At 38.7% G+C, this 288358-nt stretch overlaps 1 protein-coding gene across 1 annotated transcript; it reads right to left on the reverse strand.

The window, feature by feature from the left end:
- Positions 1-95361: 95361 nt before the first annotated feature.
- On the reverse strand, positions 95362-221873 carry Chrm2 (cholinergic receptor muscarinic 2). Its single transcript, XM_057781681.1, has 3 exons — positions 221540-221873; positions 221158-221305; positions 95362-100581 (listed from the first exon to the last, which is right to left on the reverse strand). Exon 3 carries the CDS (start codon positions 100539-100541, stop codon positions 99141-99143), a length of 1401 nt encoding a protein of 466 aa, XP_057637664.1. The 5' UTR covers positions 100542-100581; positions 221158-221305; positions 221540-221873; the 3' UTR covers positions 95362-99140.
- Between the last annotated feature and the right edge of the window lie 66485 nt (positions 221874-288358).

Consider the following 288358-nt stretch of genomic DNA (forward strand, 5'->3'; position numbering starts at 1 on the left):
TGCAGAAAGACACAATGTGGAATGGGAGTAAATGGATTCAGTGATTCATATTTTACTACCACTTATGTAAATCAAATACTACTTAGAGATTACTTTTACAACAAAGACCGCAGGCTTTTTAAAAAATTACCATAAACTTAGAAATAAATTAAAGGGAAGACAGTATGACCATGACTGTCAGCTTAATTATGAACCCACTCACACTAGGGATGTGAGCTTTTGCTTGATTTGCCCCAGATCAACAGTGGCCATCTCACAACTCTTGAAAATTAGATGCTACTTTTCAAGAAACCGATTCAATGAAAATCATTTTTTTCCACAAAAAGAAAAGCACAAAGATGAAGATAGTTCTGTTATAAATAAGTTAGTTTAGAACTTAGCCTAGAAATCTCATCCCAAAAACATAAAATGTTTTCTTTCACTAAGTATATAGATTATAAATGTATATATGCACCTACCTATGTTATGTATGTAGATATATGCATATATATTTCCTATTTACTGTATTCCTTTGAGCCAGCTTTGTCATCCTAATAACTGCTTATCTAAAGATGAATAAAGTAAATAAGTTCTTAATTCTCATTCCAACATACATAAAATTACATCAAGTATAGACAAAATGCTACAAATAATTATTTTATTGTACATATTTAGAATATGCACAATTAGGAGATATATATTTATTAGATCATCCAAAAGTACTGGTAAGATATATTGGTACACAAGATCCCACTCCTTCTCATTGAGAGACATGTCCCCAGACACCATGAAACTGGAATGGGGTAGTTAGGAGAAGAAAAGGACTCAAAGAGAAGGACACAAAAGAGCCTGATAGGGGTAAATGGGATGGAAATACATTATATACATGTACGAATATGTCGTAGTGTGACCCATTATTATGCACAATTAATGAATGCTACTAAGACATTAAAGTACAATTCAAACAGAGGTTGAATATCATTTACCAAGATCAAAGATGGTCAGCCACTTTGGAGTACACTTCTGTAGTTCACAGGGCAGTTTCATTGTTGAAGGAAGAATTGTGTTGGAAACAATTCGATTAAAAGCATTAAGATATTTGAGAAGCAATTTAGTTCAGGTCTTTTTGTTTGATTTAAGATCCATTTATGCCACGTGTTTTATGGATTGTGTCATAGGAAAAAAGGTGGTGATGAATCATGTAGTCATTTTGCATGATAGTAATATGGTATATTTTTAAAACTGTATATTTAGATATTGTTTCCAGTTACGGTAAAGTAGCCTGAATTGTCTTAACACTCCCTCAGGAGATGAGTACATATTTTGGACAAAATATTCTGTCCAACTCTTAAAAGGCAAACATAGTAACCAGAATTGAATTAGGCATGAAAAGATGCCCTGCATTAGCATTTTTTCACAGGTGTGGGGTGCTCCCAGCAGCCTTTAACACAGGGCAACTAGAACTCAAGTTGAAAGCCACACCTCTCACTGCCTTGACTGACAGGAAGCATAGTATATGGCTTCAACAGCATTGGAAAATGAGGAGAAACTTTAGCAAATGAAGGAACCACCCAAAAATGTGTGTGACTAGCTCACCAAAGTTTACGCAAGGATGGGGATTACAAAACAACTAGCCAAGGGAAAACAATAGTTAGAAGATTAGACAGCCAAGATTCGATTTTAGCCACTGTTCACTGCAGCAAAGAGATTGAGTTTAGTCAACTCATTGCCTGCAAGAACCAAAGCCAACATGCTCCAACAACAAACAAACAAAACAAAAAAAAAATAGTAACAAAAGTAACAATAGTCAATAACATTACCAAATGAAGAAATAGAAGAAAAGAAGCCTTTACCACAAAGAAACCACTATTGGTAACAGGTAAAAGTGAAAACACACACGTAAGATGAGAAAACAAAGATCTTAGTGCAATATAAACATCTGAAGACTTAAAACTGAAAAAGTTATTTGTACATAAAATTACAATTATCAACAATAAAATTAATACCTCATAAAGAGAAAAAGAAAAATTCCAAATCTTAAAATTGTAGTATCACTATCTAAAGTGAAAGTTTTGTGATATAAGGTTTAAGAGCAGGTTAGAAATTACTGATTTGGTCTTAGATTTGGTAAAAGACAATGTGCAACATGTTAATAGTAAGGAGAAAAAGAGAAACAGAAAACAGGGCTGAGTGAGCATATCAAAAATTAGACTCTGGATATCTAATAGAAACATCAAATCATGGGAAGGCCCTCACATTTGAAACACAGGATGCAGGACACACCCTTTACTGTCTGATAAGGTCTGAGTTCATAACACAATGTACAGTCACCTGGAGAATATCTGTCACCAAACAAAAGAAATAGAGGATGGAAAGATGAAGAACAGCAAAAGTATGTAAATGAACCTTTAACAATATTTCAGCTATGCTTTTGAAAGTGAATTGTATTCTGTAGCTGTCTATATTGGGACGATGGGGCTCCACAACTCTGTCTTTGGATTTGTTGTAGTTTTCTGCAATGGTCTTTGTTGCAAAGAGAAGTTTCTTTGATCAGGCTGAGCACTACACTTATGTGTGGGTATAAGGACCCGTGTTTAGGTTTTTTTTATAAGAGATTACACTGGTTTAGTAAAGCGGTTCTCCTCTAAGATGCATGGCTTCATTAGCATTGGGTAGTACTTAGCTAAGGCTCAGGTATCACAGAGGGAGAGGGTTTAGGAAGGTTGTGAGGGCCAGAGGACCAGGGACTTTGCTGTAAGATTGTGTCTCCTAGTAATGTCCAAAGCTACACCCATAAAATACCAGCAACATGACAGCCTAAACATGAACTAAGCATGGAAGACCCCAAAGTGGATGGGAAAATCCTGAGACTTCAAATTACACAAAGAGCTACAGGCAACCGAGGAATGCTGGGAGTGAGAGAATAGTGTTCCCCTGGGGTGAACATATCAATTGATTACTCAACACCAAAATAATCAGTTCTAAAAGTAGCCTTATGAGTGACAATATACAGACTGAGCCACTTGTATTTAAGGACATATATTATATGTATACACATATATTATACATGCACATAACAGCAAGAAAGAGGCCACGAATTCAAGTGAGAAAAGAGGAATATATGGAAGAGGTTGAAGAGTATATGAAAAGTGAAGGGAGAAATGAGGTGATTATATTATAATCTCAAAAATGAAAGAAAACATATTTTAAAAGTTAATTATAAATCTAACAGCTCCAAATAATGCTAACGAGAATCTTCTCTCCATTTTTATGTATTACCATCATTCAAGTTCATATTTTGTTCCTATAACAAATGTCCCTACAGTGTCATACTTGGTTTTATGTTTAAATATGCTCAGCATTCATCTCGGATTTCCTCTTCTAGTAACCAGGATTCTAATTTTAAATATTTTCCACTGGTTTTTAACTATTTGTGGATGTTGCATTATCTGAGTACATAAATTTGCAAAAATGTCTCTCTGCTGCTTGTCTCCTGTCATGACTGCTTAGCCAGGGACGGAACATTTGTACTGTCTGTGTGAGCCCCCAGATGGCGCTCCTCCAACCGTCTCCCTTCTTAGCAGTGAGTTATCAGTTTCCCAGGAGACCTGCTAGTTTCTCTCTTAGTAACCCAGCATTGTTTTAGAGGGCTTTCCAAGGGTTTCTGTTGACATTTTCCCAGTGCCTCGAGGGTCCTTTCATCTGTAGGGTGAGTAGGGTTTCCTATATTTTAAGGGTCTCTTCTTTAATACGATGTTTTTCCTTTTAAGTAGGTCTGTGCCTACAAAACCCCCCACAATTTCTGTTGTCCCTGTTCTCTGTAGGCCTTCTTCCTTCTTTGTAATGGTTTTCTCTTTCCCATTTCATTTTCCTAATGCTGCTTTTTATTTTATCAGTTGTGATTTCCATAACACCTCTTTCCATTTTCTAGATAGAACCAAGCCGGCCCTTTATGGTACATTGGAGATCTAAAGTACAGCATCTTCACCTTCATTCCACTGAGCGTCAGAAGTGAACTGGTTAATGTGTGAACAGCATTGCTCAGATTCTTCTTATCTGAGCTGGCCGTTTCTTTTGTTTATTACTTTCCAGTTATTTTCTCTAATTTTACTGGATCATATTCCCTTTCATTTGTAAATGCTGCTGTTAAGATGCCTGGAAACACATTTCATTTATGAAGCATATTTCTTTTTTATTACCTTTTAAGGTGAGTCTGATGTAACCAAAATTAATATTAATCTATTAATCTTCTTCTTCTTCTTCTTCTTCTTCTTCTTCTTCTTCTTCTTCTTCTTCTTCTTCTTCTTCTTCTTCTCTTCTTCCTCCTCCTCCTCCTCCTCCTCCTCCTCCTCCTCCCCCCCCTTCATCTGTTTAAGTACATTTTAAGTGAGGACACATCTTTATGAGAGATAGCTATAAAAAGTCAGAAGCAGCAGAGTGGTGGTGGTGCACCCCTTTAATCCCAGCACTCTGGAGGTAGAGGCAGGAGGATCTCTGTGAGTTCAAGGTCAACCTGGTCTGCAGAGTGAGTTCCAAGACAGGATCCAAAGCTACAAAGAAAAGCCCTGTCTCAAAGAAAAAAAAAAGCCAGAAGTGGTGGACAGGGAAACCTGATGTCTTTGATCCTCCTGCTGTCTCTGAACAGAGTTTCTTTCTCAGTGTTCCAGATCCCAATCTTGCTCTAGAGGAAAGACCCTGCCTAGAAAGCATGACAGCTAGTGTGATGCAAGAAATCTAGCCAATCACAGGCATGAAATACCTGGGATGCAGGAAATCTAGCCAATCACAGGCATCTCATCTGAAGGGTTAGCACTGACTTAGCATAGCTTGACCCAGATCAGCAAATTCAGACATCCTGCCTCTTGGATACTGTTTTATATTTTACATTGTATCAGTCTCTTATTTCTTCTCTTTTTCTTTCTTCCTTCTTTCTTTTTCTTTTCTTCCCTGCCTCTCTCTTTCTTTTCAAATCTGTTTTCAGCAGGTCTCTGTGTTGTCCCTCTGCTTCTTCTGCCAATGTATTGTGTCTTGAAGAGCTCAACAACTGGCTTGCTCTTTGAGTCAAGGTGTGGATATTGCCATCATCCAGTTACAACATCCACAATCTATTTTAGTACACTACTGTTACTCTTGGGCTCCAAAAGTCCCTGGCAACTTCTCAGGACAGCAGAACTTCATGTCTCCTCCTCATTTCTCACCCTATGGTCAAATTTATACTTCAGTTTAGGAGTTGGTGAGAATGTGTTTTTTTGTGGAGGTCACAGTTAATTAAAAGTCTACTTGGCTGAGGAAGCCCTTGTGTACAGGGGACTGACAAAGAGGGCAACAAGGGGAACAATGGAATGTCCTCTTTACTAGCTGCCATCTGCGTAGCACCTCCTGTGCTCCTCCTGTGTTCTCACCTGGAATCTTCCATCACTAGGTCTGATTTTCATTGTGTTCAGGTCTAGGAGTCTTGCTTTGGTCAATATCTATCTATATTCAGTCTCTCTCTCTCTCTCTCTCTCTCTCTCTCTCTCTCTCTCTCTCTCTCTCTCTCTCGTGTGTGTGTGTGCACGGGCTTTGGGTCTGCAGGACTACCCCAGATAGTAGGTAGTGTAAGTGTTGGGATGGGCCAACTCCTAGCCCTGGTGGATGCTGGATTGGTCAGCCGGCCAGCTCTCCCTCTTCCTCCACTAACAGGGTGAGCTCTCCTGCCCTGCCCCAGCTAGTTCATCCTATGCAGTAAGCAGCAAGGAGTGGGAGCCGGTTTTCCTACTCTCATGTATTTAGGGTCCTCACCCACACCAACATCACTGGGAGGGCAACTGTTCTGTGTTGCCCAGGCAAGATGTAGGGGCTACTCTTCTCTAGTGCTGTATCTGGTAAGAAGCAGGACCAACTCTATGGCTCTCCTGACCTCATGACCAAAGGAGGTGAGAGGCTGGGGTGAGGAGAGGCTGGTCTTCTCCCTAGTCCACGCCACCATATGACAGATGAGGTACCCAGTCGGGTCTCTCGTGTTCATGATCTTGGGCCAGCTCTCCAGCGGCCCTGTCAACAGGGTCACTTCTACTGTGCAGCCCAGGTGAGGTACAGGGCCCATTTTCCGAAGAGCTGCAGCTGGTGAGGGGCAGGGTCAGCTCTCCTGTCTGCCACAGGTGGCAAGGAGAGAAGGCATCCTTCCCTGGTCCTCCCCCCATCATGTGGCAGACAAGGGGGGTGGGGCCAGCCGTCCCACTCTTGGCCCTCAGAACTGGCTCACTCATGTCCCTGCCAATAGGATAAGCTCTCCTGTGCTGCCCATGTGAGGTGCAGTGTCTGGTCTCCTGAGTGCTGCAGCTGGTGAGGGGCAGGACCAGTTCTCCCGACTGCCACAGACGTGAGGGATGCAGGGGAGTGGCAGAGCATCTCTCCTTTGCTCATACCACCAAATGGCAGATGAGGGGTGGGGCCAACTCTGTGCAGCCATACCCTCTCAGTCTTCGCTGGTAACAGAACACAGACCATGGCTGCAGTTGGGTCACGGACCTCGATGTGGTCCTTGGCAGCAGCCCTCGCCTGAACATCACAATGGCCCCAGCCTACACCTCCACACTTTCACCTCCTTAGATCTCTCTCTCTCCACAGGACATGAACCATTCTGTCTCTCTCTTCCATACCCCACCATGTATTTACTCACCTTAGTAGTGTCTGACCTTGCAGCTTCGGGCAGGCTCATGTTTCTCCTCCCTGTCCATAGCAAACAGCCCTGGGCGGCCATGTGGATCTTTTTTTCCTACTCAGTCTTAATACAAATGCATGCATATTTTATATACACAATTTTATATACAAGAATAGTTAAATGTAGTATAAGAAATAGTTATTTCAAAGTTTCTATACATCCAGAGCTCTGCTCAGAGATGCACTCTAATTTACTATCTGCAATTCAGTCTACATATAAATACCACAAAAAATACCACACCAAGGCAATATTAGGCAATATCCCAACTTCAGAACAACTGAGATATGAATATTCTTGGGTGTGATATGTAGGTTTTTTTTGTTGTTGTTTTTGTTTTTTTTGGTTTTTCGAGACAGGGTTTCTCTGTGGTTTTGGAGCCTGTCCTGGAACTAGCTCTTGTAGACCAGGCTGGTCTTGAACTCACAGAGATCCACCTGCCTCTGCCTCCCAAGTGCTGGGATTAAAGATATGTAGGTTTTGATGACTGGGTTAACAGACAGAATGAAGAAAATCTGCAAACAAAAGCAGTAAGATAAGAAGGAATGAAATTAAAGGAATGTACAAAAATTGGATTATTAAAATAATTTAAAGTTACATGGAAATGATAAGCATTCTGGTTGGTACAAATAATCTTATACTTTTAGATATGCCAATTTGTTCCAATTTTTCTATTGTTTTAGGCTTTTTGGTTTGTGAAATGTGTGACCCCTTACCCTAGTAAGTTGTGAAATAACAATCATCACTTCAAGGATTAAATTGCCTTGAGACTGTGCTGCCCAGTACTGGGACATCCTGCAGAAACTGATCAAAGAGCACAGAACTTAGGAAAGCCAAAGTGTGAATCTTCAGCATTAGACAGCATAAGGCCAGGACCTCAGGCTCAGGGAGACATCACCAGAAATCTCCAGGGAAAACACTTTCTTGTATTTATTTATAGTGATTTCTGTGTTTCTTTTTTCTCCTTCCTCCATCTTTCATAAAAATAATATAAGTGTGTCCCAGCACACACAGCAAGGCTCACAAACGCATGTCCATAGAAAGGAATGAGCTCATTTCCCATAGCTCCTCACTGGGTTCTCACACAAAGGTAGTTCTTTGCTTTGGAATCCACAAAATGTGAAGCAAAAATGACATAAAATATGCCTGATGTACTCAGCAGTCAAACTTCACAAGGTGCTGGTGTCCTGCCTTGTTCTTTCTGAATCCACCCGAGGGAGTGGAAATGGGACCCCAGCCCCATGCTAACAGTACCATGATGGTCAGGAGTCGTACTGAAAAGATAGCCACAAGATACTTAAATGGAACTAATGTGTACGTTTCAGCTAAATGGGCAGTTTCCAATAAGAAAAATGTGCAGTTTTAGAGTGCATTTTCTATGGTAATTTTGGTCACGATAAAATTTCCTGTGCATTTGCATTTAAAGGTGGTTAAGAGTTTTGGACTTAATATCTTTAAATGCTGATACCCAGAAGTAGAAGAAGAGTCTACTGTTAAAAATTATGAATAGAGTAACTATAACAAAAAATGTTTTATCATTTAAAAAGAATCCTACGTCATTAGGTAGTTTTAGAAATCGGTATAGATACTCCACATGTAATTAAAAAAATCATGTAATTTATTTTGTCCTTAGTGTAGTTAGGCCTGACTTTGCATCATGATATACAAATTATTTTATTATAATTTAATTTCCTTTGGGTAGGTTCCCACTAGCCAGAGATAATACTAGCTTCTCAAAAGGAATTATACCAATTTATCCTCATGTTTAAATACATGAGTTCACAATACAATTATAATTTTGATTGATAGCCTTTGGTGCCTACAGAAAAATGACTCATTACCTTGGAAACTGTAAATAAAGCAAACATTAACATAGTTATCTTTCCTTTCCCTCAAGCAAACTTTATACTATGCAGTCAGACTAGGATAAACATCTCTTTATAAAACTGTTTTAATTAATAGATAAAAACTAATTATAAAAGTATAATATCTACTGATTTCAACCCTAGAGGGTTATTGAATATAAGCATTGACCAGAAGTAGTTGTTAATGTCATGAATACAGAACACTCAGACTTTAAAGCTTCCTGATACAAATCACAAGGAACAGGCATGTAGATCTTGGACTCTGAATCCAACCACCAAATTGCCAGAAATTCAAAGGATATAAAATGCATAGAAGTATCCATTATTTATTTTTAAATCTACCAACATGCCAACTGAATTTTAATTTCTTATTTTTTTCTTCATTCCTAAAGGGATTTACTTTCTTCAAGAATTTATGTATTTTTATTTCGTGTGTCTGAGTGTGTTGCCTGCATGTATGTATGTACACCTCGTGCATGCCTGTTGATCACCGAGGTCAGAAGAAGGAATCCCAGCCCCTGGAACTGGAGTTATAAAAAGTTGTCAACTGCCATGTGACACGTTTGGTTTCCAGCATCAATCCCAGGTCCTCTGCAGGAACAGCAAGTCTTCTAAACTGCCAAGCCATCTTTTCAGTTCTCAAGGATTTACTTTTCCTTGCCTTTTTTGTTTATTAAATTTGTTCTTTGACAATTTCATTGACACGTTTAGTGGATTCTGTTTATCACAACCCTACCCTCTCTTTTCTCTTTCCCACCCCTGCCACCTCTACAACTGAAGACAATGATTTACCCCATTTTATCAGACCATTCGGTCAACAGGGAGGTGAGCATCCCTTGAGTTTCCCCTAGTCCGTTTGACTCTTGATAGGCTCATTCTTATGGAGGCCTGGTACAGGCAAACTTACTTGCTGTCTGATTTGTAATGCTGTATAATTTCCTAAAGACAGCATTTCAGGATCCTTCTGTATATCTTATGGCACTTACAATTCTTTCTGTTCCCTATCCACAGTGTTTCCCCAGCCTTGTGTGTAACATGAAGGGGCCTGCTTGTTGGGGTTTTCTGTCCCGCCTGGTACCCCACAGCCGGCAAGCCCCAAAGAAGACAAGATGTGAGCTGCCCATGGAGAAAGGTCCTGAGCCACGTGGCTAACATAGATAAGAATAATGGGTTAACATAAGTTACAAGAGTTAACAAGAAGCCTGAGCTAATGGGCCAATCAGTTTTATAACTTATGGAGATTTCTGTGTGATTTTCTTTGGGGCTTGCCAGCTGTGGGGTATCAGACGAGACAGAAACCCCAACAAGCAGACCCCTTCATGCTACACTTGTGTACCACCAATTGTGTACTACCAGGTTCCAATGGATAGTGTCAAACTGGTGGCCACACAGAAGGTATAGGTTAAAAATCAGTGGACCATTTGTTCTTTAGAATATCAATTTCTTGAGTTCTTTGTATATTTTGGAGATCAGTTCTCTGACTGATGTGAGGTTGATGAAGATCTTTTCCCATTCTGTAGGCTGCCATTTTGTCTTGTTGATCATGTCCTTTGCTTCACAGAAACTTATCAGTTTCAGGAGGTCCCATTTATTAATCTATTCTCTCAGTGTCTGTGCTACTGGGGTTATATTTAGGAAGTGGTCTCCTGTGCCAATGTGTTCAAGTGTACTTCCCACTTCTTCTATGAGGTTCAGTGTGTTTGGCTTTATGTTAAGATCTTTGATCCATTTGGACTTGGGTTTTGTGCATGGTGATAGATCTGGATCTATTTTCATTCTTCTACATGTTGATATTCAAAATAATCTAATAAAATGAGGTACAGACCTAAACAGAGAACTCTCAGGAATCTAAAATGGCTGAAAGACACTTAAAGAAATGCTCAGCATCCTTAGCCATCAGAGAAATGCAAATCAAAACAACTCTGAGTTTCCATCTTACACATGTAAGAATGGCCAAAATAAAAAACACTGATGACAACTTATGCTGGAGAGGTTGTGGGGCAACGTGAACACTCCTCTATTGCTGGTGGGAATGCAAACTGGTATAACCCCTTTGGACATCAGTATGGCAATTTCTGAGAAAATTAGGAAACAACCTTCCTCAAGACACAGCAATACCACTTTGAGGCATATACCCAAAGGATGCTCAATCATACCACAAGGACATGTGTTCAGTTATGTTCATAGCAGCATTGTTTGTCACAGCCAGAATCTGTAAACAACCTAAATGTTTCTCAACCCAAGAATGGATAAGGAAATGTGGTATATTTACACAATGGAGTACTACACAGCAGAAAAAATATAATGACATCTTGAAATTTGCAGGCAAGTGGATGGTGCTAGATAATATCATATTGAGTGAGGCGACTCGGACCCAGAAAGCAAATATGATGTGTACTCACTTATAAGTGGCTTTTAGACATAAAGCAAAGAAAACCAGTCTATAAATCACAATCTCAAAGAACCTAGACAACAAGGAGGACCCTAAGAGAGACATATATAGATCTAATATGCATGGGAAGTAGAAAAAGACAAGCTCTCCTGAGTAAATTGAGAGCATGGGGACCATGGGAGAGGGATGAACAGGAGGGGAGAGGAAGGGAGGGGAGCAGAGAAAAATGTATAGCTCAATAAAATCAATAATAAAACACACACACACACACAAACAGTGGATCATGACAAAGCAAAAAGGCTTGACCGTGGAAAAGGTGCCTTTAGGGAGAAGATGGGTGGGAAGGAGAAAAGATAGGAAGGGGATGTGATAACCAGAATTCACCACATACATCAGGAATAGAAAAGGTGGTATTCTAAGCCCCTCGAACAGCCACTAATCAGCATTTGTTGCTATTCACTGTAGAGATAAACTTCTCTGATGAAGGTAGAGAGTAGCATTTACCTATGGGTGTAAGCACAAATATTTAGACTACAGTTTGATACCACTTTGATTTAACAAGACAGCAGCAGTGAGTTTCCCACTCCCCACAGTGGCTATGACCTCCCCAGCTATGAATTTCTGACTTGGCTATAGTGCCATGCGTATGTTCTCTCCTGTGAAGCAGGTCTCAAATCCAATCCAGCCTCAGATCAAAACAGTTGATTGCTCCCATAACAACCATGCAACAACTGTTGCACCAGTGGACATTCCTTATCTTGCGGGTTGTCATGGTAGGGTTCCCAACTGGATAATACTTTCTACGCTCAACATCTCCCTATCTCCACTCCTATATCATCTATGTTCTACTAGCTTCCCTCCCTCACAACATCATTTCTCAATGGGGCCTTTCTGGTTTCCTGGCTTCTAACTCCAAGTTAAACACATAAAAATAACACAAAGCTAGGATAAATACATGAGAGAAAATATGTGACATTTGTCCCTCTGAGCTTCTATTACCTTACCAACAATATACTGTATTTACTGTCCATTTCCATTTATTTACCTGAGCATTTTATAATTTCATTTTTCTTTACAGCCAATTAAAATTCCTTTGTATATAAGTATATTATCATTGCCCATTTAGTTGCTGATAAACATCTTGGCTGGTTCTATATCCTAGTTATTGTATGGGAAACTGTCTTCATGGTAGAGTATAGGCTCTTTTCATTACAAACACAGAAGAAGTATAGTTGGATCATTCAGTGGCTATTTTCTACCATTTTGAGGATCCCCCCCCCCGACTCATTTCTATAGTAGGGACATTAGTCTACACTCTTAGTAACAGAAACTAAAATTTCTCTTTTCTCACATACCTTACCAGCATCTGCTATCTTTGATATTTTTATATAATAGCCATTATGACTGTGGTGATATAGAATATCCAAATAATGCTCGTTTGCCTTTCCCTGGATGTCAAACACTTTATATGCCATTTGAAATATTTCATAACTTCTTATGTGCACACACCTTTGTACTCCAGTACTTATTTTAGTAACCTTTAAATAATCTGCATGGTTCCCTTTGGGTCATATTTTTTCCATTTTCAATCTGTCTTCTAATATCTGCCTACGTATTATAAATTTTTCTCCTAATGTCTGCCTATGTATTATGAGACTCACCCTGCTGGAAAGTGGTTGCTGTGCTGAAGGTCTTTCTACCTTGAGTTAAATGGTCAGCAAGTACAAACTGCAATCTGGGCCTTTCTGGAGGGAGGTCTAATGATTTAGCTGTCACAAGAAAGTATAAACATTTTGTTCTGGGCAGTGCCAGTCTTTCTTTTTCTTTTCTTTCTTTATTTTTGCAAGTACATCACTTTAGAAAACTACTTGCTCAGCTAATCTGTAACTGTCATGGAAATGTAATTTTCTGTCCACCAAACCAATAAGGGACACCTGGTAAGAAAGCCTTATGTGCCCATGTATTCAAGTCTACTGTTTCCATGGAAACCCATAAAAGCCCTGTGTGGAAGGTTCCGCAGCATCCTGACACATCCCTCTTTCTCTCTTCTGCATGCTTTCACCATCTCTTTAGTGTGCTTGGATGTGATTACAGTGCTTTCGCAACAGCTCTGTCGGCATCCGTCTTCCATTTTGGCCCGTCAGTGGCTCATTGTAAGCCTCATTGAAGGGCAGGGACTGGTACTCATGTGTGTTGCTTCCCGGTACTTAGTCCAGTGCCTTAGCCTTAATGGGCTCTCAAAGCATGTTTATTGAATCACATTAGATTAAGGGCTTATGGTGTCAGTTAGATTTGCATTTGTGATAACTAAAACATGCTCATTAAGAATTTCCTCAGCAGAATAGCCAGGAAGATGAAAAAAGAGCCTATTGACTGAGCACTGTGTGGGAAATAATGATTCCTATCTTTCCACATTAAACTTGAATTTTCTACCTTGTCCGGTGTTTTGACATATCAAAGTCTAAATAATTCATAAGTGAGGATAAGTCATGTTCACTGAATAACTGCTCAACCTCAAATGTTTTAATTTCGGTTAATTTGTGGATTCCATATTATTCTCAACAGCTTACAGCTAATAAACAAAGATCAGAGCTGAATCACTGTTCAGTAATCACACAACTAACAAAGGATAAAGCACTCTGCCAGTCTGCAGATGAGGGAATTGTATTTCCTTTTAGGCATACTTTGATGCCTTTAAAAAGCGAACCCTTCAATCTGAAAATAGTGCACCTTTCGGTCAGACATCAAGGACTCACAGCTGTGTAGAGCATTGTCTGAGATGAGCAATTGAGAGGGAACATTGTTAAAAAGCGAAAGGAAAGTGACTATTCACAATGAAGAAAGCAGCTGGAGAAAGTTCTTTTTGTCTCTTGCCTTGGAGCAGGAGTGAATAGCTACATCAGTGAGGTCCAATACACAGGTACACATCACACAGAGACCCTGAGATGGGACCGTTTGAAGAAATGAAAACAGAGAAGTCATGAGGCTTAATACACAGTGAAGTACAAGAAAAGTGTGTTCGCCAGAAATTTTACATCAGGGAAGATATCCTAACGGGACACAAGTCTTGAGAGTTATCAAATCCATAACAATGAAGTATAAGATGGCTTTATATGTTTGATTCTGAGATATGAAGAAGGAACCCTTTTCTGCACAAAATTTGGCAGAAATTATGTAACATGATAGTAAAGATTCTGTGAGAATAGAATTTTAAACACTGGATCTCTTTCTTCACTTATGTTGGCTTTTCGTCATGTTCATATTAAAGGTCCATGCATGTGCATGGCAAGCAGACGTAATAATGAAACACATGTCCTGTTGCCTGGAGGCCAGGCTTGAAGAACACATCGTTGTGAAACTGCTATAGTTTCCACGAAGGAGGAATATATGAGACTAGGAGGGCCCCAGCATTCATTTGGAAACTTAAGGGAGTGAAGCTTGTGCTTTAATGGGTCGTATGGCTTAACTAAGACTATATTTTGAAGATGATCTCTAGGGCACATAAATTTGGAAAGCAGTGTGAAGACTGGTAAGCCTGTGAACAAGAGGTGAATCATTTCTCTTCTCCACATATTTGGAAACATAGAGTAAATCCACGAGTCCATTCCAAACTATAACTATATGAAACAATTAAGCCACTCTAGTAAAGTCAGTGATTGAGTTAAACAAGGATCTGTTATTTTAATCTTGAAAAATAAACAAGGTTGAAAGGGAGAAACGTGGAGTGGTCTTCTTCCGCAGATTAGGAAGCACAATTCTTGTGTGTGTGTCAAAATGCTTGTTTTGTGTGACAACAGTGTCGTGTCCATGGGTGTGCTTCTTCTGCAATTCTATGGTCCTCTCATTTCACATTTCCAATTGAGAATCATCAATTAACCTCTGTCTCTTTCTCTGTCTCTAGCTCTCTTCTGTCTGTCTCTATCTTTCTCTTTCTGCCTTTCTGTCTCTGGCTCTCACTCGCTCGTTTGCTCCCTCTCTTTCTCTCACACACAGTCTTTCTTGGCAATCATTTGTCAGATAGCTGAACATTGTTTCTTTCTTGCCTTCCACTAATAGATGTAGAGTTTCTACTGTTTTTTATTAAACTCATACAATTATAAGATCTACATATTAAACGTTGGGTGTAACTCCTATGTATTCTGTGTCATAATTCACTTATAGCCTCCTCATATGCCAGTATTATTACAGACTTTGTGATGGGGTACTTGAGAATAGTTAAGTCTAAGAAATACTACAATAGTCATAGACATCAGTCCTTTTGTAATAAAATCTTTACAGACAACTATTTCACATAACATATGGTTTTTCAATTCACACAATTTAGTGTGTTTTTACAGATGCATAGCCATAGGAATGTGAACCCATCATCCCATTCAACTTTAGACAATGCCATACATGTATGCCATGTTTGGGATCACATTTACCACTGTTCACTGATAACAGAAGATGTAAAAACAGATGGGATTTTTCAAAGGAATGACTTTAAATTTTGCTTAGGCTAAGAAATAAGAATAAGGAAGGATACTAGAAGGAGTTAAGCAACAACTTTAAAGACGCACATAATACTAGTGAAAAATGTTGGAACTAAGGCATCCCTTATCACCATAGTAACGGAGAAGACACATAGTGTGTTGGTATTGAAAAGAGAAAGAATTTGAGATGTTATAACTATTTAAAATAATATGGCAACATTATGAACACTTCCCTGCTAACAAAATGAAAATATCTGGAGGAATTAATAATTCATGAAGGATATTTTTCATCACAGCTGAATCAATAACTAAATAATTGAGTAACACTCTTAAATTATTTCTGACAGTACTTTCAAATCTAGTCTGCACTTCTGTCTTACGATCTATGCCTGGATATGTGGACCAAACTCTTGCTAGATAAAGCATTTGTTTAAAAAGTATTGCAAATCATCAGTGAGTTAGAACATTGGTGAGAAACCCAAACCAAGGATTTAAAAACCTCCTGGATAAGCAAGGAACAGACACCTGCATTCACTTATTTACTGTAAAAACATGTGTCTAGTGAAATGGAATTTTAGCAGTTATCATCCTCAATAATTTCCCCGAGGGAACAATTCGGAGCCTTTTTTTTCCTGATGGACATTCTAACAGTCAATCCTCCTAAATAATACTGGAACTCCAACTGCCATACCCTCAGGGGAAGTATAAATGAACATGGCTCCTGAAAGTGGTACAGTGAAAACTGATGCCAAAGTTGGAGGAGGTTAGGAGGCTGGAGAAAAATACCACCCTTATAAATTCTTAGACATGTGTGTTTACCACTTCAATATCCATTATTTGTGACATTTGAAAAAGCTCGAGGCATGAGTATATTTTAGGCAGAAGTCTTTTGTGTATGAATATACCCATGAGAGTCAAGGAATTCCTTAAAAAAACTTGTTGAGAATATGTTCTTGTAGTCAAAAATTCTGAGACATGTAAAGAAGATTCAATATAAGCACAGTACAGCAGAAGCAGCAGATGGAGAAACCAGACTTGTGAGCTCACATATGTCAATATGAAATATGGCATATGTATGACTATGTTATTCACTAAAATGTAAAAGATTTCAAATTCCAAGTCTTAGGACATGGTAAAACAAAGAGACATGGTAAGAATGAAATTCTTAGAATTAAAAATAAAACAGATTACTAAAAGCAAGGAAAGATAGTTTCAGTGACAGAGTAGACACAACTAAAAAGAAAATTGGTAAAATGGAAGATACTTATGAAGAACATATCTGAAAATAAATTCTAATTAAAAAACAACAGATGGAGACACAAGGAACAAAGTAAGGTTTCATATTTCTTTTAATTATTTATAAGGAAAATTGTTGGAATCAGAGGGAATGGAAGACACCAGGAGAACATGGCCCACTGCATCAACTAAGCAGGGCTCACAGTCTGAAGCTGCATGCACGGGGCTCGCACGGGTCTACACCAGGTCCTCTGTGTGCATGTTATAGCTGTCAGCTTGGTCTTTTTATGGGACTTCTAATAGTGGAAGTGGGTGTGTCTCTGACTCTTTTGCCTGCTCTTGGGGCTCTTTTCCTTCTCTTGAGTTGCCTTGTCCAGCCTTAACATGATGGACTTTACCCCGTCTAATTATATGTGTTTTGTCCCGTTTCGTTGTTGTCTCTTGGTGATTTGTTTTTTTTCTGAAGGAAATTGAGGTGGAGTGGACCCGGGGAGAAGGGGAGTTGAGGGGGATCTGGAAGGAGTGGAGGGAGAGGAAACTATAGTAAGGATGTATTATATGAAATAAGAGTTTCTTTTTAAAAATTGAGAAAGAATAGTACGTGGAGATCAAATGTTTTCCATCATTAGTGGAAGACATGGACCTAAACATTTTCTAAACATAATGATTCTGAAGCTACTCTTTTAAAAAGTAACCAATTGTTCGGGTCTAGGCCATTTCTATGAGATTCTTACAGCAAACTTAACTGTCCTCTGGTTCTTACAATCTTTCTGCCCTTTTTCTTTTTATTTATTTATTTATTTATTTATTTATTTATTTATTTATTTATTTATTTAAGATATCTGCCTCCTCCCCGGCCACCGCCTCCCATTTCCCTCCCCCTCCCCCAATCAACTCCCCCTCCCTCATCAGCCCGAAGAGCAGTCAGGGTTCCCTGCCCTGTGGGAAGTCCAAGGACCTCCCATCTCCTTCCAGGTCTAGTAAGGTGAGCATCCAAACTGCCCAGGCTCCCAGAAAGCCAGTACGTGCAGTAGGATCAAAACCCAGTGTGCCTGTTCTTGACTTCTCAGCAGTCTTCATTGTCCGCTATGTTCAGTGAGTCCAGTTTTATCCCATGTGTTTTCAGACCCAGTCCAGCTGGCCTTGGTGAGTTCCCAAAAGATCATCCCCATTGTCTCAGTATGTGGGTGCACACCTCACGGTCCTGAGTTTCTTGCTCGTGTTCTCTCTCCTTCTGCTCCTGATTTGGACCTTGGGATTTCAGTCTGGTGCTCCAATGTGGGTCTCTGTCTCTGTCTCCTTTCATCACCTGATGAAGGTTAATATCCTGACTGGGAGAAGATCTTCACCAGCCCCGCAACTGACAAAGGTCTGCTCTCCAAAATATATAAAGAATTCAAGAAACTAGACTGTAAAAAACTAATCAACTCAATTTTAAAATGGGGCACTGAGCTGAACAGAGAATTCTCAACAGAAGAACTTCAAATGGCCAAAAGACACTTAAGGTCATGCTCAACTTCCTTAGCGATCAGGGAAATGCAAATCAAGACAACTTTAAGATACCATCTTACATCTGTCAGAATGGCTAAAATCAAAAACAATGATAGCCTTTGCTGGAGAGGTTGTGGAGTAAGTGGTACACTCATCCATTGCTGGTGGGAATGCAAACTGGTGCAACCACTTTGGAAATTAGTGTGGCGGTTTCTCAGGAAATTCGGGATCAACCTACCCCTGGACCCAGCAATACCACTCTTGGGAATATACCCAAGAGATGCCCTATCATACAACAAAAGTATATGCTCAACTATGTTCATAGCAGCATTGTTTGTAATAGTCAGAACCTGGAAACAATCTAGATGCCCTTCAGTGGAAGAATGGATGAAGAAAGTATGGAATATATACATATTAGAGTACTACTCAGCAGTAAAAAACAGTGACTTCTTGAATTTTGCATGCAAATGGGCAGAAATAGAAAACACTATCCTGAGTGAGGTAAGCCAGACCCAAAAAGAGGAACATGGGATGTACTCACTCATAATTGGCTTCTAGCCATAAATAAAGGACATTGAGCCTATAATTCGTGATCCTAGAGAAGCTAAATAAGAAGGTGAACTCAAAGAAAAACATATAGTCATCCTCCTGGATATTAACTTTCTGCCCTTTTTCATGTGTTTCCCAGAGCCTTAGGTCCAGGCATTGTGTTGTAGATGTACCCCTCTGGACTTGGCTCTTCGTGATTGGTTGGCTTTTGGTTTGTGTTCAGTTGCAGTTTTCTGTGACAGCCTCCATTTGCCTTAAAAGAGCTTCTTTGATGAGGGGTGACAGCTACAAAGGGAAAAAAAAAATTCACAGGGTCCAACCCCTAAACAAAGATATACAGGCTATAAATAACTGTTGAGAAAGGATGAGAGGATGAATTAGCCTCTCCTACGAATGAGACCACAAAGTGATACTCAGTACAAAGTAGGTATCCCTGAAATCACAACAAAAGCAGACTCAGTAAGCGGTGTTTATATATTGTTCATCTATATTTCTATCTATCTGTCTGTCTGTCTGTCTATTTTTCTTCTATCATCAAAGATAGATAGCATGAGGTTGGTGACATGGGAAGGTTTAGAGGGATGAAAAGGAAGGGGGAAAAGTGATGTATTTTAACATCAAATTGATATATTATTAATATTACTAAAATATATCAAAATTTTAAAAAATTGTCTAAGGAGGACCAGTTAAGATCAGATCTTATAAATGTTCATGTATAGCTAATATTTTATAGAATAGCAGTCAGCTTGAAAGATACCTGTAAAACAATCATGGAAATCATAAGAGATTATGGATTGTGAAGAATTATCTATATTATACAAAAAAGAACATTTTTCTGTAGCCATACAACCAGTGGGGGAAAAATGAATTCAAAGAATATCCTCAAGCAACTTGAGTGTGTTAGCTAAAGACTAATAGTGGAAACAAGAAAGAAAAAGAAATGATATTATTATCATTACGATATTTATGAAACACATACAAAATTCCTCAAACTCAGGACATCTGTCTTGGGACCAAACACCTTTAACTGCTGAGCTGTCTCCCCAACCCTGCCTTTTAAGTTTCTACAAACACATTTCAGCTAGGCTTGCACTCCAGTCCTTTGCAAATTCCCATTGCAGTAAACACCTCAGCACTGCCAGATGCGCAGGGGAAGCTTCAGTGATGATCTTCACCTCTTTGAGTTCCCATTAGCATTAATTAATTATTGATTGCATTTTGAAACTTGTCTTTTAGAACATCACAGTCATCTGTGTGTTACCATTTTCTTTGTTTTCAACCAGATTCTGTTTTACCATTGGCTCCCCTAACGTCCTAACATTGAAACAAAAACAGGTTTAAATTTTTCTTCTTTGTCATCTCATTTCCTTGAAGATCTCTATGTCAAACTCTCACACAGAGCTGGGATTTTCTCTCTGAGTCTCGATTCCATATCCGATTGCTGCATATATAGATGTCCAATGCATAGCACTCAGCCAAGGTGAGTTCATTGTAATTGTATTCTTTAATCCTTACAAACCAAACCATAATATATATATATATATATAGTTTTCATATATATATGTGTGTGTGTATACATACACATACATGCATGTATGTGTAAATATATATGTATGTGTGCATATATGTACATATAAAATATTTCATATATACATGAAAACAATTATGCTGTCTGTCACTAGTACAACAGTCAGAAATTGCATTATATAATCAGTAATCACAGATAATAAAATATAATGAGCAAAAGAGATGAGTGGCACTCACTCTTAAGACATTCATCAGAAAAGTAAGTTTAGAATCCAAATAAGCATGATTCTTTACAACAAGCCAAAAACATGAGAAACTAAATTATGCATGCACATATGTGTGCCTTTGATATGTGTGTGTGGCTGCTAATATGCATACACTATGGTAAATTGTTGAGAATCTGCACAGCTCAACAACTATTTTCCATGAAATGAGAAAAGCAGTTGAGAGTTTCAAGATCAGCTGGGAATTAAGTTCAAGACTATATTCAAATTAAAGATAAAACCATCTTTAAACATGATAAAATCACATGTTTTAAATAATAAAAGTAAAGTGATTCTTTTTATCTGAGCATGTGTTTGATAAATATAATTTTATTAACAATAATAAAATTTAATACTAATAGAAAAATTTAGACTTTTATACATTCACCATTATTTTAAATCAATCATGGTATCACTTTATAAAACAAAAGATAATCTGGGAAATATCATCAGAAATAGTAGAACAGTCAGGCATGGTGACACACTCCTATAATCCCACCACCCAGGAGGCAGAGACAGAAGGGTCTCTGTGAGTTTGAGGGTAGCTTGGTCTAAATATCAAGCTTCAGGACAGATAGGGCAACATAAAGATAGACTGGTTCAAAAGGAAAAGAAAAGAAAAGAAGTAGAGCAACTAAGAGCATTTTCTGCACAGGAAAAATAATAAATTACAAACAAATGTAAAATAAAATACCCAATTACAACATAAATATTACATCATTAATTTTATAGAGTAGGTTTCATATTTTTAAAACACAATTAAGAAAATCAAAATAATTAAAGAGTCATACTACGATCAAGGCAGGGAAACAGAATATCATGAAGATATCTATCCTTATAAGGAATTCTTTCTGGAATGTGGCTGGACTTTGTAAATAAAGAAGGTGATGATAGGAATGATTCAAACAATGGCCAAAATAATTTGCAGGGCTAAAGACAAGGTGAGGAGATTATTTTTCCATGTATCAGGAAATTTAATGCTATAAAATTCATCGTTAGGACTGAAGATACAGGGTAGCAATAGAACACTTGCCTAGTGCCTACTTGAGGTTTGTCTTGCCTCACTTCGGAGAGGAGGTGGAGTTTTCTGTTCTACCTTAGTGTCTAAAGGAAGAGGCAAAGGTCATCTCACTAAACTATTTAATAAACACCCAGGGGCTCCAGAAATCTATTTTGTTCTCATTTTACTCACCTGGTCTTTTGTTTGTTTTTTCTTGTTTAGTTGAAAAAATTCAGGGCTTCAGTGTGCTTGTGTGCTTCTACACCCATGCCTTTAAAACCAGGAACAACGTAAAATGTCTACGTTCACTATTCATGCTCTCGTTTGAACTGGAGCTGCTAGACAGCAAATGCAGGTAAGAAAAAGAGAAGGAAAACTGGGTTAAAAGTTGTGTTCACAGCCCTTGTCTGCTTAATGAGAAACTGATGAAATGTAAGTTTTGTAGGGATACAGGCTACAGATTCCAACAGGGTAGACACCCACACACACACTTGGGAAGGAGGGGATTTTTTGTTCTTATATTTCTTGAGGTTTATATTAATAATAGTTGCTGGGTCTTCTCAATGTTTTCTTTTACGTTTATTGTAACCACCTTATTTTAATGTGTCAGTGTTTTGAGTTTTAATGGTTAAAATTTGCATATTATATTGACCTTTTGTTCCTGAAATAAGCTCACCTAGATCATAAATGATTATATGTTCTACATGATTGGATTTAATCTGCAAAAGCCAGTTCAGAATTGGTGTGGAGAATGGTCTGTATTCTGTCAATTATATTTTTAATAAATGCTGATTGGCCAATAGCCAGGCAGGAAGTATAGGTGGGACAACCAGACTGGAAGTAGAGGTGAGTCAATAAGAACAGGAGAATTCTGGGAAGAAGGAAGCCCATTCTTCTGCAGTCCTGGCTCAGACACAGAAGAAGCAAGATGTGACTGCCCGCTGAATAAGGTACTGAGCCATGTGGCTAACACAGATAAGAATAATGGGCTAATATAAGTCGTAAGAGTTAATAAGAAGCCTGAGCTAATGGGCCAATCAGCTTATAACTAATGTAGACCTCTGTGTGATTTCTTTGGAACTTAATGATTGCGGGAACTGGGCAGGACAGAAACCTCTCAGTCAACACAGAATCTATGTACATGGAGCATATTGTTCTATAATTTACCTCTGTGGCAGGATCTGGTCTGTCTGGGTGGAGTCTGTGTCTAGGAGAATACCCATCTGAAGTGAAAAATAGTCCTCCTTTCTTTACTTTTGGAAATCTTTGTGTAGAAATGGTATTATTACATCTTTGAAAGTTTGGCTAAAGAAGTTAAGCTGTTCTAGCCCAGAATTTTCTCTGTAGGAAATTTTTAAAAATAGATCCATGAGTATATTTGCCACTAAACCATATATACAAAACATATATACAAAAGGCCTCAGTAGGTTGTATTTATATATATTTGTGCATATATAAATATGCACACACATACATATATATGTATTTATAAATACAATAATAATAAAAAAGAGGCTATCAACTTGAGAGTGGGGTGCCATGAAGAGATTCAACAGAGTAGCATAGCTAGAAGGGGCTGGAGGACAAAAATAGGAGTGGGGGAAGTAATGCAATTCTTTTTCAATTAAAAACATATTTTTCAAAGGAGAATATACACTCAGATTCCTTCTTGAAAAAGAAATAGACTCAAGATTATTTGCTACAATTTCACCATTTGTTCCTGTAAGCTCCACGGTTTTTATAGAAGGTTAATACGCCTGGGCACACAGCTCAGTTGATAAAGAGCTTGCCAAACAAACATGAAGACCCATGTTAGGATTCCAGTATCCATGTAAGAACCAGGCTCAATGGTGTATGCCTGCAATCCCAAAAGTCTCCCAAGAGCTATCTAGTTAGTCTTATAGCCCAGCCAATGAGCTCCAAGTTCAATGGGAGACTTAGCCTCAATACATAAGGTGGAGAGAGATAGAAGACACCCAAGGTTAACTGACAGCCTATATAACACATGTGCACTCAGACACATAGACACACACACAAACACACACACACACACACACACGAACACATGAACACACGCAGAAGAGGCTAATAAAGGCTGCGTTTTAAATGCTAGTTCTCCCTTGCTGAAAATTATATGGCATTAACTCCTTAGCCTTGTCACTTATTAGGACTTGATATGTGATAATAACAGTTTTATCCCTGGGTTCCACAAATTGAGGATTTTTTACTAGCAGCTCACCAGTCACTTTGATAGCTAACCTTAGATGTCTGTGTTTGCATTATACTCCCCTACAGACACCCTGGTACCATTCTTATTCTTCAGAGTACTTTTGATGCCCTGAGGCTTTTGAGTTTCCATGTGACTTTTGAGATGCCTGTCAGTTGCAACAACAAAAGTGTCTCCTGGGGCTTTGGCTGGTACTGTGTGGAATTTTGTCCATCTCAAAGTTTTACCAGGGGACAGAGAAGTTCAGAGTATTACAGACTTTATCTTCAAGTATAATACAGGTTACATAGGTACAGATCTGAAAGAGAGGCTACAGAGTCAGGAGTGATGGTGCATGCCTGTAATCCCAATACTCATGAGGTAGAAGCATGCTGATCATAACTTCAAGGTCTACCTCAGCCATATGGTGAGTTCTTGCTAGTCTGTATTACATGAGACCTTTGGAGAAAATAAAGAAAACAGAAAAGAGAAAGCCCCAAATTAATTTTAAAAAATGCTGAGGAGTAAGGCAAGGGTTATTATATCGAATTCCTTCTGTTTCAAAGTAATTCTTGTTGGAAATAACTTATACAAAATATTCTTTAAAATACTATTAGAACTTACTATGTAATATTTTAGTATTAAAAAGATATTGCAAAGGTAGGTATTGTATATAGTGAACATATCTGCCTGAACTTGTCTATAAAGCATTAAAGAAAATATTTTATATTGATATTCATTAAATAAACTGTTTATTTAGTTTATTAGCACAGTAGTCTATTCATACTTTATAACATATGCTGATAAAGTATAGATTTGTTTATCATTACAATAAATATGAATTGGAAAGGCTTAGAAGAAAATGAACTAAGAATAATGACCCTGGAAGCAGGACTAATGTTCATATTCTGAAATTCATATTTACTTTACTGCTAATAATGATATATTGGGAGGCAAGGAACAGCAATTTCATGGACACACAGAACACTTTGAATTAAAAAAACAACCTTTAAAATAACAACAAAAGTATGACATGCTTAGTGGTCAGTCAAACAAAAAAAATGTTGAAAGACTTGTGCACAGCACACTGTGTTACACAGTCAAAACAAATTAAAGAACACTGCTCAAGGTGGAAAGACATATTGCATATGAATCAAGAGACAAAATTACTGCTCTTGTGAAGCTATTGCCACACAGTGCCAGGCAAAATCCCAGGAGACGTTTTCTTGTTGCAATGGATAGCCATCTTAAAAGTCATACGGACAAACAAAAGACTCAGAGCATCCAAAAGAACTGAAAAAAAAAAAGAGAATCAATAGAAGGATTAATATTATCTGATTTCAAGACTTATTATAGAGAAACAGTCAACAAAACCATGTGTTGTTGGTGCAAACATAGAAAAATAGAACAAAAGAGAGAGCCAAGAAACACACCCACACATGCATGTATATCTGATTTCCAAAAAAAAAAGAGGCCAATAAAATTTAATAAGAAAATATGTTCTTGCAAAGCAGTGTTTCTAGTACAGTGAGACACCCATATCGGAAAGAAAAGTGATCTTTATACATACATCTTACTATATATAAAATGCAACTCGATTTGTACCATACACTCAATGTAAAATCTAAATTAATTAAACTTCTAAGTAAAACATGTGCAAAAAGTTCACTGGAGTTAGGAAGCAGCTGATCAGTATGTAGAGGAAAGCACAAAGCTGCCGTCTGATGCAGCCGTTCCTTCCCTGGGTGACTGTGAAGAGGCAGCAAAACGTGTTCTTGCAAAGGTTTGAACATAGGCTGCATGTCCCCCAGACGCTCTTCCATATATAATCCAGACATTTTGGCTACCTTCCCCTCCTGTACCTTGACCTCGTCCTGCTGGTCCCTGGTTCCCCTCTCTCTCCCTTCTCCCCTCCCCTTCTCTCCCCACATGGCCCAGCTCAGCCTGCCCATGTTCACTTAGGACTCTTACAGATATCCTTGCCTCTCGCTATGCTCGTCCATGTATTTATAGTAATGTTTCTCCCCCACCATGCCTAGGAGCAGTCATGTCCTTTCCTTTTTCTTTCTTGTTTTAGTCAATCTTGAAATTCCAGTTTTAACTTCTTTTTAACTACTGTATCTGTAATTACAAAATTAGAAGGCAAAGTTTGCGTTGGGAAAGGACAAAGACGATTTGTTTTTCAAATATAGAAATTGACGTTAGAAATTAAAGTTTAGTTCTAGAGAGAAGAAAACAAATTTTGATTTTTGAAAATACAGAAATGAAATTTGCGCAAACAAAGCACAGACAAACAGATTCCATTTATGAATGTAAGGGCCAATTGCCCCCGACTTTCATCCCTGCATTTGCAAATATCAGTTTATAGGATTTTCAGGGTAAGCATAAACATTGTACTTCAAACTCCAGATATTGGTTACCTAATGAAGACCAAACCCTGCTGTCTGCTACCTGCCAGGAGTGCCTACACGGTCAGACCATGGAATCAAAGTGCAGATTACTTGCTTTTGCCATCAGTGGGAATAAGTCCTCAGCTTCACACAAATCAGAATTATGAGCAGAAATCCACTTAACTGTGAAATGATTTAGTGTGTTAGAACTGAGTATCGACTTACTGTTACCCTTGAGACTTAACAGAGAAGCAGAATTGAGTCCCTCACAAAGGACAATTGAGACTTTAGACTGTGACTTAATTGGCTACAATTGTAGGAGTCCAGTCAATCATGTTTCAGTGGAACCTTGAGCAGTGTGTCCTCAACTCAGAGATGCTGAATTACTTCATGAACACGATCCAGTCACAGTGAAGAACTTTGGCTGCTTCAGAGAAGCAAAGGCAAACAGATCGATCAGTGGGCAGAGACAGTCAGAAGGAGAAGTTTGTTTTCCTGCCTGCAGGAAGGGAACAGGCGGTAGTACAGGCTGCTCCTCTTCAGGCTGGAGAGGTCATCAAACCAAACAGCTTTGCAAGCACAGGGATTACTTCTTGAGTGACTGGAAGATGAGAGAGAGAGAGAGAGAGAGCTATTATGTTTTCAAGAGTTCTACTAGTCAATCAAGTATAAAACAGATGGCAAGGTGAAGGTTTGAGAAATGGATGCAATGGGTGAGGTATATTGAAAAAAATGGATCAGAAAAATAAAGGCATAAAATAATCATACTACAGAATTATCTTAGAATTAGAGAAAATTCTCAAATGTGTGTATATTGACATAGGATGTCTGTGCACGTGTATGTACCTGTATGTATATTTGTGTGTACACAGCCATGTATGTGAGACTGTTAGTGCATACATGTCATGGTACACATATAGAGGCAGAGGACAGCTTCAAGTGTGAGCCCTCACCTTCCACAGTCTTTGAGGCAGGGTCCCTTTGTACAAACAGTGCAGGCACGTGGTTTGTGCACACATACATGCAGGTGCAGTGCATGTGCGTCAGTGAGGACAGAAGAAAGTCTCAGATGCCATCCATCATCACTGCCAGTCTTATTTCCTTTAGACAGGCTCCTTCACTGAACTTGGAGCCAGCCTGGTGACCACCAAGCCCCAGGGACCCTCTGACTGTTCCTCAGCAGAGATTATCCCCTACTGCACATTTGGGATTACAGACCCAAGTGTAATTTTTATGTGGTATTAGAGGTACAATCTCTGGTTCGCAGGACTGCCCAGCCAGCTCCTAGGCTGTTAGCTATCTTCCCAGCCTGAGTCAGAGTTTCTTATTCAGCTCTGCCTATACCAGGCCAGTAAGCCTTTGAATTTCGGGGAATCCCCCATCTCCACTTTTTGTTTTGCCACAGGTACACTGAAATTACAGACATGCTAACATGCCTGGATTTGCATTGTTTCTGGAAATTAAAACTTGAATTCTCACACTTGAGCAGTGAACACTTTGACCCACTGAATCGTCAACCCAGGTGCCATATTGTTTTTTAAAATACCAAACATGTATATCATATTCAATATACGTATATATTCATACATACATATATATATGTATAGACATACATACATATGTTCAATATCTCTATGCTTTCATGCACTTGGTGTTAATTTTCCCATAGCTCTCTCATTTACCTCCTGAACTCTCTTTGTATAATTATTTCCTTATGAGGATTTATAATCTATTACATCCCTTTCCCCCTTCCCTTTCCTCCTTCCAATCCCTCCTGTAGACCCCTCCTTGCTCTTTCTCATTAATCATTGTTAGGTGCATGCATGTATCTACAAATACTCATTTACTATATTACCAAATGTATGTTTCTAGGGCTAACATTTGATACTGGATGACCAATTGGTGGGCTCTTCCCTGTGGAATGTTCTCTCTTCTTCTTCCTCAGCATTCCTTAGCTGCCTGTAGTTCTTCGTGTAGGTTGAGCTCACAGGCTTGCCCCTGTTCACTTTGGCATGTCTATTGTTCTTGCTCGGCATATGTTTAAGGTTTCAAATTCTTCTCTTCCCAAACATGATTTGATGGAGGGGAGCCATTAACTGATAGCCACTCAAGCTATATCCAAAGTATATTTTCAAAGTACTCTTTATGGTTGTTATTGATATTTTTAGTTCATGCTGGTTATTGTTTTTAACACCAGGAAATCTAGAGGTGCCTCATTCTTTTCAAGGCCCATTTAGTCCTCCATCACAGGGATGTGACAGAGGTAGACAGTCAGGCAGATACGTTTTTTTTTTCTATACAACATTCTGAGGCTAATCAATAATTCAAATGCTTTCTATTGGTGTCATTTCTCCAGGGCAGTCTGGGCTTTTAATAAGCCATGCCACTGTTGCTGCAAATTTATTGTTGAGATTTTCAGTGTTTAATTTAGAACATCAACAGGCTATGCTGTGTCAATATTCTCAATTAGTTTCCTCTGCCTTCCTGGTCCCATCCCTCCTGGCCTGAATTATAGATGCTGTCTTCCCCATCCCCTCTTCTGTTCAGTTCATTCTTTTTGACAGTTCATTTCTCTATCCTTCCTGATTTCATAAACGTACATATGAGTATCTTCCAAAGAAAGAATTAATGAAAAAAATCCAGAGAAAGAAATCTTTGGTTTATGGAGAAAAGGAACCATTGTGCACACTGGTGTTGGAGGCCTTCCTTTTCCAGCGGGATGAGTTTTGGAGCTGAGAACTCTAGAGAGGACAGAAATGCCACATTGTTCAGTATCACTTCATAAAATCGGAAAAAGTAAAACTTTGGCCAGTTTCTCCGTTGGAGCAAAAGATAATAAGATGTTTAGCCCTCTCAATAAAACAGTAAAGTGACTGAAATGCCTCTAAGTGTGTGTGTGTTGCTGGTAATAGACACTTGGTGTCATTCAGTAAACACAGGGTTGGGGAAAACAGGTAAGTTCTCCAGCTATGAGATCCACAGGGTCTCTGTAATACAACCCAGTTCCTTCCTCTGAGTCTTTGTGCCTACTGAGCCTGAGGGTTTGCCCTCTGTGAGCCCCAGCACATCTATGGAATTCCAGGCATTTCTAGGCAAGGACTTGCCTTTGACTCCAACATTCTCAAAGTGCATTCTCCTGCCTTTCAGTTTAACTTCCTAATTGTATCCCTCTTCTGCAGCTTCTCTAGAACTCTCTTAAAAGGTGCAGAGAATCAAGACCCCACTCCCACCCATTTTCAAAGCATTCCTTCTCATGAATTAAGCTCCTAATTCATCACTGGAACTACATTTTAGAATTTAGTAAAGAGAATTTGAACCTGAAGCCCGCTTTGCTATGTCTAACAAGTCTTTTATTGTGCAGCCAGCCAGCTCGCTAAAAAAATGACATGGAGACTTATCGGTTATGAAGTGTGGCCTTAGCTTAGGCTTGTCCCACTAGCCCTTATAACTTAAATTAACCCATTTATTTTAACCTACGTTTTGCTTCATGGCCTTTTACCTTTCTTTCTTACATTTCTTTCATTCTGTATGTTCAACTTCCTCCATATCTCTTTGGTATCTCCTCTGTGCCTTGATTATCTCTTTCTACTTCTTTTTACTCCTTAAAAATCCTGCTTATACCTCCTGCGTAGTTATTGGTAATTCAGTTCTTTATTACATCAAATCACAGGCATATATTTTCACACAGTGTACAAATATCCCATTACACCCCCCCTTTTTTCTAAATAAAAGAAAAAGTTTTTAACTCTAACACAGTAAAATTCAATACAATTAGAACAATTATCAATTAAGAATTACATTCGCAATATCCAGTCTGTTTGTATTTGTCAAAGATGGAAAATTACTTTATTATCTATCTTATCTTGATAAATTTAAAGTTTTATACCTAAACCATTTTTTATCATAACTTGTTTTGTCATCCTAAAACTATCTTTTTTAGATCTCAAAATATTTTCTTAAATAAACAGTGTAAGTTTTCATGTTTCTTTTTTAACATTATAAAATTAGTATTTTTATATGTTTTTTAAAATTGGTAACAAGGAAAACTGTAACTATAACTATCTCACCTTCAGCTCCCTCAGAGACTTGAGAAGGATACAATATTATCTTAGTAAATAGAAGTATGAAGCAAGCAATTTCCAAAACTATAGAACTGACAAGGATATCTGGCTGCCTGGGCAGTCACCCAAGGTTTTTCTGTAACTTTGGGGCATTTATCTTCATCCTAGGGACCTAGAATATCTGACAGACTTTTCTGTGAAGCAGGAATTTTTTTGAAGGACTGTCCTACCCTGTCTTGGCAGAGTTCAACAGTCACTTTCTTTTATGTCTTGTTTGTTCAGTTGGAACAGCATACGGTCAGCAGTTGTGGCAAGGACATTTTCTTGCCCAAATATCTGACTTTACCTCAATGAAAGAAATCTCTATGTGGAGGTTTTTTGATGCCTATCATCCTTTTATGAAATAGGTCATTGCTGCCAGAAGTAGATGTGTCTCACTGTTATGAAAAGCCTTAGGTTACTAAACATCTTAAATGCCATATTCTATAGGTCTCTGAAATAATTGAAGATCACCCACCTATCTAAAATATATCTGTTAAACCTTGAAAGCATACCTAATGTAACTACAAGTTTATTATAGATGACGAACTACTAACCTGTATTTCTTAATTATATGTTGCATTTTTACGTGAACTGTGTAGGTACAATACCTTAAACAAAAATAAAAATATAAACGATATAACAAAAGTAACTTTAAATTTGTGTCAATATACAAAAATGTCTTAAACAAAAGTAGAAACATATATAGAATATGTTCTAACAAAAGTAATATTAAATTTGTATTATTATACAAAATCCATACCAATGTAAGATATTTGAAACTAGTGGTTGTTCAAAAGGAAACACAACAATCTATTGCTTTATTCCATCATTTCTATACTATATCCCCCCTTTTGCCTTTCAGAAAGAGATGCCTGAATCTAATCTCCTTTGTTTAGCTTTTTTTCCTGACTGTGACCAATAACAACTTGTAATCAACACCTAAGTGACGAAAAACATTCATAATCCACCAAATGACCAATAACCTCCCACCCTACCTCTCAAGAATGTGGGCAGAGAGATGGTTCAGAGGTTAAGAGCACTGGCTGCTCTTCCAGAAGTCCTGAGATCAATTCCTATCAACCATATGGTGGCCCACAACCATCTATAATGAGATCTGGTGCCCTCTTCTGGTGTACAGGCATATATGCAAGCAGAATACTGCATATTAATAAAAATAAATTTAAAAAAAGAATGTGGGCATCATGTTCTCCAGACTCTTTCTTGTTGTTTGGGGCAATGGCATCTTTAATGGACCCTGAGAAAAATAGGTATAATGGTCAAATTCTGGGAAAACTAGGTGTAATGTTTGTTGTCCAGTCTCTCTGTAATGGGAAAGTACAGGGTTTTACTGAAGTTCTGGCTAGAGTAGTCTATGAGGCTGGATCCTCTCAGTTGACAGCTTTGAAGTTGTTCTCGGTGAAGAATTTTGAAGAAACTTCAATATAGGCATTCTGAGAGGATAGATCACTTGGGTACTTGTTTTTATTGGTGTCTGGTTCTTTTTTTTTTCTGAAAACTCATAAACTTTTAAAGGTAACATATATGTCTGCCTGAACACAAACATGGAGTGTGCAGTGTGCACAAGACAGCTAAAGATGATTTTTTTGTTCTATGTTTGAGCAGGTAAAAGGCATCTGGAAACAAGAATTATTATATCTTATCCAGTTTCAGAGTTGTTCCCATAGTTGGGGAATCAGCATATACTTTACCTGTCCTGTAGTTTTTCTTAGTTTCTATCTTCATGTGTGTAGCCAAGATTTTCAGGTGGTCTCCGCCAATCAAATCTGATCTTTATTAATTTTGAAGATAACCATAACTTTTTGTTTTCTGTAGAAACAAAGGCATAACCTCTCCCCCAACACAACATACTTTCTGACTTCCATCTTGAAGTTAAGACATTTTAAAAAATATATAGGTTGGTTTAATTTAGCAGTTTCTGTAATCCAATGTTTCTTAGCAGCTATTGTCTTTTGTACATAAGCATCTAAACAATTCAAAGTAAAAAAAAAAAAAACCAGTGCTTTACATGGCTTATTCTTTTTATATTACTTTATTCATTCTTTAAAGACTTTATTACTTTTAATCTGTTTATTTTTTTTCTATGACTCACTATGCCTATTTTCTTTTCTTTCTTTAGCATCTAGGTACATTTCAAACATACTGTATGTGTTCAGAGATTTTCTCCATCTGATCCCGACTTTACTAAGAGCCTGAACACATGCACTTGGCAGTTTCTCTGACACCTGAACCAAATTTTAAACTGCTAAGCAGCCACCGAGGTTTTGGCAGCTGGTTCTGCCCCCTCAATTCTCAGCTCTGGGAATTTGCTGAGTCTGACTGGCAAGCACTTTTTACCTAAAGTGCTAGCTGCTCAAGTGCTCTGTTGCATAGCAGGGCCACTTAAAAGAACTATGTCTCTGTATGCTATGAGCAGTGGACTCTGTATATGTACCATACACTGGGTACCATTTGCAGTAAGTATTTCTCTGTTCTGCCAGCCAGCTCCCAAATAATAACATAGAGACTTGTTATGAAAGTTTGGCCTTAGCTTAGGCTTATCCCACTAGTTCTTATAACTTAAATTAGCCCTTTTATATTGATCCATGTTTTGGCTTGTGGCCTTTTACCTTTCTTTCATTCTCTATGTCTGATTCCCTCCATATCTCCTAGGTATCTCCTCTGTACCTTGGCTATCTCCTTCTATTTCTTTTCTCTCCCTGGAAATTCCACCTATGCATTTTTTCTAGCTATTGGCCATTCAACTTTTTATTACATAAATCACAGCAATATATTTTTACATGGTGTACAGATATTCCACAACCTTACTGTTTGTTTCATTCCTCGATTGAGAGAGGGTATTGCCATTCATCTCAGAGTACCTGGGCCTTGCTGTGTAGTACAGACTGATATCAAACTTGGGATCTTCATGTCCAGTCTCCTGAGCACTGGGGAGGCAGGCAAGCATATGGAATATCTTAGAAACTTGGTACTCCACTTGGTTTGGGCTATTTCTTTTATAATTTAAGACTCCCTTGCATATACTGTGTGCATACATCTGTCTCTGAACCACGTAACTAGCAACATGTTGGCAACCTAGAACTCCCACCTATGATAAGCTAGCTGAAAGCATGTCTCACTCTGGACAATGAAACAAGTTTCTCTTTCTTTTATTATCAATAAACCAGAACATTTCTATTCTAACATATTATTGTTGTATCTAGGTATAAGAGAATGACGGCCCATCTGACTTGTACTTGCATGGGAGTACATACTTAATAAGACAAAGCTATGTCCCAAATAAAAGTTTTAGAAATAACACCCTCTTTATCATCTTATGTATATACATATTGAGCATGCATATATGGTTTATGTAATGTTCATCATGAGAAGAGGTAAGCATAGTAAAAAAAAAAGATTCACCTAATCCAAATAGAAAACCATACCAACATGTTTAATAACCAAACTCTGTTTTCTCCTTCAACATACTAGGAAGTGTCAGGCAGCAACTGGATTCCTAGGGAATGATTTGTTTAGTGAATACCAAATGCTGGTTTCCTGGCCAATGGCAAATGTTGGAAAGGTTTTAACAAAAATGAGCAAGAAATGCAAGGATATTTGATTAGCTTTCCATAAAATTAAATTTTTCCCATTTAAAGATTCTGAATTCATTTTTTTTCCTAAATTAGTAGCCATGTTTTTATTTAATGAAGTGGTAGAAGCAGTGATTGTTTTCTTGAAATTGCCTTATTTGATCAAATGAAATCCTGATGCTGGAAAGGAAAAATATATTAGCTGCCATTATCAGTCAGCAAATACTGAGCAGAAACCCTTCATGGACTGATCCAACTGCTACATCAGGAAAGATATCTCACCCAGCGTATTTCATGATATTAAATGGAAAACTTAACTGTGTTTTTAAAAGTATCAAATTAACTTTAAGCAAAAGTCAAACTCTAAACACAATTGAATAAAAATCTTTCTGTAAAATCACCAGGATTTTATGGGACTTCTCTCTGTTTTATTTTCAAAAAAATATGGAAGTTTCCATCTTAATTGCTAGGTTGTGTTGCATCTCATCTGTTGCAACCGAAAGGCTAAGCTCTCACTCTGGCTCTGTGGAACTTGTTACACATCAACCTCTCCTATACTTATGAAACAAGAATATGGGATTCCTTGCCTGTTTTGGGGTACAGCAGTACTTGCCCCATTTCAGAGTCTTTGTTTTTGCTTATCATTTCATAAAAACACATTTTCCACAGGGTTGGATCTTTAATATTAGCAGTTTGTCTATAAGCATTTCATAAATAGCTCTAAAATGAGTAAGCAAATTAACGGTGTATGTCAATATACTTACAAGATTGCTAGTTAGAGAAAAAGTAGAAATAGCATTTCATGCCACAAACCAGGAAGAGAAGAAACAGGGGATGATTTTCTTGGCTAAATAAGATTATAAAGCATTATCTGCTTTTCAATAATATATGTAAATAATGAGAAGGTGTCACAGTAGTTAGACTATTTCCTCCATATTTACATATTTTGCCCAGAACCTTTTAACCTGCAGGAATTTCTTTTTAAGGATTCTGGCTTCCCAACAAAGCTTTACCAAGCCCACAGTTTCTGCTCATGAGTGTTATAAATACTTTTAATGTCAAGCTCTAATCCTGAGCAGGATGACAATTTTACATCTCTAATCATGAGTCAGACGGAGGCATTTCACACGCCCGTGAAGCAGCAGTGGGTGTCCAAGCTGTTTAGATCACTGATCCTTCAACGTTTATCTTCTTATGGAAATTCTGAAAAGCATAAAAATGCCGCAGAAGCTGACCTTTATGTCTTACGTGGTGATCCTTCACCTTGGATCTGACAATCACTCATAGGAAAGACGATGTTGTGATTTGCCAGAGGCTTTAAAAAGATTCAAAGCATGATGAGTCTCTAAACCCTCTCCCGGGTTTCATGATGAGAAAGACAGGAGGGCATGCTTCCAGGAGACTTTTCGCAGTACCCCTAAAGTGCCAGAGCTTTAATTAGGACAATATTTCAAGTGTCACTGGATAAGATGACTAAATAAAGCTGCAGGATAAGCTGGTGGAGGTGAGAAAGTCCTTGAAGGCACTTTAAGCTGTGCATAGAATCCAGAGCTGTCTATTAAACATTGTAGGAGAGAACAACAATTCAATATGATTTACACCTCCAGATCTGAGTGTAATCAAATGCCATCTTGTTTTTCTTACTAATGGATTCTTGTTTTGTTTCCAGTGTTCATGCTGATGGTGTATGGTTTTTCTTTATACACAGTGGAATCTTTTTCTCATGAACATCTTCTCTACTGTATCTTCTGTTGAATTTACATCTAGCCCATCTAGGCAGGGAGGAACTACACTGTCTGCTCTTTCTGGAATACTTCTTTCTTTCTTTTTTCCCTCCCTCCTCCTCCACCAGACTAAATCTCACATGATCTAAGAGACTCAGCTTAATTCACCTTTAATTCACAGCCTCTCATTTCCTGTGGAAACAAAAACAAAACCTCTTTTCCAAAGTAACATATCTTTTGACTTAAACTTTGAAGTCAAAGCATTTTCAAAATATGTATGTTGGATTAATACAACAACATTTATAATCGAATGTCTTTTAGCAGCTGTTGTTCCTTCCTCAGCATTCAAACAATAAAGAGAACATAGTAATGTACAGTATCCAGATTCTTTGTGTGTTTTCCATTTTTTACAAGGCTTTATTTTAAATTCTATTTCTTTTATTTTTATTTTTAATTTTTGGATTTTTGAGACTAGCTTTCTCTATGTATCTTTGGCTGTCCTGGCACTCATTCTGTAGACCAGGTTGTCCTTGAACTCAGAGATCCACCTGCCTCTGCCTACTTGTGTTGGAAATAAAGGTGTCTGCCACCACATCCAACTACTTTCTTTCTTTCTGTTTTATTTAAGGACTTTATCCTCTTTCTTTTCTATCTCAAGCCTACATATATTTTTAAACACACTGTAAATCATTTAGATGTTTCCTTCATCTTTGAATCTATGTTTACTGTATATCTCTCTTTTTCTGACCACATGAGTCTTTAATTTGCTAAGCGATATAGCTAGGATTAAAACTGTGGATTTGATGGCTGGATCCACCCCATTCCTTAGCTTTCTGAGGGTGTAGTCTTATGGTAGAGGTACTGACCAGAGCTGTGTTTATTGCCACAACTTTTCCCTGCCATCGCCAAGAAGCATGCTGTCAGCTATTCATATAAGTGTTTGGTGACAAGGCCTCTTAAAAGAGCTGTAAGGTTTCACAGCTAAAGTTGAGTCAGGAAGCCTCTCTTAAATAAGACACACTTGTCTCTAGCAAAGAGAGCCCACCTGAGAAAGTGCTGCTATCAATAAGCTGGGCTTAACTCTATTCTGTCTAGAATTACCTCCCAAGCTCTCTCAGTGTTTATGTGGATGCAGTTGTCCACGTGAGCGCCATTCTGTTGACAGAGGTTTCTGTTCCACCAAGTTCCACAGCTGTTTAGTCCTAAAGAAAACACACAGAAGTCCACATTAATTATAAACTGATTGGCCTATTAGCTCAGGCTTCTTATTAACTCTTATAACTTATATTAGCCCATAATTCTTGTCTGTGTTAGCCACATGCCTTGGTACCTGTTATCAGTGAGGCATTCTCATCTTGCTTCCTCTGCATCTGGGTGGTGACTGCCAACTGACTCTTTCCTCTTCTCAGAATTCTCCTGTTCTTGTTGCCCCACCTCTACTTTTTGTCTGGCCAATCAGCATTTTATTAAAAATAATACAAGTGACAAGATAAAAGAGCCTTGTCCCATAGCACTACCACTGTAAGGATGAGCTTCTAAAAGGAAGATAGAAACACCCAATTTGATATTATTTAAAGCTTGGGCTCAAGAGTCAAAATCCTTTATTGTTAGCTCTGCAACCAGTTCTCCGACTTTCAAATGGTTATTGACTTCTCTGTACTAATTTTAACATCTGATGAGTGGAAATGACAATGACTATTTTGTGGGTTTACCTGGCTGGCAGGGTTTAGTGGTGCAGAAGAAGACTGATGCTTTGCTGAGTAAATAGAACCAGACAGATTTTCTCCTGTCAGCATTGTTATTTTTCTTGAAGACAGAGATGGATGTTTTCTACTTAATGCCTGATTCATTGCAGAGCCTGAAAAAATATTTAATAAGCAAAAATTTTCTTCTGTTTTTATTCAGTAGCAATGAAGATCATTTCATTAGTTTTTGAGGAAGCCATTTTAAATTAAAAAGAAAACAGAACACAAAAAGCAGAACCATTCCCTTTTTTCCTGCTAAACACAATAGTAAAATGGATCATATCTTTACAGAAGATAGATGCTCCAGTTAAATAAATACATCTTGAGTTAAACTCAACACAAGGAAAATCTTCAAAAGTCTTGTACAAAAAAAAATTCTAATGACAGAGATCTGTTTTTAGGTCTTTGCAAGGAGATATGGGTTCGAATTTAGAAAGCTAGTATTTTCTAAAATATCACAAAAACTCACACTAAAATATACAGATAATGTGCTCAGTAGTTTAGAGTTTTCCAATTTTGGCTCCTGCTGCACAAATCAGTGGTATCTCCTTACCAGTCTCTCACCTGTGAAAGTCTGGCTAACAGTAATAGGCATGCTTAGCTTAGAGGCTGTTTCTAAACCAATGTTTCCTTTCCCTCTTTGGATATGAATATAGAGAAACATATATGTTTGGGAAGATGATTGTTTCCCAACAAAATGAAAATTGCATTTTCCTTAGACTTGTATGTATTTTATTTTTGCTGTTGTGATTCTGTTAAGTCTCCTTTCTAACCACCTGGCTTGTAAAGCCATAGTGATGATTAGAGTTACTGTCACTTGCACCTGTACAATGCATTGCAATTTGTAAAGTGGTTCGCCAGTAGCCAATAGCCAGTTCATTCATCCTGGCACACTTCAGTCTGTAGAAGTCCACCCAACAGAGAATTCCTACATGATCCTTTCAGATTTACGTTGACTATATCACAGTGTAACCTGGTCAGACTCTAAAGTAAGCTACCAAGATAGCTATCCTATTCAGCATGACAAGGGAGTATTCTGTTTTGGGATATCCAGAGAAAAGAGCTCCTATCTCTATAATCTATGGGCAAACTGCTTCTCTTGACCAGTTTAATCATACAAACAGCATGTATGACTGAACTGACTGGATGTCTTTTCATATCAACTCAAAAATAATTGACTATGTATAATTTCATTAAAAACCAACAGCCAAGATCACAGTACTCACATTTGGTATCTATTCTGTTTTAGACTCCTTTACTTTAAATGTATAGTGTCTTCCCGTATTTACATTTCACTATAAATCACTGCAAATTATTTTTTAAAATGAGACAGGAAGACGCCGGGGGGCGCAGGGCAGGCCCAGGCGGCAGAGACACCAAGGTGCAGGTAGGTGCAGATAGGCCCAGGCAGTGGAGACACCAGAACGCAGGTAGGCTCAGGCAGGCCCAGGCTGTGGAGACACCGGCGGGCGCAGGCAGGCCCAGGAGGAGGAAACACCAGCATGCGGGCCAAGCAGCAGAGACACCGGCAAGCAGACCCAGTGGATGCAGGATAGTCCAAGCATGAAATAGTGGAGCCACACTGAGAGCCGATTGCCCCCCTACAATTAAATCAAACCCATTAGATAGCATCGATAGGAGGAGATGGGCAGACGCCAAGGCAAGAATTCACCCAACACTCAGGATAGTGTTTTCTATTTCTGTCCATTTGTATGCAAAATTCAAGAAGTCATTGTTTTTTACTGCTGAGTAGTACTCTAATATGTATATATTCCATACTTTCTTCATCCATTCTTCCATTGAAGGACATCTAGGTTGTTTCCAGGTTCTGGCTATTACAAACAATGCTGCTATGAACATAGCTGAGCATATACTTTTGTTGTATGATAGGGCATCTCTTGGGTATATTCCCAAGAGTGGTATTGCTGGGTCCAGGGGTAGGTTGATCCCAAAATTCCTGAGAAACCACCACACTGCTTTCCAAAGTGGTTGCACCAGTTTGCATTCCCACCAGCAATGGATGAGTGTATCCCTTTCTCCACAACCTCTCCAGCAAAGGCTATCATTGGTGTTTTTTATTTTGGCCATTCTGACAGGTGTAAGATGGTATCTTAATGTTGTCTTGATTTGCATTTCCCTGATCGCTAAGGAAGTTGAGCATGATCTTAAGTGTCTTTTTGCATTTGAAGTTCTTCTGTTGAGAATTCTCTGTTCAGCTCAGTGCCCCATTTTATAATTGGGTTGATTAACCTTTTACGGTCTAGTTTCTTGAGTTCTTTATATATTTTGGAGATCAGACCTTTTTCAGTTGCCAGACTCAAAATGAGGAACATGGGATGTACTCACTCATATTTGGTTTCTAGCCATAAATAAAGGACATTGAGCCTATAATTTGTGATTCTAGAGAAGCTAAATAAGGTGAACCCAAAGAAAAACATATAAGCATCCTCCTGAAGATTAACCTTCATCAGGCGATGAAAGGAGACAGAGAAAGAGACCCACATTGGAGCACTGGACTGAAATCTCAAGGTCCAAATGAGGAGAAGAAGGAGAGAGAGCATGAGCAAGGAACTCAGGACTGCGAGGGGTGCACCCACACACTGAGACAAAGGGGATGTTCTATCGGTAATTCACCAAGGCCAGCTGGCCCGGGTCTAAAAAGGCATGGGATAAAACCAGACTCGTTGAACGTAATGGACAATGAGGACTACTGAAAACTCAAGAACAGTGGCAATGGGTTTTTGATCCTATTTCACATACTGGTTTTGTGGGAGTCTAGGCAGTTTGGATGCTCACCTTACTAGACCTGGATGGAGGTGGGTGGTCCTTGGACTTCCCACAGGGCAGGGAACCATGATTGCTCTTTGGGCTGACAAGGGAGGAGACTTGATCGGGGGTGGGGGGATGAGAGGCAGTGGCGGGGAAGAGGCAGAAATCTTTAAGAAATAAATAAATAAAAATAAAAAGAATTCACCCAACAATCTGAAAAACAACATGAAAACACCAGAACTCAATGATCTTACAACACAAGGACTTGAACACCCTAACACAGAAGAAGAGGAACAAATGGACTTTATGAAAGCAATAGAGTCCCTTAAACAACATGTAAAAAATGCCCTCATAGAAATGGATGAGAAGTATAATAAAAAGTTTGAAGAAATGAGTAAATGCGTAAATGGTACCCTGGGAAACCAAGAAAAAAACGATCAAACAGGTAATGGAAACAGTTCAAGAATTGAAAACTGAAATGGAAGCAAGGAAGAAAAAACAAACTGAGGACCAGCTGGATATGGAAAATCTGGGTCAACGAGCAGAGACTACAGAAACAAGCATAATCAATAGAATACAAGAGATAGAAGAAAGAATCTCAGATTCTGAAGACACCATAGAGAAAATAAACGGACTGATCAAAGAAAACAGCAAAACCAACAAATTCTCATCACAAAACATTCAGGAAATATGGAACACAATAAAAAGACCAAACCTAAGAATAATAGGGATAGAAGAAGGAGAAGAGTCACAGCTCAAAGACCCAGAAAATATTTTTAATAAAATTATGGAAGAAAACTTTCCCAACATAAAGAAAGATATTCCTTTGAATATTCAAGAAGCATACAGAACACCAAACAGACTGGATCAAAAAAAACATCCCCTCGCCATATAATCAAAACACAAAACATGCAGATTAAAGAAAGAATATTAAGAGCTGCAAAGGGAAAAAGGCCAAGTAACTTAAAAAGGTAAACCGATCAGACTTACACCTGACTTCTCTATGGAAACCATGAAAGCCAGAAGGTCCTGGATAGAGGTACTGCAGAAACTAAGAGACCATGGATGCAAACCCAAACTACTACACCCAGCCAGCTATCGTTCACTATCAATGGAGAAAACAAGACATTCCAGGATAAGAACAAATTTAAACAATACATAGCCACAAATCCAGCCCTACAGAAAGTAATAGAAGGAAAATCACAACCCAAGGAATCCAACATTGCCAACACGGCCTACAATAATTCAGGCATCTAGTAACCCTTCAACAGCACAACTCAAAGAAGGGAGACACACAAACTCTTCTACCAAAAGCAATAAGAATAACCGGAGTAAACAACCACTGGTCATTAATATCACTTAATATCAATGGCCTCAATTCACTTATAAAATGGCACAGGCTAAGAGATTGGATACGAAAACAGGATCCAACATTCTGCTGTTTGCAAGAAACACATCTCAACCACAAAGACAGGCATCTACTCAGAGTAAAGGGTTGGGAAAAGGTTTTTCAAGCAAATGATCCTAAGAAAAAAAGCAGGTGTGGCCATACTAATTTCTAACAAAACTAACTTCAAGCTAAAATCAATCAGAAGAGATTGAGAAGGACACTTTATACTCATAACCGGAACAATTCAGCAGGATGAAATCTCAATCCTGAATATCTACACCCCTATATAAAAGCACCCACTTATGTAAAAGAAATATTACTAAAACTCAAGGCAGACATCAAACCACACACACTAGTAGTAGGAGACTTCAACACACCTCTCTCACCAATGGACAGGTCAATCAGACAGAAACCTATTAGAGAATTAAGAGAATTGTTGGAGGTAATGAAGCAAATGGACTTAACAGACATTACAGAACACTCCACCCAAATAGGAAAGAATAGACCTTCTTCTCTGCAGCTCATGGAACCGTCTCGAAAATTGACCACATACTCAGAAACAAAGGAAACCTCCACAGATACAAAAAAAAAAAATCAGTGTCTACCTGTGTCTTATTAGATCACCACGGATTAAAGTTAGAAGGCAACAACAATGCTACCCCCAGAAAGCCAACAATCTCATGGAAACTGAACAGTCAACTACTGAACCACACCTGGGTCAAGGAAGAAATTAAGAAAGAAATTAAAGTCTTCCTTGAATTTAATGAAAACAAAGAGATAACATACTCAAACCTATGGGACACAATGAAAGCAGTACTAAGAGGAAAGTTCATAGCACTAAGTGCCCATTTAAAGAAAACAGAGAAAGCATACATTGGGGACTTAACAGCACACCTGAGAGCTCTAGAAAAAAAAGAAACAGACACACCCAGGAGGAGTAGAAGACTGGAAATAATCAAACTGAGGGCGGAAATCAACAAAATAGAAACACAGAAAACAGTCCAAAGAATCAATGAAACAAAAAGTTGGTTCTTTGAGAAAATCAACAAGATCGACAAACACCTATCCAAACCAATTAAACGACAGAGAGAGAATAGGCAAATTAATAAGATCAGAAATGAAAAGAGAGACATAACCACAGAGACAGAGGAAATTCAGAGAATCATTAGATCTTACTACAAAGCCTGTATGCCACAAAACTGGAAAATGCAAAAGAAATGGACAGTTTTTTAGAAAAGTACCATATACCAAAGCTAAACCAAGACCAGGTAAACTATCTAAATAGACCTGTTAGTCGCGAAGAATTAGAAACTGTTATCAAAAATCTCCTTTCCAAAAAAAGCCCAGGACCAGATGGTTTCAATGCAGAATTCTACCAGAACTTCCAAGAAGAGCTAATACCTATACTCCTTAATATATTTCACAATATAGAAACAGAAGAGTCATTGCCTCCTTTTATGAAGCTACAGTTACCCTGATACCAAAACCACACAGAGACCCAACCAAGAAAGAGAATTACAGGCCTATATCACTCATGAACATCGACGCAAAAATTCTCAATAAAATACTGGCAAACTGAATCCAAGAACACATCGGAAAAATTATCCATTATGATCAAGTAGGTTTCATCCCAGAGATGCAGGGCTGGTTCAACATACCAAATCTATCAATGTAATCCACCATATAAATAAACTGAAAGAAAAAAACAATATGATCATTTCATTAGATGCTGAAAAAGCATTTGACAAAATTCAACACCTCTTTATGATAAAGGTCTTGGAGAGATTAGGGATACAAGGGTCATACCTAAATACAATAAAAGCTATTAACAGCAAGCCGACATCTAACATTAAATTAAACGGAGAAAAACTCAAAGCCATCCCACTAAAATCAGGAACACGACAAGGATGTCCACTCTCTCCATACCTCTTCAATATAGTGCTTAAAGTTCTAGCAATAGCAATAAGACAACATAAGGGGATCAAGGGGATTCGTATTGGAAAGGAAGAAGTTAAGCTTTCGTTATTTGCAGATGATATGATAGTATATATAAGCGACCCCAAAAACTCTACCAAAGAACTCTTACAGCTGATAAACACCTTTAGTAATGTGGCAGGATACAAGATCAACTCCAAAAAAATCAGTTGCCTTCCTATACACTAAGGATTAGGAAGCAGAGAGGGAAATCAGGGAAGCATCACCTTTCATGATAGCCACAAATAGCATAAAATATCTTGGGGTTACTCTGACCAAGGAAATGAAAGATCTATTTGACAAGAACTTTAAGTCTTTGAAGAAAGAAATTGAAGGGGACACCAGAAAATGGAAGGATCTCCCTTGCTCTTAGATTGGGAGGATCAACATAGTAAAAATGGCAATTCTACCAAAAGCAATCTATAGATTCAATGCAATCCCCATCAAAAATCCCATCAAAATTCTTCACAGATGTGGAGAAGACAATAATCAACTTTATATAGATAAACAAAAAGCCCAGGATAGCCAAAACAATCTTATATAATAAAGGATCATCTGGAGGCATTACCATCCCTGACTTCAAACTCTATTACAGACTACAGTATTGAAAACAGCTTGGTATTGGCATAAAAACAGAGAAGTTGACCAATGGAATCGAATAGAAGACCCGGACTTTAACCCAAAAACCTACAAACACCTGATTTTCGATAAAGGAGCTAAAAGTATACAATGGAAAAAAGAGAGTATCTTCAACAAACTGTGCTGGCAAAACTGGATGTCAATCTGTAGAAGAATGAAAATAGATCCATATCTATCACCATGCACAATACTCAAGTCCAAATGGATTAAAGACCTCAATACCAGTCCAAACACACTGAACCTGATAGAAGAGAAAGTGGGAAGTACTCTACAACACATGGGCACAGGAGAACACTTCCTACGTATAAGCCCAACAGCACAGACACTAAGGGCATCATTGAACAAATGGGACCTCCTGAGACTCAGAAGCTTCTGTAAAGCAAAGGACACTGTCACTAAGACAAAAAGGCAACCCACTGACTGGGAGAAGATCTTCACCAACCCTGAAAATGACAAAGGTCTGATCTCCAAAATATATAAAGACCGTAAAAGGCTAATCAACCCAATTATGAAATGGGGCACTGAGCTGAACAGAGAATTCTCAACAGAAGAACTTCAAATGCAAAAAGACACTTAAGATCATGCTCAACTTCCTTAGCGATCAGGGAAATGCAAATCAAGACAACATTAAGATACCATCTTACACCTGTCAGAATGGCCAAAATAAAAAACACCAATGATAGCCTTTGCTGGAGAGGTTGTGGAGTAAGGGGTACACTCATCCATTGCTGGTGGGAATGCAAACTGGTGCAACCACTTTGGAAAGCAGTGTGGTGGTTTCTCAGGAATTTCGGGATCAACCTACCCCTGGACCCAGCAATACCACTCTTGGGAATATACCCAAGAGATGCCCATTCATACAACAAAAGTATATGCTCAACTATGTTCATAGCAGCATTGTTTGTAATAGCCAGAACCTGGAAACAACCTAGATGCCCTTCAATGGAAGAATGGATGAAGAAAGTATGGAATATATACATATTAGAGTACTACTCAGCAGTAAAACACAATGACTTCTTGAATTTTGCATACAAATGGATGGAAATAGAAAACACTATCCTGAGTGAGGTAAGCCAGACCCAAAAAGAGGAACATGGGATGTACTCACTCATATTTGGTTTCTAGCCATAAATAAAGGACATTGAGCCTGTAATTCATGATCCTAGAGAAGCTAAATAAGAAGGTGAACCCAAAGGAAAACATATAAGCATCCTCCTGAATATTAACCTTCATCAGGCGATGAAAGGAGACAGAGATAGAGACCCACATTGGAGCACCGGACTGAAATCTCAAGATCCAAATGAGGAGCAGAAGGAGAGAGAGCACGAGCAAGGAACTCAGGACTGCGAGGGGAGGACCCACACACTGTGACAATGGGGATGTTCTATCTGGAACTCACCAAGGCCAGGTGGCCTGGGTCTGAAAAAGCATGGGATACAACCGGACTCACTGAACATAGCGGACAATGAGGACTACTGAAAACTCAAGAACAATGGCAATGGGTTTTTGATCCTATTGCATGTACTGACTTTGTGGGAGTCTAGGCAGTTTGGATAATCACCTTACTAGACCTGGATGGAGGTGGGTGGTCCTTGGACTTCCCACAGGGCAGGGAACCGTGATTGGTCTTTGTGCTGACAAGGGAGGGAGACTTGATCAGGGAAGGGGGAGGGAAATAGGAGGCAGTGGCGGGGAAGAGGCAGAAATCTTTAAGAAATAAATAATTAATTAATTAAAAAAAAAAAGAACAACTAAGGAATCCATTCAGAATGCCTCCTCAGAGGCTAGGGCAGCGATGAATCTTCCCTGCGGTGGAGAACTGAGACTTTAGCCCTGGATTTGGTCATTTGTCTTTTTCCAGAAAGCAAGGTGGTTTGTTTCTTTGGGTTTTTAGTTTTGTTTTATGCTTTTTTGTTTTTTACAAGACAGGGTCTCTCTGTGTAACAGTCCTGACTGTCCTGGAACTCGGTTTGTAGATGAGGCTGGCCTTAAACCCATAGAGATCTGCCTGCCTCTGCCTCATGAGTGCTGGGATTATAGATGTGAGCCACATGACTGGCAAGAAAGAAGTTTCATAGTCTATATAGAATATAAAAAAAGTAAAGAATTCCCCCATTTTCTGCAAAAAAAAATAAGACAGGAACATATATTATTAATTTTCACATATGACATTCTCTTTGGTTCTCCCGTAAAGCCCATGAAAAGTTTCATCACTAAACCCATTTTAACTCCTCATATTTATATTTTCCTGCTAGCTGCTATGCACTTCATAAAAAGCTTGAGGCTGACAGATAACTGTGTTTAGGTTTCTGTGTTCTGTAGCTCTGGCTCCGGCTCTGTATAATAGATCCCAAATGTAGGCTTATGCAAGCAGGCATCCCGGAACCTGTGCCAGGATGTCTCTCCAGCACTGATTAATTTCTGTGCCTAAAAGCCATGTGTTCATTGTGGACGATAAGCTTGTTGCACAAACACAAGCTCGCCACACTGAGGAAGTCTGGCTTTAGTTCTCTGTGAATCCCAGGGACAAGGATATTTGCCAAACGGAAGGAAAAAATTTCCTGCCAGTTTAGGCACAAAATGGGGTGTTTGGAGGAATTTGTAGACTTTTACATCTTAAAAAAGAGAAAACATATACTTGTAAAGATAATTGAAAGTGTATTCAACATACCATGTTCACCAAGAAATTTCAGATTCTAGTCTCTGGGAGTGGTGTAGGCATGCCCAGAAGAGATGACACACCCTAATACACAGGTAACTACTAAACTGCTAAAAATGGAGTGTATCAACATACTACTGTATTAAGCCTGCCCCAAATTTTCACTTGCAGAGAAATAATGGTTACGTGTTGTATCCAAGTGGGATTTCCCCTGTATTTGTCATTATGAAGGCTTGAGAATTTCAAGATCAAATTTCTTCTGTTGGAAAACAAACAAACAAAAAAAAATAAGAGAAAACAAAACAGAATTTCAAATTTGAGGAGAAATTCAAGCCAGTCCAAGAACATGCCATCATATAACGACTCACTCTCTCTCATTTTCTTCTTCTCCTTCTCTTTTGTCTCCTTTCTTTTTCTTCTTCTTCTTCTCCATTCTCCTTGGCTCCCTCCTCCTTCTCCTTTTTCTTTGTTTGGGACAAAGTCAATTTTTATTTCTCCCCCACACAAAGTGTTGTTTCTACAATTCTGGAAGAAGGTGAAATGAGGCCATATGTCTTTGGCCCAATTAGAAGCAGAGCGTTTGCCTCTGGAAAGGAATCTGGGATCCATTCCTGGATTCTTCCACCTGGTGTAGAAGTTCTCTTGGCTGCATCTTTAACAGATGGTCATGGAGCCTCTGCTGGGAAACCCAGCCTGGGAAACTTTGCACGTACCCACTACCACCACCACCATCGTGAGTGAGGAGGCGTGCGTTACCCTACATACATTGCTACGAAGCTCTTTTGTGTGTGTGTGTGTGTGTCTTTGGAGCATCAAATGGACAGGCACCTCCTTTCCACTTCACAATCCTTCTGAAAACAAGTAGAAAGGACTTCCTGAGAGCTGTACCATGATCCACAGTCATATTTGTGTTTGTTTTTTTTTTTTCTGTTCCCTATGCGGCACGGCTTCCAGAAGCTACTGTTGTCTAGTCATCGTCCTCAGAGAAACAAGCTGTTCCTGATTTGCCTGAAATGCAGAGTTTGCAGATGGGAACTGGTTAGTTCAGGCAACAGGGGACCGATCCTTTCCTGCATGGAGTTACACAACATTTCTGTTAGCCTGACCCAAGACTGAATGGCAGTCCACCAACTCCAGAAGCCGTATTTGTGAGAATCACATACTCACAGAACTCTCTCGAGTGTCTAATTCTTTCATTTCACGATGTTTATTCCATTATAGTTAATTATTGCCTAATGCTTAAACAGGGAACCACATGGTAAAATGGATGGTAATGATGATCAGAAGTGTACGTAACAAGAGATAGTTCAGGCCTACACGCCTAACACTTTGCAGACAGAAACAGGAGATTGATGCTTTGAAACCAACCTCCTCTACATAATGACTTCCAGGCCAGCCAAAGCTTTGCAGCAAGGTTCTGCATCTCTAGAATGAAGGGCACCTACCTGAGTGTGCTGGATGATCCTGATGTGTTTACATGTACTTTATTGAGCATGTTTGTATTTGTGCTCACTCTGGGCGTTGGTCTAGCATTCTCTTTATGTTGTTGTGTTTCATCTAGTTTAGCTACTAGTGTAACGTTGCTGCATAAAAGCATTCAGAAGTATTTTTTCCTTTTTTATTTTATAAAATAATTGGGGAGGTCATAGTTTTAATTCTTCAGGAAATTCTGCAACGAGTCTACCTGGGATTGGGTTCTTTGGAGGTGGGGTGCTCTTTATTGCTGCTTCCATCACACTGTTTCTGATGCCTCTACTTCACGGTTCTGAGTGGATCCCAGGAGCACAGGGGGGACTTTCTGCACCATCAGCATCATATTTCTGTGGGTTACTCAGTGTGGAAAATCATCTCTACTCTGCATGTCAGGCTTTTTGGTAGTTTCTGCATTTGATTTTCTTTGCTACATCCTGAGAATCTAGACAAAATTTTTTTGGCTCTAGGAGCATTTTATTGTTCATGAACTCATTAGTTGAACTCTTGATCCCAGCTGATAGCTCTATTTTGATATGTGTGAAATCTCTTTGATAGGTGGGACATAGTTGGATGAAGTAGGTCACTGAGGGATCTGTATCTTTTCTTGATCCCTTAGAGTAATGTCTACTCCATTTCATGCTCAGTATGAATTGAGAATCCCCTCTGCCCCAAGATCTTGACATCACGATGCTCTACTAAAATTCATGGGACCAAGAGACCTTTGGAATAAACCCTTTGAAACTGAGAGACAAAATATCTCCATCCTCCTTCCAGTTGTTCCTGCCCCATGTCTCAACAATGAGACTATAAACTAATACTGTGCCCTCAGACATTTACAGAATAACGCTGTTCTTCTTGTACTTTTACCCTCTTTTCTTGGACACACAAAGTGGGGTTCTGCTCTCTCTGTGCGGCAAAGGTTGAAGAATGTAAAAATTGAGCATCCCATTTGCTGCTTGGAATTTTAGCTGTTGGAACTAGACATGGAGGTGAAAGATTAGTTGAGCAGTGGTAATAACAATGGCAAAATGAAACATTTACAACAAAAGCTTCCCTGTTTTCTTCCCAGCTTCTTCCATCACCATGGCCCTCACTACTTGTATGAGTAGAGTCCAAACGTATCTGTGATTAGATAGATGTTTACTGCAAGTGCTCTATGGGAAGAGGGTTTCTGATTTAATCTAATAAATACAGATATTGATACTGATATAGCTACCCCAAATCTGCTTATCCCTATTGCCACTAGAAGTTTTCATTTCTATTTTTAAATCTTCTTACAGGAAAGCACAAACTTTAATAAGAGCAGCAATGAGTAATTTTATTAGTTGAAAATGACCAAATAAACTAATGGAGCGTAAGACCAGAGGTAGGGATGGGAAGAGAGTGAATATAAATTTGACTGTATAAACTTATTAATGCACTGGCATCTGGCTTGTATCAGTGACTGACTTTTTAAGCTGTTTATTGAAAAATGAAAATGATGTAAAATAGTCAATTGACTAGGCATAGATAATGCTAAACTGGGGTGAACATACAAAACAGGGAACAAAATTGCACGAAGATATTTTTTTACAATGAATGTACACTCTTTGAGAAGCATAACCATATTTAGCAAAATCCTCAAAGGGTAATGTAGATTTTACTCAGATAGACCATTTATAAGTGTTTGCTTCGGTTTGACATTTAGGCGGTTTGGAGGACCAGAATGAAGCAGAAATAACTGGAAAGATGAAAGCTTGTCTTACGATATGATTAGCTAAAATTCAGGTGGTGAGTGTGTCTCATTCAAATGACACATTCAGAGAGAATATGGAGAAGATGAAAGAAAGATCTCAAAGCATTATACTAAAAAAATTATTATTATTTGGTGTGTGCATGTGCATGTAGATGAAGGGAGACACTGAATGTCTTCCTCAGCTGCTCTCTACCACTTTGTCTTGAGACATAGTCTCTCAGTGAATTCAGAGCTCCTCATTTCAGCTTGGTTAGCTGTCCACTGAGCTCTGGATACCCCATCTGTTTATGTCCTCCAGCACTGGGGTTCCAAACTATTGCCACTCTGCCCAGCTTCTACGCCAGTGTTAGGCATCATGATTGATAAGTTCTATGCTGACGGGCACATCTCCACAACTCAAAACTCTTTTGGATTCAGAATGTAAAAAGAAATTACTGGCCAATGAAACAGAGCTCTTTGGTATTCAGTGATAAATATGAAAGAGGTTTACCTCTGGTATCAAATGGGGACTATTTATTATCTCCTCTCATTAGAGGCCTCGTTGCAGGAATTTCTTTATGTGTTTCATTCTCTTACATGGGAATGAAACTCATTTCTAGGCAGACCTCATCAGAATGCCCAAGAAAGCACCCCTGACCTTCAAAAAATGAAATATCCTTGTGTAGTTCCTGTTCACAAAGGAGAGGCCACATGTACATTCCACAACCTCTTCCCTGTACTAAGAGTTTCACACCGTCTTGGCCCAAGCTCAGGATCTTTGATGGGTACATAGGACAGATGCTCCATGTGTCACTCAGGAAGCAGTCGCAGATCCTCTCTCTTTGTCACAGTGCTGACTTTTCCCTAAGATTTCTGATCTATGAGGAAAGTGACAAATTTCCATTAGAGTGAATGATTATCTCTAGCTAACAAAACTCTGCAAATGTGAAACAAATTTACTCTTTGAGGAAAAAAAAGATTAGCTTGAAGCAATTCAGAAATTGCTCTGACATTTAGGTAGAACAGTTCTCCTTGTCAGTTGTATCCTGCATACTCTTCCATCATGGGCCCATTTTATATCTTTGGTGATGCCTCAAAGTATTACGAGACCAAAGGTGTGACCCTAAAATCATCAAATATAATTAATATATTAAAAGAAATATATATTAAAAGAAATAAATATAAAAAATAGTAACTTTGATTTGAGCCTTTTACTATCTTTTCTTAAAATTAGTTCAGACCACTTAAATACAAGCTAAATGTTATTGACAATTTTATATATATATTATCAGATCTACTCCCATTCTCTTCCCTCCAGTGCCGTTTCCCTGCCAATTTACTACTTCCTGTGCTCTCTCGCTTTTTAAAAAACGCATTGAATACCCTTCATGCTATCTGTGTGCACATGAGTGTAGGGTCATCTAATGGAGCACGAGAAGCCTCTAGGAGACACAATTTATTATTTCTCTCCAGCAGCCATCAATCCTCAATGCCTCTCAGCTACAGGCGAGGCTTTGAATCCCTTCCCCATCCGTGTGTCTTGTGCAGGCAGCCAGAACTGTTGTGAGTCCATTTGTGAGAAGACCCGGTCATGTCTAGCAAACACTGTCTTGCTCCAGATGTTCACTATTTCTGGATCCTAATATCTCCACAGCTCTTTTCTGTGATGATCCCTGAGCCTTGTGAGGAATGAGTATGATTTCGGTCTCCCATTTAGAGACGGGCACTCCAGTGTCTTTTATTGTCTGCGTGTTGACCAGCTGTAGATTTCTATATTAGTCACCATCAACAGCAAAAAGAAGCTTCTCTGATGAGGGTTAAGAGATGCACTAATATGGGGATATGAGCATAAAAATATAAGGAGCAGTTTCTGTTGGTATAAATGAGCGGATACACTACTGTGGTACTTAGTATTTCTGTGTGCTTGAGTTCCAACATGAAATACATTCTGTCTACTCTATAACTAGCCGTCCCCAGCTAACATCTCTTTTAAGAAGTAAAATAATTATTTCAAGTTGAACATTTTGTCACCTTAATTTTTATCATCTATTATTATTTTGGTACATTAGGAAATTATGCCCCTAACACTAATATAATGTTTGTATGGGTAGATATCTTGTTGAATTCACCAGGGAGACTGACATGTTCACATACACATGAATATTAAGTAATATTGAATATATAAACTCCTTTATACTAATTGTTCATACCTCTGTTTAAATAAGACAAATTATATCTAAGCCATCTCTGCATTTCCTATACCTGGGAGTCTGTCTTTCATTTCATGGAATATTTAGCATTCCCCTAAGCAACCTTACATTTTCTTCTCTATCTGTGGGGCATGACTTGCAAGCCAGCCTGCCCCTTATTTTCTGAATTGATAACTATCTAAAAGTTCAAAAGGTGATTTTTCTAATAAACTGGGAAAGGAAAGCAAACAATCATGATTTTTCCAGAAAGTCACAAGTTAATGTGAATTATTGGCAAGTCAGTAATTTTTCACTTCTGACTTCTTTTAGAAATGTACAATTGGATGAAACTTTCTCATCAACGGCCATCACCAATGTTGCCATGAGCTAGCTATCACATTGTGGTGGTTTGAATGATAATGACCCTCATTGGTTCATTATATTTGAATGCTTGGTCCCCCATTTGTGAAACTGTTTGGGAAGGATCAGGAGGCATTATTTGATGGAGGAGTTGTGTCACTGGTGTGTGGGGTTAGGTTTCCAAAGCCCATGTTATTGCCATCAGCTCTTTCTCTCTCTGCTATGTAGTAGTTGTCTCGAGATGAACGCTCTTAGCTATGGCTTCAGAACCACGCCTGTCGGCCACCATGCTCCTCACCATGATGGTCATAAGATAATCCTCAGAACTGTAAGCAAATCCCCAATAAACTCTTTCTTTTTAAAGTTTGCTTGGTCATGGTGTCTTCTCACAACCATAGAACAGTAACTGAGACACCTGTCAACTCTGTAAGGAGCTATTTTAGAAGTAGTTTCTTCTTGCTAGTGTAATCTAAGAGTCTATAATCATTCATGCCTCATACATGCCTGAGTGTTTATGGAGGAAACTCACATGACTAGATTGCAGTGAATGTAAGTAACATGAGCTTTCTATAAACCCTGACTTCACGCTTTTAAACCAGGTTCTGATCTGTAATCTTAGGAAAGAAGGAAAAGAATGAAGGATTTTCCCAGGGCCATTATTTATTTCTCTCAAATATTTCTGTCCATTTAAACCTCTGATCAGATGGGATAAAAGTGGCCAGAGCACCTTGCCTGCACCTATAACCTATAATGGAAGCTCAGGAGTCCTGTACCACTGCATGATAAATTCTTCAACTGCCAGATATCACCTGATATCAAACCAAATGCTAGATTAAAATAAATGTTGATTATATTACGTTTGTATTTAGAGAGTCAGACAAAGAAATCTGTTGAGTTTAGAGGCTATGAGCATTGTCAACACACTTCTCAATTTTTTTCTCCGTTTTAAAAAATGCACACACTACACAGAAGAGTGGTAATTCTTCCATCTAGAAACAAATAGACTTTTAGTTTTACGTTAAAAATTTGAAAATGATGTTCATAATACTTACAATGATTATAATTATTTCATGAAGAACAAGGGAAACCCCACTAAAATTCTTTTTAAAATGTGGTACTTTAATATCATTTTGCATTATATCATTTTAATATCAGTTGCCTATTTTCATAGAGAAGGAAAATAGTGTGAAGGAGAAACAGAAATTACAATAAGAAGGACAGTTTTGCTTAAAAAACGCTAAAGGTAAAGACAGTTCTAATGTCATTATTAGATGAATTGGAAATAGATCACAAAGAAAATTTTATTAAAAAGACTTTATTTGCAGAGCATTTGAGTGTATATAATATGGCTTTCCAGTTAGTTTTTCTGAGACAGAATACTTTCATTTAAAAGTATTAAAAACCGATTATGTATAGTATCTGTATAGATAGATAGAAACTCAGCTACATATTTATCCATTCAACGTTGCTCACACCAGACAGATACAAGAAGGTTCCATCAGCTTGTCTTCCTCTCCCTTATTTTGAAAAATATCCAGGGTTGATCAGTCAGTTTTGGGGGATTGTAAACTCATCTGGGGAGGGGTGAGGCCAATAGCAACCTATGGGTCTTGAAATAGACAAAGGCGCTGGCACCTTCTGTCTATGATCCGGTGATGAGCTCTTCTGAACTCCATGTTAGAAAGAAGATAAAATTACAAGGTGTTTTACCTTTTCCTCAACATACATGGAAACTACTGTACTCCCAAAACTAACATAGGAAAACATTTGATTGTGGGTTTGTGGAAACACAGAAATCAGTAACGTCTTAATAACTGGGTGATGGCAGGAGTCACATGTACTCCAGTTTTTCTTGGCTTGTTCCAAAGTCTGGCTCCCAGCCCAGGAGAAAGAGCATCTCCGTGATGTGCCACCTCCTATCTTGCCTCAAACACACACAGTTTGTCACAAGCCTGGCATCATAACATAGATGTTGGGGGAAACACATCAGCCTGAGGTCAAGGGAAATACAAAAATATCAGGCACTATTTCAGGATCTCTACACTAGAACTTGGCAGAAAGTTGGTGGTTTAAAACAAGCTACAGCAGTAGAAAATTCGAAGGAAATTGGTTGTGAATATTTTGTGACCATTTCATCCCAGCTCCTTCTCCTAAGTGTAGTATATGATCATGGGGGAAGCACTTTGGAGCAGTCAGCTTGAGGTGCTGAAACAAAAATGGCAGAATGGTTGGCTTAATTGATGGAAATGCTTTTTCTCATAGTTCTAGAGACTGGAAGTCCCAGGCCAGCATGTCAGCACGCACGTCTCAGCGATGCCAGGTCAATGGCTGTTCTCTTCCTGTGTGCTTATATTCCTGGGTGAATATTCCGTGATAGGGCTGGAGAGAGGGCAACAGAGTACACAGAGTGCAGAGAAAGGAATGGGAGAGAAAGGAGGGGTGGGGAGAGATGGTGAGATGGGAGGAGAGAGAGAATGAATATCTCTCTTTTCTTATAAGACCACTACTTCTGTCACTGAGGTCCACACCTTATATCTTCATTTCACTTTAACTATTAAAAGATCCTGCCTTCAAGCACAGTAACCTTAGAGGTTAGGACTTAATTAAGTCAACTGTGGGGACTCAAAAATTAATCCCATAGCAGAGGTAAAGATTATATAATATTTATAATAATAAAAGAATAATGTACTTGCTAGAGAAGAAGAATAAGGAAATTAGTTGAATTGAATTACATAAGATACAAGATATTCTAGGCAGTGGTTAAATACAAAGCAAATAAAACGAGTTGAGTCAATAGATGGAGATTCTCAGAGTGATTAAAATACATAAACAAACCAGTTCAATAAAATGTTTCTATGAGACAAACCAATAAACCTAACACACACACACACACACACACACACACACACACACACAATCCTTAAAATTCACTTTGAAGTTTACTGACATAATAATTTCTAACCCAGAGCTACACAATTTGATTCTTTGAAACCGAACTTTTTTCTGATTCCCAGAGCATGCAGTACCTAACAGTTGGGTTGTGATTTTGATTTCTGTGAACTTTCTTCTAAAGCCCTAATTAGAATGAAGTCACATTCATTTAATGATGAAAAATAATTTATACCATCTTTAGCAGGTTTTTGTTTCAAAGACATTATTTCTATGCCTTTTGTCTATGCCCTGCATCTTTTTCCTGCTTTCTGCTTTCCCTAGAGTCCTCTGCTCATCACTTCCCTCTGGGGCTGAGCTGTGGAGCCTTTACTTTTTAATTCCTTTCCTGACAGACATCTATTGTAACTTATATAGCTTTTCTGGTATTGATATACTTCTGTTTTCTTACTTTACTTTGAGTCAGTTTTAGAAACATGTATTTTGTAAACAAACAACACTTGTTTAGGTCTTACATTTAGTTCTCAAGTTTGTTTGTTTTGACAGGGTTCCTCTGAGTAACAGTTTTAGCTCTCCTGGAACTAGTTCTTGTAGACCAGGCTGGTCTCAAACTCAAAGAGATCCACCTGCCTTTGCCTCCAGAGTGCTGGGATTAAAAGTGTGTGCCACCACCGCCTGGCAGTTCTCAAGTTTTATAAGTTTTTCACATTTCTTTGACTTCTTCTGTATTTATGTTGGTCTCCATTGTCACACCCAATCTGGAATGGACTGAGTGTGCAAACTCTCTCTCCCCACCTCCTTCTGATTCTCTGTCACTGTCTAGAGCAGTATCCTAGTTCTAGACAGTGTCCAGGATTTATATACCTGTGGAGCCTGAAGGAGGCTGGAGTTAACCATTCTTCACCATTGCAGCCATCTATAAGGGAATTATAAAAATCAAAATACAAACATCAGGAATGAGAGGAGAAAGTGCTAATTTTTGAAATTCATGGACCTCAGGCACAGACCAAAATGTACAGACACAGTCTGTCTCGTTAGCCCAGCACTCTTCATATTTATTTTACTGTGTTTGTTTCAAGAACACATATGGACAAAGTTTCTTCTTCAAGGACAAGAGTAGTGAGTTCATAATGCCTTTGCCTGTGGCAGTTGATCCTTCTTGGCAGTGAATTCCTCGATTCATAATTAGTTATTTTTACTCAATTGTTGATAGGTTACATGCGTACTCCTTGTCTTGTCAGGTCCCATAGATGAAAGTGGAAAGAGTGAGCTTCTGTGTACATCATTCTGAGCTGTGCTGTGGGAATCACACGTTTTTAATCTACAGAATTCCTCATCCAGTAAATCCTGTAGGCTGCTTGCATTTCTTCTGTTCCTCTTGCTACAGAATATTTATTAGCATAGAGGGCTTCAGGTATTTCTCCTTTATTTATAGCTTAGCCAGTATGGTAAGCCAAAGAAAAAAATTTCAAAACTATTGACTATTAGCAAAAGGGAGATGAGGCCATTGCCGGCAAGTTGCTCTAGGTTTAGCTGCACTTAAACACATTACGCATCTCTGCTGTGGTACGTATGTACACCTAAGGGATAGGAATATTTTCCTGAGAAAGTATCATTTACCAAAGTTAATCTTGACAGAAATAGAGAGCTTAAGCAGATCAGCTTTATACAGACAACTGGAAAGGAGATTGTGATGAAGATATCCTTGCAAAATAGAGTTCCTACCAGGGCTATTTGCCAGAAAATAGAAATTATTGGCACAGTCATAATGTATCAAACTCAATGCTGCGTACAAGGAGGCCCTTAGGAGCTGGTGGCATGAAACTTCAGAAACTTGGGGTTCCTCTGTGAGAATTAGTCACAAAAAATATTTGAACAGAAGAAAAATCAAGACAACTAGGTGTGGGGACTGGAATTGGCTCAGCAGGAAGGAACACTTGTTGCTCTCGTACAGGGCCTGGGTTCAATTCCCCACCCATACAGCTCACAACCTGCTGTAACTCCAGTCTCAGAGGATCCAATGCCCTCTTCTGGCCTCTGTGCCACACTCGTAATGGATAGATATACCTACAGGCAAAACTCCCATATGCTTAAAATAAAAATAATAAATGATGAGTAAGTCTAAAAATGAAAATAAAATGTAAAAGACAAGAGTTTTTTACATTTTCCTTTTGCTTACCATACTGGCAAGGATATAAATAAAGGAGAAATACCTGAAGCCCTCTACGCTCATAAATATTCTGTAGCACTAGGAACAGAAGAAACACAAGCAACCTACAGGATTTATTGTGTGAGGAATTCTGTAGATTAAAAGCGTGTGTTTCCCACAGCGCAGCTCAGAACGATGTACACAGTTCATCTATGGGTTTAAGTTGATAATAGCAAGAAAAACATGCTAAACATTGTAAAAACATATATTTAAGGTAAAAGAAACATCAAAGAGTTTTACAGTTTGGGACTAATGAGAGATTGTTATTTGCTGTTTTTCTCAGAGATTTATATATGCCTGTATTTATTTGCTGGGTTTTTTTTTTGATCTTTTGTTTTATTCATTTCAAGTTTATTAAAAGATTAAGGAGTACAAAATTTTCCAGAAAAATTATGTGCTACCTAAATCTGCTAGATAAGCTTTTGTTTATTGTTTGTTTATTTTTTTGAGACAGTTTCATGTTGTACTCCTGGCTGACCTGAAACTGAGAGTGACTCATCTAACTCTGCCTTTAGTATTAGAATTAAGGAAAAATATCCCAATTCCTTTTAACACGTTACTGTTGTTTTGAAGAAAAATTAATGCTATTGACTTGAAATTGTCTCAATAAATATTAAAGGTGATTTTATGAGTGCTTGAAAGATCAGTTGATAAAGTCCCTGTTATGTACCCATGGGGACCTGAGTGAGTTTGATCCCCAGTGCTCCTGTGGAAAACCAGGTGTGGAGGCAGCAAGTGGCAGGCATGGGATGAAGGTTGCAGTAGGAAGCTGAGAACTCACATTCTTAACTGTAAGTAAGACCCAGGGAGAGCACACTGAAAGCAGGGGCAGTCTTTTCCTCTCAAAGCAGTCCTCAGGGACATAACCTCCCAGCAACGCTGCACTACTTAATCTCATCAAGTATGCCACATACTGGGGACCAAGTGTTCAAATGCATGAGACAATGGGGGGGGGGGCACTCATTCAAACTATCATACTGAATGTAACGAGGACAAAATATACAAAATAGCTATTCTACATTTAGTTAAAAAAGACACAAATACAGAATGCAGACCATGAAATCTGATTGTGTTATAGACTATGAGTGAAATAGTACTAAAAAAATTCACTCATGGAATAATAAGTGTATGGGAAGCAAAAACAATATAGAATTTGTTACTAACTGTGAAATGCACTATTTGTTGGGAAACCACCTTTTTAGGTGACATATGTTAAAATTATTTCGGATGAGGTTTAAGGATTCTTCATTTGAAAAGGGTAACAGGAAAGAGTCTGGGGACTAAATGCATTAATCAGTGTGCCCAAGTGCCCCTTCTTCTCTTCATGTGTTCTTCCTCAGGGTAAACGTTTTTTTTTTAAATTTATCTTTGAGAAAGGCAGTCTTTTCCTTTGGCATACGATTTTTCTAAATATTTTCCTTCTTCATATCTATATTACTTTCTTAGGTAACTTTTTTATATGATTGCTCCCTCTCACCTGTAAGAATATACCAAATGCTGAACACAATCTTTGGGTATAATGGGATACCCCCCCCCACACACACACGTACACAACCCTGGCTTAGTTGCTGTATGATATGTCTGGCCTTTTTGTAGACATTATTATGAATACTTGTTGTAGGAGGCCTGTTACATTTTCCCTTATTGGTCAGTTTTCTAGAGAATCATATTTTAAATCTGATATCTGAAAGGTTTGTGCCTGGGTGTATGATCTTGGTGGGAGAGGGAAGTTGGAAGCCTAAACTTTTCATGTCACAAATCTACTCTGATTTTCCACCAATGTGTTCTGTTCCCATGGTGCCTTACTACAGAGACAGTCTTAATTATTCTCTTCAGGATATAACTTTAGAAAGGGAAGAAGCTGCATAGTATGGAGGGTGAGCAAGGGGACAAGGCAGACTGAGCCACGCCTGTCTTTAGTTCCAGATTCACCTGTGTTTGGATGCAGTTGACTTTGTTCACCCTTATACCTCTCTACCTCTCTGGGTATCATTGTCCTGCAATTTTCTCATCTTTGCTACTTCAGTTACTACTCACCCACTTGCTTTTGCTTCCAAATGTTTGCTACACTCACCTCCATTTCAGATTCTTCTATTCTTATAGATTCTTGATTGCTTAGAAAGAATATCAATTCACTCATTTTTTTTCCATAGAATTTTTGAGTTAATCAGGAATACATGTTTCTGTAATGCATTCCTTGCAAGCAACTTTGACAATAATATGAAAGTTGGAGATATGTTTCTTATGTATGTGTTTTTAATTTTTTTAAAGCTACTACACAATAGTCCTCGTTTCATAAGATTAATTTATATATTCATAGAAAACACATATCTAATTTATATTGGTAAGAATAGTTCTGAATGGACTTCGTATACTTTTTCATCTTCTTATTTATTTTGACTGCAAAATTTTAGTATTTTAAAATGAAAAAAGCACACCAATTCTACTCCAAAAAGTTGAAAAAAAAACAGAAATAATAAATATTTTTATTTGTTTGATTCACATGAGAAAACACCAGAATTTAGCAAAAAAGTAAACATTAAATTAAAGTTGCATGTTTTCAAATAGTTGTCCTGACTTTTAGCAACAGCATACTGTTCTTCAGTGTTAATTGCTTCCTACTGGGAGATGCCTGGCTTGGTTACAATTGAGAACAATTTTTTTTCATCATTTTGTCCAAAGAATAGATTGCTGTTCATCTTTTATAAAATCAGCCCAAAACTTTGTCTAACTGAATAGGCAAACTTACTATTTTTCATTAGTTGTAGATAAGTTTTCTTCCTTTCTCAAACTATAGCTTCTGGGAGGAAGAGAAGAGAGCAGAGTTAGCCTCAGTCCACGAGACATAACAGAATCTGGTTTTGAATAAATCTCCATCCACAATGAATTCAGCAACACACTTGGAAGGAGGGAAGGAATCATCGGGCTTTTAATTAAAGGCTTCAGAGGATTTGATGGCACCCAATTTTACTCTCTGATTATCCTCCAACAAGAAACCAGTCCCAACGGGATGAGGAAATCATGTTTGCTTGGCATCACCCCCTTCCTTTCAGAGCAAGCTGGGCAAAGACAGACAGGTAAGGCATACTGTTTCAGACATCCTTCTTTGAATTTCATTATTTAGAGTGTGCATTATAACTAGAGATAAGACACTTGGTGAATTGCAAATTTCCAAAAGGAAATGATTCTGGGAAACTGAGTACTCAGAAAGCCAAGAAATACAGATTGTGCAGCACTGTCAAAACACCCTCGCTTCTTAGACTGATGTCCAGACAGTCCTTGTACACACCCCCGACAATCTGAACTCTGGCTCACAAACCTTACAGCTTAGCAGCAGTTTTCATTGTCCCTATCTGTGTCCTGTGCTTATGCTAAATCATGGATGTGACTTCTTATACCAGGTTTTCCAACAGACGGCTGATATTTGAGTTTCTATTCTTCTGCAGTTCCTGCCCAAGGCTACGAGTTTTCTCTATAGTGAAACTTTTAATGATTTGAAATTATTCTGTGCACCTGTTAGTTTGCCCAGGCAATATTACAGATGCAATCTTACTGTAGCGCTACTAACCAAATCACTACTAAGTATGGCAACCTATGTCAATTCCTTTCTTTTCTTTTTTTTAACCTAAAAGTCTTAAGTGATGACAATTGCATACATTTATGGTTGTACACCGTGTTATTCACACATTATGGTATGACTAAATCAGGCCAACTGACAAATGTATCGCCTCGCTTATGATTTCATAAGTAAAAATACTTAAAATCTACTTACTAAACAATTTTCAGAATGCAGTATCTTTTCACTCAGTGTGGTTTCCACAGTGACTATACAGTGGACAAAATGCTTAGAACACTAGAGCTCATGAGCTTTGTCTGCTGTGCAACTAAAGATTGTATTCTTTACCCAGTTTCCACTAACCATCAGTTTCTGGTAACCGCTGTTGTGTTTGCCATAAGTTCATCTTCCATATGCAAATGAGATCATGTGATCTTTGATAATTGTCTTTCTGTCCCTGTTTTATTTAAGGAAGCATCATGGTGTGTGTGTGTGTGTGTGTGCCTAATGTAACACACAGTGTACTATGTTTGTCACATCATGCTACCTTTTATATTGTACTATATATAATATTTTAATTAATATTTTAAATATATAATATATTAAATATTATAATTTAATATATTCATTATGGAGTGCATTTTCTTTTTTCATTCATCCATCACTGAACACCTAGGCTAATTCTAATTCTTAGCTGTTGTGGCTGTGCTACACTAAACACTACTGACTCCAATTTCTAGTATATGTACCCAGAAGTGGGATTGCTGAATCAGATGATATTTCTGTCTTTTAGATTGAGTAATCTCCATATAGTTTTCCATATGGATATATCAAGTATTGCCCCACCAACAGCAAAAGTCCCTTTTACTCCACAGCCTAGCCAGCATTTCTTATTTTCTTTATAATAGCCATTGCAATTGGAGTAAGATCTTACCTGTCATTTTGATTTTTGTTTACCTAATGTGTAATGACAGTGAACATTTTGCCATGGTTGTGGACTTTGTACATTTCTTGTCAGTGGCATCTACTCTGTTTACTTACCCAATTTTAACTATAGTGCTTGTTTGTCTGCAGTTCAGATTTTGAACTCCTTACATATTCGGTATGGTAACATAGAACATTTTGTCTGATGAATAGTTGGCAAATATTTCCCTCCACCCAGTAGTTTTCCTTTTCATTCTGTTCTGTTTCCTCTGCAATGCAGAAGCTTTTCACTTTGATGTAACCCAGTTTGTCCATTTCTGCTCTGTTTCTTGTAGCTTGGTTTCCTAGTGAACAGTCCATCCTTCATGCCAACGTCTTGAAGTGTTTTCCCCGTGGCTCCCTGTCTTAGTCACTGCTCTATCACTATGACGAGTCACCATGACTGAAGCAGCTTATAAAAGAAAGTGTTTAATTAGGGGCTTGCTTACAGTTTCAGAGACTGAGTCTGTGGCCGTCATGGCAGGGAGTACGGCTGCAGACAGGCAGGCATTGTGCTACAGCACTAGTTGAAAGCTTACATCTGGTCATAAACACAGGAGAGGAGAGAGAGAGAGAGAGAGAGAGAGAGAGAGAGAGAGAGAGAGAGAGAGAGAGAGAGAGGAAGGGAGAGAGGAAGGGAGAGAGACTGGGCCTTGGTATAGACTTTTTAGACCTCAAAGCCCACTGCCAGAGACACACCTTGCCCAACGAGGCCATACGTGCTTGTCCTTACTCAACAGTCTACCAACAAGGGACCAGGCACTCAAGTAGGAGCTTATGGGAGCTATTCTCATTCAAACCACCACATTGCCTCCAGGAGTCAAATTTTATGTCTTACTCTTAGATCTTGGCCCTTCTGAATTGATTTTACACAAAGTGCTTCTTTTGTTTCTCATAACATGCTGCAGTCTCTGATCTCTGAATATGTCTAGGTCCCAGGCTCTCCTTTAGTTCCGTATTCTCCCATAGTTACTCACCTGATAATTCGGGTACTCATCTGTGCCCTTTGTGCTGGGACAGGGTGAACTTGGCATATTTATTCAGTCATCAAAAGTCCCCTGTTACCATTCTCAACTTGAAAATCATTATTTTATTTTTATGAAATGCAGGGAAAATCATGGAGCATCAGGATTTAAACACTTATGTAATATTGATTTTTATACAAGTTTTCTGACATACTTCCAGGCCACATTCTTTCATTCATTCATTTTCTGGTAGTATGGATGTAAGTTTTTTGTGTACAAACTTTGCAGAGTGATGGGGAGCGACAAAGTAGGCATTATTGCTCCTTATATTACTTTTTAGATAGCAAATTTTCATTTATATGCAACTTTAATAATAAACCAACTGTCAAAATATGTATTTATTTACTGTGTGTATGAGTTTTTTCTCTACATATTTGTATGCCTACCATATGAGTACAATGCCCATGGAGGCAAGAAGAGCATGTTAAATCCTCTGAAACTGGAGTTACAGGCAGTTATGAGTTGCTATGTTGGTGTGAGAAGCTGAACCCACGTCCTCTGCAAAAACAGCAAACACTCTTGACCACTGAGCTGTCTTTCAAGCCTTCAAACCATTTTTTGAAAAAGCTTAACTTTATGGGTTTAGTAAATAGATGCAGTCTTAAAATCATTGAAAATGTGGTCTGAGATTGGAGAACAAAATTTTCAAGCACCAGTGAAATGAATGTATGTCTTTTTTTCAAATATTACTGTATTAGATATTATTAAAGATGAGAAAGAATTTTGAGAGAGTGTCAGCAGGGCATGAAAGCAAAGCTTGGGGTTCTTCTGAACACGAAGCTTTCTAAAAATGCATGCCCACAAAACACATATGAAACTGGCCCTTCTTTTTAAAGGCAAAATGTCACACAGCCATTTTCTGCATCATTTCAGACATGATACAACCACTGATCTAAACAGAGCTAACAGTTCTGTGGTTTTAGAGTTTCATATACAAGAGATCACATAATATACAAGCATTCCAATCTGGTTTTCTATCTCATTGGTTTTCTCAATCACTTATCCCGTATTTATAGCATTTTTTAATTTTGTTTTTCATTTTACATACCAATCGCAATTCCCCCTCCATCTTCTCTTCCTGTTTCACCTACCTTCCCTCACCTTCCTCCAACCTAAGCCCCCAGTCACTTCTCAGAAAGGGTAAGGCTTCCCATGGGAAGTCAACAAAGCCTGGCATATCTAGTTGAGGCAGGACCAACCCCTGCCTCCTCGTATTGAGACTGAGCAAGGTGTCCCTCCATAGGGAATGAGCTCCAAAAATCCAGTTCATGCACTAGGGATAAATTTGGGTCTCATTGCCAGTGGTATCCCAAACTGCCCAAGCCATAGAGCCACAGATGCTTATATATTATGTGATCTCTAGTCTATAAAGCTCTGAAAACACCCAGTTAACAACCATATGAAGTTGATTATTGTTCTTTTGATGTATATGAAGAATTGTGATGGGATTTTGATGAGAATTGCATTGAATCTGTAGATTGCTTTCGGAAAGATTGCCATTTTTACTATGTTGATCCTACTTATCCAAGGGCATTGGGAGAGTTTTTCCATTTTCTGATATCTTCCTCAATTTCTTTCTTCAGAGACTTAAAGTTATTGTCATACAGGTCTTTCATTTGTTTGGTTAGAGTTACCCCAAGATATTTTATGTTATCTGTGACTATTGTATAAGGTGTTTCCCTGATTTCTTTTTCAGCCTGTTTATCATTTGTGTATAGGAGGGCTATATTTTGTTGTTATTAATCTTGTATCCTGCCACATTGTTGAAGGTGTTTATCAGTTGTAGGAGTTCCCTGGTAGAATTTTTGGGGTCACTTATTTAAGCTATCACATCATCTGAAATAGCAAAAGTTTGACTTCATCCACTCCAATTTGGATCCCCTTGATCTCTTGTTTTGTTGTTGTATTAGTCTGGCTAGAACTTCAAGTATTATATTGAATAGATATGGAGAGAGTGGGCAGCCTTGTCTTGTTCCCGATTTTAGTGAAACTGCTTTGAGTTTCTCTTCATTTAGTTTGATGTTGGCTGTCAGCTTACTGTAAATTGCTTTTATTATATTGAGATATATTTCTTTTATCCCTGATCTCTCCAAGACCTCTATTGTGAAGAGGTACTGGATTTTGTCAAAGGCTTTTTCAACATCTAATGAGATGATTATGTGGCTTTTTTCTTCCAGTATGTTTATATGGTGGATTATATTGACAGATTTTTATATGTTGAACTATCCCTGCATCTCTGGGATGAAGCTTACTTGATCATAGTGGATGTTTTTTTTTTTTTTTTTTGATGTGTTTTTGGGTTCGTGTTGCCAGTACTTTATTGAGTATTTTTGCATCACGTCCATGAGGGAGATTGGCTTGCAATTCTCTTTCTTTGTTGCATCTTAGTGTGGTTTGGGTATCAATGTGACTGCAGCCTCATAGAAAGAATTTGTCAATCTTCTACCTGTTTCTACTGTGTGAAACAATTGAGAAGTTATTGGTATTAGTTCTTTGAAATTCTGTGCTGAAACCCTCTGGCCCTGGCCTGGTTTTTGGTTGGGAGACCTTTAGTGACTGTTTTTATTTCCTTGGAATTATAGGTTTATTTAAGTTGTTAATCTGGTCTTGATTTAATTTTAGTATGTGGCACCTATCCAGAAAATTGTTGATTTCTTTTAGGTTTTCCAGTTTTGTGCAGTACAGCTTTTTGAAATATGACCTAATGATTCTCTGTTTCTTCTGTGTCTGTTATGTCCCCCCTTTTATTTATGATTTTGTTAATCTGAATATTCTCTCTATCTTTTAGTTAGTTTAGATAAGGGTTTGTCTATCTTGTTGATTTTCTCAAAGAACCAACTCTTCATTTAATTGATTATTTGTATTGTTCTCCTTGTTTCTATTTTATTGATATTAGCCCTCAGTTTGATTACCTCCTGTCAACTACTTCTCTGGGTGAGTTTGCTTCTTTTTGTTCTAGAGTTTTCAGGTGTGCTGGTAAGTTGCTTGTGTGAGATTTCTCTAAATTCTTTATGTAGGCACTTAGTGCTAGGAACTTTATCTTAGCAATGCTTTCATAATGTCCCATAATTTTGAGTATGTTGTGCTGTAGTGCAAATTCTAACTGTTATTAATAATTTACCCTGATTAAGATATAGGGCTAAATGCTGAAAGATCAGAGAAACAGAGCAGCCAGCCAATAGTTCTTAACTCTACAGAATCTCAGACCAAATGCGCCATCCTGTATCTAGGAAACCTCAGACTGAATGCCATCTCTACAAAACCTCAGATTGAATCCTGAGCTCCTTTTTCCTCCTGCCTTATCTTCTTCTTTCTGCCCAGCATTATCATTTTCTGTCTCCACTTCCCTGGTGCTTGAATTAAAGGTCTGAGCCACCACTGCTGGGCTCCCTTTCCCTTCTAGATTGATTCAATCATGTTTAGCCCAGGGTGGCCTTGAACTCACAGAGATCCATCTGCTTCTGTTTCCCAAGTGTTGGGATTAAAGGCATGTGACACTGTGCCCAGTTATTATTTTTAAATGAGGAATAAATCCTTATTAAAATCATTTGATAGATTTTATAATGATTTTGTTTAGTTTCTGCCATTTGTCTTCAGAAAAGGACGATCTAACTATTAAACCTAAACAAGTTTTTAAAGGCCTTCTTAAACTGATGGTGGCAGGAGTCATCTACAACATGAATGTGAAAAGAAACTACTTATATGAATCTGTATGATGTGTTTTGCATTTAACCTAAGAATTATCCCAGAGTCAAGGAGTGTTCTTAGGAATAAAATACAAAAGTTTCAACTGAGCTGGGGCTCATTTATATTGCTGAAGGAAAAAACTGAAAATAGACATCATATCCTTTTTTAAAACATTTATTTATTATGTATACAATATTCTGTCTACATGTATGCCTGCAGGCCCTACATGTATGCCTGCAGGCCAGAAGAGGGCACCAGATCTCATTACAGATGGTTGTGAGCCACCATGTGGTTGCTGGGAATTGAACTCAGGACCTTTGGAAGACCAGGCAATGCTCTTAACCACTGAGCCATCTCTCCAGCCCTAGACATCATATCCTAAGTGTGTCATGTTTATGAAGAGTGCAAAATGGACAGTGTGCTACCCTAGGCTTTCATATTCACTCTGTGACTCTATCACCAAACACCCACTCACTCTGAGAAACCTCCAGTCTGTCAAGCTCAGTTGATGGCAAGTGCCCTGTGTATCTGCACTGTGATTACATTTTTACACTGTACACTCGGTGGGTTTTAAACTACACACGTTTGGATATGTAAATACCATCATGCTATAACTTTGCCATGATGAAGAGGTCCATAGCGTAGAAACAATGGGCTGTGTCATATAGCCTAGCCTAGCCTACATAATGTGCAGAACATTATGACACCTAAGTTTCCTTAAGTGTAGTCTGGGTTGCTGCACAGCAGCAGAGCTACCTAAGGATGCCTTTCTCAGAGCTCAGGTCAGCCAGCCATTAGCAACTTACTAGTGGATATTCATTGCACGGCATATTTTAAGTAGGTTCTTTGTCATAAATCCCTAGTTTATTCCTAAATCATAAAAGATAAAGGAAATCATTTTTCTCCCATTGATTTCTGGTCCTTGCTGTCTTGGGAGAACAGAGCGATTGGGTTAATGTACACTCGCTTTGCTCCTAAACAGCTTAACTGAATGATCCTAACAGCTTTTGTATCAATGCATTTTCATTTCAATTTCAGTTTGATCAGAGACTACTTCTCTCTGATGACATTTATTTCTCCTTCTGAATTTTCTCATTTCACTAAATTTTGCTAATGCATCCCAAATAGTATTGAGTAAAAATTATGCCAGGAAGTGGCTGCTTAGCCTCTAATCTTTTTGTAAATGTATTTCAGATAAGCATTTGAACACATATCCCCACGTTATTTATCTTAGGTATCAGATAAATAGCCTTTATCACCCATAAAGACTTTAATCCAGCTATCTTAATAGTGTTTATTCAGAATGACTTATCATCTATTAAATGCTTCTAAAGCAGTTATCGATGTAATCATATTTACTTTTATACTTAAGTATGTTGAGAGAAAGATTTATGCTGAGTCTCTCCTGATGGATCCTTTTTATATTGCTTGAATAAACCCTTGATCTTGCTGCTCTATTCTTGTAGTGCATACAGGAAATCTATGTGCTGAACATTTAGTCAAGCCTCTTGTATCACCATCAGTAAATGAAGATCTGAGAAAATGGAGATATTCCCTGTGCATAGACTAATAAATTCAATATTCCTTTAACTTGGCAGTACTTGTCAACTTGCCTTTTAAATTTGTAAATATTAATAGTTCTGGAGACTTTTGAAAATTAGGCTTACAAAAAGAAATGTCCCAAGGCAAAACAGCTAAACAAAACATTGGGAGATCCAGAAAAAAAATTAAAAGGAAGAAAAGAATTTAAAACTTTTATTGTTTACACTCATTTTTGCTTGGAAACTGCAATTATTAAGACAGTGTTAACGACAGAGACTGGAGAATTTCCCCTCACTCCAAGGTTCTAATCAAGGAACAATATTTGCTGCCCAATGTAAACATTAAGTACTGTCAATGCATTGAAGCATCACATAGTGTCCTACTTACATGTACAATTTTTGCATTTTAAAGTCAATTAAAATAAATTGAAAGTGCCATCATTGATAATATTTGATTTCAATTCCTCTCTTCTTGGCCATAGATCCAAATATTTAACTTTAATTTATTTTATTGTTTAAACTTGTTTGTTATTCTCTATCTTGTGACTTTACATGCAAAATTTAGAAGTAGCTTGTCAAATTCTTTTTAAAATGCTTTTTGGTATTATGGGTTATATGAATTCTATAGATTAATTTGATGCAACTGTTAATTGAGATTCTTCAAGTAGCTCCAGGAGGCTTTATCATGGTGCCCAAATCAGACAAAGATACAAGAAAATAGCATCAAAAACTCCCAGAATCATAGCTGAAATGCATTTTTAAAATTCAGTAGATGAAATCTAAGACTATATGAAACCAATAACATACTGTGATGATGGAATATATTCAAAGAGTTTCAGGGTAATTTAATACTTGGATTTTAAGTAATTTTATCATTTCAACAGACTATCTCAGAAATATCTTTACACATTGCATTTCTTTTCGAAGAGTTTTACTTTGTTTATTTTAATAGAGAAACACTTTTGTATGACCTTTTGTCTTATGACTTCTGTAAGCTTATTTATGATTTTCTTTATGAAAAAGACGATTTTAGATTATCTTAGTTGATATCTTTTCTTTATTTGTGTTTTAATACACTCATCACTTCCTCCAATAAGTCTAGGTCTCACTGTGTGACCTAAAGCCCCAACTACTGTTTTGGGACACTCGTCCCCCACCCCTGCCCTGTAGAGCTCTATAAACATCAACTACCTCAACCTCAGATAGGCTGTCTTTTTAAAATAGAGTATCTTTCTTTTTCTTGGAGGAAATTTAGAAGTCTTGCAGACAAATCTTGTAGATGGGCTTGGGAGCTCTATGCCAATTTCTGAAGTATTTTATAAGTTATTCACCTCTAAGTATCTGTCTATTTATTTTTCTATTTGTGGGGGAAGGGTCATCATTATTTGGGGTTTTCAACAACTTTTCTCTCATCTCCATATCCCGTTCTTAACATTGCTTTCATATTGACATTTTGTCATTTTATGAATGATGAATTTCTGATAAAGATAATATTACTCAGTAACACTAGTCCCACCTGGTTCTAATCAAGTGACAAAAATTAATTAAATTGAAGCAAATTTGGGACTGGAGAGTTAGCTCAGTAAGTAAAGGATTTGCTACAGTGTAAAGACCAATATCCTGACCTCCAGTGTTGGAGGAGGCCTGCCTCAGCACATAGGTAGAGAATCTATTTTTAATGTACATCTCTCTTTTTCTGAACACATGAGTCTTTAATTTGCTAAGTGATATGGCTAGGATTAAAACTGTGGCTTTGACGGCTGGATCCACCCCATTCCTTAGCTTTCTGAGAGCCTAGCCTCATGACAGAGGTACTGGCCAGAACCTTATTTATTGCCACAACTGTATGGCATTTCAAGGTCCCTGCCACCAAGCAAGCTGCAGCAATCTGCTCACAAACCACATTTAAAGGCTCTGTGGCTGAACCTCCTGCCTGAAAGAGTCAGAGTTTGTGTTGACTGGATGTCCCAGAAAGCTGGCATTTTAAAATGGCATGACTTTTTTCCTGCTATGGCTGAAAACTAAAAAAGCATGTGGTCAGCTTTTCATCAATACCATTTAACTGTTTCATGGCAGGATCTCTTAAAAGAGCTGCAAGGTTTTGCAGCTAAAGCTGAGTCAGGAAGCCTCTCTTAAATGAGAACATTTCTCCCTAGAACGCAGAGCCCACCTGAGAAAATGCTGCTATCAATAAGCTGTGCTTAACTCTATTTTTTATGTCTAAAATTACTTCCCAAGCTCTGTCAGGCTTTATGTAGATGCAGTTGTCCACACATTGGCCAGCATTTGTTGTCAGGGTTTCTGTCCTGCCCAGTTCCCACAAGCATTAAGTCCCAAAGAAATCACACAGAGGTCTACATTAGTTATAAACTGATTGGCCCATTAGCTCAGGCTTCTTATTAACTCTTATAACTTATATTAGCCCATTATTCTTGTCTATTTTAGCCACATGGCTCAGTACCTTATTCAGAGGGGCAGTCATATCTTGCTTCTTCTGTGATCGGGTCAGAACTGCAGAGGAATGGACTTCCTCCTTCCCAGAATTCTCCTGTTTTCATTGACCCACTTCTACTTCCTATCTGGTTGTCCCACCTATACTTCCTGTCTGGCTATTGGCCAATCAGTGTTTATTTAAAATATAATTGACAGACTACAGACTATTCTTTCACACCACTTCTCCCAACTCTGCCCTTCTTCCTCCCACCATTCAGTTCTGTTTTCTCCGCCTACTTAAGTTCTACCCTATCAACTAGGCCAAGGAAGTCTCTTTATTCATTAACCAATGAAAACAACACACATACAGAAGGAACTCCTACACCAGAATGTTTTGCTTGTAAAATTCACTTGGTAAAATATAGTCCTGGTAAAAGTATTAGTCTGGGGAAATATTGACTAGAAAACTTGACTTTCTGTTGCTTTTGGATCTTTCACTGTGCAGGATAGGAAGCTAATAGCAAGGTTGACTAATTGACAGTCATTGAAATTTATTCACTATCATAAGTAGTTCCATTAATAGAAAGAGAGCCACAGAGTGAAGGCCACAGGGTGAGACGGTATAATATCCAGGGAAATCATCTTTAAAATGGAAATGTTGCTGAAATGCTTCCCTTTGATTACTTCCAAGCATTACATTTTATGTCACAAACAGGAGGGCAATTGTACTTAGCTAGGGAGACTCCCCGGAAATCCTTGGCAGTGGTAACAAGTACCTCTGTTCTAATTTGCACTTTTTACTTATCAGGCTTTTGTTAAAGGAAAATGCATCTCTTCTCTGTATGTGGAGGGGGAATAAATAGAAAATGGAAGGGCTGGAAATAGATTTTCCTCCTAACAGCATAATAGGATTTGCCATCATCTTTCTCTTCCTTCACTTCCTTTTTTTTGCCCCCTTCTTTTGTGCTTTATAAGATCATCCTGAACTAGACCAAAACATTCTTCCCCATGCCAATTGTCATCTCAGCATGTATGTGCGTGTGTGCATGTGAACGGTTAAACTGTTCCCGATTGCCAAGCTTTGGCAAAGGCCTTCATACCATAGATACATAGAAAGCAATTACCTTAAGCATTTATGGAGTGGAGTGTTTATGTTTGGTTTTCAAGGGAAGTTATTTTCAGAGTACCCAAAAGACCAAGTTGAACTAAAATACAATTTAAAAAAGCAAAGAAAATATTTCTGGAAATATTCCTTACTTTCATAGTTTCCTTTATTTCATGAATGAACTCCTCCTTTAGGGAAAAATTCCTTTTTGATTATCCATTTTTTTAATTTTGATTTTATTTTTACTATCTATTTTATTCAGGTGTTAAAAGACAGACATGTGCCGGGCGGTGGTGGCGCACGCCTTTAATCCCAGCACTTGGGAGGCAGAGGTAGGCGGATCTCTGTGAGTTCGAGACCAGCCTGGTCTACAAGAGCTAGTTCCAGGACAGGCTCCAAAGCCACAGAGAAACCCTGTCTCGAAAAACCAAAAAAAAAAAAAAAAAAGACAGACATGTTTTTAAAGATTAGTATGTACATTAGAAGGTATCAAACTCAAGAAGGAAAGAGCTCAGCCATGCATAGTTACAAACAATTCCGTTGGACAGGGCCTGGATCTGGCAAGACCTCCATTTAAGGAGACTGCTGTCATGTTGCAGCAAGGCACAGCTCTGATGCTCGCAGGCTGTTCTTCAGTGTTCCTGGCAGACTTTCATCCTATCTCATAAACATAAAGACCCATGTAAATGATTGTAATAGGCCATCTCTCAGCATACCGTAGTAATTTGACTTATTGGGGACAACAGATGCAGAAAGCCGCAGAATATCTTATTGGCTGTTTTGGGCAGTTGCTCTGTCCCACACAAAGAAATGTGGTGTTGATTCCCTTACTCAGAAGTTACAATTCACTTTCCTTCCCATCCTGTTCCCACAGGTATTGCCAAAAAGAGAGAAGCGAATGCACAGACCCTGTAGTAGGACTCACACTCACCCGGGTGAATGTAAGCCCTGGAATCCCACCATCATTTAATGAGCAGCTCTGACAGCGCAGATGCCCGCGCCTAGAAAGAACCTCTGTCAGCACCATTCTCAATTTACTAACAAGTACCTTCTCTTACTGGGCTGTCCTTAACGGTCAGGAATGCAGTCTTTATATGGGGTCGTCCTCACTCCTAGAATGACAGCTTCAAATGCTGAGGTCACTAAATCAACTCGCATCACCTATGGAGGTCTTCTGAGAATATTAGCTGCAAATAACTGCAGTTGAACAGCTCCAAGCCTTTCAAATGGAGGAGATAACCTCTTTTGATCTAAGTATTGCAGTGTGCTGCTCCTGACAGTCAGTGCCAGCGAAGGGGAATCACTCACCTGTCAGCTCTTTGCTGTTGCAGACAGTTGACTGAAAGAGATCCACAGAGAAAGTTGAAGAAGGAACTGTGTGCAAAAAAAATTTTCCTGGTAGTATACAGTTGAATATCAATGTACAAGCAATGAAAGTGAATCTACCATGTGCCTGGAAAAAAAAATGTGTCAACCACAGAATCTACGCAGTTCACAAGAATTTCTCTTAGATAAACATTAAAATTATCTGGAAAAACAAGCCAGATTCTTCAACAGGCCCAATAATTTAGTACCCCATTAACAGAAACAGAATTCATTTGTTTTGGTTACAGTGAATCTATTTTTTTTTCTCAGATAGCATGTTCCGAGGAATTCTATAGTTCTTTGTTGTAAGTACTTAGTAAGCCATTAAAAGTTTGCCATACATCGTATATGGCTTTCCTCTGTTCTCTCCCTGTTTCAAAATGTCATCATAAGCTTCAGATACCAGGCTCTGCTCAAGGACCAGGGTGGTACCATAATGTCCCTAAGGACTAATTGACAGCTCACAGGTACCTAACACATGAAAGAGCCATCAAAAGTTACCACATTCATAGCTGGTGGGAAATTACAATATAGTCATTCCAGCAATTCAACCGAAATCTAGTCTTTCCTTTGTTCAGAAGCAGCCTGATCCATCATCAGTGATGGGTCCCTTCTTCTTAGCGTTGGACTCGCCCAGATGTGAGCTTTGCCTGTCTGCTGTAACACATAATCCCATCCCATTTCTATCGTTCCAGAGCTGAAAAATCCTGCTATGCTTAATCTCAAAGAAACACACACAAGCCACACACAAAGAATATTCTACAAAATGTTTCATGAACAGTTTTCAAAGGTGCCAATGGCATGCAGCACAAGGAGAGACAGAAAAGCTTGCAAGAGTTGGGAGACCGAGGGAGATGGTGGTTAAGTTGTCCCTGGAGCAGAAAAGGGATAAGCACAGAAAACCTGGAAAAGGACCATTAAGTTTCTACTTTAAGTTACCAAGTTGCAAAAATGTTAAAACTTGTTTTGTATTTATCTAGCCATAAATATCAGGATTAAATAAAATGCTGATACTAGAGCTAACTGGGAAGAGCATCAATAGGAACTACAGGTTTCCTTTGTAAATTTCTATTGATCTAAAGTCATTCCATAATAAGGTCTTTAAAAAAAAAAAACAACTTAAGATGGTATTTTTAAAGATTTATTCATCTGTTAATTAGTTGCTTTTTGAGCATGAATGATGTTGCCTGCAGTTGGTACTTTGCTTCCATCATGTGCCCAGGAATCAAGTTATCCAGCTCGACAGCAAGGGTATCACCCTCAGAGCCATCTTCCATGTAGTATTCTTGTACAAAATTTATACTGTTGCTCCTAACATCAGAAAAACTGCTTTCCTTATCAAGTGGGAAAATCTTTGTTCCATCCAGTAATTTCTTATGCTCACTACTGACTAAATGACATATATTCCAGGAACAACACTGACACTTCTGATTCTAGAAAAGACAAGTACTGTTAAGTCTCTAAGAGTCGAGTAACCAGAATCAGTATTTTTCATTTCTCGATATGCACTTACTGAGCTTAAAAACCACAGAGGCTAGATAGATATTTCCGGGAAGCTAGGCTCCATTGTAAGGAAACCGAGGCATTGGTGCTATGTTAAGAGCTCATTTAGTGATGCCCATGTAGTTTGATCTATAGTAGCATGTAGAAATTGGAATTAGAAGAAGACATATAAAAAAAGGAGAGCTAATAAATATGATCTTATATTTCTAAGATCCATTTGATGGTTCTGCAAAGAAAGAAAGTCGGGTATTATGGATGTACTTATAGATGAAACATTCATATTTCATGTTTCTGGAGCAGATATAGGAATTAGTAGAAATGCCACGATTGGATTCGGATCTGTCTTCCTAAAAGGATTTTACTATTCTACGCTGAATGGAATATAAAAGAAGGGTCAAGAAGTGGGCAGAGATGCATGTAGATGAGGGGCGGTCATTTATTCAGCTCAGAGTTTCTCATTAGCCTTAGCCAATCTGAGTAGGCATCTTGTCTTTCCTTGACGCTCGGCATGCTCTCAGATCAGTATTCATAGACTGCTCTGTTATTGGCAAGTGACTTTCATAGAGTACTAGCTACCGTGCATGCTAATTAAGAGTGATGGAAGGGCACTATGTCAGAAAGAACTCACGCTTGAGTTTCTGCTCTTTACAGCTGACTTCACGACACTCCTTCATGTAGAGAAGAGAAAGAGAGGGTTGGGGGTGGTTCCTATGTCTGCTAGACTTGGAAAGGAGGAAAGACAAAGATGAGCTCTCATTTGTAACACTCTCGAACCCTAAAGATCTTTTTTATTTTCCTTGTATTATCCATCCCAGGATTTATTTATTTCTTACATTGGGACTGGGAAACTCTCTGGATTCTACCAGTAAGTGACAGCTTGATTTTAAAGCACCATCTCAAGTAATATAAAAATAATGATTTTCATGTGTGGTACCTGTTTTTATAACTACCTGAAGTGCCTCCAATCCTGAAATGTGTAGGTTAAAATCCAAACCCTTGGTGTGATGGTAATAGTCATGGTGGCCTTTTGGTAGGAATTTGGGTCTTGAGGATGAAGGCATTGACATTATCTTAGTGGGAGTTTTAAAGAAATAAATGATCCCGAATGTCAGAGGAGATTCTCGGTGCAGTTGATTTCCACTTCATTTCATTCCTGAGATTTTATTTTGGAGATTATTTTTCCTCTTGTTTGAAATTCAGTTTTGCATGTGTACTCTCTAAAAGAAAATATGGAAAACACTGGCCTACAACAACTGCCACTGTAGTCACCCGCTTTCCCATGAGTCACAGGGAAGGTACAATAATGTCTTTGCTCCTAGCCTAGGAGGTAAAGGGAAGCAAGTGGGACACCAAATTTTGAATTTTGGCATCATGGTCTTGGTTTTGTTCCTTACAAAAGCAACACTATCACAAGTGCTGTGAGAATTTTAACGTGCAGTTGCATTTGGGCTCAAAGTTTATGCTGTAAAAACAGTATAAAGTCCTTGAAAAATGGGTAGAATTTTCAACCAGATAACACTAAACCCGACAGGAAAAGCTACTTCCAATACTTAATGTATTTAGAGAATGCGGGAAGGGAGACTGGATATTCATTCCACAGTTGCTTCATGTTGGAGGAAAACGCTGAGGAAAGGTTTGACAATGCTGTCATTCTTCTTCTTGAAGTAAATTCCTTTGTGTTGAAGTAGGAACAAGCTTCTTCAATAACGTGGTGGAGGCCTCTGTGTGCTCAAACTGAAGTGTCCATATTTAGTTACATTGATTCTTCTCCCTGAAGGTCAGTTTTCTGGGATGTTAGTGTAAACAGACTGTTTGAACTTACACAAAAGCACTAATATACTGGGTTCCTTATTACCAAAAGACAGAACAAGTTGGGACACACAAGATAGGTCACCAAATCTTCACTTTCACTCAAAATGGTAGCTTTTGGAGCCACACAATAATATAATTCATGGAGCAACAGCCTTGAGAGCCATGAACTCTGAAATACAGGAACAGACAACACTAGAAAACACCATTAGGGGGTCTAGGCAGGTGACTAGGAGATGATTCCTGAATGTTCTTTCTTTCATACAAAAGGGCCAACCCACATTAACTTCCCTCAGATGAAGAACACCAGGAAAGCAGCTAGGTCCTCTCCCTTAAGTCAGCTCTTAAATTCTTAATGGCGTCTCTCAAGACACCCAGAGAACTAAATACCACTGGAAACAGAAGTAAGTCCCAAGGTCAGGTCCTGAACACCCTTGCTTCATCCCTGGGAGAGAAGTCATCCCGAATCACTTGTTTTCTGAACGGTGCAGAGGATACGCTAGCGCTCTGGTTTTGTTTTCTTCCCAAATCTCTGGTTTTGTTTCCTTCCCAGATCTCACGGTCTGGAAAGAAGTCAGAGTCTCTTCACTTGTAAGCAGCAACTGTACACTGCTAAGTCTTTTCCGTCAGACCCCACCCCACCTCAATTCTATTTTCCCTTCATTCCTGGAGTAAAAGTAACTACTATGTGACCTGTGACTAAATGAATGATTAAAAATGCACACATCAGTCTGTCCTATGGGATCTTGTCAGAATTCCCACCTCTCTCATCTCTAAATGGGGAGACAGAGAAAGAAAGAATGGCCACATTGACCCCTCATGTGCAGCACCCTGCCCGTCTCTGTCTTGCAAGAAGCATATTTCTGCCACCTGCAGGAGACTGTGACACCAGATCCTTAGGACAAATTATTCATCACTTAAGCTAGCTTGAGGAGATTAAGAAACATAACCAATATAATGAGGTTTTGTTTTGTTTGGTTTGCTTGCTTTTCATGTATGTGTTTGGCTTATGTGATATGGACTAAGTAGTCTAATGGTGGCAATTTCCCATCAGAGAGTAGAGAAGCCCACAGCTGCTCATCTCCTGAATACCTCAGCAGTCCCAATGTGACACTAAAGGACTGGAAGTTCCCAGAGAGTCACCAGTATCCAGTTCGTACTGGAAGACCAAAGAAGCTGGAGCCTGCCCCATGTCAAGTGGAGGATGGCAGCAGCTGCAGTAGCAATCATGAAAACAGTAAGGATTACTCAAGAGATTGGAAGCCAACAGGACAGTGAATACGCAAATAGGGAAAGGAAAGAATGGACGTTCCATCTTTGCAGGCTGAAGAAACTATCTGCTTGTAGGGTCTCAGGTAGAAAGAGAGGCAGTTTTAAGAGCTCTGACTGGGGCGGCCCCAGAATGTCTCACCCACATAAACTAGCTTGAAGATAACATGCGACCTTCTCCCTGACTTTGCTTCAGACAGCTTAAAGTGAGCTGAAATTTAACAGGGGAAGTAAAGAGCAAGTGGCATATAAATAAAGGAACAATCAACAGAAGAGATGCATCTATCATCCTTCCTGCTTCTCCCCGAAGAGTGCCAGGTGTGGTTCCTGTGACAGGGAAATGACCATCCAATAGAGGACGTATTTCTAGGTGTTTAAAGAAATTGTACTTTCAAAGAAAGCGTGAGTCTAGACCAAATTGACTACTTAAAAATAAAAACAAAAGTATGAAACAAGAAGCAAAGAGACTGAAGCTTCCTATATTGGAAGTACATAGGCTCTCAGAGGGCTATCACTCACTCGTCACATTGCCTGAGGCCAGGCAGAGCTCAGAGAAGGATGGCTGTTGCTCAGGACAGCAGGGCAACCAGGGTTGAAGATAAAGCCGTAATACAGAACCCAAAGACTTCCTTCCCTGCAGCCTGTCTCCACCTCATCTCCATTTGCAAAAGGAGTGTCTTCTGTGCTTGTCCTGTATGTGTGTGTGTGTATGTGTGTGTGTGTGTGTATGTGTGTGTTTATCTGTGCCCGCGCAGCAGAGTGAGAAAGCTGTGATGGTCTCAGGGAGCACGACCTTCTTTTTTTTGGCATAGGTTGCTAGACGAAGAAGGAAGAACGACCAAGCATGGAGATCTTTGACATTGGTCTTCTTGGCAATTGGGAGAATGATAAGGAAGAAAAGGAAAATAAGATGAATATTTGATCAATTGCCAAGACAATATACTGGAGAGGAGAAGTCTGGATACTTAATGTTGATTCGTCAGTTACGAAGATGGTAAGTTTCATGTTCTTATAGTAATGAAATAATGGGTGTATGTTTATTTGCTATTTCCTGTTCCCCTGAATTAGCATTTTTCATTTGTCTCTTTTAAAACCTTTTGTGTGTGTGACGTGTGTATAGCTGTGTATGTGTGTGCATATCTATGAGGGAGTGTCCGTGCAGTGTACTTGCTACAGCACACACGTGGAGCTCAGAGGATAACCTCAGAAGTTGATTTTCTCCTTCCTTGTTTAATACAGGTCCTGCTCTCTTTGTGTAAGCCAGACTATAGATGCAACAAGCTCCCACAGACCCTCCTGTCTCTACCTCCATCTCCTAGGACTGTTGGGATTACAGGTACTGTTGTTTTGTTCTGGTGATGCAATCTCAGATCTTTACACTTAGAGGCCAAGCCCGTTTCCCCTAAGACATCCTCCCAGCCATATCTTGCTAGATTTGTATATTCATATATGTATGTAAACTATATGTATACATAGGCAACTTAGTATACTTTATAAATATATATTGATATTTCAGTGTGATTTTTATCAGATTTTTTCTTTAAAGGTTTTGTCATTTTGCATTTATATTTAAGTTTGCGAAAGACTTGAGCGATATGCAAAACATGTGGCAGAGACTGCAGGTCACGTTTTGATTGGAGGTATCTCAAAGCTCTGGCATGGCTGGGTGAAAGCTGTTTTCTGCCCCTGAATCGCTTCTGCACACGAGCTGTCTTTTCGACCGACTGGCTTATGTGGACATACCTCTGCACCGCCCCACACGCCACTGCTGTCATTACGGAAGTCCTGAAATCAGGTACATTGGTTCCTCACTCGTTTACTCATTTTCAAAATTGCTCTGACTATTCTAGTTCCTCTGATTTTCATTTCCTTTCCGGACAATCCCATTTGTGCTTTAGCAATGTCCTGCTGGGATTTTCACAGGACTTGCGTCAAATCTTTATATGCATTACAGAGAGCTGACATCATTACTATGTTTAGTCTTTCAGGACATGAACACAGTACGTCTTGGAATTTATTTAGAGCTTAGAGCAACTCCTCAACATTGTTTAAATCTCAGCATACACTTCTAGAAGCTTTGTTAGAATATACCCCAAACCTGAATTCTTTTTAAAACAATTCATGGACGTCTGTTTAGTCTTAGGATTCAAAATACTATTGTGTTGGCTTTTATAGCATGGAGGATGCATTTAGTCTTTCACTACTAAGAATAATGTTAGGAGAGGCCTGCCCATTGCTCCTCAGTACTGGCAGCTGGGTGCCGCTACAGTGAATGCAGCTAGGATGTGTTGAGGAAATGGGAGAGAGAGTTGGAGCAGTTCACGTGCTGTGGAGAGAGGCAGAACTGCAGTGAGGAAAGGGTTTATATGTGAGTGACCTGTGCTTCCCCTTGAGATGATGTGATTTCTCGGCCTGTGCCGCTGTCAATGGCCATGTCTGGGTCCACAGTCCTACCTCATCTGGGATCTGTGGCCCATGCTACCACCAAAGTCCATGTTGATACCTATGGTCTAGTCTGCTGCCCAAGGGCCATGCTGAGCAGGCCCCATTCTCTCGCTAGTCCCGGTTTATATGCATGAGAGAGCTGGCCCTGGTGACCTGGGCACTGGAGAGCTGGCTCTGTCCCTCATTGGCCACCACAGGAGCACCCGAAGGGGTTGGGGCTTTCTAGGCTAACCAACTCAGCCACCACCCAAGCTCACGTTCAAGGTTTTGAGTTGGTCCACCCCAGCATCTACCTCATCTATGAGCTGCTGGAGCAGGTGAAGGGGCTGGTTCTGAAGAACCATGGCTACAGGATGTCATTGACTTGGGGCAACAGCAGGATAGCAGAGAAGAGGCTCGGTGAGGATCCAGTATTGATGGTGTAGCAGAAGCCAGAGTCCTTGAACCAGAGCAATGACTCATTGCAATGAACATTTGCAAAGAAAGCTGTTTGGGTAAAAGGGTATCCTGTGCACCACACTGCACCACACTGCACAGCCCAACAGCACTGCAACAAGTAGATACGTGATGGAGATGTAGGAAAGTGAAGTCTTTTTTTTTCTTTAAATCATTATTATTTTTTTATTTTATCTTTATTTTTTTGGAAGGGGAAGCTACATGGGTGGAGGTTGGAGGGCAGACATGGAAGGACTAGGAAACGAGTGTGATTGGGGTGCATGGAATGAAATTCCCAAAGAATCAATAAAAATTTTACTCAAAAAGATGAATGCTAGGTGTGTTGTTTGTAGATGTTCTTTACTAGCTTGCAAATGCTTTCATCTACTGTTGATTTCCTGAGAGTTCTTACGATAAATGCACATTTCATTTTTGAAATAAACATAAATTTATCAAAAAGTTTGCTATAGTTCTCAAGATGACATGCTTTAATCGAGGTTAGATATTCTTTAAGAAAACTCACATTATTTTATATGAAAAGGCAGCCATACTGATTTCATTTGCATTTTTGTTAAGATGAGACAAGTTTGTTGCTTGACATACTTTTGTATTGTGGAATGTCCTGTTTCAAGTCTGTCTAGGTGAGCCTTATTTGTCAACTTGACATAGACTAGGGTCATCTGAGAGGTAAGCCTAAACTTAAGAATTGCTTTGATCAGACTGGTCATGGTCATGTCTGTAGGGGGTTGTCTTGATTACTAATTGATGCAAGAGAGCCTAGTCCACTGTGGGCAGCACTTTTCCTAACTTAGTGGTCCTGGGCTTATAAGAAAACTAACTAAACACTAGACAGTGAGTGAGGAAGCCCACAGACATGCTCCTTTGAGTTTCTGCTTGAGTTCCTCCCCTGGCTTCCCTCAGTGATTGACTGTGATCTGGAAACGTCAGGCAAACAAACCCTTTCCTCTCCTGTGCTGCTTTTGCCCCTGGTGTTTGTTCCAGGAACAGAATAAAATGAGAACAATGTTTCAGGCCAGTTTTTTGTGAGGCTTGTCTATTCATAAAAGCTACTCATATATTAAGGATATTGCTTTTTCTTCTTGATTTGTATTGTGGTTAATTTGAAACTTTACTTCTGGCTTCATTGCAAATAATTTCATAGCATCATGATTTTGATCATTTTAAAAAGGCAAATATAAAAAAAATCTTCCTTTATGATTCTGCTTTGGTTGTCAACAATTTAAGTTTCTTAAAGTAGCTACCTTGAGAAGGATTCTCAAATATTTGATATAAAAAAAATAGAACAAATAACAGCCTCTCAGTTCACAAAGTTTTGCAGTCTACAGTATCTGAAGAGAATTGCCTCTTTGAGATGAGTGGATATATACTATGCTTTTATGCTTCTAACTTTCGATAATTTCCACCATAATGGAATACATTTTTTAAAGTAGATATCTTAAATGCAATATGGAAATAATTTCACTGAAATTTATATTTTTAAAAAGAAACTCTATCAAGGAAGTTAGAAATGATAGAAGCAGCAGCTAAGAAAATGTCATGAATATCAAAACACTTAAACATTTCATAGAGGTTATTTATCATCTAATGTTGAGAAACTTCCCCCAAACCTGGAAATGTATTTCCAAATATCCTACCACCTCAAGGTTGCCAGACATGCATTGAAGAGAACAATTACACCTCCCTGGCAGGTGAGCTATTTCTGTTGAGTGTAAAATGTGTAATCTCCAGCCAAGTTTCTGAGTCTTTCCATTTAATAGATTTTTTGGTCTGTTCAATGTATCAATTTTAGATGTTGGTGATATGGTTTTAGATCACCAGAGAGTATTTTAGGAGTGCTTGAGAGATGGTTTTGCCTTTCTTTCATTTTATTTATTTTTACTATGTTTTTTTTACAAATTCAGTATTCTTCGGTTGTGTTAATTTTACATAATTTTAGGTAATTATAGTGAGTGAATATTTCTAAATAGTCTGATAACTAATGATCATGAGATGTTGTTTGCAACTTTCATTTTGTGCATATCTCCTTAAGGACTGTTCACAGAAAGCAGTATTATAAATACGGCAATTAAGCTAATATTTTATTATTTTAAATAATATATTTTTCATATAACCAGAAAAATTCAGAACAAATCCTATATCAACTTGTTAAATTTTGTATTTGTCTCTAAAAATCGGGCTAAAGAAAGGACGTTATCAGTAGATAATATTCTCCTTCACTCCCTTGTCCAAGTATAGAAATCTCAACTTGCACAATTGTCCTGTTAAAGCCTCTCTGTGAATAGCGTTGCCCATTCTATACAACTATCTCAAGAAATAGTTAAGAAATGTCCTAATAAGAAGAATAGATTGAAATCTCAATTCTGATATTCTGTCTCATATTTCTTCAAATATCTGTTTTGGTTTAGGGTGAGATGTACTGTCCCTAGTGTGTCTTTCCTACCCCACCCTCCAGGCGAAACCGCCTTCAGTATCCCCCTCCTATGGGTCCAGCTTCACGAACTGATGGGGAGGGATAAGGCTTGCTCCTGAGCAGACCTGACCTCCAGCCCCCAGAACAGATCCAGGCACACTATTTTAGCCTTGTCAGTATCTGCTGAGTAACTGGTCTTATGCACAAATAGAAAAACAAATTACAATTGGTTCCTGTTTGATTTTTCTCAATCTATAAAATTAGATTATAGCTCTAAAAAGCCAACAGATATCTGACTCATCTATGATTTCGTAGGCCTTGTTCTGATCCTCTGCATTTTTCATTCATTGGCCAGGACTGAGTCCCGAATTCTTTTAAAAATATTTCATGTAAATTATAGACATATTAATGTTTTATACTTTCATGAACAAATATTCCTTGCTACTTCTGAAGAGCTTGAAAATAGGTGCATAGGAAAACTGTAGCTGAGGTACCGTGTGCAAAGGGGAGGATAATATTTGCTGGATATGAAAGAGCCTAACGCTAGTGACAGTGAAGAGCTGTCTCTGCACCTATGGGAACTACTGAACACAGGGTGACTCCTGCTTGGCCAAACACACATGAAATATCGTAGACTCATCAAATATAAATCATGTAACCAAGACTGAGATTTCATTCTCAGCCCCCAGACAGCACCATCCTCTCGTATGCAAGATCCCCAAGATGGCACCAATGATAAACAAGAGACAAAGAAGTCTATTCATAAAATGCACACAGATCGTATCTTGAATTCAGAGATCTTGGTGAAAAAGACCAGTAGACTAGCAGGAAGCAAAACCAGACACTCAGGATGTGTGATTATGTCATGACAGCATCCCAGTCCCCAACCAGACTCTCTGTGACTCTCTTCTGCTTTCTGCTCCAGTTCTACCTAACCCATGGATGGGGACTTTCAGGCCAATTTACTCCCACAGTACACAGCTCTATGGCTTTCTTTCATTATGACTTTGTCTTGAAGGTCTTATTTTACTTTAAATTGTAAAGAAAAAAAGGATCTTTCTGATCCTTGAGGCAGTTCTTATAAGAAACATGATTAGAACTCTTGGGAATGAATAACCAAAATTGAAAACTGTTTTCTTCAGAAAAAAAATCAACTTTTATATTCAATAATTTTTTTCAAACCTCAAGTAACTTTACTGGAACATATCCTAGAACATTTCTAAAGATGACTAATACCCCTTCTCCTTAACTCACAATATACACAACAAAAAGTGAAAATTTAATTATAACAAGTAACATTCCAGTTGGGGACAGTGTATGACAGTTCTTGCTGACTAGAAAGGTGCTTAGTCTTACTGCAACTTGAAAGGCCATGGTTTGCTGATACCCCTGGGAGGTCTACACCTTTCTGAGCAGAGACAGGAGGAGTGGAATGAGGAGCGATGGAGATGAGGGGGGGGATGAGAGGAGAGGAGGGAGGGGAAAATGTAGTCAGGATGCAAAAGAAACAAATAAAATTAAAAAAAAAAAAAGAAAAAAAATGCCCTTAAAAGCAAGTAGAATAACTGTGTGTGGGAGTCTTGAAATGAGTAGAAAGATGTGATCACTGTACCCTATGGCCTGCCCAGGCAGCCTCACGGACACAGGACTTCCCTAAGTGGTGCTCATTTGTCTTGGGACTGTGTCTCACCATTCTTTGTTATGTGAGAGTAACTCCTTAAAAAGGACACTTCAATAGCCTAGAGCAGGCCCACATACAAACTCTAATGTTGACCCCCTAACTCTCTGCCTAAGTATGTTCTTTTGAATACAAACGCTTCTTTATTTACGGGATATAGGCGCAATTCAGGCTAAGTCATTCAACATTTTTAATCAGTAAAATGGGGAAAGAAATGTTTCCTTTCTCAGAAAGCACACGGAAGGGTAGGCTTTGTTAAGATGGATAAAGCTCACTGAGTGAGCTGGCAGGTACTTAGGAAAGGATGCTGCATTCTCCAACAGTGGTGCTATTGTCTTGCTGGAGGTTATGAGGAGAGCTTCTATTTAAAGTTTCTGGTCAGAGCTAGAGGGATAGCTATTGGTTAAGACCATATACTGCTCCTGCAGAAGACCTGGGTTCAGTTTCCAGCACCCACTTGGTAGTTAACAACCACCTAGATTCAGGGGATCTGAGACCCTCTTCTTGACCCCACAGGCACGTGTACTCCCATGTTCACAGACCTATGCACTGGTACTCATATATATGTTTGTTTATTGTTTTGAAATACTGTTAAAAGATAAAAGTCTCTGTCATTTGGGGAAGGTGTCTCATGACTGCAACCTAAGTGCTGGGAGGCTAAAACGAAATGATTTTTATAAGATCAAGGTCAGCCTGGTCTACGGTTATGAGTGAGACCCCATTTGGAAAACAAAAACAATGAAAAACAAACACAAAACAAAACAAATAATAAAGAAACAAAAAAGTTTACTGTTAAAATAGCCAATCATATAGCAAGCAACAAAAATCCCAAAGTCTGTAAGAAACTTAGGAAGATGCAGGGAGGAAAATAAAACCAAAACCAAAGAAAAAAGTTGCTCGGAAACTTTGTACTGTATGTAGCACTAGGGAGCTTTGGTATAAAGATGTTTGTACCTGTATATGTGTGTGAATCTATCTTCCCCCCCTTGTGTGTGTGTGTGTGTGTGTGTGTGTGTGTGTGAGAGAGAGAGAGAGAGAGAGAGAGAGAGAGAGAGAGAGAGGTTGAGAGAGAGTCCGTGATATTGATCTGGATTCAGAGAACAAAGTCAAGCCATATGCTTCCTGATTATAATCATCAATTTTCAAATTTGGGTTCTAACTGTTATCCTCACTGGATATGATCCAAGGCAATGACTTAACATTAATGAATCTCCAGTTCCTCAGCTGTCAAATTAATGCCATGACATCCTAGATGACTATTGCCAGACCTAGAGTTCCTGACAGAAGATTAGCTAGATCAGTATCAACTGTTCATAACCCTATTACCAGGATATGGGAGATTATTCAAACAGGCACATCCTATGTTAAAAGATTTGGGTCATGTCTCAAAAGAAAAAGATAATTTGCATTCTGGGTATTTCAGAGTCAACTCTTTGTTCTGAGAATGTGTTCTCATGTGCTCAGATGTCTCAGTTTGAGCAAAACACCAACTCTGCACACAGGACATTTAGGGCTTAGCAAAATGCAGTGTGGGAAACAAACACTGTGGTTCCTATCACAGCCTTGGTCTATTCACAATGCCTAACATAGAACACGTGCTGGATGCCCACTCTGCTAGGCACACTGCTAGCAACTTCATCAACTAATCCTCAACTAATTCCTGTATAAATGGGGATTATTTATAGCACTGATATGTACAACTGTTGTTCAGTATCTAAAGGAGCAGTGGTGTAGGGCACCTTAAAAAACATATAGTATTTTTATATAACTATCAAAATTCTTGCAAATACTTCAACTCATTTCTAGATCTAATACAATACAAAATCTGTATAAGTGGTTGTATGCATTATGGGGGAAAAGAAGGAAAAAACATGTAAATGTATCCACTGCATTCAGAATGTTTTTCAGATATTTTCTCTCTGCAGCTTACTGAATCCACAGATGCATATAGAGAGAGACAGCTGCACATATAAATATGCCTTATATCTACATACAAATTAAATTACTTTTTCAAGGTCAAATAGCTTGAATAAAATGCTGGAGAGAACAAGAAGGATGACTACTTTTAAGTGTCTACCTTGTCCTAGGTGGGCAAAGACTGTCAAAGTCTTTGTAACTGCACAGCTTACAATCTATTGGCAGAGATGAAATCTGTTAAAAAAAAAAATAAAAAACCTCTCACACATACATGAAGCTGTGCTCTGAAAGCCATGGTAGGAGTTGATGATAGAGGGTTTAATTAGTTAAAGAAGCCAAGGCAAATGAGTATTATGCATTATCCTGGGATTAATAGGTTGGGAGATTTGTCTAGGTAAAGTACTGTTGGGAGCACCTGTAAAGTGTTTGACGGTAGAGGACATGATGCACACATGCGTGACTTGAGGCAATGTGGCAAGAACAAAGAAGTCCTAGAGGGGTACAGTAAGAGGGTAGGATAAGGCAGATGGAGGAGCTCAGCCCCTGCAAGAATTGCAGGTCCCATAAATGACCTTTGTTCATAGAGGGTGTCAACAATAGACTAATCCAGAAGGTGACGTGTTCCCATGCCTTCTCAAAAGATTACTGTGGGTGAAAATAAACGACAGATGGGGTAGAAACTGGCTGGACATGGTGAATTCAGAAAGGTGTCTTCATTGTGCAGTGTTATCAGACGAAATGGAAAAATATATAGATTTGACTGATTAGGAGGGCTTTAAAGTATGTGGTATAAGCATTGTAGACAAAGCCTTTGCTTCTCTTTTGTGTAACTAAATTGGTGAAAGTTTGAAAAACAAAACCCAGCACAACAGGATTTCTTTTGTGTAGGAAATCAATAGTGTGTTGGATGAAGTGCTCTTCTAGGTATGTATTGTTAGACAACAGCTCACATTGGTCTGTTGCAGTGTCTCTGTTGCAGGAGCCAAGACTGGAAAAGTGATGGCATTCTTCTTCAGTCTTAGGTAAGGCCATAGTGGATGTTGAGACTATTGATGAGACTGGGTGAGAGCAATGGGTTGGGAGGGCACTGGTTGTGAAGCACTGGTAAATCTGAATTTTCTCCCTCGGGAGTTGGAAACTCAGACTTCAGATACCAGGGACACTACCGAGATTCTCTCATGTTAGAGGGGGCAATCATGCTTGTCGTAAACTTGAGTGTGCGGGTTGATGTGATTGGAGCATCTCCTGGTGCTACAAGAATCTGGTGAGCTGAGATATGCCTCAGAACATGTTGTATTAGTTTGTATGGAGCTTTGGGTTCCCTTTAAGTTCTGGATGAAGAGATGAATTTCAGATCAATGTTCCAATGTGAATGCATTTGGAAATGTACAAAGCCAGAGGAACTACATTCACCGTATCTCCCACCTAGCGCTGCTCTAGGGAGTTGACTGTATCTGAAAGTCATCACCCAACAAGTTAGGGATCTTAGACAAATATAGATCCCAGAATGAAAAGAACAGCCTGCATCAGTCTTTGTCGGGTAAACAGAGGAAGTGAAATGGAAGTCTACAAGGGTCATGCCCAAGCTCCCAACTGCTTTCACTGAAGTAGTTATCTACCTGCAAGTGACAATATTCTTTCTAAGAGAACACCAAGTGTTTTTAGGGTCTGTCATCCATGGAATTCACAAACGCATCCTAATAGAGCGATTCATTTGAGGGTGTGTGGTTGAGGGATGTACGATATTTTATTTCGGTACTTGTAGTCTATGACTCTGGAATGCTTCATTTAGAACAGTTTGGTAGGATGACGTCTGTAGACATGACAGACCATTGCTATTTTCCAGTCCTCTCTGGTATTTGGCATCACTGAATTCTACACTGAACTTGGAGGCTGGAAAGTCATTACACATAGGCATCATTAACACTTCAGCCGACACTCCTTTGGTATGCTGAGTATTTTCCACTGGTACATACTTTGGTCCTTGTTTTGTGAATACTTTTCCATTCAGTTCCTAAAACTGGCCTCATACATATGTTCTTTTCCTTGCATAAAGAAAATTTTTATAGGCAAGTAAGTCTATAAATCTGTATATAGTTAAAAACAAAATTCATATTCAATATCAAGTATATATAAATTTGGATTATATCTAACTCTCTTAATGGAAACCACACTTATATAATTGAAAGAACATAAAGTATGTCTTTTATGACATTGTATGTCCTTAAACCTTTCTAGTATGTACAGCTATCAAATAATTTTTTCATGTGAGGTGGATTTCACATCCAACTAAAGCACTATCTCATCATAGGATTTATACGATGGTGTCCGCACTAGGCTATTGTTTCCCTCCAGTGAATGTGCCACACATAAAGCAGAGGAAGAAGATAAAGTACTGCCTTTCTTTGTCATGACAAACAGCTACGAATCTTCACAGTTAGTATAATGTAATAATCCGCTGTTGTCAGTAATATAGAATATTTAACTTCCACATGTTCAAGAAGCGATGTTTGTCTGTTGAACATAGCTTCCTAACAGGCATCTGTAAGCTAGTTATAAAGCTTAGAATTTTTTTCATCCTGTCTGACATTTTAATAATTTGATCATTTTCTGGGGTGTCTGATAGTCTCTCATATACCCTATGTTCAGCAAAGGGCTTGGCAAGTTTTCCTTCTGATTTTGGTCCAAGTAATTAATTATGACAAATTCTTGTCTCATAATTAAGTGCATTCACCTTCACACAATATGTGGTGTGTTCTGACTCTTCACACAAAGGCTGTGGGACACTGTCCTCTGTACTGGGAACAAGCTGGAGGGAACTCATAAGACCGAAGAGGAAAATGATTATGTCCGTCCATTTTAGAAATAATGGCATATGAAAACCATCATGTAACATAATTACTTTTTAAAGTGGTGTTTTTACTCTTTGTATCTTTGATGTATTGTTTTCCACACTGAAGCATAATGTGCTATAATGTGATTTTTTTGTGATTTCTAAAAATAAGTTTTACATTTGAAAATAGCAAGGAAAACTGTAACCCAAGTTAAAAATAAACATGAATGGTCAGGTGTCCTGGTATACACCTTTAATCCTGGGACCAGGGGCAGATTTTTGTAAATTCAGGGACATCCTGGTCACATTGCCACTTCTAGCGAGTCAGGGCTACAAAGTAAGGACAACTAAAATAAGTAAGCAAATAGATAATAACAAGACTGAGGAGAATCAACTTCTGAGATTACATTTACAAATAGTACCTTCAAAACATTTTTAGTTTGAAGGCTTCAGCAAAAAAAAATCAAGATAGAATGTACACATATAAAAAAATACAACCAACCAATGGGGCAAAGAAAAATGTTTTGTTAAAACATGAGTGGTATTCTTATGAAAGAATTTAGGAAGAGACTACTTTTCATTCTGAGGCCTTTTATTGCCTCATTGTTTAATTCCAAATTTTTATCACCATTCCATTCTTTATTTTATTCCTTGTGATATTTTTTCTTGCTTACATCCAAAGTTATGCAGAATGTGGCTAATATCTAGACCAATCACGAAATACAGTGCAGAAAAAAAGACTTTATTCAGCCCCCGAGTATCTGACCTTTAAATGATTCCCTTCTTAATTAACCAAAAGTAGTAAGTCACAGAAAAATGTTTGTTACTCGGGAGCAAAGGCAGGTGAATCTCTGTGAGTTTGAGGACAGCCTGGTCTACAAATCGAGTTCAAGGACAGGCTTCAGGCTCCAAAGCAACACAGAGAAACCCTGTCTTGAAAGACAAGACAAAAAAAAAAAAAAAGGTTGGTCTTGCTAAACAAGATGGGAGATGTATATCTTATGCCTGGCTTGCATATTTACTGTAAAAATCACTACCAAATTCTGTACAATCTACAGCAACAGAGTCAGAATGGGAAAATTTTTGGAAGCGGTATGCTAAGGTATGGTCAGTTTTTCCTTCTCTCCCTTAAAGATATTTGAGCTGACCTTGAAGTGTCTAATATTGGGAAGCTTCCTGATGATGGTAGCACACATTTTGAAGACACACACACACACTGAATCTTGATATGTGGGGAAGTGATCTTGGATGGCTATGTTTTCCCACCAGTACCCAAGCAATCCATGGATTGCAGTAGAGTGAAGACTTGCAGAGACCTGGAAGGCTGTTGGCAGAAGATGTGTGATTGAAAGTCCTGTGACCCTAACAGCTATGAGAAAATTATTTAGTAAATTAATAACATTGCAAAGGGGAAAGAGGAGATGTTTTTCTTTGATACTAATCAGCTGCTCTAGTGTCCAATGCTTCTTATAGAAAAATTTAAAATACTTTTGGAAGTTATAGAAAGGTTTGCTTTTGGGAACTGCTAAGAAACCCAAGGGAATATTCTGTGTTCATGCGAGTACATACTGTGAAATCTTTATGTTATGATATGTACACGGATGTTCTATGTCCCTGCACATATTTGGTTAGCTTTATTAGTTTTTTACAAATTAGACACTAGCTATATGAGAAGAGGAACTTGAGTTGAGAAAATACCTCCACTAGATTGTAGGTAAGTCCACAGGACATTCTCTTTGACTAGTGACTGATGTGCGGGGGAGGGGCAGTTCAGTGTGGGCTCTGCTGCTTCGGAGCAAGTGGTCCTTAATGCTGTAAGAAAGCAGACTGACAAAATCAGGAGGACCAGTCTGGTAAATTGTATTCTTGTATGGCTTCTCTGCTTTAGCTCCTGCTATGGTTTCTTTCATTGAGTACTGTAAGCTATAAGCCAAATAAACTGTTCTTCCCTAGGCTGATTTTGGTCATGGTGTTTTTTTTTTTTTAAATTATTTTTTCTATTTTTTTTTTTTACAGCAATGGAAATCTATTTAAGATAGAAATTGCTACTAGAACTGGGATATTGCTGTGAAAAGCCTGTTGATGATGATTTAGGGAGGATTATGGAAGGACTTTGGAACTTTCCCTGTGAAAAAATTTGATGGGCTGTTTTGTGGGTGTGTGCAAGCTTTTAGAACACTTGAGAGCACTGTTGAGTTTCCATTTTGCTTTGATCTTTTTGTAACTGTGCCCCGACTCTTTTTTCTCTTCTTTCTTAGAGTAAGGAAGCATGTGTGTGTGTGTGTGTATGTGTGTGTATATGTATATATATCTCAAAGCTGAAAGACTCTGGGCTTTTAGAGACTTTGGGGCTTTAAAGTGACTGGATATTTAAAAGAGCTTGAACTGGTAAAGTGTTTGATTTTAATTTCAAGACTGAGACTTTTTAGGTTTAGTGTGTTTTATATTGTGATATCAGTATTAACATAATATTTGGGGGATAAACAAGAATGCAGATTTTATGGTTTAATAGTAACATATTGACAGGTCATGTTCACAAGAGGTCAATTGCTCTAGTTAGCTTTTTTGTAAACTTGGCACTGGCTAGAGATCTGGGAAGATAAACCTCAACTGAGAAAATGCAGCTGGGCAAGGGTGGTGCTCATCTTTAATCCCAGCACTCGGGAGGCAGAGGCAGGAGGATCTCTGTGAGTTTGAGGCCAGTCTGGTCTACAGAGTGAGTTCCAGGACAGGCTCCAAAGCTTCAGAGAGAAACCCTGTCTTGAAAAACAAACAACAAAAACAAACAAACAAACAAACAAAAAACAGAAACAAAAACCCAAAACATTTTCTTAATTAATGATTAATATGGAGAGCTTAGCGCACTGTGATCAGTGCCACCCCTGGGTAGATGGTCCTGCCTGGCATGAAAAAGCAAGCTGAACAGGACAGTAAGCAGCATTCCTGCATAGCCTCTGCTTCAGTTCCTGCGTCAAGGTTCCAGCCTCGAGTGCCTGCCCTGGCCTCCCTCAACAATGGAGTGCTGGCTATAAACCAAATAAACCATTTCCTCCTTAAGTTGCTTTTGATCATGGGATTTTATCACTGCAGTAGAAATTTAAGACAAATGTTCATGTGTATAAAGAGAAGTTGATAAATTAATATTTAGATGCATTTTTTTCTTTGCTAGGCGTCAATTCTAATGGAATGATTCATTCTCAAAACTCATGTGAAGACTGTTTCCCATATATAGTACATCCAAAAATAAATCATTAAGGTGTTCATATAAAATAAGTTCGTGTGATTTTAGCAGTGCTACCATAGGATCCTAGCGCCTCATTTTTTGTGTTTAAATTTAAAAACTCCAGTTGTTCTTCAAGCATTTATGAATGTGGTTCTTTTTAATCTTCAGTGTTAGGATGAACAGCAGCAAAAAGTCCCCCCCCCCCAAGGGAGGAAATATGAGAAGCCCTTTGTCAGCAAGCATGCAACTTCTATCTGAAAACAACTTTCCTTTATATAGACAGGTCTAAAATGTGAAGAAACCTTGTTTGTATATCACAGTGTTGATTTCAAAGTGTGATCTACATGAGAAACACCCAAAGATGTGTTAGATACACAAATTCCCAGACTGCCCCTCGGGCCTCTGAAAGCTCTGGCATGCAGTGACCATCTGCTTTCAATAAAGGTTCCAGGTGATGTCAGACATGCAGTGATGCCTAGCACACCACAGCATTGCTAATGGAGACAGTCACAAGGGAAAGCGCCTGCCTTCCAAGTGAGGACAGTGAAGAGAGCAGGTAGCACAGGAGAGAAGAAAGTGCAAGGTGCATGCTAAGTTTTGCTCTTTGTGTGGTGGAGAAGACGCTATCCAGTTTGTTAGCCATTTCTGTAAGCCCTTGTTTTGAGCAGAGGCACCCAATGTCCTCACTTTACTATAATGTGTTAAAAGGTATTCATTTTTAAATCCCCCAAGAAAACCTCAATTTTATTCCCATTTCAAAGACTTAGGTCGTGTGAGAATTTAGGTAAATTTCTGGATAGAAGACATATGTATAACGTCGTCTCTCTTTGTAGTTTCTTATGTGTGCATTCAGGAATTCAAAGAGCAGATATTCTATAGTGTTGCTTATATGATAAACAGCTGAGCTGCATGTGACGCCTTGGGACTCTGAAGCAGGAAATCACAGGTCCAAGGCTGGCCTGGATTACTGGAGACACCATCTCTAAATAAAAACAAACAGAAAGCAAACAACAAACAACAGTAAGTAATCAAACCCAAGGAGCTAACTGAATACTAAATACCACTACTGGCCACACTGTTTCTTTTGTTGGAGACAACTGGAGTTCTGTTAGTACAGGAAAAATTCTTCTGGATGATGGCAAGATGTTTCCCCTCTATCAGTGTTTGTAACTTTCAGGCAGGTTTCACTTCCAACACCTGATTTACACAAAATCACTTAAATTCTAGACTATGAAGTGGGCATATTCCACCGGAGCAAGAGGAAACCAATGGGAACTCACCATTTTTTTTCCCTTCAGTTTTTTTATAATTGATTTTGGTGTCATTTTGGGAACACCAGTTCCTGTGATTTAATTGTGTCATGTGGGCAAAACTGAGCTGGTGAATAGACACCAGAGTAACAGAATGGAATGAAACTAAAATGAGTTGAAATAGTCTCTACCAATGGTGTGGGATTCCCCTCTGTATGCTGTGAATACCATTGGTGAATAAAGAAACTGGCTTGGTGGGGGAAAACTGAATGCTGGGAGAAAGAAGGGCGGAGTCAGGGAGAAGCCATGTAGCCCCACCGGAGCCAGATGGAACTTTAGCCAGTAAGCCACAGCCACGTGGTGATACATAGATTAATAGAAATGTGTTATTTTAATATGTAAGAGTCAGCCAATAAAAAGCTAGAGCTAATGGGCCAAGCATTGATTTAGTTAATATGGTTTCTGTGTGATTATTTCAGTTCGGGGTGGCTGAGACAAACAAGCAGCCTCCTTATTACATACCAAGGTATGCCTTGGTGTTTATACTGTAATATAACCTAACCACAATGTTTGGTGTATAAGTGTGTGTGTGCGTGTGTAAATATATATTTCACAGTAAGATGTAAATATTTCTTGAGATTGTTTAACCAGTATCCCTTATAATAATAAACTTAAGCTTTGGGCCGTAGGCATGTTCTGAGGAACGTAGATAGTACAATGAACAATGAAGAAGGAAAAGGGAGCAGTGCGGAGAAAATGTAGACACTCTGAAACAAACCATCTACTTTGTAAATTCTTTGGGAGAGCTGCCATTTTGTAGTTCAGTAAGGTTTTCTGGTGTGCTGTGGAGGGGATGCTGTGTGTTGGACCCATGCTGAAAGAGTGGTTTCTGAAGCACACCGCCTGAGCCATCTTTACCTTGTTTGTCAGGGAGAAACAACCCTCTGAAGGTCATCCTTTTCTCCCACTGTGATTATTTTTCATTTCACTAAAATCAGTTAGTTTGGAGGAGAGTGCGACTCTTTGAGAATGGGTTGGTTGCAGCCTCATCAGGGCAATCAGACAGGAGATCAACACAGCTGTGGGGCCCACAGCAGCTGGGAAGGTTCTCATTGCAGGCTTGACAGGCTCAGGGAACGAAATCTTGGCTGTCACATGGGCTGATACCAGAAAGATTTATTAATGTATTCCTCCAAGAGATGTCTAAAATCAGTGCCAGACACTCAATGATAAATCAGTTGAATATTAATGTGGATATGAGTTAGGCTGCTCTTAAATCTCTTCCCTTGGTGCAAAGTATAATTTTCTTTGAAAATGGAAGGCATTAACTCTACCCTTATTCTACAAAACAACACATATGCCAGAGTGCCTGTTACAATTTTGTGTATAATATATTTATTTGCATACAGAAATATGTATTTCTATTATACATTTTATTTATAGAATATATATAGGAAGCATACAGCATATTACGGGAAGATAGATTAAATATACACAGAGTTCATGCTACAGCGTGCACCCTTTTAAAGGGAAGCCTACTGGAGAGGCATGGAGTTGTATGTACATGCTGAGAATATAAGTTGCACAAGTTTATCCAGCTGTGGGTGCCTTCCTAATCTATTTGCAACACCAGTGTTATGGTGGCTGACAGAGATCTTGGCAAATTGAGGAGGGGAGCAACTATCCATGAACTAAATAAAAAATAAAGGTTGACTGCACTGCCGAATAACTGTTGGCATCATTTTGAAATTCAGTCTCCCCTCACGCCATTTCTTCAGGATCAAAAGCAGTGAGTGGAAGACAGTGAAAGGATGTGGCAGATTACTTACTACGTTGATGACCTTGTCTTAATAGTTAGAATCTGTCATTAAGGGAATGATGAACTGATCAAGAGGCAATCAGTCCTTTTCTCCAGACATAAACTGGTTCTTTTCATACTCTTAATCTTCTCTTTTTACAATACCGCTCTGGGATAGTTACATTATCGCTACAAGGAGAAAAGAAATAAAGGATTGAAAGCTACTGACATTTCCAAGGAAAGCAAAGAAGATGAGTCATGTTGTTTCTTTAAAGGGCTCTTCGTTAGTTTGAAAAAGAAAGGTGTTTTCAGACTAGAAGCAGCTATGTTCATGGCCAGCGCTGCAGTCTCTCAACTAGCATCCATCATGCTGTAACCAGATGTTCCCGGTGGGTGAGAGCTGCTGGTTTTGATGTGTAGATGTGGTCTGTGCTTTTATCTGTGAATTCCAAATCCCATAGTTAGTGGGGGAGTGTTTCTGTTAGATGATGAGTGAGTTTTGCTTTAGTCTAACAAGTAAGCAATTTGCATTAATCCTTTTGTATATGATGAAGGATTAAGAAAGGAAGCTCCGGAAATTCCTTATTAGAAACCAGTCTTTCTCAGTCCTGGTACCGTTGCCATTTTGAGCCAGATCATTTTCTTTGGGATGGGATGAGGAAGCCTATCTTGTGCATTATAACCTGTGCAGCAGCATTCAAACTCCCTTCTCATTACATACAAATACCTATTCCCACTTGTGACGATAAAAACAGCTCAACGGATCACTAAGTGTCCATAGGGTAAAAATTGCCTCTGCTTGAGAGTCATAAAAACAAGCAAGGCCAGCAACAACAGAGACAGATGTCTGAAGACAGTCTCACTCTAATTATGTCAATGTCCTTCCTTTATCTTCTGATCCTGGTAGAGAAAGTGTCCGTGGTTGTTGGTCTGTCTTCATTCTTTTCGCGACTTTGACAGATTTCCATTGAATAAAGTCATGGAAGCTGTGGCAAATTATCAGAATGCACCAAGGGAAGGATACAATAGAGACACAGAGCAAGACAAAGATTGGCTCATGGTGAGTTGGGTTTAAACTAAACAGAGAGAAACCCTGAATCCTGGCTTCCAAAGCGGTGGTTCTGATGGAAGCCATGTCTGCATCGCAACGGTATATAACAAATTTAAAATGAAAGTTAGCTAATGGATCACTTTTCTTACAGGAGATCAAGAAGCACATTGGAATGAAGTCCTCTCCACTCAACTAGTTGAAGAAACAACACAAAAAATGAATGTGGTCTTAAAATTCAGAATTTATATTTTAGTGATTCTGAACTAAAGGAACTACATCAACTAATTATAGACTAAATTAATCTGTTTGAACCAATGCTATATTTACGCATAGGAGATTTGCAGGTAAAAACAACCGAAATTACTCAAACAAGAAGTTATGTTCATTAAGGATAAATACATACATCATTAGTGATTTACTTCTTATTAGCTTATAACACTTTTTGTTGCTGTTGTCATATTCCTTGTCTTCCACTTGGTGAGATGATGCTGTTGTGCAAAACCACACAAAATAACTTTAATAAGTCTTAGGACTTCAGACTGATCAATTTGAGTTGCAACAATCTTGGGGTGGACAGAGAAGTAATCAAAGCTTATCAGTGAAATTCTGAGCTTTGAAAAAAGGAATTTATAACTTTAATTTCTATCCATTAGGCCCACACTTAGAAAATTTGATTGGAAGACCATTACATATAATGGGAGAAAATATATGAAGACAAAAATAACTAGTTAAATGTGGGGCGATATAATTCTGTATTTATTTAGAGTATCAAGAATGGATTTCCTACACAGACATGATCTGTTTAATGTTATTCTTTACTAATCATGTCTGTGACAGCTATCTGTGATCAGATTATACAGTGAAGAAAAATGGCATGACTAAAACCACATAAACGCTCCCATCAGATCCTGTGGGCATGTTTTGCCACTGTTTGGCTATCCACTATATTTATACCACAGAGATTAATGTAACTCTCCTGATTAGAGAATTTTGAAGCAATATAATCTTACAGAGATTTGAAGACAATTTGAAGAACATGAAACAGGTAATATCAGTAAATGTTTTCTGCATGGCCCTTTCCCCCACCCCCATGTCTTAGCTTGGTTATAGAAAACCCATTTGAGTATAATTTGAATATCATCTATTAACAGACATGGAGTATAATGTCTTTTCTTCTTGGGGTTGACACAGTAAACTAATCTTGTTTAAGATTTCAAATGAGCAAAGCAGCATCGTCTTCCTGCTGACTCTCGGGAGTTCATGTTGTACACTTTAACATGGTCAGACACATGGGTCAGGATGGTTCCATTTCAAACAGATCACCCTTCTGACCTTCTGTTTTCTCATTTCAAAATTCATCTGGCCTCAGTGAACTTTCCCCAACTAGACTGGCCATTTTCTAAAGTAATTAAAATTTAATTTTAAATGACTTTGGTTTCCCAAGCATATTTATGTCTTAGGCAGACTAATCTGTTAAGATAGGTTAGTTTAGAAGAAAATCCAGATGGATGAAAATATTCCACACAAAGGAACTCAAGTGAATGAAATCCTAATAGGCGTGTACACCCTCGAGCAATGCAAGGACACAGTGGGGAGAGGCAGAGCGCCCATTTTTATGGCTGACTCTGGCCAGATTAAGGAGAAGTCCTGCAGGTATTAGCCATACCCAATATAAAACCAGAACCTACAAAAATAGTAGAAAAAATAGTATGACCTAGCTGGGTTTTCGTTGTTATGATTTCTTGCTTTTCATGTTGGGAAAGGGGGGGGAGAGAAGAAATAAGCAGCGATTACACTGAAACCTATCAGAGAGCACAGCATAGCCTAGAATGTGCTCAATGCTCTGCAGATTGTCTCCACTTCCTCTTTGATTTTCTTTCTTCATATCACTCATTGTATAGCGTCTGCTTCCTTGTGTCTGGGTCTCTGTGTTAGCAGGACATTTCTTCCTCATCTAGACACACGGGGACAACAGGAAGTACAAACAAGGTCACTCTTCTTGTGCAGAGACATGAAATTGCAGATTCAGAAGCCCTTCTTCAAGAGAGTAGGAGATAGCATAGATTGTTTCTCAGACCCACAATTTCACCGTGTCTCTTTCATTGTCTCCTAAACTGGCAGCGTTTATAAGGTACAAGTTTACTTGTTTTTTTTCTTCAAACTGGAGCATGGGCACGGTAAGAGTGTCACTGTAGAGTTCCTTAACTGCACATTTGCAGTGAGCCTGTAAAGTGCAATGACAGATCACTATAAACAGAGAGCTTTCTTGCCTCTGTTCTTCATCCCAAGTCCCACTTGAAAGCAGTTCTTCTTTCGTAAAGGTCTTTTACCGTGTAGCGCCTATGTTCTTGTAGTGACACATAAGGAGGTGCTTAAAAGTCTTTTTGAAGGTGGCATTACAAAGTGCATAGCAGGCCGGGTTGATGGTGCTATTGATGTAACAGAGCCAGTAGCCAATTGTCCACACCGTATTGGGGATGCAGGGTGTACAGAAGGTATTGATGAGCACCATGACATTGTATGGCGCCCAGGTGATGATGAAAGCCAACAGAATAGCCAAGATTGTCCTGGTCACCTTCTTTTCCCGGGACGGAGGAGGCTTCTTTTTGGCAGGCTGCTTGGTCATCTTCACAATCTTGCGCGCCACAATGTTCTGCTTCTCATCCCCGTTTTGACCTGATGATCCCACTAGGTCTACAGTGGTAGTCGCTGGGGTGCACGAATCACCTTTTTGGGTCTTGGTGACAATTTTGATGCACGTTTGCTTAGAGTTGTCATCTTTGGAATGGCCCACAGAAGTAGAAACTGTGTTTTCGTCCTGGGTTATTTCGTCATCCCTCATATTGGAGGCCACAGCACTGACGGAGGTGGAGTCATTTGAGCTCTCCTTCTCCTCTCCCTGAACGCAGTTCTCAGTCACACCATCCCGGGGAGCCTTGCCGTTCTGAATTTTGTTGTGCTCCAGACCACTGTCACCACCCGGCATGTTGTTGTTGTTTGGTTTTACAATTCTTCCTTGCACCAGACTTGGAGACACTGGATCTTGGTTGGCCACAGGTTCCTTCTTTTCCTTCTTTATCCTGCTCTTACTTGCCCGGGATATATGCCAATACAACACAGTCATGATGATGACAGGCAGATAGAAGGCTGCAATGGCAGTGCCAAAGGTGACAGCGGCATTGGAAAAGAACTGGATGTAACACTCCCCGTCCTCCACAGTCCTCACCCCTACGATGAACTGCCAGAAGAGAATGGCTGGAGCCCAGAGGATGAAGGAAAGGACCCAGGCCGCTGCAATCATCATGCCTGCCATTTTGGTGGTCCGCTTAACTGGGTAGGTCAGAGGTTTTGTGACGCAGAAGTACCTATCGAAACTGATGATGAGCAAATTCATAACAGAGGCGTTGCTGACCACATAGTCCAAGGCTAGCCAAAGGTCACATACGACAGGTCCCAAAGGCCAGTAGCCAATCACAGTGTAGAGAGTGTACAAGTTCATGGAGAAAACACCTATGATGAGGTCAGCACAGGCAAGGCTGAACAAGAAGTAATTGTTGACTGTCTGAAGGTGACGGTTGACTTTAATGGAAACCATGACCAGGATGTTCCCAATGATGGTCACCAGACTGAGGGATCCAGCCACAAGGACAATAAATACCACTTCAAAAGTCTTGTAAGGACTGGTAATAGCCAAGCCATTGTTAGTTGAGTTTGTTGAGTTATTCATTTTGTGTTCAGTTACCAAGTGTCCAAATAAACATTTAAACCTGCAGGGAAATAGAATGAAGTTAACAGATGTAATAGAAACATTAATTCAAGTACACATTAGATTCCTTCCTTTTGATAAAGTTCCAAATTATTCTTCTGTATTCTTAATATTTGCTGGACCCTCTTTGCCTCACCCAAGAGGCAAAGACTTTAGATAGAGGATTGAAAATTTTTCTTAATGTTTGGCTATAAGTTTATGATCCAATAATGCCAGCAGTGACTCCATATACACATATGAGTATCTGTATGTCTTTCTGTCTGTTTGTTTATATCAACAAATTCTAATGAGTTGAGTTGACTAAACTAAGTTTATAGTTAAAACTTTCCAAAACAATCAGAAACTTCTGGCTTTGAAATAAAAACTAACAAGCCAGTGAGAGCCAAAACATTGGGACAGAGCATAAAATTGCATATGTAACTTCTATAGTTAATAACACTTTCCCTTTTGGCAGTTTGAGCTTTTACCTTATTAATATTGATGAAAGCAGTGATAAAAAGACAATATACTAGCCAGTGCACCCAACCAAAGTAAATTCGTTTTTCTCAGTCCTGTTTTACAATTGTAATCATCTTCACTTAGCACTAGGAATTTAAAAATTCTATACCTTGTAAAAGAATCATCCATTATTATTGATGTGATTCTACCAATCTTCCAAATCTTTTCTTTGTTTCAAGCCACTATTAAGTCTATTGCTTAACTATTCTTTGACAAACCTTCCATTTTTTTCTGAAGAGGAAGCTATGGCCCAGATGGTTGCAGACAGTGACATAGTATCACACATCAAGTCAGTGATAGGCATGCTGCAATGTTGTACTTTTCCTTTTTCTTGTTTACAAGTGATATGAATCACTTTTAAATAAAAATCATAAAAGAAAATGCAGCCTTGTGTCTCTCATGTAGGTATTTTCTCAGTAAGTGTTAAGGGCTATACAAAGTCTTTGCAATATATTATATCATCTCCCTTGTAGAAAGAAGAAAGTTGAGATAATAAACGAGTTTAAGGAACTTCTTTATCACTAGGACAGCGAGTAAACAATTTACAGCTAAAATCAGTACCTTACTTCATACTTCTAGTTTTTTGATGACCTCCCTCTGCCTTCCTTCTCCTTGGAAGAATTGCACTTAATAAGAAACTCCCGAGTAACAGCAAAATGATGTCATATATGCAGAGGTTGCTAGTTAAGACAGATTGCTTAGTGAGCCTGGGACCTTTATCCATGCTGAACACTGGGAACTTTATGTGATGTGAACTACAGTCACTATTGCAACTCAGGAATTTTCAGAGCTACCCACTAGGCTATGGCAATGCTGGCATGGAAATGCCACGTAGAAGCAAATACAAGTATTTGAAGCAGGGACATCCTTCCTTTCAACAGGATATACACACTATGTGGGGTTGTTTCTCTTCTCTGACAGAGAAACACTGGCTTCCACCAGCCTCTCACTACTCCTGTTCCCCAAATTTCTGCGGTCATTAAAGCAATAAGGTTATATCACAAATGAAGAAGAGGTCCACAATTTGAATGAACTTCAAAGCATACAGTAAATGTGAAATGTGGTATTCTAAAATTTAGTTTCTAAGAAGGATTTGATTATATTTTGGAAGCATGAAAAGAAAACTTTTCTTCACCTCGTTCCTTTGTACACATAGCAGAGATAACATTCATATGTCTGTGTATTCTTCACAACGTGTGGGCTTTTGTGTCATTTTTAAATTATTAGCTGTGTATTTCGAGATTGCTGCTAAAATTCAATGAACTTTATTTTCTCGAACTCTTTTTTTTTCTTTCAGTGTTGTAGCAAGGATTAAAGTGATATGTCTCTGAATGATAGTCCATAAAGGCTAAGCGTTAGACACATGCTGTTAAATACTTAAATCTGCCAAAAAGATGTAAATGTATCATCTCTCTTAAACTTTCACACCAGCTAACGGAAAATGCTGAATCTATGTGTGTTTGAACTGTGTATGAATGGGAAACTGTGGGGTAGAAGGAGGTGGTAGACGAAATAAATTCTCATTATTGATGATAGCGAACTGTCACCAACAGTGTAATCAAGAAAATCATCAAAAGAACAATTAGCATATCATAAGCATAATTACTCTTCAGAGCAAGTCCTGGGGTAGCTGGTGTTTTTATGACACATACTGATCAAAGGATCAAAGACTAAAACTACTTGATATTCAAACTAGTGGCACTCTATGCAGACTCTTTTAGCAATTAATAGCCAATGCTTATCTAAAAAATACTCCCATTAGCCGTATCCATTTGCAAACACCAATGACCTACAAGATTAAGCCTGGTGTCCAGATATCAAGTTGGGTCCTTGATTTATACAAAAATGTGAGCATCATGTATCGACATCAGTACTACATCTTTGAGGGGAAATGCTGGTATTAAATCTTGGAATTAGTAAGTGAGTTTGACACATAAAAAATGTTGCATTTATAGTTCTAAACATTTTTCTAAAATTGATCACTATGAAATTATATCACCAAAAATGCTGGGTGGGGAGGCAGAGGTAGCTCAGTGCTAGAGTGTCTGCTTAGCATATGAAATGCCTAGGTTTCCATCCCAAAGGAATACACACACACACACACACACACACACACGCACACACACCCCACAGCCAGTATATCCCCAAATGAATTGAAAAGTGCTCTCTCACAATTCGCTCACAGCCACTCTGAATTGTTTTGGAGAAAGTCAATTACAGTTATAAAAAATAAATTCTGATATGTACTAGAGAGTACTGGAGAATTAGACGATACAAATGAGACTTCTGTCTGCGTGGGGCAGCACAGCCCTGGTAGCAATACTGCCCAAACTGCGTTCAGGGTCGAATGAGCTTCATGACTTGATCAATGTGTGAGCAGCCTAAGTAGTACAAGGTTTTACTCGCTATTTCATATAATTTTTGTGAGTTTAAAAAGCACCAGTCTCACATTTCTATTTGTAATGTTGACATTGGTCAGAGGTGTGGAGAGTTAGTGCCCAATCTCTTATCTTTACTATATCTGACCTTGACCTGGAAGCCTAACACTCTGAGTGCTTTAAAAGAATGGAAAGAAAATCAGGAAAATCTAAGATGGGCTGCTGATGGGGGGAGAATTACTTTCATGAGCCCCTGATAGGTTATCCAGTCCCATGTGTTCAGCCTAAACACAAGTATAGACAAGCAACATTAAGACAGAGAGAGAGAGAGAAAGAGAGAGAGAGAGAGAGAGAGAGAGAGAGAGAGAGAGAGAGAGGAAAGGGGGAGGGAGGGAGAGAAGGAGGAAGAAAGAGAGTGAGGAATAGTTGTAGAAGTCATGGATTTGAGAGCAGGGTAGGCGAGCACAATGTCGCGAACATCCTCATGACTGACCCTTGTCAACCTTTAGCATAAAAGATAAATATAATAATATGTTCTGAGATGCTTGAATGTTTGTCCAACAATATTATATTATATTATACAGAAGGCTTTCAGCACAAAACACTATTGTAGAAAATATGAAGCAAGGTTGATTTGATGGGGCACTACAGAATGCATCAGAATGCCATGGAGACGAGGCCTCACCCACTGAGTCGTTAGCAGGGGATCATATGAAAAACTTAGTTTCCTGTCTTAAGAATGAGATGCAGTATTCTTGTACTGTGTTGTCATTGATTAAAATGCAAATTAAGCCTACTACTTTTCTTTGCTTTGTAGTTCTTTTAAACAAATATGTTGTATGTTAATCTGATAAATAATATTATAAATGTGATTTTTACTTCCTGCCATGGAAGGGATGGTCATTGTGTACAATCCATGATCTGGATTAGGTCTTAGCAACCCTCACTTAACCCTACTAATTAACGAATAGCGTGAATCTGATACTGAGGTTTTTTTTTTTTTCCCATCAACACTGTAAGAGACCAAACAAGTTTAAGGGAAAAAAAGGAGAACTAAGGAGTAAGGAGTCATTTATTCCAAGAAGTGTTAGGGAGCAAAGTCCCTGTTCCTGAGAAATGCTGTATTTCACATAGTTTAATACTGGTGCAGCTGAGGCTGAGTTGATTGTTTTTATCTTATGTGTTGTTTACTTTTACTGGTCGATGAGTCATGAACCAGTCTGTCCTTGCAGAACTGGCTGTGTTAATAGTCCACCTCCTCCTGGGAACTGGGACAGGGTTGCACAGACTCGGAGCGCATTTTCAATTCCCTTCAGTCTGATTCTCCCTGAGAGGAGACATTGTGAGTCAGCATGGACACCCCTCCTTCCTCACCAACTCCTGCATTCCCTTTGGTAGTGGTTGCAGGGAGGATGGCCACAGGGAAGTGCTAAGGCCTTGCTTCTCTTAGTTCCCATATTGTCTTCTGAAGCACTGCTATGATCAGGTCTTCAAATGCCCTCAGAGGCTATGGGGGTGGAAGTGAAGAACGAACGGGAACCCAATGAAAATAGGGTGTGCTCTCACCTGCAAGAGATTTCTAATCTAGGAAAGACTGCCGATGAGACTCACCGGCTACCTATGAAGCTGGGTAGATGGATAGATGTGGGGCCAGGCGCCAAGGCTTAAGGATTTCAGAGGAAGGTTGGCTAGAATGGAACGAAATAGAGAAGGTTCCTTGGTACGTCTTCCCCAAATATCCTCCCCTCATCTCCTTCCCTTTCCCTTTCTTCCTCTCATTCACAATGCCTGACTCTTTTTTTCCTTGCAGTTCTCTAGGTTATGTACCATCACGTTTTTTTCTCAAGGAAGTGCAATTTAGTGGTTTGGAGCCACTGCTCTAAGTCTTTGAACTTGAGAACCCGAAAGTTAAGAAACATAAAAGAAGACTCACACATACTTATTTGGCCACGCTGAATCGACATGTTATTTCAAAGTAAATGTCTCAGAAATATTCGCAAAGAAATGTGTAAGCTTTTCGTATTTAGGAACCTGTATCACAAAATGGCAGACTTTGCTAGATATGCATTATACAAAAATCTGGATTACTGTGGTCTCCATTGGCACCATCACTGCCGTCACATCCAAGTGAAATCCTGTTTTCCATTTTAATTCACTTTTTCTTTTCTTTCTGTGATGTTAGGGATTGAACCCAGGGCCTCATGCACACTAGGTAAACAATCTACTACTGAGGTACAGCCTTAATTCCTTAAAAGTTAGACGGTTAATCCCAGCACTTGGGAGACAGAGGCAGGCAGAGCTCAGAGAGGTTGAGGCCAACCTGGTCTACAAAGTGAATTCCAGGACAGCCAGGTTGTAACACAGAGAAACCTTGTCTAGAAAAACAGCACCACCATAACCAACAAAAACACAATTTATTTTGGATTAAAAAAAAAAAAGCCATGCCGAAAGCTGTTGTACCTTTAAGATCCATGCCTATTTTGTACTTTGTTAAAAAGCAAAAACAGAAAGCAAATGACAGACGTGCGACAGCAGCTGAAGCAGCATTCTGATCCTCGGGGCAGTACACGCAGAGTTCAGGGATTCTTTCAATGTGAAAAACATCAGGATTATGCACAAGCTTACTGCAGGGTAAGCGTGCTGGCTGTGTTGGCTGCCTGTCAAATGCAACACTATTCTTAGTGATTCTGGGACAAGCTTCCAGTCCATGTCAGCCATGCTATCTTTTCCCTTCTTCAAAACACATTGTAAACACCACTTGCCCTAGAAAAATGCCACGGCCAACAGGGAAAGAGTGGCAGCTGTGGTTCTACTAGGATCCTAGCTTTCTCTCTTCGTGCAAGTCAGATTTTAGTTATTCCTCACACACAGTGCTCTCCCCGCCAAAGGCAGAAGGAGTCTGGATGTACATAAGCACAGTGAAGCCAGGGAATGCCCAGGTTTGTAGGTTTTCAAAAGCACATCTCATGTGCATAAGCACATTGGTTTCTATCCTCTTCTGCACTGAATTGGACAGATCTCTGAGACAGACAAGGGCTATCGTTTTACTACTTTTTTCTCTTATTCAATAAACTGCAACTCAATTGATGTGGGAGTTCCCTCTACATGCTGTGATGACCATTAATGAATAAAGATGGAATGCTGGGAGAAAGGAGGCGGAGTCAGAGAGATGCCATGGAGCCTCCTCGGCAGAGTCAGACATGCCAAAACTTTGCCGGTAAGCCACTGTCACATAGTGATATACAGATTAGTAGAAATGGATTAAATTAATAAGAAGCTAGAGCTAATGGGCCAAGCAGTGATTTAACTAATACAGTTTCTTTGTGGTTATTTCAGTTCTGGGTGGCCAGATGAACAAGCAGCTCCTTCTACACTCAATTACAGTAAAATGCATGGGCCTAAAACTACAGCATGAAACATGTACTGCCCTGTGTAGTCCAGATCAAATATCTAATCAGAGGAAACCCTGTGTCGACAGGTGATTGTGTCCCCTCCCCAAAGAGCAGAGGAGGAAATGAACCAGTGGCTGCAGAGCTATGGGAAGTTGCCTGATCTCACAGCTGTATCTGTGTCTTTCTCTCTGTCTTAAGTAGCTGGAACTATGTAGTGGCTTTTTAAATTTTGTTTTTGTAGTTTTTTTCTACCCTGAAATTGGCAGGATGCTGGTTTAATAACACTAAATTAGTTAATTCATTGCTTTGAATTAAAAATGTGAATCGAATTTGCAAAGGAATGAGGTTTGTTATAAGTCTGATAGAAAATTCTAGAATGAAAGCTGTTGTTCTCGAGAAGCTGAGCAATTCCAAACAACACACCCCTTTAGGGAGAATTTTCCAGGATGTATATGCCTTCTGCTGGGGGTGAGATAGAGCATGTGTCAACATGCAGCTTTAGATTGTAGATCAAAGATACAAACCTTGGGAGACAAGATGGAATTCCATTTAGGAGTAGTTGGAAGGTTTTTATGTTGCCCTTGAAGGGTGGGCCATGGCAATCAGGAAAAGGATAAATGTTATCAGAAATTGTGTACAGAGTGAACAGTGCACACACAAGTGACATTTCCTATGAACATAATGGGAAGCTTGGGCAGCACAAGTTGCAAGAACTGGGTAGAGAGTAAGACACTCAATTGCACTTGGGCATATATTTATTATAAGTGTGTCTGAGGGTGCACAGTTTATGAAGAGAAAGGAAGCCATACTCATCAGGGTCACACATTACTCTTCCCATAAAAACACACATTTCTATGAAAAGTACAAATGAGTAGCATTGGTTTTATAGACATGGCTTTAATGGTTATTACTATTTGAAACACAGAAGTGTACAACAAAGACTATTCATCCTTCTTCTGTCTGCAATTTCTAGAATGGAACTGTGTGGAACCAGAGAAATGAATTCACCTCTGAAAGATTCAAACTTTGGATCTTCCCATTTTTCAATGACACAAATGACACCTGCTTCATAGACCTATGATTCATACCAGAGTCAATGGGGCTATAAAAATAAAATAGTAATGAAGTATATAAAGTAATGGGCAGCAACTATTTTTATTGTTTCCAATCGAAACACGAAATGATTGTTTCCCCAGAGCCTGATTGCAGCCTATTTCTAGAACTCGGCAAAATGACCACAGTGTTATCTCACAAAAATTTGAAACCCAAGAGCGTTGAGAAGATTAAAGTTTTTGCTAAATGATCGAATGGCAGTTTAGATGGAGCATAAAAAGATGCATCGCGTCAGCAAAGATTCATGTATCTAAAGCACTAATTTAGAGTCCCACTAGAAAGCATGCTGGTCAGAAAGAATGAAGAAGTTTATGTTTGAAACCAGAGTAGTCAACTCTTCTAAGTGCTTGGAATAAAACCACTTCTTGTTGACGATGCTGGGGGAATCACATTGGCACTAAATGTGTGTAATATAGTTGGCTATTCCTTAAGGCTCCAACCCTTTCTACTCTGATGCCCTTCTCTTTCCTTTCACATTAGTTAAAAACCATTAAAATATTTACATGTCCCTAACCCTGCCCCCTTTGTCTCCAGACTCTGCTGGTTTGTTTTATTTGTATTTGCAGTGCTGAGGACTGAAGTCAGGGTCTTGTGCATCCTAAACAACTCCAGCCCATTGAGCTGAACTCCCAGCCCCTTCACCTCCAGTTGCTCCAAACACTCTTTGACATCACTCTTTCATGAAACCTGAGCTCTGTACTAATAAGTACGAAGTCTTAACCTTCACCTTTCTCTAAGAGACAAGTTTTGTGTCGGTTGAGCCCAATGCGAAAGATATGACAGAAATGACACTTGTCTTCTTGAACTGTACCATCTGGGCTTGGAAATGGTCAAGCAGAATTTATTTGCCTTCATCTATAACATGCCATGTAATAAATGGTTGCTAAAATTTGAGCAATTGATGCAAGAATAATTGTACACACTTTTAATTTCATCATACAGGAGGCAAAGGCAGGCAGATATATGGAGTTCTAGGCTATCCAGAGTTACATAGTGAGACTCTGTCTCTCAAAAACAAACAAACAAAAATAAACTTTGAGCAGTTCACATATAGGCCTTTAAACAAAATTTTCATTCATAAACAATGCATGATAAGGAAAGATATTCTAATATATGGCTGGAACATGGATGGGAGCAAATGTTCAAGTCTGGTGGAAAGTCAGTTTTTAGCAGCATCTCTGGATTACCAGTCAAAGGAGGTTTAGCACGAATTCTCTACTGAGATGAGATGGGAGTTTGCACTGTTAGACCTTTAAAAAAGTTAGGAGATACGTTTGCAATTACTTAGCCTGTAACACATCTCAAGATGGCAGGAAATGAGAAGCTAGGAGATTTTGCCCCTGAATCTTCACCCAGCCCCTGTGTGTATGCATATATATGCACACATATGTAGCATAATTGCTGAGTAGGGAAGGATTGTGACATTAATGAGAGGGAAACAAAACGGTTTTTATTTTATTCTAAAGGTCATGGGTTAGGAGAGTCTCCCAGAAAGGATCAGTACACCGTGATAACATACTATAGAAAGCTGACTTTCTGTAAGCAATGTCCAGACATGAAGAACAACATAGGTCTAGTCTGCCTTTCTTTTTGAAGGAAGCAGTAGAGAAGGTCCTGGTTATCAAGCTATGGGAGGTGCCAGCAAAAGGCTGGCTTCTCACTTTGTAAGGGTGGCACAGCTCTTCTTCTGGTAACTTCTATTTATAGATGACTGTGACATGTTTGTGGATGTGGTAGTTAAAGCTTTAGCTTAGCAAAACCTAAAACAGAAGTTTATCTCTTTTCCTGGCTGGGTATGTGAAGCCCCTTTCATATTGAATTGATCTAATATTGTAGAAAATAAAATGCATCATTCTCAATTTTTTATAGGAACATTATACAGTAGGCCCCTTTCAGGTTATCAGTCCCTATGATTAAGTGGATTATAATTTAGAAAGTGGTTCTAATAAACAACTACAGAACAATTGAAAGAAGCAACATGAAGGACCAAGCATGCATCTGTATTGCTCCCAAAACATTAGAAAACAAATTGAGTAGTTCTTTGTTTTTTTCTGAATTAATCCAATGTCTTATTCTCTTATTTGCTTCCATTCAACACAGGATTCAAAAAAATCTCACTCTTATGCCATGCATCTGGTTTTATCACATGAAAATTAACAACTAATATCTTCTTGATCAAGGGGTCAGATGCTATGACAGTAAACCTCTTTTAATAATTATACCCATAGACCCAAGAACGATTATTTGATGATTGTAAATTTCTATTTTAGTTCAAAGCCACATACTCTTAGAGACGTTATTCTTCCTGAGGGAGTAAGAAAAGAATTAGCTCCTCACAGATTTACACCCAACCCTAATCCTAAAAGCTGTCTTTGACCATACCACCAATGAAGAATGGCTCTCCTCCCCAAGCAGGTATGAACTACCAAATAAGAAATACCAAAAATTTAACTCTGTCAAATTATGAGGCTCAGAACATGATTTATGAATATGTATAAGTTAACTTGGATGTCACATTTGATAACGTATCATTGTAGGTACTGTTTTCAATAAAACAGTTTCTGAAAAAAAAACCATTCCTTTTGCAGTTTTACTAACTGGAAGAAAATACCGTGGTCCAATCACAATAAAGAATATCTACCCTATACTTTTGTTGTATGATAGGGCATCTCTTGGGTATATTCCCAAGAGTGGTATTGCTGGGTCCAGGGGTAGGTTGATCCCGAATTTCCCGAGAAACCGCCACACTGCTTTCCAAAGTGGTTGTACAAGTTTGCATTCCCACCAGCAATGGATGAGTGTACCCCTTTCTCCACAACCTCTCCAGCAAAGGCTATCATTGGTGTTTTTTATTTTAGCCATTCTGACAGGTGTAAGATGGTATCTTAAAGTTGTCTTGATTTGCATTTCCCTGATTGCTAAGGAAGTTGAGCATGACCTTAAGTAAGTCAAGAACAATGGCACTGGGTTTCGATCCTTCTGCACATACTGGCTTTGTGGGAGCCTACGCTGTTTGGATGTTCACCTTAATAGACCTGGAAGGAGGTGGGAGGTCCTTGGACTCCCCACAGGGCAGGGAACCCTGACTGCTCTTAGGGCTGATGAGAGAGGGGGAGTTGATTGGGGGACGGGGAGGGAAATGGGAGGCAGTGGCGGGGAAGAGACAGAAATCTTTAATAAATAAGTAAATTAATAAAAAAATAAAATAAAAAAGGAAGAGTCATCGTAAAACAAAACAAAGTAAAAAAAAAAAAAAAGAATATCTACCCTAATGACATTGGTGTTCGAGGGGACTGGGGCAGCCTTAGGACTTTTCTTTCATTCATATTTCTGTAGACAATTCCGATTTCTTTATCCAAGTCTTTGTCTTCAATGCCCATCCATTTTCTACCCTATCTTTAGCTTACATGGCGTGTGTGAAATGCCATGGATTGTTTAAAGCCACTCTTCAGAATCCATTGTCAAATCTCTGCCGTCAGGTTACTCTTCCACCATCACTTACAGAAACTTAACTTTGTTTATTATGTAATGATTTCAAAACATTATATGGCAATATTCCATATAAGGACAGGAGAAATAGCCTCATGATCCTAGAACCCAGAAACTATAACTAGATCTCAGCTGAGTTCCAAGAGAAGAGAAGGGTTACTGACATTCATGGTCATTTTGGACTAAGAATCCCAATCCTAAAGACAGCACCCATCTTAACCCCAGTCAATCTTCATGTGTGATTCATGGATCACCAGTAAAATGGGAATATTTGCACATATGTTCTCAGGAGAGATTCAATGGTAGATCATCTCTTTTTTTATCCTATTGAGAATTGCATAGGTTTATATGATGAAATATGATTATATCCATATAAGTCCATTGTCCTTCTAACCCCTCTCAGGCTCATTGCACCCATCTACTTTTCTGTGTTTACTTCCTTTTCTATTCTTTCTTTTTTTGTCCAGTCATTTGTTTTTAAATCAGATCCTCTTAGTGTTGCCCATATGTACAAAGGTCTGGGGGATCAGGAAACCTACCAGGGGCCACAACCTCTAAGAAGAATGATTCTCCTTCCCTGAGCTATTCATCTGCAGGGGCATGTTGAGATCTTCCCCTGTTTTTGCTGAAATTTGGGTTGGTTAGGTCTTGTGCAAGAAGAGATACTATATTAACTTCTGTTCGTTATGCTAAAGCGTCCCTGGCTCTGTATCTACATTTAGGGAAGTGACTTGTGAGCAGTCTGACTCTGGCTTGAAAGCAAAGGCCCTTGTAAAGCCGAAAGTCGACAGTTTGATCTGCTTCTCTCAGTACATTTCCTTTTATTCTTTTAGTTATTATTAGTTAAATAAAAATGCACACACACACACGACTGACCTCTTTAAACACGATCTAAACTAGTAAGTCACAGTGAGTGGTTCCTATCTAAATGGAGAAGTAACTAGCTAGATTATAGAAATATCCCAAACAGGCACAGTGTGGGGCAGGGACAGTGAGATCCATCATGATGGTTGTCAGAATATCCAGTACATCCTAAAATTCCCAAACCACGCATGAAAATAAAGATTTGAGAGTCCCTGAAATAGCTGACTCTTTCATTCTTTCTATGAATCGCACAAACCTTCTGAAAATAAACCATGAAGCAGTTCCTTTATAAGACTCAGTGGATTTATAGAACCAGACAACATTTTTATATGCTGGGGTTAAATGATTTGGAAAATTATGAATTGCCTTCAGTAAAACACAGGTATATAAATATGAGAATAAAATAATCATCAAAGATTTCTCTGAGGGAGAACATGAGCAAGGAAATCAGGACCACGAGGGGTGCACCCACCCACTGTGACAGTGGAACTGATCTATTGGGAGCTCTCCAAGGCCAGCTGGACTGGGACTGAATAAGCATGGGTTGAAACTGGACTCTCTGAACAAGGCGGACAATGAAGGCTGATGAGAAGCCAAGGACAATGGCACTAGGTTTCGATCCTAATACATGAACTGGCTTTGTGGGAGCGTAGCCTGTTTGGATGCTCACCTTCCTGGACCTAGATAGAAGTGGGAGGACCTTGGTCTTCATGTAGAGCAGGGAATTTGGACTGCTCTTCAGTATCGAGAGGGAGGGGGAGTGGACTAGGGGGAGGAGAAGTGGAGTGGGGATAGGGGGAGGGGAGTGGGGGGAGGGGGCAATATGTGGGAGGAGGGGGAGGGAAATGGGAAACGGGGAGCAGTTGGAAATTTTAAGTAAAAAAGAATAAAAAAAAAGATTTCTCTGAATATCTGGATTATGGAATGTGAGACTGGAATGGATTTTAAAAATTAAACTGACCAAAAATAATCCTGTTTTATCATTAAGGTTAAAGTAAAGCAGAAAAATGGAATTTGAAGTAGGGAAATTTAAGGGAAACCTTTAAAAAATTTTTGGTTTGGGTATAGGTATGTAGATCAGTGGTATAGACTATTTGTCTAACTAATGCAAGACCCTGTGGGTAGTTCACAACAGCTGAATAAGTAAATATATTAAACCAAATGAAAGAATTTGGTTTAGGTGCTTTCTAAAACATAAAATAGATTATGAAAACTCTGGAGATCTTGGTGAGACTCAAAGCTTAGAAATTGTCTGTTGGTTACTTATCCACATAAGATCAACAGATGGCTTCTGTTTGATCATCAATACATTCCTGAAGGATGATGAGTCCTGCCCCATGCTATTAAGAATGATAAATGATTTCCATGTTTAGGCTATACAATGAAATGGAAATAAACACACAAAAGGGGAGAGTATAGGTAATCAATAATATTCAGAGCTCAGTGTAATGATTGGATTAAATAAACATATGCAGGGAATTAAGACTCAGTCTCAAATGACCTGTTTATTGACTTGAGGATTTTCCTTTAAAGTTAGGACTTGTTACTGCTGAGTAAAAGCAGCAGAATGGAGTCTGGGACACCTCTCTGCTGCCTTTATTTTGTGTAAAGCATTCACAATCTGTCTTATCTGACTGTGATCTGGGTCCTATTTGCTTCTTCTCCTGGGATGCTGTAGCATGTGTGTGTGTGTGTGTGTGTGTTTGTGTATGTGTAGTGTGTGTTCAAGTGTATTTTCTTCTTTCAGTTTAAGACCTGGGGAGACTATTCTAGGAGAGTTGTTTTTTTTTTTAAATTTTAAAACTGCTTCAAAATAAAAATTAAATGATTAGTTCTGCAAGATAGTGTCTTCAAGAATTCAAGAAGATTGACAGTAGACACATTGTCCACCCACACCGCCTCTCCACTTCTCACACAGTTCTGTTTGTTTTTAAACAGTCCTGTCTAAAACCTCCAGCAAAACGCAGGTGTCTGTGGTGGTAAGCTGCCCGCAATTTTACCTTCCTGCTTTGGATTCTATTCTCCACAGCAGTGAAAACTTCTGACTCTCACAAGCTTTTTGATTCTGAAAGTCTCTGGGCTACACTTTCACTTAGTTCTCTTAGGTTCCATCTGGTGCCAACAAAGGGGTCAGGATGGCACGTTATCCTGAGACCTGAATGTTGCCAAACAGCATAAACCCTAGTAACCCGAGTGCCTACAATGAGAAAACAGCTCCTTCCCCCCTTGAATCTAAGTCACTTGGGCTTCACTGGCCTCCCTGAACAAGGCCATCTTTTTGAGGTCATTTGTATTCTTTGTCGGGGTGCCTTCCAACCCTCCCCCCATATTCTAGCGCCTCTCTACTTCCTTCTGTAACCCTTCATCCATGGAAGGTGGAAAATTAGATTCAAATTGCTATCTGCATCTTCATTTCCCTCTCAATATTGCAAACGTACAAGCATGAACTAACTAATTCTCCCAACTGCGCTGTGTATTTACCTACCAACTCATTAAAATGTGGTTTCAGCACAGGAGAAGGGGATCATATATTGGAGGAGGAAGACAATTTAGTTGGCAAACTCATTTGTGTATTCTCTGGAATGTCAGAGCAAAGACTTGTCCTTGGGGTAAGGATGCGCTCTCCCTCAGTCTGCTCTCTCTGCCGTCTGCCTCTGCAATTAGCTGACACCTCTGCGCCAATGACTTCATCCTGAACTTATTTAGTGGACAGGCTCAAAATAGTCAGCTGACGAATTACATCCTCTTTTACAGAATCGTGATAATCACGGCCGAAGCAGCTTTGCCAGTAGAGAGTGGAATGAGGGGAAGTCTCCTGGAGAGAATGTGGAGAAGAAATGCACCATCTGCAAAGTGCAGGGAAGGCTATTTTGACAATTCCCGTGGATATCTGAAATCTAGACAACATCCCAAAGAACAGATGAGAATACCGCCCCCCCCCCCCCGCCCCCCGTGCATTATATTTTGTAGAGCAAACTTCGGTGCCAAAGTTTATCTGAATTCAGTCTCAACTAAAAACAAAAACAGCATGCTCTTATTTTTAAATTAAAACAAGGAGTTTTGTTTATGATAGGACTTTGCTCACAAACTTCCCTTTGCGTTTGGGCACTAACAATGATTGCATATTCATTTGTCTGATTTTTCAGACTGTAACATTGGAGAAACCAACCAAAAGGAAACACATTTAGTATCATTGATCCCTGACTCACAGATCTACCCATTCAGCATGAGTATGCAATAGATAATTCACTTCTAGTGAAGTTCAGGGGAAATGCTCATAAAGGGTGTTGGTTTGTTTGTCATTGTCAAAGGCCTTGAAGCACAGCTGAAAGCAATTGCAAAATCTGAATCTTATTGGAATCTTCTTTATCTTCCTACACACACCTCAGTATATAATGTGCATACTCGCACACGTGTGTAGCATGCATACTCACCCACGTGTGTAACATGCATGCTTGCACACATGTGTAATGTGCATACTTGAAGCATTTGGAAGCTTTATTTTGAGGAGCATTCAAAGCACCGCTCGACTGTGTGAAGCTGGGAACTGAGATATCCACTCTGGTGAAGGGGGACATATTGATATCGAGTGGCTGGTAAAGCTTGCACAGTTACAGAATAGAAGTTGTCCCTCTGGAGGCAGAATTATCAGGTACTTATAATAATAAAATAGCATTAGAAACCTACATCTTCATAGCGTTTTAAACAGTGGCTCCTAATCAGGATATTAAACGAGGAAGAAAAGCATTTTTTTCCAGTCTGATTCATGAGTTTTGATTTTTATTGATTTATAAAAATTTTAAATAAAGGTTGTGAATATTTTTCCAGGACATAGTCTTTTGCTATGTTGTTCTAGTGGACACACAGTATTGAGTTTAGTGGCCATGGTACTATGACATTAAATAATCTGTTTGTAACATTTTGATTATTAGCGATTTTTATCTCACATAAATAAGAAACGTCATTGTACCAGATCTTAATTTCGTTGATCTCTGACTGGTTTCATAGCACAGATTTCTGTGAGTGCAGTTATTAGCCAGAGTTACATACAGTGGCTGGTTTTGTAAGAAGCACTTGCTATAATATTGCAAGCCTATAGCTTGGCAATAAAAAGTAAAACCATCATTTCAAACCACATTACAAATATTTACTCATAAATAAAATATTCTGCATGTTTGAAGTTTTAATTCCATGCTATTGGTTTTTCAAGTTTTATTATTTACATGTACTGATATTATAAAATCTCCCTTTTGCTTTTGACAATGATTCTTTGGAAAATATGTCATATATACTTTTACTTAACTTTACAGCATCTTCAAAAATCTTTCTCTGTGCCCCAAACAGTAACTATATAATAAATTTAATTTAGCTATTGCATACATTTTATACTGAAAACTAATTTATATGGTCTACAATAGAATAAAGTATAATTTTCCAGTAATAATTTTCCAAAAATGTAAAATTTGACCTAGAAGATTTTGTTGGAGAAGATTTTGTTGGATAATTTGCAGTTTCTCAAAAATTTAAAAATCTTTTCAGTCACCCACTAAATATTTTCACGTATTTGGGCCAAACTAGACTTTCCTTCATAATTCTTGCTTTATCCATCTCTTTGTGTATCAATAATACTATTTTCCCTATTTTAAATTTATTAAAAGTTCTGGTCATGATTTTATTCATCAATGTTCTCTGTTATTAATTTTATTATTTTTATATGCTATTTTTTATATTGACTTTAAAATGCCTCTAAAACAATTATTAGTATGAATTTCTTTTGGGCTGCTTTAATTTAGTTGATATTTATTATAGCTTTCCCCATTCATGATAAGGTGTGTTTTCAACTCATGCAATTGCAATGTTTCCTTGGGGTTTTGTGCTTTTTATCACATTCATACATTATATATGAATTTTTCAGCAACCTGCCTGTGTATTTATATTTGTTTTCATCCTGCTGAGATTGCCTTTGCTTAGTTTTTGTTGTGCAATGAGTTGAATCTTCTCACCCTGTTTCTAAGTTCTCTCTCTCTCTCTCTCTATATATATATATATATATATATATATATATATATATATTTCATTACAGAGGTCATATTAATAAAATTAGCAATTTTCCATCTACATTGAAGGTTTAGAGAAGATTAACAAATAAAAGCTATTGTTTTATATATGGTCTCTTTTAAAAATGCACAATATATTAATTAAAAACATTAAGTTGCTGTCAAATAAATCCTATTTACAAAGTTTTCGTCCTTGTGGAAGTCACTCTCTCATAAATGTATTCTCAATAGAATTGTTTTGTAATATAAAGCACACAAAACATAAATCTGTGAGCCTCTCTTCTCTATTAAAAATGATTCAAATTACATTTAACAGAGACCATGAAAGGTCTAATGCCTCTGAAACATAAATTTTTTATCCCATAGTAACTATTTTATGGTACTTCTGAATTTCAAAATGCATACCCCAAGCACTCAAAACATTTTATTTGATAATGTATTGCCAGAAAAATAACCTGATGATTTTAGCCATTACTTTGGGGAGAAAAGATGCTATGTGTTTCTTTCTTAGAAAGAAGGGAGATGGGAAACAGCTAAGTGGGTAAGATTGTCATTAAAACATGTGGACCTGAGTTCAAATCCCCACAGTTTGTGTAAAAGGTGGATAAAATATCACATATCTGCAGTCTTGCTGTCCCCATGGAAAGATGAGGGGCAGAAGCATGAGAATCCCCTGAAGGATGCAGGCAGCTGTCCTGGCACATGTAGGGACTAACAGCAGAGATAGCCTGCCTCAAAACAAGTGAAAAAAAAGAACATAAACAGTATGTCCTCTGGCTTTCACACAAACTCTCTGGCATAAGGACCCATGCCTGTACTACATACACATACTCTCCACACATCACACACACAAAGAAAGAAATATAAGGAACTGGTATATAATGACCCAATAGACAACTCCATACAAAATAATCAGTGTGGCTGATACAGCAAAGTCCAAGGAGGAAAAAAATCCCACACTAGAGCAAAAATACGATGTGAGTGATTATATTTCTATGCAAGAAAACTCAAAAATAATTTGTATGATTATCGCTACTAAATGTCAGTAAGTAGGGATACAAAATACATGGCCGGCTCTTAAATCATCACTGATGTCTGAGTTCTGACACTCTGACTAGAGAGGAAATGACAGCTTTATTTTTGCTCCAGTACATCCCTGGTTCTTTCTGAGATTTGACATTGTGTGCTTTAAAGTCAGAAACTGGTCCGATCAAGGGAGTGGGAACACTCAGAGATCTGGATGTAGCATGTGACAATGGTCAGGGCTTGATTTCAACTTTTGTCATTAATCTCCTACATTGACGTGGCATTTCAAGAAACACTGACCGTTAGTTAAATAATTTTTTAGCAAATCAGTGTAAGTCAGGTACATACCTACAAACACATATTTATATACACGATCGCATACTAAAGCAGTTTGAGTGCATTGAATTCATGAGTGTTTTCTTGCTTGAGTTAATAAGAAATTACACTTTCTCCCATCTTAGTTTCTCCTTCAGTTTAGGCTTGAATTCTTCCTTGTTAGGATTTTAAAACGTGTTCCTCAGGTTGTGACTATGAAGATTTTCTTAACCCATGATGTAGGGGCAAAAGCACTCACTATCCATCCAGGGACTTGTGCCTGCACTGCCTCGCAGCCCCCCACAGCTCTTAAGGAACTAAGGCTGAGAAGAATAAGAATTTTGAATATCTAGGAAGAATAGACGTGATGAGCACTGCACTATTTCTCTCATTTGGTAGAAAACAGGGTATGTTGAGAAACTTGCTTGGTGCCAAATACTAAGCAATACTTCTGGTCCAGTGTTTGTGGCATTCTCTCTTGAGGGATGTACACTCTGTGCCTGTTTGCTCTCTGGCTCACTCTTTCTTATCCTCTGTAAAGTCAGTTGAAAGTTACTTCTTTAAGCAAAAACTACTCAGCAATAAAAGATATTTTAAATTCATCTATTTATATCTTGACTGTTGACAATGTTGTCTGACATGAGCCAACCTGGCTAAACCAGGGCACTCACGTGTTTAACCAAGGAAGAACCTAGCTAATGCTGAGAGCATATTTTCCTGGACTTAGTTATCATCTGCACTCACTTGAATTTAAGTAAATGAGATTTCTCTTAATCATGCACCGGGGCCTCATCCAATCTGCTGAAGCCTTAAGAGCAAACAGTAAGGCCTTTTTGTTAGTCATAGTATCTGTGTTCTATAAAATCAACATGAACACTGAATCATTTCTACCAGGAGAAATACAAGCTCAGGTTCAGAAAAGTTTGAAATAGAGAAAACATAACAATGACAACAAAAATGAAAAAAAAATTGGTGTGTTAAGTGATGGGTAAGGTGTGGATCTTCTTCTTAAGAAGTAGGGTGAGTACAATTTGGAATAGCAGGCATGTATTGATGCATAGCTTGCCTGTCTCCTGGGGTAGGCTATTTAAGATAAAGTGAAAGCCTTCAACAAAGAAAAATGCAACAACTGGGCATAGACCGCACCCTCTGAGTAAAGATTCACACAAAATAGGTTATAACCTCAGCATGGCATGCAGCACTATGAAATTCGTAAAGCCAACAGGAGAAAACCTAGATGCCTTGGAGTATATGAGGACTTTTAGATATTACACTAAAGATCCATGCCATGAAAGAAATAGTTGGTGAGCCAGAGGCCATTGCAGTTAAAACTGTGTGCTATGTGAAAGACACTATCAAGAGAAGGATAACAGAAGTTACAGAATAGGAAACCATATTTTAAAAAGCACATCTGTTAAAATATGCAAGGAATTCTTAAAAAGCAATAGGAAGGAAACCAATGATTGAACAAGGATCAAAGATCTCATCAAAGAATATAGATAGACATTTAACATATGTAAAGACACTCCATATTAATTAAAGCATGGATGAGTACCACAGCATACTCATTTAAATTACCAATACCTGGAATACTGGTTACAATGGAACCTGTCAATTACATAGGATGACAGAAATACTTACTGGTGGGGATAAAAGCCACACAAGCACTTTGAGCAACAGTTCAATGACTATGTTCAAAAACAGGAATACTCTCGGCATACAATTCAACAATCTCATTTCTTGGTATTTACATGCAGAGGTGTAAATCTATGGTCATTAAGAAAACTTGAATATGGATTTTTATATCTATTATTAATTGTCAAATTTTGGAAGCCATATGGCAATGGGTTTTTGATCCTATTGCACGTAATGGCTTTGTGGGAGCCTAGGTAGTTTGGATGCTCACCTTACTAAACCTGGATGGAGGTGGGTGGTCCTTGGACTTCCCACAGGGCAGGGAACCCTGATTGCTCTTTGGGCTGACGAGGAAAGAAGACTTGATTGGGGGAGGGAGAGGGAAATTGGAGGCGGTGGCGGGGAAGAGGCAGAAATCTTTAAGAAATAAATAAATAAATTAATTAATTAAAAAAATCTTTGAGTGTAGAAATGAATAAATGGGGAACATTTATTTAGAGCACTAAAATAATAAATAAATTATCAACTCATAATGCAGTATGGTAGAACCTCAAATACATATTTATAAGTAAAAGTAGAAACATATGAAGTTTCATACTCAATGATCACAAATACATGATATATCAGAAAACACAAAACTGTGAAGGGCATAAAAGTATAAATGGTTGCCAAAAGTTGGGGAAGAGATTAAATAGGCAGAGCTAGAACAATTTTATAACAATGAAGAACTCCGTATAGTGATGGACGTGGTTCAAATCTATAGAACATTCAAGCCCAAGAACAAATCTGTGACGTTATTTATGACAGAGAAATATAGGTTCATTGTTTTAATGTCCTGTGGAATATTAGTAATGGGAAGGGTATGTACACATGGGGTATTAATCCCCATATGGTTTCTAATTTTTCAATGAAGATCATTTTATTTCTTTCTTAGTTGCTGTGTTAAAGTACCCTGACCAAAGCAAATCAAAGGAGAAAGGGTTTATTTTGGCTTGGAGTTCCAGGGAGATGTGGTCTGCCATGACTGAGAAGGCATGACAATACTATGGTGTTAGGGGTAGGTGTCTGTCTGATCACATTGTATCCACCACACTCAGGAAGAAAAGAAGGATGAATGCAGTATGTCTTCGCTTATACACCTCAGAGGTCCCACCTATAGCAGGCAGTCCATCCCACCTCATCCCAAACAATATAATGACCCATAGGAGTGGCCAGACACTAATTTCCCCAGATGAATCTTGATTCTGTTCAGCTGACAATTAACAGTAATCATTACACAGGCCGAGGATAGTCTTCTTTGGCAGAGTGCTTGCCTACATGCATGAATTCCCAGCATCACAAAATTGGACTTAATGCCACAGAAGTCTTTAATCTCAGCATTCAGAAGGCGTGGGCAGAAAGGTCAGCATTTCATACTCATCCTTGTCTACATATTGAGTTTGAGGCTAGACTGCAGTGCATGAGACCCTATTTAAATAAATGATAAATAAATAAATATAAACAAATTGGTTTGAACAACCTAAAATGTCCTTGGGAAAAAAGTCTTGCAATGTAATACATACAGGGGCTGGAGAAATAGTCCAGCCCCCAGCCCCCATTAGACAGACCACAGCTGCCTGTAACTGCATCTCCAGCTTCTGGGGCTCTCTTCTGGTATCCATGGACACTGGACTCATGTGTGTTCACACACAGACACACAGAATTCTTTAAATTAAAAAAATGAAGCAAATACAATCATCAAGCGTTGAAGAACAGTCTGAGAATGTAGATGAGCAAGAATCTCCAGTGCACAGAAGTTCAGTGGCGCTAGACATGCACAGTTTATTGACAGGAAGACGACAGCGAGAGAAGGAGCATCCTGCTTAAACTTGTACCTCATTCTAGAATCCCCTGGAATGGATGAAGAGCAGATGACGTTTCTAAACAAGCAAGAATTCTGAATAGATTGGCCTTTTAGGTAGATAACTGAGAAAAGTTGTGAAGGAGATCACGTTGAAGAGACAATACTGGAGTCACAAAGGCTCGAACCTGACATTGATCCAAAGCAAAGAACATTTTTATAATGTATCTATTTTTCATAACATATTCTTTATTGGTTTGTTGGGAATTTCACATCAGGCACCCAATCTTGCTTGCCTCTCCATCTCTCCATATCACCACTGCAGTGTTCTCAAAAGGGAAAACTCCCAAATTAATTATAAACAAAACAAAACAAAATCCACCTTGCTCCTCCATCTTTCCAACTCCACAAGACCTCTTCATTCATCCTAGTGGTGCAGTGTGTCATGCATCAGACCCTTTTGTCCAATCAACCCCACCCACAAATGTTCTTTGCAATGAGTCATTGGGCTGGTTCAAGGCCTCTGGCACACCATCATCACTGAGTTCTCACTGAAACTCCTCTCAGATACCCTGCCTTTGCCACAGTCATGGAGATCCTGTGGCTGTTGATCGCAGGACCATTTTTTTCATGAGCTCCAGCAGGCCATAGATAGCATAGATGTTAGGGTGGGTCAACTCAAGGTCCAGGATGTGGGTTTGGGTGGTAACTGAGCTGGTCAGTCTTGACCCGTGGGACCGTCCCACTCAGGCAAGGTGAATCTACTTTTGAAAGTAGGACTTATATACATAATATTCTTGTTGTCTTAACATTGTAATGCCTATGCATGTTTCCTATATGTTTGTAAAATATATAAAAGTAAGAAGTCAATAGAATGGTTGGAATCAGTGTTATTTAGAGTCCCAGGCAAAAGAACAATTAAGATCCAGATGTATTCAAAAGAATATATGTGTGTCCTCACAGAAAATAGTTTAAATAACATTCAAATGGGAGAAATGCAACTCAGAAAGGCCAGCTTCTGAAGTCACCCTGACTGCATCCACATCTTGGTTAGTTTGTCCACTTGCATTCTGTGGTTCACTGGCCAAGCTGTGGGAGTAGCAAATGCAGCCAGCTACTGAGAGCTACTTTGTGAGTTTCTATGTATAACCGCTAGAACCATGTTGACATTGTCTGTGCCATCCATTGTGTTGGTACTCACAGGGCCATGGAGAGTCTAAGCACAGGGCTAGTGGAGTCTAGGCAGGGCTTTGAGGGGTGTGTCCTCCAGATTTAGTTGCTGAGATCCCTAATCTGAATAGCAGTGGATTCAGGCACAATGGATAAACCATCAAGCAGTTCCAACAGGAAGCCAAAGAAGTCCCCTTCTTTGAGGAATGAGGTTGAGTGTGCAGGAAGGCAGAGCACTTCCGATGCCCAACACAATCCTGCTACTCAAAGAAGAAAGATGACTGTGAACCTGGACTTGAGGTACAGAAGAAAAGCAGAGGACAAGATAAAAACTAAGCAACAGGGGGAAAACAAAGGTAAGAAATGATACAGAGGGCAGTATGAAGCTTTGTGAAGGATTATGGAGTACATTGTCTCAAGTAGAAGAGAAATGCAGGTTTTGTTTTGTGAGCCCTGAGCTTAACAGTTTAGGCTTTATACCCTTTGGAAGTGTGAGATTTTTCTTGTTCTTTGTTTTAATTGGATAAGGATGAGGTTAAGCTACTACTGGATGAGTTATGAATGCATTTTATCCACAATCAGAATGAGTTTGACCAATCATTAAAAAACCCCTGTTTGCCCCAGAACTAGAAAGCCCACAGAACAATTACACAGGCACTCCTGGTTCGCCATGCTCAAGAATATGCCTGCCTCTGGGAATGAGAGAACCAAAATTCGACAGTTCCTTGCTTCTTTTGAAAGACATAAAGCCACCTTTTAAACAGGAAAAATGTCAATGTTATGATCATGAAAATTAGAGAAGAAAAAAAAGGGCTGATTTTAATTGGCCAAATAGCTTTCAATGTCTGGCAAGTGGTTCAGCAGTTCATGATGAATTTAACATGTCACTGCGAGAATGCAACACCTGATCTCAAATAGGGGTGAGAACTTGGGAATTGGAACAGCAGAAAATGAAATGGAGCATATACACACACACACACACACACACACACATATATGTGTGTGTGTATGTATATATGCTTAGATTTCTTTTAGAATAATACATTGAAAAGTTTAAAAAAATCATCAATATAGATAACTTCATGTTTGAAGGGAAAATATAAGTAAGTAAATTGGGTGGGCTATTTAATGTTCTTTATTATTTTATTGATTTTTACTGAGCTCTACATTTTTCTCTGCTCCCCTCCCTGCCTCTCCCCTTCCCCCTTCAATCCTCCCTCGAGGTCCCCATGCTCCCAATTTTCTCAGGTGTTCTTTAATTTTTTATTAACTGTGTTTGCACATATTCACAATGCATATATTAATGCCAGTTCTCTCCTCCTAGTATGTGGGGTCCAGGGCTCTTGCTCAGGTCACTAGGCTTGGCTGCAGGTGCATTTACTCTCTGAATCATCTTGCTAGCCCCTTTTCTTACTTGCATTTAACTGCCCCAAACTAATGACATCCTGTGGTACTTTGTTGTTGTGAATTTAAAATAAAAGAACGCCACTGAGTGAGTAACGAGCTCACTGAGAAGAACAATGTTCTTTTCCATCATTTTTAGATAGGCATCATCAGCCAGGAAACTCATCCAACGTATCTTAATACTAGTTTTCTGTAATGAAATCCTACACAGAAGATTTTCAGAAATGCAGCTTTTCCAATATGTCTGCATTGTGAGAAACAAGTTCAGATGAAGGGACTCTGGCAGTTCCAGGATGCTGACCCAGGTCCTTTCTGGAAAATATTTTTGGAAGGCCGAGAAGTAATCCTGTTTTAGATGGTTACACATTCCTTTTGTTCCTTCAGTGTCAAGACTCTGGGTACTGTTGGTATCAAAGATGCATTTCAGACTACATTCTGGTAGTTCCTCCTCAAACCCCAGTTCATAAAAAATAATATGGTTAAAGCACATGTTTTCACAGTTGTGAAATTTATCTCAATAATGCCATTTGTAATTTTAGCCCCAGATTCTTTAACTTTAGTTTTCCTTAACCTTACTGTGATGTTGAAGCAACATTTAGTGAGTTTGCTATGCAGAAGAAAATTGACACAATCTAGTAAAGATATGGAATAAGTCATAAGGGCTCATTTCCATTTAGGTGAGTCATAGGGTATGGTGCTGTATTAAAGATGCTGCCATAAAGTGACTGTTTTAAATTCAGTTTTATCTTTAAGATTTCTTCAAAGAATTCTGCATCCCAGTACATACATTAACATGCTGCAGAAAAAAAAAACCTATAAAACACTGGGCACATAGACTCTTTTGCACCTGTATTTGTAGCTACAAAGAAGGATTGAGTCCCACAAGTTCAAAGACAGCCTGGTGAGAACTTGAGGACATCCAGGGTAATGAAACCCCGTTTCAAACTGATTTATATCATAACTCAGTGGCAGAGTGTTTGTCTCCTGTTTAGGCCCTATGTTTAGTTGTCACCATTGAAAGAAAACGGAAAAGGAAAAAGGAAGAAGGAAAAGGAGGAAGAAAGGATACACACACACACACACACACAGAGGCAGGGGATAGAGAGAGAGAACTGCATAATCTACAGTTGGAGATGCTATGCTAAATGAATCAAGAAATTAACTGGGTATGTGAGCTGAAATAATTATGGTTTCTTAGAAATTAATTCTTTGACATCCTACATTTTTGTATACAGTTTCTCCTTCTGTTGTGATCATCTATCATTAGTAACTCAGCCATGCCTCTGTCCTTCCCCTATGCTGCAGAATGCCTTTTACACCAGCCTAGTGCACAGCACTGCTCCTTAGAGAACAGGAACTGGGAAATGTGCACACAGGGTGTTGCCACAGTGCTGGAATTTGAAAGACCTTGTGGAATTGTATCCTCTTTTAGGTTCCAATGATCAGGAAAAGATTACAGGTCAGAGGAGGGGGTTTGGGAAATGGTAGAAATCTACCCTAGAGAGAATGACTATTTGGTACCCATCCAGATGACAGAATCCTTTGTAAGGGACATTAAATTGTTAGTCATACAGGTAAGAAAGATCTTTGAGGCAATCTGTTTATGACTGGAATGTCTTAGAGGGAAAACTGGTTGAGATCTTCCTTTCGATTCTGGGTTCAACAAATGCCCTTTCTTCCACAATGTCATGTAGCTACATACTCTTACCCTTCTAAAAGCCAACACTGGCACACACACAGGGCCATAAGAACTTAATGCATTACCACAGAAAGGTACATCATTCCCATGGAGAACAAACTGAGCTTCTCCAGAAGTAAAACTCTGTGAGAGCCATTAAGGGAATGATCATTGAAAGGAAAGTAAATATCACAAGTAGAAGCTTAGGTCTACTGTTTGAAGGCCAAGCTGACTCAGGCCTGCTTGGGAGATCCATCTCTACAGGAGATGTAAGAGTCTCTCTCTTTAAATAAACTGAAGTTGACCTACAAAGACTTCCATAGGCTTACCAATGGGCCACTCCTGTCAAATCTATTGTGCAGTCCCTGGTTTATAGCTTCTCACTTTTCTTTGCCCTCCCTGTATGTAACATGCAAAGGACAACGTTCTGAGGTTGAGGTCTGCTGTGGGACAATGGTCTGTACCCTGTCACTTGTATTTTAAATAAATGCTGATTGGCCAATATCCAGGCAGAAGGTATAGGTGGGGTGACTAGGCAGGAAGTAGAGGCAGGGCAATGAGAATTCTGGGAAGAGGGAGGTTTCAGTTTACAGTCATCACCCAGCCACAGAGGAAGTTGACATAGAGCAAGCAAGATGTGATTGCCTCACCAAAAAGGTACCAAGCCACGTGGCTAACACAGACAAGTTTTATGGCCTAATATAAGTTAAAAGAGTTAATAAGAAGCCTGAGATAATAGACTAATAAGTTTATAATTAACGTAGACCTCTGTGTGTTTTCTTTGGGACTGAACGACTGCAGAACCAGGTGGGACAGAAACCTCTGTCAATAGAGGTCTCCAGCAGCACCTGGCTCATGTTGAACTATGTGCTGCATTAATTGTCCCAAGTCCTTCTCTGTTTGGCTTCTCAGTTTATAAATGTGGTAAATATTACTGGGATAATAGTGCCCGAATTATATTGTATTATCATTATCAAATTAATTATTAAATATCTGTCACCCAATAAGTGCTATTAGCTTTTCGTTAATTTCATTAATATTAATAACATTAATTTGCTCTCATTCATAATGTAATAATGATGCAATTTCCTCCTCTCTTGAAGATCTGCTAAAGCATTCTTAAACCAAGTTTCTAAACTTATTTTATCGTATGTAATCTGATAGGCCAGCATTCCATGACCTCCAGTATAGCACTTGGCCTGGAAATACCATTAATATACATCTGCCTGCCAAATTCGACTTGCAGATTTTTCATCTGTGTCCCTTTCTACACTTTTCTTCTAATAAACTAATTCCTCATCAGCCTTCAATGCCTCACTCTGATGTCCCTTCAAGAATGATTATTCTCATGTTTCTGCAGTCATAACCTGTTTTCTGTAGGGAACAGACGTGGTCATTATATCACAGGCAATCTTTATGTGTGTTCACACAGACACATCCTGACATGTTCTTCTTCTGATCTGAGCAAGAACATTATTATCCTCACCCGCACTGCCGTCACCTGGGTCTGACCACAATACGGTTGGAGAACGTGATAAGTGGTGCTATTCTGTGTACTTGCCTTGTTTATTTGGATTGGCTCTTTTAGTATGAACACTAATACTGGCTCTGTTTCAGATACTAACCAACTTAGAAGACTGAAGCCAGAGGGAAGAGATAAAGCAAATGGAAAATGATAGTACTTCTATTAAAATGACAAAAGCTGTCCCTTGATGCTATAGATCTTGTTTGTGGACAGAGAAAAATAACATTTTAATTTTGGGAAATGTATATGTAATGATATTTTTGTTTTTATTTTTATTTTAGATTAGTTTTCCAACCTCAAAGGTAAACCTTTCTCTCTGGCTTTTTTTTTATTTTATTTTTTTATTTTTCGAGGCAGGGCTTTTCTGTAGATGTGGAGCCTGTCCTGGAACTAGCTCTTGTAGACCAGGCTGGCCTTGAACTCACAGAGATGCCTGCCTCTGCCTCCCAAGTACTGGGATTAAAGTTGTGTGCCACCATCACCCGGCTCTCTCTGACTTCTATGCTGACTCTGGGTTACTCGGTCATTACTAATTAGTCCTGTCGTCTTTCCTCTCCTCTTCGTGTGTCTTCTGTATTGAGGTGACAGAATTTATGTATTTCTCCAACCAAAACTAATTTTTTGGGGGGAGGAGACTATGAGACATATCTAATTCTCCACTTTTCCAGGGGAAAAAAATGGAAGAAAGGTTAATCCTTGTAAATGTAAACTGAGAGACCGCAACACAAGAGTCACCCAGGAAACTTGCCTTTTGCAAGAGTGACATGGTCGTGCTTCTCTGCTAGGTCACCTTACACCCTTACACTTAAGCAAAATGTTATCAATTCTTACTCACTCTTAGGATCTCTAAAGGGCATAATTTTGATGTCTAATAATGGGACACCAAACCACACCCTGATTTGTACTGTTTAGTCCAGTGTTTCAGTAACTTTTATATCCTACATTTTTTTTAAAGTATCTCACTGAATCCCTATCTTCCATACTGCATATTCATCCCCACCTTTGCTCACCACTGCTTCACTGTTCCCTTCTGGTTCGGAGCCCTGGCTGATTCTACCCTCAAAGTCATTCACTCTTATTCATCCTCTTCCTTGGCTTTTTAATGATATTGTATTTCTAGCAGCTAAGCATGTCATTCTTCTGTTAAAACTACTAAAGAAAGAATAAAATCTTACAAAGAATGACCCTTAAAAACTGCCAGGTGATGGTTTGCTTAGTGTCCACGCTTCTCTGAGGTCAGTACTGCGTCCCCTGTATCACATTCTCCCTTGAGTCATTCTCTGGAGCAGTGAAAATGTTCTCAGGCCAGATGCTTTCCAGGCTGAGCTTCTCCTACTCAGATAGCTTCCTGCTGAGCTTTTCTCTCCATACCTTCTCCGTCTTGCTCTGCTAAAAGCTGTTTGTCCCTCTTCTTTCCAGCCTGTGCTATGTATGCCCATCCAAACAGACTTCATTTTTACTGGAGATTACAATGCTATGTCCTCAGTTACAACTCGGGAAAGACATCACGTCTCCTCTGCTCAGCATCCCTTGGTGAAGGCGTGCAATATTTGCAGAATGAATGAAGAGTGGAAGTTCTGACCTGAAATGCACCAGCCTGAAGAGAGAAGCCATGCTAATCCTTTTGGGGACAGACTAAGTAGGAGCTTAGGGAAATATTAGGAAGAATGTCCTGGTAGATGCACTGACTACTTGGGTGACTCTATACCTTTTATTGATGTGGGGTGCTCAAATACAAGAAACTAATCAAAAAGTTAAGATAGCTGTGAAGGTAACACTGCTGTCACCACATCACTGGTACCTCTCTTCTTATTGCATTAGTTCTTTCCTTATCAGTGCAACAAAATATCCCGGCAGAAGCAACCTTAGGGAGTGATGGTTTATTGTGGTACAAAGTTCAAAATTATAGTCCTTTGTAATGGGGAAGTCCCGGCCACAGGGGCTTGAGAAGATCATCTTACATGAAAGTCAAGAAGCAAAGAGCTTTAAATGACTGTGCTCAGCTTCTTACCTCCTTTTTTATTCAGTCTAGAACCTCAGCTCACAGAAACGGCGCTGCCTACACACAGGGCGGGTCTTCACACACCATCTAACCCAATCATGACAGTTCCTCAAATAGACCCGATAGGCAACTAATCTAGGTACTCCTTACAGGTGTGCCGGGACAATTGTCTCCTAGGTGATTCTAGATGTTCCCTGGCCGTCAGCTGGCATGAACCATTACACTCATCACTGACGTTATCAGAATCATGATCACGGCCATTGCTTTCATTAGCCATTCAGATTGCAATCATCTTGAACATTTTCCAACGTCCAGCAGGATTACTTTGAAACCGAGTTACCGTGTGGCCAAACAATCATCTGCCTTCTTTTCTGTTTCACAATTAACGCTGAGAAAATGCTGTAGGAAATGGAATCACCGGCTTGGAAAAGCAGAGTTCTTGGCAAGCAGCAGACCATTGTGCCACTGACAGAAGGAGAAAGAATAAATAATGGAAGCGCCACAAGCTATTGTTTCTGAAAACAAGCTATATAACGTAATAGGTGCTGTTATCCTCTAGTTTGGACGGAACAAGGCAGAGATTCAAAGAAAAAGAGAAGATATGAGTCAGCCTTGAAAGAACAAGGATACCAGCAACTTCCCCCTCTACGTGAGTGTAGAAGAGGTTTTAAGGAAACAAACAATTTCTCTCACATAAAGAAAATAAATTCCTTGACTGTTTTTTTTTCTTCATCTGTAAGTAGATTGATGTATTTCTGAAAGATGGCCTTTATCAAACTTCAGCAGAAAAGTCAGGGGGAACAGTGTCAGGCTGTTATCCCCCCAAATGTCTACGATGGCCATTCCTCCAAGTCTCAGCATGCATATGGTCCAAATATCAGATCAGTGGGTAACAAGTCTGTCAAAGCAGTCTGCCCTTTCTGCAGCCATGTAAACAAGCTGCAGTTTTCAGAGAGTTATTTTGGTTCAGCCACTGTCAGAGAGTTCAGAGATTTTTTACCCCCACTGACTCCCTATAGCCCTTCAGAGATTGACTAGAATACAGATGCAAGAGCAGATGTGGCAAAAATAAAAAGCAGATCCTGGCTGGAATACAAGGGGCTCCTGGTTGGTGTTTTAGTTTGAATGCAGATTTTTACTAAAATCAAATAAGAAAGCTGGGAATTCCTTCCTTCTTTCTGTCTTCCCTCTCTCCCTTTCTTTCTCCCTCCCTTCCTCCCTCAATCCTTCCTTCCTTCCTTCCTTCCTTCCTTCCTTCCTTCCTTCCTTCCTTCCTTCCTTCCTTCCATTTTCCCTTCTGTTTTTCCTTTCTCCTCACTCCTCCTCATTCTAAAGTAAATTGTCCTCTGGAGTGTATTTTTACCTAGGATCTTGTCACAGCTATTATGTTTTGCTGTATTTTCTCCCAAATCTTTCCACATGTCACTAAGTTGCCATTGAAACTCTTCTAATCTGTGAGTTCTAAATTACAGACTGTAGATAAAAGAATGTATGGGGTAGGGTTGGTCTAAGCTCTTGTCTGGGTTGACCACCCTGTTAGTTGAAGGCAAGTATTAGTATCCATGAGTTTCCATTCATCCTCTAGAAAGTGAAGGACTTACTGAAGATGGTTAGAGATCCAACATCTGCCTATATTGATTCTGATTTCTATGCTGACTGGTTTCAACATTTGCCTTGAAAATTAGTTCATTCTTCATTAAGCCCAATTATTTAGTGCTTGCTCTTGTCAGACACCAGGCTAAGACAGTGAGGAAGATGTAGGGGAAGTTGGAGGGATGTTAGACGTTTACTTTAGCTCCCAGCTACTCACAGAAACATGAATAAAAATGCTGACATTTAGGCATAATCCATAGTTCTTGAGTGACTCGTAAGCCAGAGTGAGATGGATCCTAACCATACAGTTACAAAGATAAAGGAAAACAGACAGACTTCCCTAAGAGGTCTTGACCTCCTGGTGTTGGGGAGAGTTAAAATGGGATTGAAAAATAGTATTTAACTGGAAGTCCAAATCAGACCCTTGTGAATGCTCTGCGGTGAAGGATGGTCTGAACGGAAATCAAGCCACCAATTATTTTCCCAAACTTGACTTGTTCATTGGGAAAGTATTCAAGATATGATTTCAACATTCCAAGAGAACCTCGGCATAAGTGCAGCATTGACAGTGCTGCCCTCTACGTGTGCAGACAAGCAGTTAAGGAAAATACACAAGTTGAACATTATAAAATAAGAGCAGCGCCATGAAAATCAGTAATATTTATGTAAATTCAAGAGAGACCAGGCTAGTAAGGGGGTTATGAGAACAGAAGCATCAGGAAGAAAGTGCGGATGCAAGGATTTATTGACAAGAGGGGCAAAGGTAAGTGAAGACAAATAAGCTAAAATAAACAAAGTTTGAAAATTTGTTGAAGACTAGAGATTTTTATCTTCCCCAGACTTATATGTTGAAGTCATAAGCCTAGGAGATGGTATTTGACGTGGTGGTTTTGGAGAGTAATTACTCTTGGATGAATGCATGATGAGGGAGCTGGGCAGCTTCCGGAGCAGTTAGAGCCTTTCTACAGAAAGACAGGAAAGGCTTACTCCCTCTCTCTTTTGCCCATGAAGACTTGGGGAAGACTCAGTCTTCTGCCAGTCAGGAATAAAACCCTCATCTGCAATGGAATTTTCTAGAACCTACACCTAGGACTTCCTGACCTCTAGAACCATGAGAGAAATCTCTTCTCCAGTTCTTAAACTGGTCAATCAATCATATTTTCAATATCAGCCTGAGATGATGAATGTACATTCATCCCATAGGAGGAACTGGTTCTGAAAGAGTGATTTGGTGTTGATAAGCTGTGAAGTCCTATTACAGCAGGGTGACATGCTTGGAGAACACACAATGGTGGCAAAACCCTGAGAGAAGGAAGGACCTAGGATCATGTGATGTTAATGACTACCTTGTCAGAATGGAGACAACAGAAGAAAGCACCAAGAAGAACAAGAACAAGGACAAGGCATGAACAGAGCAGCCCTCAAATAGCGGTGAAATCAATGGTCAGGTTTTGAGTCATGTGGAAAATTCAAGGTGGGATGATTTATGAATTAGGAGTAAAGAAGTCTCAGGGTCATAACTGGATGAGTCATAAGCCAGGACACCACGAAGGGACAGGAGAACTGAAGGCGAGGTGGTGGCATCAGACTACACCGTAAGCAGGAGCTGTACGACTCCAAACAAGAGACAGCAAACTATAACGTCAAAGAGAGTATGTAGAACTGGAAGAAATTGGACAGAACATTTTAAAGTTTTGGGACAGTGAGAGATGTCTCAAAAATAAAACAAAACAAAAATCCCCAAACAACAAAACAAAACTAAACAAAAGACATAGTGAAAGTCAGTGCCTGAAGACTACCTGATATTTGTGTTTGGTCTCCATACACATGCGAACACAAATCACACCCTCACCCCACACACACTAAGTTAAACTGAAGATCATAAAAAAATAAAACAATGAACATAATAAACAGGCTTCCTCCTTTTCCAATTCCTTTGATGGTGTGTGTGTGTGGTGTGTGTGTGTGTGTGTGGTGTGTGTGTGTGCAGTTCTAGAACAGAAGTAGAATTATACAGACATTCTGTTTTAAACTCTATTGTGTGTGTGTGTGCATGTGAGCAGAGTACCCACAAAGGCCAGAAAAAGGTTTTTGAGGTCCTGGAGCTGGGATTTCAAGTGGGCAGTCAAACTCAAATCTCTTGGAAGAGGAGCTGGTATTCTGTTTTTGTTTTGTTTGATTTTGAGACAGGGTTTTTTCTGTGTATCCCCAGCTGTCTTGGAACTCACTCTGTAGCTCAGGCTAACCTAAAACTCAGAGATCCATCTGTCTTTGCCTCCCAAGTCCTGAGATTAAAGGTGAGATTAAAGAATACCTTACAGTTGGTATTCTTAACTACTCAGCTATCTCTCCAGCCTCATGGAAATTATTGGGAGAAAGACACGCAGAAAATCATATTGTGAAAGAGGGAACATTATAGGATATTCCTGAACATACTTATAGTCCTGGGGTTAGCATGGTGCTCAGTGTGAGGACAGAAGTAAAGGAAGCAAAGAAATGAAGAAGCTGGTTGCCAAGTCTGGAAGACAGGGCAGATCCAACAGCAATGCCAGGAAAAAATGTTAGCAGAAAAAACTGGATCACCTCTACAGGTATGTCATGGATCACCTCTGGAGCAAACCAAGTCCCAGGAAAAGCCTCCTGTGTATCCAGAAGAATACATTTATCTGCTTCTTCAGAAATATCCAACTTTTCTCTATGCAAGTAATTAAACCACGTTCATTTTTATGTACTCAGCAAATCAATATTTTCCATTGTTTTGGAATTAAATCTGTTTGCTTTATAATATCAGTTGTATTTTGCCTCCACTAAGATTCCATTCCTGTTCCTGCCTTTGTTGACTTTGTTGATAACTTGCAATTTCCCCACTTTGTTGTAAAAGGTCTCATGAAGTGCTAAGAGATAAAACCTTACACCTAAGTGAAGAATCTCCGAAGGTCATTAGTTTATGTCCTGTGGATCAGCCTGTTGGATCAGGGCTGAGCCTCACTTGAACAATTCCTATCCTCTCCCTAGTCCACTCAGACATAGAGCCTGGAACAGAGAACTGCGCTCATTAGACTCAACAGCACAGGAGGTACAGCGCTCTTCCACTCCGTCCGTCTAGAGAGCAAGGAGGTTTTGAGTGATTTCTCCTAGGAATTCCTCACCACGTCTAGTCCTTGTGCATCTATTCCGAAACATGTTGCTGGCCACAGCACAGGTCTAAGGAAGGAACTTGAGTCAGAAGTCCAGATCACCAGCATGTAAGCTTAAAATGATTTTTTCTAACTTATAAAATATTGAAGCATCATTTTTCGTATAAAAAAAATTATCCTAGAAGAGGTCTTAAGAATTTTTCACACTGCTGCTGTGGGCACATCAATAAATAATCTTGGTATCTAGATTTAAGTTCAACTCAGAATATAGTTAAGATCTTTTTTCCCAGCTGGGTGTGATGGTGAGTGTCTGTGGTGCCAGTGCTGGGGTTGGTGAGGCAAAAAAAATTGCCATGAGTTTGAGGTTACCACGGGCTAGATAGTGAGTTCAAGTTCAGTTGGGGATACATCATAAAATCCTGAAAAACAAACAAACAAACCAAAATAGATTTTTTTCATATCCTGGTACACACACACACACACACACACACACACACATCTATATTCCTTTTGAAACAAGTTACAAATTAATTATATATGCTACTCTTTAAAAAATGGTTATTCCAGAAGTTATGGACAATGTGTCTTTCTGAGAAAAAAATGAATTTTAAACAATCAGAAGACTAGGAGAAGTGACATCCTGTCAGCTGTATATTCATTTCTACTTTATGTCATGTTTATCTTCTTACTCAAAATAATTTCAAAAATGGGAAAAGAAAATTCTAATGACTCAAGACGTAGGAATTTATGAAGCAATAAAAGTTGAAACGGGTAAGTAATATGGCTCTGTGCCCCTTTATTTCATTAGACCAAAGCACGGCTCCCGTAATTTTTCTAAAAGCAAAACACAAATAAGAATGTATGGAGTCTGCAGCGCTGATGGAACTGATGTCAGGCAGCACGTACTGTCTGAAGTTTTCGGGTTTTTAACAAAATCAGCCAGCCTCTTTTCCTTTCTATTTTGCTAAAGAAGACCAACATTTCAGAGATAGTAATTCAAACCACCAAGGCTTTTCTGTGCTAATGTCTCCTTTTTGCCATCAAATATTATCCTGCCCTTTCTAGCTAATAGTGTATTTTCTATCATAGAAAACGGTGACAGAAAAACAATATCGTCTGAGCTCCAGCTCCCTTCACAGAGGAAGCTGAAGAGAGGCCTCATGCTTTTCTTCGGACTTCTTGGTAAAACACAGGACACAGGTTATTTTTTGACACCTTCTTTCCCTCCTTACTTTTTAAAACTATTGTGCATTAATTGTTTAAAGTAGTGTATTCATTGTGACATTTCCATACTGTATGTAATACAAAGTCGTCATATTTATCAACCTTTTACCCACCTCCTGCTCCCCTTTACTCTTCTATAATCTTAAAACTTCCTCCTTTAGCTTCCCGTCTACAGTTTGTTCCCAAAATTTCATGTTTGAGAAAAAGCATGGCTTATTTTACCACACTTGGGAAACTTTCCCTCTGTACATACCAAAGACTTTTTCTGTGGGAGCCCAAATTTTATATTAAGGGTTTATGATAACTTTAGTAATATTATAAAAAATTGATTCTTTGATACTTTCATAAGTTTATGTAAGGAATTTAGTTCTTCTTATCCCCTGTGTCCCTAGCTCCTCATCTTTCTTTCTTTCTTTCTTTCTTTCTTTCTTTCTTTCTTTCTTTCTTTCTTTCTTTCTTTCTTTCTTTCTTTCTTTCTTTCTTCCTTCCTTCCTTCCTTCCTTCCTTCCTTCCTTCCTTCCTTCCTTCCTTCCTTTCTTTAAACCTTTTGAAAAAAGAGACAATGTCTCATTATGGAGCCTTGACTTGCCTGGAACTCCCTATGTGGACCAGGCTGGGGGTGGGGTAGGGGGGCATGGGACATCGCTTAGATATCCATATGCCACTACATCCTGAGTGTGGGGGATTAAAGGCATGGGCCATTACACCTAGCTCCCCAACACCTTATTTTAGCTCAAGAACATATACCTCTTCCCAAATATTCTCGGCACCTTAATCTGTCACTTACAAGTCTTTCACTAATTGCCATTTGTATCTCTTTGACTATGTGATCTAAAATCCCATTTAAAAAATTGTTCCTTGCACGTGGGAAGGGTATATATGAAGCACTGCATCAAAAGAGGTCAAAGGAAAACTAGGGGGAATTGGTTCTCTCTGTCCAAGATTTGGGTGCCAGGCACTGAATTTGCATTACCATCCCATATTTTTCTATGCATCTGTCTAACCTCTGTTTCTTTATTTTATGGCTTTTGTCACTGAGACAGACGCTGATTTGAAAGGACTACACTGGGGCGCTAATTAGGAGGACGTCTCTTCTTATATTGACGATTGTGTCAGCTGAGAATTTAAGATTGCTTGGATTTACACTGTCATCACTTTAGTTGTAGATTGCTTCATTTTCTAAATGGGTGCTTTATAAACCAGAAATTACTATGTGCCTCTTGTGTTTTATGAACAATGAAATAGGTTGGCCATTCTCTCTGAAAATGTTCTTTTGTTTAAATTACCAATTTTCTGTTATCGATGAGTGATAAATCCATAATAGAAAGTTCATTCATTGCTTTCTCAACTTTTGCATGTCAGAATCTAGAAAATGCATATCATCTCAGATATTACATAATCTGTATTTCCCAAATATTCTTGAGTGAAAACATTTGACCATTATGTGGTTAACTTAATTCTATCATTATTAACACACACACATATATATGTGTATATATATATATATATATATATATAATAAATTGGACATCACATTAGGTAGATGACTGAAAGTATTTTGATTGGGTAGTTTATATATCACCTTAAACACCAATAATGCTATCACTGGATTGTTTCATTATACAGGAATATAATAGTGATTTCCTGCATTAATCCATCTGTTTCTGTAGTTTAATACAATCCTTGCCTTAGAGCTTCCATCATATATGTTGCATTGTTTTGATATAAACTAAGAAAAACTTTCCTGGTATTATGTCCATCATGAGTCCCTCAACAAGCTCCCCAGTATTTGCAAGGCTTTATTCTACCTAGAAAGTAAGTTGTTATAATTTATGCAAAAATAATTCAGAACATTAAAAAAAAGGTAAGTTAGAAATTTGGCAGCTTTAGTTACTCTAAAACACTGGTATTTGCTATTTTATGAGGTGCTGGTTGTTCCACTGATCAAAAACCAGGGGAGGTGGGGAAATTGAGGGGGACATGGTGGGGAGCACAGTGAGTGGACCATCTCTGCCTGTGACCCAGGCTTCAGGGAGAGATGTCCCAGCAGCAGCCTGTAAAGGCAGTACCGGTTCTCCAAGGCACTTTTCCCTTTCTGTCTGAAATGGAAGCAGGAATCTGCTTTTTTCCTTAGGAGACTGGACACAGAATGGAGAAGTATTTTAGCAGTGCGACTAAGAATGGAGAAGTATTTTAGCAGTGAGACTAGTCTCCTATTTTGTGGTATTTTGCAGGCAAGCAGTTGAGGACTGTTTTGTTCTGGGCTCTTAAACCTTCAAGGATCATAATGTGAAGGTTCCAGCCCTAGGCATCATGTGGTCACACGATACTGGCATTTACTCGTTCCTCAAGCATAAGAACAAGTTGAAGGAAATGTGTACAATATAATGACTATAATATGTAAATACATTTTGTATGGAAGTTGGCTTTGAATTTTCTTTTAAAATTCATCAGTATGTACATATACACTCATTTCTTAGGGAATGCAATTAACTAATAATAAAATATTTGAAAATTATATTCTAATAAAAACATCATACTAGTAGAATTCACTTTTCCCCATTGGTGCACCTGGGGAAGAAATATATATATTCCCAGCAGGATATAGAATTGTTCTGCAAATAAAATCACCAGTGATTGAACATCATATAAATTCAACTATCTTGTGTCGTGGGAAGGGAAATGAGAAGATAAAATGTCTGCTAGAAGGAAAGCTTGATTCTAGCACAACATTTGGAACCTGCTAGAGGATCTGAAGTTACTGCAAGTCTGTGTATACATCTTGGTGCAACTCATCTCTGGGAAGACATCTGCATCCATTGGAGACCTTTACAGTGCATGTATTAGCTGGGTCCCACCCAAACACTGCTCTAGACTATGCCCGTGTTTCCCAAAGGCTCATCCAAAATAGTGCCAAGGTCCCTGCTAAACCAAAACAAGTCCCATGTAGCAACAGAGGAAATATCACTGAGCAAAACAACTTGACCGTGAGTTCTCCCTGGCCTTGAGTGTCCTCCATTGTTTTCAGGGCATTCATTCTTTATTCTTCAGTCTTAAGAACAAACAAGCTGATATTCTGTAGCCTTACTCTTTGAAGCAGGATATCTTCTCCTTTCATGAAGGCCTCCCCCATCTCAGGCTGAGCTTTTGGCTCCTGCCGGTCTTATGTATGCTCTCTGAAGAACTATTGTCAGCTTGCTTCAGGGCTGAGACCTATGCTATGCTCCAGTGGATGGTTCTATGCACCTACTGACAACCTTGTGTGGACTGGGTAAGTTTAAGAAGGAACATAAAGTCACTCCGTTGGTTTAAGAAGAGACTTCAAGTTGTAGAAGAAGGGTTGGGAGTATGGGAGGAGAGAGTGGGAAGGAAGTAAGGCTGAATTTGATCAAAACACATTACACGAATGGATGAAATTCTCAAATAAGAAAAATTTAAAAAGTCTCCCCAAGCTTCTGGAAACACTGGACTTGCTCTGCCCCAGCACCCGTCCTTTGTTTCAGCATCACCATCGTTTCGCTATTTTTAGGTTTCCTGAATTGAAAGTATTTCATGGGCATGGATGGTAGTTTATTACATCTGCATCTTCATTACTTAGCATCATGCTTTGTATTTATGCGACAAAACAAATGTATTAGTCAATGGTCAACAACAAGGAAACTGTTAAACAATGCAACCCACTGTCTCTATTCTTCTACGCTGTGCTTCATCCCCTCTTAGCTCCTGCTTACTAGTTGGTTCATTTGTTTTCTCTAAAACTCTGGAACAAATTTTTAGTTCAAAGGAAACCCTTCCCCTGCCCTGTTCTCAGTTCTGTCTCCTTCCCATTCTTACAAAGGCAGAACTTCTCCAATCTAGTTCCATTACATTTGGTGAATGTCTTTCTTCATAAACAACAAAGAACACACCTGATCATAACTGCATTAAGCCCTTGCTGCAACGTCTGTCTTCGAGTTTATCTCCTGGTCCTTATGTTCTTTCAAAGAAGAACTATACTTGCAATTAACTCCCAGAATAATGTTATTTTAAGCCCTTAAAAATATTTGTTGACTTCTAAGGGCTTAGATCTTTTTCTGAGTGAACTGTGAGTTGTTGAGGCCTTTTAGTAGCATAGGAAGCACTTTGCATAAGTGTGTTTATTAGACCTCCTCCAGCTCTTATACCAGAGAAGCTGTAATTCATTCCCAAAGCTGTGCGATTCTCTTGCAGGTGAAGCCTGCCTTTAGAATTGATAGTCTCCCCTGCCCCACACAGTGAACCAAATTCGGTGAGATTCTTACTCTTTCAGAAACAAATTGCACATCTTTATCCAGTTTTCTCCACCACCATTAAACCGAAGGCTCAGTTCAACATTTGAATATGAAAAGAAAAAATAGCAAGCACCCTTAATAGGTTGGGGTTTGAAATGAGAAAGCAGGGTATGACCTCCTCTTCCCTTTGCATTCTCGTCTGTTCTCTCTCAGCTGCTGCCTCAGAATGGACTCAGGTAGTTCCTCTACCGTGTGCAGCTGCTAGGGACTGGCCCTACCCTTGACTTTCTGAGTGTGCAATTTGTTGCTTTTTTCTCCCCCTTCTGAAATCTTGGAATGGAAAGACGTAGAGCTTGAAACCTGTAGGCACAGCTTCCACATACACTCTAAGGGGTTCTCTGATAAGTTGCCCATCAACCTCTCTATTTCTATTCCATTGGTGGCCACCATGGACCTGATGACTTGACCGTTCTGGGACCAGTTGCTCTTAAGTGAACTCTAATTTCAATAATAGATTTCTTACTATTCTTCCACTCTAATCACTTTGCTTGTGCTGGGCAGAGAAGCACAGCTTCTTTAAAATGTGTGCTTTGAGACTATTTTATGCGGGAATTCACACAGCAGCAGTACACGCGCATGGGTTTATAACTTGCACTAATTTTTGGGGGGTGAATTGGCAAAGTCTTTCTCTGTTTCTAAGAGAAAAATGCAATGAGTTCATGTTAGTAAAGACAAAAAGTCAGGAAAAGAGGTCAGGGAAGAAAAAGAGAAGGGAGTGGAAGGGGAATATTAAGAGAAGAAACTTTGGAGAGAGCTTGACATGTGGATGAGAGAGAACAGGGCGCTAAAAGCAGGGAGGGGAAAATAGATAAGTGGGCTGTTATTATTCACACATGGGTGTCTGTCCAATAGCACGCTCAAGGTCTCCAGGGAACAACACAAAGCTCACTTCTCAGTCACCTATCCAGTTGTTTCTGAAAGGTAAAGGACCCACTGATGCGTCTCTGAGAGACTGTGATGAGGAACATACAGCCAAAGCAGAAACCCTGGAGTCACAACACCAACGTCCCCTGAACATCAATGTCCATCTTCAGCTGGGAGCTGTTTATTCCCTGACTGCCCTAGAAGGGCAGTGAACAGTGTAGGGTCTCTCCCCATCCCCATGACTTCCTTACCATTTCTCCTTCTCAGATTTTTATTCTTCTCCTTCTAATGAAAATAGAAACCAATGAAAGAAAAGGTTTCCCTTCCCCCCATCTGGACATTTACAAAGCTACCAGGACAAGAGAACAAGGATCCTGGCCTCGTTGCTTCTGACAGGAATGAGGTGAATGACTGAAAACACCATTGCTTCATCACTGAATTTCTTCTCTGACCTGCTCCAAGATGGGATCCTCTTGATTTCCCTCCCAGCTGACTCATCCCCAGCACCGCAGAAGTGTACTGCTCATGAAAATTTGCCAAATTCTTCTTCAGAAACAGAAAATAAAGTTTAAATGACACCAGTGTAAGCCATCTCAAAATGTGTTCCTTAATCAAAACAACCACAGTAAACAACTGGAATTTATCCAAATTACATGGTCAATTGATAAAATTTACTAATTGGATTAAATTGATGTATAGCATGTCAAATTTTCTTAGTGATTTGAATTGAAAATATTTGGACTGATAAACTGTTTAACTAATTAGTGGTGTAGGTTCAATATGATATGTTTCCCGACAAGAAAAAAATATGTTATTCGTTAAACAAAGGTACAAAGACATCATAATATTTTTTTTATTTTGCTGAGCTATGTAGCACATCTACTATGTTCAATAAGAGAAAACAAACATAAATAAAGCTGCTAACTGCCTGAGAGATGAACAGACTTTCTATGCTTTATGGAGAGATGTGGCACCGACACTTGCCCTGTGCCTTTGTCGCATCCATATGTCTTCCTCTGGTCACTCTCCATTTGTTATAGATCTTGGCTCATTTTTTCAGATATCTCTGAAGAATAGCCAACAAAAAAAGAAAGATAAAACGATAATCTAATGTTTTCACAGCATGAAAGATGCCATTTTCTACCAAGCAGGTAGATCCATTTTCTCTCTCTGATTAGCTTGCTTATTGGTTTGTTGAGTGTTTTCAGTTCATGTGTGGGGGTACTGAACCATTAAGTCAACAATCTGCCAAACTGCCTGCTGACCCTTTCACCAGTAGTGAACTCATGGGTCTCCAGGTTACTAGAGCTATTTCTGCAAAAAGTACAATAACAAGGCAACAACAACAAAATATTGTGAGTGTTTTTGGTGTTAACAAAAGTGGGCTGCATCCAAAGACACACTGACAGGATATAGGCAGCCATTGTCACCCACATTCTCCTTCCCCAAGGGAGTTCCTGCTCACTAGACTGCCTGTCAGACCCACAGTGAAGTGGAATGCTCATTCTGTGTGGATAGGAACAGCCAGACACAGAACCAAAGCACCCTCCTCCTCCTTGTGTGCTGCAGAGACTTGGATAAGGAAACATCTCCCACCTTCCTTGAACAGTGGGCCCCAGAGCTACCCCCAGATGGCTTCAATTGCAGCTTCCAAGACAGGCTTCTCCAGTGGCTGCTGAGGGGTCAGTGGAAAGGGAGGTCATGGCTCAGCTGCTCATCCACACCTTCTGGTAAATTTGAGTTAAGATGATAACAATAAAAAGAAAATAACCTTCATAGGATTCCATTTTTCTGTCTCCTGGCTATATTGATCTCTTACTTCAGTTCACATTTTAAAGAAATCCTCTTAGGAAATAACAATGGAGCCATAGGCGAAGGGATTTGGGTTGGGGTGAATGTGTTTGCAGTTCCCATTTCTTTAACAATAAAGGGCAATATTAGGATGTTCTGATAATGTGAACATTAGGGCACTAGTAATCTTAAAACCCTCCGGGAAGAGAGGAAGTGAGGAAGTAGATGATGTGGGGGAGACTTCCCATCTCCTGTTGCTACCAATAAGCCCACGGACATCTATTTTATCTACTGGTAATGGAGGATTCAGAAACTAGATCTATTTCCAATCTGGGCTTCCTGTTGCTATCTATATGCTTTCATCTTAGGTCAGAGTGAAGTATTTTTTCTAGATGACTAAGAGTTGGCATTTCCCCTTAAACAGTACATTTATATTAAAGTTCATCTTGCAAACAGCTCAGAGAGGGGGAAAAGAGTACACAAAAAGGAAAACAAAGAAAACCAAAGAATTAAAGAGGCTATGGATTAATTCTTTCTCTTTCCTCTCACATAAAAGCCACAGCTGATATTCTAATGTCATTCTACAGACTTGGAACACATTTGGATGCAATGACTCTTCTTCCCTGCTCAACACAGTTTGCAAATTCTCCTCTTGGGGTTGCTGGAGTAAGATGAAGTGAACTGTCCTTTTCTCTTTTCAGCTTCTACCAGGTGATAATAAAATAAGAAGGATGTCATCAAGCAACAGTATCTGGATGGTAGCCTTCCTGGACTCCAAACTATGGGAAGTTAATGTTTACTGATTATAAAATAGCACTCAGTGCTATTCTGCTTTAACAGCACAAAATGGACTAGGATCTGTGTTCCGTTGCTTCTGCCAATTTGTATCACCCAACTCAGGTATATTTTGATGGGTAAGATGCAGAGGGAATGTACAATAAGACTTGTGCCGGCTTATTATTCTATTGAAGTTTTATCCACTACTAGAGAAATCATAAGTAGCCAGGTCGAGAGTCAGAGACAAAGGCTAGATATGTTCTAAGGCAACAAAGAAATATCAAGCTGAAACATCAATGGAATAGGTAAAATACTATTTTCACCATATTATTATCACTTGCAAAAGCATAATTTACAAAGCCTGAATTTTTTTAATGTACCAAAATGACAGAAACACAAAATATCGTGATATGTGAAGGAAGCCATCAGGATTTTTTTTTTTCAGAAGAAATTAACAGGAAAGGTGAGAGCTTTTTTTTTCACAAAAGGAGTTGTTGGGAGTTAAAGCAAACATGGATGTTTAATAATAGTCTCTCGTAGCCAGATGGAAATGGAGACCGGCAAAGCGAGAGGAGAAACTGTGAAAATGGCATATCCTGGGGTCTCTCTACCTGTGAAAACAATTAACATCCAACTAAATGAAAATTACCCCCGAGATCAAGACCTGTTCTATTTAAGTTAATGTTCCAGAAAAGGGGGAAACAATTGAAGCAGTTAGCGAGAAAGCTATTTGTGAAATGAGAGTCTAGCTAAAGCCTTTTTCTATAGAATAAATATATAGTACCTTTCCAGAATTTATAAAACTTGGCTTTGCAAAGATTCAAATACGCCACCTGTTATTATTACATGCCAGAATGTTACAAAGTATTCATTCATAGTTTTACCCAATACAAATTGTCTTCTTTAGCCAGGGTTTTCAATTAACAATTGTATATTCTTGAATGGAGGGATTGCATAAGGGTGAAGGAAAGAGCATGAAGTGCTAAGTAAGAACAGCAGGAACTGAGTCCCTGATGGCATCCTTTCAGCCCTTTCCTGGCGTCTCAGACATCCCCCATTCCACCTTCTACACATTCAATTTCTAAATTTTATTTTTATCCTAGAACTTTTATTCTTCAAGTTGGACTAATTTCTAAATCTACCTACCATAAAGCTCTCAAAGATTGCCCTGAGACGGCCCCAAAAGCAATCTTCAGTGTCCAGGGTGCTGCTCAGCAGGGGACAACACTACCTTTGACTAAAAAGAAAAGATGGAAAGACTCCTAGAAGCTTAGCTCTCCGATGGCCTCTGGATGATGGAGTTGTAGCCTTCTACATCGCAGTATCGTAATTTGTAGTGACTCAGCAGAAGACATAATGAGTGCTCCCCATATCTAAGTATCCTTTCCTTTTGCCCATCATCTGGTGCTTCTTATGGGTTGATTGCTATTGATCCGCTGGAAGAAGGAATGTTCACAAATAGTCTACCCTGTCTAGACTCTTCTAGTCTACTCTGCCCAGACTCTTCCATACACACCAGGCACAGCAGAAGAGCAATAGTGAACTAGACCCCAAACATTTCCTTTCTGCTGATGTTAACCTTTCCCCTGTAGTTTAGTTAGCTTATAAAATAGAAGATTGTTTGCAATTCCATGAGCTCACAGTTCACGGAAATGAAAAACAGAGAGGACTTCAGAAAGGAAAACTACCAATATGAAGAGGGAAAGAGGCCAGGGTCAAAACAAGAAACTGAATTAATAGGTTCAGATAGCATAAATTCAATGGAACCATGCAGAAAGACAGGTAACATGGAGGAGGAAACTGATGTGATTATGGAACGAATGACATCATTTGACCCTAAATATGAGACATGCAAAAAGACAATTACAAAAGGGACTTCACGTAATACTAAACATGTGCACCTGTTTCAATACTCCTAGAAAACGGGTGACCAAAGTTATAGCGGTGACGTCTCTCTTCATTTAATAGAGAGACCATATTGCTACTCTTGGATCACATCCCTCTGGTAGCTTATTAAAGTGCCTGTGTGGTCTGCACTGACTCAAAGAAACAATGCTAATCTGACTGATATAAGCGACTGAACTCTGGAAGCTCCTTCTGGGGAAGAAAAGGTCCTTTCTCCACTAAGATTTATTGCTTGTTATGCAGTTAACTAGCTCAGTTTTGATACAAGCTCCCTCACCATTCGAGTGGGAGAGCCAAAAAAAGCACTGAACAGTGAAATGGGTCAGAAAGTACATACTGTTTTGAGTCATCCTTCCCTCTAAATCATTTTCTAGTCTCTACCATCGTCTGCCTTTTTGATGCATCTACCTCAAGAAGGACTACCTGAAAACTAAACAAAAACAAAAAATAAAATAAAAAGGAAAAGGGGAAGAAAATGACAACAAAAGACCCAACATTCACTAGAGCATCTCCAGTGCTACCATGCTTTCTCTGAGTTTGCTTTGCCTGCCTTTAAATGCGTGGTTCATTCTGGAAATTAAGGTAAAAGACACACGCTCTGGTACAGAGTTTAAACTTTTGGTTGGCATGTCTATTTCAGCCACTGCCTACGATGGTGCATACAGCATAAGTAAATGATAAAAGATTTTTACTAAATGTTAGTCTTAATGACAGGCAAAGCAAATGAAACTTCCCGTGCAACTCAGGTATTTGTGACCTTGGGAAGAAATCACAATAAACGAATTTGCCCGAAAAGGGATCAGCACATTTTTGTGTACATGTGTTTCATTGGTTGTTGCAGAGAATGACTGATCAACTCTGCTGGGTTCTCTGTGAGGTCTGCTTGGCAGGACCACAGAGATGGCGAAATGGGTGGAGGCAAAGAGAGTGGAACACAGAGATGCTCAGTGTCAGGACAGCCAAAGGACACTGAAGTTTACTGAACTGAAAAACGCTACTCCGAGGGGCGTTTCTCTAACTGAATTCTGGCCACAGTGAATGGAGACTAGCAGCGTAGACATCAGAAGACCAGAGCTTAACAGTTTCAGAAGCAAACTGAACAGTGCTCCAGGTCCCCCATTCCTCTCATAAAGTGGAGGGCTAGATTAGCTCTTCAGTGAAATCTGTTCATCATCAGAGTAAATACCCAAGTAACAGCAGAATGAAGGAAAGAGAAAAGAGAAAAAAAATGTAGAAGATAAATTAGCCTATTGTCTTTAGCTCACTATTTTGAATTCAATAATGATAGGACACGACACAATTATGTTTATTTTATATTGTCACATTGGAGACAAAAATCCATTCATCATGTGTCAAATATTAGACAGATCTGATTGGATCTGTTCTTGATGCTCTTGTCCTGCTCTCATTCCAAGCCTCCCCCCCTCCCCACGTATGACACTAATCTATTTCGGCTCATTTCTCACAATCACCCCTCCCCCCCCCCCCCCCCCCGGCGCGCGCTCCAGGGTTCTTCTCACGGAACACATTTTGCACTCTGCTTCAGTCAGCTCAGTGCCTGTTTAATATAATAACAGTGCAAAGGATGAAAATCCAGGAACAAGAAGGAGAGACGCACTGCAGAACCTCGGAGGCTGGGAGCGCAAAGAAAGGCAGAACCTGCCTACAGGTTCCAGCAGGCCACCTGGAGGTTCAGAAATATCCCCTCACATTGCTCAAGGGTTCCCTGCTTAGGCTGATGAGAGAGGGGGATGGGAAGAAGAAAGAAGGGGGATTCATGTATTCACTGAATATCAGTACTTGAGCGGTTTCTCCCATCCCATCCTAAATCCCAAGCAACTCTTTGATGGCATTAATAAGACAGATCATCTCCTCCCGCCCTCTCTGCCACTCCCATCTCCCATTCCCTCTTTCCTCACATGTGGTTAAAGGAGGAAAAACACAAGGCACTGTGTGCTAATGCTCTTCAGTAGTAAACCTCCCCCGTTGAACAGACTGCTGGCCTCTCTACAGTTCCCATTTTGTTACTCTTGGCTCAAGCGCCATTCTGCTTCTTGTGCCACTTATCATACATGAGGCTTCAAATCAAATTACACCCACCCTTCCTTTTCCCACACTGCTTTCTCTGTGCTGTTTCATCCTTTACCAAAATTTCCATTCCGTATCTCATCACAGTAGACAGGATTCTCTTGGAATTGGTATACACCGCCTATTTTTGCTTCATTTCTTTTAGAAAAAAATGAGAGTGTATTAATAAGATCTGCTCTGTCTGGAAACCACATGGTCCTGTGCAAATGACCCCACCGGCCTCTGAGGATGAGGGAGAAAGGCTTTCACAGCGCCCTGAATACCCTCCTGATCCCAGTGTGCCTTGCTCACTCTCTTTTGTCGCTTCCCCAGGTGAAAATGCTATCGTTTTTCTTTGTGCTCCATTTACGAAACGAGGCTGTCCTGATTGAGACGAGCGCTCCATCACCCCAGTCAAAACGTGTGTGAGCCGGGCGGTGGTGGCACACGCCTTTAATCCCAGCATTTGGGAGGCAGAGGCAGGCGGATCTCTGTGAGTTCGAGACCAGCCTGGTCTACAAGAGCTAGTTCCAGGACAGGCTCCAAAACCACAGAGAAACCCTGTCTCGAAAAAACCAAAAAAAAAAAAAAAAAAAAAAAAACCAAAAAAAAAAAAAAACATGTGTGTGAATGCAAGAAAAGCATAAACAGATGCTTCATAGGTCAGGAGACTTGGCCAGCGGATCTCAACAGAGAGATGCTTAGCCTCATTAGTAATCAGATTAGTAATCAGACAAACACAAAGGAAGGTCAGAGGCCTTTCAATTGCACCGCAGAGACTACAGCAAAGGAATGTCACAGTGGGAAGTGAGAAGGACAAGCACAGGAACGACCTCTTTACAGCAGACAGGGCCACAAATGCTTCCCCTTGTAGAAAATGATTTGTCCTATAAACACGAATACGTCTTTCTAGATTTAATGAGTCATAATATAGGCACATATAACGGGAAGCCGTTACATTTAAAGTTAGTGGAGAAAAGAGTATGTGTGTTTCCCCATATTTAGAGATTAAGGATGAAATAAACACTCATAGAAGAGGTAATAAATGCTCTTTGTTTTAAATATTGATAGCAAATTGTTTCTACAAGTGGCACTTGATCTTTCTTCGTGTGTGTGTGTGCACGCATGTGTGCACAGTCATTCACAACAGATGTTTAAGTGCATACAGAAAATTGTCTCAGTGAGAAGATAGCTTTGGATGTTGATCCCCACCCTTCACTTATTTGAGACGAGATCTCTCGTAGATCACCACTGTGTAACACCAGGCTATCTGGCCTACGAGTTGTGGAGGATCTCCTGCCGTGGCTTCTGATTTCACTATTGGATCATGAAGATGATAGACATGCTTTTATGTTGTTTCTGCAGCTCTGAAGGCAGACAAGTTCTTCATCCACTGGACCATCTCCCTGGCTTCAGTCGATCATTTATAAAGTGAAACAGTATGAGACAAAGGTGATATGGTGAAATTGTATTTCAACTTGTTTTTGCAGGGTCTGTGTTTGTTTGTTTGCTTTTGTTTTGTTTTCTTGAAATAAGGTTTCTCTGAGTAGCCCTGGTTGTCCTGGAACTCGCTCTGTAGACCAGGCTGATCTCGAACTCACAGAGATCCACCTGCCTCTGCCTCCAGAGTGTTGGGATTAAAGGCACATGAATCACCACCCAACATTCTTTTGGCTGGCTCTAGTGAAAGCTGCCCTGACCCCTGTTCTTCCTGTCTTTACCACTATGAATTTACAGGCATTTACCACTGCACTCAGCATAAAGTTCTTTTGTTTTTGAGATAAAGAACTAGAGAAGTAAGGAGTTTATTGACTGGCTAACTAAATCACTAATTGTGACTCAGAGTTCAATATTAATTATTTTAAAATGATGTTAGACAAGAAGGTTTAGACACATGTGGGGCTGGCTTCTGCATCGAGCACTGCATTAACAGGCATGGAAGAAGGATTACACCTCTCTGGGTTTCTGTCATCTCTTAAAAAAAATGAATATAATTATGTCCACATTCTGGTGCTATTTGGATGACTAAATGACATGATTCACCTACACTGTGATATATCGGTTTCTGACTCCTTTCCCCTCTAATTGGCCTCTTTGTGATGGGCCACAGACAGAAAGAGAGCTCCTTTCTGAGGACGCTGCTGCCCTGTGTCTCTGCATGATTAAACACAGGTGTCCTTCAAGTCGTACTTGAGAGGAGTGATTCTGTCTTGCTGTTTCTTCTTGGCATCCTTCACCATTCTACAGCCTGACTCCCTCTTCTTATGGTCCTCCTTAGTCCTCCCTGACGGTCTTCAACAGTTGTCATGTATGCCTTCCCCTATGGCTCTGCTGACTGGATTGCCTCTTCTTTACCTGTAGGAGGCTGCTCATCCTCTCATTTTCTGGACAAGAAAATCTACGGTAGGAGAGAGGATCCATTTCCTTTTCATTGTTCATAGCAATCTTAATTTAGTCAAGTAAGAGCCAGGTGATATTCTTTCCATTTAATACTAGGTTATCTGCCACTTCTTCAGTTCTATTGTCTCTCGTCCACTTTTAGAATGTTGTGACTCCTGAGATATTTGTCAGCACTTCTGATCACACTACCTACTGACCTGTTCACTCCTTCACTGCTCAAAACTGTCATTTCCAGAGATTCTGTAACTCCATCTGTTCTCACTCCCACTTGCTTTCTGTGCCCAACCCTATTTAACAAGATTGACCTATTAGTAAATCAGAGTTATTTCTTCCTCGGAGACTACAGAGATGGCTCAGGGGATAAAGTGCTTGCTGTACAAATACAAGGCACCAATTTCAGATCTTCAGTACCTGCACAAAAAGCTGGGTATGGTAAAGGCAGTTATAATTCCAACACTGAGAGGATTGTGGTACCCTGAGAATTCCCAGTTAACCACCCTAGTTAGCCAGAAAAATATAGGTTCAATGAGAGAACCTGACTCAAAGAAAAAAATATATGTGTGTGGGTGTGGGAGGGATAGAAGAAGGCATCTAGCATTGACTGCTAGCCTATATATTTACATGGGCAGTGCATGGTCACATATGTCCACATTTACATGTGAATACATAATCCATCCTCTCTCTCATACACACACAAAAAAACAGAGTTATTTCTTCCTTGAAGTGTTGAACTTTGATCATTTCTTCTAACTACAGCTTAGTACTCCAGCTCTCTACTTTTTGTTTATAATATAGTTACATCTTCACTGAAGAAATACCCTATTGGAACTCCTAACTGTATTTTCATATTTCCATTCCTGTTACAAGCAGTACCCCAATATATTGCTTTTCTTATTGGTGAGCTCGCATCCCATGCTGCTTTCCATCATACAGTATCATCCATATTGTACAGGGGTCTACTCCAACTGTTCGAGTATAGATTCAACTCAGTCTACCACTGCCCAGGCAACTAATCATAAGACCTGGAACCAGAACCAAGATGAGAGTCCAACCCCGACCAGATCCTCCATAGTTATCTCTTTTTAGACTTCAACTAGCTATTCAAGCCTCCACTGATTTCTTAAATGTCCTCTGTTATCACAGTGTCTCTTGTCTCCCTCACTGTATGTTATTAGATGATCTCAAGACAGAAATCTCTACTCATTCTTCTTTGCAACATATCAACTTCTCACCAATTGGCCCTAATCTTTTCCCTTGGCTTTCTGGAAGGCACAATCTCTTAACTGTATTTAACTATCTGACCCATCGACTCTAGCTTCTAGGTCATTAATCCCTCTCTATTTTCCTGCAAACTATAATTAATAATCTTATTAATGGAAGAAATAATTCTATCCAAACACGCAGAGCTACTTAGTAGAAACTCCAGGAAGGAGGAATTTCTTTCTGATTAACATGTAGCTGACATAACTGAGGAGGCCTTCTGGGCAGGTGGCCAAGCCCATGATGATATAAGAGCTACAACAAATTCTCTACAATGTGGACCATGTCATTACTTAGATAAAAATCTATAATAATCACTTTACTGAATATCTGCATTAATCTTTGTTGACAAAATGGGAAAATTCCATATACCACGATTATCAGATTTTTATGTCTTCATCCTATCTGTAACATTATCTTTATCCTTTTAAACCACTTCTCATGTCTAGATCCTAAAAAAAAGGGGGGGGGAGAACATAAGGAAAGGGGGTCCATATGTCTTTCAGTTTTTTCATTTTTAACTTATATTCTTGTCTGAAAAAGAGTAGGAAAAAAACACACCCCCCCAAAAAAAAAGAAAAAAAAGAATTAAGAGCAAACATTTTCAAGGTATTCCGAAGTAATACTGCCTATGAACATAAAATTTGTCATGCCCTTCCTAGTCTTCTGAGACAGTCATGGGTTCGCAGATATTCTTACAAGGGATGGAAAAGAAAGGCTGTCTGGGTACAAAAAACAGGAGCATCTTGCTGGGATGGAACTTTAGTGGATGAATCCAGCGTTAGACTTCTTATGTCCTTGGATGGTGTTCCACCAGGGAACCTAGTCATGTCTCCCAGCTGCCATTTTCCTAGGCGGTAGCCAGTCAAAGGGCTTCTAGAGTAAGAGTACTACCAGGTTGAAAACTGTTTTTCTTGTTATTTCACCCTCTGAGGACGAAAGTGCTTCATCTAGAAATGTTTCCATGTCTCTGCTCCTAGGAAGATCCATGTTGTCATGTGGGCTTTTTCTGCGAGTTATGTATGCCTCTCTATATCTGGGTGACTTATAAAGAAAGCATCATTCGATTTGTGGTATGGCTATAATATAGCACAAGGAATGAAGCTACTATGGGAAACCAAATATTTTAATGACAGTGAATACAAAATCAGACCAAACCTCAAATCTCAATTTCATCTCCTATGTGTTCAGTTATAGGAAATCTATGAAGAAACATGTGCCATTCAACACATAAGCGTATGCTAAAAACATTAGTGTATATTTGAAACTCAACAGGACCAATAAAACATTAGATTATAAAGTTATTGAAAAAAGAAATCTTATAGATCTTCTCATCTTTTATTATTCTGTATGTTATCTAATTTATGTTCTACTCATGAATGATTTCCAAATTAAGCACTTAGTATTTTATCAACATCTATTTCAATATTGTTTTCTATTTCAGATTCCTGAAAGTTTCTCAGCCTCCCTGCTCCACATGCCCTGGATTTATATATTCCTATAATTTTGATATACATCATATAATTTGATACAGTAATAGCAGTGATGCTTATATCCCCATTTGAGAGCTGATACATCTGAGTCCATAGAGAACCAGGTGACTGGCTTGATGTGAGCATACTTAAGATAGAATATGGGGAAGGAATCTCTGCCCTGAAATTCTCTGGCCAGTCAGTTCTTTTTTTATTTTTAACACTTTGGATGTTATTTTTCATTCCATGCAATACAATCTATGCACAATAAGAGGAACTAGGCTGATAATTGGAGCTCATTTGGGTGAATATGAAGAATCACTGTGTGGTCTCATGGGAAGGAACTTACAGTCTTTGATCTTTTGTTTAGCAGAGTTGAATCTGGAAATATCAGCAGTGTAATCTTGAACTTCTATTTTAGCTTTCTTATCTGGCCTTACTGGTCACTAATAAAACAGTAACGTATCTACTTTCTCAGGTTGTGAGGATTAACAGAGAAGCATGCACTGTTTTGACAAGAACCCCGTAGGTGCCTAATAAATGATTGGTGAGACATAATAAATTACTCTTTGTACAATATAGGGAAATGTGTTCTTACAGATTGAGGGTGTAAGTCACTGGAAGATTTTCCACATTGTATATGTAATAGAAGCTGGTTAATATGAAGCGTTGCATCCTCCCTCCTTTAGCTCCCCCATCCCTTGCTGCACTTGAAATCTATCTTACCAAGAGTTCCCTGACCACCCACTCACCATTCATTACTGACTGCCTTTTGGACCCCAGAATCTTCCTTTCTGAGCTTCTCTTTCTATATCAGTACCTAGGTCCTGACACCTGCAAATAATTCCCAGGCTTCTCAGTAGCCTGGTGAATGTAAGCCTTCTACATTACCACTCCTTCCTCTCTGCTTTTCTACCTGATTTCAGGGAAAAACCAACTGAGGGTCAGGATAGTTCTACTATATATATATATATAGCCCCCCCTCAACACACTCTAATATGTTCTCCACACCTGGGTCCTTAGACCTGCCAGAAAGCTGGGGACAATTTCCAGTTTTGCCTTATACCAGTATATGAATATGAAACCAAACTTTCCTTTTCCTTCTATGGAAATATTTCCTACTACTTCATAAATATATAAAACAGCTTGAATGGATTCTGTCACTCAGGGTCTCCTCTAGTTCTTCCGAATAAGCATGTTCTCTTATTTTGTGGCATTTATTTTATAATACTTAATGTTTTATTGAAGAAACTTATAGGCTATCTGAATCTTGATTTTATTTTCTTGTTGAACTCTCTTTATATGATCTGATACATTTTCAGCTTGCAACACCATCCTTTCTTCAAAGTCTTCTTGCATTTTATCCTTAATCTTTTAAAGGAACTCGTCAAAATGTGTTTAGAAGACAATACCAAGCAAAACACATCACCAACCCACAAAAAGACTTTCGGTCAACAAATTATTAGCCTGACCACTGTTAAAAACTGTATACTGTATCATAGGGGTAAAAAATTAAAATAATTGAAGAATTACTATGATCATGTAACGATTTTAGGTTACATTACTAAAAGAAACTAAATCCTACTCAAGGGACCCAAAATATGTTTCTATTGGTCTCTTTATTTTTAACTCTGGAGGAAAAAAATAGTTGCAAGCTTGTTGTCAACCAGAAATTAAGAAAACAAAACAGGAAGCTAGGGACAGTTAATGTGTAGCATAAAAAGAGTTCACGCAAAGTTATAAACATTTCTCCGAGACTGTAGCTCTATCTAGTTCAGCTCCAGAGACAGCCTTGGGAATAGTTAGGCATCACAAAGAGACAAATCACGGGAAAGGACACAGATGATGAGGATAATCCCACATGGAGATGGGCTGTGCTCAACCCAGGGAGTTCTCAAACGTTTAAACACCAAAGAAAATAGAAAAATGGCTGCCTGTCACGTCCAATAAAGATAGATTGTCTGAGAGCAGGGCTTCCTGATCTCCAGGTCCCTGCAGTCCTCTGGGGGACATGATGAGAGCGAGAATCTGAACCTATAAGCAACTCCCAGCCTGGAACAAAGATAAAAGGGAAATAGAAAAGATCTCCTGACAAAACTGGGAACATGTGGGTGGGGGGAAGTAGGGAGGACAAAAGGGAAAGACCAGGGGAGAAGGGGAAGGGGGGAGAGAACTTGAGGGAACTAGATAGTCGAGATGGAGGAAGGACAGAGATGAGAGAAAGGAAAGAGATGTTTTGATTGAGGAAGCTATTACGGGGCTAGCAAGAAACCTGGCACTAGAGAAAGTCCCAGAAACCCATAAGGATGACTCCAGCTAAGACCCTAAGCAATAGAGGAGAGGGGGTCCGAACTGGTCTTGCCCTGATAGTTTTAACTATCTCAATAGAACCTTCATCCATCAACTGATGGAAACAGAGGCAGAGATCCATAGTGGACCACAAGACTGAGCTCCCAAAGTTCAGTCAAAGAGTGGGAGGAGTGAGATATGAGCAAAAAGGTCAACACTATGATGGGGACACCCATTGAATCAGTTTACCTCAGCTAATGGGAGCTCACCAACTCCAGTTGGACAGGAAAGGAAATAGCATAGGTCCAAACTAGTCCCTCTGAATGTGGGTGACAGTTGTATGGCTGTGGCAGACTGCTGGGCCACTGGCAGTGGGACCAGGATTTATCCCTACTGCTTGTACTGGCTTTTTGGAACCCATTTTCTTTGGATGGATACCTTGCTCAGCCTAGATATAGTAGGGAGAACCTTGGACTTTCCCCAAAGCAATGTGCCTTACCCTCTCAGAGGGGAGGGTTACAGGGTTAGGTAGAGGGAATGGGAGGAGGGGAGGGAGTGGGAACTGGGATTGGTATGCAAAACAAAAGAGATTTTTTTCCTTTTAAAAAAATTAAAAAAAGAAAAATATGATTAGATCTGTAACAAGAAAGAAAAGAAAGAAAGAAAGAAAGAAAGAAAGAAAGAAAGAAAGAAAGAAAGAAAGAAAGAAAGATTGGGTGAAGACATGAAGGAAACCAACAAATTTTGAAGGGTGTTAAAAAGAGCAAAGAAATAAATTTAAAAAAGAAAAAGTTCTCTGGTGCACTGCCTGTGGTCATCCTAGTGGGTGCTGAAAAACTGGCCTAGTCAGAGTAGAAGCAAGAAAAAAAAAAAAACCAACCAAACAAAAAGAAAACAAGCACTAAAATTCTCTCTCTGCACAGAGGCTGATGAGAAAATGGCCTGCTCTGGGGTGACTCTTCCCTGGCAGTGAAGGTGAGTCACTGTCAAGGAGTGATGTGATCAATGAAAGGACAAAGGGACAAAAGGAGAACTAAAAATGCCAGATGTCACAGAGAAAGGGGACGAGTTTCTGAAAGAATGAGAGAACAGACTTTGGACACAAAAGCGTGTTTTATCTTTCAGTGTCGGCATGCTGAAAGTGAGTCCCACACAGTGACTCTGTTTGCTGTTACATTTTAATAACAGGATCAACAAAGGTCCTAAGAACAAATGGCCAAGGGTGTATTTCCAAGGGAGAGAAGTATACATGTTCAGGAAGCTTCCAAGACCCCAAATCCTGAAGTCTCCTGTACATACACACATACATACATACATACATACATAGAACAGGAGTGTGGAAAATGGTTGCAGTGATGTGCTTGGATAGGAACCTCCTTATGGAACCTTCTAACTGCTGTAGAGGTAAGGTTCCTTCAGGGAGATAATGAGGTAATAAAACCTATGTACTCTCGTTTTTTTTTTTTTTTTTTTTTGTTTTTGTTTTTGTTTTTTTTTTTTTTGCATGTATCCTACAAGGTTCATATGCAAAGTTCTGTACTGAAATTCAAAATACGACTGTCCTAGTAACTTACCTCTTCTGGGACCAGATGTAACCCCCAAGTTTCTTGATAGGGTTGTACTATTATTTCCATTAAATCTCCTCAGTGTCTAAATGTAAAATAGGGTGGACCATAGTTAGTCCTTCGGAAACCGAGGCTTGGAGAGGAGTCTAATGATGCTGAAGTTACACAGCTGGACATGGTGAGAGCTGAAGACTTATCACTGGGCTGCTAAACCTGGAACTTGTTCTTCTCTGCCTGCAGAGTGAACCGTGAACACATTCTAGCAACTGAGAAGATACACTTCCTACCATGGAGAGACCTTCTCTAGGGCTTTCAGTGAAGGATAACCCTCCAAAGGGCATGACAAAGGGCATTTGCAAGCTCTAGACAGTGATATTCACAATAGTAGCCCTTCCCTTGGCTTAGCTGTCATTACACATGTCTTTTTCAATAAACCAGTCCAGATAGATTTACAGTTTCAAAGAAAAAAGCTAACTACAAAGTGCAAAACTCTACACCTCCCTTGGGGTGGTAGGAACACTAGCCTACCCATTTAACCCAGGACACCATACTTGGTCTTGTTTCAGCCACCAGTCGTGATTGAAACACTTTGTCTATGTCAGTGCTAGAGAGACCAGGACACGTATTCCACACCCCTTGGCTGCTAGCTGACATTGTTGATCAAACATGGGAGGGCTCTTTCCAAGCCCTGCCTTGTTATCTGATAATGGTTGATTACATAGGCCTACACTGTGTTCTAGATACCTTCAGATCCTACAAGGAAGATCCCCCGATGTTGGCTGCCACCAAGCCACGGAAGTCTGAAGGCTATGGAATTTATCCTGAAAACCACTGAGGCCATGCTGAGAAGATTTCGGTTGGAGGCTGATGCAGCGGTGGTGGTGCTTTCAGGACATTAATCTCGTCACAGGATGCAGGATGAATGGTGCTAAGAAAAGCTTGGTGGTAAGAAGTTCAAATAAGAGGTTAATGCAATAAACTCAGGCCTGAGCAGATAAGGGGATGAACTGCTGCCCTGTTCTGGTAACTTTATATAGGATTGCACTATTAGCTGGGCAGGGTCAGAGCCCTGGTGTACTTGACAGTCCTTCAAATGGGAGGGAACATCACGCTTGCTCTTGGTCAGTGCTTGCCTACATTAAATGAAGTTTTTATCAACTGGCCCTTAAAAAAGTGTTCCTTCACAGGAAATGGCATTTTAAAAACAAGTAAAATTTGATCGCATAGTTGGTTCATTTCTTTCACACGAGACATCAAAGCAACAGTACTGAATGCCCAAAAGTATTAAGCAAATGATCTATAGATACTATTAAATGGGGCAGAACTCCATATGTGTTCTGTAAACAGCTGTGTATCACTGTTTAGCATCATCCTATCTGGCTTCCCTGGAAATACTCCAGCTTGGTTGTTTGCCTCAGTTTGTAGTTAGTGATGCCAACAGAGAAAACCCTCTGATGACTACGGAGACTAGCTGGTGGTAGGCCAGGTGGCATCTTGAACATCTAGCAAGGACTGGAAATCTCATAACAACCCTGTAACTCATATACTCCTGATAACTCCACTCATAAAACATAAGAGTATGTGATGATCAAGTGATCAAAAAAAAAAAAGGTTCCCAAGTTCCCATAATGAGAAGAAAATGATAAAGTCCCTACTTAACTCTACAGTAACCATTACATAAGGTTTCTTCTGTTGGAGCAATTTGCCACAGAACAGGCACTGTTACTGTGTCCTAGTCTGGCTACTATCAATGATGATATATCTGCTTTTATGCCACCTGAATCACACCTTTGATACATTAGTTTTGCTCTTAATGTAAATAACTTGAATATGAAATTTATCTTTTTTTATCATCTAACAGTCCTTTAGATTTGTATAATGAGCTTTAGTCTTCCAGACTCTCCATTTCCCTCTCCCGTTCTTGCTCCTCTCCTTCTCAACAAGCCTTTCCTCCTACTTTCTTGCCTTCCTTTTGAGTGTGGTCCATTGAGTTTAATTAACATCTCTTGACTGAGCATGCTTGGCAGACAACTATGAAGTAAGGGCAACTTCTCAGTGGTTGAACTATCAAAGAACTTGATGTTCCCGCCCTAACAGCTGCCCCTTTGGGAGGGGTGGACCTCATGGGTGCCTCCTCTACCCATGATGGAATGTTGATAGGCCCAGTCTTCTATGGGTCTTGTGCACGTGTCCTCAGCTCTCATGAGTTCACGAGGGCAAGGGTACTATATCAAATCCAGAAGGCATATTTTTGCTACACATCTCCCTATTTTCTGGCTCTCACAGTCTTTCCATTTCCTCTCCTGCAACATCCCTCAGGTTTGGAGGAAGTGAAGCAGTTGTTCTATTTAGGGCCCAGCACTCCTCTCCTCTCAGACTTTGGCCTCTTATGAACTTCACTTTGGTCACGGTCTGGTCCCCCATCAGAAGTCAGAGAGGCTGCCCATCCTTCAGCTCTAACTGGAGGTTAAGGAGTGCACTTCAGCCCTTGCCCTAGGGTTCCTTCCTTGGTGAGGGGGTCACTAGAGGAGGGTCTGGCCCCACATAGTCTCCACCAGGCTTTGTTTCCCTCTATAGATCTTCCTCATTTACATAATGCCCAAGGTTAATACAGCAGGCCGCGTCAGTTCCTCTCCATAATATAAACTTTTATTTTCTCTTCCTATTTGGTTTCTTTCTTTTCAAATCACATATCATACACTATGTATTATTTAAGCATCTCTTAGCTATTTTTGGCTTATTATTTAAACCCACTGGCGTTATTTACATTCTAAAGTCCTATGCCACTCAGTTATTACTATCTACAGTTTTTAATTATTAGTTTGTACATTTCATTTGAGTCCCTAAACCAAGTACAGGATAAATCACAGCTAGCAATGCACCCTAGACCAGCACTGACACATTAGCAATGCACCCTAGACCAGCACTGACACACTAGCAATGCACCCGAGACCAGCACTGACACACTAGCAATGCACCCGAGACCAGCACTGACACACTAGCAATGCACCCGAGACCAGCACTGACACACTAGCAATGCACCCGAGACCAGCACTGACACACTAGGAAGGTTTATTTTGAGGCACTTTTTTTACACTGGCTATAAAGTCATTAATATGAGCTCTGTTCTATTTTACAACATTTAATTTTTTTATCCAAAGCTGTTTTTGTCCTGTGAAATGTAACCTAGTGATAATCTAAGGATTTTTTTCAGTTATAATGTGTGTGTGCACGCGCATGCACACCACAATGCACATATGGAATTCAGAAGACAATTTTATGGAGACAGTTCTCATATTCCATCCTTCTGTGAAAATGGAACTCAGGTCTCCAGGGTTGTACACCAAGTGTTTTACCAATTAAGTCATCCCACAGGTACCCTGACCACTTAAAATAGTCCAAAACTGGGTTTTTATTCCTCTCAGTGCACCAGGGATATGGCCTTTCTTAATTATTTCATTTCCATGAAGCCCTTTTTCCTTGCTTGGAAAACATAGATACTACAATCTGTTATTTTTAATTAGGTTTCTTGGAGTCAAATTATTGAACTTCTAAGATTATTCACTTATTATTTCAATCTCCTAATCCTGTTTGAAAGAGGAAAATTGATAACATTTGCTTAGGTTGCTAACACGACAAGTCTTCGGGTATGTTTTTTGTTCATTTATCTTCTCTAGTGTATTGCTTGAGAAAACAGGGCTAGTAAAACTGCAGAAGCTCTCCCCCAAAGCCACCTAGTTTAAAGAACTCATCGCTAGATCGAGAATTTGAGTCAGATTTGTTTAACTCAAGTCTGTGTTACTGCTACTAAACCCAATAAAGCTGAGAAAGAAACTTCAAGGTAAATGACTCCACACTTACCTGACTCCACAAAAGGAGATAAAAAATAGCAATTCTTTCTATAGCCAAGGAAGCCACTCTTAGAGAAAAAAAAAAGTTAACAGATTTGCGTGCCTTCAAGGGGTCCCCACTGGCAGTTTCCTTCTGTGCTGCTCTCTCATGGGGACAAGATGGTTGGTGACTGTGATGGCCCAGCTGGATCTAAATTAGCAGAGGCCTTCTAAACGCAACTGGAAAAGGAGACCAAGTTTCCGAAGCAAAAGTCAGAAATCGATCAACTCTAATTACCTTGATAGAGAAGGAACTGTTTAACTCGTAACTTGTTGTTCTAGAGTTGGAATCTTGGTGCTTAGAGACTAGCAAAAGGAAGATATGGGGACTAAGCTACCTCTTTCCTTTCTACCTAGTCTGTCCATTCCAAACCCTGGAAATACCCTCCACGCTCTTATACAATTGAAGCCTAGGGATCCAGTGGCATTCACAGTCCTGCTTGGTCTACTGAAGTTTTGGGTGTATTTCTGTTGGAAAGTGGTCATCTTGAGTCTGTGTTGTATCTGGTTCAAATTCTCAGGACACACTCTCCTACTATAAGCAAGCTATGTCACATGGACTGTGTGATGAGACAGGATTCCAGCTCCACTCTGCCTTCCTAAGGGAGATGAGCCATCATGTTTGATGGCCAAAGCATGGAAATCTTTCCAGACCTGACTGTCAAATTTTCAAGCCTGTTGCATATATTTGTGTCAATCAAAAGAAAATTCTTTATGCTTCTCCATTTGGATAAGTGCATGGAGCTTGCTTTCTCACCAGCTCACTTGAAAACCTAATTATATCAAACCAGATGCCGTGTTTAACACCAATTGATGTGGCAAGCAGTTGTTTTTTGGCAATGATATGCTATCAATTCATACTTCTCACGCCCTCTCTTATTTTTAGCTTACTAAATAACAAGACAACCAAGCGGTAAACTTACACTCGACTGTCAGTACTGTGAACCTATGTGCAAAAGAAAGTTGAGAAAATACACTAATATTTAAGAAAAAACAAAATTGATAGAAGGAGTCTGCATATTAGAACCCCTAATTGTCAAATTAATCCTTACATTCAATTTGGCTTCTTCACCCATAACATTAAAGAGAGAAAAGTAGTATAGCAGTTGGGATTCTCCTTAATTCTGAAAGTTATTATACCTATCCCCATCATGATGTTTTTTAAGTCACAGAGTTATCAGACTTCATGCAGTCACTGAAAGCTATGGTCATTTGGTTGATCCCAGTATGAATCAGCAAAAAGAAAAGAGAGAAAAGTTACGGAAATCTACTCATTTCCATTTCAGTTAAAAACCTCTCTCATTAGGTCTAGAGCTAGGAAAAGCCACGTCTGGTGATTTGGATGAGGATGGCCCCATAGACTTTCATATTTGAATGCTTACTCCCCAGTTGGTAGAACTACTTGGGAAGGATTAGAGGAGGTCAGTCACTGGGCTTGGGCTTTGAGGTCTGAAAAGACTTGAGTCATCTCCAGTGTGCTATCTCTGCCTCAAGATGCAACCTCTCAAATAGTGCTCTGGTGCCATACCTGCCTGCAAACCTGCTGCCATGCTCCTTGACATGATGACAAGGATACTAATCCTCTGAAACTGGAAGCCCCAAATAAACTTTCTTCTGTAAGTTGCCATGTTCATGGTGTCTTATCGCAATAGAAAAGTAGCTAAGACACGGAGTGTATTAGTATTCAGAATGCAGCAGGGCACAGTGCACTCCTGGTTAAAATCACTGTGCTTATAAGAAACTCTATTGATGTTGAGTAGTTGATAGAAATGATTTATCCTAAGGCTTGAAGGCTTGTGTGACCTTGATCTATTTGAAATAGAGCTGATTATAGGAGAGCAGCAATCCAGACTCTGCAGCTACAAACAGACACACTGAATTCAAACACTTCTACCTACGGAGAAAGCAAGCAAGGGCAGAAGAGCTAATACAGAGGAAAATGTTATCTATAGCCTCATTATTATCTGTACCTTATATTAAAACACTGAAAAATTATAATGTATTTTGCTTCTGACTACTAGGCAATGCACACATATCTGTAAAAAATTCAGAGGACAAAGTAGGAAAGAAAATAAAAACAACAGTGTAGAAATTATGCTTTTACTTAAGGTGTGTATTACTTGAGTCCCCTCCCCATTTTTGTATAGAACTCAGTCATAAACACCCTCACAGCCTCACTCACACAAAAGACAGTGTTAAATCATTTCTGTGTAATTGATCCTGCTGTGTCACAGCAATCTGCTTCTACCTACTTGATAGCTTGAAATACCATTCGTGTTAAGTAATTTCTAAAGTCAGCCAGTAGTCCTGTGTGTAGATGATCGTCCTCATATATCACATTTCGCTCTCTACAGGACAATGTGTCATGACACTGTGGTGTCTCCTTTTCTTTCTGAGAATGAAGAAGATTCAAAGATTTAAAGACATTCCATAATATTCCGTTTTCCCTCTTCATCTCAACATAAGAAATACTTCTTTCAATCTGTAGTATGTAAAAGACAAAACCACCATTTTGATTTTCAGTAGTCATAGTAGCTAACCACTGGTTAGGAGAAAACACAAGATTAGAAAACTCCCTGTGTCTGATATTTTGGAATATTAGGGAGCCATGTTATATGATCTGGCTAAATTGATAGAAAAAAATTCAGCTTGCCCCAACATAAATGTGACTATTAAACTTAAGTTTTCTGTTTAGTCCCACATGTGTTGTCTGTGAAAGATCTTAACCACTCAAATCAGGAACCACTTACTCAAAGATAAAGGACAGATGGTAGAAGAGTGAAAACCTGGAGCTAAATTCAGTCTTTCTTACCAGGAACGCTAGGTTTTCCCAGGAACTGATGCTTATGTCAAGAGAAAATGGTTAATAATTGACATGGAGTTTTCATAGTCTCAGAGCAGAAGAGCAGTTCTGTGAAATCTATTATTTTCCTATCCAATGAAAGTTATAATCGAGGTAATATGTTTGAAGACGCCTCTCTGCCTTCAACATATCTAGAAAGATATAATTGTAGAATGTGTTCATTGGGACAAATAGTACAAGGTGGGGTTATCTTAGCATGCAGATAGCAGGATGCAATCCAAAACAGCTTTCAAAGACCAGCTCCCAGAGAGAACTCAGAGTTCAAGAAAAACATGCATGTTTTAGTATCAGTAGTTGAAAATGTTCTCTTACCCTTATTTAAGCTTCGCCAGTAGGTTTTTTATTAATATCTGTTAATTAAAAAGATGTGGTTCAGATTTAAGTCATCAAATCTACTGCTTCCAAACAGAACACCATTTGCTTATTCCAATTCTAGTGTCTTTTTTAGTTCTTATATTATCCAGTTTCTTTCATAATTTATGCTTCTCACTGTTTATAAGACAATAATTTTTAGTCTAAGCACAGAACTGTTTCTAAAGTTTGTTTTCACCAATTTGTCTATTCCTGCATAAAAATAATAATGAATGTATTACTTGTTAAAACTTCATAATTGTCCTAATTTTTAATAGTGTGTTTCCCCGACCTGTTAGTCTTTCACAAAATGCTAGAACTTGCCTGGAGGTCTATGAAAATTCCTACTAGAGTTTGTAAAGATCCATTGACCTAGCAGTAATCATTTTAGAGTCTAATGATCGAATGCTCTGGAGTAAGCCTGGACAATCTCCTTGCATAATTTTCTAGCATATTATAAATAAATAAGATCATTGGAGTAGTGTGGAATTTAATGACCAGATGCGGACGTCATCAGTCCCCAGGAATGTGACTGATATCATTGGCATTAGTTTGAGATAAACCTGGTACAGTAAGGATGGAGTCGCTTTTATCCTCAATATTTTACAAGCCAGGGCATTCTTGATCCATTTGTAATTGAGTTTTGTGAAAGGAGGAGGTAAAGATCTTGCTTTGTTTTTCTACATGCGGTTATCCCATTGAACCAGTGCCATTTGTTGAAGATGCTCTCTTTACTCCAACGTGCACTTTTTTTTTGTCTCTTTGTCAAAAATCACCTGGATGTAGGTTGTGGACTTATATCTTGGTTTTCAATTTTAGTTAACTGGTAAATATGTCCAATTTTCTGGTATTACCATATTGCTTTTATTACTATAGTTCCCTGGTGTAACTTATAATGAAGTATAGTGATACGTCCAGCATGTTTTTATTGTTCAAAATTATCTTGTATATATTGTGACTTTAGTGCTTTCATATAAATTTCGAGACTATACTTTCAATTTCTGTGATGAATTGAGTTGGACATGATGAATTGGATGGGCATTTTATTGATTGTGTAGATTGCTTTTAGTAAAGTGATTATTTTTGCAGTATTAATCCTGCCAGTTCATGAACATGGGCAGTCTTTCCATTTTCTGATATTTTCTTAAATTTCTTTCTTCAGTGTCTTAGAACTGGCATCATACAAATAGTTCAATTTCTTGGTTAGACTGTTTTTATTTTTTTTACAATACATTTTATTTTTTAGATGTTTTGATTGAGGTTGGTTCCCTGATTTCTTTCTCCGGGTTTATAGTTGGAATATAGGAAGGTACTAATTTTTGTGTATTGGTTTTGTATCTTACTACTTTGCTTAATGTGTTTTTAAGCTATAGAAGTTTTCTGGTGGAGTCCTAAGGGTCTTCTATGTATAGAATCATATCATCTGTACATGCAAATACTTTGTCTTATTTTCCTATTTGTGCCACTTTATCTTCTTTAGTTGTTTCATGACTTTAGCTAAGACTTCAAGTACTATGCTCAATAGGAGTGAGATGAGTTGATATCCTTGTCTTGTTTCTGATTTTCATTCAAATGCTTTGAGTTTTCTCGATTTACTTTGATGTTGGCTACATGCTTTTTACATTTTGTTTTTATTATGTTGAGATATATCCTGTGCATTTCTATTTTTTCAGGATTTTTATTATGTATAGGTGCTGGATTTCGAGAAAAGCCTTTTATCCATATAATGAGATGATGAGGTAGTTTCTATCCTTGAGTTTATTTATGTAGTGGTTTGCAATCTTTATTGGTTTACATATGTTGAATCACCCTGAATCTCTGGCATGAAGCCTAATAGATTGTATGTGACGATATTTTTGATATGTTCTTGAATTTAGTTTGCAAATATGGCATTTAAAAATTCACATCTATGTTCAATAAGGAGTTTGTCCTTTGTTTGTTTTTAAATGGTTTTGATGTCAGAGTATTAATGGTTTCATAAAAATAATTTATAAGTGTTTTTTCTTTTTTTTTAGCAAATAATTTGAGGAGTATTTATATTCTTCAGACAAAAGTTATTCTTTCCAGTATTCCTTATAGAGCTGACTTAAAGGTCATAAACTCTTTTAGTCTGTTTTCATCATGGAAGGTTGTATTTCTCCTTCAATTTTAATAAAAAAAATTATTGGCTATAATAGTGTGAGTTGGCAGTTACAGTTTTTCAGAACTTGAAATACACTTTTCCAGGTGCTTCTGACCTTACATTTTTTTTTGTTGGATAATAAGGTGTTCTGATAGTTTTGCATTTGTAACTGACTTGATGCCTGATCTTTATCTCTTTTAGATTTTAGTGCCCTTTATTTATTCTGTGTTTTTAATATTTTAAATATGATTTGCCTTGGAGAGATTATTTTCTATTCCTGCTTATTTAGAATTCTGTAGAACTGCTGTACCTAGATAGTCATCTTTTTCCTTGGGAATGGAAACTTTTCTCTTATGATTTTACTGAAAATGCATTCTCTGTTTTTGGTATGTATTCTCTTTCTTCTACACTAACAATCAGAAACTTGAGTCTTTATATGGTGTCTCTACACTCTCCTATGTTCCATTCACGGATTTATATAAATCAGCCTAGGATCATGTTATACTGAGACTACAACTCAGTGAGGCTGGGACCCAACCGCCTACATTTCCAACAGAATTCTATAGCAGCTTGAAACTGTGAGAAAACGGCTAAAGTCCATGCTTCTGATATTCATATGGCAACTTAGCAACTTAGCACACAGTTACCAAAAATTGTTTTCTTATTAAATACAAAAAGAAAAATTTAAAGTTATAGTCCTAAAGTTAAAGTTAAAGATGATAGAAAGAGTAGCAATTGCCTGGAATTTTAATTACTCATTACATAATACCCTCTTTCAATCAATTCTCTTTCAGAGTCTTAATATAATTTAGGATATTTTCAAGTACTAGTGGTTTGGCAAAAGAGGAACTGAACTGAAACATCAAGACCAATACATGGAAAGAGCTAGTTTTCAGAGAAATACTAGAAGCTTTTTCTAACCTTTGCTTCATCTAACTGACCCAGTATTGTTGTGAGGAGTGGCGGGCTGCATTCCCACCTGGCTCCTGCCAGGCTAGCTTTATACCTGAAATAACAACACACAAATTGTCTTCTTTTAAACACTGCTTGGCCCATTAGCTCTAGCCTCTTACTGGCTAACTCTCACATCTTGATTAACCCATTTTTAATAATCTGTGTAGCACCACGAGGTGGTGGTTTACGGGGAAAGATTCTAGCCTACGTCCATCTCGGAGAGGAGAGCTGAGCTATGGCGTCCACCTCATTGCCTTCTTCCAAGCATTCTGTTCCGTGTACTCCACCTATCTAAATCCTGCCCTATCAAAAAGCCAAGGCAGTTTCTTTATTAACCAATGAGAGTAACACATAAACGGATGACCCTCTTCCATCACAGTATGTGTAGGAAAAAAAGGTCCTAAAATACAGATAATTTTTTATAGTGGACAATTCATTATGTAGCTAGATGCTCTTAGGCTCTCTCCTCAGCTCACTACCTCACTTCCTTTCTTGGGGGTTATTTTCCCTCCTTAATAAGCTGTCTCTATTTCTATTTCTAATCAGGGGTTCTTGGTACATTTATTTGGGGGAGAACACAGACCTTGAGATTGGATGCCCTCTGGGTTTGTAACTGTGGCTCCATGCTCTTAAGCATGCTTCCCTTGATACTCTGGTATTTATTACCATTTCTCTGACCTCCATGATTTAACTTATAAGGCAAAGATTTATCTTCATCTCCTTTCTCTTGACAATTGCAAAAATGCTCAGACAAATGGATGGAACTAGGAAAAGAAAACATTCTGAATGAGGTGGCCCAAACCCAGAAAGACAAGCACAGTATGTACTCACTCATCAGTGGATATTAGATGTAAAGCAAAGGATAATCAGTTTGTAGTCCATTACCCTTGAAAAGTTAGCTAACAAGGAGAACCCTAAAAAACATACGTGGAACCCCCAGGGAAGGGGAAATATATAAGAACTCCTGAGAAAATTGGGAGCATGTAGGGCAGGGGAGAGAAATGGTGGAAGGGGACAGCTAGAAGGAAAAGGGAAAGGGATGAGAACTTGAGGTAATGGGATGACTGAGATGGGGAAAGACAGAGAAGGAGAGCAAGGAAAGAGTTATTTTGATTGAGGGATCCATTATGGTGCTAGTGAGAAACCTGGCACTAGGGAAATTCTCAAGAATCCACAAGAATGATCCCAACTAAGATCCTAAGCAATAGTGGAGAGGGTGCCTGAACTGACTCTCCCGGTAATCAGGTTGATGACTGCTTTAATTGTCATAGAAACTTCATCCAGCAACTGATGGAAGCAGATGCAGAGATCCACAGCTAGCCCTGGGCTGAGCTCCCAAAGCCCAGTTGAAGAGAGGGAAGAGTGATAATATGAGCAAAGAGGTAAGGACCATGAAGGATATACCCACAGAAACAGCTGACCTGAGCTAGTGGGAGCTCACTGACTCCAGACTGAAAGAGGGGAAACCTACTTAAGCCCAAACTAGGGCCTCTGTATGTGGGTGACAGTTGTGTGGCTGGGCCAGTCTGTGAGGCTACTAGCAGTGAGATCAGGATTTATCCCTAGTGCTTGAACTGTCTTTTTGGAGCCCATACCTTGCTCGGTCTCTATATTAGGTGGGAGGGCTTGGTTCTACTTCAAAGTGATGTGCCAGACTTTGTTGACTCCCCATAGAAAGCCTTAGCCTCTCTGAGGAGTGGATGGTTGTGGAATGTGTGAAAGGTGGGGAGAGAGGGAGGAGAAACTGAGATTGGTATGTAAAATGAGAAAAGATTATTCTAAAAAATAAATTAAAAAAAAAGAAGATATTAACTCAAACAAAATAGTACTTTCCTCTCTCCCCACCTGCAGTCAGGCAGAAGACTCGATAATAAAGACTATAGTGGCCTAAATCACTCAAAAGGTATATTGAGGAGTAGAAAATTAAAGCTGCTAGCCACAATATGGAAGTCACTCCGCATGATTAATAAAACTGTAAATGCACCATGTAGTGGTGGCACATGTCTTTAATACCAATGCTAGGGAGACAGAGGTAGGGAGATCTCTGTGAGTTCAAGGCCAGCTTGCTCTAGTCTACAAGAGTTAGTAGTTCCAGGGCAGACACCGAAGCTACAGAGAAACCCCTGTCTTGAAACAAACAAAACAAAAATACTGAAGTGCATCATGCAAATTTTGAAGCATATAATTCAGAACACTTTTATGCAAGCCAACAGTTATATGTTTTCCAATATACAGTGTCTGAGTGGAATGAGTTTTTCAGAAATTGTACTTCACCTCAGTTCCCATGCAACTCTAATCTCTTTTCTTTTTATGAAACGTTCTGTATTTACTGTAGTTATTTTTCATTCATTGATATATTAACCTATTTTTAGATATCACCCAACAATCTCTGTCATTTATAGAGCATTCAGTCCGTTCATGTTTAATGTAATGACAAAAAGAGTTGGTATCAATACCTTTGTCTTCTACTTGTTCTTCTTTGTGGATTCTGCCTTATGTTTTTACATGATCAAGGCTTTGCTATTTAAAGCTTTTTCTTCATTAATTTGGTGTTACATTACCCCTCTCAGAGTGGTGATTCTCCTTCCTCCCTGACAAATAGGCATACACTCCTTCTATTACCTGTCCCCCACCTCTACCCCCACCAAAAAAAATGCCAAGAACTCCATTCTTTTTCCTGTATGCTCTGTTCCTCTCTTCCATAATCATTTGCATTTTCTGAGACTGTTCTCTGTGTAATTGGTATTTCTGTGTTCATTTAACCCACAGGTTATCATTTGCACTCGCCTAAGCTCTTCTGTGTCATCTGTTGTTTGGCAGATCTGATCTGGGAAGAGTAGGTGTCAGAGGTAAGAAGACAGAAAATAATGATACTAGACAGAGGGAAAGCAGGAAGAAAGGCATGTGTCTTCCTCCCTGTCTCTGAACCTCCTAAAGGAGGGCGTGTTATAACTCACAGGAGGATGAGGAGGTAGTGTGTATAGTGTCTATCTCCTCCAGCACCTGTGGGTTGTTAGAAAATCTTTGGAGACAAAACACATAACGCTCTTTCATGATGAATAGATCTATCTACTTAAGTTGGTTATCAAATATATTTCTTTTCCTTACTCTCAAAAAACTTTGAAAGAGTAAAAAGTGACAAAATTTTTAATCAACAATTAAGACATCTGGATAATCCAATTAGCAAAGTTAGAGCTGGTTTAAAAGAGAACAGGTGGGGGATGGAACGACACAGAGATGTTCTTCTCATATTTCAGGCACACAGAAGTACCTAAGAGGCAACACATTATTTTCTTGTGGCCTTGGGTCAACAGCCATAACCAACATCCATGTTCACAGTGCTGTACACCCTTAAAAATGCATGCATGACTGTCTTCTTATTCATCCTTTGATACAGTGCTGTTTCTATTTCTATTTCCACCTCACTTTACATATTCTCAAAGGTTAAATGCTTTACCTCTGAAACAGAAGCCTGTAAGTGGTTCAGTTAGTATTCAGACAAGATATCTGATTCAAAATCATGGACCCTTTCCAACATATAATGCTATCTAGAATGGTAGAGCTGCAGCAACAGTGTTTAAATCATGAGTGAATTCTTCTCCAAAGAATATTTACTAAATAATCTCACTTAGAAAAAAATAGCAGCTGGAATAGCTGCACTGCTAACAAAATCAGTCCCATTATTTACAATGAATACAAGCAAAGTGGATGAATATTAAAATCATTGTTCCTTCTGCCGTTTTGGAGAGCTACAAAGCACATGACTGTGTTCTAGGATCAACATAGTATATGATACACAAGCTTCCTCCCTCAACATTCAGAAAATAGTCACTACAAATTACTGAACATTTTCTATTCTCCAATATCTACACTAGAAACTTTCAAGATTTCATTCACTTTAAAAGCTAATAAACACGATATTTTTGTTTGTTTATTTTATACTTCAACCTTCTCCTGGGAACCTTGAGGCTCACAGGAGATAAATAACCTATGCAAGGTCACAGAGGGGACCCCTTTCTCCTCTGTCTCTTTCTCTTAATTAAGGTTTTTTCTCTGTTTTATGGAGTTATGTTTCCAAACCACAAGATTCAAGTGATACTTCCTTTATAACATCAAGATTCAAGAAACAATTTTTATTTTTTGAAATGAGCTGAGATAATATAAACCCAGATTTCCATTCAGAAGATCAGGAAGCACAAAAATCATTGAGTATTAGGGTCATCACTCTCAACTTACTAATTGTGCTAGCAGGGTCCACCTCATGAGCCTGCTCTTCAAGGGTGGTAACCCCGAGTATCACTGACACATGAAGAATCTCACCCTCTGATGCAATGTCTGTTATGGTTTTGACATGATGAAATTCTCCTCACACAATGTAATGATTTTCACTCAAATATTATTCTGGAAATTCCATACACAGGACCTCCTTTATAAAGTCATTTATAAGATAATTTGTACTGGCTTGTAAATGTTATATAAGTTATATAAGTACTCCTACAGTAATCCTTTAAGTGTTTCGAGTACATTAAGAATATAATACTATTTCGGTTATTTTTTGTAGATGTATTTTGTGAGGACTCACCAGATGATAATACTGATGATCACTCCTAGTGATAAAAGACTCTGTGTGAGTGCAAACAATGTACCACACATATATTCAGTTTTACACACAAAGGAACAGATGCCTAGCAAAGTTCCATTCTACCCAAGGCCACATCATTAAATGACCATATAGTTTCGTGCATCTTGGTCTTATAAACAAGGCTTTCAGAAAAAACTCTCTGGTCTTATACTCTGCTTTTTTCTATGAACAGGAGGTAAACTAATAATAAAGTTATAAATGGCAATAATATGCAAGAAGGGAGGGGGAGCCATGCAGGGAGACATCATGTAGAGAGTTTTATATGATGTAACTTAATCACTCCATGTTAACATTGAACGGTAGAGACTACTAACTCCATTTTGTTATTGAAGTTGTTGATAAACTGAAGATATGATTTCTGAATAGAATTTGATTTGGACCTAGATTATGTGACATCGTAAGCTGCAATCCAATCTGTCACATCTAAGTATAGTCCAAGTTATTGGTAACTTCAAAGGCAAACATAACATGTGAATTGTAGATGCTGTCTCTGAAATGGTAAAGACTTCAAGAAGGGGACCCACTGAATATGGGAGTTTTGACAGCATAGCTTGGTTTTCTAAGTTTATCCCTGGGTATAAATAGAATTTCATCAATTAAGTCTCCCCCATCTGACAGCTGCAGCACGAGCACCATGAGGAGGCTTTGCAAGCACAATGACTGTCTTCCTCCTGGATGCTCACAGCACAGCGCAAACGTGAATGTGCAGAGGAATGCAGGCCGATCCCACAGACCCCTGGAAGAGCTCATGCCTCTTCCACCAACATATAATTTCCTTCATATAGCTCATTTGATCACCACCTCCTCCACAGTGCTGAATGCAATGCAAGTGCTGTAAGGTATTTGAACCCTACTGCCTCCATCATTAGACATGGAATAATGAAAGTATTTCCTTGATACTTTGCCTTAATATCTTGATAGAAGAACTCAAATGTGAAAACTCACATTGTGATGGGGTGGGATGCATGGTTTGGTAAATGGGATCAGGCATTGGTCTTTACCCCACACACTGGTACTGACATATAAATGGCTTTCAATGTTCAAAAATAGTGTTCTTTTCCTTCCAGCCACATTGGCGGTATTCAAAGAACACAAGTTGAGTAATAATATGTCTGAGTTCAATTATGAGAACCAGATCAAAGCCCAGGACTAGAATTTAATGACTACAGACACTTTCCAGTAGGGAAACAAAAGATAAATTCTTCTGTATCCAGAAGTTTCAAGTCCAGACAAGTCAGGTGTGCCATTAGTGGAGAACAAAGAGGTACAGAGAGTCAAAGACAAAAGTAACTGAAAGGAAATTGAGAGGAATCCTAAATAAAGAGCCCTGAAAGCATTTGTAGACACTGGAGATGCCAATCATTAGCTCCCCAATACTTAGTACATTGAGTAGGACTTTGCCATTTTCAGGAGGTATCAAAGGATCATGAGTGTCTATATATCAACATCTATATTTGTGTTATCGACCTCTTATCAAGTGATTTTTATTCTTATGTTTTTGAAGAAAATATGAGGCATAAATTACTGTACTTGCTGAGAAGTTAGACTCCATTACTAGTTAATTGTTCTCTGTAGGTTCATCCATTATACAACTTTCTAAGCCTTCGGTATCCATGATAATATGGTGTTGATAATACATGGGTACCCAGGAAGAAAGGTAGAAAACCATTTGTAGTTCAACTGTCTGAGAGACCGTGAGTGTTTTCACTTGACCAGCAACCTGATATCTCATACAGTAGAAGCAATGCAAAGGCAGCCTCCATCTGTAGAAATGAGCTCAGGTCAGAAGAGTCAGCCTCTTAACCCTGTTGAGATTCTATAGACCACATTCTGAATGTCATTTCTATTTAAACTGATATGTTTTTAGAAGAGGATATTTAGTTTAGAATTCTCTAAAGCCGATTAGTTTTCAATAACTTCTTAGTTGCTTAATGAACAACAGAGTTTCACAGTTAAATTGTCCCATACATCTGTATAGCGTAAGAAGGGGACACCTTTCTGGAAGAGTGTATGAGTGTCCCATACCATGCTATTTTGGTCAGAAGAACACAAATTCTGGCTTAGAAACTTTACATGTTATTATCTGTTGTAGGAAAAAACTGTTTATGTATCATTTCTTATTTATTCATTCAGTGGGTCAATACACCAAGGCTTACAGGACTCTAAGTGTGTATGGGGGAATAACTTTCTCTCAGCCTTTTGTAAAGATTATTTACTGCTAACAAAAGCCAAATCTTGTATCAGATTATACAGCAGCATAAAAAGACAAGGAACAAAACCACCAACAATTTAACATGCAGAACCTTTGGTAATGAGATGAGAGTGTCAGTAAGACTTTCTAATTGCTCTCAGTGTGTGAGGAAGGAGTCAGGAGTTGCTTCCCAGCGGAATCCCATCCAGCTCAACCATTGTAAAATCAATTGTACTTATCCAGGTATATTGAGAAGAATAGCAGCCCCGAGTTGCAGTGGAAAGTAGAATATGGTGTGGGTAAGTTCATAAAAGGCAGTGACTGTGAAACTGTAGATGTAGAGTATGTGCAGATGTCTATAGAAAGTCAGAAACTGGGGTAATGATCTGTGGCAGAAGGGTGTTATATAAAAGACTGGCTTTTTTCCCCTAAGAAGTATGAGAGGAACATCTTTAGTTAGTGTCCAGAGTTTCACCTTCCAAGACACCATGCTATACCGGGTACAAATGAACAGGTTCAGGGAAACAGTCTAATGCACACGTGGGCGTGTGTGTGTGTGTGTGTGTGTGTGTGTGTGTGTGTGTGAAAGAGTTAGGGGAGGGAGAAGGACAGGAAGAGGGAGAGACAGAGACAGAGAGCGTCATCTGGGGAGGAGACAGAGAGACAGAGTGACTCAACGGGAGCAGTAGCTGTGTAAATGCTGAGGAATTTGAGAAATGTTAGGTAAAATTGACAGGGTTTCTGGGTTGCATGAAGGAAGTAGAGCGTAGGTGGTGGTGGGGAGGGCAAGGTTGCTGCGTCAGTAAGTGAGCTTTGGGAGGGAACAAATGACAGTTCTGACTAAGAAGAATCTCCTTTGGCCAGTTGAGACTGGAGACCATGGCTTGAATGTGTCTTCTTTGCATGGATGACACTCGGCAGTCATACTTAGTCTAGTAAAGGCACTTCCTTAGTCAAGGTCACGAGCAGACAGTTGGAGAACTGATTTGAAGCAATGAAGAGGAGGGATTGATGGGTGTTAGCATTTAAACCTGGGCAAGAAGGAAGTGTAAATGAAAGAAGCTGCTAAGACAATGAAGGGGCAGGGGCAATGAAGGTCTGTACACTGTTGAAGGACACAGGCAACTAGAACAACAGAGATGAAAGAATGGGAGGTTGTGGGTAGGAGGTACAATATTTGAATTCAGGATTTCAAGAAGTCCTGGAGCTATTCCTGGTGATAACCTTCATCTGGGTTTGGAGATTGATGTGGGAGTGATTTCTTTATAATCTGTTGCTTTCATTGGTTAATTAATAAAGAAACTGCCTAGGCCCATTTGATAGGCCAACCCTTAGGTGGGTGGAGTAGACAGAACAGAATCCTGGGAGAAAGAAGCCGAGTCAGTGAGTCGCCATGATTCTCCCACTCCAGACAGACTCAGGTTAAGATCTTTCCTGGTAAGCCAGCTCGTGGTGCTACACAGAATATCAGAAATGGGTTAGATCAATATGTAAGAGCTAGCCAATAAGAAGCTGGAACTAATGGGCCAGGCAGTGTTTAAAAGAATATAGTTTCTGTGTAATTATTTCGGGGCATAAGCTAGCCATGCGGGCGGCCGGGTGCCAGGGACGCAGCCCCGCCACTCTTATTACAGCAGGAGATCTAAAGTGAAGCAAAGACAAACTTCATCATAGACAAGAAAGAACATGAACCATGTAACCGAAGTCCTAGGATGGGGGGCCATTAAAACCACCTAAATGTTGGGAGGATTAAGAATGCAGATGTGGAGGGGGCACCAGGCATGGAAATATTCATGGAGGGAGTGGAATGCCAAGGAGTTGGACAGGTGAGGAAACAGAGATTTCGTGCCACTGGGTCACAACTCAGAAGCATCTTCTGGGGAAGGTGCAAGATTCTAGCTCCTGCCTCTGGAGGTTCCTGGGAAGCTTCCATTGAGATCTCTGTTTGGAAAGTGGTACCCAGGAGAAAGCAAAGACTTTAGTTAAGATTGAGCAGTAGAGGGAGACACAGGTGAAGAGCTGAACACTCTTCCCCTTGGGAAAGAAAATGTGCTGCTCACAAAAACTAGACATTTTGAGAGGTGGTGGAAAGTTTGAGCATAGATGGGTTGGGGGGGACTTTAAAGAGGAAATACTGAGCACCAGGGAATGGAGACTACAAACTACACCGAGTCAATACAGAGTTCTTTAGTGTGAACTTAGAGGGGGAACTACGATAGGAATCTAAGGTGCGACTGATTTAAAGTGGGTAGAACCACTTCCCCCATAATACTTAGCATGGGAATTCAAGAGGGCAACAGGGCACAACACAGCAGAACAACAGAATCAGGAGCAGTGCCTCTCTTCTCCCAGAGCTGTCTGAACACAGAGCTTCTAAACACCATGAAGTGTTTCACATGTGGTCAAGACAGATTTGCAGCAAGGAGCAGATGAGCTCCTCTCATTCCTGTGACAAGGAGCATGCTGTATTCAACCTCAGCAAATGAATGAGATCTCCTTTCAGACTAAGACATGAGCCACTTGAAATATGAGTGGACGTCTCCAGCCCTGTGCAATAATTCTCAATTCACTGGCACCTTCAAGGTGAAGACTCTGGGAGTCGAGGATGTCATCGTCTTAACTGAAAGGCTGTACAATGCTTTGTCAGGGAGAACCGATGAGAGTCTGGCTAAAAAGGAAAAGCTGAAGAAAAGCACATACAAATAAGTTTGAAAATCTACAACTGTGGGAATAGCTGACATGCAGTCTTCATTGACTGGGCATTTCAGCATGGTGTACTCACTGACCCTGGCAGCACATAGGAGACAGTGCAAATTCCAGTTCCTGAGAAACTGGTTAATACAGGGATGCTGAATATTAAAGCATGTGTGATTTCCCCACATTAGACCAGAGGAAAGGACAAGGAAACTAACAATATGATGACTAGTGATGAGTATATAAACTACTTAAAGAACTAGAAGAGAAGGGAGGAAAGGTTTATGTGTATGGGCAAGCAAACAGGTAACAGTTAGCCTAGTCTAACAGAGGGACAGAGCAGGAACAGTGGTGAGTGATAGTGAACTGAATATAGATGTCATTGCATTCTCTTAAGCTTGTAATACATCTATTTCCAAAAAAAATGAGTTGGTAAATCAATCAACAAGGCATGGTGGCACATGCCTATTATCTTATCACTTGGCAGAAGGATCAGAAGTTCATCTATCTTCCTCAGCTACACAGCAAAGCTCAAGACAAGACTAAAACACAAAAATAAAAATTACAAAAAAATAAATAAAGCATGGGGTATGTCCTCAACAGAAGGCCCAGGACAACAGGAGTCCCCAAAACAATAAAAAAATAACCATCCAACAGAAAAAAAATTGGAAAAATTTGAGAAATGTAAAATAGAAAACTTCTGAAAATAAGTCCAAAACTGGGCTGAATTTGAACTTCCTGATTGTGCATTCATTCACCCAAGGTGGAAGGAGCAATGGCTGAGGAGGTTAGAGGAGGAGCAAGGAGAGGGATGGAGTGAGTGAGCGAGGAGAAGGGATCATAGACTGAGAGAGGGAAGGACACACTGAAGCGGCAATATCCCCTAAGCCAGAATTGTAAAAGGAATTGCAGTTTTGTATCTTTATATGAAGAACATATCATACAGTCTCACACAGAGATAGACAGACATACAGACAGACAGATAGACACACACACACATTATCCTTTAATGTCAAAAATGGGTGGGGAATGATAAAAGTTGAGCATATAAGGAGAAAGAGGCTAACTAAATAAAACATCATGAATACACTTTAAAGCAGAATGTGAAGATGAATAAAAACAGATAAATAATGTGAAAACACAAAATGCAGCAAAGTTATTTAGATACAATAGAAAGGTGGCAAGCATAAAATAAAAGGGGTGGGGAATCTTTAACTGAACTGATAAGTAGTGTACATCGGAGTCCATATCATGAGGTTCTCTTATAGATAAGATGAGATCCTTAAATACAATACAGAGAAATATGTTCTTCATCGAAGGCCAAGCCAGACCTACGAAGACTCCAGTAGCAGAGTGTCCTGGAGAGGCCAGAAATTCACACGCAAGAGAGAGTTCTGCCCCCCCCCCCTTTTTTTTTGTCTGATCAGCAAGTACCTTTGCCTAATGGCTGTATGTGAACCAGAGAGGAGAAACCTGGACTGGACAGTTCCTCCCCATCCCTACACCTCAGTCTGGCAAAGTTCCTCTGAAAAGGCCCTAGACTACTAGCTCTGGGGTGTCATTTTTCTTGGCACCCTCTCCTGCTACAAAGGAAATTGCAATCTCACTTCCCCTCCATTTTCCCTTCCTCCATTGTTCCCTCCCTTCTCCTCCTTCCCCCAACTCTTTTATCTCCCCTTTAAAGTCCTACATATGAATCTATAGTAAACTTCTCTCATAAAATTATCTTCTCAAGACCATGAATTTCATTCTTGGAATTCAGTGAACAAGAACCCTAAAACCATTGGCTTGGGGAAGCTTTGGTAGCCATGACCATACAGTTTCCAGGGCTCTACCTCCCCAAGAAAGAGTCATTTGTTTTCATAGTGTGATATATGAAACAAAGATTAAAAGTGTTAATTTTTGTCTTTATTTTTCTAATACGAAATTTGATTTCAAAACTGTGTATTTCTTTCAACAACTGAGGCACTAATGAAGTCAGACTACATTTAATTTATGTGTGTTACAACTTATCAAGGTGCTGATGTGGAGATCAAAATAGTAATTTTAACTATTATAGAAGAATAGTATAAGGAAAGTGTGCACCTAAGAAGAGAAAGAGTCCTGTGAAGTCCAGAGCAGGATGCAGTCTTTAGTTCTGAAAGCAGAGTACACACCAGCAGATCGCATCATCCTCTGACCTGCTATTTCAACATCAGTAAACAAGTATGTACATCTACAAGGTCTGGCAAGGAATAAAAAATAACGTATGTGACATCTAATACTAATGGCACTTGTTTCTTTATTATTTTAAATTGAAAATAGATTCTCTTCTCATATAATACATCCCAACCACAGTTCCCCCTCCCTCCACTCCTCTTAGCTCCTCCAACCTCCCCTCTCCCTCCGTGCACCCCTTCTCTGTTTCCTCTTCAGAAGAGAGCAGGCCTCTAAGCGACAATAGACAAACAGGACAAGACAAGACATCACAAAACAAGCAAAAATCTTCAAATTGAGGCTGGGCAAGGAAACCCGACAGGAGGAAAAGAGTCTCAAAAGCAGGTAAGAGTCAGAGATATCCCCGCTCCCACTGTTAGGAGTCCCACAGAAATAGCAAGTTAACAGCCATAACATAAAAACAGACAGGCCTGAAACAGACTCATGCAGGTCCCATGCTTGCTGCTTCAATCTCTGTGGGCCCATGTGAGCCCCGCTTCATTGATTCAGTGAGCCACCCATGTTCTGCTGGTGTCCTCCATCCCTTCTGAGTCCTGTAGTCATTCCTCCCCACCCTCAGCAGGTTCCTTCATCTGTAAGTGGAGAGACCCTCTGCTAAGGACAATGTCCACACATTTCCATGAACATGGTGGAACAGGTGGAGCAGGTGCCTGCATGGAGCCTTCACCCATAGGCTCTAGTTTCCTTGGTGCAAGAGGATACTCTGCAAACTATGGAAGAAGAAACTTGGACACCAATACAACCACAAATAAAGCCTCAATCTACAATCTGTCCTGCCAGAAAGACGTGCTGGTACAATGGTGGCCCAGACCTTTGGAAGTGGCCAACTGATGCTTGGTTTAACTTGAGGTCCATGACATGAGAGGCCCATGTGCTAAACTGACTGGATAGCTGGGAACCGGAGACTGGATAGTCCAGAAACCTAGGCTAGAACCAAATATGACTGGAAAAAAGAGTCAATGAAGTGATTCCTATAAAGCTCTGCTGTATTCGTAGCTGGTGCATTGCCCAGCTGTCAGCGTGTGGGACTGGGTGCAGAGACCCACAGACAGACATTTTCCAGAGAGAGAGTCTGAATTGGAGGTCTCCTGTTTCTAAGTGGGATCCTCTAAAAGTCATTTAGAAGGAAAGAAAGAAAGAAGGAGGATGGCGGAAGAGAGAAGGGGGACGGAGGAGAGAGGGGGAAGGCAGAAGAGAGAAGGGGGACAGAGGAGAGAAGGGGAAGGCAGAAGAGAGAAGGGGGCAGAGGAGAGAAGGGGGGCAGAAGACAGAAGAGATGAGATTGAATTACTTGTTCTCATCTGATTTTCATCTCTTATTTTCTGTTCCACGTTCTCTAGTTCTCTGTCACAGTGAACCAAGTTACCCAGGATTAACAGGGTGACATGAACAGAACAGAATCTTTGCCATAAAGAAGATAGTAGTTATTTCCCAGTCAACCTTCTTCCCAGAATCCCTGAGACTCCTGCTTGTTTCCACCAACACACCCTCCCTCTCTTGTGCTGGCCATTTGAGCAGGAGGTGAACTACCTGACAAGCGTAGGCTTAGAGGATATTCCAGTTGAGAGAGTATGCAACACCTCAGGTTCCCTATAAAGAAAAATATATTCTGGCCCTTAGCAATATCCAAATATTAAGATGGGATTAATAGTCTCAAGTTACAGATCCCTTCATAACTATCAGTCAGTTCAAGGGCAGCAAATTAGTCACTCATTATTGTCTCCGCAATTGAAAATTGACTAGGCTTACTTGAAATATTCAGCCAATTAATCTGATGGTGTCTTAGTTCATTAACGAACACAATCTTAGTTCATTAATTTTCTTCTTCCTGAGATTGATGGTTCATGACTGTACTTCATGACTTTAAACAAGATAATTAATTTTACCATTTCTTCCCTTAAATTCCCAATATGATTCCCACCATAGCTGTGCCTCCCTTTTGCTCAATATACAGCTTGGCCTCGAAAGCACATGTTTTTCAAGAAAGATGTCAGCATAGTAGTAGGGGATAGTCCATTAATTAGTGCTAATAGCAGTCTCCCCAAATTGGTAAATCAAAGTCTACAGAGTGTGGGCACCTTGGTGAGAGTGCTGATGACTCCATCAGATCCACTAGAGGTATCAGATCACAATTCTTTTCGTGCCCCAAAAAAATCAGCAGGTATGAAAAGGAATCAACACCCTACTTTAAAAAATAAAATCACCCAAAGACTCACACGTCACTCTCTCAGAAATGCTCTTTTCATTAGAATACACACATTTGTATGTAATTTATATGATCCTCTGTTTTTCTCCTTCAGTAAGGTATATTTGATCAATATATCAATATTTCTATTTAGTAAATGAGGATATCATGACTTGAAAACTCCACCGTGTTTTGAACTATTCAATAAATCAGGAAGGTTGTGGTTGTATGAGGAAATATGTTACTTTTCTCTCACATAAATTCCATACAGGCTTCTCCAGGAGCAGGTCAGGATTCTTCTATACACTGCTCCAAAAAGAGAAGGGTGAAATAGATTTTAGGTGGGCAGATGATGTGAACACCCCATAACAACTCACAACGAGCCCAGCTTTTCCTTCCCAAAATAAGCTGACTGAAGTGTCTGTCCCTATACTATGCAACAATGAAAGAAAGCTATAATTGTTTTTCTTTCAAATATTCTCTTTTTTCAGATGTTTTATGAATCTTTGCAATCAACTGGAAAGTGCGTAAGTCTGAAGTTGCCACTTCAGTGATTGCATAATCAATTGAGAAACAGTGCATGAACCAGGAAAGAAAGCTAACAATTGGAACAACAATAACATGAAATAAAAGGAAGCAAAGGTAAGCAATTGTGTGTATATTTTTAGAATCCTGATGTAAAGCAGGAGAATGAGTTAGGCAGCCAAGCAAAGGGGGTAAAGTTGGATTTCACCTGTCATGTTTGTGGATCTTTCAAAGTACAGGCATCCAATTCCGAGTGTGGAAGTGATAGCTGATGGTGGCCAGACGTAGCACAGTGAACTGCCAGTACCAACCAGCATCGCTCTGACATTTGGAAATGGTATTTGGGAACCAATCCTGATGTGCGGGGCAGTCAGACTCATGCCCTGCATGGAAACGGAGAAGTATTCCATTGTAATGGACAAAGAAAGGCATAAAAGAGCCAGACTCTTGTGGTCTGCTACCTACATAGTCAACCCTTTCTCTGAATCACATCAGAGAATTGTGTTGACAATGAAATGTCACCAATCTGAAAAGCGCCAGCAGATATTCAGATGTTCAGTCAAGTGATCTTGTAGATCCCAAACCTCTGGAGAGAGAGAGAGCATGATGCCCTGTGTACCATGGGCATCTACTGAGAAGGCATATATTTCCATAGCAATGGTGGATATGTGTTTTCAAGACTCCCAGAGACAGAGCTTGCTTGGGCAAGGTCTCCAAAGAGATTTTGCTTCTGAGAGTGGATTCCCTTGAATAACTTCTTCCTATAGAAAGTTGGAATTCTACTACCTTGGAAAATAAAAAGGCTAACTTATAGTGTATTTTATTATTCTATCTTTTTTTCAATCTGAAAGATGTCAGCAACAAAGAGGATTTTCAAACACATTTATCATGAAAATTAATACACTAGTCTGCTTTAAGTTATAGACATTTTAGGTAGACATAAACTACTCATTAAAACAGACATTTGGCAGGAGATTAACAAATATACATAACTTATGAATTTATTTTTTTGTGTAGCAGATATAAAAATTATTTTTTCCTCTGGAAGTCTGGGTTTTTCTCCATATTTTCTCATCTATATAAGGAATGAAATAGCTGTATTAACACACCTATTCCAGGGCAGGTGATATTATTACCTCATTTCAAGAAGATGATATTAAAGCTTCAATAATTTAATTCTGATTAGCTTTGTGTTTATTTAAAGTTAAGTAGCAGCTCAGTAATAGTAATGACGCTTAACTGTGGGTTTTAGTTATCATAATAAATTTCCAGTGTGTAACAAAAACCTTACCATCTAATAAGCTATACAAGAGTCAGAAGTTCTGGGCTCCGAGGCAGCTCTGCTCCAGACTGGATACGTAGTGATCAGCATGCTTGAACATGAGGTAGAGGTGACAGGCCCGAGAAGCGTGGTAACAAGTGTTACTAAGAAAGAGTGTCCAACTGTCACTAAGACAGAAAGGCCACCCACTACTGGGAGAAGATCTTCACCAACCCCGCAACTGACAAAGGTCTGATCTCCAAAATATATAAAGAACTCAAGAAACTAGACCATAAAAGGCTAATCAACCCAATTATAAAATGGGGCAAGGAGCTGAACAGAGAATTCTCAACAGAAGAACTTCAAATGGCCAAAAGACACTTAAGGTCATGCTCAACTTCCTTAGCGATCAGGGAAATGCAAATCAAGACAACTTTAAGATACCATCTTACACCTGTCAGAATGGCTAAAATAAAAAACACCAATGATAGCCTTTGCTGGAGATAATGTGGAGAAAGGGGTATACTCATCCATTGCTGTTGGGAATGCAAACTTGTGCAACCACTTTGGAAAGCAGTGTGGCGGTTTCTCGGGAAATTCGGGATCAACCTACCCCTGGACCCAGCAATACCACTCTTGGGAATATACCCAAGAGATGCCCTATCATACAAAAAAGTATATGCTCAACTATGTTCATAGCAGCATTGTTTGTAATAGCCAGAACCTGGAAACAACCTAGATGCCCTTCAATGGAAGAATGGATGAAGAAAGTATGGAATATATACATATTAGAGTACTACTCAGCAGTAAAAAATAATGACTTCTTGGATTTTGCATGCAAATGGACAGAAATATAAAACACTATTCTGAGTGAGGTAAGCCAGACCCAAAAAGAGGAACATGGGATGTACTCACTCATATTTGGTTTTTAGCCATAAATAAAGGACATTGAGCCTATAATTCGTGATCCTAGAGAAGCTAAATAAGAAGGTGAACCCAAAGAAAAACATATAGACATCCTCCTGGATATTAACCTTCATCAGGCGATGAAAGGAGACAGAGACAGAGTCCCACATTGGAGCACCAGACTACAACCCCAAGGTCCAAACCAGGAGCAGAAGGAGAGAGAGCACGAGCAAGGAACTCAGGGCCATGAGGGGTGCACCCACATACTGAGACAATGGGGATGTCCTTTCGGGAACTCACCAAGGCCAGCTGGACTGGGTCTGAAAAAGCATGGGATAATACCGGACTCACTGAACATAGCGGACATTGAGGACTGCTGAGAAGTCAAGAACAATGGCACTGGGTTTTGATCCTACTGCACGTACTGGCTTTGTGGGAGCCTAGGCTGTTTGGATGTTCACCTTAATAGACCTGGAAGGAGGTGGGAGGTCCTTGGACTCCCCACAGGGCAGGGAACCCTGACTGCTCTTAGGGCTGATGAGAGAGGGGGAGTTGATTGGGGGACGGGGAGGGATATGGGAGGCGGTGGCGGGGAAGAGACAGAAATCTTTAATAAATAAATAAATTAATAAAAAAAAAAGAAAGAGTGTCCGAGTTTGCTAAGGACATGGGATAGAACCTTATTTTGCTATTCTATGACACACACTTGGGTATGGTTGAAAATTAGTGAGCAATTTTTATGCTTTTTCTTGCTGATATGAATACAATAAATTATAAGAAAATAAAACTAAAGTCCTAAATATACAGCAAATGATATATATATATATATAATATGCATATGTATTTTTGTGTGTGTGTTGTAGATTTTAGTGTTTTGCAAGATGCTATCAGCTATCAATGTAGCACATTATTGCATCACATATATTGGGTATATCTATCAATGGCCATAGATAGATGAAGGGATCAAACATTAATACTTATCCATAACATTACAGAAATCCACTTCTTAGTTGACTGGGATAAAACTATTTATAATATGTAATTTAGGATCCCTTCACTGTAAGACTCTGGCTTTTGTTTCTTCTCATGAACAAAGGCTATTGGAATGTAATTGACTAGGAATAGATAAAGGTGTCACAGGAAGTGACAGAAACCACACAAATCTGCTCTGCTGTGAAGGAGCAGAATTAAAATATTGTGACAATTAAATTATGAAGTAATTAAAAACACATCATTTTGAATGAAAATCAAATGACATTTTGAATAATTTAAATTGGAATCAAATTTTATTCCTCACCATTCTCTCTCTCTCTTTCTCTCTCTCTCTCTCTCTCTCTCTCTCTCTCTCACACACACACACACACACACACATATACACATACACACAAATACATGCACACATACCTTAGTTTGGACTAACTTGTTGAAGTCTAAGACTCCTGCATTCTAAAGTTAGTTAATACTCTTCATCAGCAAAACATTAGTAGCACAGAAATGAGTAGCAGTCATGAGACAGCCAGATCCCAGCATGCTGCTGGAATGTGAGAACAATGAGAGTCTGAGTTGTATATGCAGAACTTCAAGTATCCTCACACCTCCAATCATATTTCTCTTCATTTACTACCTTAGTAAGCAAGGGAGGCTTTATTTTGAGACTGTCTGGGATGAAAAGAGACTCACAGTATTTCTATCTTACAGTGGTGACAGGTGTAGTAACAGATCCAATACAGCTTTTGATGCTTTCATATCAGGACCTTAAAGTTCTGAAGGATGATTCAAAATTCCCATCAAAGCATTTATCTTATTACAGCAATAATTACATGAATTTAGCTCAAATACTCAGATGAAAAGGAAGCAGGAAGGTCAGGCATATAATAGAACGTTGCTAATTTACTACACAAAACAAAATCATAGGTAATTAATATCTGCTTAGTACTTAGCAAGTAACACCACTATGTACAAGGGACTGGGCAGTGCTTTAATATTAGAGTAGAATAATTACAGAGGCATCTTTGTAGTTTGATCAAATTGCTTCAGTTACTTGAAGATAATATTATCCATGCTTTTTCCAACTTAGACCTTTTTTTTTTTTTTTGCTAGTTCTAGCTGCAGTCAAACCCCATAACTTGACTAAAAGGCACACTTAGCATTACTTAGCTATATTGAATATGTTAAATATCCTTTGTAAGTATGGAGAAGTTTATTTACATATAAAAGATATCGAAGCACTACAGTCCCCTTTTCTCTGCTTCCTGAATACTCAGATGAGAACAGTTCCCATTGCCATGCCTTTCCTGCGCTGATGAATCCATTCTTTCTAAATGTGCCGCATACACAGTCCTTCTTCTTAGTGGCATCTTAAAAGGCGTTTCTTTATCATATCTGTGGAAAACATATCAACACAGAAAATGGATACTGAGAAATGGTGTCTTTGCTGAGAAACTCCAGACTGCGTGGTTTGCAGGCCTTAGGAACTGGATTGTGAGAGGAATTTGGGGAAACTGTGAAGCTGGAGGCTCTTGGATCCCTAGAATTCTATAAGCAGAGCTTACCGGCTCATTCTGGTGGGAGCATGGAAGCACAAAATGCTGCTAGAATCGTGGACAAGAGACTGTGATTGAGAGATTTCAGAAGGAATTGGGAACTTTATCAAGAATGGACTACTGGCCATTTGAATTATGTCTAGTTAAAAAAAAATACCTTGCTGCACAGGACCTGCAGGTGATCAAGGCAATCATCATTTTAGCATGGTCTGGAGAAGGATACCTCCAGTTTAGGAATTATTGGCATCTGACAATCTTCAGGGAAGAGCAATTACAGAAAGGAAGAAAAGTGATAGTAGAAAAAGAAATAAGGAAGAGGTGGAGAGACCCAGTGCTGGGTCAGAGACTGTGGCAGCCTGTATCCCTTTGCATGAGCATGAGTCTTGAGAGAACTTTTAAAACTGTGAGTGATGGAACTTCTGGGAGAGGCAAAGTGGGACATTTTCAGTTTCATGTTAGAAATGATCTCTCCTGGATATAAAAACAGAATTGGAATGGATGGTGGAAACAAAGATGCTGAGTGCATAGACAAGAGCACCCTGATGCCCAGTGTCAGCTACGTGAAAAGCCAAGGACGTTTTCAATTCACATCTGTGGGCTGAATGATGGTTTCTTATGTTCTCTCAGGATGAGCCATGTCAAAGAGACAATAAAACAGCTAGTGCTTCTGAATCCACCTTCATTGGCTACACTCGTAATATTTAGAGCCACAAATGTAAAAGCAGGATTCAAGAGTTTTAGTCATTGAACCTATTCTTACATGAAGCATAGATAAAGACAAAAAGTATGCATTGGCTCAGGAAGTTGCAAGTTCAACAAAACTAAGTATTAAAATCATTTACAAGAAGTTGAATCAGAATAAATGAATTTAGAGATAAATCCTTTCATATAAAGATGTGTAGTCCCAGATCTAGTGACTCAAGGAGCAATAGAGGTGTCACTCCACTGTGCAGCTAACTGAAAATACTCTGATCAAAGAAAGCATGTATACACACGGATATCAAAATGAAAGATTTAGAAGCAAACAGTTGACTAAATTACCATAATATATTAACAAATATCCGAAACTGGGTGTGAAAGAAAAAAATCATCTCATGCAAAGATAATTTTCATCATTGTCAGAAAATGACAAAGATGGTATACAGGTCTCTGTTGTAAAATTAAGAACTATGTTTTTAGTTTATAAATACTCTCTACTAATTTGATAAAGAGAGGCAGAAGATAGTGGAGATGTATCATAAAAGAAGTATAAAAATGAGAAATAAAGAATCAGGGGGAAGAGAATTCACAGGAAATTAAAAATAGGGGAAAGAATATAATAAAATATATTATATATAAAAATCTTAATGTATTTTACACATCAACCAGACATATAGGCAATAAGGTTGATGCCAGATATATTGGTATTGTCAGGAATGTGGACTTGATAGCAGTGACAGCAGTAATAATAATCAATTATCTGTGAAATTCAAAATATATTTAAAGGATAGAATTTGATTATATCTTGACCTAAATACAATAGGTGTTAAAAATGAGAATACAACTACAAATCAGAAGGATGTCACAAGGCAAGTGGAAAAGAAATGAATACTATAAGGATTTAGGAATGAAATATGCATAGTTTGCCTTTACATGTGTGTATCTGTATGCATACAATTTTGTCCCCACCAATGACAACAAAAGCACAATTTTCAGTAGTCCGAGTACCTGAAAAATCAAGAAATTTCCAATGGAAAGACATTTTAAGCCACATTCTCTGTAAAAATGCAATAAAGTGTAAAATGTATGCTTATGCATGAGAAAAAAATTAAAAAAACATTTAAAGAAAAAAATCCCAGAATTTTAAATTTTAAATAATTTGTCAAAATAAATTCCCTATTTTCATTTACAAAAACATTCTTGTGTTGAACATTTGACTTTGCTGTATTTATACTATGTGATTACAGATATATTATATCGATAATTTCACAAATAAGGTAACTATTTCACTATAAATAGTAACTGAAGAATTCTAGTGAAGTACAAGCCCTTGAATATCATCTGTTATATTCTAATCTTCAGTTCAATGAACTGTTCTATAGTTTGAATGAAAGCAGAGACTATCAAAACCGAAATCATAACTCTAATATTTTAAATACCATGCAAGAAGAATTGAAACAAAGAAAAACAGAAGGAAGATGACAGCTAGGAGAAGGAAAGATGGAAAGAGAGAGAGGAAAGGAAAGCGAAGGACAGAGGGAGAGAGAGGTCACCAACTGAAGAAGTTAAGAAGAAAAACAAAAATCTTTGGGGCATTATAAAAGGAAATGCATAAGTAATGCATTTTATCATTTTATATCAAAATTAAGATGATTACAAATGTTGAAAGTCACAAAATTATGCCAAAACATATCAAAAATGGATGAGTAAAACAAATAAGATTAAAGAAGAAAACAAAGTCAGCTTGGGAAATAATTAGTACAGTTATGTATATAATATTCTGATAAGAGTGTGTACTCATTATGTAGATGATCAACATGAAATCTGTAACTTTCCCAAATATGTATAAAATATGAATATAGAAATTAGTTAGGAAAATACTACTACAAAGAATTAAATTCTTCTTTTTCATGTACATGTGTGTTATACATGCGTGTAGGCATGCTCACATATGTACAGGGACGTGAGCACATGTAAGTGTGTGGACTCCTCCTTCATTGTTCTTGAGCCTTATTCTTGGAGGCCTGATCTCTCAACTAAACCTACAGCTTGCTGATAGGACTTGTCCCACTGGCCAAATTGCCTAGGGGTCCCTGTATCTGTCTTCTGATGCTGGAATCAGCCAGGACTCATTATCTTTACGTGGCTCTTATGTGGGTGCTGGGGACCTGAACTCTGGTTCTCATCCTTGGATGGCAAATACTTTACCAATAAGCACTCTTCCCAGGATAATGTTTAGATTTTTTTCATAGGAAATACTTGTTGCTTTATAACAGAAATAATTACAGATAAAGTCATTGGAACAGTTGCTGCAGCAGTGATTTTCTTTATAAACTCTTTAAAGCCGTAAGGAAGGAACAGGCAGCGATTCATTTCATATATTCAATGAGACTTTTATATAAGTATGGGCTAAGATTTTATTCAAAAAGTTATTTTTATTATTAAAAATGATTAAAATCATTATTGAGTAAAAGTATTCAAAAATTTTATAAAAACTTTATCTTAATTTGTGCATGAGACTTTAGTAAAATAGCAGCAATTCGAATTCAACCGTATATTAAATCGCATCATGATGACTGCAGCACAGTGTTTTATTAATATGGCACTGCATATGGTCTCAATATTGAAGTCTAGGAAGAAGATGCAGCACAATGTTTTAGTAGCAGAGGTAACTCAACAGTTGAAGGCTCGATTCTTACCAAGTCCAGTTGTTATTAAGAAACGTATTGAAGGACTTATTGAGAGAGAATATTTGGCACGAACCCCTGAGGATCGCAGAGTATACACATACGTAGCATAAAATGCATTCAGAAATTTGATTTATTCTTGGACTGTACTTTTCGCATGGACTGGGAAGTTCTTTTAAATCATTACTATTAAGATGACCATCTCTTCTGTTAAATTGCAGTACATGTTATAGACCACTCAGATCAAGCCTCTCCTCCCTCTGAGAGTTTTCAACATCAGTTGATTGAGCTTCAGGCTTTCCAACGTTATCCCTGTAGAGATCATCTTTACAGTTCCTCGGGAAAATGTGAATGTGCCGCGTTTTGTTTTCAATATTGTATGAAAACAGGAAAAAAATAAAACAAATTTAGAAAACACACAAAAAAACACAGGCACGATTCATCTGGATACATGAAAAATAAAACATTTCATAGAAATCAATTGAGTAAGATCACACACAACACCTATAGTAAAGCAAACCCCAATGCCATGCTAATGCGGAGAGAAAAGTGGAATTCTTATGAAACTCCATCGGGATGTCTGTTTCAATCCAACTGACTGTTACAGTATTTCCCCTTCATCCACAGCTTCATTTTCAAAAGTTTCAGGTCTTTGTAGACAACCATGTTCCAAAAATATTAAATAGAAAATTCTAATATAAACAATTTGTAAGTTTTAAGTAAGTTTTTTTTTGTTTTTGCCTGACACAATGCTAAACTCATTGTATTTTATTATTAATCTTTGTTGTGAATCAACTACTATATAGCTAATTTATAAGCTGGACTTTGTCATTGATATTCATAAGTAGGAAAAGAGAGTTTGGTATTATCTGCAGTTTTAGGGCTCCTTAGAGTGTCTTAGATTGTGGCATCCATACAGAAGAGGGAACTACTGTATTATAAAGCATTCAGAAAAAGCATTCAAAAATATGTTGAAATATAAAAATTACATGTATTCAAAATGAAACAAAATCCATTTTTCATTAATAGCGAATAGCATGCTCTTATGACATCTTCAGATGTTCAATAACTTTAAATTTTAGCAAAAAATAATAGTTGCTTTAGGTATCAGACTCATCCATTACTAGAATTCATTTTAGACATAATTGAAATTCACAATTGAGATCGCAATTATACTTTTCTCAGTTTTAAACAGCTTTTGAAAAGATCACCATTTAACATTTACTTTTATCCCAAATAGTACTTCGTGACAGTAGGTTAAAACATTTTCACAAAATAGCACATGTTTGATGCAGAAATGTGACATCTGTCTCCACTCCTGGACGAGGAAGAATGAGGATCCCTGGCGAAGGAGATTTGCATGATAACGCTATGGAAGACTCCAGTTCCGCTGCTTGTGAACAGCTCAACAGCATGGAGTCCTCCAGGTTGGTGTATCTCTAAACGTGACCCACCTGGAGATCCATGGTGTCGAACAATGAACTTTCCAAGCCAGCCAGGCTTCCATAAAGTGTGGGGTGCTCCTCTTCACCACCGATGCTCCAAGAATCCACAACCCACACCTATCTAACCCCGAACAGCTCCCATCACTTTCTTCTTCTATCATTGTGTTCTATTTACACAATACTGTCTAAGCTTCTGGCCATTATGTGCATTTCCAACATTTCCAGAATAATAACTTTAGGCATGAACATTTCTGCTTTAATAAAGAAAAATGAGCAAGGGAATCAACAAGCATTTGCAAGTAGTTTTGGCCATATCAAAAAAAAAAAAAAAAAACTAGGGAGTACCAAATTTTATTCTGTATAGCTGCAATGTAACATGTAACAAATATACTAAACTATTAACAAATAGTTCCAAGTTGTGGTAAAATTTTAAAGTTTGGGGTCTACTCTTCTGATTGTTGTTGTCTATTTCTGCACAGCTGAGCATGGATGTCTTGCTAGCATTCTTGTAAAAATCTGACTTGGACTTGTGGTCCACCATCTTATAAGAACCTTGTTACCTGTTCTTTGCCTTCCAGGTTTTCCTAAACTTCACCCCAAATCCAAGAAGCTCAACTCTTGTGTTTGCAATTAGGGCTTCTGGGAGATGTATTTGGAGGATCTTGGAGGTTTTCTGCTACTGTCTACTTCAACTACACTCCTTTACTACAAATATAAGGATCTAGTGCCTTCTACAGTGCCCTTCATTCCTATTGTCTAATATTACAGTCCAAGTCCCTAGGCTAAAGTATAGTCAAATAAAGTACCTGTTATGAGTTAACAAGACATAGAAAGGATTATTTTTATTACCCATATCCCTCCTGTGCCTGATGATTAGAGGCACATAGCTATAGATGAATATCAGTTTTTAATTAAAGACTGAGGCAAGACTTAAGATGAGTATATTCTTAAAAAGTATTATGAATTATATTGTTACTGCTGCCAAACTCACTCTTTTAAATCCAAACTCTTCTGAAGCTTACACCAAATATTTATTCTGAAAATTATTCTGATGATTTTAATAACTGGTAAGTGACTGAGAAGTTAGACAGGTGGATGGAATATTGGTAATGAACGCTGAGTGTAGGTAAGGATGTTTTAAAGAAAGGTAGACAAGTAAAAATCTAAGTACTAAATGCCTGTATTCGTATTTTCATATGAGATTAAGTTTCCACGGGATAGAAAAGCCACAACAAACAAACAGGCAAACAAGCAGCATCACTGACCTATGATAGGGGAGTGGAGGGCTAAAGCCAACTCTTTGAAGACTGATCAGAAGACACTCATTCTTTTTCCTGCATGATTAGGACACTCCTATCTCTGGGTACCTGGATTTAGGTTACATATTGATTCCCTAGCAATTAATTCCAGCTGCCTGTCGACAAGTTATTTGTCTCCAAGCCCGTATTTATTCAAGTATTAAATGGGAAAAACCGAAAGGGTTTTCGTGAAGTATAACATATGAAAAACATCTTTGTAAACTTGTAAAACTACAAGGTGGAAAAATTATTAATAAAATTATTTTAATTAATGCATGTAACTAGAAGCAAGAAGGTTAGACCCTCCAACAATGAAAAAGTATTTTAGATGTTGCTAAAGTGAGTAATTAAAAGAAAAGGAAATATGATAGCTGGAGTGGCAGGTGGGATGGGAGGGATCTGAAGGTCATTGTTCTTTGCACCACAGAGCACAGCTTGTGTGAGCAACAGTCGGATTCACTGTAGTACTGGTCATATACGATTATGTGCTAAGTAACCATGTCCAGCATGCATTAAGGCCCTATTTGTTTCTCATTTGAATAGGATTTAAAGGGTTTGTGTTTAAATCAGATTGGAAGGCAAAGCCACTGGGATATTGGCAACCTGTTCTCAAGGGTCTATGACTCTGAATTGCTTCAGTCCACTCTCATCTGGAGTGTACATGTAAACCCATGGTACCATCCACTGTTAGAAGAACAAGAAAAGTTATCAATTAAATGCCTTTTTTGCATTTAAAATGTTTTAAGAAGTTAGGATTTGTCATGACAAGGAGTCACATCTACTCCTGGCAGCACCAATTATTTCAAGAGGAAGTTGGGCATCAAAGAGGCTCCTTATGGAGTTGGTTAGCCGTTTGGGAAAGAAACTGCTCTTGCCTAGACTGCTTAACTGGACATGTACGACCTGTAGGGAAATGACTACTAAACTTGCCTAAAGGTGAAATGATCCTTCGGGGTTCCTGCTACATGAAAGAGTCTGCTAGACATTCTTCAGGACACACACAAAAAAAATGTGATAGACAAACTGCCAGTATGGGTGAAACTGTCTTTGAAATTTCCTGCTTCGTGAAAAAAGTCTGCTGGGTACTATGGACCTGTAGGCTGAAGATGGATGCCCCAACGTTACAGAAGAATTTTGGGTGATTGTCCAGGCAGTGAGATGTCTCTGTCATTTCTAGTTTTCGAAGTTACTTACAATGCACTTTCTGTTTACTTAGGTAATATTATATACTTCTGGAGTCTTTGATGGAGCTGGAGAATAGATATAGGTTTCCTTAGTTATGATAAAAGATAAAATAGATATAAATATTGTAACTGTAATTCTTGCTTGATAACTATTTTGTTATAAGTAATTTTACTATGTCAAAGATAAAGCATTTTTGTTTAAACAGAAAAGGGGAAATAATGTGGGAGGTCCTTCTGTCTATGTGTTACTTTTATTGGTTAATGAATAAAAAAACTGCTTTGGATCTATAGCAGGGTAGAACTTAGGTAGGCAGGGAAGACAGAACTGAATTCTGGGTGGAAGAAGGAAGAGTCAGAGATACCATGGAGCTGCCAGAGTCAGACATGACAAATCTTTGTCGGTAAGTCACTGCCACATGGTGATAAACAGATAAATAGAAAAGAGTTAAATTAACATAAGAGTTAGCCAATAAGAAGTTAGAGCTAATGGGCTAAGCAGTGATTTATTTAATACAGTTTCTGTGTGGTTATTTTGGTTCTGGACTGCCGGGACAAACAAGCGGCTCCTCCTCCAATATTTTGCTTTCAACATATTGAGACAGATCTCCCTAGGTAGTCCAGAATACACTAAAAACTCTAATTCTCCTGCCTCTGAGATTACAGATGTGTGGTGTGACATTCAGCTGTGTCTAGGTCTTCAAAGAGGGGATTTTAGTTTTTCTCTCTCCAAGGGCACTGGACTATTAAGAAACAAACAAACAAAAAAAGCACTGTTCTTAAGAGCTTTTATCTTGTTTTTGAAATTCGCATAAATCAGGAATTTTGTATATATCTATATATATTTTGAATGGATATCTATCCACAAATCAAGATTCAAGATATTGTGCCGAAGGACAGTTTGCTTTCCTAGTGTGCCTGAGGCCCTGGGGTTGACCTGCACGATAACAAAACAAAAGAAACAATACAAAATAAAGCATTATAGTGAAGAGACAGTCTGTAGCTGACATCCTCCACAGACCTTTCAGCCTGTATCATTGTGGTCATTCATGGTCTCTTGAAGACACCATGTGGCAATTGCTACTTCTCAGAGTGCAGTAGCTTTTGCGACATATAGGAGATCTGCTCTTCCCATCGCTAATGGAAACTAGAAACGCCTGAGAGACTTATAATTCTAGGAGAAGATTCTTTCAAATAATAATTATTTGTGCATTTGACAAGATAATTATGAAGCTGGTGATTTTTAAACCATATATTAGAATTTCTCCTGTGTTTAAGCTCTGTCACTTCTAGTTTTGTACAAACCCCTTTTCCAGATGCCTTCCCTTTCCTCTCTTATGTTCCCTCCTCTTTACAAGGCTCCTAACACCTCCCAAATAATTGTGCTTCTAGGAAAGTTAGTGTAGAGAGGTGTGAAGTAAAAGTCATTCACACACTGCTGCCTCAAACATCATCTCTGCTTTTCTGCTTTTCAGGACAGCTTGCTCATAGTCACTCACTAAACATCTGTCCAGTCTTAGTCTTCTCTGTGGCTAACTGTGGCTACACTGTGGGCCAAGAACAGGACACCAGTTGTACTAGTAGCTGTCCAAGGATTCTTTTTCCTTCCACAGTGTCTACATTTTCTTCTCTGGACTACTGTCGGGTTCTGAGTCACAGGTAGGACAAGTCCTACTGGAATGAACCAAGCGGTGTGTTTTGGTGCAACCATTGTTACATTAATCTGTGTAGACACAATGATGCTTGGTAGAGGTCTGTGTCTGTGTGTTTGTTTATTTCACAGTCTTCAAAGACTCCTGGGGAACTAAAATAAAAAATAATGGCAATAATAAAGATTAAGAACTTCTTATTAGAGAAGTGTATTCTTGGTTTTTCTCCTTTTAATTTATTCATTGTGTCTTTCACACCATGCCTCTCCATCCCATTCATTTCCTATCCACGTTCTGCTCTTGCAACACTCCCCCCACCATAAATAAAATAAAATTTAAGAGAGAAGGAAATAGTCAAATCTCCTCATGGAAGTGAGACTATTCTTGATCAGATATTTTTTTCAAAATTGACTTTGCTGTAAGAATTTGCCAGATTATTTGCATGAACACAAACTTTTCCAGCTACAAAGCACACCCACATCTACTACACACTGCCTAATCCACAATGTTTTTGGTTGTTCTTCCCATATATTAATTCTAAAGAAAATCTCTGCTCTTTAAAAAAGCAGGATATTGAACCCAAGAAAGGAATTCTGGAAAACAAGCAAGAGAGACACGTCATTCTCTGTTTTACAATGCACAGAAACACAGAGAAATACAGGTGATATTATCTACGTGTTGACTGAATTGTTTCTATAGTGATTAATGAAACGTGACACAACTAAATTAATGTCTCCTTAATTTTTGTTTTTGAATGAATGCCATGATTCTGATTCAAAGAGTCATAGGTTATACACTTCAACATCATAACAACATGCTTGTCCAACAAGCATGTGGTGATGTGACACAGTTTAGAGAGTTTTCCATATTGCACGTTTCATTCGGGTAGTAGAAAGGTGAAACAGATGCATACAGACTCTTGGATGGCCTCTCCACAGTGATCTACTGGGTCTAGGGTCAGATGCTGGGATTCTTCAAGGAGGAAAGCCTGTTTTTTTTTTTCCATTGCTACATTGATGATATGGTTAACACTGTACCACTGCAGAATGCAGAACAACCCTTGTGATACCACAACGGACATTTTTGGTTTTCTAAAGGATGAAATTTTATACTAGAATTAGGAATTCTTGCTAAATAATTTACAAGAGTGACATATGTCTAAGAAACACTTCAAAATGGAATTGTTCCTTTCTGAAGAGTGATAGACTATGCCCATTATACTGCTGTTGATATTATGTAGATGATATGGTACCAGAGATTTCATGGAACAGAATGAAAACACTGAATATCAGAAATACATAACACTCCTTAAAAGAAAGTTTCCTGAGATTGTAAATAATTGTACAACTTGGATTTACATAGCACTGTGAATTCATAGTAAGCCACACATCTGTTAACTCAGCGTGGAGTATTTCAAATCTGTTCCACATATAAAGTTTTAAATTTGTTAACTCTTTAAGATTTTCTGTTCTTGGATGACTATAAACATACGGTTTGGGCTAACAACTAATGTTCTTTTAGATGTTTTGTTAAGTGTTCATCTTGATGATTTCTTTAAGAAAATGTTTATTGTATCTGTTTAACTTATTATGCTGGGTGGCCATTGTTGCATCATTTCTCTTCTTTCAAAATCTACTTCATTCAATAGATATTGAAATTTTTTATAATATGTTACCATGTTTACTGGTTTGAATGAGGATGCTGCCATAGGCTCATACATTGGCATACTTGATCCTGAGTTAGTGGAACTTTTTGGAAAGGATAAGTGGATGCGGCCTTGGTGAAGGAGGAGTGTCTCTGGGAGTAGGCATTGGGGTTTCCAAAAGGCCCACTCCATTCCACCTCTCTCTCTCTCTCTCTCTCTCTCTCTCTCTCTCTCTCTGCTTTCTGATTGTTGTTCAGATGTAAGATTTCAGTCCTTGCTCCAATGCCATGTCTGTCTGCATTCTGCCATGCTCCCCACTATGATGTCAATGGACTCATACTCAGAATGTATAAGCCCTTATAAACTCCTTCTTCTGAAAGTTGCCTTTGTCATGATCTACTTCTTTCCCTGTAGAATTTCTTTATCTTTTCTCTAATAAAATGACAGGAGAGCCATTTTATAATCCTTAACTGAACACAGAGAGAGAGAGAGAGAGTTAGTTTTAGAAACTAAACATGAGGGAATCAACTGCATAAATAATAAAAGTAAGTCTACCAAAAATCAGTTTCTGATTTTGTTTATACAATCTCTTTTATCTGTATTTATTTATTAACATTTGGGATAATTTATTATTCAATTAAGAACATTTACTAGATTTGGCACTTCAATAAGAGGCAAAGGAATGCTCTTTTGATTGCAATTTAATATCCACATGATGCTACCATGAACTTATTAGGTAAGCATTCCATAAATCAAGGACTACGAAAAACAAGAAAATAATTCCATAATCTTTGTTGGTAATTTGAAGTGAGGTTTTGTATTTCTATTCATTTGACTTTCAGTCCTTCAGCTAAAATATCTAATCATTCTAATATGATAGCTGAGAATTTTTATTGCCATTATACTGGAGTCCTTGAGGACAAGAGTAGTTGTAGCAAGGTATTTAGAGGAATGTACACCTCCATATACGTCAGCCAAGGTTTTGCAGCTACAGAGATGTCCATAAAAACAAAATAGTTGTAACATTTGAAATTTCTTTTGACAAGCATTTAAAAGATATAAAACTCCTATAGGATCACACTGAGAAGGACATAAATGAAGGACCAGAAATGAGCAAGCACATTGGTGGGGCCAACACAGACAGGAACAGGAAGTCACACAGATATGCACATGAGCTCTCTTCTTGGAAGCCAAAGCCTGGACTGTTTTACTTCTCAGGACTCCTTTTAATGCTTGCTAAAAATGGCTCTAATAAGGGCACAATCCACCATTATACTGTTTAATTATACTTTGAATTATACCTGCAGTATTCAAAAGGCAAAGACAGAAAACAAGAAGCAGGGAAATGAATAAAAGATAAACTGTTTTCAATTAAGGAAAGAGACCTAATATGGCTTTCCACTTTAGGAGCACATTTGTCACACACCTGCCTTTGATTGCTCCTACCTGGCAACTATACCTCCTAATGGGACCCGGCGTGAGTGCTGTTGAGAACAAGCATGCGCATGTCTTGGTGTTCCTATGCAGTGTCACAGTTTTCCATTAATAGACAATTGGTTCTTTATAGTCACAGATTCTACCAACTTCAGTTGAGTATTGTTTGTAAAACTACATCTATGCTTCATATGACCAAATATTTGTTTTTGTCATCAGTCACTGAATAATATGATATCATAATAATTTTCACATTCTTTACCTTGTATTAAGTGTTATACATGTTCTAGAAATGACTTAAAGTATATAGTGAGGTATGTAGTTATATCCAAATGCTAATGTATTCTATAGAAAGAAAGGTCTTTAGTATCCAAAGATTTGAATACTTAGACTTTCAGTATCATCTGTTTAGATATTTAAAGATGCAAAACTTGACTGTAATTCTCCTCTTAGATACACATTAGTATCCTCAAAATCATCTATTCATAACTGAACTAATTATTTTTCATACATAACCTTCAGAATCCCTACCTGTCCGATAGGTAACCCTGGAAGCCTGACTGCTCCTCGGGTCCAATCTACCACCACTAACTACCAATACTCCCAATCACACAGCCAGTCTGTTCTCTTTACCATTTCCCTACTTTGTTGCCTCCTCAACACATGCCCTGACATTAACTTGTTTTAGAAGCCACCAACCTATATAATGGTACTTTTTTCCTTTCCCCATCCTTTCTTCCTCCCTTTCTCCTTCCTTTCTTTTTCTTTCTTTCCTTCTTTTCCCTTATTATTATTCTGTCATACAATACATCCTCTCCTCCCTCCTCTTCTCCCAGTCCTTCCCAACTTTCCTTTTCCCCAGATCCACTGCTCCTCCCTTAAGAAAAGAGCATGTCTTTCAGCCTCTAAACACAGCATAACAAGATGCTAAAACTAGGCACAAACTCTCATATCAAGGCTGGATGAGGCAATCCAGTAGGAGGAAATGAGTTTCAAGAGCTGGCAAAATAGTCAGAGACACTCCTATTCTCACTGTTAGGAGTCCCACGTACATCCAAACTAAACACCATAATGTGTATGCAGTTGCTCATCTACAGCTCTCCTTTTGGTCTTTCTACTTTCTAAACTGTATAGCAGTCATAAACCATGGTCATTTGGCATAATCATAATTCAGTCATATGTTTGTTTGGTTTAGCCTTTTAGTGATGCTCCACTAACCCAAACTCAACCTTGCTAAGGTTTTATTTGAGACTCTAAATAACCTGTCATTGCCAACATAGGCAACTATGCTCTCCAACCCTAGTACAATCCTTTAGTACAATCAGACTCACCTCTGTAATTTGAGAACCCCTTTTTGTGGTTCTCTCCTGAGACTGAATAACCCTAAGGACATTCTCGTGTACTTTCACTTTTACCAACAATTGCTATGACTGCCCTAATGCAATTACACCTGTGAATACACACACACACACACCATGCAAGGTAGAGTCACTTCACTGAAAGTAATGGGACTTTCTTTCTCTTTGATTTGAATAGGCTCACACTGCAGTGAAGGATTACAGCCTAGACAGCACTGCATTCTTCCTCGAAAGGTCATCCTCAGGAGTAAGGAGTAGCTGTTGCCCATGACACATTGGAGAAACTCATTAAGATCCTGAATCATACTTCTTTCAAAGGTTTTCTAGTGTAGTTCTCTACTACTCCTATGGGGACACTGATGTTTATTTAAATATGTCATCTCTTTGAATACATCTCTTATTGTTGTATTTGATGGGAATTTTGTTATTGTTTGAAGGGTATTGTTTATTTTTTCCTTTATCTATAACATGGCTCTGCATTAATTATATTATTGAAATCCTTGCTTATAGAAAATACAGAATATGTATTAAACATACTGTGTTCCACCAAGTCAGGAATGAAAGATACCTGTAATTCCAGATTCAAGATGCTGAGACATTGAAGTATTATGGCATTGAGACCATTCTAGGCTACATTAGAAGTTCATAGTCAGTATGGGCAGGAGATGTATCTATCTATCTATCTATCTATCTATCTATCTATCTATCTATCTACATATAATATGAATACATGCATACACATACTTAAGAAAGCCTCTTTAAACAAATGCCATCATATGGTGCTTGTTAGGAAAAATTAATCCTATTTTTTCTTAACATATATTCTCAATCCATGTATATACAAAGGCAAAGAAGATAAATGACATTAAATTAAATATTTAACAACTCACAATGATTTAGACAAAAGGGGATATTCATAAATAGAAATTATCACCAGAAATAATTCAGAGTACATGCCTTTTCCTTAAGTTTTCCAGTTCAATCCTTGTTTTTCTTCTATTGATTTATTCTTTCAACCAATATTACTATCTATACTGTACCAGACACCAGTCCCCATTGGTAAAGTAGCTGTTGTTCCTACCTTCTCTCTGGAAAACAAACCATAAGCTGAAAATCAATAAAGGACTGCAAAACTTCTAGGAAGAAAGCAAAGTGCCAAGACACAAGCCAGTCCCATTAAAAAGTACAGTTTAAATTTTGAGGATTTCATATAATGCGTTTTGACCATATTCACTCCCTGACTTTTTCCATATCTTCCCTATCTCACCCCCCAACTTTATTTATCTTTATTTTCTTTTATAAAGTGAATCATCCACCCCTTTTAATGCTGCCCATATACTGCTGGGTCTAGATGCATCCACTGGAGTGGTCACCCTAACAAGAGCCACACCCTTAAATGAAACCAATCCTCCCTCCAAAGTCATCAGTTGTCTATAGCTCCTCTATTTGGGGTGGGGTCTCTTGAACCCTTCCTATTCCATGCTAGACTATCCACTGAGCCAATCCCATTCCATCAGGGAGTGTTTCACATCAATGGTTCTCAACCTGCGGGTTACAAACCATTTGTGTCTTAGTCTTTACACAGGGGTAGTCTAAGACCATCGGAAACATATATTTACATTATAATTTATAATTAGTAAAATTAGAGTTTTATGACATAGTAGTGAAAATAATCTTATGGTTGGAGGTCACCACAACCTGAGGAAGTGTATTAAAGGGTCACAGTATTAGGAAGGTTGAGAACCATGCCTACACATGAAAGGGAATGCAACGTGTACACTATGAAAGCCTCTAAATAGAAGAGAGCAGAAAAGGCTTGTCTAAGAACAGTTAAAGCAAATGAGTATGGCTGGAATTATATTTAAGCAGCAGCAACTCAAGATATCTAACATGAGGTATGAGAAATTCCCTGCCGTCCTCAGAGGGCCGTGGTAGAGAATGTGATGAGAGAAGGCAGGGAAGAGTCCCATGTGAGCCACAGCAGACAAGCCCTCACACAGGTGGTCAGTTCAACACCATTCGAGAGGATCCACATGGGTCTACCTTCCAACAACCACAGATTAACCATGGTAAAACCAGCAGACCAACCAAGACTAAAAGGCTTGCTGTGAAATGTCTGGCCAGTAAACCTCAAAGCTGTCAAAGTCATCTAAAACGTCTGCCATTGTGAACTACCACAGTGTCCAGGAGAAAGAAAAAACAACTACATTTGTTTGGATACCCGGATATGAGTACTAGTCAAAAAAAAGGACATTGAATGAGAGCTCTGAGTTCAATGACGCAACACTTCAGTTGATCATGTTTCAGTGGTGATTAGTTAGTGTCCACTGCGACACAGCAGAGTCCTCCCAGAAGGAAGTGTGTGAAGGAGCATGGAGACTTTCCATGCAGTCTTTGCTGTGTCTCTAAAGCTGTCCTAAGATCAGTTAGTAGATGGCAATGTGTGTGTGTTTGTGCGCGTGCACGCGTGAGCTGTTTAATATGTATTTTATAACAGGGAGTTTAGTTCCTACCAACTATACCTTTGCATAGAACCATCCCATCTTGGCTGAAGTCCAGGAAGCTAGTCCTTCATCCTTTTCTATCCAGAAGCCTATTCTTTATTATTATTGTTGTTGTTGTTGTTGTTTTTATTGAACTATACATTTTTCTCTGCTCCCCTCCCTTCAGAAGTGTGTTCTATTACTCACTTGATTATAGCTCTCAGTTTCTGGCTGCTGGGATGAAGGCAGTCTTCTGGGGTTTCTCTCTAGAATACCCCTGGTAAGCTGACTGCTTCTATTCATGCTCTGGTTGCCTCTGAGTCACAGGTTCTCACTATTGCAGAACATTGTGATTTTCTTTCGTGTATTGACACTCTTTGGAGATTTTGCAAAGGAAAAGTACTTAATCTGAATGGTAGCCAACGGCCACAGAATACTCTCTGTTCAAATACTTTCCCCAAGAAAATATGTTCAATATATCAGTTATTTTTAGCTACCCATACACTCACGTGCACATGCACACACACACACGCACACACACACCAGAAAAGTCTGTCAAGGTCACATGATGGTTCTGTAACTTTCATTCACCCCTTTCCTTATATTGCAATTCATTACTCCCTTCCCAATCTAAGATATAAGCCAACACATATGTAAAATTATATTCTAGATGTTACTTAACTCTATTAAGAATTAACACTGGGAGGTGGTGGCGCACGCCTTTAATCCCAGCACTCGGGAGGCAGAGGCGGGCGGATCTCTGGGAGTTTGAGGCCAGCCTGGTCTACAAGAGCTAGTTCTGGGACAAGCACCAAAGCTACAGAGAAACCCTGTCTCGAAAAACCAAAAAAAAAAAAAAAAATTAAGAACATATTGTCTTCATTTTAAAGAAAGCCCCTTGCAAATTTACTTAAAACTTCAACCTATATCCCCTGGTTGGGAAAAAATACAGAAAAAATAATTGGAGGCTATAAAGCCATAATGACAAACTATGTATGATCAGATCTGCTACATAGATTTTGCTCTACATGGGGAAATTCAGGCTAACATATCTTCCAGGCAGCCTAGACGTCTTGTCTTTATGTATCATTTCAAATTTCTCTAGCTCTAAATGGAATGAAAAGTAAATCCAGAAAGCACATAATTTTAAGTGTGTTTAACAGAAATAAAATCTCATTTCTGTAAAAATCAGCATATCCAAGTAAACCAGAAAACACAGTAGGAGGTTCTATCTAAATACAAATTGCAAATAGTATTTGTAATTTCAGTATACTCTGTGAGTGTAGCATTTCAGCTTATGAAATGGATCCAAAATGTCAATGTAATGATTTCAATCATGAATCACCTCATGTGATGGTTAGTTCAAATTGTCAGATTGACATAACCTAGACTTCCCTATGAAGAGTCTCAATGGGGCATTGTCTAGATCAACTTGACCCATGGACATATCTCTGGCAGATTGTTTTGACTGTCTTAATTGATGTGGTAAAACCTAGCATGAAAGTGGATGGCACTTTTCACTGGGCTTGGGCTCTGGACTGTAACAAACCAAAGAAAGCTTACTGAGCATTAAGCCTAATTACTTTCAGTGGATATAATTGAACCAATATTTATTTGGAAGTTTCTGAATCATTTTACTAACAAGGTATGGCCAAAATAAAACAGGCTATATCCCATGTTAAATAAAAAGAAACTGAGGCACATGTCTTGTCAAAGTCTGAGTAGAAAATGGTAATACCTCATTTCTCAAAAATTTTCCCCTACCATGGAGATCCCTGAAAAAATGTTAATTCTATTCATGTATAATAGTCCTTGCTTAGAATATTTTTCACAGAATCCCCACAGCTTCTAACACCAATATCAACTGCCCTACTTCAGGCAGGTGCAAAGGTTAAAGAGAAAAATCTGAGCATTACTGCCTCTACCCCATGCAGAGATGGGAAGGGATGTGTAGCTTCAGTAGACATGAAGAAGAAGGGAGATGATTTCTTCCTTTTCTGAGACAGTCTTTCTTGGAGTTCTTACTAGGCACCCATTGGCTAAGCACAGTTAAGAGAAGCAGGACCAGAATAAAAAGAGAATAGCCATGAGCAAAGTGGAGTCTACTGGAAGTTCCAGAGAGATCCCTTATGAATTATAGGAGACAGTTTTTGAGGCATCACCTCTTTATCTTCACATTCCCAAAGATGTCCAAGCTGGAGTTACTTCAGTGGAAGAAGGATAGAGAAAGTCATCAGACACCTTCTAGGACAGAGAAAGTTTCTTCTCCATGTCTGCTTTTCCAAATGAAAATTTGAACTCAAGATTTTGTTTAAATAAAATAATAGTAATAGTAGTAATACATATAAATTATATAATAATAGTATTAGTAATAAGTGCTAGTTAAAGTTAAAAGTGCTACCAGAAGGACAATTACTTCACGGAGATCAAATAATAAACACTTGATCTCTTCTTCTAACTGAACATTTGGTTTTCTCAGGAGACTGCAGATAATTACGATGAGGCATGATCCATGAAATTTTGAGGTTACCAATGAAGTTGTATGCTTTTTGAGATTTGGGTGACTCAACAGAAAGGATCAAACTCATCACTACTAATTTACTTCTCCATAACTCACCCAGGGATTTATTGTAGATGAGTGAGCTGGGGACATTTCAGGAAATGACACAGTGCAATTGCTAGGCAGAAACATCTAGATGGAATAGGAGTTGAACACCCTCTGTTCTCAGTCAGGTCATCCCATCTGGGACAAGGAACCCTAAATTCGTAGTTCTATATTTCCTCAATTTGTTATTAACACTATTAAAAAAAAAGAAAGACAAATTAAGATGATGGATATACTAATTCATTTTAGACTGTAAATGCTTCTTTTAGTAAATGTATACAAGTCATAATTAGCCCACAAATAGAACATTTAAAAAGAGGACATTCAGCACAAAAGAAAATGGTAGACTTGTTTCATCACTCAACCTGTATTGTCCAACTCAGTAGCTGCTTGAGAGGAAAAGAGTTGTAGGATTCACTCATTAAGGCAAGGTGATTTGGACGAATTATGTTTCCCTCACCTTGTTTTACACAAGAGATTACCATAACGTGACTAGCATCTGTGAACCTATGAAGACAAAACAAAAACAATGAGATAGGTTTCTGTTTCCTGCAGTAACTGGCTGAACTTGCTTTAATATAAATAATGAAATCGTCTTACTGCTTTATCTGATACTCAGATTATTTAAGGGTGTAGAAGGGGAAATTCAAGAAGAATAGAGAACTGTTATTGCAAGTTTACATGGGTCTACTCTTTCCTAGCACAGCTAATTTAACCTCCTCCACCATGATTTATCTAATTTACTATGATCCTACTATGAGACTATCAAATGAAATAGAATTGGTGACAAATTCTGCACATGGTAATGAATCAGGTAAGCTTTGGAACAGCTAGCTGACTCTTCACAACCTTGGCATGTACCATCCTTACTTTTTGGTACCTGTTCTACACTCTAAGAGATCCTTATTCCTTCTGTTTAAGCCATTGAAACCCCATTGGCCCTTTAGTCCTCCATTAAACCAAGCCTCAGATGAGTTAATCGCTGTCTCCTCTGTGATTTCAGGAGTCCTAAATTCTCCAGTGTAACACCTGTGTTTTGTGGTTTCTCTTTTCTCACCTTATCGCCTATGACACACTGGAAGGATTAGAATTACAATGAACCCTCTATGCACATTAGATATCTAGCCAAGAATCCAGATGCACCTAGTTTTCTTTTTAGCAATATGTGATGAAGAGCAAATGAGTCATCAGTATTTCTGGTTTAAGAGTCGCTATCTTGTACAGAGAACCTGCATCTGTCTTCTCTACAATAGATGGATGGATGCTGGAGGGAGACAGAAAGCAAACTTTCAAATGTGGGATCAAAAAGGTAGAGTAAAACTGACATGAGAGATGGGTATTTTTCCGGGGTACAGGTAGACGACTTGTGGGTAGCATTCAGTTTGTGTGCAGATTTATTTGCTGCCTCCAAGATTTAGGTCATTTTTGAGGTAGAGGAGGAGTCGAAGGGAGCTTCTACCACCTACTTGTCTTTACAAGTAGCCTGTCCCAATTTTCTAGAAGTCTTGAGGCTTTCACTGAGCAAGAATTCAAACTCTGGTGCCTTATGTGCCTCTCCTCTGATCCATTGTCAGGGAGGCACCTCCAACCAATGAAAAATGGTCATTCTTGTCCAAATCCTTTTCCCTCTGGGCCTATATGAAGATAAACAAACCATTTTTTTTCCCTAAGGAGGTGGAGGCAAATTATTTTCCAGCCTCTTCAAACATAACATCTCATCTGTCCTCCAGTGCATTCCCGGTACCAACCAATATCACCAGCCTGAAAGTTGGGATAAGTCATATAAGAAAGACACAAAGCAAGCAAACAAAAGCAGAACTCCTGTCATTGGGTGAAACATTTCAATTTTAATTTGCACACTCTATTTAAGATGGAATTTCACGAGGTGGAGATAAGCAGCTTTGTTCCTTGGCAAGACATCCTCTTTTGATTTTGCCACTGAGTAACCCCTGAAGAGAATACAGTATTTACAAACTAGGCTTTCTGGCATGCTCTCCTACACTGCTCTGTCCTCTGTCTGTTCCAAACGCCTCTTAAAATAGCTTTGCAAGTGCCTTCCCAGCATTCTTCAGGAGCACATCACGTTCCCACTGAGATTGACAGTGGCCTGAGACTACCGCATTCTGGCACCTCCTTTTGAATTGCTCAGGTCCATGAGACATTCAGTGTGCCAGACAACACCAGCTCCACAGCTCATCACCAATTATGTCTTCTCTCTCTTTCCCCTCATAAAAACAAGGCAAAATGGCAACCAATAATAATAATAAAACAAAAAGAATAAAATGCCTGGCATCTTCTCTCAAAAAGATTTATGGCAAAGTGATTACATGTATAGGTTTGGAACTTCAGGATGAAGTAACACTATTTGAAGGAAAATCCTTTGGCATAATGAGGAGAGACAACATTAAAATGTGGCTTTTCAATTCATCCCTTGCTCACTCTAAAGATCCTGCATGGACAGTTTTATAAACTTGGCAATACATACGAGAGCAGAGTCTCCTGATGACCCTTGAAATGAGAAAGCAAGAAGTGGAATTTGGTGTAGTTTCACTAAAAAGTTCATATATCTTTTTGATTGTGAATTTAACCTTTAATGACTGAGTGTATACATCTTTAATCCCAGCACTTGGGAGGCAGAGACAGGTGGATCTCTGAGTGTATGGCCAGCCTGGTCTACAGAGCAAGTTTCAGTGTAGCCAAGGCAACACAGAAAAAAGACTTATCTCAAACAACAACAAAACTAGATATTTATCATGCTACCACCTGCTTTCTGAAGTTGTACAATCTAAGGTAATAAACATCAGTACAATGTCTAATTCCATTTTAATTATATGAAGGTTAAGTTTGTATCTTTATATATGTATTGACTTACACAAAGCATTACGAGCAAGTACTCCAGAAAAAAAAAATGTCCTTAGTTATTTGTATGACTGTTAAGAATAAAATAGTAGGAGCCAGGCAAGGTGGCGCACGCCTTTAATCCCAGCACTTGGGTGGCAGAGGCAGGTGGATCTCTGTGAGTTCGAGGTCAGTTGGTCTACAAACTGAGTTGCAGGATAGCCATAGCTGTTACAGAGAAACCCTGTATCTAAAAACCAAAAAAAAAAAAAAAAAAAAAAAAAAAAAAAAAAAGTGAATAATGTTCACAAAAACTCTTTAAAAAAAAAAAAGAAAGCTGTTACTATCAAGATTAGAGCAACAACTCATTGACCTAGAGTTGATTTTCAGTAAGACTGAGATCAACAATATAACAACCAACACAGGTTCTGAGGGGTTGGCGGCCTTTCTTATCTGTCATTAAAGTTTTGAAACCACTGATTAACTCATGTATTGCCAACAAAAATAGCACTTTTAAATCATGGGATGCTTGCTAAGCTATTGCGGAGAGGGAAACAGTAATAAAAAAGAGAATAATAAGATCTAGTCAAATAAGAAAGTAAAACAAGGGTTTTTATGGAGCAAGAGCTTTCTTGGAAGGAGCTGATGTCTAAGATTAAAAATCAAATAGCATCATATTTCATGAAGGTAGTTAGAACAACAATAATTGCTAATATTATTGATATTAATGATATTGATACCATTAATTGATAATGGGTTGGAGGCAGGAGGTTCAGATTCAAAGCTTGGTTCAAATACTACAGAAGATAAGTTATAAATCCACTACTGCTTCTTGGACAAATATATTTAACTGTGAAATAAACTTATCAGATTTGATTATAATGAACACTCCACTGATTTCCTGAATGTAAGTAATTGGAGGAAAAAAGTAAAAAGTCTTGACAAAAACACATGAGGCAGCTGTCTTCTACCACTAATTTACTCTGTCTGAGGCTTATCTGGCTCATAAGTCAAAGAAAGATGCTTGAATCTTCTCTTTCTGAGTTCCTAGTGTCCACTGAGGATCCCTACCAGCCAGCACAACCCTTCTGCAGCTGCAGAAGGTTACAGAAAGCTTGATACAGATAAATGTAAAGTTTTCCATTATAGAGTGGAAGTGGGGATTTAAGTTTCTTCCCCTGTTGATATATGAAGATAGAGTGGAGGTCTGAAGGTCGGGACTTAGAAATTATCTGTGGAATGAACACAGTTTCATAAACAAAATATATTTATCAATTATTCATTAAATACAAGTGCAAATAAATGAACACCCCAATTTTAGTAGTACCTAGCATAACAAATGGTTACATGATTAAGATTGCTGTTTGTTTTTTTGCTCATATATCCATTAGATAAAGTCAAGTAAAAAGAAAAAAGTGATATTAAACCTATCCCTAGTTCTGTAGGGATATGAGTGCCATTTCAAACAGATGTGATGTTTAATGCAATATACAAATACTGAGAAGTTCTGTTCTGTTACAGGTTCATGTGTTTGAGATAGAATCTCGGTTAAGCTTAAACAAATGATGCCATCATACACCTTCAAGCGCAGCCTAAGAAAACTTGTGCCAAAGCGTGAATGGAGTGTTGGTTTACAATGTGGGAAATGTATTCTGAGGGAATTCTTCTCCTAATGGAAAGTTTTATAGAGTCTCCTATGTTATTTCAGAAGATAATTAAAGTTAGAGAAGCAACAGATGTATAACTGGCTAGTAGGATGCTTGGATCTTTTGGTAGACTAAAGTACAAAATCACCATTGGATAATATTGAGTTTATCTCTGTGCTAAGATTAGAGATAGATACAAGGTTCAATGCCGAAAAGAAGGAAAAAATGATATTTAAAATAAAGGAAAAACATCACTTCTGCCTTTATGCAGTAGGTTTCTTCTAACAAAACCAGAAAATATCAGTGAAAATTTTCCTGTATGTATCATGAATACAAATTCAAGTAGAAAATAGGGTAGGGCCCAGTGTGGTGCTAAAAGTCAAGTTAAAGTTAGTGGATATCGTTAGTTCTCTGGTACAAAACCCATGTCCATTAGCTGGATTGAATACACCAAAGCATCAAATTACATCAACCTGCCTAATGTCTGAGAATAAAGGAAAGGGCACAGTCCAGAGAAATGCTAAATGATCCCTTAGGACTCCTCTTGCTTCTGAACTAGAACTGGGGATACCAATCAGCCAAATTCAAATTCATGGTCTTTTTAGGGGTCATAAGTCTTTCAAAGCTGCAGCTTTCATTGAAGTGTTTAGCCTTTTTTTATTGAACCGTGGCATCACGGCTGCTGAGTCTTGGGAATTCAGTTGATAAAGAGAAATAAAAAAGACATAACTCTGTGATGTCCTTTCCTCCCTGCTCCTTAGCTAGACTCCAGGGGGCAGAAGAGCCACCCCTACTGGATAAACACGTTTTTGTTTGAATTATTAATATCATCTCCTGTAAAATATAATAGTGGAAAAATAGTTAATAAAATCCAGAGAGTGGTAAGAAACAGTGTCAGATTCTTTTTAAGCACTGAAGTGGGTATAAGTTACTTACAGAAAGAGTAACAGAATTATAACATCTACACTATGAGATCTGTGGTTATTATTAGAAAGTTCCAGAATTAAAGATTATAGAAATGAAAGATTAGAGAAAAATCTAGCATAAGAACAAAATAATGTATTACTTACGGTGAGAGGAGAATATTGCTATAATGTTTATCTAAAAACACAAAAGACTGCCTAACAGTGAAATGTGGTGGAAGAAAAGGTGAATGCCTGCTGCTAGGTAAAGGAAGCTATTAAAGGATCCCACTGATTCGATGTTCTGGAGAAAGCAAAACTGTGGTGACAGAAAGAAGAGCCAATGAGTAATGATCAGCAGTCAGGGACAAAGTTTGGCAGATTTTCATAGGAATGGAAGCATTCTTTCGTGATATTATCTCAGTGCGCGTGTATCAGGATCTGCGTGTTCAAGTGCATACAGTAAACAACACCAAGAAGGATGTCTAATGTAAGTGATAGACCCAGTCAGATGACAACGCGGTCACTCTCCATAGGATGTTTGCTGTGTGGAGAACCCTTGGGCATATAGGGTTGGAAATCTGGGAGAACGCTATGTATTTTTTCACTCTAGGTTCGTGAACTCAAACTGTTCCAAAACATAATGTCATGCAAAAAACCTAAAGGAACAAGAAGAAGATTCAACACTGTAAGGGGAGAAGAGCAATTTGAGTTTTAGATGACTGACTTGTTAGGTTTTGGTCTCATTTCAATTATACTAGAAACATAAAGTAATACCATATGGGTTTGGGATGAATAGTAATTTATAAATGCTATTAAGTAAGTGCTTGCTGCAAGTGAAAGAAAAATCGTGGCAAGTTAATAAAAAGAAACAAATGGGATCCTGTCACCTGTAGAAAACCTAACCAATACAGGGATTTCACGGATTCTGAGGACTTAGGGAAACTGTCTCATGGATTTAGAGTCACCATCAGTTGTTTCTGAAGCAAGTACCAAGGAGCACCAATACAAAGGTGGAGGAGTAATGTCTATTAAGGAATAGGGCAACGGGGGTGCCAATTGTGAAGTATAATCTAGATTTCATGTCTACAGAAATCATGGTACCACACCAACCCCGAAACCCTAATAAACCTTATACATTGTTGCAGAAGAAATGTACTAGCTGAGCCTTTCGGAACAGAAAACAGATCCAAGAGGAAAGGACCATGGATACATACATTGTGATAAAGAAACTAGACAAGACATCAAAGGAGAGATGTCTGACAACTTCTCTCTGTTAGGGAAACAAGCCTTGGGACTTAATGCAAACACTCTAATAATGGAAAGATGCCATTTTATTTGTTTACATAAGAAAACTCACTGGAGAACAAATATGACCTCCTTTACTATTAAAAAATAAAATTAATTAAAATTAAAACCCCTTGCAGAGATAGAAGTTGAAGAATCTTCATGAAGTGGGAACATTTAAAGAGAAATGCTGAAGCCGTGAGTTTCCTGCAGAATGTGTTACATAAGTAACAAGCTGCAAGGGAAAGGGGAGCAATTATCACTTTAATTAATTAGGGCCCTGTTGGCAGTTCCTTGTGAAAGATAATCCTTGATTAGAGGTGTCAGTACGTAAAAATATTGACGGGTATGGAAATAGGAGAGTGTGAAATTTCAATTAATTGTACCAAAAACTAGCTAGTATGAACATTTGCCAGTAGACAGTAATGATTCTCAGGAGTCTTAGCGTGTATAAATAGTTAAGATTTAACAATGGATGCATAAACAAGGAGAGAATTTGTCTATTGATTTTTTTTTTTTTTACTCCTCCCGACAATGAGTTCCTTTGGCCTTTTGTCTGTGTATATACAATGCAGAAGTCAACGTTAAATAAGAGCAATTGCTTAATAGTGAAAGACTGTGGGAGTAGTTTATGACATAGCATCATCACACTGCTTGATTTTGCCCTAACCAAAAGAAATGTCACACACCTTTGATAAATAGCCGCGAACTATTTCGTACCTAAAGACTTCTATATCCAAAAGTTTTCTCAGAAATATCTCTCACCTCCGTGCCTCAAAAGAGCTCCTGAGGGGTTGTTCATGCTCCACCACTTCCAGATAGGAGGTGGACAAATTGACCTCCTCCAGGCTACTGACCAACACGGTGGTTCTGAGTCTCATCTTGCACTCGTTCCCCTAAGGAGAGCTCCATCTTTTCCATAAGTTAATTTCCTGAGCGATGATTGCAAGAGAGGCTTACCTCTGCATTTTTTTCTTCTCTTTCTCTTGGTCCCTGTTTTTATCAGGTGCCAAATTCTCAAATGGGATGGCCTCCTTTAAAAGGCTCCTGCTGCACAGCCAAGCAAAGCAAGCAAGGCGTTGGAGTTCATGTTTTCCCTTAGATGTAGTGTTGACGAAAATAGCCTCAGATTCAAACTTAAACCAAGTTGTTCAGTGCCAAAAAATTCCCAGTTCCTATTAAGTTTATAAAGAAAATGTAAGAAACACGTACTATGAAGGGTAGACCTGAAGCATAGGAACAATATACCCAAAGCAATGGCAGAAATCATGGAGTTTCGTAGAAGCATGGCACAGAAATTCTCACTTCAGGTTTTACTCTGTTTTCTTTGGTATGGGGGAGCTGGTCATTATTGTTGTCACAGAGGAATGTCTCGCTCACAAATCTTAGTCACAGAAAACAATCATGGTGATTTAACAAGGAAACTGCACTGGGACTTCGTATCTACCCACTTGTGACTACAGAATTTAAGCCTTCGTCGTCCATGGCCCCCCTCCTTCAGTACCCTCAGGACTCAGTATACAGGAGAAGAGATCTATGCTACTAAGGTTTACATATAAATACATAGCTGCTAACTTCAGTGACAGAGTTTGGGGAAAAAGTAAGTTTGAGGTCAAAGCAAACAAGGGATCTATGTGGAAAGCATACTTTGGCCTTGAGGCTATTCTTTTTCTTCTTGATAAAATAAAACCAAATATTTCAGTCCAAAGAATTCAATTAGAGGATGAGAAGGAAATTCTACTTATTTCAAGTGGGTTGAGGCAGAAGCTTCTTCCCCTTGAAACAAAGTCAAGAAAGGTACAGAAATGTCATCTAGTTCATGAATTGTATGTACAATATGTTTTATTACTGCTACAAATCAAATTATTCTATGCTTAGCATTTATGAAATGTAGAAAAAATAGTCTTCAGATAATTCTTTAGCTATCTAACTCACCCTTAGGAAAGAGACCCTAAGTAATTAATTAATCAGGACATAAGAGGCCCACATCGTCCTCTGGTTTATTTATTTATTTATTTATTTTGGTAAGGAAAAATGTATCTGCTTTGTTAAAACAGAGAAACCAGCTTCTTGACTAAGAGTGAATGATAGCATCAGGAATGATCATCTCTATGTCTGCCCTTGGGATCATCACAGTGGATGAGTATCTGTAACAGTTACAGCTAACTGCGTACTGTTAACACTGAAGACAATTCCCTCACTCTTACTAACTCGTCCTTGAGAGGCTGGGAGAGAAACAAGAGCCATTGCTTGTTCATTTGTTTTCCAGTGACAACCTAGACAAGGGACCGTAAAGAGGGTAGCATGAGACAGCTTAGGAACCGAAGGGATATTGTGGTCTGAGAAGCTATCAGTGAGAAGAGGAAGAAACTGAAACAAGGCTTACAAAGGGAACCAAGTACTCAGCCCTTCCCAGCCCAGAGCTAACTCTAAGGACGTAGATATGGGCATGTAACTGAGCTGCGTGTAGGTAAACAGGTGTGCAGAAGACAGGCACCACCACCCATGGCTGTGCTGACTTGCTGTTCCTCCCTTACACTGCTATCTGCTCAGGAAAAGGTTTCAGACCACGCTGACTGATCACTCTGTTGGGATCTTGACAGGAGGCAAAACTTTCCTATAGACACATTTCAGGGCTGAGTATTCTGTTTTTTTCTTTTCTTTTCAGTCTTTGGTAAGTTTTTTTTTTTTGGTTTTTCGAGACAGGGTTTCTCTGTGGCTTTGGAGCCTGTCCTCGAACTAGCTCTGTAGACCAGGCTGGTCTCGAACTCACAGAGATCCGCCTGCCTCTGCCTCAAGTACCCTTTTACTATAAATTAAATTGTGCTTTACTCTTGTTCACTTTGGGGTCATACCAGGTGCCTGTTAAAGATCTATGTTCCCAGGAGTGTTGCCTGCTTGCTCATAATCTCTTTAAGAAGAACAGAGTATACTAGGCATTCAACCTATGGATTACTCTCTCTAAAAAGCCATAGAAGAGAGTGGGGATTTAGCCAGTTCTCGGAATCCTGTCATTCAAAGCCCCAACTATGCATGCGGACTACTGGAAACTTCTGTGTCTGTGTGCCTAGAGGTCATCACCCAAGGGCAAACATCTTAGCCTCCAAAAGAGATGTCCTGCCTTCCCGGCCCAAAGAAAACAGAACACCATCCCCATCACACTTCAAATATCCATTTTCATTTATCTTAAACATACAGATGCTTGGCTTTGTTGCACTATTGTTCCATATACTAGACATCTGAACCTAAACTAGTGTGTAGCCTAGGGAGATTTTTATACAATAAAATAGAAAGGAACTATGAATATTCATGGAGTTATAAACATCTATGCAAAAATTTTGTTAGAAAGTCAGTTAGCTATTTAAAAAAAATCCTGTCTCATCACTTCTCAGCCTTTTGCCTAAGATTAAGTATAAAAATCAAAGCTTTGTATTACTAATATATTATAAATCCATGTTTTTCATCACTAATAAATATGTCCACTATTCTTCTAATTGTTTTAATTTGAAATTTTGAGATCTAATTCTTGTTTTATGGTAAGTACCAGATTAAATTAGCTAAATTTGCAAGTACCTCCACTTTGTAAATAATTTAGTTCAATATCCAAGAAAATCACTTATGCAGATCCATGGATTGTTTTAAAATAATAACACATGATTTTCTCCTCTAAAACATATTATGAATACAAAACATCAAACAATGACAAATCATTATTATATTGGTTCTGAATATAAATAAAAAACTGGTTATTTGTCACTGTTTATTGCAATAAAAATAATACCAATAATAAATGAAAGGGAAGAAAGGGGAGAGGAAGAAAGAAATGAAGAGAAAGAACATATTGGCTAATATTTATTTTGCATTTACTCTGATTGGGTCAGGATACTAAGCTGCTGTGTGTTCTGTCTCTGCGGACTAGAGGTGAAGAAATGGCAAGCAAACATACAGCTGGGGAAAAAGCTATTGTCAGTGATGGAAGAACTCATTGTATTGGTGATGGAGGACTCACTGTATCAGCGATGGAGGACTCACTGTGTCAGCGATGGAGGACTCACTGTATCAGCAATGGAGGACTTACTGTATCAGTGATAAAGGACTCACTGTGTCAGTGATGGAGGACTCACTGTATCAGCGATGGAGGACTTACTGTATCAGTGATAAAGGACTCACTGTGTCAGCGATGGAGGACTCACTGTATCAGTGATGGAGGACATACTGTATCAGTGATGAAGAACACACTGTATCAGTGATGAAAGACAGAGAATGATATGTTGTGATTTGCATTATAAAAAGGGCACGCTGACAGTGAGAAGAGAAGATTGGAGAATGGAAGACCAGTTCAAAACATCATGAAAAACGTCTGAAAATCCTCTGCCAATGGAGATTTGGGGAGAGGTTCTGGAGAAGTACCAGAGAGGGCACTGGTCTGCCTTGCAACTAAAGTAGAAGAAGCTGAGGAATTGGAGTAGGAAAGAAGGAAAACATGCCCTCAGCATATCAGTTTGTTGGTCATGTGTGACTAATAAAAATGTTCTCTTTGTAGAGTAAGAGTAACATTTCCAGCGAGAAACTCTCCCCACGCTAAAGACATAAGACTTCCCACTTTTACATCATAAGACCAAAGCATGCAGAATAATCTAGTAGATTCTCCTCTAAAAATACTTCCGTGCAATCTCTCTGTCTCACATAAGAACATGTCACAGTTACCTTAAGCATACAAGGGTACAGTAGGTCTACCTCCTTTAACCGGAACTTTCTAAAACTCCACATTGTAAAAAGCATTTAACATACTTAAAAAACAAGAAGTGTTCTTAAAATATCATTGTTTAAACTCTACTAATTAAACCTTATCTTACCTATGCCCGTTTTCAGGTTGAAATTAAAGTGCCTCCTAAGCTTTAAACAATGAGCTACTCATAAACAAACCAATGCGCTTCCCGCCTTTGAACACCAGAGGGCATCATTAGGCACAGTAAGCAGGGCTAGAGGGAGAAGGTTTGGGGGGAAAGAACGCCACTACTAATGACAGAAACCGATTCTTATAGTATACCCTTATCTACCATGAAACATTACCATGGTAACAGCAGCAGCTAAAATGATTGTATATTTAGGTCATAGTATAAAAGGAACTTGGGCATGTGAGAAAAAGAAAATGAAGTAAGACAAGAATAGATAGCATAGAAGCTACAAGCCTTCTCCTCTTCCTCCTCCCCAGCTGATAGCAACTCACAAACCCACATTTCCTTGCAAAGCAGAGGTCGACAATAAAGTCTGAATGAAATTAAAAGAAACCATTGAAACTTAGAACCTAAGTGTCAAAAGGGGGGGAAAAGGTAGAACAGAGAAACCCATTCACCATAATACAAGAAAGAGACAGCTAGAATGGACGCTGACCTATGAACTTTCTTGTGAAGTACTTAGATGTTACTTAGATGTTTCACTTTGGGGGATTCTATTTATCTGCCTGTCATGAGTTCAACTGGAAGCCATTAGAACTCTATTTGGTTCTTTTGCTTTTTAGCTGAGAGGTGAATGTGGCACCTGGCAAGACGCCTGGTAATCTTAATGCCTTTGCTTTCTTCCACCAGGGCTAATAACTAACTAAGTAGAATAAGGATGTCATGCCAACTAAGAATCTAGTTGGCACTGATTCTTTTGTGCTGGGATATAGGGGATCTAATCAGAAAAGGCAGAGTTGAATTAAACAGATGGAGGGAACATGATCACAAACTTGATATCACAATGCCGTTTCCCCAAACACAGGCAAACCACAGGACATGCCTCTGAACATAGTCAGTTGGTACAGTATCAGAGTGATAACACAAGAGTCCAACTGGCTGCATTGGCATCTTAGGGTTGCAACATACTAGCTTTTTAATTTTGATCATCACTGGGTCTCTGTGATTGTGGGTTTCCATTCCTGTAAAAATCAAGAAATATAGCACCTATGTTTTAGAATTTTTGCAGTGAGAAAATGGACTCATATATTTACTCATTCAAAAAAGATTTATTAAGCTCCTGGTATGAGCTTTACACTATTTAAAATTGTAAGGATTTGTAGCAAAACCGATAATATAATGCATGTAAGCTGCTTAGGAAAGTAGCCAGCAATTTAGCCTAAAGTTTGAAAGTGCCTAAGGAAAGATGACCTGCTTCCCATGATTGACACCCCCTCCCTCCTCCCTCTCTGTCTCCGAAACACACACACAGGGGACCATGCAGGCATACATGACATACATATTATCACACAAGAAGACAACCGAGCAGAGCCTAGGACGTGCAGACAGTACGCTTGCCTACTGGACTCTAATAAAGGAGGTTGGAACATCTGCTCGATGAGCTTAAGGAAACAGAGTGGGAACAAATGATAAAGATGGTGTTAATAGCCACAAGGGGGATATTAACAGGGTTTAAGGCATACGAGTCCTTGATGGAATACAGCATGGACATCCAAAATAATGTATCAGAGCAAGCAATTGTTATGAAGAAAACCAGTCCTTCAAGGGAACTCTGTTGTTTGTCAGTCTTCATCTTACCGAATAAAAGAGTTAAAAGACATGCTAAAATCAGATGGAGAAAGGTCTCTGGATACTTAGATAGGAAAATACTTGGGAACATTGTTTCACATAGTGGGGTACCAGGACGATGTCAGGAGTGGATGCTAAACCACGTTCTGTTAAGGTCACGTTTGGAGATCCCTGCCATTATGTTTCCTTTTTCTAAATTCTCGTATTGTTCTACACCTTCTTCTACTTTATTCATTGCTGTGGGCCTGGGAGACGCACACCTTCTTATCAGACAGCTTGCTCTGCATTGACCCCTGAGCAGGCACACCTCCGATTTTCTTCTGCCAAACAGCAGGCTAGCCACGTCTAAGGATGCTTAAGCCCTCCACCACCCTTGGCCCTGAGGGCAGGCTACTCTGATAAGATTCGGGGAAACCATCCTCTCAGAATCAGAATGTGTCCAATTGCCTGACTGGGGCAGTGGTGGGGGTGCTGTTTGGGATAAGAATAATATAAAGTCACTTATAAAGAATTTTTTTAAAAGAAAACAATTTATCCCCCCCACACACACACACAAATTGGTTGCCCATGGGAGCTCATTGCAGGAAGGTTTTCAGGTATATTTTAACTGTTAATCTCTTCCACGGCTACCTCTGAAGTCTTTTGAGAGCTTCAAACATGTTTTCTGGGTTCTCATGCACTTGAACTATGATAGGGATATTGCAATCCATTTATTTTCTTCCTCCAGTTCCCCTCCAGGCAGCCTCAGGCACACTTACATAAGCACACATCATTTCTCCTTTTACAGGATGACAAAACATCTGGCAGACAGCCTTCTCCTTCTTTTGGGTCCGACGCCTCAACTTTCCTCTATAGTGGACACTCCACTCTATTCACCGAACTCCCAAGCAATAGACAAACTTGGGCAGAGGGCCCCAGCCTTTAAGGAGTCTATTTTGTATTTTTTGAACATATTTGCCAATATTATATCATCTCAGAAAGTCTAGGGAATGGATGAGAAGTGATTTGTCAATTGCATTGCCAAAACCTCAACACATTATTAAGAACAGCATGACAATCAGAACTCCTCTGGCTTTCATGTGACTTCCTCAGTCTTTTTCCTAAGGCAAGGCTGCGACATTGTTGGCACAAAGTCCTTCCATTCATTTGACCACATTCTCAAATTGCAACCCAATACAGTTTTCAGAATGGAACTGTGCGTTGGTTAAATCGACTGGTCATCTTTACAACCATTAGTGTCTTTGCAATATTCTTCAAGACGACCCAGGGACTGTGAAGGGTTTCTCTGTTAAGTGGATCAACCTCCCCGTTATTGCTCAGCAATGAAAACATGAACATCCATCCACTTGTATGCTTATCAAAGCAGTTTATGCTTATGCACCTAATTGCAGAAAACGTTATGAAAGCCTTTGCCCCACAACCCAGAGTCGGTTAACCTGGAGTTGAGGAGCTCAGCTGATGCTTAGAGGGAAGACTGAATGCAGGAATGGACCATTTGCAAGGCAGAGAATGACAGGACAGGGCAGGCCTACTCTGGCATTCTGCTATCTGACTATTTATTCTGCACAGGTTGGAAAAAAAACCTGCAACTAGTTGGTCTGGAGCAAGGAACCCAGTGTTGGAGCAGGAAAACTGCCTCTCACTACACCTCAGAGGCGCTCACCTTTTCAACTACCCCAGCACAGTCTCTCTAACACACACACACACACACACACACACACACACACACACACATCAAATTGCCAAAATCTGTCTGATTGCCCTAGGGTTTCTTCAGGGAGTGGCCACAACTTGGTCACTTGGCTGGACCAAGACATAAGCCTCAGCAAAGATGGCCAAGGCTGCAGATGCTGGGGGAATGCCCAACAGTGGCTGGGCACTGGAGCTCTAAAACCTGCATGACTGAGCATTGGAATGTGGGCTTGTGTCGCGCTGGCTGCTTGTGTCTGGAGGGACTGAACACCACAAGATTTCCATATACCCACCGCCACCCAGCTAAAAGAAAAAGCAAAAAAAAGCAAAACTAGACAAAAAGAAAAGAAGTAGAGAGGAACGTAAGGTCAGCGTGGGAGATTGCAAACCTCGAGCATAGGAGCGAGAGGAAAAGATTTAACTGGCTCCCTTCGTCCCTACCCCCACCCCACGGGAAGATTTGGAGCAGTAAGGTTGTAGGAACAGACGCACAGGGACCATGAAGTGACACAAGGACAAGAGAGGGCAGCCTGGGTGATGTGTCAGCGGGCATTTCTACTTGCCTTAAGCATTTACTTCCATTTCTCTGCCCTCCTCCCGCCTCTTGGCAGCGAGCGCTTCTCTCCGCGGGTATATGCACACAAGCTCCTGAGTCTGCATCACAGAAAGGGGCTGAAAGACCGGTCGACCCTCTCTTGGACTATTTGGTGGCTCTAAAGAGCCTCGAGGGAGCAGAAGGACAGAGATAGAAAGGGGGGAAGGCGTGTGATGTCTATGTCTGAGGACAGAGGCAGACTGTGCCCCCTCACCCCCGTAGGTGTCGACAATTTGGGCGAATTCTTACCCTTGGAACGCTCTGCAACGCAAGCTTCCCTTCCTACTCAGCTAGTGACACTCCAGGGACATGGAAGGGTGGAGCGCACAGGTGGAATTCCTGTGTTTTCTGTGCCACTGGGTTTGGACCACACCTCACAGGCTCCCAGAGCCACAAGTTAGTGGTGATAGCCCAGCTCCGCAGGTGCGAATAGTAAAGGTCATTTGCGGCACAATGTCCCCCTATCTATGCCCGGCAGAGTGGTCCAGTACCCACCATGAGTTGAGTGGCCAAGGTCCCTCTAAAACCCCACCAGCTCTGAACTGGGGCCCCTTTCCTCAGCCACAGTGGACAATCAACCTTGTGCGGAGGAGAACTGACTTGCAGAGGACTCCCTGATCCCTTCTGGACCCTTCCCTAGAACCTTATTCTCCCTGCCCTTTGGCCAAGGTCCGTGGACCGCCCGCAGCTGCAAACCTGTCTCTCTCATGCGAAGGCTCTCTTCCAAGGCGGAGTCAGAGGACAGTGTGGAGTGGGAACCCGAGCAGCCTCCACCCTAAATGCAGTGCGCTCTAGGGGCACGGAGCTAAGGGGACTGAGTGGCCAGAGAGACTGAGCTCTCCTTGCCTTCCCCAAAGCCGCGTCCTGGGGGAGGGGGCGCGGATTAAGAGGAGAAGGGTCGGACGTCAAGCTCAAAGACCCAGACATGCTAAGGTAGCGCCGCTCGCAGGTAGCTTTGGTCACATTCCCTTGGACTTGGCGACCTCAGTGGTTCCCCTGTCCCAGCCGTGTCCCCCTTTCAGACCCGCCAAGGTACGTGTTCCCTCCTGCAAGCCCCAGATGCTAAAGTTTCCTTTAGAAAACCGGCGTGCGGGGGACCACAAAACAATTCCTCCAGACCCAGCCCCGCTGCGGCCAGAGTTGGTGATCGGGAGAAACTGCAAGGTACCAGGGCCCTTGGTGTGAGCAATTAAAGAACCCGGCGGTGTGGCATTGTCTTTACCTGTAGCTGACTTAGTCACCCGTGGCTGCGATCTGGTGGAGTCTGGCCGGAGCGAGGAGCCTTTGGCGGGCTCAAGTTGGACCCGCTCCGGCGCGAGGTGCACAGCTTAGAGTCCGCAGCTGGTCACCCGCTCTCCTTCTCCCGGGATCTTGGAAGAGAAAAGCGAAAGATTAGTTGTCGCCGCGGCACTTAGACGGGTGGGACGAGGGAAACGGGGAGACCGCAGACCCCTAGGCTCCCGGATAGCTGTGGGGCACCTCACATCGGTCCTGTAGCTTGGCCAGACTGGGACCCAATGGGCTGTTCAGACTGGAGTTAATTTGCCTCCGCGCGCCACCTTGAACATCACACCCCCCTAAGACAGATAAAAAGACTTTCAAACCTGGCTTTCAGGGAGATGACTGTGGACACCGAAACAGAAAGGAGACCTGGATATGGCGAAGAGCTGGGCGGGCTTCATTTCTTCACCCGAGTGTCGGGGAAGTAGTAATTAGAGTCTGTGAGCCGCGCTCTTCCACTTCTTCCAGCGCCTCTGGCGATTTCCTAGTAGGATCTGCGACTTCAGGGCTCTGGCCAAGCCCGCAGGCTGGCGTGTGCGTGTGTGCGAGCAAGTGTGTGTGTGTGTGCGTGTGCGTGTGTGTGTGTGCTCCCGCGTGCCTCCTCCCCAGAACCGGTCTCTGCGCCCTCACCCGCTGTGTGTAGCAAGAGAGCGAGAGTGGTGTCTCTATTTGTGCGTTTGTGTTCGATTAGCTGCAATGGGCGGACAGTTTCTGGAGAGAACATTTACAATTTTCTTTCGATCTGACAGGATTAGTTGCCGTTGAAGGGGCTCCTCCAATGAAATCTTCTCTGCGCTCTGATTTGGCGGTTCTTGCGAGCAAATATGACAGCTTTCTCTCCCAGCTCTTTTCTGCATCTCTCCATGTACGTGTCCCCAGAGCCCAGGTCTTCGTCTGCATTTTCTACACCACAACCTTTGCAATCACCACCAGCACCCCTAGGTCCCATGCCAGCAAGTGCCCGGTTGCTACAAAGGAACAGGGCACGTTGGGAAGAAGGCTTGTTGATTGCAGAAGACACAAGCCCCGTGTGTTTCCAGGTGGGGAAATGCTAGAACAAACACAGCATACTTTACAGTCAGGGCGAACTGTTCAGCTTGTTTATTTCTTTGATGTTGAGTAAAGTATTAGGGAGAAATAGGTATTTATTCATCTGTCTTTACTTTTTTTTTTTTATTTTACACACAGACCAGTACCTATGTTTTCTACCTATTAATGAGCAGTAGTAGGCTACAGAGTGCTTGTGAAGGTTTTTTTGAGGGGCGGGGGTAGATGTCTCTGAGGAAAATAAAAGATGCGAACTTCCTGTGTTTAGAGCATGGACTAATTTTTGTTTTACTTTATTTTAATTATTGAATTAATTTATTTTAACTCCTTCCAAAGATTTACCCAGGATTTTAAAGTACGGACCCTGTTTGATGCATAGTGGAGGACAATATTTACTTTTGATAGTGTATACTGTATATGATGACATGAATATGTGTTACATAAATATGATGTTACATGATTTCCAAATAGAATTAAAGAAGAAACAGCTGAGACCTTAAACTAGATGACAAAGAAAGGGACATGTCTGCTTTTTGATAACTGCGACAGAGAAATTGCTATTTAATATGCCCAGTGAAATGCAGCTCAGTTTTTGTTGCCCTGGCCTTTGTGGGGTGTTAAAGGGCACGCAGAATAAGGAAGCCACAATTCCTTTTCTAAGTTTTTCATCTTTGAGAAGAAACCAGAACATGGAGCTCTTATACACAGGTTCACCATTAAGACGATGAATTATACTCTAATACAAATTCACTGATAAATGAAAATCCTATTGCTGTGTCTGAGCAGGCCCTGACACAAATTCAATTTTACTTGATCAAAGCTACCCTGGTATAAAGAACTGTAATGCTATGCCCTCCGTGTCCACACAGGCATTCCACCAAGAGTCTTGTTTGAGAAAGGCAATTCGGTTCATCCTTGTCTCCAACCTCCACCAGCATTGGGTTTCTGGCAGTAAATATCTGAATTTTTTTCATTATTTTCTGTCTGCCATTACCTCTAAATAGGCTTCAGAAAGCCACATTGTCATAATGTACCTGAGGTTTTTTGAGTGGGTATGTGTGCATGCTTGCACACATAATACACCACACACACACACACACACACACACACACACTGAAGCTGGGGAAAAGAGGAATGATACATTCCTGAGCAGCAACAAAAAAGAAAATCCAGGCATTTGTTCATTAGTACTCTGGTTCTGATTTTGTTTCCCATCATGCATGCTTTCTTCCTAATAGGATTCTACCTATTCCAAGAAGGGAAGACAATAGCCAGCAAAGGTTCACAAACACATCTGGCTTTTGTGAGGAGCTGCAGACAGAAACAGTACTTTCAGTAAGCAAACATCGATGGTGCCCATATTCTTCTCTAAAGTCATCGCTGTGAACAACTTTATCATGTTTACTTGTATCTCTGCCTCTCACTGTGTGGTGTGGCGAAATTATTTGACTACCCGGAAAGTCAACTTTTTAGACTGTAAAATGGGTTTAGCGATATCTTCTAGATTTGTTACATAGAACAGCAGAATCAATCACTGCAAAGTTCTCGGCAGAATTATTGGCACATGACAAATTGGCTATGACTACAAGGTGGCAGTCAAGATTAGGATTCTGATTGCTGGGTCATGCCTGTGACCTCTTTGAGAGTGTTTATCAGGGAACATTGCCAGCAGAGCCAAGGAAACTACCCACCAGAGAGGGGCAAGATGCATCTTAAACTTAATCCCCACACTGGCCCCAGGGTCCTTATCTCCCCCCCCCCACCGACATCTTCTAGTTTCTTGTTGTACAGGAAATGATCATGTGTCTTCTGAGGATTTTATTTTCATCTCTTAAGCAAGCTCACTTTTTGAGATAAAAGAGTGTTCTTTCACCCCAGGAATATAGCACTTGCATTTATTAGTAACTCTTGGTGTGGAACATTTTCAAAAGTGCTTCTTAAAGACTTTGTGGAATGCATCTGTGGGTTTTCCTTTATCTGCATGCCTATTTTCCACCTCATAGCACTCTAATAAATTAGTAATTTCCACTTGTGAAGTCAAACTTCATTACCTACCACCTGATAACCATAGTTTTACACATGCAGTGAAGAGTGCCAGTGCCCGGAGGGTATGACTTTGAATCTTTGAGAAAGTTCACTTTTGAATAAGACTATAAATAAGGTCACCAGTAAGAGAAAAAGAAGAGATCTGATTGGGTCTCACTCCTGGGGATGTGGTTCATATTTTACCGTACCAGGTTGATTTCAGTGCAAGTGTAACTGAGCTTCAATAATCGGATGCACAAATCGGCACTCTCTCATTGTAAGTGGATTAAGAGGATGAGGAGTTGAGCTCTGGTGGTGGTTTCCCACCTGGTATGGCAGCCCTACTTTTTGCCCCTTCCCACTTTTTCTATTTTCAGTGATCTGAGAAAATACAGGGGAAGGCTTTACTTATGGCAGGAAAACGAACCAGAATAGATTCTGTTTCCCTCAGTCTCCCACTCACAAAAGTGTTCCAAGAGGTGAACAGGGACCATGAGGCTTAGCAACCGGAGGTTCAGGAAAAGCAGCCCGATTCCTGGGACGCATACCCGAGGAGCTTTTCTCTGTCATGATTCAGTTTGGAATATAACATTCGTGGGTTCAAAGTGAGTCTTCCAGTGACAGCTACCACTTGAAATGGGTTTTTCAGTAGCTCTGTTGTTTTAAAATCTTAATAACAGTCCTACAATAGGCATGCCATTCTTAGAGTTATTTACTTTTCCTACAAACCCTCCTAGAGAATAATTTAAAGCTTCTATTCTTCAGCTAGCAAAGATGATGTCCTTTTCTCATAGAAAAATCCCAAGCCTTTCTTTTGCATATCCCGCAACAAGAAGTTTTCAAACACAAACGGGACTGATTCTGAGCGACAACGTTTAGCGACAGTCTGACAAACAATGCCCCTGCTATTTTTTTCTCTTCCTTTTCCTTGAAGTTTGGCATCACAGATGTTTTAAACTCACTCTGTCTTAGCCTTGAAAGTGTTATCCAAAGCCTGAAAACATTTACTGCTGCTGAGTCTAAAATATTTAAAATACCAAGCTCTGTTACAAACAGGGAATATTAAGAAGGAGGAAACGGCGGGGGGAGGAGGGGCACCATGACTGCAAAATGTGAAGCAGCTGCTGAGAAGTCAGCGGTTAGGTCCGCAGATGGAAACACACAGGTGTGATGCATGGTTGCTTAGAGGAGCATTTAGTCTGTATGCACTCCTTCACCAGGGCGGCAAAGCTGAAGACCCACTTAGAGAGGGGAGCCCCTAACACAGGAACTGAGGTGCGCTATCTGCATCCGTTTCCAAGTATAATTTTGACACACAATTTAACTTTCTTTTTCTGAAGTCTAAGTTGGATGCTGGAATTTCAGGTGGAGATAAGATTCCAGATAGTTCAAAGGGAGCCTGCTCTTGGCGTTGCACACAGGGCTCCCCAATGATTTGAATCAGTAACTCCAAAGAAGGAAGAGTCTTCTTCCAGGGATGCTTAACACCAAGGTAGTCTATAGGGAAACCTGCTTTCCATTGAACTTTGGGCCAACTAATCTCTTACTCATGGGAGTAAGAGATCCATATATTTCCTCAGATCAAATAACAGACTAGTTTCCTGAGCAAGCAACGGGAAAGTTGGAGATGCTGCGCCAAGATAAAGAAACCCATTTGGGGACCATAGCAGCACCCCAAAACTTCCTCACTAAACTTGATTCACCCTCTATTCCTCCAGAGTGACTGAGATAGCTATCATGCAGAAAAGAGCGTTTTTGCAAAAGACTCAGTTGAGTATGGCTAGTAGTAATATAACCGTATGCGGATCTGCTCTTTCTCCTAGTAGGATGCCCGAGGAAGCAATCGCTAAAGCAAGGCCTGATTTACTGTGCCAAAAAAGATTCAGGCTGAACATGTCCTTTCTTCCTCATTTATTCCACAAGGTGGCTGAATTTGTGGCTTAAGGACAGCATTTATGGGAGTTCTCAAGGGCAGTATCCTATAAATCCCCAGAGAGGCAAATGAAGCAGCCCTAGGTACTATGTGTGTGCTTCATCTCTTCAAGTTCTTCCTTCATTGACAAACATTACCTTATAAAGAGAGCTAATTTTAAACGGATGCTGAACAAACACGTATTGGTAATCATTGGATGTCTTTAGTGAGTCTTCAATGATTACCACTCAACACCTACCCTGAGAACTCCATAGCAGACACAATGTTCTATGGTGGTATTGATGCCAGATATGGGGCACACAGTGTCTATGGCTTGGTGGGAAAACATTTCTTATTGATCAAATTTCAAGCAAACAGGGCTACCCTGATTATGCTTTGCTCCAACAGTGCTGTGCAGTGCCATGAGCTGCTCTGAGCATTGATGGAATCTCCACGAAAACTGGATTTAAGGTATTGGCAGTAGATCGACAAAATAATAAAAAGACATTCCTTATTTTCTTAAATATCCATTATATGAAATAGCCAAGAGCTTTTAGATTCAACTTAAGGGAAAAAATGAAAATATTTCTCTTATGAACCATAGATAAAATACTTGATGTAGGACATGAAGGATTAAGAAAGGAGCCATGCTGTTTGTGTACATCAGGAAGCTGATTCTAGGAGTGACATCTAGCTGACTTATACTGTATTATGAGTTGGAAACCTGGGACAAGTGTGATCTTATGGGTGATGAAAGAATGTTTAAATATTCCAGTTAGTCACCAGTGAAGTAGCCAATGCTAGTGACATTGTCAGTGTTTGTGAAGTAGAGTCTAGGGCCCCTGTATTCTAGCAGGTGGGGAGGCACACAAAACCCCACTCTTTGAGTACTGTGATCTAGTTTCCAGTGATGTAGCAGTGATGAAGTCAAGGTAGGACAGTGTTTCTGCAGACTCTTCACCTAAGGTGACATGCTTTAGGCTATATGTCTTATCTCCTCTATATGACTCTTTTGTTTATTAACTTTTAAATTTTTGTGTTTTATAAATAATAAGCTGACTGCATATTTAGAAATGAATGTTTCTGGCATATGATTATTTCTGTAATTTCTTGAGAAAAAAGACACTTAACTATGACTGTTGTAGTTGTTCTTTTTTTTTTTTTTTTTTTTGGTTTTTCGAGACAGGGTTTCTCTGTGGCTTTGGAGCCTGTCCTGGAACTAGCTCTGTAGACCAGGCTGGTCTCGAACTCACAGAGATCCGCCTGCCTCTGCCTCCTGAGTGCTGGGATTAAAGGCGTGCGCCACCATCGCCCGGCTTGTTGTAGTTGTTCTAATTATACAGTGGAAGTGAGGATGGGGGAAAGGTCACTAAGAACTGGAGTCCTCGTTCACAGAACGAACTAAAAAACTACAAGTCTGCCTTGAACCATGATTCATACCCTCACTTTGTTTGACCATCCCTGAGAAGATTTTCTATATGGTTTCTATGAATCTTATCCTAGAGCAGACCAGCAATATTACACGAGAGAATGAGAAAGGACAAGGACTGCAATCTTGAAGGTTCTAAGAACAATGATCCTGGGGAGACAGTTCTATGCCATTTTGCCGATATCAGTGTCTGCTGAACAGTGTCAGAGAGAAACTAGGGAAGGAAGACAACTAAGAAGTAGGCTTGCTAAAACTGCACCTCTCCTTTTCAAATTCACATTCCTTCCATTCAGCTGTTGTTTATTTCCTAATTAAAAATAACAATTGGGAGACTATCAAGAACTACATGGCTGGAGAGAAGGAAATTATATTTAGGCAGAAAATTAATTCTGTTTCCCAAGTTATACCAGTAAATACGGTGTCTCACTCCCTTTCTTTACTTTTATGAACTCAATTGCTCTTGGTCTAAGCTAGGAACTCTAGGTACCCCTTATTTTTGGGCAACATCAATAAGGAAGAATAAATTTTTTGCTCTGAGGCAGAGAGCTGTCTTAGATCTTGTCACAGAAAGTCATTAATACTTGCTTTCCCTGGGTTCTAAAAATATGAACAATGACATCTACTACTTTTAAACAAACTGAGCCATTTAAAAACACAGCTGATGCTAAAACAGTATAAACTAGGACACAATAATCTATGTATTTATCAAACAAACCCAGTTTCTCTTTCTCATCACTTAATTCAGAAATGTTTTCCAGACCATTATTGGTTTCTAAGTATTATCTCATGTCCAATTATTCAATATTTTTCATTTCTAGGAGATATTGTATAGTTTCCAGGCAATGTTGACCATAAGTTCTGACACTGTAGTTATTATCGATAGTGAAATTTTCCTTTCTTAGATTATTACTGGATGGTCTTTGGACCTTAATTGTGTCTTTAATTTTTTAGAGTGTTGTCACTATAGGTAGGCTGTAAGTACAATGAGCTCTTTCTTCAATGGTCAAGTCAGTTTCGTCTATGTCCATTGAGTTCCAACTCTGTGTGAAATGTTAGTTGACAGCTTGACAATTGTAAGAGACAATTCTTAAAATCCCACTAGAAAACATGATAATTCTCATGGAAGACTTCGAAATTCATGCTAGGTTAGAAGTGGTACTTGCTATTGAGTTTCATTTGGGCCTATAAACTACTATACATGTTAACATAAATATAAGTTTTCAAAGTTTTATTTATTTTACTTTATGTTTAATGTTGTTTTGCACCATGTATGCCTGTGCACCATGTGCATGCAGTGCCTCCTGAAGGCAGAAGAGGGCATCAGATCCTCTGGAACCAGTTATGATCCATCCACCTTCTGGGTGTTGGGAATTGAACCCAGGTCTTCTAGAAGAGCAGTACTCTTAACCACTGAGCCACCTCTCTAGTCCTATATTATTCATAAATATTTGAAAATCTCACACTGGTATAACTTTTTACTATGACTACTTAGACATACATACATAGAACATAGAATATGTTCTATTTGAAATGTAAGAGTCAACACAGTTTCTTATTTTATTCTATACTCATTATAGAACTTATACTTGATATTTTGTTTAAAAGCTAGAGTCATATATAGTGAATGCAACTTACAAATTAATAATTAAATAATTAATAATAAATAGTTAAAAGGAAAGTACTGAATTAAAAGACCAATAGAAACCGTAAAACCAAAGTAAATTAAGAATTGTAGTATTATTTCACAAGATGGAAAGTGAATAAAGGAGAGAGAAAGACACATACACAAATGATGGAGGAAGGTCATTGGTTAAAAAATAAAGAAACTGCTTGGCCCTCATAGGTTAGAACATAGGTGGGTGGAGTAAACAGAACAGAATGCTGGGAGGAAGAGGAAGTGAGCTCAGACTCGATAGCTCTCCTCTCTGGGGCAGACGCGATGAGGCTCCAACCCAGGATGAATGTAGGCTAGAATCTTCCCGGTAAGTGCACCTTGGGGTGCTACACAGATTATTAGATATGGGCTAAATTAATACGTGAGAATTAGCCAAGAAGAAGCTAGATATAATGAGCCAAGCAGTGTTTAAAAGAATACAGTTTGTGTGTTGTTATTTCGGGGCATAAGCTAGCCAGGCGACTAGGACCTGGGGCGGCAGGAACACAGCCCACAGCTCCTTCATCACACAAAGATATATATATATATATATATATATATATATATATATATATAGAGAGAGAGAGAGAGAGAGAGAGAGAGAGAGAAAGAGATGGTAGATAGATAGATAGATAGATAGATAGATAGATAGATAGATAGATAGATAAGAAAGAAAGATAGATAGATAGATAGATAGATGATAGATAGATAGATAGATAGATAGATAGATAGATAGATAGATAGATAGATAGATAGATAGATAGATAGATAGAGTGTTTGGTAGGAAATTATGGAATGGGCATTTAGTAAGAAATGTTAGATGTCCCATTGGAGTTGGTGCTCATGACCCATGAAAGACTACCGAGAAACATTCCTCCTACATCGACCCCAAAGTACATCCACAAAAGGTACAAGCAAAGAAAATAAGAGCTGTCAGGAAAAGACAGCAAGCCATTACACTTTTCTGCTCCTTTGTTAAACTTCTAAAACTACAGCATGGCTGTCATACTAAACTTGAAGCTCTAATCTCTTCAAATGCATCTCATAAGTCCACTGTATTTAGCTCTTAGGGAAAGTGGGTACTGAAAAAAAAACAGCTGTGAAAATGTGTCTATGGCTTTCCCTTCCTTCACTGTCTCCCCTGTGTAGCAGCACTTCAACTTCTTTAGAAATCTGATGGCACAGAGGGAAAGAATGTACTCAAAATAGTCTGGGTGTGTTGTGACGGGGCAGAGGAGAGAATTGAAATGTTGGGCAGGCTAGTCACTGAGGATAAGGGTCAGAGTCTAATACCCTAACCCAGTGTGCCCCGTTTCTCTCCAACGGGAACCATGATGAACTACAAAAATTAATTTAAATGCTTTATTAAAGATATAAATAGCATCTTCCATGCCCGTTTCCCAAAGCAAACACTACCCAGAAGGCAGCATACTTTAAGATCATCTATGTGACTGTGTATAAACATGAAGAGCGTTTGTTTAGCTTTCAGTTAGCTGACAAGGACAAAAGTGGTTCCCTAACAGAGACAATTCATCACAATACAGCTCCAAGCGGCACAGATTAGAAGACAGCTCATTTAGGGGCAGATCTCAAGTGACCATTCACCTCCTAAATCTAATGTCCATCAAAAATGCTCACCATCACAACACTGACCATCCTGGTTCACTTAAAAATAACTCTTGAAACATGCCTGTCATGTGAGCATATCTGTGAAGTGGGGTGAGCTTTAAATGGCGAACTTGAGCTTCTCACAGAAAGGCTCAATTTTACACATAGTATCCTCCTGCTACAATATTATTAACAGGTTGGATGTGTGCCTAGTTGTATCTAGAGACGTCAGGTTCTTGTAACTAGGTCATACAGGGCACCAGAGTATTCATCACACGCCAGACTTATAGTAATGCTCACTTTGCCAACACCCACACTCACACACTCACACACATGCACACAAACACATGCCATGCACATAGCTATAATTTTAACTTATGTAACTGATTCTACTTGTGATTTTATTCTTTTTGAACTAAAGAAGTTAACCACTTATTAATTTGCTCTGATTGCTTTTTAAAATAAAATGCTATATGTATGTAAAACAGAAAATGACCTGAATCGCAATTTGAATTCTTCCATAGGACATGCCCTGAGATAAACCATTTAATTCATTCATGTTTAATTTTCCTTATCTACAGTAAGACAATGTGGTGATATTTGCATCCTAAGAAGTTTCAGATGATTGAAAATATTTTGTTATATCCCTGTGTTGAAATGATAATTTAAAGCCACACATTGTCTATCCATTATGCTTTTGTGACTAGTTTTATCATTGCTTTGTTAATGGAAATGATTACATTTACCAAGTCTGGTAAGCAGAATCATGCCCTCCTCAAAGACCTCCATATTTTTAATCCCTGGAAACAGATTATGTCACCATACATGCCATCAAAAATTTAAATGGCAAATAAAGAAAAGTTTGGTGAGGAGTTAACTTTAAACAAGATAAATGATTTGTACGTGCTCAAGGTAATCAAAGGTGCATTAAAATGAGGTGTTCAGGCTAATATATGAATCTGAGTGAAGTTATGTGAGGAGAGTGGTCACTAATAGTATCGAAGGAGCTACCAGTCTGGATCAGAATGCAATTCTTCTAGTTGGGAACATAAAAAAAAAAAAGAAAGAAAGGAAGGAAGAAAAGAAAGAAAAAAATGTTCTTTAGAGCCTGAAGTAAAACCACAGTCATTTTAGAAACTTGAATTTATCCCCATGAGGCTTATTTCTGACTACTTAATTGTAAACTTAAGATAACAAATTTGTATAGTTTAGAATCCCCATATAAATGACCTAGTAATATTAACAAATGTTTAACCTGGTACCAGGGAGATGCCTTAAGTTACTGGGTGTATGATTGTGCCAAGTATTACGCCCAAATGTCCAAGTCAAGTATAGCAATGACAATAACCCTTCTGGGAGAGTAAAAGGGAAGAGACCTTTTGGAAAAGTGGTTTATTGTCACTAAACATTCAGCACTAGGGACAGTGCAGTCATCATTTCCAGTTTTATGTCAGTACCTTGGAGAGAGGACACTCAGGGTGTATAGACCCCTTGGTAGATTTCTCTCTGTGCTAGCCTCTGCTAAGATATCTGCGATTTGGAGAGTGATTATGGCAACTGTAAACTGAGAAAGAAATATTTGAAAAAGCATTTGTTGTGAAGTAGCTCTTTGGTCATCACTGAGTTCTCTCATCTGACGTTTGTTGAAGCCCATAAGAGCCATATTGTTGGATCCTCTTTGACCTGGTAATGCAATGGCATGCAGCTTCTGTGAGCTCTTCGAGTCTGAACTGACTTTCCCAGGTCTCTCTGCTCACTCTTTAATTTTGGCCTGTCTTTATAGACCACCAGTAATACTGAATTAAATACTAACTGCGCTCACACAGAGGAAGGTGAGATTAAGATCACCACCATGAATTGTGCATTCATTCATTTACTAAATTGTGTTTACTTAGTGCCTCCCCTCTTCCATTCATGGCCTACATGTTAGACATACAGGTGAACCAGGATAGAGTATTGTCTCCATGGGCCTTCTGTAGAAATAGTAAAGAAATAAAAGTTAATAAGGATAAAAACCAACCAGATGATAATAATTACCATAAAAGTCACAGGCAAAAAAGAAACTAACAAAGATGGTCTATTATGCTGTTTATCAAATACTCATAGTTCACTCTTTGGTGTCATGGGATAGGATCATGTGATTATGTCTGTTTCTGAGTCATGATAGGTAGTACTGATGGGACTCAGGGATAAGTATTTTTTGCCAGGGTGAGAACCTTCTAGGTTCTTCTTTCCCTCTGATTTCACAATACTGTTTGGGATGTCAGCAATCCCACTGTGGATACCTGAGTAATTCCTGCCTGCAAACATGAATATGAAGTCAAATTATGGGATAAAACTTGACTATTTATGCAAGAAATAGTTATATGAAAGCACTTTTCATATTGTATGTATGCAAATAAGATGACAAACTTGGTTGTTGGTCCCCATGTTCCGTCTTGTTTTAAATGGTCTCTCTTTGTTTGCAACTGTTTACAGCAGTCTAGCTTCGCTTTGAGCTTTTGAGAGGTGTCTTGTTTTGGTCTTCTATATCTCCATAGTAGCACTGGGAAACAACATGTGTGCTATCATGGATTCTGTGGATTTGAACAAGTACAGGAAGTTCATTACATGTTAAGCCATCTCCCCTTCCCAGTGTTCTGATAATTTTACATTGAGACAATAAGTAGAAGACCATAAATAATTGTTAGCTCATATTTTATTGACACAATATTTATTAAGCAATCACAATATTCCTTATTCTAGGAAAGATACCTAAGATAAAATGTTAAGCAAAATAAATTACAATATTAAGTAAGTAATCACACAATTTCACTTAAAAATAAAACTATGATAATGTAATGGAATAAAAGTCTACTTTCACTAAAAATACACAGTAGGGGCATTTGAATCTGCTTGCAAATTTGAGACTGATTTGTTTGAAGCAATAAAATGTGTGTTAACATTAAACCGATGAGTAGAAATTAACAGATGAGCACTAAAAAGAAAGATTTGATAGAAAAAGGCAGTCAAATGCTCTGTGGTAAGAAAGAAAACAGGAAGCCAAAAAGGGAATGCAAATAAAGTGAGGAGAGCCACAATATTCATGAAAGGGGGCATCAGGGAGGCAGGAAGGAGGAAGTTGATAAAAGTAGCATGATGGAGGAAGGTCACTGGTTAATTAATAAAGAAACTGCTTAGCCTGATAGTTTAGAACATAGGTGGGTAGAGTAAACAGAACAGAATGCTGGGAGGAAGAGGAAGTGAGCTCAGATGCTATGCCTCTGCTCTCTGGGGCAGATGCGATGAAGCTCTGACCCAAGATGGATGTAGGCTAGAATCTCCCTGGTAAGTCACCACCTCGTGGTGCTACACATATTAATAGAAATGGGCAAGCAGTGTTTATATGAATACAGTTTGTGTGTTGTTATTTTGGGGCAAAGCTAGCCAGGCGGCCAGGAGCTGGGTGGCAGAACCCAGCCCGCTGCTCCTACAACAGAATGGCGTCTAGACGTGGATAACTACATCCACAAAAAACCTGAGAAAGCTTGGGAAAGAATGGAGTAAAGCATGTTTTCTTGGTAGCAGCAATTTCTTGGGTCTGCTCTGCTTGCTAGAGGCAAGCAAGCGCTCTCATCTAAGAGAGGCTTCCTGACTCAGCTTTAGCTGCAAAACCCTGCAGCTCTTAAGAGGTCCTGCCACGAAACACTTAAATGGTGTTGATAAAAGCTGACTGAATGCTTGTTTTTAGCTGTAGCAGGAAAAAAGTTGTGCTGTTTTAAATTGCTGGCTTTCTGCTAAAAGATATTTGTTTATAAATGCTGCTGAACTAATCCAAGGTAGATATTTTGAAAATACCTTGACTTTAGAATTTGGATCTAAGGATATGATACTTTGGAAAAGAGATTCTTTTGTTTTCACAGAGGATAAGACCCTATGGATTGCTTCTATCCCAATATGGTATGATGGACCATGCCCTTCTGAAGGTTTGCCTGTGAACACCTGCAAAAAATTCACTCGACTGCTGACTGAGATGAATCTAGCACACAGGTTATACCATGAAAGACCTGAATAAAAGCTCCCACACACAGCAGGAAGCAGTTTGGAGAGAAATAACTGCGCCCATATTCCCAAATATTGTTTATAAATGTTCTTTTACATTTAAAGAGGGATATGACATAGGTATGAATAATTTGCATTAGTATAGATTTTGCTTAATTGATAGAGATTTAAGGTCAATTTTGTTATATGTATATGTATTTCTGATCTTGATTAAGGTATTGTGATTGTGTAGTTCACTTAAAAATGTAATGTATGTAGGTTGCTAATGGATAATCATTGATAATAGTTAAGCTTGTAGTCATGTTAGTTAGATTTTCTAGATGTGCATAGATTTCAGATAGGCATTCTTCATATCTTTCAAAGATTACAGAATATGGAATTTTAAATGTTTTAATAACTTAGGGTTTTTCATGACAATGAGACACATCCATTCCTGGCAGCACCAATCTACTTCAAAAGGAAGATGGGCATCAAAGAAGTTCCTTATCGAGTTTGATAGCCATTTGGGCAAGAAACTGCTCTTGCCTGGACTGTTGCATAAACTGAACATAAAGTACCCTCAGAGAGAGGACTACTAAACTTGTCTAAAGGTGAGATGATCTTTCAGGGTTCCTGATTCATGAAAGAGTCTATGAGACATTCTGCAGGACACAGCAGATAGTGACTGAACTGTCTTTGAAATTTCCTGCTTCATGGAAATGTCTGCTGGATACTATGGGCCTGTAGGCCGAAGATGGATGCCTGAATGGTACAGAGGAACTTTGGGTGACTGTCCAGGCAGTGAGATGTCTCTGTTATTTCTAGAGTTTGGAAGTTGCCTATTTCTTGTTTGCTTAGGTAATATTGTATCCTTCTCTAGTCTTTGATGGAGTTGAAGAATAGATAGTTATAGTTATAGTTTTCCTTAGTTATAATAAAGATAAAAATAGATATAAATATTGTAACTGTAATTCTTGCTTGATAACTGTTTTGATATATGTAATTTTACTATGTTGAAGTTAAAGCCTTCCTTTTTTTTGTTTAAACAGAAAAAGGGGAAATGATGGAGGAATGTCATTGGTTAATTAATAAAGAAACTGCTTGGCCTGATAGGTTAGAATATAGGTGGGTGGAGTAAACAGAACAGAATGCTGGGAGGAAGAGGAAGTGAGCTCAGACACGATGCCTCTGCTCTCTGGGGCAGATGCGATGAAGCTCCGACCCAAGATGGACGTAGGCTAGAATCTCCCTGGTAAGTCACCACCTCGTGGTGCTACGCATATTAATAGAAATGGGCCAAGCAGTGTTTATATGAATACAGTTTGTGTGTTGTTATTTTGGGGCAAAGCTAGCCAGGTGGCTGGGAGCTACAACAGTAGCAGGGGATCATGGATGATTCAAGTGAGTCAGATGAAGGACTACAATACAGTGGATTTCAACAAGTACATTCTTACCACTGAGGGGAGGAGTGGGGAAGGTTTAAAAGGACGAGGAGAAAAATGATCACAGCTAAAGGCAGAGTCAAATAATAAGCAGAGGCAGCTGTGGCTATGGGTGAGAACATGAAAATTAGGTGGTGATTCCAAAAGACGTGATGAAGAACGTTTTATGGAATCTGGTGAAGGCCAGATATGATTGGCAGAAGAGATTCTATGGATGACATCCTACAATGGGGTTGCCCCTCATGGCAACTGGAAACACTGGGAGAGAACAAAGCCTCTCAGGAGGAGGCATCATGTTGAATGCATTGAGTTTGAAGGACCTTTGAGACAAACAAGAAGTGCTGACAAGGAGACAGTTGAAAATACAGATCTGGATCTCAAAATAAAGGTCTAAGCTCGATATATAACCTTGTGAGTCATTTGCTCCTAGGTGGTAATTGAAGCTGTGGGCAAGGCAGAGACTGCCTAGGGAGCCTGAATGTAGTAGAAGCTCAACAGGGCATTCAGGGAGGGCACAGCAGGTGCAGGTTGGGACTTTAGTTGAATCCAGATCAAAACATACACCATAGATTCTGGTTCTGCCCCTACCACAGTTTTAAATAGTGTATGCACCATAACATAAGAGCTCTAAAAGAGGCCTCACTTTATTAACTACCATTTCAGATGATCTTAATTAAAGAATAAAAAATAATACTCTTCTCCAAAATTGGATACTTTTCTTTCCCTTACAAGTTGTTCCAGTATTGAGTGTGTATAGATCAAAGATTCATTCCATTGGGGTTGAAGAGATTGATCAGTGGTTAAAAGCACTGACTTCTCTTACAAAGGACTGGGATTTGATTCCTAACACTGACAGGGTGGTTGACAAGCATCTATAACTCTACTTCCAAGGATTGGTGCCCTCTTCTAGCCTCCAGAGGACTAAGTGCATGTGGACACATGTAGGACTCAACCATGACAAGTTCAGGAGAGGGCTGAGTCTCAGTAGTTTACCCTGGTTCCAGAAAGACCACAAACTGAGGCCACCCAGGCACCACCCAGGAACAGACCACCCAAAGGAAATTCCTAACCATTGTAGGTAGGATCACCTACCAGCACACACCCATTGCTTCTCACCAGGACACCCCTAGACAAATGTGAGCCAATTATGGGTACTGGAACTTAGAATTTCCTCACCCCACAAAAACCCAACCCCAACTGAGCTCAGGGGCTCTCAGGTCACTCCAATACATTGGACACAAGCAGAGCCTGAGTTTGCAAACTTGTGTAAGAATAAAGGTTCATTGCTTTTACATACAGGACTCAGTTTCCTAGTTGATTTTGGGGAAACTCCGTGATCTGGGCATAACAATACACACATACATATGCAGTCAAAATACTCACACATACAAAATAATAAAAGAATTTTAAAAGATCCATTCTATTAACACAGGGCAAACCTGAAGTATGCACAGGCTTGAACACATTTCTACCACTGCTAGAATGTTTTTGGACCAAGGAAGAACCATAGTAGTCTACTTAGTCAAAAATCAAACTTTCAGCACCATCCAGACAATGGATACATTCTTACCATGAAAATTAGACAAGCAAAGGATTATCTTCTCTGCTTTAAAATAAGATATTTAAAAAGACCATAATCCATGTCTTTGTTGTAATTCCTTAGGCACTTATGAAGAGCATCTTCTTTTATTTTACATAGAACCTTCTAGACTGTGTTACCCGATTTCTAATCATTGGGCAGTGGTGCCTGATGATAAGGACTAAGAAACTGTTGAAAGCAGGAAAACACAACAGGAATGGTTGACTAGAGTCTTGGCAAGAGTGTTGAAAAAGAATGGCAATAAGAACTAACTACCTCAGAAAGCCAGAAAGCAGAGTCATCTAGGGTCATAAACATAAAACACAGGTTTTCTTACCCTGCATTTCCTTCCAGCTTTTTCTACATTTCAGTTATCCAAGTAATCCTGAGATGGCTGATCCCATGCTCCACTTTTAATGTATACATTTAATATTAATTTGCTAAATTTGTCGACTCCAGTGTTTAAAATGAGCACTTTTGAACCTCTCATTTCCATGTGAGCTGGATAACTACATGAGCATAGATCAACCATTGCATTAGCTCATAATTGTTTATGCAAGAAGGCATTACTTAAAAGTGCATTTAGACTTAAGTGCATCTCTCTACTGTGGCTGCTATAACATGGTCTGACAAACTGGGTGTCTGAAGACCAGAAACACATAGCTTCAAGTTTTAAGAACTGGAGAACACCAACAGAAAGGTTGGCAGATTTAGTTCATTCCAAGATATGAGAAAATGACTCACTCTAGGCTTCTTTCCTGGATGTGTAGGCAGATGGTTGGCTTGGTGTTTTCATGACATTTCTTCCTTAGTAGATACTTTCCCCAAATCTGCCCTGTTTGTAGTTTGCTGGTCATAATGGACTAGCATCCATCTTAATGATTTCTTTTGAACTTGGCAAATACATTAACTCCAAAGTTCTACATTCTGGGTAGTGGATGCTAAAACTTCGGTATATAAATTAGGAAGTATAGGGACATATTTAAAACCATGATAATTGGTATTTGTGCAAAATAATACATAAACACACAAATAGATATGATATTTTGGTCCCAACATTAAGGCTGATCAGGGCACATTCTAAAAACTTAAAACTTTAGTAGTATTGATGGATTGCCTTAAATTCACTTGCCTTATCCTCCTTGTGTCCAAAGGCAATTTAATAATTGATGACCAGCTATTGCCTTTCCACAAAGCTTACCAGAATGAGCCCCATGGTCTAAATTTTCTTCTCTAATTCTCTTGTAATATTCTTGCAATCATGAACTGCATATTGACTATCTTAGTATACTTGATATAAAGCATTGTTTTTTGTACATGATCTATCATTAAAAAGGATATTTTGAGGTGAGCTGAACTGAAAGCCAAGTTGGGATTACACAATTCCTCAGCATCTGTGGAGTTAATTGACTCATATAGGAGATTGTCTGAATTTCGTTCACCAAGTTCTAATTAAGAGAACTAATGAAAAATTGACAAATGGTGACTCAATTAGGCCCATTTCATCTATCTTATTCTGTGGACATTCATTGGCCTTGCATTGCCCAAATGATATAATGAGCTGGGATAGATTAGGACTCTGATTTAATCCCTGTAAAATGAATACACATATTTGATAGCTCAACTCTTTTCAAGAGCCCATTAAGTAGATCTTATACTCAGCTAAAGAGAGTAGAACAATTACAGTACTGGAGTTTAGTTACCCCTTCTTACTGGTTTCTTGCCCAACAGGGATGGGGAATAATAAGAAATTAGGTAAAGTTAGAGAAGGATGGCTCTGAAAAACGGCTCATATGACTCATCAGATCTCTGACTTCACTCCTCGTAAATCTTTGCTTCATTTGTTGCATTTAAAATTTTCTGCCTCCAAGATTTTGCATATGCTACTCTCTTTGCTTCTCTATCCTTCACTTCTTCATTTCTTTTGGGAATCTCTCAAGAGAAACTTTGCTGCATAAAATCCCCTCTTTTCCCCCAAGCTTCATCATGTCTTTCTGTGTTTGATTGTTCTCCATTGCATCTGAAAAGAGATACTGGGCATGTGTTTGTTATCCCAGGTGACACTAGACACCTCAGGAAAACTTTGAGAGCTAGACATTCTTTCCCCAAGATGCATGGAATAGTGTATGTCCTCAGCTCCCAGTTTATAAACTCCACTCCACTGGAAATGGCACCTGGGTAGCAGCATCTTCAGCCCACTTCTCATAACTGACTGATGGAAAGGTTGAAAAGTTCCGGAGTTAATCTGGGGTTTGCTGAGGTTCTTGTTGCCCTTCAGTCAGCCTCAGCTTAATGTGTAGAAGGAGCTATGGGCCGCTTCCCGCCACCCATCTCCCAGCCACCTGGCTAGCTTATGCCCTGAAATAACAACACACAAATTGTATTCTTTTAAACACTGCCTGGCCCATTAGTTCTAGTCTCTTATTGGCTAACTCTCACATCTTGATTAACCCATTTCTAATAATGTGTGTAGCACCACGAAGTGGTGGCTTACCGGGAAGGATCTTAACCTGTGTCCATCTTGGAGAGGAGAGCTCTAGCGTCTACCTCACTGCCTTCTTTCTCCCAGCATTCTGTTCTGTCTTTTCCACCCACCTGTGTTCTGACCTATCAGGCCAAGCAGTTTCTTTATTAATTAACCAGTGAAAGCAACATATAGAAAGAAGACCCACCTACATCATTAATGTTTCCCTCTACCAAGCCTGCTTTACCCTTTCTCTGACTCCCATATATTAGTGCTTAATGAAACTACCTGTATACAAATCTTGACTACATAATCCATGTTCCTGGGAGTAGTAGGGCACAAGCTAAGATTTAGGTGGAGCGTAAAGCTCAGAGGATAGGGAATTTATATAATTTTGATCCACTTTTATTAGCTATTAAATATCTGCATTCTAAAATGATGCCTGGAAGGTGCTCAATTAACATTTGTTGAGCAGGTAAATGAATAAGAGGGTAGATAACTCTTCTACAGGTTAATTATGTACACAGAATAATTCTACATAGTTTTACTTGAAGACATTACAGAGCAGCTTCCAGGAGGTTATTCAATTCCTTTGAATAAGGAATGTTAGCATACCAAGAATAAGCTCTATGAATAATTTATTTTGCAATCTCATTTTCTAGTTTCCAGTGTGATCTCATAGATGCACAGTCCCTGCATTGTGATATCATAGCTCAATTGATCTTCCTAGAAGCAATATGAAGAGGTCATATAAAAAGCCTTTCCTAAATAAAGAGTCTGAATATTGGCCAGTTAACATGACTCCTCTGAGGGTACATGCCATACAATGGCAGAATGCACACACAAACTCAGATTTTCTCTATTGTTATGGCTGTGATAATGCTTCTAATAATTACATATTAAGTTCTTATAACTGTTACATTTTGCACACAGATTTCTGGATTGTTCAGATATTATTGAAAACTTGGCTTCTTTAATTAAGAGACCAGCCATCTCTCTTTGATTAAAATCCAGAAGTTCCGCTATGCTGTTGAAAGAAGTGGAAAGTTTAATGAACAGAAACTATTGCTTTTAAGATTCATTTGTGAAGGTCTTAATAAACACTGCAGGAAACAGTAATCATTGTGCCCCAGGTCTCAAGAAATCTTGTCTCTGAGAATCACTGATTAGTCCTGTTACTATAGAGATATCAACAACATGTCAATATAACTTTCTCATATAACATCTAAATTTCAATAGAAGATAAATGCAAAATATTTACTATTCCAAAAATACATTTTACATTATATAGAGACTTGTCTTTATGAGTCTATGTATAAACAAAAAGGGGAAATTTAACTACTAATGGTAGCTGATTTGTTTTTTAAGTGCACATTAAATTTAGTACTTGGCTCACTTCAGTATCCTAGCCAATAAAACTGGGAGTGATTAGTGATATTCAGATGCAAAATATTTTAGATCAACATGCTTTTATCAGGGAATGAGAAATACCATGATCATAACACTCTATGAAATTGCATATCTGAGATTATCTGCTCTGCTGCACATCACTGAGTGTTCACCCTTGGTAGGTCTTGTGGAGTTCCTGCTTCCGGTAGACAGCTCTCCACCATGTGCAGGGGATCAATGCAGACTCATGATGGTGAAAGGTGGGACTGTCTGAGCCGGTGGTATTGACTCAGACTCTGAGTTCGTCAGACAGAACCCTTTCCTGAAACTGTGATGAGGATCAGCCTTTGTTTTACTCGATCTACACTGCCTTCAATTTAACTTCCAGAAATATTTTATAAACCTTTGTCAAAGATTTCCCTGCCTCTGCTGGTTCTTTCCTCACTAAGTCACACATGCTGTGGTCTAGGTATTTTCTCTAAAAATGACATAAAGCAGAAGTGATCTGCTGGGGAAAAATGACCAGCAAGAATACAATAGAGGGACAGGGGAATGGAGGAACAAAAGAGGGAGGGGATGAATCGCAACAATGGGTACATGGAAATGCTTTAGGGAAGAACAGGAAGTACAATAACTGAGTGCAAAAACCAAATTGGACATTTTCTCCTGGAGGGAAGAGACTCCTAAGACTATGGAATCTCATGATATAAGGTTCACAAGGTTATTCTCCAATGTCAAATAAGCAGAAAACAATTACTGAAGAAAAGAAACTCCTCAGTGGTGCTGCCTGCAAGCTGGGCAGCAATCCGGCAATGTGCGTTTCATCAGTATTACCCATGTAGTGTTGGGTTTTTCAGCATTGCAACTGCCTATTCACTCATGTTGCTTTAGGTAGCGCCTCAGCCATGCTCCTGTAAGTATCCCCACTGAATTCACTGACTCACCAAGACTTGGCTGGAATGGTTTCTTTGGTCTGTGGTTGGTGCCCTACCTGGAGTGTGTAGTTCTTAATCCAGGTTTCCCTATAGAAAAGCATGGGAGCCATTTAAATCCATATGACTATCTTCTTTTTAACATGTCTAAAGTGATGCAAATGTTACAGACTACAGACATTGCAAGATGCCTGCTCCCTACTTAATGTAGCATGACTTTGCCTAGCATCTGGAAAACCATGCACAAAGAAAGTATCACCATACACAGTAGAAAAGTAACTATGTCTCATTAAGTATTTAAGAAACATCTAGAAATCATTGTAAGGGAATGTCAATTATTATTCAGGCTACCTTCATTACATACAATGAACACTTTCCCAAAACTGGTAATTGTTTTGTATTTTTGAGATGGTTACAATTGGAAAAAAATGTGGTTGGAATTTGTAGAAATTATGCTATCATGTGCATCCAAATGGAGAAAACCATAATCTTTCTGAGTTCAACAGGAACAGAATGGATTAGGCTATAATCATTGTAACAAAATACGGTAGAATGATGACACTAACCACTACTACAACCTTAAGAAAGCAACAGTATCAAAGAGATGTACTTACTGGCCATGAAAAAAGGGGCAAATGGAACTTTTGTGTATCCATCTGAATCTATACAAAACAACTATACTCCTGATAAGTAGACACATTTCAATTACAAATTTCACAATGACTCCCTAAACCATCTTCTCTTGGTCCTTTATGTTTATTCTCAGATATTATGAGAGATCCATGAAGGGTCTTTGGAAGTCATTACCGCTTGTAACAAACAGTTATCAGAGGAACTACGTAGAAAGAGCCAGAGGCTCCATAAACTCCACACCATGAGGGTTAGGGTAGACCACTCAGATAGGTCTAAATCCAAGCACTCTTATAGAAAATATTGTTGAATACCCAGCATCCTTAGCTCCAAGGGCATGCATATTCAAGAGAGTCAAAGTCATCTATAATTAGAGAGGCTATATTAGAATAAAAGATACTTTCCTTTTTTTACAAAGAATGTCAACATCATAAAATTGCCAGAGTTTAAATTTTAATCTATTCCCTTTTTTCTTGATCTGATAAGAATATGACCCATGTATATGTTCAGAAAAATGAAAATAAAATGATAAATATTTTTCCTGGGTGATAATAGTGGAAGGAAGTGTAAGACATCATGTTCATGACCAGACCATGTGTTTATGCTTGTGTTGTATCAAAAAGAATCTCCTTGTCATAGTGTCAGCTGTTACAGAAGCTCAGAATAAGCCTGTGTCTCTATAGAGCTGGAGGAAGCACCTCCCTATTCAATGGCCAATGTGGGGGGAATAAAATCCAAACCCAAGTGTCTGTCAAGCTGCATTTTTTTTGTTGTTGTTCTGCCAATGGGAAGTGAGAGTTCACTCTCTCTGCATTCAACACCCAGAGTTTTCTCTTACTCAGTCGAGAGTCCCTGCATCTGCTGCTGTTTCTCACACTTCTCAGGAAGGATCAGCACACATCACTGTTCTCTTTCCTCATAATTTCCTCCGGCACCCTCACTTCCAGATGACTAGTTTCTCCCACTCCATCATAGGAACAACTACCCAATTACTCTACTCCTCTTGTTACCTTAAGCCCCCTTTCTTCTGTCATATAGTTCAATAACCAATGGATAGAAAGCCGTTGTATATGAGAATTCGTGCTTATTTATTCCTCAGAAATGTTGGGAAAAGCTCAGAGCCCTCTGATTGCCAAAAGAGTGAACTCAGTTCTGCTGCTGCCACCTCTGTTTTCTCTTACCTGGTGCTGAAATCTTGCTGCACTCTCCGGCTGCAGCACATCTTTACTCCCGTGCAGCCCAGTAGCACCTCAAGCTCACCCAGTCACATTTCTCCATTTTCTCCTATTCATCCTTTGGTCAAATTATCTGCACAGTTCATTCTGATAAATTTCCCCTTTCTCCCTTTCCTCCCTTATACCCCGGTGCCTCTTGCTTTTGTTTGTTGTTTTCAGAATTATGTATTCTTACCTTTTTTTCCCAGAGGTCCTTTATGGCAGCAGCCCTTGATATTTCTTAGCCTGGCTTGGTGCATAAAGATTTCTAAAGGAGTTGTTAGCGAGTCAGTGAACCCTGTGATTTATGACGATTGCTCAGGCAGCAGCTTAGCTGGAAGAATTGAACAAAACATGAGCATCCCTGGGGAAACAAAGAGCTAATGTAAAATGCCTTAGACTTCTGTTTTCAAAGGAAATCTTTACAACACTCTAGTCAGTCCTCAGCACTTCATAGCAAAGGGCACTGCAGTTCCAATATGGGAAAGACTTACCAAAGGTCATACCAACATGGATGGCAGAATGGGAAACCAGGGGCCAGACTTCTGCTTGCCTCTTATGTTCCTTCCTCTATCCCTTCTATGACAATTACCTCACCAGTTTTTAAAGGTCTGGAGCTAAGCACAAGCTATGTGAACTCTTGATCACTGACCTGGAGTTACAGATTGCTTGCTTATGTCAAAGGAGTTCCTTTATTCCACAGAAGGGAAATTGGTCTGTCAACATTGCAGGAGCTCACACTTGCATTGTTTTAAGAACAAACTGTCTCTCTGTTCTGCCTTCTAAATTATAGGGGAGTGAAAAATCTAAGCTCCCGATAAAGTTTTAAATAGATTTCATCAAGTGGGATGTTAACTTTGAGTAACTACGCTATCCCAAACAGCCGCACTGTCATTTGCTGCCACGCATTTGGAGACAGTCCCACAAAGAGGTTAAAGATGTCGACTCCAGGACCCTAGTTGTTTTCCCTTAATCTTTTTCAATTTTCTGCTTAGAAAAAGTAGAATAAATTCTGCCCTGGAAGGGGGGGGGGGGGGATCCTGGTAGCTGCTTGGAAGTGATTTGACTGCCTTCATCAAGCTGTTGTTCTCAGATGTTTGTCTAAGATACAACCACGTGAAAAAGGAAAAGAGGTTGAATCTGGAAGAAGCACCTCCCCACGAGATTTTATACAAACCAGAAAGCATGGGTCATATTACTTCATGAGGGTACCCTTCCATAGACAAAATGTGGATTCTCTACTTATGTAACTCATTCATTCTATGACTGATTTCTTGACATTCCCTGCCACAAAATTATTTGGGAACAGATTTAAGAAAAGGGTTTCTGGAGAAGACTTTAAACATCCTTTTTTGTGCAAACAAGCACACCAAATTTTGCGATTCTGCCTCATTTTTACTTGCCCAGGGCATGCAGGATTTTATTTCATCAAAAGGTGAGCTTTAGAAGACTAGTATTATCAGATCAAACAGAGGCTACCTGGTGAAGTTTGAATTTACAATACTACTGTACTGTTTAGCATTAGCTGTCTCAAATATTTTACAATGGCATACATGTGCTTTAATTGTCTTTGTTTCTCAACTAAAACTCCTATTTAACTATGCATCCTCCTATGCGTATTTTTCTAAATATGGCAGCTGTGTTGGTAACTAACTGGTGTCTGCTGCATCTGAAATTTTAGGAAAGTCTGGGGTTGTAGGAGTTGTTTGCTGCAATGAAAGAGTCAAGAAGTAAAGAACACCAGAATACTGTAAAAGGACACCAAAGAAGCCCAAAAGCATCTGTTGGGATGTGTTCAAAATGCCGTTCTGCTTTATGCAGCAAAATGATGTCATTTGTTGTCAAAGTGAGGCATCGGTTGCAGCTGTTGGGAATATCTGTTTGTCAGTACAGCAGTGAAACACAGAGGCAAACCCTGACATCCGCTTTTAGAGGTGGGTAAAGAAGGAACGGCAACTGGGTTTTGAGTTTTCAGGGACTGACTTAAAGTAGTTGTTCATGTGCACAAATATAATGTAATATAATGTAGGAGCAGTCTTTTCTGTGGGATTGAAAATGATTAAAATTTAATATATAAATGCAATGGACATCAACTTAAATAATTAAGAAGAAACAGTACAATCATGTCAATACAATTAAATATGCCTTTTTAAAATAAATTCTTAGTGGGAATTAACTTGTAAGTTACATATAAATTGCTGAGCACAAGGTCTGAAAAACAAATGTCAATAAGTATCAATGGTTCTTCTTTCCCTTGTTTATCATAAATTTAAATATAGGATTAAAATGTAGTATATTCAACAATGTGCTTTACTGAACAATAGAGAGACATAAGCTTGGATAAATACAAGAAATGGTCCATCAAATATCATGAATATCATTTTGAATAAAAGTAGCCTGAAAAATAAAAATGTGCTGTGCATTATTGGCATATTCAGTAACAGGAGTGAGCTATTTTTTAAACAAACATGCTTTGGATAGCATAGAAATTCTCAGCAATCATCATAAAGCAAGTGAGAAACAAAAGTTGTCTGAATAAAAATGAGACAAGCAGTTAAAGCAAATGAATGGAAATCTATTACAGAACATAAAGAGGAGATATCAATAACAGACATTTTATTTTACTTTCATAAGATATGCCAAAAATATTTTCATACCTGAATGTGAAATTTTTCTGGGGAAAAAGGCAAATGAAGTCTTCCAAAGTAGTGACTGTGATTTTCATTTTGTAATGACATGGACAAGAAATCTTTCTTATGCTGAATATCCAAATAGTATAGGAACAGAAGTATAAAGAAATAATCATGCAAGAAAAAGAGAGTGTTCAGTTATAGGGGTGAATTAGGAGGTGTGGAGGTATCTGGGAGGAGTTTTTCTACAAATAATGAAAAACCCAAAGAATCACATTGCATTTTCTTAAATTATGAATAAAAATAAAATTAACCTTCAAAATGTCTCTTCTTATTTACTTGTTCAATGTCAGACAAGTATTCACAGGTAAATTAAGATATTGTTATACTGACTTGATGTTTCATAGACCCAAACTTCCCATGGATTTATTTGATGGAGTGAAAACTAGTAACATGGAATATGGGAGGGAGGGAGGGAGGGAGGGAGGGAGGGAGGGAGGGAAGGAGGGAGGGAAGGAGGGAGGGAGGGAGGGAAGAGAAAGCAGGGAGGGAGGGGGATGGAGGGAAGGAGAAAATTCTGCTTTCATAAAGTAAAACCATTATGATGAAACAATTTTATAAAAAGTGAATTAAATAAGTATTCCAAAGTAAAATAACTTGCCCTTTTCCAAATCTTCAAATGTTACCTATACATTTTACATTCCATGTTTTCAATCAACACAGGAATACCTTGTGTTTCTTCCACTTACAATCAACAATTCTCTAGAGTTCTTTGAAGTCTCTAGCACAGATAATCATCTCTGTGATCATAGATGGCATGGTTTCAGATCCTTGAACTTGCAAGAGCAAATGATCTCTGTCAAATATGATGGGGCCTCACACTCCTTCAATGGGACTTAAAAGAAATGCAGGCACCTTGTGAAATTTCCCCCATCCATGTAGTCATCCCAGCTTTCTCATTTGTGCAGCTCTTGTTTAAGCAATCATATTGTTGAGATTTTATTTGTGCAGCTTCCCTGTCCTATCGAGCAGGTACTATCTCACCGAAGACATCTGAGTCTTCAGGCTCCCGTCAATCCTTTTGTCCCTTCTTCCATGGTGTTCCTGAGCCTTAGATGTAGAGGTTGCAACTGCAAATGGGTCAGTTGGCTTGGGCACCAGAGAGTCATCGATTCTCTATGTTGATCACTTGTGCATATTTGTAATCGGCTCCAACTACAGTTAGAAGAAACTTCTTTGATAACAGGTGACAGCTATAGTTAACTGTGGGTATAAATATGCACATTTTTAAAAGTTATGCTACATTAGTTTAGGAAAATGGCAGTCCTCAACATATGTTCATCTGAGCAACACTAAATGGACTCAGTAGGTCCTTAATCACACACATTAAGGATGTCATAAATTTGGAAAGGATTGGGGGGCATGGTAGGAGTTGGAGAGGAGGAAATGATGTAAGACAGGTGTGCCAGCAAGATGTGAGCCTTACTGACTGAGACTTCCTGTGGGTACATTTCTGGGTTTTCTTTTTAAACTTCATAGTCCATGCTGACAGTTTAACCCTTGTGCTCTTGTGCGCTAGACACAGAGTCTCACATTGTAAAAGTAATGAGATACAATAGAAGACATTAAGATGTCTTGCTGTATTTCTAACTCAACTATATCTAAGCATTAGATTCCTGGCAACTTTAATATATGGGCATAAGATAGGAAGAAATTGATATGGTTCATAGCTTCCTTGCATCAGCAAAATAATGTCCTGGGAATTGACCTTTTCTCAAATCACGTACTTTTTTGTTACTGTTGTCTTTTAATTATATATCTTGTTCATAGCTATTAGACTTTCAGATTTTGCATGGTACAGAAACAAAAAACAATTATAAATTTGCATATTTAGGTTAGGTTTTTTTTTCTTAATTCTATATTTCAAAATCCATTTCCAAAAGTACCAATTAAAAGATTTGTTGACTAAGAAACTGCTATTTTATTTATATTTTGACCTGTAATAGAACACAACTTTTCTTTTTTCATGAGATCATCAAAGTATAATTGATGTAAAATGAACTCTATAAGTATAAGCTAAATTGTATAATTTACTAATTTTGATATCAGAAAACCATTACCACAATCAAGATGTCATATTCACTACTTCACACACTTTTTAAAAATTCCCTCTGTAACCCACTCTTATTCATTTCTGCTCTTAGGTATCCAAATTGCCTTTCAACATTAATTTTTTTTGCGTGGTATCTGATTTATTTGTGTGTTCTTAAATGCCATTTATAAGATAGGTTTTTATAATTAACTTCTGCTAGCAAATCAATTCTAATATTGCTTTTCTCTAAAAATGATTATTTCACTTCACTTATATTTTTACATTTTAAATATGTTTTAGTTAAAGTATAGTTACATCATTTCTTCTCTCCCATTGCAGCCTCCTCTCCTAAATTCAGATCTATTCAACCATTGTTGTTACAAATACACACAAAAGAATTTACATAGAAATGCTATTTGCTGGGTCTCTTCAGCGTTATCCATGTGTACATGCTTTTTTGTTGTGACTTTGAAATAATGAATATGAAGTGTCTGATCTTGGGATAGGTATATGTATTTTATTTGCTTTTTAACCCTCCTTGTTGGTCTTTACATGCTTTTTTGCTTATGTGTTTTGATGAAGTTTTTAACTTTCAAAAGTTCCCAGCCTTTATCTCTTTAAATATTTCAATTGTCCTATTCTTTTTTCTTTGATGGAATAATTAGATGCCAAACCATTAGATTTTGTATTCCAACTTAGAAGGCTCTATTTTAATTTTTGTTTTGCCATTTTCCCCCTTTGTGTTTCAGCTAGATAAATCTTTCTGTTCACAAATGTATAGATTCCAGATTCTTTTTTTATTGATTTTTTATTGAACTGTACATTTTTCTCCGTTCCCCTTCCTGCCTCTTCCCTCCCCTTTAACCCTCTCCCAAGGTCCCTATACTCCAAATTTACTCAGGAAATCTTGTCTTTTTCTACTACCTATGTAGATTAGATCTATGTATGTCTCTCTTAGGGTCCTCATTTTTGTCTAGGTTCTCTGGATTGTGATTTGTGGACTGGTTTTCTTTGCTTTATGTTTAAAAGCCACTAATGAGTGAGTACATGTGATAATTGTCTTTCTGGGTCTGGGTTTCCTCACTCAAAATAATGTTTTCTAGCTCCATCTATTTGCCTGCAGACTTCAAGATGTAGTTATTTTTTTCTGCTGTGTAGTATTTCATTGTGTAAATGTACCACTTTTTTTTATCCATTTTTCGGTCAAGGGGCATATGGGTTGTTTCTAGGTTCTATCTATGACAAACAATGCTGCTATCAACATAGTTGAGCACATGTCCTTGCAGCACAATTGAGTATCCTTTGGATATATACCCAAAAGTGGTATGACTGGATATTGAGAAAGGTTGTTTCCTAATTTTGGGGGAAATTGTCACACTGACATCCAAAGGGGCTACACCAGCTTGCATTCTCACCAGCAATATAGGCATGTTCCCTTTACCCCACAACCTCTCCAGCATAAGTTGTCATCAGTGTTTTTGATCTTGGCCATTCTTACAGGTGTAAGATAGAATCTCAGAGTTGTTTTGATTTGCATTTCTCTGATGACTAAGGATGTTGAACATTTCCTTAAGTGTCTTTCAGCCATTTTAGATTGATGTTGAGAGTTCTCTCTTTAGGTCTGTACTCCATTTTTATTGGATTATTTGTTGTTTTGATGAGACCACTTCCTAAATATAACCCCAGTAGCACAGACACTGAGAGAAACAATTAATAAATGGAACCTCCTGAAACTTTAAAGCAAAGGACATAATCAACAAGACAAAATGACAGCCTACAGAATGGGAAAAGATCTTCACTAACCTCACATCAGACAGAAGTCTGATCTCTGAAATATACAAAGAACTCAAGATTCCAGATTCTTCACAATGTTTTTGTATGTCTGTGAAAGTCTGTCAGAATGAGTCTTCATCACCGTTTGGATAGTCTTTATCTCTTGGATTTCTTTTTTTAAATTTTTCTTATAGTTTTGATTTCATAATTTAATTTAATTTAATTCTTCATTAATTGTTGCATTTTTATCAGTTTCTTCTGCTTGAGAATTGAACACATTAATAACAGTTTGTTTCAAACGCTTATCTGGAATTTCACTACCATCATCAATTTGGTTCTACTGATTACTTTGTCTTTTGACTGTGTCCTGCTTTCTGTCTGAATTTTTAGATGTCCTTACATTTTGCCTAATTACTTGGCACGGCTTGTAAGGCATTAGAACTGGAATAATTAGTATTTATGCCTGTTATTCACATGCATCTTTTGTTAGACATTCAGAATGGAATTTGGGAAAACTTAAGGCTATTTTTGAAATTTGCTGTGGTTCCTTTGATGTTATCACGTCATTAATGAGAGGACTGTGTGTGGGAGTGTTACTGTAGATGTATGCAACATAGTCATGCTATCTTTTTTTCATTCGTCATAATATTTTAGTTCAGCTTCAGATTTTATCTGTTACCTGCAATTCATATAAACTAACCTTTCCACTTTCTGGGTAATTGGAATTACAGATCTCTTCCTGTAGTTAATTTTTAATCTAATACTTTCATTGTCGGAGAAAGTACTTTGCATGATTTTCATCATTTGAAATTTATTAAGCCTTACTTTATGGCCAAAATTGTATTTTGTCTTAATCAATGTTTCAGAAAGATTGTGAGTATAATATTCTATCAAATAAATTTGACTGATAATGTATTATTTTCTCAATGTCTTTGCTTCTGTTTTACATCAGCTATTAAAATAAATATTTTATAAATAAAATACTACTGTTTCTAAATATAACTATTTCTTCTTTCAGATTTATTTCCTAGATGTATTTGAAGGTTTTCTATTATTGCATAAACATTTTAGTTGATATATCTTCCTAGTGAATTTATTAGCATAGAATATATTTTCATCATCTTATTCTTTATAAAAATATCATGTTTATATTTGCTTAAAATTGGTTTATATGTACATATAACAAAAAAACAGAGACATATTGAAGGATACTATGACAGCTGATGAATAGAGCCCAGCATACCCAAATATGATCTTGCTGCAGACAAGAAACTATGGTGGAAGATGGGCAAAATTCAAGCAGATTCTCCAATGTAGTTAATTACACTGTACCACCATTCATTTCTTATTCTTATTAAAGACATCATGGTGGATATAATTCAAAACATTAGGGGAGTCTTAATGAATGAGTCATAGGAACTCTGTATTATCTTTTATAACATTTTCAAAAGCCTAAATGGATTTTTAAAATTTTTAATAATTACCAAACAAAACTCTGCAACACCTGCCTACACAGTCTTTCCTTCTTCCTGCATACAGCGTGGCCTTCTTCACCTACAGAGCTTAGGATGCTCCCTCCTTCAGAGTGCTTTCTGCACAGAACCTTTTCATGAAACTTCAGGGAAACCAAATACCACTTCTTCTGAAGCAGTAACCTTCTTATCAACCTCAGGTCTCAGATCAAGATCACGTGGGCACCCCTCAGTAGAAAAAAATTCGTGGTGCACAAACTTTCACATACCCTGTTCTGAAGCTTCACAGTCCCAGTTATAATTGCAGCTAAGAAGTACTATCTATGCTCATTTATCAGTATTTGTCTACTCTCCTGAAACTGGGTTGTTCATTTCTATATACACTTTTATTTATCCAGTAATTACTATTATGAGTTTTGGCATGACATAGGTCCTCAAGACAAAGATGTATGGTCAGTGATAACATTTGTTATGTACTGAGACCAAAATTCTACCCAAGTCTGGCTTCATGAGCCAAGGGGTTTATAAGGTCTAACTTCAGGAGTATGAGAAACCTTGTACACTGAGGTCCAAAAATTGCCATTTGGATCTCAAATTCTTTTACTTCTCATATACAGCAGAAGGAGAGTGTACTTCTGTTTTACCAACTGGGTTAACATTGGATGGGAAAACACACATCAAGGAGCTGCTTCTCTGTGTCCCTTGATGTTCAGCCCTTTACCCCAGGAAAATTTCAGATCACTGAGTCATGCAATGTGAAGTGTTGTTTATCAGTAACCTTCACTGGATTGGCAAGGGTTGAGAAAATGCAAAGATTTCTGAAGAATTCCTCTTTTATTTCTTTCTTATATGCACCCCCCAAGTGTAACTGAAAGGAGATAAAACTCATTTGGTTATTTGCTGTTTATCAGGCAAATGATTCTTTGAGGCAATTCCCTATGGGACTTGCCGTACATTTTGGGTACATTCCACTTCAGTGACAGCAGATGGAACATTGTAGCTAAAATTTTAAAAAGAAAGGCAATGAAATGAGATCTGGAAAGATAACAAGGCTGTAGTAGTATCATTGAAAAAATAACTTTAAAAATTACTATTTGCATCTAAAATCCATACCCAGGAAATTGAGAGATGGGGGAATGTAAAGAGAGGTGGTGTTAACTCTTGGTTTATGCTATGAAGTCTTTCCTGTTATGAGATGCAGTAATGGAAATGGGTTCCCTCTGTGTTTTCTGAATTTCTTACAACCTACAATATTCCATTTCCTTTTTTGAGAGGTGAGGAACAGGGAAGAAATGAATGTAACCCAGTTCCTCGTGTAGTCAGTGCAGGTGTTTAGGACAGAGCTGATGCTCATTAGTCTCCTCAAAGTTCAATACTACACCGCAGTTGTCCTAGACATAAAGAAAAATTTACTCCTTTATTTTAAGGGTATGATTTACTCTTAAATTTTATGTGACAGGTGTTCTTTTAATTTCATTGGTGACACATTACATAAATGGCAGCCTAAACTTGCTTCTTGTATGTGGTGTGGACTCATCTATGTAAGACTTGGTCATTGATTGGATCATAAATAGTAAATAATCATAAATTTCTCCCAAACATTTCCTTTTACAGCAAAATACAAGGCATATAAATAAATAGGTAGATAGACAGATAGCATTCTATGATATGTTTATAAAAAGTGTTGTGAAATAAAATTCATTAACTGTCATGAAACTATTTCTGAAAAAAAAATTCCTTCCTAGAAGGAAGTTTAAGACTCAGGAGGTAAAGGAAACTTACTAAGCTCAGGAAGCACACAGAATTTATGAGGTACAGAAGCTCTTGAAAGTCATAGGGTTGAAAAGATCCCTTCCCAATGTTATCTAAGTGGTAACATTTCCTGAGTAACCTAGTCAACTAAGCTGTCCGTAAGTCATGCAAAAAAAAAAAAAAAAAAAAAACTCAGAGATACTGCTTTGGTGAATTATATCATAAGCTGGGGTAGTCTTTGATATGGGATGTCCTTCTGTATATGTGTTGCTTTTATTGGTTGATGAATAAAGCTGTTTTGGTCAATGGTTTAGCAGGAAATCCAAACAGCATTAGAGACAGAAAGTAGGCAGAGTCAGAGAGATGCCATGTAGCTGCCAAAGGAGAAAGATGCCAGAACATTACAGGTAAGCCCCAGCCTTGTGGAGACACATAGATTAATAAAAATGAGTTAATTTAAGATGTAAGAACTAGCTAGGAATATGCTTGAGCTATTGGTCAAAGAATGTTATAATTAATATTGCTTCTGCATGATTATTTGGGTGTGCATGGCCAGGAAACAAAAGCACAGTCTCAGCTTAAAGGTCTTTTTAGCAGTATGTCTTACTTTGAGCTTTCATGTTCCTTTAAGCAGTACTCCCTCACACTCCTGAAAATAGGCCGTATAAACTCCTCTGTTTGCAAAGCTAAACTTGGATGTCATTTCTGGGGTGCATAGCCATTTGTCTATGCCTCCACAGGAAAAGTGACACAACATCTTGTGGTCAAAGAAAAGAGAATTATTTTCAATGGTTGCGATCTCAAATAACAATTCTGAACATTGTTTTTATTTTTAATTAATTTGTCACATCTCAAGATTTTTTTTTTCGAGACAGGGTTTCTCTGTGGTTTTGGATCCTGTCCTGGAACTAGCTCTTGCAGACCAGGCTGGTCTCGAACTCACAGAGACCCGCCTGCCTCTGCCTCCTGAGTGCTGGGACTAAAGGCGTGCACCACCACCACCCGGCCTCAAGATTTTAACATATCTTTAATGAAGTTTCCTAAATGAAGTGGCTTAGGTATACAATATCCCACACCTGGGTATTCTATAACAATAGGACTTGTCCTGAGAGTTATAATGAGTGTAATGTCTATGGTCAGTGTGGCTTGGAAGGGGTTACCTAACAAACCCCTGTTGGTGCGGGAGAATTGTCTGTATTCTGTCAATAATGTATTTTAATAAAACGCTGATTGGCCAGGCAGAAAGTATAGGTGGGTCAACCAGACAGGAAGTAGAGGCAGGGCGATGAGAACAGGAGAATGCTGGAAAGGAGGAAGCCCATTCCCCCCAGTCCATCCCAGACCACTGAAGAGGCAACATGTGACCTACCCAGCTGAGAAAGGTACCGAGCCGTGTGGCTAGCATAGATAATAATAATGGGTTAATATAAACTACAGAGCTAACAAGAAGACTGAGCTAATGGGCCAATCAGTTTTATAACTTATGGAGATCTCTTTGTGATTTTCTTTGGGGCTTGCTGGCTGTGGGGAACTGGGCAGGACATAAACCCCAAAAAGCAGGCCCTTTCATGTTACACCCCGTATTTCCTCTTTCTTACCACACACCAGGCTCAAGAGCTGAATATGTAGTAAACAAGTATAGTTTAGACAAACTGTTAAGGATATTAACTGGAAAGGATTATTGCTACCAGCAAGCCTATCATCCTTCGGTGTGTTTATTATGGATCTCCCATAGAGATTTATCACTTTGAGTGAAATTTTATAGGTGTTGACAAGTGTCCATTACCCTCCAAATTGCTCTAATATTCCTCACATGATATTGTTTGAAGTTCTAAGTCTGTGCATGGATCCACTTTGGTTGCTTGCTGATTGTTCCAAGGGACCATTCTTGGTAAGTACCAGTAGGACTGAAAAATCAGATTTCTCTGTTGGTGGTTGGTGACTATGTCACCACAGAAACCCTTGAAGAGGTAATTACTCAGAGGGATTGAACAGTATAATAGAGGCTGTAGGCTTAGATGAAGGATATGGTGAAACAGCTTAGAATGGAGTCCTGAGTCATGAGGTACTCACCAGGAAGAGTGGCCTAGAAAAGTGGAGAGCTTTGAGAATTACTATAAAAACCGAAACATGGAATGTGTTGAGATGAAGGGGGTAGGTATGCCACTGAAAAGAGAATGTGAGACAGAAAGATGTGGCCATAGTAGGTAGTTACATTGCTTAGGCTAAAGATCATAGGAGTCATAAGCACACCAGTTAATAAAGTATATGCCAAGATAATTTGCAAGTAGATGTGCATTTATTTACTCTTATCTGCAATAGAAGTGTTGAATATTGATCATTGTTGATGCATTAAATAGCTGGCACTATCTAGTTCTTTTGTTTTACTGAATGTTTGTTCTTTATAGGTTAAATTTACACTTTAAATTTATTTGACAAAAGAGAAAATACTTATGAAAATGGTCAACAATCTGTAATCTCAATATTTTTATTATAGACTTCATTTTATGGTACCTTCCCTTTGTGAACATCATCGTGGTCTTACAAGGTATTATAATTCTGTATAGTATTATCTCCTCTTAAAATGTGTTCTTATTTTCCAGAGAAGAAGAAATGTTACTTATCTAGAACTCATTGGAATAATTTTTGAAGTGACTCAGACGTATAACCACATCAACAACAAAATAAACAAACATGACATTTAGAAAAGCAAAAACACTGCTTGCTCATGGCTAAATTAGAAAAACATAGACGATGGATATTAATCAGTAAAGCATAATTATTTCAAGCATATCAATTAAGGCTAATAAGTCAAGAGACACTATGGTATATTTATAGCTTCATTATGATAAACATACTTCAGTAGTCCAGATATGGAAGTGCATAGTATACAGAAATGAGCATGTTTATTTTCTCATTTTCCATTTCTATAAAAATACTAAAAAGATAAAAATTTCTTTTATATTTATAGAAGAAAAGGAAATATCCAGCTGAAAACTTCAAAACTACAGTTATATTTGAGAAGCATTTTCTGGTACTTATATCCAATGCCTGCTGAAAAAAATGCTCCACAGCTTATACTTTGAGAGGAGAGAGGAACTCTGACTTGCAATATCTACTGATTTCTATTTGTAAACTCCTTCATCATAGTCAAGTTCAAGTTACAATAACATGACACCTGGTTCGCCCAATCCTAAAAAGCCCCAGCAGTTTTCTCTGATGACAGTTATAAAATAGCCCCAACATCAACATGCTTCAAAAGGTCACACATGAAAGAAAACCATACGCTATTAGCAAAAATTTAGGAAAGTAAACCCAGTTTCATTCCCTTTTTAATTACTTACAAGTTAGAAAACAGTCTCCAGATAAAAAGACAAGGGCCTGAGGCCAGGTGGCAGGGCTCATTCCTTATTATTCCATCTGTGTTTTCTATATTATTAAACCCTTAGCCCATCTGTGCTGAAGAGGATTAAAGAACCAGAAATGCTGTAGAAAGAAGTGGTTTGTCCTTTCTAACATGTAGATATTAAAACACAAAGTATAGGTTTGTTGCAATTTGCCTTCAAGCTTTGAAACAGAGAAATATGAAATATACACACAGACAGTCAGACAGACAGACAGTCAGACAGATAGACAGACACACACACACACACACACACACACACACACCCTTTTGGGCTATAGGAGAGAAGCTGATTGAGAGGATTTTCTTAAAGACAAATTATGAATCGGTTAAGTCTATACTTATCTCCCGCTTTATTTTAAAAGAGAAGGCTTTGGAGAGGGGGCCTCAGAGAGACTGAGACACATTCTTACAATCTGATAGAAGACAGGGACAAATGATTGTTGTGTATGTCCGGTCTGCAGGAAAAATTTAGGCTGGAGTCATTGCTCAACAGGAGTGGCAAAGAGAACTTGGCATTGAAAGTCAACTGAACATCTCTCAGTCCTAAGAAAACCATCTACGTTTCAGTTGGGCTGAGAGCCCTACCCAAGGAAACTGGTCTGTGAGCCATTTACAAAGTGGCCTCATCTGTGACGGTTTCCTTGTAGAGGACGACCATCTCCGTGCAACTCCTGAGGATGTACTCAGATAGAGACGGGCAGAAAGAGAAGCTCTTGCTCACACTGAGAGAAGTAGCCTGAGTTTTCTTTTGGGAATCTCAGAGGCTCCCACAAAGCACCATATGGGAAGTCAACTTTAAATATCTACTGAAGCCAGGGAATAAAAACACCAGACTAAAGCATGATATTGCTTATCTCCATTTTGTTCCACTCTTGGGCTTATACTTCAGCCAGAAGCTAGAAGAAACCAAAAACAATTGGAAACATTGCGACACCCATCTTTTCCAAGGAAGACTGCCTAGTCTGAAACAACATGGAAATGGGATGGGGCAACCAACATCAGTTTAGACAGGGGGATCTTAATCTGGACAGGCACAGTGACTAAGGAAACAGAGATTTTTTTTTGTGATTGATGGAAGATGACTTTCCTTTTTAATATCTAAGAAAGACTAGATGATGTATCCAGTGGTGATGGAAACAACTGAGCCCAAATAATATGTGTAAAAGAACAATGGCATACAGAATAAAGTTACAGCTTGTTCCATGTATCAAAACTTGTTCTTTCCATAAAAAGTCAGTGATTTCAAAACCTGTGTGAAGTCCAAGAACTCGTTGGGCTATAATTCTTCACCCTGTAACTGTAATTTTCCCCAAAGTGGAATAATCAAAATGGCTGATGACAAAGAGCAGCCAGACCACAAGATGCAAGCGTGCAGGGTGAAGAGAGTTACAGGACGGAAGGAAACAAAGAGTCCAGTCCAGGCTGTGCCTTTTACAAAGTGTGCAAGTGGAAGAAAGAGTCTTAACCTCACTTAATCTTGATTCTGCAAGCTAGAAATGGTGGGTTTTTATTTTGTTTTGTTTGGTTTTGCTACTCCGAGTTGTTGGGAGACAAACAGAAGAAAAGGTTTTGAAATATATAGAATTTAAATGAAGTGTTTGTGAACCATTTACCTCACCAGGGCTCAAAAAAGAGTTGGTGGTAAGGAATGCAAGGTTTTTATTGTTTTTCTTCTTAAATAATTTCCATTGTCTTTTTGGATCAGAGGAATAAAATCTTTTCTCTGCAGGACACTATTCTCATTGATGACTTCAAGTGGTAAAAAATTTTAAAAAACTAAAAATTGACTCTGTTTTCTTTAATGAATTTTTTTTGAGACTCAGAAATCCCAAACCTGTATAGACCTCTTTTCTATATTTTAAATGAAGATTGATTTATGCTAAAAAAAATACATATGTCAGAGAAAAGCTGGAAATATACACAGCAGAAGATTAAAGCAAGACTTTCCTCTCTTCTGAACATTCACATTTGGGCCTCTTTCCTGTTAGGTCATTTTCTTTCTCACAAGTGGAAAGCCCTTTCCCAGGAGCCTCATTGTTGCGTGATGCCCTCTGTTTCCTCTGACTCTGTTAAAAAATATTTCTTTCTTGTTTGGGAGATACACAATTTTTCTTGACAGTCACTTTAAACACTTTGAGCCTTTAGTTCACACTGTCGTCTGGCATCCGTGGTTGTTTTGGTTCTGCTGTCAAGTCTAACTGGCATTCTTTTTTATACTACCATTTCTCACTGTCTGATTTTAAGACCTTCTTCTGGTTTTATTGTTATTTATTTTAGCATGTTATATGGAGACTTTTAATGTTTAATTTTAGCCTTCTAGATGTGTCTGCCTAATGCTTCAAACATCCACTGAGTTTTAGATTTCACCAATATGTATCATTTCTGAAGTTCCAGTGAAGTCCAACTGGTTGTTGTCTTGTGGTTTCGTGCTCTTTTCAGTTGTTTAAGTGATTCTTGCAATATGGGTTTATAATTTATTTCTGAAGATCACAGCACCTCCAATAATTGGAGTCTATGTCTGCTGTCCTGTTGTTTTGTTTGGGATTGGCTTGGCTTTGTTTTTTCTCTGAGAGAATGCCTCACTCTGTGTATGTAGCTCAGGATAGCCTTGAAAGAACTTTCTCTTGTTCTTTCACTTCATCCACTGAGTGCCAGTATTACAAGCATAAGCCACCATACCTAGCATGCCTTTTTTTAAAGCTGAATCTGATTTAAAATATCATCTCTTCATGCTTTAGACCTTTGATAAGTTTGCAATGCTGTGATCTTAATTTGTAGAGTTCTTGTGGGTCTGATTTTAAGATGATTTCCCTAAGGATAGTTTGCTTAAGCTTTGGCCAGGATCCAGAGTTTCTCATACATGAAGACACAGGACTCCCACTGCAAATGTGTTTTTCAGCCAGTTTGAGGCTCCGGTTCCTGGCATTAAATGACTACGGTCATTATCCTCAGCCCAAACTTGATTTTTTGGAATTCCTGTTGCTCACAATGTTTTTTACAAAATCCTCTAACTCTTTGAAAGATGAATTGTCAACCCAGAAATATACCATTAGTTTTGTCCTATGCCTGTGTCCCTTCTGCATTTGCATCTAAATTTTCTGGTGAGAGAGTGCAGAAGGTAGAACATCTGGTCGACCAAAAGTGCCCAAGTCTTTCATATTTTTGGAATGTTTCATCTCCTCCATTTCCTCTACTTCACCCCAAAGCTTTATCTTAATTTTATCTTGACCACCACTAATTTAATTTTGTTAAATGCCTCTTCTTTACTTATGTGTTTTCATGTTTATTTTACTTTTGCTTTTTTGCTTCTTATTTAATGACAAGGTTGCTGCATCATTTCACAAACTTCTCATTCTTGGGTCACAGAAGCCCATTCTCACCTCAAATTTCCCATTTCTTAGAGACCATGATTTCTTAAAAGTTTTCAAGAACATAAAAAATGAATATATTGGAAGTTTTATCTTTGTGACTAAGATACTTCTCCCAAACATACTTCATTTCTGAATACTAGCTTTCTTCTTATGTTGTAGAAGCATTATTCATTTTTATTAGACATCCTTAAAATAAGAGCTACATTCCAGTAAATTATATTTATTGAAAAATATAAAGCACTTGCTGCTTCTTGTTAGTCATTATTATTGCATTTTACTTATTGTTCAGTATCCTGAGGTATCAAACTGGCAAACTGATAGATTTATTCCTGGTCAAACTGATATAAATGAATACTCATGAAACTGAATACTTGGACCTGGTATACTAGCTTTGGTTTGCTTACCTGATTGCTTACTTGGTTTATTTTTATAGCATTTTGTTGATTAATTTTGTCATTTGACAATTTTGTACATGTATATAACAGTCTGATTGCTCTCATTTTCCTCCCACCCATATCAACTGAGTCCCTCATACCTTTAATCCATTTGCCAGATTCATGACTTTGGGGTTTTGTGAAGCATTTGGTGGCAATTTTAATAGAATTATCTGTTGTAGTCTGAGGGGTACACAACTATATACACACCAGAGTGTATATCACTGATGTCAATGGCTTTCCCTCTCCATGAACTGGTAAATAGTTCAACAATGTAAGGTGGGGACTTGAAATGACCCTTCATCTATGCTGGATCATCAGTGGGCCATTCTTATGGAAAACTTTCATCTGAAGCTGCTTTGATACTTTGGTTAGAATGCCTATGTCTTGCCCAGAAGATGTTACTTCATGTAGGCAGAGGCTGCTTATTCATTCTTGGCTGCCTAGACCTGATATAATCACACAGAAAACTGTATTATTACAACACTGCTTGGCCCATTATCTTATATATATATATATATATATATTTCTAACTAGCTTTTATTTCTTAAATTAACCAATTTCGGTTAATCTGTATATCTCCATGTGGTTGTGGCCTACAGATAAGGTTCCATCTGGCATTGGTGACTGTCTCCTGTGGTGGCTACATGGCTTCTCTCTGACTCCACCTACTTTCTCCTAGCATTCAGTTTAGTTTTATCACCTAGCCCATTCTGCCTTGTCATAGGCCCAAGCAGGTTCTTTAATCATTAACCAATAAAAGCAACACATATACAGAAGGACTTCCCACATCATCTTCCCTTTTCTGTCTAAATAAAAAAAGAAGGTTTTAACTTTCACATAGTAACATTACATATAACAAAACAGGTATCAAACAAAAATTATAGGTGTAATATTTATATCTACTTTATCTTTTTTATAACTAAGGAAAGCTATAATTATAACTATCTATCTTCAACTCCATCAAAGATCCCAGAAGGATATAGTATTACATAAGTTAACAAGAAGTGCACTGTAAGCAACTTCCAAAACTTTAGAATTTACAGAAACAACTCATTGTCTGGACAGTCACCCAAAATTCTTCCATAACATTGGGGCACCCAGTCTTCAGCCTAAAGGCCCGTAGTATCTGGCAAACTTTCCCATGAATCAGGAAATTTCAGACAGTTCCACCTATGTAGATGGTTTGTCAGTCACTTTCTTCTGTGTCCTGTAGAATGTTTGGCAGACATTTTCATGAAGGAGGAACCCTGAAGTATCATCTCACCTTTAGGCAAAGTCATTTTTCTGTGGGTCATGCATATCAAGTTTATATAGCAAATATCAAGCGATCCAGGCAAGAGCAATTTTTTTCCCAAATGGCTAGCAAACTTCATAAGGAGCCTCTTTGATGTCCATCTTTTTTTTGAAGCAATTGGTGCTGCTAGGAACAAATGTGTCTCATTGTTATGAAAAGTCCTAAGTTTTTAAAACATTTTAAATGCCATATTCTGTCAGTTGTTGAAAGGTTTGAAGAGTAACTATTCATCTGAAATATATCTCTATATATCTAGAAAACCTAACTAATACAACTACTCATTTGACCATAATAGATAACTATCTATTAACCTGTATTTCTTAATCATACATTACATTCTTAAATGAGCTGCACAAGCACAATGCCTTAATCAAGAGCATAAATATACATATAATAAAATTGCCCTTAAATTTGTATCCATATACCAAGATTCATATCAATGCAAAGTATTTATCTCTATGCATATACCTTTTTAAATGTAAACAAACATTTATAAACAATATTTTTTAATTTGGGCATAGGTCTCTTCAAACTGCTTCCTGCTTCCTGTTGAGTGAATTAATTTTGGGGGTTCATGGAGACCTTTCAGGGGAATCTTGGCCCATCAAACCACATTCATCTGGAAGGAATCCACAGGTTCTCATCCTCCGTGAAAACAAAAGCAGAACCTCTTTTCCAAAGCAACATATCCTTAGACCCAAATTAAGATGTCAAGATACCTTTAAAGTATATATGTTGGTTTAGCTTAGCAACCCATACAATGAAATATCTTTTTGTACTTACCTCATTCACAGTCAAAAAAATTTAAAGAAAACACAATAATAAACATAATCCAGACTCTCTGTGTATATTCCATCTTTACCTGGTTTGTTTTTCTTACTCTACTACCTTTTATACAAGTTTAATATTTATTTTATTATCTTTACTCCTTTAATCTATGACTGCCTGTACTCTTTTATATTGCTTTTACTCTCTCTTTACTCTTTTTCTTCTCTCTCTCAAGCCTACATACATTTTTTTAAACACACTGTGTCTCATTTAGAGATCTTTTATGTCTGAATATGTACTATTGTGCATCTTAAATCCTTTTCTGTCCATGAGCACTTCTTAAAATGCTAAGCAATTTGGTCTCAATGACCCTGGATTCCTACTCGGCCTCTCTCAGGCTTTCAATATGGCAGAGTACATTTACCCCTGGCTCTGGGACTGCTGAGTGAGAGATGCACTCATTACCTCAACTCTGGTAAACAGTTGGCCCCTGCTGCCACTAACTTTCAGCACACTGTCCACAAACCCCATTCAAGTGCTAGGCCTCTTGAAGGATCCAGAGCTGTTTGTGCAACTAGCATGAATCAGGAAGCTGCCATTTCTTAAAGAAGGTGTGTGGCTGTTTTTTGTTTGTTTGTTTGTTTTGCTAATGCTGAATCAGGAAGACTCTCTTAAAGGAGCCATGTCTCTGGTTGCCACCAGAAAACAGACCCTATCTGAAAAAAAAAAAGGTTTCTACCAAGAAACTATGCTTGACTCCCATTTTTGTGAGTCAAGAAGTCCTCTTTTTTTAAATGCTTTTTTAAGCCTTAAACAGATCTATGCCTTAGACAGTGAGCACCATTCCGTAGGCGGAAGCTGCTTGCTCATTCCCAGTTGCCCAGACCTGAAACAATCACACAGAAACTGTATTATTACAACACTGCTTGGCCTATTAGGATATGCATGTTTCTATCTAGCTTTTATATCTTAAATTAGCCGATTTTCAATCTCTGTATATCACCACATAGTTGTAGCCTACCATAAGGTTCCATCTGGTGTCTGGCATTTGTCTCCTTTGGTGGCTACATGGCTTCTCACTGACTCCACCTACGCTCTCCTAGAATTCCGTTTAGTTTTCTGGGCTATCTCTATTCTGCCCTGTTATAGGCCAAGCAGTTTCTTTATTCATTAACCAAAAAAGGAACACATATAGAGAAGGACTTTGCACATCAACTTTATATCATTTATTCTTACTTTCTAGATTTTACATTCTTTCCTTCCTCTCTTCCATAGCATTCCCTGAGTACTAATGAGGGTGGCACAATGACTACTTCAAGCTAAGCCTTCCCCTGTTACTTTCAGCACCTATGTAGCCATCAATCTGCATTTCTTTAATTTACAGAAAGAGAATATCTCTGATCAAAGTCATTTTAGTTAGGGTAACAAAGAGACAGATTTTCTCATGAATGATCCAAAATTATCTGTAATTTTCTCATCTAGGCATTTTGGATAGGCAGATTCCACAAAGTGACATCAGTCACTCAACTTCTCCAGTCCTGTTTGTCCCCACCCCCACCCCCACCCCTTATGCTGCTGTAGACCTCAGATACAGGGGAGCAGTTAGCTCACAGCCCGGTGTACCTGTACCTCTTGCCATAGTCAGTGTGAGAAGAGAAAAGAGAGGGAGAAAATAGGCACCAGATGAACCCAAGACACTGTGTTTAACCTTAGGCTGAAACCAAGCATGCATAAAACCCAGTAAGTTGAGAAGGGAGAAAGAGGGTCACTGTTAGGACCTTTGTTTGGATGGAGAGTAGGGTCAAATCTTCCCTCTGAAGACTTTCTTCTGAGGAACATTACTGCTAAATCAACTGCACATTAATTTTATAAGTTACAATTTTACATTTTTCAAAAAACACATTTTTGCAAGTTAGAGTTATATAAATAATTCAGAGATTCTATCAGTAAGCCTGTTTTTAAGTGTCAGTTCCTCATAGTCTATGTTTCCATTTTATCCCAGTATTCATGGGGGAGTTTTCTTTTAGCATCCGTGGAAACCAACTGCAGGATTTCCCATGGACACTAAAGTCTAACTCTACTTAATCAATTTCCCGAAATAAAATAAGTGGTATTTGTACAAAACTCACACATAGCATCCATGTACCTTAAATCTTTGCTAGATTGACTATAATAACTAACACTGTATACTGTATAAACAATTATTATACTGTATTGGTTAAGTAACAATGACAAGAAAAACAGTTTACTTACATTCAGAATGAATGCAACTTCTAAAAAGTATTTGCATCTCAGGTTTATTAATATCTGGATGTGGAATTCAGGTATACAAGTCTAACTGTACTTCATGGAGGCTCAGAGGATCAAGTCATAGATGTTAGCCATACATCATCCCCATCCAGAATTCAGTCTAGTTTGATGAAAGTCAGTCATCTGTACTCAAGTGGTATCATCTGTCAGAAAGACCAGTGTCTTGCTTCCCCTTACCTTATGCTCTCAATAGCCTTGGCTAGATATAATTTAGAGCTTTCTCCTATGATGTTGACCGGGACTCAGTTCTCTGGTTGTATCAAACTGAAGAGTGTCATCTTGTCCCAGTCACTCTGACTCTGCTTACCTCTTTAAAAGAGAAAAACACTTTCCTTTATTGCTTCAGGCAGATACAAAGAAGTCTGCATAGGTCATTGGAGAAGAGATGCTAGTGTTGCATTTTAAACAAACAAGGCTTGCTTCCTTGTGATAAGAATTACAAAATTACAAAATGCAAACTGTGTGTCTTCTTGGCCTGATGTGCTCATTATCCCCAAAAATTGTTCACAAAATGAACAAGATTGATACGAAATACACAATGGGACTTGAATTCAGAAGGCTGCTGGAAACTCCAGACACACTTTCAAGAAGATACTGTACATCTTTCTCAGCTTTCTGACTGATGTGCCCCAAGTTCCCACCAGCATGACTTCCCCATCCCCTTGGACTGTACCTTAAAACTTTTAGCAAAATAAACCTTCCTTAAAATAAGCTACTTTGTGTCAGGATCACCTCTACAACAAAACTCATTTCCAGGGCAAATTGCATAAGTTGCTGCAATTCATCTTGCTTATTAGACAGACTGAACCTGTGCAGTCACTGAAGTCATCCCACAGACCACTCCAATTGAATTTCAATTCGATTTGTTTTAGCTCAATAGACACAGTTTGAGATGTCTGGGAGATGCACAAGGCAATTATCTCAGAAGCTTGGAAATTATGAGTCTTCTTTGGCAGGGGTTATTTCTCAAGAGATGACATCTATTTGGAGATTTGTTTCAATACTCTACGAGACTCATGATGATACATAGCCTTTTAAAAAAAATTGGGGCTCTTTTTATTGTTGCCAACTTGTAGAAGGAAGTCTTTTTTGACAGAAAGATCAATGACATAGCAAGCAAATAATCGTTATGCCTAATCTACCAACTTGAAAAAAATAGAAATTTTCAAAATGCAGTTTCCTCATCAGAAAATAGGATTGAAGGAGCTGCCGTATTTCTTTCCACTTATACTCTTGTCTCCTTGTCTCCATCACCTTTAATTTTATTGTTCCAAAAGATAAGGGAGGGCTAGTGAGATAGCTCAGCAGGAGAAGGTAATATACAGGACTGGTGACCGGAGTTCAATTCCTAGCTATTATGATAAAAGAAAAGACGAAACTTCAAAAGTTGTCTTCTAACCTTTGCAGACCTCTCTTTCTCTCTCTCTCTCTCTCTCTCTCTCTCTCTCTCTCTCTCTCTCTCTCTCTCTCTCTCTTCCTGTTTCTGTGTCTGATATTGATATGATGATGATGACTGTGATGGTGTTTTAAACTAAGGGATGAAAAATTAGATCTGTGCTGGAGGAGTTACTTTCATTTAATAAAGAAACTGCCTTGGCCCATTTATAGGCCAGCCCTTAGGTGGGTGGAGTAAACAGACAGAATGCTGGGAGAAAGGAGCCGAGTCAAGGAGTCGCCATGATTCTCCCACTCCAGACAGACGCAGGTTAAGATCTTTCCTGGTAAGCCAGCTCATGGTACTACACAGAATATTAGAAATGGGTTAGATCAATATGTAAGAGCTAGTCAATAGAGGCTGGAACTAATGGGCCAGGCAGTGTTTAAAAGAATACAGTTTCCGTGTAATTATTTTGGGGCATAAGCTAAGCCATGCGGGCGGCCGGGTGCCGGGGACGCAGCCCTGCCACTCATATTACAACAGATCTGGAGTTCAAGGGGCTGCTCAAACTAATGCTTTCACCTGTCTGATCTGTATTCCCAAATCTAGGTCAAGAACATAACATAGTTTCTATATTAATTTTATTTTAGTTATGATGCACCCATGTTTTTATATGTCTCAAGCAAAGAACTATTTGGAGTTTGGCAAAATATCAAAGTATAAATACTCACTGTTGAGAGGTAAGTAAAAACAAGACCAAAGTATGGAAAAGCTACACATTCAATAAGAAAGAAGAGAAATCAGTATTATGCAGTGGTGAATGACCAGTGAATTAGACATCCACTTGAAAACCAGAACACTTCCAATATCATTGTTAATCTGTTTGCCATAGGAAGAATAGATGCATAATTTTGACGGCAACATTAATAAACACATTTTTCAGGTTTCATTTATATTGTTTTCTCATCCTAAAACTTTCTTCTCACACAGCCCAATGTGATTATTGCCAGACTAACTTGAGTTTAGTTAGAGGATTTCCCACCCAGTTTCGACAGCACGGAAAGCCATAGAGAATGATCCCCAATGTATGCTGTAAAAGAAACATATTCTGTCTTTATTGGAATTTTGAGATGGATAGTTATTTGTCAACTTGACACAAGCTAAAGTCATCTTAGAAGAGAGAACATCAATGAGAAAAATGCCTCTGTAAGATCAGGCTGTAGGCAAGCCTGTAGAGCATTTTCTTAATTAGTGATTGATGGGGAAGGGCCCAGACTACTGTGGATGGTGCCATCCACTGGGCTGGTGGTCCTTGATTCTATAAGAAAGCAGACTGAGCAAACCATGGGGATCAAACCAATAAGCAGCACACCTCCAAAGGCTCTCCATCAGCCCCAGCCTCCATATTCCTGCCCTGGTTGAGTTCCTGTCCTGACTTCCTTTGGTAGTTAACAATACTTTGGAAGTGTAAGTCAAATAAACCCCTTCCTCTCCAGCTTGCTCTTTGGTCAGGGTAGAGGCAAAATTTCATTTGAAAACGCAATAACTATCTTTATTAGTTTGGAGGCAGGTAGGTGCACCTGTGTCTTATAAACTTTCCCCATCTGTCTTTCCCCGTTTCCACATCCTGTTACCATCACATATACCTACCTCTCTCTAGAATAGTGGTTCTCAATCTGTGGTCACAACCCTTTGGGGTCTAATGACCCTTTCATAAGGGTCACCTAAGACCATCTGCATATCATATAGTTAGAATTCATAACAGTAGCAACATTACACTTACAAAGTAGCAACAAAAATAATTTTATAGTTGGGGGGGGCACCATGACATGAGGAAATAAATGTATTAAGGGGCCAAAGTATTAGGAAGGTTAAGAACAGCTGGTCTAGAACACTTATACATTATGTGTTCCCCTTGACATAGAAAGGTCTTGTGAGAAGGAAATTAAATTTGGGGAGAGCTACAGGAAAAACACATTCTGCCACAGGCTAAGCATCATTTTGTTATCACTACTTCATTTTGCAATTTGGCATGGGTGTTACACGTTTGTGTGGTTTGCATGGGTGTGTAAGTATATATGCACATTTATTTCATATCTTTGTTCTCCCTAGTCCTCCTTTACAAAGTCACAATAAACTCATTGACCTGAGAGGCTTGAGAGATGACTTGGCAGTTAGTAGCACTTGCTGTTCTTTCAGAAGAGTTGAACTCAGCTTCCAGCACCCACAGCAGGTTGCTCACAACAGCCTGCCATTCCAATTCCAAGAGATGCAATACCTTTTGGCTTTTACAGGCATTGGTGTGTGCGCGCACACACACACTCTACTTTAATATACACAAGTATACACAACAATATTAGGTAAATAAATAGATCTTTTACAAAATAATTTAAAATAAAAGAAATTTATTTGATAATTTGGTACTGAACATGGATATTACTATGTTCACAGCTATAGCTCAATGTTTTAGGGATCTACATTTTAGTATATTCAATTATTTTCTCATGTGTAAAATCTCTCTATAAATGTTGATGTTTATATCAAATAAACCTGTAGATGGTTTTTCATGAACTATAAAAAGATTAAAATAGAATAACAAAAATTCACAGTCAGCTCCTGGTTTATAATGCCTTGACTTACACTTTCATTTTTAAGATGGTGTGAAAGTGATTTACATTCAGTATAAACCTTAGAATTTGTGGTTGTTATCTCCCTTTGTATTGTCAGTATGTGGTCAGGTACTTTCTTACAATGCCAGGGTTGGCAGAGCCTGATTCTCCCTAACTGTGCAATCACAAGGGTAAATGATTGACACCTTACAGTGAGCACTGTCTTGCTAAGTTATAATATTCAAGTATAGCAGGTGTATTAAATGTATTTTTGACATAGTATTTTCAAATTATTCTACCCAAGTGCTGACTGAGACCTTACCCAGTCCATGTTTAGAATGCACCACTTCCTATAGCCTGCAGTATTTTCTGCCTACAACATGTTGAGTTTAACACATAAATTAATGCAGAAGTGTCTCTCAAGGAAAGAGATTGCTTCTTGTCCTTATTAGCCACTATTGTTAATAGACAGCCTTGCTTCTTTGTGTGTGTTCCTGTGACTAGTGTTGCAAGGTTAGCTTCTGTCCTCCTCTTCCAAACTCAGAATTCTGAAATGCGTCTAGGTGATCCAATAATTAAATTAATTGAAACACTCACTATACTCCATAACTGGTATCTTATCACAATTATAATTCCTACTTCAAGTTATTCCTGCCATTCTTTTGAATATAGCCCACTGGAGATCCTAATAAACAAACTGATTGCAGAAACATCCCAGGAATAAGCTTGTGAGCGTAAAAGTATCCCAACTTTTACATATCCATTATTATTCTTTTATAAGAGAACTAAGGTACAATTATTTAATTTTTTGTTATTACAATTTAAGACCCTAAAAATTTTAACCCCTTAAAGTTTCTTTATTCTCCAATTCTTTTCCCTGGTCAGCTTCAGTCTTTAGAGGTTTCCCAACTTATGCAAGGGTTGGGGTTCTTCAGGGCAACAGCTTAGACTATTTTTAACAAGAAAAAGTGTGTGTATCTCTCAACCCTATGTATATACATCCAATTTTAAATTACAGTATGTAATACAGCGAGGCAACTCAATAAGAGTTTGATTTTTTTTAGTTCACTATCGAAGTGTATCAATAGTTATTAACCATTAGAGCACACACATGGTCATGAACCATGTAAAAAGTTAAAACTATTGATTTTGTGAATCTAATTTTCCATTAGACAGCAAGCAGACCATTGTTATTGAGCATTTGAGTGTATATGGAAGAAGCGTGGTACTCCTGGCCTTAAATCTCACATTCTATTGTAATAGTAAGAAATGATCTATTGTTGCAATGTATGTTGACCTTCATTACTCAACAGCATATGTCAGGGATGCTTGATAATTGCAGCACTGGAGCAAACAAGAATTTAAGGTATTATCTGCTTTGGAGACATAACAAGCTATTTTCCGGCTTCTTTAGAAACTGATTTTTGCAACAGATGTTAGCTTATAATGCTCTAATTCCAAATGGTGTTCAATGAATTCTTGGAAAAAACTACATCAATTACTATCCGTGTGGAGGAAATACACATCCCCTATAACCACTTCAAGGAACTTGGAACTTTTGCTTTTAGAATTAATTATTATACTTATTTCTTAAAACTGATGTTTCTCACCTTTATTAGTTTGAGTTCTCAGACAGCAACAGTGTGGGAATGTAAGAGGCTCTGAGGCAGACAGATCTGAAGCCTATCTCTGCTATGTTCTATGACCTTACGAAAAATTAACTTCTCCAAGCTGCATATTTTTCTATTCAGTTTTTAAGCGGCAGTAACAATGGCTACCTTATTACTAGCACTCTGGGTGATTTAATGTAAGTAATGAATAAACATAAGCTTCACTAAAGGACACTGGAACCGTTTGCGTTCACTGTGTGCCGGCTTCAGTGTCTACCCGTCGACTGTGAGATTTTTATCTTACGATGAAGCTGGTTCCATTACTCACGTCTCAATCCTGTGAGGTTCGATGAGGCACATTAGCTTTAGCCTTTGTTTATGTCAGCACAAGAAAATCTGGAACAAAATAGATTCTACTTCCTTATGTGTGCACGGATTTCCATTTTCTATTGCCTTTTTCAAAAAAGGAGTGGTGTGGCGATTTGGAAGACAAGAGCTTGTGGGGAACAGCACAGTGATTGGGCCATTCTGAACCACGCCAGGAGGACTTGTCAGCTCCTACGGACTCTACAAATACATAATGACAAAGTGAACTTGCCTACTAAGAAGGAAATTTAAAACTCCAACATACTTAAAATTACCAAGAAAATCAAAGGAAAGGAGCAAATGCCGTCACTGCATTTGATTCTAATCTAAACTTCCCCTTGATTGACCCCGAGAGAGGATCCCTTCTGTGATGCCCAACCTTTCCTTTAGTTTAGTGTATTTTGTGCTGTATATCTTGGTATTTTCCCATGAGAAGGTCACCAACCTTTTGCCAAAGCAAACCAAGTACAGAATCGTGAGCAGGAATATTGTGATTCCAGTGGCAACCGTTGAGGGATGGATATTGTGGAACGCCTTGTGGGAAAACGTACATGTACATGCAAGCACATGTTTGCACGTGTGTGTGAGCACACACACAACAGCAACAACCGCATCAGCAATACCATCAAAACTTGAAATGAGAAGTTTACAAGTCTTTGGATTTTATACAGCTATGAACATGTCAGTCTTTGTTTGAAACTGAATTTATCGTACAGTTTTGAAAGCAGGGAACTTGGCCAGGTGTTCATGGCCCAAGGACCTAATAGGCCAGACACTTGCAGTCATCAGAGATCTACCGTGGGCAATGACTCTGAGTTGTTTCTCTCACACTAGTGATTGTAGGAGTATGAAAAGTAGAAGCAATGCTGCTATGAACATAGTTAAACAGATACTTTTGTCATTTGATGGGGCATCTCTTGGGTATATTCCCAATAGTGGTATTACTGGATCTTGGGGTAGGTTGATCCCAAATTTCCTGAGAAATCGCCACACTGATTTCCAAAGTGGTTGCACAAGTTTGCATTCCCACAAGCAATGAATGAATGTGCCCCTTTCTCCACAACCTCTCCAGCAAAGGCTATCATTGGTGTTTTTGATTTTAGCCATTCTGACAGGTGTAAGATGGTATCTCAAAGTTGTTTTAATTTGCATTTCCCTTATCGCTAAGGAGGTTGAGCATGACCTTAAATGTCTTTTGGCCATTTGAATTTCTTCTGTTGAGAATTCTCTGTTCAGTTCAGTGCCCCATTTTTTTATTGGATTAATTAGCATTTTAAAGTCTAGTTTCTTGAGTTCTTTATATATTTTGGAGATCAGACCTTTGTCTGTTGCAGGGTTGGTGAAGATCTTCTCATAGCAGCATTGTTTGTAATAGCCAAAACCTGGAAACAACCTAGATGCCCTTCAATGGAGGAATGGATGAAGAAAGTGTGGAATATATACATATTAGAGTACTACTCAGCGGTAAAAAACAATGACTTCTCGAATTTTGTGTGCAAATGGATGGAAATAGAAAACACTATCCTGAGTGAGGTATCCCAGACCCAAAAAGAGGAACATGGGATGTACTCACTCATAATCGGTTTCTAGCCATAAATAAAGGACATTGAGCATATAATTTGTGATCCTAGAGAAGCTAAATAAGAAAGTGAACCCAAAGAAAATCATATAGTCATCCACCTGGAGAGGGGAAGTAGACAAGATTGCAGGGCAAAAACTGGGAACTTGCGGGTGAGGTGGCATGGGGCAAAGGGGAAATGGGATGAGAAACATGAGAAGGGGAGGATGGGAGGAGCTCGGGGGATTGGGGATGGTTGGGATATAGGAAGGGTGGATACGGGAGCAGCGAAGTATATATCCTAACTAAGGGAGCCATCTTAGGGTTGGCAAGAGACTTGACTCTAGAGGGGTTCACAGGTGTCCAGGGAGATGTCCCCAGCTGGTACCTTGGGCAACTGAGGAGAGGGAACCTGAAATGACCCTATCCTATACTGATGAATATCTTACATATCACCTTAGAACCTTCATCTGGCGATGGATCGAGGTAGAGACAGAGACTCAATTTGAAGCAACGATCTGAGCTCTTAAGGTCCAAATGAGGAGCAGAAGGAGGGAGAACATGAGCAAGGAAATCAGGACCACGAGGGATGCACCCACCCACTGTGACAGTGGAACTGATTTATTGGGAGCCCACCAAGGCCAGCTGGTCTGGGTCTGAATAAGCATGGGTTGAAACTGGACTCTCTGAGCATGGCAGACAATGAAGGCTGATGAGAAGCCAAGGACAATGGCACTAGGTTTCGGTCCTAATATATGAACTGGCTTTGTGGGAGCTTAGCCTGTTTAGACGCTCACCTTCCTGGACGTAGATAGAAGACCTTCGTCTTCCCGCAGGGCAGAGAATTTGGACTGCTCTTCAGTATGGAGAAGGAGGGGGAATGGTGTGGGGGGAGGAGAAGAGGAGTGAGGATAGGGAGAGGGGAGTGGGGGGAGGGGGCAATATTTGGGAGGAGGGGAGGGAAATGGGAAATGGGGAGCAGGTGGAAATATTAATTAAAAAGAATAAAAAAATAAAGAAAAAAAGAAAAAAAGTAGAAGCAAGTTTTATAAACAATTATTAAAGAAAAATGACATACAGAGGAAAAGGGGAAAAACTTCCAAGAGTGTTTTTTAAAGAGGTTTTGAGACTGGTTTCTGTTAGCGTACCTTATTCTGCTCCTCATATCTAGTATCATCCAACAAGTGAGCCAGCGCATGTTAGTACATCAAGTATAGATTTACCTGATTACAACAGACTTGGCTTACTTTATTTTCATTTGGTTGAATGATCTTTCTTTGCCTTTTCAAGGAGTTTAAGAAACGTTGAGGATGAAATAACTGTATGATTCATAAATACATTGACTAAACATCAGTATGCTTACTCTGTACCTAGTACTGGTTTTAATTTAATAAAGCATCAGCCAAAATTATAGCCCTCATGGGAATACAAAATGATGCAGCTCAAGAGACAGGTTGCTTCCTCAAGTTGTACAGTACAGAGATAACTCCCAAGCAAAGCCACAGTCCTCCGTATTCATCCATGAGCAATGCTAGTGATAATACAATAAACAGTACCTGCTATTTTAATAGTTTAATTGAAAAAAGAGAGTTTTACATAAAATTCAAACAGTGATGCTTGCAGTAGCACTTTTTTTTTAACAACTAAAAGTGTGGACAACTCAATGTCTAATAGTCGATGAATCACTAAATAGAATGATATACCCATACAATGGAACAATAGGCTCAAATAAAGTAAATGAAATACTGATAAGTTCCATGGCTGGGCAACTCATGTAAACACTGTGCTAAGCTAAAGAAGCCAATAACAAAGAACTAAATAATTATGATCCCACATATATGAAATGTCCAGAACATATGAAACTAGGGAAACAGAGAGTATATTGCTTTAGGAATAACTTTGACCAGAAATTAAAACTAAAAGAAATGCAAGCTTTCTTCTTTGGATACAAGAAATACTCTAAAATGAATTGTATCATCCAACAAGTGAGCCAGCGCATGTTATTACATCAAGTATAGATTTACCTGATTACAACAGACTTGGCTTACTTTATTTTCAAAGTCAAAACTCCAACCCTGTTACTCTGTTCTTTCGCCTCTCACATTTTGTAGCTTCCCTCCAGTTTTGGAGCATCTGTCACATCATGGTCTGCCCCCATCCACCTTTTCCTCCCAAACCACTCATAAATTAACCAGGGGATAGAATTGTTCTCACCACAGAGGAATTGGAATAAGGATATTGTTTTAATTTACCATGAAGTGTGATTTATTGGTAATACACAGAAGGTTTGTCAGGTTATGGTAGTCTGTGGAGATTAGGAGTTACTAGGGCCTGAATGTTTCTATGCTGTTTCTGGGCAGATGTATAACTTTAGTGACTGTGCCTATGGGTCCTTTGAGAGATTAGTGACATTATCAAAGTGTTCCCCTAGAAATTACTCCTTTCATCATGGGAAGAGGTAATAAGAACCTACATTTATGATTTTCAGGTCCAGACCCCAGCATAAACAAAGGGGCTAGTGCCTTGTTCAAGAGCGCCTCGACCTGCAGGACTGCGAGAGCGGAGCATCTGCTATTTATAAGCCATTGTGCTCATAATCTTTGTTGGTGCATCCGTGCACAGCAGACTGAAGCCGGGCTTCATATACATCAAACAACTGCTAATTTGAATGGCGGGTATGGTATTGAACACTCAGGAGAGATGAATATTCTGGTCTCTGCTCTGTGACTAGTGCTGTAGGCTAACAAATTGATCTCTTGACACCTGCTGACAGAAAAAAATCAAACTAAATCATTTCATTCATTCCATTTTAGAATTAATATTTTACATTGTTATAAGCAAGCTTTTTGTTCTTTTCTTATGATAGTTGAGAATGTGTAATCTGAAAATCCAAAATATGAAATGATACAAAATTGATTTTTTGTGCCAATGCCACACAAGTAGAAAACTCCGTATATAAAACCTGTTTCATGCACAAGGTTATTAAATGAACATTCAGTATTAACTTTTGATTAAGGTCTATACGAAACACAAATGAATCGTCTGCTTAGACTTGACAACCAACTCTGAAATATCTCAATATGTCTATACAAACGTTCCCAAATCTGTAAAACCTGTGATTCCAGAGAGACAGTGCTCCAAGCATTTTGGGTAAGAGACTTGATTCAAATACTCCTGGGGCACAGTGGGGATGGTGAGTAGAAACATGGGCGTCAGGACATACATCTTAGGGCGACTGGGGGTCTGAAAAAGCTATCGCTGACCAAGATGTTGGGGCCTCTGGAAAAAAATTTTCATATATCCATTCAATTCTATTCTATACAAGAGGAAAAGAGAATGGCTTTATTTTGAAATAACATCTCATATAAAAAGCACACGGACCACACATATATTGATATTCTCAGTATATGAAGGCTAATATATTTGATCTAACTAGAAACACATTTTTTGTAGACTCTGCTCAACATCTTTGGAATAATGCCCTGCTTACATGTGAACTTTGTAGCTGATACAATGTAATATTGCCATGCCCTCATATGCTATTTGTCTTTCAAAGTCTATGAAGGTCAGAAACAATTTTTCAGCTACAATTTCTGAGGCAATGAAGTGCTCTAAACTGCTGTGTCTTGCTGGGACACTATTGAAAAGAAGCCTACAATGGCAGTGTGGGAAGAACATGAGCAGAATCAGGGAAGGGGCACAATTTATGTTAAAAAAAAAAACAAGTCTGAAAATTGGAAAATAAAGAAAGATGAATAAGATAAAAAATAAATATCTTAATCTAAACATCTTATAATTTTGTGTCTTTTAGATGTTAGAAAGATCAAATTTTTTATCATAAGGAAATGGCATAATTTATGCAAAGAAGACTATTATTTCTTGAAAATGTTCTTTTTAAAAGAGAAAACAGCAGAGGCTAGGGGATGTCCTTGCCCTTCATTATAATCAGACCTTGAGTGGTTCATGTTTTAGCATGTACCTCTGGAATAATCATTCATATATTTACAGGTACATTTCCAAAGTCAGGCACATCACTACACTTATCCATGCTTGAACACAAGTGTGTGTTCAGTAAACACAGAGTTATTTCACCAATCAAATAGACACCTATACACACTTTAATACATATTCATACAAATACACAGGCACAGCCAGTCAAATAGACACCAATACACAATTTAATATATATTTATACAAATACATAGGCACAGCCAGTCAAATAGACACCAATACACAATTTCATATATATTTATACAAATACATAGGCACAGTCAATCAAATAGACACCTACACACACATATATATATATACACCTATACACACTTTAATATATATTTATAGAAATACATAGGCACAGTCAATCAAATAGACATATATACACACTTTAAAATATATTTATATAAATACATAGTCACAGCCAGTCAAATAGACACCTATAAGCACTTCAATATATATATATATACATATATATATACACCTATACACACTTTAATATATATTTATAGAAATACATAGGTACAATCACCGACGCTCACATTTTGAGGAAGTATCTGCAGATGCCAGAACTAGTTTTAGCAAAAGACAGGGGGCCATTTTTCTCACAACCATCCTTTGGCCCTGTCAAAGCACAGTGCTTTTCCTTTGCATTTGCAAAATGTCTGTGTGTCTGAAATCCCAGCACACTGCTATAGTAGCTTAGGATTTTAAAGCTGAATATAAACATACACCGTGAAATTAGTTTTTAGATAATCTACCTAATGCAATAAGCAAAATTCTTTAACTGCCTTAGGATAGCGTCCAGTAATGACTTTTTGGGCTTCTTATAGCAGTTTTCTAAGAGGCCACAGGGATGTATTCATGGAAAAGGCTTGGTTGTCAGAGGTGACACTAAGAAGACCATGTCTCCATGAATGCTCTGCTCCTACTGATGAAGGAGTTTAAGCAAGCTGGTCCAGAATGGCAGCCTTCAGGAGCAAACATGATACTTAACCCAGGTCACAACCTCCATTTCCAGTCTGTGAATGCTATACTTCTGATTAGTATTCAAGGCCACATGGTAACTATGTCAGAACACAAGGGGACCCACCTCCAAGCCATATGCTAGAGACAGAGTGACTTAAGAAAGATTTATCAGAATCTCCTTAGGAGTGGAATTATAATCCAAGTAAGCAGATGGATTTCCAGAACATTCTCTAGAGTACTGTTCTTTACTCCTCTATCTCTCCACCCTATTTTCCCAGATTGATAACTAACTTCCCAGCTAGGTAAACTTACAACCTCAAGCATAATAAATGAATTTGACTCTTAAAACTCTCAAGAAGTAGAAATATGTACTGTAGATTAAATATTTCTATAAAGTAAGAAAAGAAAGGTGGGCCATGGTGGTACACACCTTTAATCCTAGTACTCGGGAGGGAGGCAGAGGCAGACCTCAAATTTAGTTTCTGGTATTGATTAGAACCTGCTGTAAATTAGTTAAATCATTCTGAAGAGAAAGATTAACTCTGAGTTTCATCTGGCAGAAGGTAAAGTGAATTAAGAAAAGGCAACATGGTGTGATCCCTTGAAAGCAAGGGATAGAAATATTCAAAGGTGTGGTGATGGTGGTGGTGGTGGTTTTGGTTTTGGTGGTCATGGTAGTGGTTGTGTTTTAGGTCATGGTGGTGGTGATGGTGGTAGTGGTTGTTGTAGTGGTGGTTCTGGTGGTGGTGGTTTTGGTGGTGGTGATGGTAATGGTGGTGGTGGTGGTGGTTTTGGTGGTGGTGGTAGTTTTGGTGGTGGTGGTGGATTTGGTGGTGGTGGTGGTGAGGCACTGTGTGCCTCAGTTTCTGAAATCTGCTGAAGATGATTTTAGTTCTCAAGATGTAGTGATAGAGCAGGCAGCCCTCAGGGCACTGGCTTGATGATATGGCTGATTGCTTCTCTGCCCACAGTCATTATGACTGATGTGGGCAAGTTGTTTAACCTCTTTGGGGCCCAGTTTCCTCATCTGTAAAATGAGGAAGTTAGAATAGATGGTTTCTGAAGCACCTCCTGGCTCTCAGAGTTTAGGATTTAGTGCCCGAGTGGCAATGTGGTCTCTTAAGTGCTCCTGTGCACAGCCATGCATGACTTAAGACACTCTTCTGCAGGGGGCCAGCACATCTTTATAACTAAAAGTGAGAAAGAGCTGCCTGTAGGCGAGATAGCGCAGCAATCTATGTTTTATTTAACCTTCCTTGTGCTTTGTTCAAATCAGACTTTTGTGTCTTTTCGACTCCCTTTGAGGCAGTTACGGGGTCCTTCCATCTCCTCCCTGACCCTTCTGACCCTTTTCTTTGCCTCACAAATCAGAATATCTGAAATCATTATTTATCACACACTGGGATCGGATTTTAAGGAACGTGTGCCTCCATTGTGGATAAACTGCATTGAGGGCTAATTTCTTAAGTGAAAAAAACACGTACTCATTAACAAAGGCATACAGGACTTTGATAAGTACACAGAGAATGTTTATTGGGGCAACTGATACCACTTCCAGGATGTGTATCCAAAGGTTAATTATTATTTTTTTTTAGCAATTAAACTTTTAACAATTTTAGCATATTAAATTTTAATTATTAACAAAACATTTTTAGAAATATTAAGCTTTTATTTATTTATTGAAAATACATTCTTCTCTTATATATTTCTCTCATATGATATATACTGTCCACAGTTTCCCCTTCTTCCACTCCTCCCAGTCCCTCCCATCTCCCCTCTCTTCCAGATCCACTCCCCTTCTGTTTCCTCTTCAGGAAGATCAGCCTCCAAGAGACAACTGTCAAGCAGGACAAAACAAGATGCAATAAGACAAGACAAAAGCCCTCATATCAAAGATGGACAAAGAAATCCAATAGGAGAAAAAGAATCCAACTGTTAGGAGTCAATGCTAAGCATTGTTGGAAATACCAACATTTTTGGGTAAACAATTCCATGTTCAAGGACAGATACTGAGCAATTAGGCAGAAAATAAGGGTAAAAATCTCTGGCTGTGGCATATAACCAGAGAGATGTTTATACAGTGTTTTAAATTTTATATAATTTTGAAAATGTTTTGAAATTAAAATATAATTACATTATTTTCTCCTCCATTTTCTTTCCACTAGTCTCTTACATTCAATCCCCTTGCTCTCTTTCAAATTCATGACCTCTTATTCTTGAGTTTATGTATATATATATGCATAAATTCATCTTTAATTTATGTATATATGCATAAATTCATCTTTAATTTATGTATATATGCATAAATTCATATATGTACATACAAATATACATGGATAAATGGATAAATTTCTTAAATATATAAACACAATATCCTCAGCCTATATACTGTTATTTACATGTATATGATTATTATCAGTCTGTATAATATTACTTGTGTATATAAATAGATAGATAATTATGTGAAGGAGTAAGTCACAAAACAATCCCACACCAATTTGGAATTATGATTAATAAAAGGGTTATTTATTTAAAGGAAAAACTTACAGAGCACTGTCCTAGACAACAGCCCTCTGTGCGACCAGGAAGTCTGGTAGCTGGAATCGGAGTCCTAAGCAAGAGAGGGAGTGCACAGCTATTGCTGTTTTTTCAAGCTAAAGAAACCACACCCAAGTGGGCTGGTATCTTAAAGGTTATTAGTTCAAGAAGTGGAAGGAGCTCCTGCAGCACCTCCCCATTTTGTTTAAGTAAGAGAGTTCTAAACCTACTACAAAATTATATACAATAAGAACAAATACCCTATTCTAACTAGCTTAAGTCTTGTATAATAAATAACTTGACCAAGTCATGAGAGGAAAGTAACTACATTTATCTAGTCTTTAACGCCATCGAATATCCAAGAAGGGAAATAATGTTACTTAAGTAATTAGGAAGTGCAATCAAACAACTTCCAAAACATACAACAAATCACCTGGGCAATCACCCAAATTCACATTTGTAGCAATTATAGGATTTCATGACTGACCATTTGGTACTGAATAACCAATTTGGGTCTCAGAAAGAAAATTTTACTGCTCTCAGCATTTCATAGTTGTATGTGTGCAGTTCTCTGTCTCGGGGCAGGCCTGAGACATTCCTGGAATCATACCAGTACTCTATCTAAAGCAGACTACAAAATAACTTGATGAGTTTGTCTAGAATTTCCTGAAGAATGGCTGAAGTTTTCTGGAACTTTTTAAAAATGTGTTACCTTTCCAAGAAGGCCCTGTTCAAGGGACTCTAAACAGGAAAGAAATAGGTGTGTAGGGATTAGGACTTCTAACCAGGATACCGGATCTTAGATCCTTTCCTGAGAAGGGACCACTTCCCAGAGCCTCTTTTTCTTCCTGTTCATTTTGCAGCTCCTCACCCTTATGCCATGCACAAGGTTCTTTTCTCACACATTTCACTACCTGCCCAAAGACAGGAGACCTAGAATTCCCATAGCTATAATCCCTCTGCTGTTAACCTATAGCATAATATCATGAAGACAGATAACTGTTACAGACTTGAAAAGAAGTCAGGAGGGTGAATAACAATACTAAAGCCCTTAGAGACCTCATGTTAGGCTATAGTGGACAAGAGAAAAATGAAGATGTATAATTAGAAATCTTCCCCTGAACACATGCTATGAAAATATACAAAAACCAAGCAAATGCTGATGGAACGAATAGACAAAATGTAAAAGGGGGAAGAGGATTTACAATTAGACTTTACTGTGGAAGATTTATATTGACTTTAAACTTTACATAAGTACCTCTTTTTCTATATCTACTAATTAGTCAACAAGAGTGTTATTTGGAAATTTATCACATCAAACATTGTATGATTGAGATAATCACAACATGGAATTTTGGTCAAGTTGTTATCACCCTATGCTTTCATAATTTGTGAAGAGACTATATCTACTTATTTGTAACTCAAAAAGAAATTAGAGGAAGGAGTGAGTGGCTGGATGGCATGTTTATGGGTGACGTTTTAAAGATGGTGACTATTGGCTCAGTTTCTTTAATACCTTTATTCAGAGAAAAGATAAAGTACTACCTTTATCTATTGTTACAACAAGAACAAGCTATTCTTATATAGAACTGTGTTCCAACTTAGCAGCCCAAGTTTTGTTCTTAATTGTTGCCTTCATACAGATTTGGCTTGGATGAAGACCAAAGAGCCACCCTTTTATTTCTACATCCACTGGCTGGAAAAGGCCCAGGTTGAACATTTTTAAATAATCACAACCAGTTTTGCTTTGCTCTTTAATGCGTTTATGATGAATACTGAATTCAAAAGCCCCTTATAGGATTAACAATGGGCATTTTAAGAAATTCAGATGAACTCTTTGATTAATTTTAAGTCTAATTCACTCCTAAGATGTAAGCCAGGTGTAGAAACTTATGCTCTCTTCCAAGTGCCCCCAGCTTTTCATAGAATAGTTATTGGTTGAAAGCAAAAGCAGATAGAGTTGGAAGGGAGGCATAGCATTGCTAATGTAACTGATGAAAGAGCCAATCAGAACTCAGAACTTTACTAGACAGCCACAGTAGGAGACACATCCTTCAATAACACCTGCTGTTTCAGAAACTGTCCTGTCAATGACAGGCTACAGAGATAATGTGAGAGGGGTGTCATAAAATCAAAGCAGCAGAAAGGAGTCAAAAGTGCTGCTTTTTAAATCCTTTAGCAACACGTCATTGGTTCACCTTCTTGCTTGTTCCACACCCAAATACCACATGCAAAATTATTGGCTAATTAATTGTATTTAGATATATGTTCTATGACTGGTTTAAATGAAATGTGAAATTAGGTCTTTTCCCTTTGTGTTCATACATTTGTGAATCTCATTATGTATGTTACATTTTCTATAGTTCTATAACTATGTGCACACACACAAGCCTGGCCACAGTGCTTTCGTTCTTGGCATTGATTTTCATAATTTTCCACCAAGAAATAAGCTGTATTTCCAGGTTTTTGAATCTTCACACGTCTGCAGGTCTTCTGACTCACTGAAACCATTAAAACACAGTAGAAGTGACACTAAGACGCTTCTGTGACTAAGCCTTTAGCAACTTTGCACAATCTGTCCATAGCTCATTGCTAGAACAGACAGTACTTTCTCTCTCTGGCACCTGGGCTTGGCTAAGTTTCCATCATCTCTCTGAGTATCACAGTGCTACAATAGCTTACGTTTTTGTGGCATACTTAATTGACACAACTATTTACACCTTAGATAATCTTCATCGGTCAATTGAAAATAACTTGACCACTGAAGAAGATAGTTATTTTAGTAGAAACAGCAAAGACAGAGGTTGCTTTTTTTCCTGTGCAGCTAGTTCATTTGTTTCTGTATGAAAATAAGCTACACAATAAATCCTAAGAATGTTAGTTGGTGAGATTAAGACTTTCTGCTTGGAAATGGCATTTGGTTCTGAAGGGACAAGCATGACACAATAAAGCACTCTAAGAAAGTAAAGGAGACTACACTGAGTGGCCTGCATGACAGTCTTACATAGGGATAAAAATGACACTCATCAAAGCTCAACTCAATAAAAAGGCAAGTAGACCTGCAGAGAGGGCAGAAATATTGCCCAAGTATACAGTACACACGAATCTACAGTATTTCTAGAAATACATCAAAATGTGTTAGTAGAGATATATGCTTTATTTATTTGTTTGTAATGGCACACTTGTAGCTGTGTGTGGATACTTAGGAAACAGTTCTAACCTGTAGTTATTATAGAGGAATGTATTACAAAAGAGAGAGACTTTCTTTTCACCTTTCTTATATCCCAACCCCAAACAATACTATGACAGAGATACCCAAGGGGCCAATGAAAACTTAGAAAAACCCAATGACCCAAGAAAGAAAGGGAGAGGACTTTTTCTCCTATCAATGGATTATAGACAAAGATGGAAATGGGAGACTCATGTTACTCTCGTGTGTCTCTGTCCTGACTACTCTAAGCATAGACCATGGAAATAAACAGCACCACTGTTCATGAGGCTATAGATTCTGCCACAGACATGCTGAAAGTGCTGAAGTCATGGTCGATAGCAAGGATAAGAATGTGAACTCTTTAAAAACATGCTTTTATTGTTTGAGTATTTCATACATGTCTTTTGATCAAACTCTTTTTTCCTTACCTTCCCTCCAATTTCTCCCCTATCTCCCACCACTTTTCCTTCCCAACTTAGTGTGCTCAAAACAAAAACAAAAGTCTCACTGAAGCAACTTAGTCCTATTTATATGTACAGGCTCTAGGACAGTCTTCTAGAGTGTGGGTGGTCCATGAGAACCTGCATCTCTGATGAAAACTGGCACACCTCTTCCCAGAAGCCAGTAATTTCTAAGTATGCTTGAACTTATATGTGCAGGAAAGAATTTTCTGAATAGAACAATGGTAGCAAAGCATTAAGACCAACAACTGACAAATAACTCCATGAAACTAAGAACTCATCTATGGAGAAAAAGACACAAACATTCCCTTGAAGAGAAAGCCTACAGAATGGGAACAAGTATCTTTATCAGCAATATGTCTGATGCAAGTTAGTGTCTATATTATACAAAAATACTTGAGATCAAGACCAAGAAATCAAACATCCCAAATAAAATGTGGGTCATGTAACTAAAAAGGAGAATTTTTAAAAGAACAAATGAAAATGTCTGAGAAATGTTTATGTTTGTTTGCTTCTTTTAATTTTAACACACTTAGCTGTTAGAGAAAGGAAAATTAAAACTACTTTGAGGTGTCATCATGCTTTAGCCAGAAAATCTAAGATCAAAAAGACAAATGAGAATAAATGCAGACACAGATGTTGGTGGAAGGGAAAACTTGCAAATCCGTTATAGAAATCCTATGGAGGGTCCTCAAAGAGCTAGGAATAAATTTACTAATAGATCCAGCTATATCACCCCTCAGCATAATCCCAAAGAACTCCATATCCCACTATAGAAATACATACTAATCTGTGTTTATTGCTGCTTTATTCACAATATTCATGAACTAAAATTATCATATATGTCCATCATCTGGTGAATATATAATGAAAGTGTAGTACATATATCCAAAGATTATAATATTCGGCTGTAAAAGAAAGTGAAATTTCCAGGTAAATTGAATGAAAATAATCATTCCAAAAGAGGTAACTCAGATTCTGAAAGAAAAATGCTGTATATTCTCTCTCTCATATGTGGATCCTTGAATATTTGAATCTTTCGATGTGCATGTTTAAATTGGAATACCTTTAGAAGTCAAGAACTAGAAAGGAGCCATGGGAGATAGAATGCAAGGTGTTTGAAGTGGGAATGGGGAATAGTGAAACAGAAAAGATTAAGTGTTGTGCGTGAGGAGAGGGCAAGGTAAGAGGGAATATGGGAATGGATCATTAATTCTAAAGACCTTTCAAAAAGCCATATGGAAACCTACTATTACAGAAATAAAAATTTCCACAATATTAAATGTTATCTATTATATGTTTTACACATATCTATATTATATATTCCACTTTATTCTACATTATAAATACATTATATATGTATACCCTTAACTTAGGGACAATATTTAAAACCTCTCCAAGACAGCATGGGCTATCATAAGCAAAAGTCCAATGTGAAGACTGTGTTAACTCTGTTCAAGTTGTTGATTACTGGAGTCCCATAGGCTAGCACCCCATCAATCATTGCTGATTATTGTCATCGCTCTTTACTATTCCGTGGAGCTTTATGGAAAGGTTCTGCTAAAGACATCAAGTACTTCAGTCACAGGACATGGATAAATTAAAATGACACAAATCTGGAATTTTCATCCCTACTAGTTTGCATCCTTTTTTATTGAGCTATACATTTTTATTCTCTTCCCTCTCTTTCTTCCCCTCCCCTTCTTCTCTCTCCTGTGACTTCCATGCTCCAAAGTTACTCAGAGGAACTTGCCTTTTTCTCTGTCCTATGTAGATCTATGTATGTCTCTCTTAGGGTTCCCGTTGTTGTCTCTGTTCTATGTGGTTGTGGACTATAGGTTGGTTTTTCTTTATTTTATGTCTAAAATCCACTTATGAGTGAGTACATCTTATATTTATCTTTCTGGGTCTGGGCTACCTCACTCAAATATAGTTTTTTCTAGATCCATCCATTTGCCTGCAAAGTTCAAGCTGTCATTATTTTTTACAACTATGTAGTACTCCATTGTGTAAATGAACCACATTTTCTTTGTTCATTCTTTGGTTGAGGGGCATCTAGGTGGTTTCCAGGTTCTGGCTATTATGAATAATGCTGATATGAACATAGCTGAACAAATGTCCTTGTGGTATGATTGAGCATCCTTTGGGTATATATTCAAGAGTGGTATCACTGGGTCTTAAGGTAGCGTGATTGCCAATTTTCTGAGAAACCACCATACTGATTTCAAAGTGGTGGTACAAATTTGCACTCCCATCAGCAATGAAGGAGTGTTTCCCCTTCATCATAAGTTGCCTTCAGTGTTTTTGATCTTGGCCATTCTGACAAGTATAATATGGAATCTCAAAGTTGTTTTGACTTGCATTTCTCCGATAATTAAGAATGTTGGGCATTTCTGTAAGTGTCTTTTGGCCATTTGAGAATTTGTCTGTTGAGAATTCTCTGTTTAGGTCTATTTCCTTTTTTATATTGGATTATTTGTTCCTTTGATGTCAACTTTATTGAGTTATTTGTATGTTTTAAAGATCAGACCTCTGTCTGATTTGGGGTTGATGAAGATCTTTTTCCATTCTGTAGACTGTTGCTTTGTCTTGTTAACCATATTCTTTGCTTTACAGAAGCTTCTCAGTTTCAGGAGGTCTCATTTATTAATTGTTGCTCTCAGTGTCTGTGCTACTGGGATTATATTTAGGAAGTGGTCTACTGTACCAGTGCATTCAAGTGTAGTTTCCACTTTCTCTTTTGTGAGGTACAGTGTGATTGTTTTATTTTTTTTTTATTAAGGTCTTTGATCCATCTAGGCTTAAGTTTTGTGCATGGTGACAGATAGGGCTCTATTTTCATTCTTCTGCATGTTGATATTCAGTTATGTCAGCACCATTTGTTAAATATGCTTCCTTTTTTCCATCTTATATTTGTAGCCTCTTTGTCAAAAATCAGGTGTTTATAGATGTGTGAATTGACATTCGGGACTTTGATTTGATTCCATTGGTTCTCCTATCTGTTTTTTTTTTTTATTTTTTTTTATTTTTTTTTTATTTTTTGTCAATACCAGGCTGCTTTCATTACTATAGCTCTATAGTAAAGTTTGAAGCCAGGGATTGTTCCTGGCTATCCTGAGGTTCCTGTATTGTATAGGATTGTTTGGGCTATCTTTGGTTTTTTGTTTTCTGTATGAAGTTGAGTATTGTTTTTTCGAGGTCTGTGAAGAATTTTGCTGGGATTTTGATGGGCATTGCATTGAATCTGTAGATTGCTAGATTGTTTTTGGTAAGATTGCCATTTTTACTATGATAATTCTATCTACTCAAGAGCGTTTCCATCTTTCCATTTTCTGATGTCTTCTTCAATTTCTTTCTTCCAAGTTTTAAATTTCTTGTCATACAGGTCTTTCACTTGTAAGTTAGAGTTATCCCAAGGTTTATGTTATTTGTGGCTACTGTGAAAGGTTATGTTTCTTTGATTTCTTTCCTTTTCTTCTTTTTTCTTTTTTTTCCTAAGGATGCAAATTTATTTCAACCTTATGCAAGACATTACGTGTGATTGAATACATAAGTAGGCGGAAGAGTGGAGACTGTTTGGTCTCAACCAATGTAGGGAGGGCCTTTGACAGGGTCATCATAAAAACGAAACAGGTAGGAATAGAAAGACATACTTCAGCATTCCAGTTCCTGGTCCTCTTGCCCCCACCTTTGGAGTGCTGGGATTACAGACCTGAACCACCATACCTGACTCCTTTTGAGGGTTTTAGCTGAACATTTTTATGATTCTGGTTTCTCTACTTGCTCAACCTGGTAGTGG

This window comes from Chionomys nivalis, chromosome 1 (genome assembly GCF_950005125.1).
Source record: "Chionomys nivalis chromosome 1, mChiNiv1.1, whole genome shotgun sequence".
Lineage (NCBI taxonomy): Eukaryota > Metazoa > Chordata > Mammalia > Rodentia > Cricetidae > Chionomys > Chionomys nivalis.

Excerpts from the sequence above, each read along its gene's own strand:
- Chrm2 (XM_057781681.1), bottom strand. The coding sequence starts at position 100,541 with ATGAATAACTCAACAAACTCAACTAACAATGGCTTGGCTATTACCAGT.